Source organism: Mobula hypostoma, chromosome 10, assembly GCF_963921235.1.
Source record: "Mobula hypostoma chromosome 10, sMobHyp1.1, whole genome shotgun sequence".
Classification (NCBI taxonomy): domain Eukaryota; kingdom Metazoa; phylum Chordata; class Chondrichthyes; order Myliobatiformes; family Myliobatidae; genus Mobula; species Mobula hypostoma.
This window is the reverse complement of record NC_086106.1, coordinates 285,053-535,821: the sequence shown is the minus strand read 5'-3', so window position 1 is coordinate 535,821 and position 250,769 is coordinate 285,053. Positions and strand designations below refer to the sequence as shown.

General features: G+C 44.2%; 4 protein-coding genes and 1 long non-coding RNA gene across 13 annotated transcripts; 3 read left to right on the top strand and 2 right to left on the bottom strand.

Annotated features, from left to right (window-relative positions):
- The first annotated feature begins 7,210 nt into the window (after window positions 1-7,210).
- LOC134353211 (uncharacterized) lies at window positions 7,211-12,107 on the top strand. Its single transcript, XR_010019563.1, has 4 exons — window positions 7,211-7,326; window positions 7,973-8,080; window positions 10,493-10,684; window positions 10,841-12,107. It is a non-coding gene; the product is annotated as an uncharacterized LOC134353211 (long non-coding RNA).
- A 40,315-nt stretch (window positions 12,108-52,422) lies between these two features.
- Window positions 52,423-98,588, top strand: LOC134352583 (galectin-4-like). Of its 7 annotated transcripts, none has more exons than XM_063059838.1 (12): window positions 52,423-52,440; window positions 52,935-53,037; window positions 63,286-63,374; window positions 65,577-65,784; window positions 65,931-66,050; window positions 66,863-66,913; window positions 73,357-73,419; window positions 74,067-74,117; window positions 78,846-78,878; window positions 80,602-80,687; window positions 81,993-82,158; window positions 95,112-98,587. In XM_063059838.1, exons 2-12 carry the CDS (start codon window positions 53,008-53,010, stop codon window positions 95,256-95,258), a joined length of 1,044 nt encoding a protein of 347 aa, XP_062915908.1. In that variant the 5' UTR covers window positions 52,423-52,440; window positions 52,935-53,007; the 3' UTR covers window positions 95,259-98,587. The 7 variants fall into 7 exon arrangements, with proteins under 7 accessions (XP_062915908.1, XP_062915903.1, XP_062915907.1 ...); XM_063059834.1 differs by lacking the exon at window positions 52,423-52,440 and adding an exon at window positions 52,768-52,790 and having other exon boundaries at window positions 95,112-98,588; XM_063059833.1 differs by lacking the exons at window positions 52,423-52,440; window positions 52,935-53,037 and adding an exon at window positions 52,656-52,790 and having other exon boundaries at window positions 95,112-98,588.
- On the bottom strand, window positions 66,924-240,646 carry si:ch1073-83n3.2 (uncharacterized). Of its 3 annotated transcripts, none has more exons than XM_063059844.1 (5): window positions 240,492-240,646; window positions 224,782-225,040; window positions 219,495-219,528; window positions 214,172-214,283; window positions 66,924-69,376 (listed from the first exon to the last, which is right to left on the bottom strand). In XM_063059844.1, the coding sequence occupies exons 1-5, from the start codon at window positions 240,532-240,534 to the stop codon at window positions 69,360-69,362; spliced, it is 465 nt and encodes a 154-aa protein (XP_062915914.1). In that variant the 5' UTR covers window positions 240,535-240,646; the 3' UTR covers window positions 66,924-69,359. The 3 variants fall into 3 exon arrangements, with proteins under 3 accessions (XP_062915914.1, XP_062915913.1, XP_062915912.1); XM_063059843.1 differs by lacking the exon at window positions 66,924-69,376 and adding an exon at window positions 69,385-69,746; XM_063059842.1 differs by lacking the exon at window positions 66,924-69,376 and adding an exon at window positions 195,972-205,263.
- nkpd1 (NTPase, KAP family P-loop domain containing 1) lies at window positions 116,108-137,307 on the top strand. Its single transcript, XM_063059832.1, has 3 exons — window positions 116,108-116,368; window positions 126,321-126,449; window positions 131,634-137,307. Exons 1-3 carry the CDS (start codon window positions 116,347-116,349, stop codon window positions 133,292-133,294), a joined length of 1,812 nt encoding a protein of 603 aa, XP_062915902.1. The 5' UTR covers window positions 116,108-116,346; the 3' UTR covers window positions 133,295-137,307.
- bloc1s3 (biogenesis of lysosomal organelles complex-1, subunit 3) lies at window positions 152,122-155,673 on the bottom strand. The gene is made up of 2 exons (XM_063059841.1): window positions 155,441-155,673; window positions 152,122-152,972 (listed from the first exon to the last, which is right to left on the bottom strand). The coding sequence occupies exons 1-2, from the start codon at window positions 155,656-155,658 to the stop codon at window positions 152,384-152,386; spliced, it is 807 nt and encodes a 268-aa protein (XP_062915911.1). The 5' UTR covers window positions 155,659-155,673; the 3' UTR covers window positions 152,122-152,383.
- Window positions 240,647-250,769: the final 10,123 nt, after the last annotated feature.

Genomic DNA, 250,769 nt, shown 5'->3' with positions numbered 1-250,769 from the left:
TGTATATGTCACTATCCTGTGATTCATTTCCTTGCAGGCATTCACAGTAGAACAGAGAAATACAATAGAACCAATGACAAACTACACACAAACATCCAATGTGCAAAGAAAACAAACCGTGCAAATAATAAATAAATAACTAAATAAATGAGTAAATAAATCATACTGAGAATGAATTGCAGAGTACTTGAAAGTGACTGAGACAAGAAGAAAGGCTCAAAGGCTCCTCAAGGGCTGGCTAATGGTACCCACAGTGACATTCCCCCATAGGGCCTCCAGCACGTTGTCTGAAATGCCATCTTAAGTTCATCTGCACAAACTTCTCTGTGAGAGACAGGTGGAATAGCAACACGTGGAATATTGAAATGGCAGTTTGCAGGGCATGTGCATCAAGTATATTCACAATATTCTGTCAAAAGACTTATACACAATAGACAACAGATGCAGGAGTAGGCCATTCAGCCCTTTGAGCCAGCACCACCATTCACTGTGATCATGGCTGATCATCCACAATCAGTATCCACTTCCTGCCTTATCCCCATAACCTTTGATTCCGCTATCTTTAAGCGCTCTATCCATCTCTTTCTTGAAAGCATCCAGAGATTTGGCCTCCACAGCCTTCTGGGGCAGAGCATTCCATATATCCACCACTCTCTGGGTGAAAAAGTTTTTCCTCAACTCCATTCTAAATGGCTTACCCCTTATTCTTAAACTGTGGCCTTTGGTTCTGGACTCACCCATCAGTGGGAACATGCTTCCTGCCTCCAGCATGTCCAATCCCTTAATAATCTTACATGTTTCAATAAGATCCCCTCTCAGCCTTCTAAATTCCAGAGTATACAAGCTCAGTTGCTCCAATCTTTCGACATATGACAGTCCTGCCATCCCGGGAATTAACCTTGTGAACCTACGCTGCACTCCCTCAATAGCAAGAATGTCCTTCCTCAAATTTGGAGACCAAAACTGCACACAGTACTCCAGGTGTGGTCTCACCAGGGCCCTGTACAGCTGCAGAAGGACCTCTTTGCTCTTATACTCAATTCCCCTTGTTATGAAGGCCAGCATGCCATTAGCTTTTTTCACTGCCTGCTGTACTTGCATGCTTGCTTTCAGTGACTGATGTACAAGAAAACCTAGATCTCGTTGTGCTTCCCCTTTTCCTAACTTGACTCCATTTAGATAATAATCTGCCTTCCTGTTCTTACCACCAAAGTGGGTAACCTCACATTTATCCACATTAAACTGCATCTGCCATGCATCTGCCCACTAACCCAGCCTGTCCAAGGCACCCTGCATTCTCATAACATCCTCCTCACATTTCACACTCGACCCAGCTTTGCGTCATCGGCAAATTTGCTAATGTTACTTTTAATTCCCTCATCTAAATCATTAATATATATTGTAAACAGCTGCGGTCCCAGCACTGAACCCTGCGGTACCCCACTGGTCACCGCCTGCCATTCCGAAAGGGACCTGTTAATCGCTACTCTTTGTTTTCTGTCCGCCAGCCAATTTTCAATCCATGTCAGTATTCTGCCCCCAATACCATGTGCCCTAATTTTGCCCACTAATCTCCTATGTGGGACTTTATCAAAGGCTTTCTGAAAGTCCAGGTACACTACATCCACTGGCTCTCCCTTGTCCATTTCCATAGTTACATCCTCAAAAAATTCCAGAAGATTAGTCAAGCACGATTTCCCCTTCATAAATCTATGCTGACTCGGACCAATCCTGTTACTGCTATCCAGATGTGTCGTAATTTCATCTTTTATAATTGACTCCAGCATCTTTCCCACCACCAACGTCAGGCTAACCAGTCTATAATTCCCTGTTTTCTCTCTTCCTCCCTTGAAGAGAGGGACAACATTAGCCACCCTCCAATCCACAGGAGCTGATCCTGAATCTATAGAACATTGGAAAATGATTACCAATGCGTCCACAATTTCTAAAGCCACCTCCTTAAGTACCCTGGGATGCAGACCATCAGGTCCCGGGGACTTATCAGTCTTCAGACCCAACAGCCTATCCAACACCATTTCCTGCCTAATATAAATTTCCTTCAATTCATCCGTTAGCCTAGGTCCTTTGGTCACTATTACATCTGGGAGATTGTTTGTGTCTTCCCTAGTGAAGACAGATCCAAAGTACCTGTTCAACTCGTCTGCCATTTCCTTGTTCCCCATAATAAATTCACCCGCTTCTGTCTTCAAGGGCCCAATCTTGGTCTTAACTACTTTTCTCCTTTTCACATACCTAAAGGAGCTTTTACTATCCGCCTTTATATTCTTGGTTAGTTTACCTTCGTACCTCATTTTTTCTCCGCGTATTGCCTTTTTAGTTACCTTCTGTTGCTCTTTAAAAGTTTCCCAATCCTCCGGCTTCCCACTCGTCTTTGCTACATTATATTTCTTCTCTTTTATTTTTATACTGTCCATTACTTCCCTTGTCAGCCTGATCCTGCACCTTCTGCATTATTCCCAGAAACACTTGCCATTGCTGTTCCACTGTTATCGCTGCTAGGGTATTGTTCCATTGAACTTTGGCCAGCTCCTCCCTCATAGCACCATAGTTCCCTTTGTTCAACTGTAATACTGACACTTCCGAGTTTCCCTTCTCCCTCTCAAATTGTAGATTAAAACTTATCATATTATGGTCACTACCTCCTAATGGCTCCTTTACCTTGAGGTCCCTGATCAAACCTGGTTCATTGCACAACACTAAATCTAGAATTGCGTTCTCTCTGGTAGGCTCCAGTACAAGCTGTTCTAAGAATCCATCTCGGAGGGACTCCACAAACTCCCTTTCTTGGGGTCCAGTACCAACCTGATTCCTCCAGTCTACCTGCATGTTGAAGTCCCCCATAACAACTGTAGCATTACCTTTGCGACATGCCAATTTTAACTCTTGGTTCAACTTACACCCTACATCCAGACTACTGTTTGGGGGCCTGTAGATAACTCCCACTAGGGTCTTTCTACCCTTAGAATTTCTCAGTTCTATCCATATTGACTCTATGACTCCTGATTCTATGTCATCCCTCGCAAGGGACTGAATATCATTCCTCACCAACAGAGCCACCCCACCCCCTCTGCCCATCAGTCTGTCCTTTTGATAGGACGTATACCCTTGAATATTCATTTCCCAAAGTCCAAAAAGAGTCCAAAGATTTGGGACTCTTGGTCCACAAGTCCCAGTTCCATGTTCTGCAAGGAGGCAATCATAATGCCGTCAGGGATCTTTTTGCCGGTGATGTGACAGGTCTAATCTGAGTGAATCATCAGTCCATGACAGATTTAGCTTAAATAGCCACAATAAACAGTGCGATGGGTTGCTAATTTCTACATTACATGGAGACATTGATAAACCATAAGGCCATAAGATATAGGAGCAGAATTAGGCCATTTGGCCCATCAAGCCTGCTCTGTCATTTCATCACAGCTGATCCATTATTCCTCTCAGCCCCGATCTCTTGCCTTCTCCCCATATACTTCATGCCCTGACCAATCAAGAATCTATCAACCTCTGATAGAAATGGATGTGGAGCCGGAGTTACGATGGCGCTAAACAGCGACTCCTCTGTTTGCATCTTTGGCAACAGCTCTATTTCCATCTTCAATATCTTTATTTTTCCCTTTTAGCTTCTTTTGAAGACCCTGACCTGGACACCCCTCTACTCCTCTGGTTTTAGACTGTCCCACCATGGGAAACATCTTCTCTACATCCATTCAATCAAGGCCTTTCACTATTTGATAGGTTTCAATTAGGTCACCCCTCATTCTTCTGAATTCTGGTGAATACAGGCCCAGAGCCATCAAACATTTTTCGTATGACAAGGCATTCAATCCTGGAATCATTTTTGTGAACCTTCTCCAGTCTCAGCACATCCTTTCCAAGATAAGGGGCCCGAAACTGCTCACAATACTCTAAACGACATCTCACCAGTGCTTTATAAAGTCTCAACTTTACATTTTTGTTTTTATATTCTAGTTCTCGAAATGAATGCTAACATTGCATTTGCCTTCCTCACCACAGACTCAATTTGCAAATTAACCTTTTGCATAATCCTGCATAAATACTCCCTACTCCTTTTGTGCTTCAGATTAGTTTTTGCCTTCCTCCCTTCCAATCCTCTGGGACCATGCCAAAATCAAGTGATCCTTGAAAGATCATGACCAATGCATCCGTTATCTCTTCAGCAATCTCTTTTGGGACTCTGGGATGTAATCCATCTGGCCCAAGTGACTTATCTACCTTAAGACCTCTGAGTTTGCCTAGCACTTTTTCCTTTGCATTAGCAATGGCACTCACTCCTGCTCCCTGGCACTCACGGACCTCTGGCACACTGCTCATGTCTTCCACACTGAAGGCAGATGCAAAGTACCCATTAAGTTCATCTGCCATTTCTTTGTCCCTCATTACTACCTCACCAGCATCATTTTCCAGTGGTCCGATATCAATTCACACCTCCCTTTTGCTCTTTATATAACTGAAAAAACTTTTAGTATCCTACTTTATATTATTGGCTAGTTTGCCCTCATATTGCATCTTTTCCCTTTTTGTTGGCTTTTGAAAGCTACAAAATCATCGAACTTCACGCTCACTTTTTCTACCTTATATGCCCTGTCCTTCGCTTTATGCAGTCCTTAACTCTCTTTGTCAGCCACAGTTGCCTACACATGATATTTGAGAACTTCTTCCTCTGTGGGACATATCTATCCTGTGCCTTATGAACTATTCCCAGAAACTTCAACCATCTCTGCTTCATATCACTCCCACCAGTATCCTCCTCCAATCCACCCGGGCAAACGCCTCTCTCATGTTTCTGTAATTCCCTTTATTCCATTGTGATACTGAGACATGTGAGTTATGCTTCTCCCTTCAAATTGCAGTATGAATTCAATCATATTATGATCACTGTCTCCCAAGGGTTCCTGTACATTAAATCCACAATAAGATCTGGGTTATTACACAACACATAATCTAAGATACCCTTTCCCCAAGTAGGCCAGAGCACAAGTTGGTCTAAAAAGCTAACTTGTAGGCGTACAACAAATTCCCTGTCTTATGATCTGACTCCAACCTGATTTTCCCAATCCCGTAGCATATTGACATCGCTCATCATAATTGTGTCTTTACCCTAATTACATGCCTTTTCCAGCTCCCGTTTTTCAATCTGAACCCCGCATCTTGGCTACTATTTGGTGGCATATATATGATTTCCATAATGTTTTTTTACCCATGCAGATTCTTAACTTCACCCAGAAAGATTCAACACTCCCTGACCCTATGTCACCACTTTCTAAAGATGTAATTCCATCTTTTACCAGCAAAGCCTCACCATCGCCTATGCCACTGGGAGATCCTGCTTTTTTGTGGTGGATGGAGCATAGGTTCTCAGGAAAATGGTCTCCCAATCTACGTCAGGTCTCACCGATACACAGGAGGCCACACTGGGAGCACCAGATGGCCCCTAGAGATGCACAGGTGAAGTGTCTCCTCACCTGGAAGGACTGTTTGGGGCCCTGACTGGTAGTGAGGGAGGAGGTGTAGGTGAAGGTGTGGCACTCGTTCAACTTGGAAGAGCAAGTACAAGGAGGGAGTTTAGTGGGGAGGGACGAATGGACAAGGGAATTGCATAGGGAGCAATCCCCGTGGAAAGTGGGGGTTAGTAAAAGATGTGGTTGGTGGTGGGACCCCATTGGAGATTGCAGGGTGAATTCGATCATATTATGATCTCTGACTCCTAATGGTTCCTTTAGCTTAAACTCACTAATCAAATCTGATTCATTTCAAATCCGATCCGAACAAGACAGGAGGAGAAGATGGCGGCGCGACGCAGCGCGCCCAGCTCTCCGGTGAAATGATATCGTATTTGTAAGTAGGATGCCGTGCACAATTCTGATTTGATGGAGACAGACGTGAGAAGCAGAGGAACATCTGGAGAAATTTCTGAAATGCCTGGTTCGCTGTCGCTGCTACTGTGCGATGGAGAATCTCCAGAGGGAAGGCCCCAAAATCCCCGGCTTTGCCTGCTGCTGGCGACTGAGGCTGGGGTCGAAGCGCTTGGCAGAGATGGTGCTCGGTACTCGGTGTCGGAGGGCTGATCAGAGCTCAAAGTTTTCGGATGACTCAGAGCCAGACTGTGGTCGGGCATGGCAGGGAGATTTTTCTTCCTTCTCCCGTCAGCGTGAGATAGATTATAGATTATGAGGACACGCAGTCCTCTTTTATTGTCATTTAGTAACGCATGCATTAAGAAATGATACAATATTTGCTCCAGTGTGATATCACAAAACACAGGACAGATCAAGACTGAAGAAACTAACAAAACCACATAATTATAACATATAGTTACAACAGTGCAACAATACCATAACTTGATGAAGAACAGTCCATGAGCACAGTAAAAAAGTTCAGTCTCTCAAATGTCCCACATCTCACGCAGACGGGAGAAGAAAGAAAAACTCTCCCTGCCATGCCCGACCACAGTCCGACTCTGAGTCGTCCGATCAGCTCTCTGACACCAAGTACCGAACACCGTCTCTATCCGAACGATTCGACCTCAATCTCGGTCGCCAACAGCAGGCAAAGCCGGGGATTTTGAGGCCTTCCCTCCGGAAGATTCTCGATCGTGCAGTAACAACAGCAGCGAACTTGCATTTCAGAAATTTCTCCAGATGTTCCTCTGTGCTTTCACATCTTGTGGGACTTGGGACTTTGTGAGATGTGGAACTTTTGAGAGACTTTGAACTTTTTTACTGTGCCATGGACTGTTCTTCATCAAGTTATGGTATTGGTGCACTGTTGTAACTATATGTTATAATTATGTGGTTTTTGTTAGTTTTTCTGTCTTGGTCTGTCCTGTGTTTCTGTCATATCACACTGGAGGAATATTGTATCATTTTTTAATGCATGCATTACTAAATGACAATAAAAGAGGACTACGCGTCCTCATAATCTAAACTAATAATCTAATTACACAACAGCTACTTCAGAGTACCTGTTAGGCTTAACCACAAACTGCTCTAAAAACCTATCTGTTAGGCATTCTACTAGTTCTCTCTCTTGGGATCCAAAATCAGCATCAACCCAATTTTCCCAATCTACCTGTGTACTGAAATCCCCCATGACTATTGTAACATTGCCCTTTTAACATGCATTTTCTATCTCCCGTTGCAATTTGTGGCCGATATCCTGGTTACTGTTTGGAGATTTGTACCGCCCTGTAGCTTCTGTCTGTCATCTCCTCAGTTTCATGTATGAGCCAAAGGTCGTCGTGCTGCAGCTCCAGTTCCTTAGTGCATTCTCTGAGGTGCTGTAGATATGGTAATCTTTTTTTAACTCTTCCTTTCCCCATAGCTTTGTTCTACAATATTTTAGATACAGTTGTATTTCATCCTCCAACACATAGCTCTTGGGTGATGTGCTTGCAGTGGGATTTTATTCATCTTTATCTGTCATGTTCCCCAAATCCTCGGCTTTGCCTATTGCCTGTTGCCGGGGCCGAGGTTGAATCACTCGGCAGAGATGGTGCTCGGTGCTCGGTGTCAGAGGGCTGGTCGGAGGCTTGAAGTTTTCGGATGGACTCAAGAGTCGGCTGTGGTCGGGTGCTTCCAGGGTGCTGCATCGGCAAGTTTACGGCGCTGGAGGTTCATAGCAGGAAGAGAATTTTTCTTCCTTCTACCGTCTGTGTGAGATGATGGGATTTTCGAGAGACTTTGAGACTTTTTTTTACCGTGCCCATGGTCTGTTCTTTATCAAATTACAGTATTGCTTTGCACTGTTGCAACTATATGTTATAATTATGTGGTTTTTGTCAGTTTTTTTAGTCTTGGTTTGTCTTGTGTTTCTGTGATATCATTCTGGAGGAACATTGTATCATTTCTTAATGCATGCATTACTAAATGACAATAAAGGAGCACTGCGTGTCCTCATAATCTAATCTAATGTTCTTTTATTCTAAATTCTACAGAACAGAGGGTCAGCTCTTCAAACTCCACTGATATGACAGATATGCTGTTGAAGGAACCAGTTTTCACGGCGTTCCCAAGTGTGTCTGCGCATTCCAACGTCAAAAAGTGTGAGCTGAGGAAAAGCTCTAATTCTCACTGGGACTGGAGGAAGGGGTGGAAGTGGGGAGGGAGTGTGGAGCGGCAGGGAATAGGTTGGGCAAGTGGAAGGGGTTTGGGAGGGGCAGGGGTTGTGTTGTGGGTTGTGGATGGATAGCTCTGATGCTCTTCACCAGCAACTATCGACCTGAAACCATGGGGTTCAGGATTAAGTTGCCCCACCTATATTTCAGGGAGTGACTTCCAAAAGACTTACAATTTACTCGCTAACAAGGGCCGCGTCTTCAACGGCCGCTGTGTATCACCGGGCACAGTCATGTGACAATGGCTAAAGCGCCCCCTAGCGGTCTGGACGACTCAAAGCAACGGCACCTTACTTCATCCCACCCCCTAGCGGTTCGGAGGCTGCACCACCCTAAAACTGCACCTCAGTGATCCCTGTCGCTGTTGAGGAGAACAGTGCCCTCTGGCGACCAGAAAGGCAAAACCATAAGATGCCAGTTGAATTTACTCCTCTGGTAATGGTAACAGACATTTGCTGGATTGAATGTTGAAACAGTGTTCTCTATAATGATAGGGAGATCTGGTAGGGTTTATAAGATTAAGCGAGGCATAAATAGGGACAGACAGTATTTTTTTCCCAGAGTTGAAATGTCTAATACTAGAAGGAATGCATTTAAAGTGAGAGGGAGTAATTTCAAAAGAGATACGAGGGGCCAGTGTTTTTACATAGAGAGTGGTGGGTGCCTGGGGTGGGGGTGTGTTTATTAGGTAGCTGCATTTCTATCTGCTAGTGTTTTGTCTGGACCGGGGTGGATAGCACAGTATAACACACAATAACTTAGGCAAGTAGAATACAATCTACAAATTAATTATGCATAAATAAACAAAGTAAAATGAATAAATTAAATATTGTAGGGGACGGTACAAATTAGCTGGTGACACTTTGACCGTGATGTGGCAGGGAGTTCAGAAGCCTGATGTCTTTGAGGACATAATGAGTGCAGCGGATAGGGGGGAGCAGGTGGATGTTGTATACTTGGATTTCCAGAAGGTGTTCGATAAGGTGCCACACAAGAGACTTATAAATAAGATACGGATGCATGAAGTTGTGGGAAGTGTATTGGCATGGATAGTGGATTGATTAACCAATAGAAAGCAGAGAATTGGTACAAATGGGTGTTTCTCCGGTTGGCAGTCAGTGGTGAGTGGGGTGCCGCAGGGGTCGGTGCTGGGCCCGCAGCTGTTTACCATTTACATTGATGATTTGGAAGAGGGGACTGAGTGTAGTGTCACAAAATTTGCTGATGACACGAAACTGAGTGGAAAAGCAAATTGTACAGAGGATGTGGAGAGTCTGCAGAGGGATATAGATAGGTCAAGTGAGTGGGCCAAGGTCTGGCAGATGGAATACAACATTGGTAAATGCAAGATCATCCACTTTGGAAGGAATAATAGAAGAGCAGATTATTATTTAAATGGTGAAAGACTGCAGCATGCTGTTGTGCAGAGGGACTTGGGAGTGCTTGTTCATGAATCGCAAAAAGTTAGCTTACAGGTACAACAGGTTATTAAGAAGGCAATGAAGGAATGTTGGCCTTCATTGCTAGAGGGATTGAATTCAAGAGCAGGGACGGCATGCTCCAATTATACAGGGTACTGGTGAGACCGCACCTGGAGTACTGTGTGCAGTTCTGATCTCCATACTTGAGGAAGGATATACTGGCTTTGGAGATAGTGCAGAGGAGGTTCACCAGGTTGACCTCAGGGAAGAAGGGGTTAACCAATGAGGAGAGACTGAGTTGCCTGGGACTATACTCTCTGGAGTTCAGAAGAATGAGAGGAGAACTTATAGAAACATACAAAATTTTGAAAGGGATAGATAAGATAGTAGGAAAGTTGTTTCCATTAGTAGGTGAGACTAGAACTAGGGAACATTGCCCAGGACGGAGATGAGAAGAAACTGTTTTTCCCAGAGAGTGGTGAATCTGTGGAATTCTCTGCCCAGGGAAGCAGTTGAGATTTCTTCACTAAATATATTTAAGATACTGTTAGATAGGTTTTTACATAGTAGGGGAATTAAGGGTTATGGGAAAAGGCAGGTAGATGGAGCTGAGTTTACGGACAGAGCAGCCATGATCTTATTGAATGTTGGGGCAGGCTCGATGGTCCAGATGGCCTACTCCTGCTCCTATTTCTTATGTTCTTAAGTTCTAATGGCTTGAGAGAAGAAGCTATCCTGACCATTCTTGTGTTTCTGCACCGGAGTTTCTCATACTCTGTGGGGAAAAATGTTGCCCTTTAGGTTCCCTTTAAATCTACACCCAATACTTGTCGACTCTTCTACACTGGGAAAAAGACTGACTATTCACCTTCTCTATGGTCATGATGATTTAACATATCTCTGTAACATCACCCTTCAGCCTTATATGCTCCAGGGAAAAGCTGCCCCAGTCTATCCAGTCAGAACTCAAGCCCTCCAGAACAGGAACTGACACCTAATTAACTGCTCTGGAACTCTGAGGTAGTATGGATATCCAGAGCACAAAGATTGCAGTCTACTCTTTAGGATAAAGGAGACTACTATACAGTAGAGACAGTTCTTGAAACAGCAGGTACGTATATTTTATAGAGAAAACTCAGTACAGTGCATTTTAATGATAACACCTGCCCTGGGGTGTGTTATAGTGAACAATAACTGCGCATATTGTTAAGATTACACAGGATAACAAAGATTTTCCTTCCTGAATACTTTTGGGTATATCTTACAGATCCTGGGCTGCTGACCATGAAGACCACCATGAAATTTCCCTCTGCTTGGTTGGTCCAAGTCAGGTCATTTGCGATATTGATTACAAATGATTTTGAGGATCAGCTGGAAGGACAGACACACTACCACCTGCAGAAGGCCAGCAGAACACATCTCCATCACGCATGCGTGAACATGCCGATTTTTTTTTCCCCACAAATCACTTTTGGCGATTCTGTTCGGGGGGTGGGGGTGTTAATTATGACCGGAATATCGGTGATAAATGGCTAATACTCTCAATTTTGTTTCTAAAAGGGTTTATCTAATGAATTTAATATTAAACACACTGCATATCTTCCTCGCTTGAATATAGTGATAATTCAATTATCAGGGGAGGACAGGGGAGCTTGAAGTAAGTGTTGAACGAACTTCCAGTAGAAGTGGTAGAGGCAGGTTCAATATTACTATTTAAAGAAAAATTGGATAGGTATATGGACAGGAAAGTAATGGAGGGTTGTGGGCTGAGTGCAGGTCGGTGGGACTAGGTGAGAGTAGCGTTCGGCATGGACTAGCAGGGCAGAGATGGCCTGTTTCCGTGCTCTAATTGTTATATGGTTATATAAGTCACTTATAAGTCAATAGCATCATAACATTTTAAGTAACATTTGGATATTAAACGCACAGCACATATTTTCCCCGGATGAACATATAAAATCATTGCAACACACCAATAACGCTGAATCAGTGGGAGCCTGGTGCTTGTTTCCCTGCAATGAAACAGTCCTATCGAGGGGTGATGGGAGACAGCGATACTCGAACGGGGTTCCTTGTGTCCAGTCTATTCCGCAATTTAGTTTTCGTTGCATTCATTGCAGAGATATGTTGGAAATGGAAGCAACATTTTCAGTGCTTTCGTGGCTATGTCAGGATATTTAGCCTTGACTTTGATCCAGAATGCCGGCAGAGATGTTATGTCAAACATACTTTTCAGCCCGTCATCATTTGCAAGCTCGAGGAGTTGATCTCCTTCCCGCGCTGACATGGATGACGTGCGGGTAATGACCTCACGTGCGGTCAAGCTCAACAGTGTGTGACAGGGAATGAGGAAAGGTGCAGCTGACTCATATCGCTAAATCATATTGTTTCCTTGCGGCCCGGTAGCACATGCTTTGCGGCCCGGTGGTTGGGGATTGCTGATCTATGGGGTTTCTTGTTTCGTGGATGACTGTGGAGAGTAAGAATTTCAGGTTGTATACTGTATACATAATCTGATCTTAAATTAAACCATTTGAACGATTCGAGTCCTGATGGCAGCAGTGAGAAGAGAACAATACCTGGGTGGTGGGGACATCTGATGGTGGGTGATGCTTTCCTACGACAGCATTTCATGTAGATGTGCCCAATGGTTGGGAGAGATTTACCCATGATGTACTGGGATAATTTGGGATTAAGTTGAGAATTATTAGTAGCAGAAGAAAGGGAGAAGAGATCCAGGTTTGAGGCCAGAGGTGACAGTTGCTCCTGGAGACTGGGAGGATTGTGGAAAAAAAGTTGCATTGGCATGTATTTCAATAAATTGAGCCCTTTCAAGGTGGATTCCCAGTGCCGTATTCCATGGTCTCGGCCTGCTCCTGAATATTGTTCAGTCATGTGTGCTGGATGAAAATGCTGTTCCTTTCTATGCCATCGCTCACAGTTAACCTATGTGGACCTCTGGCTAACTAATTCATAACACTGAAATAGGGGATCTCCCATAGGCCTTACAATTGATCCTTCTGCTCCCTACTCTGACATGACAGCTTCCCTGTGACAGTTAGCCTCCAGAGTATCTCCAAACTCTCTCATTCTAATTCCCTTTCCTTATCAGTTCAAGTGGTTGTGTTTCGATTTCCTTTTCTCCAGCCTAGCATGTGTTAACTTTCCAAGCTATCCATACACACTGCTGGAGGAACTTGTGTTTGTGTTAACTTTCCACTGGCTCTTCTCCAAGGGAGTATTATTTCATTGCTCTCTCCCAAATAAGGACTGTGACTTGAATTGAATTGACTTTATTTCTTACATCCTTCACATACATGAGGAATAAAAATCTTTACATTACATCTCGGTCTAAAGGTACAATGTGCAATCTTGGAACAGTTAATGTAACATAGAAATACACTCAAATCAAAGTGAATTAATTAGTCTGATGGCCTGGTGGAAGAAGCTGTCCCGGAGCCTGTTGGTCCTGGCCTTTATGCTGTGGCACCATTTCCCGGATGGTAGCAGCTGGAATAGATTGTGGTTGGGGTGACTCAGGTCCCCATAGATCCTTCGGCCCCTTTTTTCACAACTGTCTCTGTAAACGTCCTGAATCATGGGAAGTTTACAACTACAAATGCACTGGGCTGTCTGTACCACTCTCTGCAGAATCCTGTGATTAAGGGAGGTACAGTTCCCATACCAGGCAGTGATGCAGCCAGTCAGATTGCTCTCAATTGTGCCCCTTTAGAAAGTTCTTAGGATTTGGAGGCTCATACCAAACTTTCTCAACTGTCTGAGGTGAAAGAGGTGCTGTTGTGCCCTTTTCACCACAGAGCTGGTGTGTACAGACCACGTGAGGTCCTCAGGGATGTGGACGCCGAGGAACTTAAAGCTGTTTACCCTCTGAACCCCAGATCCATTGATGTCAATAAGGGTTAGCCTGTCTCCATTCCTCCTGTAATCCACAACCAGCTCCTTTGTTAACATAGAAACATAGAAAGCCTACAGCACAATACAGGCCCTTCAGCCCACAATGCTGTGCCAAACATGTCCTCACTTTAGAAATTACCTAGGGTTACCCATAGCCTGCTATTTTTCTAAGCTCCATGTACCTATCCAGGAGTCTCTTAAAAGAGACATTTTGATATTGCGGGAGAGGTTGTTTTTTTGACAACACTGTATCAGAGAGAATGCTTCTTCCCTGTCACCTCGTTATTGTTTGAGATTAGACCAGTCAATGTCGTGTAGTTGGCAAATTTAATTAGCAGATTAGAGCTGTGGGTTGCGATACAGTCATGGGTATGCAGGGAATAAAGGAGGGGGCTTAGGACACAGCCCTGAGGGGCTCCAGTGTTGAGAGTCAGAGGGGTGGAGGTGAGGGAGCCTACTCTTACCACCTGCCAGCGATCTGACAGGAAGTCCAGGATCCAGCTGCACAAGGCAGGGTGAAGGCCGAGGTCTCTGAGCTTCTTGTCGAGCCTGGAGAGAACTATGGTGTTGAATGCTGAACTGTAGTCCAAGAACAGCATTCTCACATAAGCATCCTTCTTCTCCAGATGTATAAGGATGCTATGTAGAGCTGTGGCTATTGCGTCGTCTGTCGATCGGTTGTGTTGGTAGGCGAATTGTAGGGGGTCCAGTCTGGGTAGTAGCATACTGCAGATGTAGTCCATGACTAGCTTCTCAAAGCATTTGCTTATTATTAAGGTGAGTGTGACAGGATGCCAGTCGTTCAGGCATGATACCTTGGTCTTTTATAGTACAGAGACAATGGTGGGTAATTTGAAGCAGGAGGGCACTGTATACTGGAAGAGAGAACGAGATTAAAAATGTCAGTAAACACAGTTGCCAGTTGTGCTGCGCACATCCTGAGTACTCGCCCTGGGATGCCGTCCGGTCCCACAGCCTTGTGACTGTCCACTCGCTGGAAACATCTGCGTACCTCAGCCTCAGAGATGACCAGGTTACAGGTTGTAGCGGTGGCTTTCCTCAGAGGCCTCAGAGTTAGTGACATCAAACCGAGCATAAAGGCGATTGAGCTCATCTGGGAGAGGGGCCACAATGTTGGCAGCACCACAACGTTTGGCTTTAAAGTCTGCGATGGTATGCAGCCCTCACCACAAGTCACGTTGCTATTCGTAGTGAATCTTGACTCAATCTTGTCCCTGTATTGTTGTTTCGCAGCGTTGATAGCTTTGCGCAGATCGTAGCTGCTTTCCTTGAGCTCCTGCTGATTACCGGCAACGTAAGCTTTGTGTCGCGCAGTAAGTGCTGCTCGCACGGAACTATTGATCCAAGGTTTCTGGTTCAGGAAGACCCTGACCGAGTTCTGGGGGACAACATCATCGGTGCACTTCCAGATGAAGCACATCACAAGATTCTGCACATGATGGAAGTCTTGAGCAACACATCTAAAATGCTGGATGCAGCATCTATGGAGAGGAATAAACAGTTAAGTTTCAGGCTGAGACCTTTTATCCTGAGGAAGGTCTCAGCCCAAAATGTTGATGATTTATTTCCTGCCTGACTGACTGAGTTCCTCCAGCATTTTGTGTGTTGTACCTCAGGTTTCCTTTTTTGAAACGGGCCAGTTCAAAGCAGTTCAGCCACGTCAGTCAGCTGCTGGTCTCAATTTACTCTAGTTCAGAGACACTTAACGCTTTTCCATTAATCTGCAGCTCAAACCTTTCACGAAAACCAGATCTCTGCTTTACCAGTTATAATCAGTAGGGATCTCACTGTATCCACTTTCACTTTCAATTCTTAGATCCAACCATACCTGAGCAAGAACCAGTTCATAAGGTGGCAGCCTCTGTTTCTTCCACCACATGGCAACAACAAAGATTTTGGTCTTGCCTACTTCCAATCCTTGGCACGCACCCAGAATGCTGAAGGATCACAGCAAGACAGGCAGCATTAGATTAGATTAGATTAGATTAGATTGGATTATGAGGACACGCAGTCCCCTTTTATTGTCATTTAGTAATGCATGCATTAAGAAATGATACAATTTGTTCCTCCAGAATGATATCACAGAAACACAAGACAAACCAAGACTAAAAAAAACTGAGAAAAACCACATAATTATAACACATAGTTACAACAGTGCAAAGCAATACCGTAATTTGATGAAGAACAGACCATGGGCACGGTAAAAAAAAAGTCTCAAAGTCTCTCGAAAGTCCCATCATCTCACGCAGACGGTAGAAGGGAGAAACTCTCTTCCTGCCATGAGCTTCTAGCGCCGCAAACTTGCTGATGCAGCATCCTGGAAGCACCCGACCACAGTCCGACTCCAAGTCCATCCGAAAACTTCGAGCCTCCGACCAGACCTCTGACACCGAGCACCGAGCACCATCTCTGCCGAGTGATTCGACCCCGGCCCCAGCAACAGGCAATAGGCAAAGCCGAGGATTTGGGGCCTTTCCCTCTGGAGATTCTCGATCGCACAGTAGCAGCAGCAGCGAAGCAGGCATTTCAGAAGTTTCTCCAGATGTTCCTCCGCGCTTCTCCATCAAATCAGGATTGTGCACAGCCCCTATTTAACAAATTCGATATCAATTCAGAGCGGCTGCCATCTTCTCCTCCCATCTATAGTAGGCAGCCGTCGATCCCAGGGGATCATGGGTTTGCGCCTCTGGTGGACTGCGTCGTCTCCAGGATACAAGACTGGGCAGGATATTTGAAGAACCGGCTGTTGCCCATGCAGTAGGTTCCACCTCTCCACGTCACTGATGTATCCAAGGGAAAGGAAAGCACTGATACAGCTTGGCACCAGTGTTGTCGCAGTGGTTGCCTGAGTGAAGCTGTAAACAACATCAAACTGCCTTAGGGACCCCGGCTCCGGATTTCTTCCTCGGGGTTTACTCCCGAGGCCTTTCCCATGGGTGGGTATGGCCGCAAGGCGGCGGAGGTTTAAAATCAGAGTTTTCCGTCTCCTGGGTAGGCTGCCGTCCAAGACTGATGAGCCTCACCTGCCCGAAGCAACTGGTTTGAGGCCCCAGTGGTCTGTCTGCCTTTGCCCCTTCTCCTGTCAGTAGAAACAGTTCCACCGGGCCTAGAAGCTAAGCCACACGTGAAGGCCGAGAGTTGAGCTTGGTTATCGGAGGCTGTTAGAGACGCACGCCATTTGGAGCACTTTATAGGTAGTGGGAGCTTATCCGCACTATCACCCCGGCTATGACAACCTTAGGAACCTATTGGGGTGGGGGGGGGATAAACAGCGATGTTTTGGACCAGGACCTGCCTGATCTGTTGAATTCTGCCAGCATTTTGAGCGGGTTGCACAAAATTTCCAGTATCTGCAGAATCTTTTATGTTTACTCACTTTGCTGCAGTCTTTTTAGGATTGAAGGAATGCACCTTCTGCAATTGTGCTTTCTCCGAGGACCCATATCACTGCAACACACACAAGATGCTGGAGGAACTCAGTGGGTCAGGCAACATCTGTGGAAATGAATAAACAGTTGACATTTCAGGCCAAAACTCCTCATCCGGACTGGAAAGGAAGGTGAAAGATGCCCAAATTATGTTGGGGGAAGGGCAAGGAGTACAATGAAAAGGAGATAGGTGAAGCCAGGTGAGTGGGGATGAAGTAAGAAGCTGGGAGGTGATAGGTGGAAAACGTAAAGGGATGGAGAAGAAGGAATCTGATAGGAGAGGATAGTGGACAGTGGGAGAAAGGGGAGGAGCACCAGGGGATGAGAGAGGCAGGTGAGAAAAGAAGAGGTAAGGAGGAAGGGAAAAGTTACCGGAAAATTGCCATAAGTATGTGAGGAGCAAGAGGATAAGATGTGAAAGAATAGGACCTATCAAGTGTGACAGTGGGAAAGTGTGTATGGAACCAGAGGAAATAGCAGAGGTACTTAATGAATACTTTATATAGAAACATAGAAAACCTACAGCTCAATACAGGCCCTTTGGCCCACAAAGTTGTGCTGAACATGTCCCAACCTTAGAAATTACTAGGCTTACCTATAGCCCTCTATTTTACTAAGCTCCATGTACCTATCTAAAAGTTTCTTAAAAGACCCTATCGTATCCACCTCCACCACCATTGCCGGCAGCCCATTCCACACACTCACCACTCTCTGAGTAAAAAACTTACCCCTGACATCTCCTCTGTACCTACTCCCCAGCACCTTCAACCTGTGTCCTCTTGTGGCAACCATTTCAGCCCTGGGAAAAAGCCTCTGACTATCCACACGATCAATACCTCTCATCATCTTATACACCTCTATCAGGTCACCTCTCATCCTCCGTCGCTCCAAGGAGAAAAGGCCGAGTTCACTCAACCTATTCTCATAAGATATGCTCCCAATCCAGGCAACATCCTTGTAAATCCCCTCTGCACCCTTTCTATGGCTTCCACATCCTTCCTCTAGTGAGGCGACCAGAACTGAGCACAGTACTCCAAATAGGGTCTGACCAGGGTCCTATATAGCTGCAACATTACCACTCGGCTCCTAAATTCAATTCCACGATTGATGAAGGTCAATGCACCGTATGCCTTTTTAACCACAGAGTCAGCCTGCGCAGCTGCTTTGAGCATCCTATTGACTCGGACCCCAAGATCCCTCTGATCCTCCACACTGCCAAGAGTCTTACCATTAATGTTATATTCTGCCATCATATTTGACCTACCAAAATTAACCACTTCACTCTTATCTGGGTTGAACTCCATTTGCCACTTCTCAGCCCAGTTTTGCATCCTATCAATGTCCCACTGTAACCTCTGACAGCCCTCCACACTATCCACAACACCTCCAACCTTTGTGTCATCAGCAACCTTACTAACCCATCCCTCCACTTCCTCATCCAGGTCATCTATAAAAATCACGAAGGGTAAGGGTCCCAGAACAGATCCCTGAGGCACACCATTGGTCACTGACTTCCATGCAGAATATGACCTGTCTACAACCACTCTTTACTTTCTGTGGGCAAGCCAGTTCTGGATCCACAAAGCAATGTTCCCTTGGATCCCATGCCTCCCTACTTTCTGAAGGAGCCTTGCATGGGGTACCTTATCAAATGCCTTGCTGAAATCCATATACACTACATCTACTGCTCTACCTTCATCAATGTGTTTAGTCACATCCTCAAAAAATTCAATCAGGCTCGTAAGGCACGACCTTCCTTTGACAAAGCCATGCTGACTATTCCTATTCATATTATGCCTCTCCAAATATAGTATTAATGGTAAGACTCTTGGCAGTGTGGAGGATCAAAGGGATCCATAGGACGCTCAAAGCAGCTGCGCAGGTTGACTCTGTGGTTAAGAAGGTATATGGTGTATTGGCCTTCAGTAATCATGGAATTGAATTTAGGAGCCAAGAGGTAATGTTGCAGCTATATAGGACCCTGGTCAGACCCCACTTGGAGTACTGTGCTCAGTTCTGGTCACCTCACTATGGGAAGGATGTGGAAACCATAGAAAGGGTGCAGAGGAGATTTACAAGGATGTTGCCTGGATTGGGGAGCATGCCTTATGAAAACAGGTTGTGTGAACTCGGCCTTTTCTCCTAGGAGCGACGGAGGATGAGAGGTGACCTGATAGAGGTGTATAAGATGATGAGAGGCATTGATCGTGTGGATAGTCAGAGGCTTTTTCCCAGGGCTGAAATGGTTGCCACAAGGGGACACAGGTTTAAGGTGCTGGGGAGTAGGTACAGAGGAGATGTCAGGGGTAAGTTTTTTACACAGAGAATGGTGAGTGCGTAGAATGGGCTGCCAGCAACGTTGGTGGAGGTGGCTACGGTAGGGTCTTTTAAGAGACTTTTGGATAGGTACATGGAGCTCAGAAAAATAAAGTGCTATGGGTAAGCCTAGTAATTTCTAAGGTTGGGACATGTTCAGCACAACTTTGTGGTCCGAAGGGTCTGTATTGTGCTGTAGGTTTTCTATGTTTCTGTAAGACCATAAGACAGGAGTAGAATAAGGCCATTTAGCCCATCGAGTCTGCTCCACCATTCAATCATGGCTGATCTTTTTTTTTCTTCTCCACTGCCCAGTCTGCTCCCCATAACCTTTGATGTCATAGCCAATCAAGAACCTATCAATCTCCACCTTAAATACACCCAACGACCTGGCCTCCACAGCTGCCTGTGGTGATACATTCCACATGTTCACCACTCTCTGGTTACAGAAATTTCTTCGCATCTCTGTCAATCCATGGCCTCCTTTACTGCCACAAAGAGGCCACACTTAGGTTGGAGGAACACCACCTTATATTCCATCTGGGGAGCCTTTAACCTGATGGCATGAACATCGATTCCTCTAACTTCCTATAAAGCCCCTCCCCACCCTCCTTCACCATTCCCAATTCCACTTTTGCTCATTATTTAATCTCCTACCTGCCCATCTCTTGTGCGTCTCCTCCCTTTTCTTCTTTCCAGGGCCTTCTGTCCTCCCCTATTAGACTCCCCCTTCTCTAGCCCTGTATCTCTTTCACCAAACAGATTCCCAGCTCCTTATTTCACCACTTCCCCTCCTGGTTTCACCAATCACCTTGTGCCTCTCCTTCCTTGACCCCAATCTATTCATTCTACTCCAGACATCCCACCCTGCAAAAACCCATTTCAGGGAGGTAGCAGCCCCACCCCCTGCAACTCCATATCCCCCCCCCACCCCAGTCCACCTCCAAGGGTGTATGTAATACTTTGTTTAGTGATTTTGTCTAATCAGTAAACCAAGTTGGGTATATGCAGAAAATGTGACATTAAAATATGTACTTATATTATATTATCATGTTTATTCTATTACAATTTTAAGCAAGTCTACAGGGAGTTTGGAGTCATCACGTAGGACATCAATAGAGTAGCTCCTTAGCAGCTGGCCAGCTAGTTTAAATAACGTTAGCTATGCTAATAAACTAATGACACCTGTTAAACTCACCTCAACATGTCTTTTACATTTTAACCCACCATGGGCAATAGAAAAGTCACTGTTGCAAACAGTGCAGCGAGCAACACTGTCATTACTTTTGAGGTTGACTGTAAAGTCCGCCCACAGAGAAAACCGATAGGTCTACTTAGCACGAAGAGATACCGACCCGGATGCTCCCTCTCACTCTCCCTCCCAAAAAAATTGATTTGCGGGATATTGTATATAATTTCTGGGCATCAGGGAGCCACTATCAATATGCGGTAGACTCAGCTCCTGCCATTGGGGAGGAGGTACAGCAGCCTCAGGTCCCTCACCACCAGGTTCAGGAACAGTTATTACCCTACAACCATCAGGCTCCTGAACCGGTGTGGGTAACTTCACCCACCACAACTCTGAACTGATTTCACAAGCTACAGACTCCTGAACCAGTGTGGGTAACTTCACTCACCCCGACTCTGAACTGATTCAACACACCAGGCTCCTGAACCGGTGAGGATAACTTCACTCACCCCAACTCTGAACTGATTCCACAAGCTACAGACTCATGTTCAAGGACCTGACAACTCATGTTCTCGGTATTATTCATTCATTTACAGTTGCACAATTTGTCATCTTGTGCACGTTGGTTGTTTATCAGTCTTTGACTATATATAGTTGTTCATAAATTCTGTTCTATTTCTTTATTTTCCTGTAAATGCCCACAAAAATGCTTCTCATGATCATACAGTATATAATGACATAAATGTACTTTAATAATAAAGTTACTTTGACTTAAATACTGAAATTGAACCCGCATCCACCATTTCTGCCACCAGCTTGTTCCACAGTCTCACCACCCTCTGGGGAAGAAGTTCCACCTCAGGTTCCCCTTAAACATTTCACCTTTCACCCTTAACCTATGAGTTCTAATTCTAGTCTCACCCAACCTCAGTGGAAAAAACCTGCTTGCCTTTACCCTATCTATACCCTTCATGAGTTTGTACAGCTCTATCAAGCCTCCCCTCATTCTCCAACACTCCAGGGAATAAAGTCCGAACCAATTCAACCTTTCCCTGTCACTCGGGTCCTCAAGTGCTGGCAACATCCTTGTAAATTTTCTCTGCACTCTTTTAATCTTATTGATGTCTTTTCTGTAGGTAGGGAAAAATATATTGGCGTTTGGTGCTATTGATTTTTACAGTGTGATCTGCTATTGGTTTATCGTCATGGGTAGCAAGCTACAAATAAACTTTGTTTGCCATCCAGGCAGTTCATGTCATACATAAATACGTGGAGGTTGCAAAGTGAAAGAATTGAATGTAGAATCTGGTGTTGCAGTGACTGAGAAAGGGCAATGCAGGTAGAGAAATGGAGTGGAAGGATAAAGATGAGGTAAGCTGGGAGATCGAGAATTCCTCTTTTGCATAGCTGTCCAAGAGTTTGACTACAGCAGGATTGAAGTTGTCCTTGTATCTATTGATATGTAGTTTCAAAGTTTCTCTATCTTCTGCCTCATGGGAAAGGGGAGGAGTGGGAAAGACCGGGAAGGGAGAAGTCATAGGGTCACCTATGTCAAACAGGTCAAAGGATAGAGAATACACTAAGAGTGGACTGCCGAGCCTCCAGCTTCAGGGGTTCAGCTCAGGGCATTCCCTTGGAAGGTCATCCCCCACGACAGTTTCCAAAGCAGTATACTTATTATTGCAGGGAATGGCCACAGGGGTGCTCTGCGCTAACTGCCTATTCACATTTCCATTTCCCCTGACAGTCACCCGGCTCCTCGCCTTCTGCAACTTTGAGGTGACTACTTTCCTGTAACTCTGATCGATGATCTCCTCACTCTGCTGTACGAGCCAAGGGTAATCCAGCTGCTGCTCCAGGTCTTCAAGGAGCTGTAGCTGATGCACTTCACACAGGTGTAGTTCCCTGGGAGACGCCGGGGCTCTCAGGACTCCAGCATCTGGCATGATGAACACACGGAGCCCATTTACTACACTAGGTACAGAAAGAGAGGGAAAAAAAGGGAACATTAACAAAAGCTTACCCAGACACAATGCCTCTTCCGAGCTGAAGCCTCCTTTGAGCCAAAGCCTGACACTCCTACTCTCACCGCATTCTAATTCCTGACAATGGCCACCCCGCTTGTCCCTTCTGTATGTTTAAACAAGTGTCACCAACCGGCAAGAAACATCATCGCTGTGGTCTGCTCCTGCTGCTGATTGGGCTATTGTCATGAGCATAAATGTCCGTGAAGCTCTCCTTATAGATGTCAAGGAAATGGCGGACAAACTAAATAGGTTCTTTCTTCAGTCTTCACTGTGGAAGACACTAGCAGTATGGCGGAAGTTCCAGGTGTCAAGTGTCCTTACTAGGGAGAAGGTTCTTGGGAAACTGAAAGGTCTGAAGGTGTAGGTGAGTCACCTAGAACAGATGGTGTACATCCCAGGGTTCTGAAAGAGGGGGCTGAAGAGATCGTGGAAGCATTAGTAATGATCTTTCAAGAATCATTAGATTCTGGAATGGTTCTAGATTCTGGAAGATTGGAATATTGAAAATGTCACTCCATTCTTCAAAGAGGGAGAGAGGCAGAAGAAAGAAAATTATAGGCCAGTTAGTCTGAACTCAGTGGCTTGGAAAATGTTGGAGTCCATTGTTAAGGCTGTAGTTTCGGGGTGCTTGGAGGCACAAGATAAAATAGGCCGCAGTCAGCATGGTTTTCACAAGGGAAAACCTTGTCTGACAAATCTGTTGGAATTCTTTAAAGAAATAACAAGCAGGATTGGAAAAGAAGAATTGGTGGATGTGGTATACTTGGATTTTAGGAAGGCCTTTGACAAGTTGTGTCACGGTCTAGTCTGTGAAGTCCATATTCCGGTTCACGGTCCGGTCTGTGGATTCCGTACTCTGGTTTTTCCGTTTTTCCTGTGGTCCGTTGGGTGCCTTAATTAAGGCACCTGGTTCTCATTTGGGCTGACACGTAAATAGCTCCAGAGACCAGGGCTTTGCTGCTGGATCGTCCCCATCAAAACCCCCCTGTCTGAATCCCGTCCATATCCCTGCCTTATGTCTCGCCTGAAGCCTTGCCTGTCACTTCATCAGAATCCCTGTCTTGTTAACCCGCCGGAGTGAGATTGGAACCTTGTCGTGCCAAGATAAGAAACATTCTACTGTTGAGTTTGGAACTGTCTCTTTGTGTCCCCGTGTTTAGTGTCCGTGTTGAAGAAGAGTCCCGGCCCTAGGTCCTGTTCCCAAGGAGGGCTCCTGACTCTGTGTAAAGCCCCGGCCCTAGTCCTGTTCCCAAGGAGTGGTCCCGGCTCTGTGTTCTGTGTTGCAAGATCAAGTTTCAGGCTCCAAGCATCCAGTCCATGTCCTAGGCTCTGAGCGCCCAGTCCACATCCCAGGTTCCGAGCATCCAGTCCATGTCCCAGGCTCCGAGCGTCCAGTCCACATCCCAGGTTCCGAGCATCCAGTCCATGTCCCAGGCTCCGAGCGTCCAGTCCACATCCCAGGTTCCGAGCATCCAGTCCACGTCCCAGGCTCCGAGCGTCCAGTCCACGACCTGCCCTAGCCATGTTCCTTGTTCTCGAGCCCTAGCCTAGACCTGAGTTCCGTTTCCGAGTCAAGATCCAGATTCCAGGTCCTTGTCCAGGCTCAGGTTCTGGGGTTCCCAAGTTCCTAGTCCAGGCTCCTTATTCTTAGTTCCACGTCCCAGTCTCCTCTTCCTTGTCCTGCTCCTAGTACTTCAGTGTCTGTGTCTTGCATTTGGGTCTGCTCCGAACCCCAACCTTGTAACAAGGTGCCCCACATGAAGCTGCTTAACCAGCCACAAGACCATGGTATTACAGGGAAGATTCTAGCACGGATAAAGCAGTGGCTGATTGGCAGGAGGCAAAGAGTGGGAATAAAGAGAGTCTTTTCAGGTTGGCTGCCAGTGACTGGTGGTGTTCAACAGCGGTCTGTGTTGGGGCCGATTCTTTTTACATTATAGGTCGATGATTTGGATGATGGAATTGATGGATTTGTTGCAAATTTTTCAGATGATATGAAGATAGGTGGAGGGGCAGGTAGTTTGTGGAAGTAGAGAGGCTACAGGACTTAGATTAGAAGAATAGGCAAAGAAGTGGCAGATGGAACACAGAGCCAGGAAGTGTATGGTCATGCACTTTGGTAGAAGATATGAAGGGGTTGACTGTTTTCTAAATGGAGAGAAAATACAAAAAAATGAGGGGCAAAGGGACTTGGAGCTTTTGTGCAGGATTCCCTAAAGGTTAATTTGCAGGTTGAGTCTGTGGTGGGGAAGGCAAATGCAATGGTAGCATTCATTTCAAGCGGACTAGAATACAAAGGCAAAGATGTAACGTAGAGGCTTTATAAAGCTCTGGTGAGCCCTTCACCCCAGTGGGGAAGTGGCAAGTGAAGCTACTTGCAGCACCAAAAGATGAGAAACAAAGAGTTTCTGCTCTGCTTCCCCTCGGTTGTGACATTCACGATGACTTGTTCCCTGGTCTTATTCAGAACACAAGTAAAAAGAAGCAGTAGTCAGCCACTTCTGCTCACCAGGCTACTCAGAATGAAAATGACTGAACCTTGCTGATCTGTGTCAGTTTCACCAAGGCCCTCATTTCCTTAATATCTGTCCCCAGATGCCAAAACTCCTCCAGACTGCATCCAGAGAGAAGTGAAAAACTGCTATCCATAAACACAAGCGATTCTGCAGATGCTGAAATCTACAGCAACACACACAAAATGTTGGAAGTCTCAGCAGGTCAGACAGCATCTATGGAATGTCAAGGTTTCATGCTGAGACTCTTCCTTAGGACTGCAACGGAGGGGAGAAAAAACAGAGAAAGAATGGGAGAGAGGGGGGTAGGAAATGAGTACGAGCTGCAGGTGAAAGGTGAGACCAGGTGGGAGGGAAGTCAGGAAGTTGGGGGGGGGATGGGATGAAGTAAGAAACTGAGAGGTGATAGGTGGAAAAGGTAAAGGGCCGAAGAAGGAGGAATCTGAATGGAGGTGAGAGTGGTCCATGGGAGAAAGGGAAGGAGGAGGGGCACCAGAGGGAGGGGAAAGGCAGATGAGAGGAAGACAATGGGTGAGAGTGGAGCTAAAATGGAGAATGGAAAAAGGAGAGAAGGGGTAATGGTTAGAAATGACAAGAAATAAGAGAAATCAATGTTCATCCCATCTGGTTAGAGTTTACCATAAGCCAAGCAACAGAAACCTGATGTGTATTTTTGCACCACTCTTCTAAGTCTCATTTCACAGCCCATGAAGTGGATCTTAGATATAATGGATCAGGGTTTGTGGAAACTCAGTTTCAGTCCTGTCCGATTGTAGGGTGTGGGAAAATTCTGTTTCAGTCCTGTCTGATTGTAGGGGTGTGTGCAAATTCTGTTTAGGTCCTGTCTGATTGTAGGCATGTGTGGAAACAGTTTCAGTCCTGTCCCATTGTAGAGTGTGTGCAAATTCTGTTTCAGTCCTGTCCCATTGCAGGGGTATGTGGAAACTCACTTTCAGGTCTGTCCGGTTGTAGGGATGCATGCAAACTCAATTTCAGTTGTGTCCCATTGTACAGGTATGTGGAAACTCAGTGTCAATCCTGTCCGATCGGAGGGATGTGTCAAAACTCAGTGTCAGTCCTGTCTGATTGTAGGGGTGTGTGCAAACTCAGTTTCAGTCCTGTCCCATTGTACGGGTGTGTGGAAACAGTTTCAGTCCTGTCTGATTGTAGGAATGTGTATAAACTCAGTTTCAGTTGTGTCCCATTGTAGGGGTGTGTGTACACTCAGCTTCAGTCCTGTCTGATTGGAAACTCAGTGTCAGTGCTGTCTGATTGTAAAGGCATGTGGAAACGCATTGTAAGTCCTGTCGGATTGTAGGGGTATGTGGAAACAATTTCAGTACTGTCTGATTGTAGGGATGTGAGGAAACAGTTTCAGTGCTGTCCGATTGTAGGGGGTGTGTGCAAACTCATTTTCAGTCCAGTCTGATTGTAGGGGTATGTGGAAACAGTTTCAGTCCTGTCCCATTGTATGCCTCTGTGCAAACTCGGTTTCAGTCATGTCCCATTGTAGGGGTGTGTGGAAACTCAGTGTCAGTCCTGTCCCATCTCAGGGGTTTGTGGAATCTCAGTGTCAATCCTGTCCCATCTCAGGGGTGCATGGAATCTCAGTGTCAGTCCTGTCCCATCTCAGGGGTGTGTGCAATCTCATTGTCAGTCCTGTTCCATCTCAGGGGTGTGTGGAAACTCAGTGTCAGTCCTGTCCCATCTCAGGGGTGTGTGCAATCTCAGTGTCAATCCTGTCCCATCTCAGGGGTGTGTGCAATCTCATTGTCAATCCTGACCCATCTCAGGGTTGCACGGAATCTCAGTGTCAGTCCTGTCCCATCTCAGGGGTGTGTGGAAACTCAGTGTCAGTCCTGTCCCATCTCAGGGGTGTGTGCAATCTCATTGTCAGTCCTGTCCCATCTCAGGGGTGTGTGCAATCTCAATGTCAATCCTGTCCCATCTCAGGGGTGTGTGCAATCTCATTGTCAATCCTGACCCATCTCAGGGTTGCATGGAATCTCAGTGTCAGTCCTGTCCCATCTCAGGGGTGTGTGGAAACTCAGTGTCAGTCCTGTCCCATCTCAGGGGTGTGTACAATCTCATTGTCAGTCCTGTCCCATCTCAGGGGTGTGTGCAATCTCATTGTCAGTCCTGTCCCATTTCAGGGGTGTTTGCAAAATCACTGTCAGTCCTGTCTGATTGTAGGGGTTTGTGCAAACTCATTGTCAATCCTGTCCCATTGGAGGGGTGTGTGGAAACTCAGTGTCAGTCCTGTCCCATCTCAGGGGTGTGTGGAAACTCAGTGTCAGTCCTGTCCCATCTCAGGGGTGTGTGGAAACTCATTGTCAGTCCAGTCTGATTGTAGGGGTATGTGGAAACAGTTTCAGTCCTGTCCCATTGTATGCCTCTGTGCAAACTCGGTTTCAGTCATGTCCCATTGTAGGGGTGTGTGGAAACTCAGTGTCAGTCCTGTCCCATCTCAGGGGTGTGTGGAATCTCAGTGTCAATCCTGTCCCATCTCAGGGGTGTGTGGAAACTCAATGTCAATCCTGCCCCATCTCAGGGGTGTGTGCAATCTCATTGTCAATCCTGACCCATCTCAGGGGTGCATGGAATCTCAATGTCAGTCCTGTCCCATCTCAGGGGTGTGTGGAATCTCATTGTCAATCCTGACCCATCTCAGGGGTGCATGGAATCTCAGTGTCAGTCCTGTCCCATCTCAGGGATGTGTGCAATCTCATTGTCAGTCCTGTTCCATCTCAGGGGTGTGTGGAAACTCAGTGTCAGTCCTGTCCCATCTCAGGGGTGTGTGCAATCTCAGTGTCAATCCTGTCCCATCTCAGGGGTGTGTGCAATCTCATTGTCAATCCTGACCCATCTCAGGGTTGCATGGAATCTCAGTGTCAGTCCTGTCCCATCTCAGGGGTGTGTGGAAACTCAGTGTCAGTCCTGTCCCATCTCAGGGGTGTGTGCAATCTCATTGTCAGTCCTGTCCCATCTCAGGGGTGTGTGGAAACTCATTGTCAATCCTGTCCCATTGGAGGGGTGTGTGGAAACTCAGTGTCAGTCCTGTCCCATCTCAGGGGTGTGTGGAAACTCATTGTCAGTCCTGTCCCATTGGAGGGGTGTGTGGAAACTCAGTGTCAGTCCTGTCCCATCTCAGGGGTGTGTGGAAACTCATTGTCAGTCCTGTCCCATTGGAGGGGTGTGTGCAAACTCAGTGTCAATCCTGTCCCATTGGAGGGGTGTGTGCAAACTCAGTGTCAGTCCTGTCCCATTGGAGGGGTGTGTGGAAACTCAGTGTCAGTCCTGTCCCATTGGAGGGGTGTGTGCAAACTCAGTGTCAATCCTGTCCCATTGGAGGGGTGTGTGCAAACTCAGTGTCAGTCCTGTCCCATTGGAGGGGTGTGTGGAAACTCAGTGTCAGTCCTGTCCTGTTGCAGCACACTCCCTCACCTCATTTTCCCCTGCCTGTGTTGGTTCTAGAAACATAGAAGACCGGAGAAGGAGTTAAGCATCAGGCATCCTGTTACACTAATCTGACATTAATCACACACACTACATTCAAAAAGACATTAAAACCATAAGACATAGGAGCAGAATTACACCACTTGGCTCCTCAGCTCTTTTCTGCGATTACATCATGACTGATTTATTATCCATAAGACCATAATAGCATCAGATATAGCAGCAGAATTAGGCCATTTGGCCCATCATGTCTTCTCTGTTATTTCATCACAGCTGATCCATTTTCCCCTCCTGCCTTCTCCCTGTGCCACTTCATGCCCTGACCAATCAAGAATCTATCAACCTTTGCCTTAAATATACATAAAGACTTGGCTTCCACAACTGCCTGTGGCAAAGAATTCCTCAAATTCATTACCCTCTGTCTAAAGAATTTCCTCCTTGTCTCCATTCTAAAGGGACACTCCTCTATTCTGAAGCTGATCTCTGGTCCTAAATTCTTTCACCATAGGAAACATCCTCTCCACATCCACTCTAGCAAGCCCTTTCACCATTCAATTGGTTTCAATTAGGTCACCTCTCATTCTTCTGAATTCTAGTGAATACAGGCCCAGAGCCATCAGATCTTCTTCATATGGGAAGCCATTCAATCCTGGAATTATTTTTGTGAACCTCGTTTGAACCATCTCCAGTGTCAGCACATCCTTTTTAAGATGAGGAGTGCAAAAATGGCTCACAATACTCAAAGTGAGGCCTCACCAGTACTTTATAAAGCATCAACATTACATCCTTGCTTTTATATTCTGGTCCTCTTGAAATGAATGTTAACATTACATTTGCCTTCTTCACCACAGACTCAATCTACAAATTAACCTGTAGGAAATCCTGCACAAGGATTCCCAAATATCCTTGCGCCTCAGATTTTTGAGTTTTCTCTCCATTTAGAAAATAGTTTGTCCTTTTATTTCTCCTAGCAAAGTGACCATACACTTCCCAACACGGTTTTCCATCTGCTACTTCTTTGCCCATTCTCCCACTCTGTCTAAGTTATCCTGTAGTCTCTCTTCTTCCTTAGATCTACCTGCCCCTCTACCTATCTTCGTATCATGTGCAAACTTAGCAATAAAGCCATCAGTTCTGTCATCCGAATCATTGACATATAAGGTAAAAGAAGCTGTCCCAACACAGACCCCTGTGGAACACCATTAGCTCGAAGGGCCGAATGGGCTACTCCTGCACCTATTGTCTATTGTCTATAGTCACCAGTAGCCAACTGGAAAAGGCTCCCTTTATTCGTACTCTTTGCCTCCTGCTAATCAGCTACTGCTTTATCCATGATACTATCCTTCCCATAATACCTTGGGCTCTTAACTTATTAAACAGCTTCATGTGTGGCACCTTGTCAAAGGCCTTCTAAAAATCCAAGTACCCAACATCAACTGATATTCCTTCAAAGAATTCCAACAGATTTGTCAGGCAAGATTTTCCCTTGAGGAAGCCATGCTGACTCATCGACAGCCATTGATCCCGGGGGATCATGGGTTTGCGCCTCCGGTGGACTGTGTCCTCTCCAGGGCACAAGCCTGGGTGGGAAGATTTGAAGAACCAGCTGTTGCCCATGCAGCAGGTTCCCCCTCTCCACGTCACTGATGTATCCAAGGGAAGGGCAAGTGCCAATACAGCTCGGCACCAGTGTCGTCGCAGAGGTTGCCAGAGTGAAGTTGTAAACAACATCAACTGCATTAGGGACCCTGGCTCCAGATTTCTTCCTTGGGGTTTACTTTTCCACGGGTGGGTATGGCCGCAAGGCAGTGGAGGTTTAAAATCAGAGTTTTCCGTCTCCTAGGCGGGCTGCCGTCCAAGGCTGATGAGCCCCAGCTGCCCAAAGCAACTGGTTTTGAGGCCCCAGTGGTCTGTCTGCCTTTGCCCCTTCTCCTGTCAGTAAAAAACAGTTCTGCCGGGCCTAGTAGCTAAACCACACGTGAAAGCCGGGAGTCGGACTTGGTTGTCAGAGGCTGTTAGAGACGCACGGCGTTTGGAGCACTTTATAGGTAGTGGGAGCTTATCCCCACTACCACCCCCGGCTATGACAACCTTAGGAACCTAAGGCCTATTTTACCATGTGCCTCCAAGCACCCCAAAACCACATCCTAAATACTCAACTCCAACATCTTCGCAACCACCGAGGTCAGACTAACTAGCCTATCATTTCTTTTCTTCTGCCTCTCTGCTTTCATGAAGAATGAAGTGACATTTGCAATTTTCCAGTCTTTTGGAACCATTCCAGAACCTAGTGATTCTTGAAAGATTATTGCCAATGCCTCCACAATCTCTTCAGTCTCCTCTTTCAGAACCTTGGGTTCTATTATACGCCCTGTCTTTGGTTTTAAGTTGGCTTTAACTTCTGTTCTTAGCCACAGTTGTGTCACCTTGCTTTTAGAATTCTTCTTCCTCTTTGGAATGTAATATATCCTGTGCCTTCCAAATTGCTTCCAGAAATTCCAGCGATTGTTGACCTGCCGTCCTTCCAGCCACTGTTGTTCCCAATCAATTCTGGCCAACTCCTCTCTCATGCCTCTGTAGTTCCCTTTACTCCACTGTAATACTGATACATCACACTTTTAGATTAGATTATGAGGACACGCAGTCCTCTTTTATTGTCATTTAGTAATGCATGCATTAAGAAATGATACAATATTCCCCCAGTGTGATATCACAGAAACACAGGACAGACCAAGACTGAAAAACTAACAAAAACCACATAACTATAACATATAGTTACAACAGTGCAACAATACCATAACTTGATGAAGAACAGGCCATGGCACAGTAAAAAAGTTCAAAGTCTCTCCAAAGTCCCACATCTCACGCAGACGGGAGAAGGAAGAAAACTCTCCCTGCCATGCCCGACCACAGTCCGACTCTGAGTCGTCCGAAAAGTTCGAGCTCTGATCAACCCTCCGACACCGAGTCCCGAGCACCATCTCTGCCGAACGCTTCGACCTCAGCCTCGGTCGCCAGCAGCAGGCAAAGCCGGGGATTTTGGGGCCTTCCCTCTGGAGATTCTCAATTGCACAGTAACAGCGGCAGCGAACCGGGCATTTCAGAAATTTCCAGATGTTCCTCTGCTTCTCACGTCTGTCTCCATCAAATCAGAATTGTGCACGGCATCCTACTTCCAAATACGATATAATTTCACTGGAGAGCTGGGCACGCTGCGTCGCGCTGCCATCTTCTCCTCCCACCCTTCAGATTTCCTTCTCAAATTTCAGGGTGAATTGGATCATATTATGATCACTTTTCCCTAAGGGATCTTTTCTCACTGTTACCATCAGGTAGGTCGGACAGAAGCCTGAAGGGACACACTCAGCGATTCAGAGCAGCTTCTTTCCCTCTGCCATCTGTTTCCTAAATGAACATTGAAACCGTGAAGATCACCTCACTTTTTTAATATACAATTATTTCTGTTTTTTGCATGATTTTAATCTATTCAATATATGTATACTGTAAATTGATTTACTTATTATCATTGTTATTCTATATTATGTATTACATTGAACTGCTGCTGTTAACAAATTTCGTGACACGTGCCCGGTGATAATAAACTGGATTTTGACCTTAAGCTCTCTGATCAATTCTGGTTCATTGCACAACACCCAGTTCAGAATAGCTCACCCTGTAGTGTGCTCAACCAGGAGCTGTTCTAAAAAGAAATTCCTGGTCTTGGGGTCCTGCACCAACCTGATTTTCCCAATCTACCTGCATATTGAAAGCTCTCATGACTATTGCAACATTGCCCTTCTGGCATGTATTTTCGATCTACCTTTGTAATTTGTAGACCACATCTTTACTGCCGTTTGGGAGTCTGTATACAACTCCCATCAGGGCCTTTTTACCCTTGCAGCTCCTCAGCTCTATCCACAATGATTTAACACATTGCCTACCTGCATCCCTGTCAACCCCATTCTCCTGCCTTCTCCCTGTACCTTTGATGCCCTGACTAATCAATAATCATACAAGAATCCATCAACCCCCTCTTTAAATCTAGCAAATGATTTGGCCTCCATCTGTGACAATGAATTCCACAGATTCACTATGCTCTGGCTGAAGAAATCCCCTCCTCATCTTTGTTCTAAAGGGATGTCCCTGTATTCTGAGGTTATGGCCTGTGGTCCTAGACTCCCCCACTATAGGAAACATCCTCTCCTCTTCCAGTCTATCTAGGCCTATCAATATTCAATTGGCTTCAAAGAGACTTTTCCCTTATTCAAATACAAGAAAAGAACCATTAAATGCTCCTCAGACAGTAACCCTTCTATTCCTGAAATCATTGTTGTGAACCTCCTCTGGGCCTCCTCAAATGCCAGCACACCTTTTCTTAGTTACAAATATTCTCAATAGTTCCCCGAAATTAACCAGTCTCCTGAACACTGGAGACAATAAACCTACGAACCCTCACGTCTCTGGGATGTTGCTGTAAGTTGGAAGCACTGAAGGAAGTCCATGTTGGCACCATGGGGCAAATCTGCAAGCTCCACAAAGGCAGCTCCTGAACTCGGGATCGAACCCAGCTCTCTGTTGCTCTGCTCACTGAGCCACTGGCCTGCTGCGTAATCCTGTGTTATATGAATAAACGTTTGGTCTTTCCTTTTCTGAACAACGTGAACTTTTCAGCATCAAATAACAAACAGAGAAACCGAACAGCAGCTGGCAAATCTGAAAAGGCCCTTTTCAGGTGACTGGAAGATTGGGAAGCTTTTAAAAGCCAACAGAAGGCAACTAAAAAAAAATTAAGAAGGTAGAGATGGAATATGAAAGTAAGCTAGCCAATAACATTAAAGAGGATACCAAAAGTTTCTTCAGATACAAAAAGAATTAAAGAGAGGTGAGAGTGGGTATCGGACCACAGGAAAATGATGCTGAAGAGGTAGTAATATAGAAACATAGAAAATAGGTGCAGGAGTAGGCCATTCGGCCCTTCGAGCATGCACCGCCATTTATTATGATCACGGCTGATCATCCAACTCAGAACCCTGAATGGAAGACAAGGAAATGACTGACAACTTCAATAAGTATTTTTCATCACTCTTCACTATGGAAACCACTGGCAGTATGGTGGAATTTATAGGTGTTAGGGGGCATGAAGTGTGTGAAGTTACCATAACTAGAGAGAAGGTTCTTGGGAAACCAGAAGAATTTGCGCACCCTGACTACGAAAAATTAGAGGGAACATTGCTCATCACCTCTTCTATTCATTGCATTAATAATAATGTCCACATTCCCTTACAAATGTAACAAACAAATACTCACTTTTTTGGTGAAGATTAGGCAAAAGTTAGTCAAAAGAGGGAATCAAGAATTTTGCTTTGATATTAATCATGCATGACTTAATAATTAGTTCAGCTCTCTGAGGACATCTTGCATCGTTGATGAATGCATGGGAGAGGCCACACGCTCCAGGGTAAACCAAATTATCTGCCAGATGTCACCAGTCCCACAACATCAATCTGCCCCAAGAAGGTTTCACCTGGAACCAACCAGCCTTCTCCTTCCCACCCTCCCCCGACCTTCTTTATAGGGCCTCTGCCCCCTCTCTCTTCAGTCCTGACGAAGGGTTCCGGCCTGAAACGTTGACTGATCGTTTCCACAAATGTTGCCCGACCTGCTGAGTTCCTCCAGCGTGTTGTGAGTGTTGCTTTGATCCCAGCATCTGCAGAGTATTTTGTGTTTGCCCCAAGAAGAAATCTCTCCTATAAATCCTTTATCAGCTGTAAGCGGACCTGGATGGATGTTGGTGGTGAATGAAATGAAGTATCTGAGGCGAACGTCAAGGAGAAAAAGCCACATTAGAGTTAAAATGATCAGACCAAACCAAGTTTCATCATGAAGAGCTTTGACATTTTGGAGTGCAGTAGTTGGCACATTGTCTCATACCTCCTGAGTTGGATCCTTACCTCTGGTGCTGTCTGTGGAATTTGCTCATTCTCCCTTGACTGTGTGGGTTTCTCTGCGGTGCACTTCTGCAATTCAATGATATGGTAGAAAAGACACTGGAGGACGGTGACCAGTAGTGTTCCACGGGGATCTGCTCTGGGACCCTTCCTCTTTGTGATTTTTATAAATGACCTAGATGAAGAAGTAGAGGGGTGGGTTAGTAAATTTGCTGATGACACAAAAGTTGGAGGCGTTGTGGATAGTCTGGAGGGTTGTCAGAGGTTACAGCACGACACCAATAGGATGCTAGAACTGGGCTGAGAAGTGGCAGATGGAGTTCAACCCAGATCAGTGTGAAGTGGCTCATTTTAGTAGGTCAAATTTAAAGACAGAATATGATATTAATAATAAGATGCTTGGCAGTGTGGAGGATCAGCAAGATCCTGGGGTCCATGACCATAGGACACTCACAGCTACTGTGCAGGTCGACAGTGTTGTTAAGAAGATAAATGGTATGTTGGCCTTCATCAACCATGGGATTGAGTTCAACAACCGTGAGGTAATGTTACAGCTACAGCAGGTGGGACCTGTACAAGAGAGATGGGTTACACTTGAACCACAGGGGGACCAATATCCTTTCAGGGAGGTTTGTTAGTGCTATTGGGGAGGCTTTAAACTAGATTTGCAGGGGGATGGGAACCAGAGTGCCAGAGTTGACAGTGTGGCTGGGGTGAAAATAAATGATACTGAAAGTTTAAGCAAATCCGCTGATAGAAAGGTTGTGAGTGGTGGTAAAAATCTTCTGAGGTGTATATATTTCAATGCTAGGAGTATTGCGGGGAAGGCGGATGAGTTGAGGGCGTAGATTGACACGTGGAATTATGCTGTTGTAGCAATTAATGAAACTTGGCTACAGGAGGGGCAGGACTGGCAGCTTAATATTCCAGGGTTCGGATGTTTCAGATGTGATCGAGGTAGAGGAATGGAAGGTGGGGGAGTAGCATTGCTTGTTAGGGAAAATATTACAGCAGTGCTCAGGCAGGACAGATTATCGGGCTTGTCTACTGAGTCCTTATGGGTGGAGCTGAGAAACAGGAAAGGAATGGCCACATTAGTGGGATTGTATTACAGACCACCCAATAGTCAACGAGACTTGGAAGAGCAAATCTGCAGAGAGATAGCAGGCAACTGCAGGAAACATAAAGTTGTGGTGGTAGGAGATTTTAATTTTCCATACGTTGATTGGGACTCCCATACTGTTAGGGGTCTAGATGGTTTAGAGTTTGTAAAATGTGTTCAGGATTGTTTTCTAAATCAGTATATAGAGGGACCAACTAGAGGGGATACAATATTGGATCTCCTGTTAGGAAACGAATTAGGGCAAGTGACGGAAGTCTGTGTAGGGGAGCACTTTGGTTCCAGTGATCATAACACCATTAGTTTCAATTTGATCATGGACAAGGATAGATCTGGTCGTAGGGTTGAGGTTCTGAACTGGAATAAGGCCAAATTTGACGAAATGAGTAAGGATCTAAAAAGCATGGATTGGGACAGGTTGTTCTCTGGCAAAGATGTGATTGGTAGGTGGGAAGCCTTCAAAGGGGAAATTTTGAGAGTGCAGAGTTTGTATGTTCCTGTCAGGATTAAAGGCAAGGTGAATAGGAATAAGGAACCTTGGTTCTCAAGGGATATTGCAACTCTGATAAAGAAGAAGAGGGAGTTGTATGAAATGTATAGGAAACAGGGGGTAAATCAGGTGCTTGAGGAGTATAAGAAGTGTAAGAAAATACTTAAGAAAGAAATCAGGAGGGCTAAAAGAAGACATGAGGTTGCCTTGGCAGTCAAAGTGAAGGATAATCCAAAGAGCTTTTACAAGTATATTAAGAGTAAAAGGATTGTAAGGGATAAAATTGGTCCTCTTGAAGATCAGAGTGGTCGGCTTTGTGCGGAACCAAAGGAAATGGGGGAGATCTTAAATAGGTTTTTTGCGTCTGTATTTACTAAGGAAGCTGGCATGAAATCTATGGAATTGAGGGAATCAAGTAGTGAGACCATGGAAACTGTACAGATTGAAAAGGAGGAGGTGCTTGCTGTCTTGAGGAAAATTAAAGTGAATAAATCCCCCGGACCTGACAGGGTGTTCCCTCGGACCTTACAGGAGACAAGTGTTGAAATTGCGGGGGCCCTGGCAGAAATATTTAAAATGTCGCTGTCTACGGGTGCAGTGCCGGAGGATTGGAGAGTGGCTCATGTTGTTCCGTTGTTTAAAAAAGGATTGAAAAGTAATCCGGGAAATTATAGGCCGGTGAGTTTAACATCAGTAGTAGGTAAGTTATTGGAGGGAGTACTAAGAGACAGAATCTACAAGCATTTGGATAGACAGGGGCTTATTAGGGAGAGTCAACATGGCTTTGTGCGTGGCAGGTCATGTTTGATCAATCTGTTGGAGTTTTTCGAGGAGGTTACCAGGAAAGTGGATGAAGGGAAGGCAGTGGATATTGTCTACATGGACTTCAGTAAGGCCTTTGACAAGGTCCCACATGGGAGGTTAGTTAGGAAAATTCAGTCGCTAGCTATACATGGAGAGGTGGTACATTGGATTAGACATTGGCTCGATGGAAGAAGCCAGAGAGTGGTGGTAGAGAATTGCTTCTCTGAGTGGAGGCCTGTGACTAGTGGTGTGCCACAGGGATCAGTGCTGGGTCCATTGTTATTTGTCATCTATATCAATGATCTGGATGATAATGTGGTAAATTGGATCAGCAAGTTTGCTGATGATACAAAGATTGGAGCTGTAGTAGACAGTGAGGAAGGTTTTCAGAGCCTGCAGAGGGATTTGGACCAGCTGGAAAAATGGGCTGAAAAATGGCAGATGGAGTTTAATACTGACAAGTGTGAGGTATTGCACGTTGGAAGGACAAACCAACGTAGAACATACAGGGTTAATGGTAAGGCACTGAGGAGTGCAGTGGAACAGAGGGATCTGGGAATACAGATACAAAATTCCCTAAAAGTGTCGTCACAGGTAGATAGGGTCGTAAAGAGAGCTTTTGGTACATTGGCCTTTATTAATCGAAGTATTGAGTATAAGAGCTGGAATGTTATGATGAGGTTGTATAAGGCATTGGTGAGGCCGAATCTGGAGTATTGTGTTCAGTTTTGGTCACCAAATTACAGGAAGGATATAAATAAGGTTGAAAGAGTGCAGAGAAGGTTTACAAGGATGTTGCCGGGACTTGAGAAACTCAGTTACAGAGAAAGGTTGAATAGGTTGGGACTTTATTCCCTGGAGCGTAGAAGAATGAGGGGAGATTTGATAGAGGTATATAAAATTATGATGGGTATAGATAGAGTGAATGCAAGCAGGCTTTTTCCACTGAGGCAAGGGGAGAGAAAAACCAGAGGACATGGGTTAAGGGTGAGGGGGGAAAAGTTCAAAGGGAACATTAGGGGCGGCTTCTTCACACAGAGAGTGGTGGGAGTATGGAATGAGCTGCCAGACGAGGTGGTAAATGCGGGTTCTTTTTTAACATTTAAGAATAAATTGGACAGACACATGGATGGGAGGTGTATGGAGGGATATGGTCCGTGTGCAGGTCAGTGGGACTAGGCAGAAAATGGTTCGGCACAGCCAAGAAGGGCCAAAGGGCCTGTTTCTGTGCTGTAGTTTCTATGGTTCTATGGTTCTATGGTTCTATGGTTCTATGGTTCTACACAAGACCTTAGTCAGACCCCAAATGGAGTACTGTGTTCAGTTCTGGTTACCTGACTACAGGAAGGATGTGGATACTATAGGGAGAATGCAGAGGAGATTTACAAGGATGTTGCCTGGATTGTAGAACATGACCTATGAGATACGTTGAGTGAACTTGGCCTTTTCTCCTTGGAGCACCGGAGGATGAGAGGTGACCTGATAGAGGTGTGTAAGATGATGAGAGGCATTGATCGTCTGGATAGCCAGAGGCTTTTTTCCCAGGGTTGAAATGACTAACATGAGGGCGCATACTTTTAAGGTGCTTGGAAGTAGGTAAAAGGGGGTGCCAGAGGTAAGTTTTTCACACAGCAGCACCAATGCAGTTGTTGATGTAGTGTAGGAAGAATTGGGGAGTGGACCAGTGTGGTGTTGGAATATGGACTGTTCCATGTAGAAGACAAAAGGCTGGCATAGCTGGGACCCATACAAGTGACCTGAAACTTGTTTTGCAGCAGTACAGTGCAAAGACGTAACATTACGATAAATCACAAAAGTATATCAAAAGGAATATTGAGATAACATTCGTGGGTTCATGGACCATTCAGAAATCTTATGGCTGGGGGAAGAAGCTACTTTTGAATAATTGACTGTGGGTCTTTATGCTCCCGTACCTCCTCTCCAGTGCTTCTAATGAGACCAGGGCATGTACTGTATTCTGAGCATCCTTAGTGAGGGATGCCACCTTCCTCAGGTACCTCCGGAAGATCTCCTTGGTGGAGGGTAGGGTTCAAACGGGGGAATTTATAACACTCTGCAGCCTCTTGTGATTCTCTGCACTGAAGTCTCAATGCCAGACAATGATGCAAACAATCAGAATACTAAACATAGTCTATCTGTCAAATTTGCAAGAGCCATTGGCGATGTTCCAAACCTCCTCAAACGCTTAATATAGTAGAGCGGACAGCATGTCTTCTTCATGATTGCATCAACGTGTTGAGCCCAGGAGAGACCTTTGAGATGTTGACTGTGAGGGTAAAAAGACCCTGATATAGTTGTACAGGTTTCCCCTGCCATCCGAAAGTAGAGTGTTCCTATGAAACGGTTTGTAAGCAGGAATGTCGTAAAGTGAAGAAGCAATTACCATTTATTTATATGGGAAAATTTTGTGAGCGTTCGCAGACCCAAAAAATAACCTACCAAATCTTGCCAAATAACACATAAAACCTAAAATAACAATAACATATAGTAAAATCAGGAATGATACGATAAATACACAGCCTACATAAAGTAGAAATTCTTTTCTGCAATCATTGTTGCACTGTCCACCGTACCGAAAATCCCAAGCAAGCGCTCTCGGCAGGAACACTCTCTCCAGTAACCTTTAAGCAATGAAGCTGCCAAATCATACCAAATAACACACAAAAATACACAGCCTATATAAAGTGGAAATAAGGTATGTACAGTGTAGTATCACTTACCGCAATCGGGAAGACAGCAAGCACACTGATGATGGTGTGTTAGGCTGAGTCGTCGGAGGTTGGGGTGGTGGGACACTGGGGTGTCATCTCATCATCGTCTGTTTCCATCAGGGCAGGCAGGTCATCATCTTCTTTGTCTGCCTGCCTCGATGTCGAAGGTCGAGGTTCGTCGTCTGCTGTGGCTGATGTGGAAGGCTTGAAAAACTACAGTATGCTTGACTGCTTAGCCTCGCGCATTTTTCTATCATACAGTTCTTTGTAAGCACTCAAACCATCCTGCAAATATGCCCTAAACCTACGTACCCTTTCAAAATTAAAGTCGTACTTTTCTGCAATCATTATTGTCAATTGCAGCGAAAATCTCATGCAGTTGCTTCACGTTCAGTTCCTGGACGACTTCACTTTCAGTCCATTCGCTACTGCAGTCAGTTTCGATTGTTATCCTTTCCTCTTCCAATTGCATCAGCTCTTCATCTATCAGTTCTTGGTCATGGGATGCCAAAACCTCTTCAACATCATCTTCATCAACTTCCACAAGCCAAACTCACTTTGTCCTTACTTCGCTCACCACGATCGAAACACTTAATGATGTCTTGTTTCACGTTAAGTGTAACACCCTTATGAGCTCTTTTAGGCTTTTCCAATACCTTAGAACTCATCTTGCTAATGGATGCTCAAAATAAATCAAGATAAAGCACGGATACTCAACGGGCACGTGTTTAAGCAATGCCGGCTAGAATGCAGTTCCGGGAGAGGAGCTTGGCTGCCTGGGGCGCGCGCTGCCTTTTCTCACGCGTTTTTTCACACGCTGCCTTTTTTTGTAACAGTGAAACACCTTCTGTTAGCGAAAGCAGTTCACTAATGCAGGTCTTTCGTAACAGTGAGGTTTCGTAAAGCGAACGTTCGAAAAGCGGGAGACACCGGTATCCAGTAGCCAGGATGTGGGGAACAAATTACAACGGGAGATAGAAAATGCATGTGAACAGGGCAATGTTATGATGATGATGGGGATTTCAATATGCAGGTAAATTTAGAATAGAGATTAAGAAGAATTTCTTTAGAAAGAGGATGGTGAATCTGTGGGGTTCTTTGCTACAGATGGCATGAAGGCCAAATCATTAAGTATATTTAAAGTGGCGGTTGATAGGTTCTTGATTAGTCAGGGCATCAAAGCTTACGCGGAGAAGGCAGGAGAAAGGGGTTGAGAGGGAAAGTAAATCAGCTATGATAGGATGGTGGAGCAGACTTGACGGGACAAATGGTCTAATTCTGCTCCTATGTCTTAGACCAGTAGTTGTAGAATACACCTTCTGGTGCTACTTGGACAAGTCTTCAGTGATGAACACGGGGTCATAGGCTGTTTCGGATCTTTAATCATCAGACAACCTCGACCGGGTGACCCAGCCAGGGGTGATCAGTCCTGATGAAGGGTTCCGGCCTGAAACGTTGACTGATCATTTCCACGGATGCTGCCCGACCTGCTGAGTTCCTCCAGCGTGTTGTGAGTTCTGCTCAACCTCCGACTTGCGTCCAAGTGGCGCTCTAATCCATGAATCCCCCCCTCCGGATTCACAGCCACCGTGAGGCCTTTTCAGCAGCCTCCAGAATGTTCTTGGTGGCTCTTCTGTACTGCAGTCCTTCAACTCCAAGGAGTTTTAGAGTCCACTGTAATAAGACCATAAGATATAGGAGTAGAAGTAGGCCATTCAGCCCATCAAGTCTGCTCCGTCATTCAATCATGGGCTGATCCAATTCTTCCAGTCATCCCCACTCCCTTGCTTTCACCACATACCCTTTGATGCACTGGCTAATCAAGAACCTATCTATCTCTGCCTTAAATACACCCAATGACTTGGCCTCCACGGCTGCTTGTGGCAAAAAATCCACAGATTTACCACCCTCTGACTAAAGTAATTTCTCTGCATTTCAGTTGTAAAAGGACATCCTTCAATCCTGAAGTCGTACCCTCTTGAACTATAATCCCCTACCATGGGAAATAACTTTGCCATATCTAATCTGTTTAGATTTTTTAACATTTGGAATGTATCTATGAGATTCCCCCCTCATTCTCCTGAACTCCAGGGAATGCAGCCCAAGAGCTGCCAGACGTTCCTCATACTGTAACCCTTTCATTCCTGGAATCATTCTCGTGAATCTTCTCTGAACCCTCTCCCAGGTCAGTACATCCTTTCTAAAATAAGGAGCCCAAAACTGCACACAATACTCTAAGTGTGGTCTCACGAGTGTCTTATAGAGCCTCAGAGTCTTCTGGTCTTATGGTTTCAAGTTCAGTCTGACCAATGTCCTATAAAGTCTCAACATTACATCCTAGCTTTTATATTCTCGTTCTCTTGGAATGAATGCAAACATTGCATTTGCCTTCCTTGCCAACGACTCAACCTGCAAGTTAATCTTTAGGGAATCCTGCACGAGAGCTCCCAAGTCCCTTTGCACCTCTGATTTCTGAATTTTCTCCCCATTTAGAAAATAGTCTACACTTTAATTCCTTCTGCCAAAGTGCATGACCGTACACTTCTCTACACTATATTCCATTTGCCACTCCTTTGCCGATTCTCCGAATCTGTCTCAGTGCTTCTGCGGTTTCCCTGCTTCCTCAACACTTCCTGGCCCTCCATCTATCTTTGTATCATCTGCATACTTGGCCACAAAGCTGTAAATTCCAAATCATTGGTATAGAATGTGAAAAGAATGTGTCTCAAAACTGACCCCTGTGGAACTCCACTAATTACCAGCAGCCAACCAGAGGAGACCCCCTTTATTCCCACTCTTTGCCTCCTGCCAGTCAGCCAATCTTCTGCCCATACTAATATCTTTCCGGTAATACCATGGGCTCTTATCTTGTTTGGTAGCTCAGTTAAGTGCTGGAATAAAATGAACCATATTTCCAGTGGATGTACAGCATTTAGATTTCTAGAAGTTAATTAATAAAATACTACTTGTAAAGTTACTGCAGAAAATTCTAGATTAGTTTGTAGGAGATAGCAGGAAATGGAAAGTACATTGAACTTGTTATTTCCTGTTTGACAATGTGTCACAGGAACAGGTGCTGGTGCTTTAGATCCTTTATCAGAAAATCCTACAAAAAGTAGTGGATACGCCCAGTGCATCATGGCTAAAACCCGTCCCACCATTGAGCACATCCACCTGGCGTGTTGTTGCAGGAAAGCAGCATCTACCTTCAGAGTCACCCACCACCCAGGACATGCTCTCTTCTCACTGTTGCCATCAGGAAGAAAGTAGAGGAGCCTCAGGACCCACAACATCAGATTCAGGAACAGTTATTATCCCTCAACCATCTAGAATCAAAGGGGATAACTTCACTCAACTTCACTTATCCCATTACTGAACTGTTTCCACAACCTATGGACTCACTTTCAAGGACTCTTCATCTCATGTTCTCGATATTAATTGTATGTTTGCTTGTGTATGTATGTATTTATGTATTTATTTATCAATCTCTTCATTCATCTATCTCCTCCTTTCTTTCTTTTTGCATTTGCACCTTTTGTTGACTTCTGCACCTTCGTTGTCTGCCCTGCTGGTACAGTCTTCACTAATTCTATTATAGTTATTGGATTTATCGAGAATGCATACAAGAGAATTCATCTCAAGGTTGTATAAGACCATAAAATCATAAGATATAGGAGCAGAATTAGGCTATTTGGTCAATCAAGTCTGTTCCACCATTTCCATAGAAACCGTAGAAACTACAGCATAGAAACAGGCCTTTTGGCCCTTCTTGGCTGTGCCGAACCATTTTCTGCCTAGTCCCACTGACCTGCACACGGTCCATATCCCTCCATACACCTCTCATCCATGTATCTGTCCAATTTATTCTTAAATGTTAAAAAAGAACCCACATTTACCAGCTCATCTGGCAGCTCATTCCATACTCCCACCACTCTCTGTGTGAAGAAGCCCCCACAAATGTTCCCTTTAAACTTTTCCCCCCTCACCCTTAACCCGTGTCCTCTGGTTTTTTTCTCCCCTTGCCTCAGTGGAAAAAGCCTGCTTGCATTCACTCTATCTATACCCATCATAATTTTATATACCTCTATCAAATCTCCCCTCATTCTTCTACGCTCCAGGGAATAAAGTCCCAACCTATTCAACCTTTCTCTGTAACTGAGTTTCTCAAGTCCCGGCAACATCCTTGTAAACCTTCTCTGCACTCTTTCAACCTTATTTATATCCTTCCTGTAATTTGGTGACCAAAGCTGAACACAATACTCCAGATTCGGCCTCACGAATGCCTTATACAACCTCATCATAACATTCTAGCTCTTATACTCAATACTTTGATTAATAAAGGCCAATGTACCAAAAGCTCTCTTTATGACCCTATCTACCTGTGACGACACTTTTAGGGAATTTTGTATCTGTGTTCCCAGATCCCTCTGTTCCACTGCACTCCTCAGTGCCTTACCATTAACCCTGTATGTTCTACATTGGTTTGTCCTTCCAACGTGCAATACCTCACACTTGTCAGTATTAAACTCCATCTGCCATTTTTTAGCCCATTTTTCCAGCTGGTCCAAGTCCCTCTGCAGGCTCTGAAAACCTTCCTCACTGTCTACTACACCTCCAATCTTTGTATCATCAGCAAACTTGCTGATCCAATTTACCACATTATCATCCAGATCATTGATATAGATGACAAATAACAATTGACCCAGCACTGATCCCTGTGGCACACCACTAGTCACAGGCCTCCACTCAGAGAAGCAATTCTCTACCACCACTGTCTGGCTTCTTCTCAGGCACCTTATTTACTCCCTGCTTCCTATACACGTCATACAACTCCCTCTTCTTCTTTATCAGAGTTGCAATATCCCTTGAGAACCAAGGTTCCTTATTCCTATTCACCTTGCCTTTAATCCTGACAGGAACATACAAATTCTGCACTCTCAAAATTTCTGCTTTGAAGGCTTCCCACCTACCGATCACGTCCATGCCAGAGAACAACCTGTCCCAATCCACGCTTTTTAGATCCTTTCTCATTTCTTCAAATTTGGCCTTCTTCCAGTTAAGAACCTCAACCCTAGGACCAGATCTATCCTTGTCCATGATCAAGTTGAAACTAATGGTGTTATGATCACTGGAACCAAAGTGCTCCCCTACACAGACTTCCGTCACTTGTCCTAACTCGTTTCCTAACAGGAGATCCAATATTGCATCCCCTCTAGTTGGTCCCTCTATATATTGATTTAGAAAACTTTCCTGAACACATTTTACAAACTCTAAACCATCTAGACCCCTAACAGTATGGGAGACCCAATCAATATATAGAAAATTAAAATCCCCTACCACCACAACTTTATGTTTCCTGCAGTTGCCTGCTATCTCTCTGCAGATTTGCACTTCCAATTCTCTTTGACTATTGTGTGGTCTGTAATACAATCCCACTAATGTGGCCATACCTTTCCTGTTTCTCAGCTCCACCCACAAAGACTCAGTAGACAAGCCCTTTAATCTGTCCTGCCTGAGCACTGCTGTAATATTTTCCTTAACAAACAATGCCACTCCCCCACCTTTCATTCCTCCGCCTCTATCACATCTGAAACTCAGAACCCTGGAATATTAAGCTGCCAGTCCTGCCCCTCCTGTAGCCAAGTTTCACTAATTGCTACAACGTCATAATTCCACGTGTCAATCCATGCCCTCAACTCATCCGCCTTCCCCGCAATACTCCTAGCATTGAAATATATACTCAGAAGATTTTTACCACCACTCACAACCTTTCTATTAGTGGATTTGCTTGAACTTTTAACATCACTTATTTTCACCCCAGCCAGACTGTCAGCTCTGGTACTGTGGTTCCCATCCCCCTGCAAATCTAGTTTAAAGCCTCCCCAACAGCACTAACAAACCTCCCTGAAAGGATATTGGTCCCCCTGTAGTTCAAGTGTAACCCATCTCTCTTGTACAGGTCCCACCTGCCCCAGATGAGGTCCCAACTATCCTGAAATCTGAAACCCTGCCCCCTACACCAGTTCCTCAGCCACTTGTTCATCCTCCAGAGCATCCTGTTCCTACCCTCACTGGCACGTAGCACAGGTAGCAATCCTGAGATTACCACCCTCGAGGTCCTGCTTTTCAAGCTCCCCATACTCACTCTCCAGGACCTCCTCACTCTTCCTTGCTATGTCATTGGTACCGATGTGCACCACGACATCTGGCTGATCACCCTCCCACTTCAGAATGTCATGCAATCGATCGGAGACATCCTTGACCCTGGCACCTGGGAGGCAACAAACCATCGTGGATTCTCTGTCACGATCACAGAACCTCCTATCTGCACCTCTAACTATCGAGTCCCCTATCACTACCGCTCTCCTCTTTTCCCCCTCCCTTCTGCACTGCAGAGCCAGACCCAGCTTTCATCACAGCTGATCCAACTTTCCTCTCTGCATTCTCCCTTATCCCTTCATGCCCTGACCAATCAATAATCTAACAATCTCTGTCTTAAAGGCTTGGCCTCCACAGCTGCTTGTGGCAAAGAATTCCACAGATTCACCATACTCTGGCAAAAGAAATTCCTCCTTATCTCCGTTCTAAAAGGACACTCTTCTACTCTGAGGCTGTGTTCTTTCTGATTTTGTCTTTTACATTGCAACTTATCCTGTTGACTGCAATTTTTCCCTATTATCAGCCTCTCCTTGCTAGGAGTCTCACTACATAAACCAACAACCTCATCCTCAGCTCTATCACTCCAGTTCCTATCCTTCTGCCAAATGAGTTTAAACCTTCCTGAACAAATCTATCCAACCTGCTTGCAAGGATATTGGACCCCCTTGCGTTCAGGTGTAATCCATCCCTTTTGTACAGGTCATACCTTCCCCAGAAGAGATCCCAATGATCCATAAATGTGAGCCACATATCCTCCTACCAAATCATCCTATTCTTACCTTCACTGGTACGTGGTACATGCAACAATCCAGAGATGACTACCCTGGAGGACCTGTTTCTCAGCTTTCCACCTAGCTCCCTAAAATCTCTCTCAGGGGCCTCCTCACCTTGCCTGCCTATGTCTTTGGTGCCAATATGATCCAAGACTTCTGGCTGCCATCTGGTGACATTATGTAGTTTGATAACAAATTTACTTTGAACTTTGATCAACTTATACAAATGACTCAGGGGAAGGTATCGTTGCTAAATTTGCTGATGGTAGGAAAGTTAGTTTAAAAGGCCAAAGGTAGCTCAGAAGCTCACCCATTTAACACTAGCCTAATCACAGGAGAATTTACAACGACCAATTCATCTACTAACCAGTATGTCTGGAGTGTGGAGTGTGAACCAGTATGGAGTGTAGTAGGAAACCAAAGCACCCAGAGAAAACCACACGCTCATAGGAAGAACGTCGAAACTTTCATACAGAGAACGCTGGAAATGAACTCTGAACTCCGACAACACGAGCTGTAATAGTCATACTTTATTGATCCCGGGGGAAATTGGTTTTCTTTACAGTTGCACCATAAATAAGTAGTAATAAAACCATAAACTTGGACAGCATCCTCGTAATAGCGCTGTGCGAACCTCTGTGTGTGTTTAAACTAAGTAGTGGGGGGGAGGGGACGAACTGGAAATATAAGGATGGAGATAAAAGGAAAGTGAGAATAAGAAAAGTTAAGAAAGACAGCAGAATCAACAGAGCAGAAAGCTCAAGAAGGGAGCGTACAGTATGGCCAAGTGAAAGAGGAATTGATATGGGAGGTGAGGTAATGAATTAAAAGTATTGTATATGAATGCACGGAGTATAAGAAATAAAGTGGATGAGCTTGAGGCTCAGTTGGAATTTGGTAAGTATGATGTTGTGGGAATAACAGAGACATGGCTTCAAGTGGACAGGGCCTGGGAAATGAATATTCAAGGGTATACGTCCTATCGAAAGGATAGACTAATGGACAGAGGGGGTGGGGTGGCTCTGTTGGTGAGGAATGACATTCAGTCCCTTGCGAGGGGGGACATAGGATCAGGAGACGTAGAGTCAGTATGGATAGAACTGAGAAATTCTAAGGGTAGAAAGACCCTAATGGGAGTTATCTACAGGCCCCCAAACAGTAGTCTGGATGTAGGGTGTAAGTTGAATCAAGCGTTAAAATTGGCATGTCGCAAAGGTAATGCTACAGTTGTTATGGGGGACTTCAACATGCAGGTAACTGGAGGAATCAGGTTGGTACTGGACCCCAAGAAAGGGAGTTTGTGGAGTCCCTCCGAGATGGATTCTTAGAACAGCTTGTACTGGAGCCTACCAGAGAGAACGCAATTCTAGATTTAGTGTTGTGCAATGAACTGGATTTGATCAGGGACCTCAAGGTAAAGGAGCCATTAGGAAGTAGTGACCACAGTATGATAAGTTTTGATCTACAATTAGAGAGGGAGAAGGGAAACTCGGAAGTGTCAGTATTACAGTTGAACAAAGGGAACTATGGTGCTATGAGGGAGGAGCTGGCCAAAGTTCAATGGAACAATACCCTAGCAGGGATGACAGTGGAACAGCAATGGCAAGTGTTTCTGGGAATAATGTGTGTAGCCCCCCCCCCCCCGCCGGCCACCCTCAGGTTCGCTCGACTCGCTGTCGTCTAGGGAAACAGCCTCGGCCCTGCCAAACTGGATAATTCGTTTGTGTGGATGCTGTGTGATGTACCCCACCCAGCCCAAATAACAGACAATACACCAGATACGATTAAATGATTTACAATTTATAGATATTACTGGAACTATATAATTAAGAGAGAATAAAATGTAAAAGGAAAATAAAAGGCGCCACACTTATCAAAGTTCAATCTCTTCGTGCACAAAACCGTTGGAGCTCAAGGACCTTCTTCTTCACCCTGCGACCCCTCGGACCACCTCGACCGGCCGCCTGGGACCAACAACGGTGGTCAACCAGACACTCCACACGAGTCCGTCTCCGTCTCCTCTCCCCGCCGAACACCCCTCTCGGGGTCTGATCCCGTTAGCGGACATCACAGCACCTGGTCCATCCTCTGTCTCGCTCTCCCGCCTTCTGCCCCAAAACCCCGCGCATACAGTATCTTCAAATACACCAAAAACATAACAACTATCCCAATTGGTTAATAACATTTTTCTTATCATACTCTAAACCAAAACAAGCTGCTAGCGCAAACTTTCTCAGCGTTTAACACAACAAAGCCGCATTCCCCAGATTAACATAACAAAGACGCCATTTTAATTAGCCTCCGCAGTAACATAAAAGTCGAAACCCCCTTACACGTGGAAGGTGCAGGATCAGTTCGTTCCAAAGAGGAAGAAAGGTCCTAAGGGGAGTAAGGGGAGGCCGTGGCTGACAAGGGAAGTAATGGACAGTATAAAAATAAAAGAGAAGTATAACATAGCAAAGACCAGTGGGAAGCCGGAGGATTGGGAAACTTTTAAAGAGCAACAGAAGGTAACTAAAATAGTGTACAAGATAATAAGAGGAATAGATAGAGCAGATAGCCAGCGCCTCTTCCCCAGGGCACCACTGCTCAATACAAGAGGACATGGCTTTAAGGTAAGGGGTGGGAAGTTCAAGGGGGATATTAGAGGAAGGTTTTTTACTCAGAGAGTGATTGGTGCGTGGAATGCACTGCCTGAGTCAGTGGTGGAGACAGATACACTAGCGAAGTTTAAGAGACTACTAGACAGGTATATGGAGGAATTTAAGGTGGGGGCTTATATGGGAGGCAGGGTTTGAGGGTCGGCACAACATTGTGGGCCGAAGGGCCTGTACTGTGCTGTACTATTCTATGTTCTATCTTCTATGTTCTATAAAAAGGCAATATGCAGAGAAAAAATGAGGTACGAAGGTAAACTAGCCAAGAGTATAAAGGAGGATAGTAAAAGCTTCTTTAGGTATGTGAAAAGGAAAAAAATAGTTAAGACCAAAATTGGGCCCTTGAAGACAGAAACTGGTGAATTTACTATGGGGAACAAGGAAATGGCAGACGAGTTGAAGAGGTACTTTGGATCTGTCTTCACTAGGGAAGACACAAACAATCTCCCAGATGTAATAGTGGCCAAAGGACCTAGGGTAATGGATAAACTGAAGGAAATTTATATTAGGCAGGAAATGGTGTTGGATAGACTGTTGGGTCTGAATGCTGATAAGTCCCCGGGACCTGATGATCTGCATCCCAGGGTACTTAAGGAGGTGGCTTTAGAAATCGTGGATGCATTGGTAATCATTTTCCAATGTTCTATAGATTCAGGATCAGTTCCTGTGGATTGGAGGGTGGCTAATAGAGTCATAGAAAATTACAACACAGAAACAGGCCCTTTGGCCCATCTAGTTTGTGCTGAACTATTTAAACATCCTACCATGTTGTCCCTCTCTTCAAGAAGGAAGGAAGAGAGAAAACAGGGAATTATAGACCTTGATGTCGGTGGTGGGAAAGATGCTGGAGTCAATTATAAAAGATGAAATTACGACACATCTGGATAGCAGTAACAGGGTCGGTCCAAGTCAGCATGGATTTACGAAGGGGAAATTGTGCTTGACTAATTTTCTGGAATTTTTTGAGGATGTAACTATGAAAATGGACAAGGGAGAGCCAGTGGATGTAGTGTACCTGGACTTTCAGAAAGCCTTTGATAAAGTCCCACATAGGAGATTAGTGAGCAAAATTTGGGCACATGGTATTGGGGACAGAGTACTGACATGGATTGAAAATTGGCTGGCTGACAGAAAACAAAGAGTAGCGATTAACAGGTCCCTTTCGGAATGGCAGGCAGCGACCGGTGGGGTACCGCAGGGTTCAGTGCTGGGACCACAGCTGTTTACAATATATATTAATGATTTAGATGAGGGAATTAAAAGTAACATTAGCAAATTTGCTGATGACACAAAGCTGGGTGGCAGTGTGAAATGTGAGGAGGATGTTATGAGAATGCAGGGTGACTTAGACAGGCTGGGTGAGTGGGCAGATGCATGGCAGATGCAGTTTAATGTGGATAAATGTGAGGTTATCCACTTTGGTGGTAAGAACAGGAAGGCAGATTATTATCTAAATGGAGTCAAGTTAGGAAAAGGGGAAGTACAATGAGATCTAGGTTTTCTTGTACATCAGTCACTGAAAGCAAGCATGCAAGTACAGCAGGCTGTGAAGAAAGCTAATGGCATGCTGGCCTTCATAACAAGGGGAATTGAGTATAAGAGCAAAGAGGTCCTTCTGCAGCTGTACAGGGCCCTGGTGAGACCACAACTGGAGTACTGTGTGCAGTCTTGGTCTCCAAATTTGAGGAAGGACATTCTTGCTATTGAGGAAGTGCAGCGTAGGTTCACAGGTTTAATTCCGGGGATGGCGAGACTGTCATATGTCGAAAGATTGAAGTGACTGGGCTTGTATACTCTGGAATTTAGAAGGCTGAGAGGGGATCTTATTGAAACATACAAAATTATTAAGGGATTAAGGGACACGCTAGAGGCAGGAAGCATGTTCCTGCTGATGGGTGAGTCCAGAACCAGAGGCCACAGTTTAAGAATAAGGGGTAGGCCATTTAGAACGGAGTTGAGGAAAAACTTTTTCACCCAGAGAGTGGTGAATATATGGAATGCTCTGCCCCAGAAGGCTGTGGAGGCCAAGTCTCTGGATGTTTTCAAGAAAGAGATGGATAGAGCTCTTAAAGATAGCGGAATCAAAGGCTATGGGGATAAGGAGGAACTGGATACTGATTGTGGATGATCAGCCATGATCACAGTGAATGGCGGTGCTGGCTCAAAGGGCCGAATGGCCTACTCCTGCACCTATTGTCTATTGTAGTGCACAGAGGTGAAGAGGGATTTAGGACAGCTTCTACCTCACTGTTATCAGGGACATCTTGTATAATAATCATATATTTTTGTTCTTAGAATCTGCCTGGTCTTTCTCCTTAGATTATTTATTTCCTGGCATAATTTACATATTATTATTTAACTATTTATGGTTTTATTACTATTTAATTATTTATGGTGCAACTGTAACGAAAACCAATTTCCCCCAGGATCAATAAAGTATGACTATGACTATGACCATGACTAGATGTTCACCTGCACTGTTCTCTCTCTATTACTATGTACGAAAAAATAAATTTGATTCCTCCTTGGTATATGCTAAAATGTGTAACACAAAATGGAAGACTCCTTGGGAGTCAGCAGAGATTTGGCATGCCATTGAAAACCTTGGCAAACCTCTATAGATGTGTGGTGGGAAGTGTACTGACTGGCTGCATTGAGAGGAAAATCCCACAAAAGGTAGAGGATTCGGCCCAGTACAACACAAGCAAAGCCCTCCCAACCATCGAGCACATCTACATGAAACACCGCCATAGAAAAGCAGCATCCATCATCAGAGATCCTCACCACCCAGGGCCATGCTCCTTTCTCGTTGTTACCATCAAGTAGAAGGTGCTGGTGTCTCTGGTCTGGCACCACCAAGTTCAAGTACAGTTACTACCCCTCAACCATCAGGCTCATGAACAAAAGGGAATACCCCCACTCATTTATGGATTCCTGTATCTTGTTATTTCATGCTCATTATTTATTGCTATTTATTTATTATCTGCACTTGCACAGTTCGTTTACAGTTTTCAGGTCTTGTTTAGTTATTGTTCTATAGATTTGCTAAGCATGCCTGCAGAAAAAGAATCTCAGAGTTGTATCTGATAATAAACTTTACTTTGAACTTTGAAGTTTGAAAGACAAAATGGTGTTAGTCTGGGATGTAAGAAAGGAGGTACACATTAGTCCACATCAATGTTTTGAGAACTTAGTGCTAGAATAGGTCTACAACCTTGAGAGTAGATAATGGTGGGATTTTAAAAATGCATTTGTCTGGACCAGCACTGGGGTAAATGCTATGATGGATGTGAAAGGATCTTGAAGAATATGAGAAGAGGTAATATCTTTGTGCAAGGTGGGAATCTTCTCAGGCTGGGCTGTGACAAGCGCTAAGAGTTGGAAAAGAGACAAGGAGAGAGTGAGAGTCAGGGAGAGGGAGATGAGGAGAGAACGGGAGTGGGGTGGAGGGGAGAGACGCAAAATCCTGCTTTCCCTTGGGAGTGAGTGTCGAAAACTCGCGGGTTAAGTGGAAATTAACGGGGAACTTAAACACGAGGAATTCTGCAAATGCTGGAAATTCAAGCAACACACATCAAAGTTGCTGGTGAACGCAGCAGGCCAGGCAGCATCTCTAAAGGGGAACTGTCAGACCCGTACTTGAACACGTTCATAACAGAAAATGCAAAGGTGCGATTTTTGTAATGCGGCGGGGTGGGGAGAGATTGGGAACTGACTAGCGAGAGTCAGTTTGAAGAAACGAAACTAACTGGGGTTTCTATTCTGGCTCTGGGCGGAGGTGACTCCCTCATTCTAAGTATTTCCTGTTGTTAGTTGGCGTGTCTTTCGCATCACTCTGTTTCTGTCCCACACTGTCCGGAGCAGAGGCAGTCTGAGAACCAGCGAGATGATGGAACAACAGCCGATCTACAACCCGGTAGGACCCAGAAGACCCGCCCGATTAGACCGGTAGCGGGTCCTCGGCCGCTCGTTCGCTATTTGGTCGTTTTTTCCTGACAGTATCTGCTTGTTTCTTTCAGTATTTCTCTTGTTTTGGGGGTGGGGGACAGGAAGCTTGAGACAATGATGGGGGGAGAGGGGAAGGGGTAAGGGGAAGAGCTTTTGCTGAGAGGTTGCGGATAATGGCGGAGAGTGGAGGACGCGAGGGAGAGAGGCGGGGGGACTGGGAGAATGAGGGGAATGGGCCATCGAGGTGGACTGGAGGGAGGGAGGGAGGGAGGGAGGGGGGAGAGAGAGTAAGACAAACTGCAAGTGAAGGAGAATGAGAGGGACTGGGAGAATAAGAGGGACGATAAAATTGAGGGGAACTGAGAAAGTGAGGGCGAGGGAGACTCGGAGGGAGTGAGATGAGCCATTTGGAGTGACAATGGTGGTGTGAAATGGTGGTGAGTGTGAAAGGAACTCTTAACAGAGGGGTGGCCAGCACGCAAAGGAGTAAACACGAGGAATTCTGCAGATGCTGGACATTCAAGCAACACACATCAAAGTTGCTGGTGAACGCAGCAGGCCAGGCAGCATCTCTAGGAAGAGGTTCAGTCAACGTTTCAGGCCGAGACCCTTCGTCAGGACTAACTGACTGTACCTCTTCGTAGAGATGCTGCCTGGCCTGCTGCGTTCACCAGCAACTTTGATGTGTGTTACCCAAAAGAGTAGCCATTTTGTCTTTGCACACTCTTCATTGCAGACACAGACATCCCACCCTGTAGCACCATCAATTTGAGGGAGACTTCCGGGAGAGGTGGGAAGTCTGCAATAGAGTAGCTCCTTAGCAGCTGGCCAGCTAGTTTAAATAACGTTAGCTATGCTGATGATCGAATGACACCTGTTAAACTCACCTCAACATGTCTTTTACAGTCTTAACCCACCATGGGCAATAGAAAAGTCTCTGTTGCAAACAGTGCAGCGAGCAACACTGTCATTATTTTGACCCCTATTAGGCAGGGGTACACTTTAGTGTAGTCTGGGGTGACATACGTTTTATTTTTTTTTGGAACACTCTGCCATGGCGCGCTCTCTCTCTCTCTCGTGGTCGCTCGCGCGCTCTCTCTTGCTTTTCTCTCGCTCGCTCTCAAAAAAATTGATTTCCGTGATATTGTATATAATTTGCGGGCATCAGGGCGCCACTATTAATATGCGGGAGACTCCAGAACTTCCGGGAGAGGTGGGGTGTCTGCAGACATGGTTGATCTGTCCCTAAACTTCGCCTACTCCTTTCGGCTGCCAAAGAATGCAATTTTGGACCGAGCAACAATGTATTGTTTTCAGATCGGAAATTAGTATTTTTCTCAGTAAATTCTAAAATATCCATTTGTTTTCGAATGGGACCACTTATGATTTTAAACCTGCCTTCTTTTGATCTGGACTTACCAATTGTGAAAAAAGACCTTCTCACTATGTATCCTATTCAACCTTTTAAACAACTCGATCAAATTAACCCGTCATTTCTTTTATTCCTGGGAATGCAAACTTCAAATTCTTATGTCTAATCCTTGGAATCTTGGTGAGACTTTGCTAAATTTGTATGGTTGACATTGTCATTGCCAATATGTTCTTTTGAAAGTGTTCAGAACCCCAGTCTGTTATTTTTTTGGAAAACTTAGTTCGGCACTTTATTACTGAAGTCAAGTTATAGTCCTGAATTAGGCAAGGCTAATTTTGAAGGCATTAAGCAGGAATGGTCAAAGTTGATTGAGAGAGACATTTTCCAAGTGGGAGTCTTATAAAAGTGTGATAGACAGAGTTGCTGTCCGAGTGAAGGGCTAAGCTGGCTTGTAGAGGGAACCCTGGATGACGAGAGATAGTGCGGAAAAGGAAAGAGGGACATGGCAGGAATAAGTAGCAAGGATCAAATGATGAGTACTAAGGGAAATCAGGAGTGAACATGACATTTTTTTGCAGATAAAATTTAGGAGCATCCTAAAAGTTTTCACAAATAAATTAAATGAAGAAAGCTAACCAGGGTGATAATAGATAAGTTAGTTTATTATCTGTTAGTTTATATGTACTGAGTACACTGGAAAGTGCAGTCCATACACATCATTTCATCAGATTAGTGCATTGACTTAGTAGTACCAAGAAAGAGTATTATGTCAGACAATGAGGGGTAAGGGTCTAACAAGGTAGATTGTGATGACAGAAATCCATCATTCAACAGTCATCATTCCAGCAGGGTAGAACCTGTCCTTGCACCCAGTGGTATGTGCTGTCAGGCTTTTGTATCTACTGCCCGATGGAAGGGGGGGGGGGTGGGGGAGAAGGATGAGTTTCCAGGGTACTTGGAGATGAATGATAAAATAAATCAAGGTCAGCATGGTTTCTGTAAAGGGAAATCTCATCTGATGAATCTGTTAGAGTTCTTTGAGGAAGTAACAAACAGAGTGGACAAAGGAGAGGCAGTGGATGACATTTACTTGAATTTTCAGAAGGCACTTGATAAGGTGCCACACATGAGGCTGCTTAACAAGATAAAGTCCTGTGGCATTACAGGAAAAGTGCCGGAATGGATAGTGGAATAGTTGAGGCGATGAGTGGGAATAAGAGGGCCTTTTCTGGTTGGCTGCTGGTGTCTGGTGGGGTTCCTCAGGGGTCAGGACTGGGACCACTACTTTTCACATTGTTTGACAGTGACTTAGTTAATGAAATTGATGGTTTTGTGGCAAAGTTTGCAGATGATATGAAGATAAGTGGAAGGGTAGGTAGTGCTGAGGAAGCAATGCGATTGTAGAAGGACTTAGACAAATTGGAAGAATGGTCAAAAAAGTGGCAGATGGTATATAGTAACAACACACATCAAAGTTGCTGGTGAACGCAGCAGGCCAAGCAGCATCTATAGGAAGAGGCGCAGTCGACGTTTCAGGCCGAGACCCTTCGTCAGGACTAGATGGTATATAGTGTTGGGAAATGTATGAAAATGCATTTTGGTAGAAGGAACAGTAGTGCAGGCTATTATCCAAATGGGGAGAAACTTCAAACATCAGAGGTGCAGAGGGACTTGTGAGCCCTCATGCAAGACTTCCAGAAGGTTAATTTACAAGTTGAATTTGTGGTAAAGAAGGTAAGTGCAATGTTGGCATTTGTTTCAAGGGGAATAGAACATAAAGACAAGGAGATAATGCTAAGTCTTTTATAAGACACCAGTCAGGCGCACTTGGAGTATTGTCCACAGTCCTGGGCTCCATATCTCAGAAAAGATGTGTTGTCATTGGAAAGAGTACAGAAGAGATTTACAAGGATGATTCCAAGAATGCTGGGCTTAACATATGGGGAAAGGTTGGAGCTTTGGCCCTGTACTCACTGGAATTTAGAAAAATGCAGGGGGATCTCATTAAAACCTACTGAATATTGAAAGGACTAGATAAAGTGGTTGTGGAGAGGATGTTTCCTATGGTGAGGGTATCCAGGACTAGAGGGCACAGCCTCAAAATTGAGGGGTGACCTTTCAGAACAGAAGTAAGGAATAATTATTTTAGCCAGAGACTAGTGGATCTGTGGAATGCTCTGCATACAACAAAGGAAAAATTAATGGGAAGATAGAGGATTGGGAAGTTTTTAAAAACCTACAGAGAGCAACTAAAAGAATCATTAGAAGGGAAAAGATGAAAATGAAAGCAAGCTAGCAAATAATATCGAAGTGGATAGTAAAAGCTTTTTCAAATATGTAAAAAGTAAAAGATGTGAGTGGATATAGGATCGCTAGAAAATGAGTCAGGAGAAATAATAACAGGACAAGGAGATGATAGATGAAATAAATGAGTATTTTGCATCAGTCTTCACTGTGGAAGACACCAGCAGTGTGCCAGATGTTATAGTGTGTGAAGGGAGAGAAGTGGGTGCAGTTACTATTACAAGACAGAAGGTGCTCAAAAAGCTGAAAGACCTAAAGGTACATAAACACCCAGACCAGATGAACCCTAGGGAAAGAGTGTTAGAGATTGCAGCTGTATTAGCAATGATCTTTCAAATATCATTGGACTCTGGCATGGTGTCAGGGGACTGGAAAATTGCAAATGTCATTCCACTCTTTACGAAAGGAGGAAGGCAGCAGAAAGGAACTTTTAGACCAGTTAGTGTGACCTCAGTGGCAGTTAGAGTCAGTTGTTAAGGATGAGGTGATGGAGTACTTGGTGACACAGGACAAGATAGGACAAAATCAGCATGGTTTCCTTAAGGGAAAATCCTTCCTGATGAACCTGTTGGAATTCTTTGAGATTACAAGTAGGATAGATAAAAGGATGTAGTGGATGTTGTATATTTAGACTTTCAGAAGGCCTTTGATAAGGTGCCACACATGAGGCTGTTTAACCAGTTAAGTGCCCTTGGTATTACAGGACAATTACTAACATGGTTAGAGCATTGGCTGATTGGAAGGAGGCAGCGAGTGAGAATAAAAGGATCCTTGTCTGGTTGGCTGGCAGTGACTAGGGGTGTTCCGCAGGGGTTGGTGTTAGGACCACTTCTTTTTATGCTGTATATCAATGATTTAGATGATGGAATAGATGGCTTTGTTGCCAGGTCTGCAGATGATACGAAGATTGGTGGAGGGGCAGGTAGAGTTGAGGAAACAGGTAGACTGCAGAAGGACTTAGACAGATTAGGAGAATAGGCAAGAAAGTGGCAAATGAAATACGATGTTGGAAAATGCATAGTCATGCACTTTGGTAGCAGAAATAACTGTGTGGACTATTTTCTAAACAGAGAGAAAATCCAAAAATCTGAGATGTAAAGGGACTTGGGAGTCCTTGTGCAGAACACCCTGAAGGTTAACTTTCAGGTTGAGTCAGTGGTGAGGAAGGCAAATGCAATGTTAGCATTCATTTCAAGAGGTCCAGAATACAAGAGCAGGGATGTGATGCTGAGGCTTTATAAGGTACTGGTGAGGCCTCACCTTGAGTATTGTGAACAGTTTTGGGCTCCTCATCTTAGAAAAGATGTGCTGGCATTGGAGAGGGTCCAGAGGAGGTTCACAAGGATGATTCCAGGAATGAAAGGGTTATCATACGAGGAACGTTTGATGGCTCTGCGTCTGTACTCACTGGAATTTAGAAGGATAAGGGGGGATCTCATTGAAACCTGAGTAGATGTGGAAAGGATGTTTCCCATGGTGGGAGAACTCAGGACAGGAGGGCACACTCTCGGGATTGAGGGGCATCCATTCAAAACAGTGATGCGGAGAAATTTCTTTAGCCGAAGGGTGCTGAAGCTGTGGAACTTGTTGCCATATGTGGCTGTGGAGGGCAGGTCATTGGGTGTATTTAAGGCAGAGATTGATCGGTTCTTGATTGGACATGGCATCAAAGGTTATGGGGAGAAGGCTGAGAAATGGGGTTGAGGAGGAGGAAAAAAAAGGGATCAGCCATGATTGAATGGCGGAGCAGACTCAATGGGCTAGATGGCCTAATTCTGCTCCTATGTCTTATGGTCACTTCAAATGTGATGCGGCAAAGTTAGGCTTAGTGTTAGGCTGTTTCCCATCCTGACCATTCTTGTCTTTATGCGTCGGTCTCCTGTGTGATGGTAGAAAGCAAAGGGGATGCTGGATGGATGGGTGGGATCCTTGATAATACTAAGGTCCCGTGCACACAGCTCTCCAGCTAAATGTCCCCAATTGTTGGTAGTGAGACCCCTCTGATCTTCTCAGCCATTCTCACAGTCCTTTGTAGGGACTTCTGGTCTGATGCTCGACTGCTCCCAGACCAGATCGAGGTGCAGCTTCTCAAGATGCTGTGAATGGTGCTTCTGTAAAATTCACTTAAGATGATTGGGGATGGGGGGAAACCTTGTTTGCCTTAATATCCTCAGGGAGTGGAGCTGCTGTTGTGCCTTCTTGTTCAGGGAGGTGGGGAGGTGATATTGAGGGGCCAGTTAAGATCATCTGTGATGTGAACTCCCAGCAACGTAGTGCACTTAACTCTCTACAGAGGAGCCATGTATTTGTAGAGGGGGATGGTTCATCTGCACCTTCCTATTCACTTTCAGTATAGCAACACTGTGACCACTTCGATCATTTTGTACTCCAGTAGATTATTTTGCTCTAATTCTTGTGAAAGCTCCTGACCTGATTCTGATGTTGCTATTGCAAGTAAGGTATTTATTTTACCTGTGCACATGTGTACTTGTGCTGATAAAACTTTTGCTACACACCAATAGGAGCATAGCTCACACGAATGTGCAGCTAAACAAATGATATAGATGGAGAGGCTTTAGATTTCTGAGTTACTCGGGACATTTCCAGGGAAGGTGAACACGTTGCATGTGAGTTGGAATGGGTCCAACATTCTTGTAGGGAGGTGTGCCAGTGCTGCTAAGGTGGGTTTAAAATTAATCTGGCAGGAGAATGGGATGCAGTAAATATGTATATGGAGGGATGCACCTTCACACAGAGCAAACATGGGAAGATGAGATAAGGCACATGGGAAGATGTGTGATGCTAAATTGCATTTATTTTAGTACAAAGAGTCTGATTTTTCAAGATACGACCTCCATATTATTTATTTACTTTTTAATTTATTATAAGACCATAAGATAAAGGAGCAGAATTAGGCCATTTGGCCCATTGAGTCTGCTCCACCATTTCATCATGGCTGATCCAATTTTCCTCTCAACCCCAAGCTCCTGTCTTCTCCCTGTGTCTCTTCATGCCCTGACCATGAATTACAAAGGAATAAGTCCCCATACCTTTCCCTGTATCTGTTCATGCCCTGACCTTGCTATTACAGAGGAAGAAGTGCTGGGCAAACTGAAAGGTCTTAAGGTAGATAAGTCACCTTGACCAGTTGGATTACATCCTAGAGTCCTGAAAGAGGTGGCTGAAGAGATAAGGAAATGTCATCCACTGCCTCTCCTTTGTCCTTTGATGATGTGAGGATAGGTGGAAGAGTAGATAGTGCTGAGGAAGTAATGCGATTGCAACAGGACTTAGATAAACTTGAACACTGGGCAAAACAGAGGTAGATGGAATACAGTTGGGAAATGTATAATGCATTTTGGTAAAAGGAACGATAGTTCAGGTATTGTCTAAATGGGGAGAAAATTCAAACATCAAAGGTGCGGAGAGACTGAGGAGTCCTTGTGCAAGACACCCAAAAGGTTAATTTACAAGTTGAATCTTCAGTAAAGAAGGCAAATGCAGTGTTTGTATTTATTTCAAGGGAAATAGAATATAAAAACAAGGAGTTAATGCTGAGCCTTTATAAGACTCAAGTCAGGTTGCACTTGGAGTACTGTCAACAGTTTTGGGCCCCATATCTGATAAAGGATATGTTGTTATTGGAGAAAGACCAGAGGATGTTCATGAGAATCATTCTGGGAACGAAGGGGTTAACATCTGTGGAGCATTTGGCGGCTTTGGGCCTGTACTCACTGGAATTTAGAAGAATGCGTGGGGATCTCATTTAAATCTATCAAATATTGAAAGGACTAGATAAGGTGGATGTGGAGAGGATGTTTCCTCTGGTGGGGGTATCTAGAGGGCACAGCCTCAAAATTGACGGGTGACCTTTTAGAACAGAAGTAAGGAGGAATTCTTTTATCCAGAGAGTGGTGAATCTGTGGAATGCTCTGCCACAGACTGTGGTCAAAGCCTAGCTATCGGTATACTTAAAGCAGAAGTTGATAGATTACTCAGACACGAGGAAACCTGTAGATGCTGGAAATTCAAGCAATACACATAAAAATGCTGGTGAACGCAGCAGGCCAGGCAGCATCTATAGGAAGAGGTACAGTCGACGTTTTGGGCCGGGACCTTTCGTCAGGACTAACTGAATGAAGAGATATTAAGAGATTTGAAAGTGGGAGGGGGAGGGAGAGATCCAAAATGATAGGAGAAGACAGGAGGGGAGGGGTGGATCTAAGAGCTGGAGAAGGGAGAGGATCATGGGATGGGAAGCCAGGGGAGAAGGTGGGGAAAGGGAGCCCGGAGGGGGGAGAGCAGGCAAGGAGTTACAGTGAGGGGGACAGAGGGAGAAAAAGAGAGAGGAAAAAAATGGGAAAAAATAAAAAGAATATAAAATAAATAAATAAGGGATGGGGTGTGAAGGGGAGGAGGGGCATTAACAGAACAATATTCATGCTGTCAGATTGGAGGCTACCCAGACGGAATATGAGGTGTTGTCCCTCCAACCTGAGTGTGGCTTCATCTTTACAGTAGAGGAGGCTGTGGATAGACATGTCAGAATGGGAATGGGATGTGGAATTAAAATGTGTGGCCACTGGGAGATCCTGCTTTCTCTGGCGGACAGAGCATAGGTGTTCAGCAAAATGGTCTCCCAGTCTGCGCCGGGTCTTGCTAATATATAGAAGGCCGCACCGGGAACACCGGACGCAGTATATCACCCCAGCCGACTCACAGGTGAAGTGTCGCCTCACCTAGAAGGATTGTCTGGGGCCCCGAATGCAATTCCCTCCCACCCCCCTTCTGCTTTCCGCAGGGATTGCTCCCTAAGCGACTCCCTTGTCCATTCGTCCCCCACAGCCCTTCCCACCGATCTCCCTCCCAGCACTTACCCTTGTAAGCGGAACAAGTGGTGGAGGCGGATACAATCACGTCTAAGAGGCATCTGATGAAACACTTGAATCAACAAGGCAGAGACGCATACGGACCAGGAATTGAATTGAATTGAATTTATTTCTTACATCCTTCACATACATGAGGAGTAAAATTTTTTACTGGTGGATGGGATTACCCATATAGGTATTTGATGGATGGCAAGAAAATGAAGTGCCAAAGCAGATGCTGGTGTAAAACTCCATGGAGCAGCTGACAGAATAATGGAAGGAGATCTTGCGATGGACTTTATTAATGCTCCACCAAGTGCTTCTTGAAGGGGAACTTTGGAATTTCTTGAAAAGCTAGATCTGACGGGTAATGGAGGGGACACAGGTAAAAGTGAGTTCAAGCCCAGGCAAAGTACAATACCAACCGTCAGATTTCCTACATAGATTGTGAAAGCACCCACGACCTGAATTAACAGTAAAAGTCAATGGGAGAATCTTTTATCCACTTTCAGAGGCGGTAGTTAATTGGGAATTTTCATCCATCAATTTCCACCTCACAGACCTGTATGCAAAAGATTATATTTACACAGCAACACATACAAAATGCTGAAGGAACTCAGCAGGCCAGGCAGCATCGATGGGAAGGAATAAAGAGCTGATATGGGATGAGACCCTTCACCATGAGTGAAAAGGAAGGGGGCAGAAGCCAGTTAAGAAGGTGGGGAAGGAGTACAAGCTGGAAGGTGATAGGTGAAGCCAGATGAGGAGGAAGGCAGGTGGATGGGGGTGGGGAAGGATGCAGTGAGGAGCTGGGAGGTGATAGTTGGAAAAGGTAAAGAACTGAAGAAGCAGGAACCTGACAGAGGAGAGTGGGCCATAAGTGAATGGTCACAAAAGGGTGGTGAATCTTTAAATTTCTCTACCTGAGAGGTGACCTAGTATATTCAAGACAGATAGGTAGACATTTAGATATAAGGGAATGAAGAAATCTGGGGTTAGTGCAGGAAAATGACAGTGCGTGTTAGAAATTGAATAGAAAATGATCTGCAGTGATCCTATTGAATAATTGAAGGAATATCAGTGGGTGAATGTCCAAATCTTGCTTCAATTTCTTATCTTCTGTAACATATGAGCAATGCGTCTTGACATAGGAGCAGAATTAGGCCACTTGTCCCATTGAATCTGCTCCACCATTCCATCACGGCTGATTTATTATCGTTCTCAACCCCGTTTTTCTGCTTTCTATCCGTAACCTTTGATGCCATGACTAATTAACAAACTATAAACCTCTGCTTTAAATGTACTCAATGACTTGGCTTCCACAGCCATCTGTGCTAATGAATTCCACAGATTCAACACTTTCTAGCTCAAGAAATTCCCCCTAACTCTCTAATTCTTAAATTGAATGTTTTGTTTATCTACTTGCTCATGGTAATGAGTAACCAAAGTGTTGACATCACAACCAACCTCTTCTCCAATTGTTTATTGATGATGTTTCATTGGCAACGAGATTGCCATCAGTTGGTATGCAAATGTTTTATGGGACAGGAGAGATATATTGAGAGGAACGTTGGAAATGGTAATTTTGAGAAGGAGGATGATGTTCACACGACAATCATGAGGAAATATGGGGGCCTTTAAGTGTTCTAAGCATATTTATTCCTTCTTTCAGATTATCCCCTTCACAGGAAGTATATTTGGTGGACTTCAAGATGGGAAGCTGGTTGTAATTCAAGGACAGGTGCCAGGACATGCAAAGAGGTAAGATAACTAGATCTTTGACAGTCCAGCCTTAAAAGGTTGCAAGATTTTTCACTGCACAAGTTAAGGCCTCCTAATCATTGCCAGCTAGACATAGGAGCAGAATAAGGCCATTCAGCCCATCGAGTCTGATCCACCATTTGAACACATTTTCTCCATCATTTGGTCTTTGTAGGTTAGAATATATTCAATTTCTAACACGCACTGTAGATTGATTTGAAATGAATCAATCCATTTTTGACTGGAACATTAACTCTATTTTCCCTCTCCACAGGTGCTAAATAATCTTGTGTTTCCAGCATTTTGTTTGCTTATGTTTCAGATTTAAGGAATCTGCGGGCTTTGTTTTGCTTTCCTAACGTTTCTCTTCCAACGTCCATTCCAATCCCAATACTTCCTGACCCACTCAGATGTTTGTTATTAAACAGCCTCAAGTGATTTACTGACCTGAGTACTGAGCCAAGATCAAAACACTGCAGATGCTGGAAACCTGAAATAAATATAGAGAATGCTGAAAGCACTCATGAGGTCAGGTAGCATCTGTGGAGAGAGAAACAAAGTTGACGTATCAGGTCAATGACCTTTCTTAGGAGAGCAGACAATTCAGTTTTTAAGTTACAAATATAAGAAAGGCATCTACCTGGACACAAAAGAAATCACTACCTCTTGTAAGATAAGGTGGACTCTTGACCTCACAATCTACCTTGTAATAATCGTGCACTTTATTGTTTACCTGAATTGCACTTTTTCTATGGCTTTTAATACTTCTCAATCAGAATCAGGTTTAAAATCAATGGCCTATGTCATGAAATTTGTTAACTTAGTGGCAACAGTTCAATGCAATAAATGATAATGTAGAGAAAAAATATAAATCAATTACAGTAAGTACATATACAAACGTTTGGATGTATATTAAATAGTTAAATTAAGAGTACTGCAAAATCAGAAATAGTATTAAAAAAAAGAGGTAGCGTTCATGGGTTCAATGTCCATTTAGAAATGGGATGGCAGAAGGGAAGAAGCTGTTCTTGAATCATTGAGTGTGTGTCTTTAGGCTTCTGTACCTCTTCCCGGTGATAACAATGAGAAGAGGGCACACCCTGAGTTGTGGGGGTCCTCAATAATGGACGTCGCTTTTCAGAGGCACTGCTCCTTGAAGATGTCTTGGATACTACGGAGGTTAGTACCCAAGATGGAGCTGACTAATTTTACAACTTCCTGTATCTTCTTTCGGTCCTGTGCAGTAGCCCCCTGCCCCCCCCGCCCAATTTATTGCAATTTAATGCAGAATTTACTCTGCTTCATTATCGTTTTAACTTGTTTGTTCTACCTTAGTGCACTGTGTAATGATCTGATCTGTAGGAACAGTATGCAAGACAAGCTTTTCACTGTCATCTCAGTACATGGGCAGTATATTGACTGGCTACATCACAGCCTGATAGGAAAACACCAATACCCTTAAATGAAAAATCCTACAAAAAGTAGTAGATATGGCCCAGTCTATCCCGGATAAAGCTCTCTCCACTATTGAGCACATCTATACGGAGCATTATCACAGGGACCCCCACTACCCAGGTCATGCTCTTTTCTCACTGCTGTCATTAGGAAGAAGGTACAGGACAGGAGCCTCAGGACCCACACTGCCAGGTTCAGGAATAGTTATTACCCTTTAATCATCAGAACCAAAGGGGATAACCTCACTCAAATTCACTTACTCCATCATTGAAATGTTCCCATAACCTAAGGGCTCACTTTCAAGAACTCTTCAGCTCATGTTCTAGATATTTATTACTTAGATATTTATTAATATCTTTGCGTGTTTGCACATTATCTTGTCTTTTGCACACTGGTTAAACACCCAGCTGGTGCAGTCTTTCATTGATTTTTTTATAGTAATTCTATTTAGGATTTTTTGAGTTTACCTGCAAAGAAGTGAATCTCAGGCTTATATCTGGTGACATATATCTACTTTGATAATAAATTTACTTAGAATTTTGAACTTTGAACAAGTGACAATAATAAGCCAATACCAGTAGTGCACATCAACTTTTTTAAGTCCACAGATATTCCTTTCAAACTTTCACAACAGCTTTCAGTTAAGACCATGTTTCCGTCATGACTGGTTCACTGGCTACTCTGGTGACACAGACTGTTGGAGGTCTACAGACAAAGGAGGCTCACTGTCTGAACTTTGTTCTGCAGGTTTGCTGTGGATTTCATGTGTGGCTCCTGCGAGAAGCCGAGATCTGACGTTGCCTTTCACTTCAACATTCGCTACGATGAATCTGCTGTGGTCTGCAATACGCTGGAGTGTGAACGCTGGGGATCCGAAGAGAGGAAACAGCAGATTCCCATCAATGCTGGGACATACTTTGAGCTGATCTTTAAAACACAGTACTATGGTTTCCAGGTATGAGCAATGGCCTCAGTTCCAACTGCAGCATAACCAGTATTAATGGTCAGCAAGGGCTCAATGGGCCAAAGGGCCTGTTTTGTTTCCATGCTGTTCAGCTCTATGACTTGAGGTGTTGTAAATAACCTTCCTATCTTCCACAGGTTTCTGTGAATGGGCAACACTTCCTGCAATACAACCACAGGCTGCCCCTGACCAGAGTGGACACTCTGAAGATTTCGGGAGATGTTCATGTGAACACCATCACTTTTATGAACCCAAATGTAGGTAGCACACAGCTGCTTGTCAAGCCCAAACCAAGTGTGGAATGCAGAGACCGAGGCAGCTGGGACTACCACTGCTCTTCGGAGCTCTCTCTGCCAATGATGTTCTGCTGTTCAATAATCAATCTAATCTTTCCATTTGACACAGCCAATAACCCTGCATTTGTTTTTTAATCTATGTACCTGTCTAAGAGTTTCTTAAATGTTTGTATTGTATCGGCCTCAAGCACCGACTTTGCAGCGTGTTCCATACACCCACCACTCTCTGTGTAGGAAAAATACTGTTGTTACTTGAATCCTGAGGTCTGTGCAAAATATCCTCAATGCAAAACCCACAACAATGGCTGTGGAAGTTAATTTGAGTTGACTGTATTATGTAGGTTTAGAACAACGTCCTGTTACCAATAGTTCCCATGAAACTGGTGTCTGGTAAACCAGATTTTTATCACAATATCCTTCAGGGAAAAGGTTCTGAAGGAGACTGCAATATCTTTAGGGGCGGGAATGAACATTTTTTCCTAGCAATCCTTACTCCTGTAAATTAATTTGAAACACCTTGCCCTTCTCCATCCCAATCTTCATCAAACCCTCTGAGATTTCTGCTCTCCTTGTGTGGATGTCTCCAGCCAAACCCCACCAGCTCTTGCTCCTTTCTTTAAAAAGCTGAGATCTTTGACTGGCCCCAACATGCCCCTCATTGTTGATAATTGCTTGTGTGATGGACACCATGTAAAAGCAAGCAGGGCTTGCTGTAGCGATGGTTTTTGCTCCTGGTTGCCATCAGTCTGTCACTGACTCTCTTTCTGTTTTAGGTCACTCCAGCGTATCCTCCTCCTGCTTATACCCCATGTCAGTCTTTTACCGTAAGTTGCATTGTTTTACCTTGTTCTGCAAAATACCTTCTGCCAAGTGTTAGCTGCATGCTTCTTGGTTGTTGACAATAGGTTAGCTCATTTTCCCTGGTGAGATATCTGTTTCTCTTGATGTCCTATCATTATTACTATTCATTGAAATGATGTGGCATCACAGCTCAGTGTTGTAGTGATAACGGAAGAGCCTGGCCAAGGGCACTCCAGCTTTCTGAGCATCAGCATTAAATATCATTGCCAGAAACACAAGAGATTCTGCAGATGCTGGGAATCCAGAGTAACACACACAGAATGTTAGGGGAAGCTCAGCAGGTCAGGCAGTATCTATGGAGAGGAATAACAGTCGACAGTTTGGGCTGAGATGTAGTGGAGAAGGAAAAACCGAGTAAAGAAAATGACAAATGACAGGGTGGGAAGATACCTTTGAGAGTCAGTAGACATGTGTGTTAATATTACCAGATGTTGTCAGGGACCAGAGACTTATTTGGACCCCTTGCCTGAATTTAGTGAAGACTTGACAATCCTGAATTGGGATGTGGATTTTGAAACATTGTTATAAGCCTGACCTTACTCCTATGCTGTGGGGCTCTGCTTCCCTCCTTTTTATCTCACCACCTACCTGGGCTCCCACTCAGCCTCTCCCAGTTCTTATCCTCTGCCTTCCCCAGCCCACCTTGCCCAAGGGTGACCTGCAGGCTAGCAGAGGGAAGGAACACCTTAGACCTCCTTTGGTAGAGACATACCTCCACCCAGTCACCCAGGGCTCCCGCTCAGCCTCTCCCATTTACTTTGCCTGCCCCAGCCCACCTGTTTGTGTAGGGGGATTCTGTAGAGTTTTATTTAGAGTCGTAGAACACAGAAACAGGCCCTTTGGCCCATTTAATTACATAGACCTGCACCTGGACCATAGCTCTCTATCCATGTACCTATCCAAATTTCTATTAAACATTGACATTAAATCCACATCCACCAATTCCACTGACAGCTCATTCTAAGCTCTCACCATCTTCTGAGTGAAGAAGCTCCTTGTCAAGTTTCCCTTGTCACTATTTGACACATGCACATCAAAGCAGCGTGAAATGTGTCGTTTGTGTCAATGACCAACACAGTACAAGGATGTGTTGGAGGGCAGATCGTAGATGTTGCCACACTTTACGATTAAGAACCTCTCCGGGACTGAATGTACTGATTGTCAGTCAAAAATCACCCAATCAATAAAAGTCAAAGCACACTATTTCTAAGACATTTAAGAATAGGATGATTTGCAGATGAATGTGTGGCTGAGGAACTGGTGCCGGGGGCAGGACTTCAGCATTCTGGATCATTCCTCTTCTGGGGAAGGTATGGGTTACACCTGAACCTTTGGGGAGGGTTTAAGCTAATTTGGTAGATGGTTAGGAGCCAAAGTAAGGGATAAGGGTGGGGCAGTTGGCATACAACCAGATACAGTGTGCAGTGAGACTGTCAGGAAGGACAGGCAGTAGAATTTCAGTCAGTTGGACGAGTTGAAGTGTAATATGGGGGCAACATCAAAATGGGTGAAGAATACAGAACTGAAGGTGTTATATTTGAATGCACACAGTGTACGAAATAAGGTAGATGATATTATAGTGCAGTTAGAGATGGCAGGCAGTATATTGTGGGTATTGCTGAGTTTCTGAAAGAAGGTCATAGTTGGGAGATTAACATCCAAGTATACATATTGTAATGAAAGGACAGGCAGGCTGCCAGAGGAGGCGAGGAGGCTCTGTAGGTAAAAAAAATCAAATCATTCAAAAGAGTTGACATAGGATCGGAAGATGCAGAATCATTGTGGGTAGAGTTAAGAAACTGCAAGGTAAAAAGACCCTGATGGGAGTTATATACAGACCTCTGAACGGTAGCCGGGATATCAGCTACGAATTACAACTGGAGACAGAGAAGGCATGTCAAAATGGTAATGTTATAATAATCATGGGTTCAATATACAGATAGGTATGGAAAATCAGGTTGGCATTGGATCCCAATAGAGAGAATTTGTAGAATGCTAAGATGACATTTTGGAGCAGCTTGTAGTTGAGCACACCACGGGAAAGGTTATTCTGGATTGGGTGGTGTGTAATGAACTGGATTTGATTAGAGAGATTAAGGTAAAGGAACCCTTATGATTGTAGTGATTATAATATGATAGACTTCACGTTACAATTTGAGAGGGAGAAGCTAAAGTCAGATATATCAGTATTAAAGGGGAGAAAGGGGAATTAGAGATGCATGAGAGAGGAGCTGGCCAAAGTTTATTAGAAGGGGACGCCAGTAGGAATGATGGCAAAACAGCAATGGTTGGAGGAGAAATTTGGAAGGCACGGGATAGATACACCCCTGAGAAGAATAAGTCAGTATCAGAATCAGGTTTATTATCACCAGCATGTGATGTGAAATTTGTTAACTTAGCAGCAGCAGTTCAATGCAATTTGTAATCTAGAAGAGAAAAAATAAAAATAATATATAAACAAGTGAATCAATTAAAGTATACATATATTGAATTGATTTTTTTAACTGCAAAAAACAGAAATACTGTACATTGACAAAAGTGAGTTATTGTCCAAGTTTTCAATGTCCATTCAGAAATCGGACGGCTGTTCCTGAATCGCTGAGTGTGTGGCTTCAGGCTTCTGTACCTCCTACCTGATGGTAACAGTGAGAAAAGGGCATGGGGGTCCTTAATAATGGATGCTGCCTTTCTGCTAATTGAAGATGTCCTGGGTACTTTGTAGGCTAGTACCCGAGATGGAGCTGACTAGATTTACAATCCTCAGCAGCTTCTAAAAGCAGGATGACACATCCGTAGCTGGCAAGAGAAATAAAAAACAACATAAAAGCAAAAGAGAAGGAATATAATAGAGCAAAATTAGTGGGAAGTTAAAGGGTGGGAAGCTTTTAAAAACCAACAGAAGGCATCTAAAAAAGCCATAAGGAGGGAAATGTTTAAATATGAAGACAAGCTAGCCAATAATATAAAAGAAAATACCTAAATGAGGAGGAGCTATATTTGTCTTGCTACGCGTCTTTCTTCTTTAATAAACGGAGTCTTTGTTCTTTAATTTCCAAAGCACATCACATCAGACTGCACGACCTTTCTCTCAAAGGGTGCCCCAACGGGTCAACCGGTTGTCTAGACCAGAGGTCCCCAACCTTTTTTGCACCGCGGACCAGTTTATTATTGACAATACTCTTGCGGACCGGTCAACCCGGCGGTGGGGGGGAGGGTAGGGTTGCCAACGGACAAGAGTAGCAGTCAAATACGTTGTGTTTACCCCGAGAAAGACTGCAATGACCATGAAGCCTTGCGCGGGCACCAGTGTGCATGCGTGTGCGTGCCGATATTTTCTACAAATCGTTTTTGGCAGTTCTGTTCGGGGGGGAGGATGTTAATCACAACTGGAATATAGGTGATAAATGATACACTCAATTTTGTTTCTAAAAGGGTTTATCTAACAAATTTAATATTAATCACACAGCGCATATTTTCCTCGCATGAATGTAGTGATAAATCAATTATCAGGGAAGGACAGGGGAGCTTGAAGTAAGTGTTGAACGAACTTCCAGTAGAAGTGGTAGAGGCAGGTTCGATATTATAATTTAAAGAAAAATTGGATAGGTATATGGACAGGAAAGGAATGGAGGGTTGTGGGCTGAGTGCAGGTCGGTGGGACTAGGTGAGAGTAGCGTTCAGCACAGACTAGAAGGGCAGAGATGACCTGTTTCCATGCTTTAATTGTTATATGGCTATATAAGTCACTTATAAGTCAATAGCATCATAACATTTTAAGTAACGTTTGGATATTAAACACACAGCACATATTTTCCTCGTAAGAATATATAAAATCATTGCAACACACCAATATTGCTGAATCAGTGGGAGCCCTGGGCTTGTTACCCTGCAACAAGATGTTCCCATCGAGAGGTGATGAGAGACAGCGGTACTTGAAGGGGGTTCCTTATGTCCAGTATATTCCACAATTTAGTTTTCGTTGCAGTCATTGTAGAGATATGTTGGAAATGGAAGCAACATTTTCAGTGCTTTCATGGCTATCTCAGGATATTTAGCCTTGACTTTGATCCAGAATGCCAGCAGAGATGTTATGTCAAACATACTTTTCAGCCTGCCGTCATTTGCAAGCTCGGGGAGTTGATCTCCTTCCTGCGCTGACATGGATGACGCGCGGGTAATGACCTCACGTGTGTTCAAGCTCAACAGTGTGTGACAGGGAATGAGGAAAGGTGCAGCTGACTCATATCGTCAAATCATATCGTTTCCTCACGGCCTGGTAGCACATGCTTTGCGGCCCAGTACCGGTCCACGGCCCAGTGGTTGGGGACCGCTGGTCTAGTAAAGGGTAAAAGAGAGGTGAGACTAGAGATCAGACTGATGGCAAGTAATGCTGAAGAGGTAGTAATGGGGGATAAGGAAATGGTGGATGAACTGAATAAGTATTTTTCATCAAGTCTTCACTGTGGAAGACACTAGCAGTATACTGGAAGTTTGAAGTGCCATTCAGATGAGAAGCTGCTTTGGAAACTGAAAGGTCTGAAAGTAGATAAGTCACCTGGACTAGATGAACTGCAGTCCAGGGTTCTGAAAGAGGTAACTGAAGAGATTGTGGAGGCATTAATGATCTTTCAATTATTACTAGATCCTGGTATGTTTCTGGATGATTGGAACATTGCAAATGTCGCTCCACTCTTTAAGAAGGGAGGGAGGCAGAAGAAAGGAAATGATAGGGTAGTTAGTCTGACTTAAGTGGTTGGGAAAATGTTGAAGATGAGGTCTCGGGGTACTTGGAAGCAAATGATAAAATAGGCCAAAGTCAGCATGGTTTCCTTAAGGGAGAATCTTGCCTGATAGCTCTGTTGGAATTCTGAGGAAATTTCAAGCAGAATAGATGAAGGAGAATCAGTGGATGTGTGCTTGGAATTTCAGAAGGCCTTTGACAAGGTACCACACATGAGGCTGCTTAACAAGATAAGAGTCCATGGTATTACAGGAAATATACTAGACCATTGGCTGATTGGCAGGAGGAATAGAGTGGGAATAAAGGGAGCCTTTTCTTTTTGGCTGCCAGTGACTAGTGGTATTCCATAGGGGTCAGTGTTCGGACTGCTTTTTACATTATATGTCAATAATTTTGATGATTAAATTGATGGAGTGACAGTGAGTATAGTAGTAGAATGAGGTGGAGGGTAAATGCGTGGCTGGGGGATTGGAGCAGGGGGCAGGGATTCAGATTTCTGGATCATTGGGACCTCTTTTGGGGCAGGTGTGACCTGTACAAAAAGGACGGGTTGCACTTGAATCCCAGGGGGTCCAATATCCTGGTGGGGAGGTTTGCTAAGGCTGTTGGGAAGAGTTTAAACTAGAATTGCTTGGGGGTGGGAACTGATCTGAAGAGATGAAGGAAAGGGAGGTTGGCTCACAAATAGAGAAAGCTTGGAGACAGTGCGAAAGGGAGGATAGGCAGATGATAGAGAAGGGACGTGCTCAGACTGATGGTTTGAGACTCAGGGACCTGTTCTGGGACCCTTACTCTTCGTGATTTTTATAAATAACCTGGATGAGGAAGTGGAGGAATGGGTTAGTAAATCTGCTGATGACACAAAGGTTGGAGGTGTTGTGGATAGTGTGGAGGGCTGTCAGAGGTTATAGCAGGACGTTGATAGAATGTAAAACTGGGCTGAGAAGTGGCAGATAGAATTCAATCCTGGTAAGTGTGAGGTGGTTTGCTTTGGTAGGTCAAATATGATGGCAGAATATAGCACTAATGGTGCAAAGAGACTTGCAAGCCCTTATGCTGGATCCCCTAAAAGTAAACTTGCAGGTTGAGTCGGTGGTGTGGAGGGCAAACTGAATGTTAGCATTGTTTTTGAGAGGACTAGAATGTAAAAGCAGGGATGTAATGCTGAGGTTTTATAAGGCACTGATAAAGCCTACAGTTTGTGCCTGTTATCTAAGAAAGGATGTGATGACATTGGAGAGGATTCAGAGATTCATGATAATGATTCCGGGAATATGAATTTAAAAGAATGAGTGACCAGCTGCTCCACTGTAGGGCAACAGAAGAGGCTGAGGAGAGAGTTAATGATTGACTTGTGTGGCTTACTGTTAAGTAAATAATTCCACTCAGTGAGCACTTTATCAGGTACACCTGTTTGCTAATGCAGATTATCAGCCAGTCCCGTGGCAGCAACTCAATGCAGACGTGGTCAAGGTATTAAGTTGTTGTTCAGACCAAACATCAGAAATATGATCTAAGTGATATTGACTGTGGAATGAATGAAGGCAAAAAGCCAACAGAAGCTGACTCTAAATTTATTTTTCAGATCTGTATTTGCTGTGTACACATGGCATTTCTCAGAAGTTTGCTTTGTTTTAAACTCCACTACATTACATTTTCTTTTAGGTCCAATCTCCAGTCTGTGCCAGTCCTGCCTTCACTGTCCCTGGCCTATATGGCAAAAATCCTGTAAGTACCAACATTTTTAACTTGTTGTTTTCGGAAAATGCCTCAGTCTCTGGAGTAAGTTGTACAAAGGCAGGCTTGTGGCCAACATTGAGGGAATCACTCTAATGTGTTGAGGGAGAGGTGAGCACTGGGAGTAACCTCTTGGATGTGAAACATGTAAAAAGGAAGATTGAAGTACCCAAGAGCATGGAAATTAGAGCAGGCCATCAGTCCATGAATGAACCATGCACTGTCAATGTTCAGACCGTGCCACACAGGGACTTGTGGTCATATCATTTTGTAGTGACCTTGTGCTCTGTTGTAAATGTATGTGCTGTGTGTGTATGTACTGTGTTTTTCACCTTGGTCTCAGTGGAACACTGTTTTATTTAGCTGTATAAATGTGTATGTTTGAATGACAATAAAACTTGAACTTTACAAGTTTGGGAGGTTGCAAACAGTTCTAGGATTCAGTCTTCACCACCATGATAGAACTGAAAACTGCTGACGAAAATGGAAGCTATGGGCTGAATCTGGAGCTTTTTAAACATCCAGCCACTGGAAGCCTTGCTTGAGTGTAATTGAGTCTGACTCAGAGCTGCTTCTGGGCTGCACTTCTGGATGGGAAATGTTATAATTATATCAACTTTTCTCCCTCCTCACCACAGGCCTTCAATGTAGTGCCTAAAAAAAGAAATAAGAACAAGCAATTTCACTTGGTGAGTTGGTTGGTGGCTAGAGGGATGGCTTGGCACCCACAAGCTTCACTAATTACAAAGTTTAGGATGTCTCAAATCACCTCACAACCAATGAAGTATCTTTGAAGTATGGTCACGTTTGCAGTATTGGGGATGTGGCAGCTAAAGAACAGCCATTTTAAATACATTTCACAATATTGTCTTCACTTGAACCTCTTTTCAATGGATCTTTTGCGTTCAGCGTGGTTCAGTCTGAAAGTTCAAAGTAAATTTATTATTAAAGTACATATATGTTATCATGTACAACCCTGAGATTTGTTTCCTTGCGGACATACTCAGTAAGTCCAAGAAACGTAATAGAATCAATGAAAGATTGTACCCAACAGGAACAGACAGGTGCAATAGACAACAAACGGTCAAGTTACACAGATGTTTCTCTCAGACAAGGCAGCACTCACTCAGCAATGAATGGGAGTGTCAGCCCCCATTACTACGCTCAGAACCCCAAGGCTGTAATTGAGCCTAGAGCATCTGGTTTACACTAGACCTGCACACCTTTGGGGTGTGGGAGAAAACAGAAGCACCCACGGGAAACCTGTGCAGTTATAGGAAGAACACGCAAACTCCACGCAGACAGCTGCTGAGGTCAGAATCGAATCCAGATGACTGGAGATCTGAGGCAGTGGCTCTACGAGAGTGCACCGGCCACTTTTTTTTTGTGGTAGTTTACTTAAATTAAAAGCTGAGATCATTAAACGGCTATCTATTGGATGAAATGTTAAACGTGCTTTCTGTCTCAGATGGGTATAAAAGATCCTCTGATTTTCATCAGTCCTAATGAAGAGTCTCTGCCCAAAATGAGAGTGTTTATTTCCCTCCATAAATGACCTGCAGATTTCCTGCGGTACTTTTTGTGTGTGTGGCCAACGTTTAGTAGTGAGCAACTCTAAAGCCATTTAATCGGATATCATCACACAGCCTGGCAGAAACACTGCTGCATTTTCTACTTTAATTGAATGCACCTTGTCTTTAAAAGTATTCCATTGACTGTAGGTTACTTTCAGACTTCCTGAAGCTAGCATAGATGTAAAAATGCAAATCTTTCCCTTGATAATTCTGATCTGCATGCAGGTATTCTCATAAACTGATTGCTGGGGAAATCACTTCCTTGAAATGAAATATTTTATGCTTGGGAGGGGTTAACTGCAGCTTCACACCGGTAAAATTGAATGAATGGCCAATGAGGAAGGAAAGGAGAGAGGCCTACTCGTCAGGCCTACAATCAGAATCAGGTTTATTATCACAGCAGAGGAGAGGGTTGTAAAGCAAAGGATGTGATGCTGAGGCTTTATAAGGCATTGGTCAGACTGTGCTTAGAGTATTGTAAGCAGTTTTGGGCCTTTTATCTAAGAAAACTTGCGCTGGCATTGGAGAGGGTCCAGAGGAGGTTCACGTGAATGATCCCAAGAATGAAAAGGTTAACTAATGAGGAGCGTTTGATGGCTTTGGGTCTCTACTCAGAATAGTTTAGAAGAATTGAGGGTGGGATCTTATTGAAAGCTATCGAATATTGAAAGGCCTAGATAGAGTGGACATGGAGAGGATGTTTCCCGTAGTGGGGGAGTCTAGGACTAGAGGGGACAGCCTCAGAATAAAGAATATCCACTTAGAACAGAGATGAGGAATTTCTTTAGCCAGAGGGTAGTGAATCCGTGGAATTCATTGCCACAATGGAGCCCAGGTCATTGGGCATATTCAAAGTGGAGGTTGATAGGTTCTTGATTGGTCAGGGTGTCAAAGGTTACAGGGAGAAGGCAGGAGAATGGGGTTGAGAGGGATAATAAGTCACAGACATTTGAATTGAAATTTGAGACACCAGAGATTCAGCAGATGCTAGAAATCTTGAGCACATGAAATGCTGGAGGGACTCAGCGAGTCCGATGTCACTAAACAGTTCATTTCAGGCTGAGACCTTTCATCATTCCTGACGAAGGCCTCAGCACAAATCACCAGGAGTTTCTTGCATCCATGACTGATGCCTGACCTGCTGAATTCCTCCAGCATTTCAATTGAAATTTGTTGTTTTATGACAGCAGTACAATGCAAAGGCACAAAAATTACTAAAAAATGACAAAAAAAGTGCAAACAAAAGTTATTAAAATGTTTTTTAAAAAAAACAAGATAGTGTTCATGTGCAATTCAGAAACCTGAGGGCAAAGGCTGGGGTGATTAATTTAATTTTCAGTTAATAGCTGTGTGTTTATTAAATAAACATCACCTTGGCAGTGGCAGAGCCTCCTTCAACTTGTTATTGGCTTGTTGAGGGGAAGGTGCATCAGAACAAAGCCTCAATCCTATTGCTGGTATTCCTGAATGCAAAGCTGCTTGTTGCATGGATGTAATTGCATCTGAATCAAGGCAAAATGAAATATCTCCATCAAGCAGAAACCTGAAGTATCAAATCAAATTGTTTTGTTCCAGTTCTAGTAATACCACCATCATTTGCTTCTCCTCATTGTTAATATTTCTGGGAACGGTCACATTCTCAGTATCAAACATCACCTTTATTGTCTACAGATTCACTGCCTCCTTGACCCTTCATAGAGGCACACAAAAAAGGAAACAGGATCCATCAGCCTATCAGAGTCCAAAGTAAATTTATTATCAAACTTTGTTAATGTCACTATGTGCTACTCTTGGGATTCACATTCTTGCAGGTATTCATGGTAGAAGGAAGAAATACAATAGTATCAATGAAAACCTACACAAAGAATAGAAACAACCAGTGTGCAAAAGTAGGGAAACTGTGTAAATACACAAAAACAAATAATATTAAGTAAATAAATAATAAAGAGAACATGAGTTGTACAATCTTTCAAAGTGTGTCCATGGGTCATGATTATCATCAACCCATGACCTAGCCTTAAAGTCTAATTCCTTTTCCTCATATTCTTCTCACATTGCCATCAAATTCTCATTCATTCCCATCAAATCCTCCTCAGGTTCTGCCACTCACCTAGACACTGGTGCCAATGCACCCACTGATCCACATGTATTTGGGATGTGAGATGAAACGAGCATGGATAATCTCATGGTCACAGGAAGAATGTGCGAACTGCTGTCTCTCTCATTGCCTCTGAATATTCTATCGATACCAACACAGGCAGCTGATCTATGTGAAAAGTTTGACTTTGGTGTTGAAAAAGCAAGAGAAATGGGAATATTTCCTTGATGTCAAGGCGAGGACAGAGGCATTTTATCAAGATGGATAGAGATGAAAAAGAGAGACTAATTGAGCCTAAGGTGCAGCGAGATTATAAAATAACTTTTTATACATCAGTTAGAACATAAAATATATTTTTGTTTGATTGAAAACGTATGACAGTATTCAAAGTCTACAAGTATCAAAGTAAATTGGTTAGAATGAGAATACTTCAGGCTCCCGAACTGATGAGGAAAATTTCACTCACCGAAACACTGAACTAATCCCACAACCTTCAGACATATAAAACTGTACATCAGTAAAGCCTAACAACAACCAATATGCAAAAGAAGATTAAAATGCAAATAAAAGAAAAAATAATAATTTGGATAATTTGTCTTCTTTTGCACATTGGTTGTTTGTTAGGCTTTATTTATGTATAGCTTTTCACAATTTCTATTGTGTGTTTATTTTCCTGTAAGTGGCCACAAGGAAATGAACTTCAGGGTAATATGTGTTGACATATATGTCCTTTCATTATATTTATTTTGAACTTTGGCTTACTGTAAAAATGAACGCTCAACTGCTAGCATGGACTTGATGGAATGGAAGGCCTGTTTCCATACTGTACAAACTCTAAGAAATGGAATAACGGGAAGAAAAACTAGGAATAAATAATGAATGAGCCCTCCCCCTCTTTGTTGTTCTTGGCCAAGGTTGGGTTTATGGATTAGCATGGTCACTAACTCCTCTGCTAAGGAGTGCTGGGGAGAAATGATTGTCCAATCACTCCTGTGCGGATATAGATATCACAGAGTGAAACAGCATTGAAACTGGCCCTTTGGCCAATCAAGTTCATGTTGACTATCAATTACCCAGTAACACTAATTGTACACTAGTCCGATTTTAGTCTCTGCACAGTTTCATCTATTTTTCCTGATTCTGCCACTCACCAGCTGACTCAAAACAACGTACAGGAAAGCCACTAACCATTAACCTGCCAGCCCACAAGTTTTTGTGATGTGGACAGAACTGGAGCATCCAGGGCAAGCGGATGCGGTCACAGGGAGACTCTGCAAACTCCATGCTGGTAGCGGCTGAGGTCGGGATTGAACTTGGGTCTGTGTAGCTGCAGTGACTCGAGCTGTTGCTCAACTCAGTGCGAACACTTCCTGTCCAGGATGTAAGGCAGGATCTGTGATTCTGGTCAGCACCAACCCTCACCTTGTTAGAAAGGTTGGGGAGATGGTCAGGGTCTAGGGTGTGGAGCCCAGTCTGTGAAGCTTGGGCTGTCACAAGAGCTGGCTGTAGGGGGCGTTAGCTGCAGTGGTTCTCATGAACTTTACGGTCTTACTGTGGTTTTCGGTGTCTTGGTTTGGCAAGTGTTCTAAATATTATCTTGGGTGATTTCTCATGGAAATTCCAATCTCTTGTTGCTTCCCTCTACTTCCTGGTGATGGTATCTGGATATTGTGGGTTTGCTGGAGTGGTGTGCCAAGTATAATCTAGGAAGGAAGTGCTAACATTTTTCAAAAATTGTTTTACAGGGCAAATCTCCCCCAGTGACTGTGTCTAATCCGGTTAGTGTTCGTTTTGATTTTTGCAAAAGTACCTTTTGTTCTCTTCTATTATCTAATATTATCTCTTCATAATTAGTGTTGTTTCTTTGTTTCCTCTTGGCCTGACCCCTCTCGCCGTCCCTCCCCGTCCCCTCTTGCTGCACCTCTCCACCTTCTCATCCATCTCCTTCCTCCCATCCATCTGTATATAGATCATACATCCCGTCAACGAGACAGCCCCTGCCAATCACACCCTGCACCTTGTACGTACTCATCCAGGAACAGAGTGAACCATTGGGACACATTTTCCATTGAGTCAGACGCTCACAGCCTGTGGCCTTCTGCTTGGAATATTCAGACAAGCTGCCTGTCCAGTGGCACCGGGCTAAGACAGGCTTTATCTAGAAGGGATATCTGCTGTACTTTGGGAATCTGTACAGCTCACCACCTCCAGAGTCAGGCTTAGAGCCTTTCTCTCAGTGACGCCTTGAACATGCGCGGAGGTTGAAACACATGAAATGGCCTCGGGAAACACGCACAGGGGTTCAACTTTCACCCATAGTCACACAGTACAGAGACAGGCCCTTGTGCTCACCAAATTCATACTGACCACCCAGCTGTACTGACCCTACGTTCTATCAACTCCCACCCTCCCTCCCCAGATTGTACCTATGTACTGGGGGAAAATTAGTGACCAATCTTTGGATGTGGGAGTAAATCAGAGCACCCACGGAAAACCCACACATCACAAGGAGAAGGTATAAAATCCACAGAGACATTCAGACCGAGCAGACGTCGCGACTGAACCCAGGTCTCTGATACAGGGAGTTGCAGTGCTATTGTCCCGCTGTATTCTATTTGAATGGGCACCAAGGTGACCTCTTACTGTAGGGAAACAGTGCGCATTGTTTCAGTGTGTGGCTGAAAGGTGAAATGTGGGGGAACAGATGGGAAAGTGGGGAGAATCAAATAGGTTTAGTGTAAAATGGGTGGTTGATCATCAGTGCAGACTCATTGGGCTGAAAGGCCTATTTCCGTGATGTTTGACTCTAACACAGGAGCTTGTGGACAACCCTACCCCCGTGCATGTTGCTCAATGCTCCCTGCACCAAAACCAGTGGAAGGAAGGGATCACCAAGCCAGATTGTGGAGGTGTGATGAGCTGGTGGTCTGTTAGCCTCTGATGAAGGTAGTGGGTTGGGTCGGTGGTCTCTCATATCCACATTACTGAGCAGTGACAGTGCTGAGTGTAGGTTGACATCTCACTCAGGTATCCATTGGCCAACCTTAGCCTTCAACCATAAGTCTTGTGCCTGCATTTGATTTTTAACTTTCCCCATGATCCCATTTCTCCGTATTGTTGTAATCCCCTCCTGCCCTACAAACCTCAGCCATCTAGAATTACACTGGTGAGTCTAGAACTAGAGGTCATGGGTTAAGGCTGACAGGTGAAATGTTTAGGGGAACATGAGGGGATCTTCTTCGCTCAGAGGGTGGTGAGGGTCGAGCTGTCAACGCAAGTGGTGAAGGTGGGTTTGGTTTTGACATTTTGGATTTTGGATAAGTACGTAGACGGGAGGGGTGTGGGAAGCTTTGGCCCAGGTACAGGTTGATGGATCGTGGCAGAATAATAATTTGGCATAGAATAGATGAGCTGAAGGGCCTTTTTCTGTGCTGTATGCTGATTGGCTCCATCTATACCTTTCAGCTGTCATTGACAACGACACCTCATTTCATTCCTCAGGTCGTTCCGTACCAGGCCTACATCGGAAGCATCCGGCCTCATCAACTGATAAAGGTTATTGGGACTGTGAAGGTGAACTCTCACAGGTAGGCACTGATGAAGGGTCTGCAGCCTGAGACATTAACCCTATCTCCCTCTCCAGAGCTGCACCTGAGTGGATCCAGTGTCTTCTGTGTTTAGCTCAGATTTTTATTTTTTTACTCACAGGTAATTGTACGTTGGTGAGGTACTGGATCCTAAAGCAAGTTTTATGGTCATTAAAACTGGTCCTTTAGAAGGTAGAAGATGATTAGTTTGATTTGTCACGTGTTCATTGAAACATACAGTGAAATGCCTTTTTTCCGTCAATAACCAACACAGTCTGGGGACGGTGCCGGGAGCAGCCCACAAGTGTTGCCAGGCCTCTGGTATCACCATAGCTTTCTCACAACTTACCAGCCTAACCTGTATGTCTTTGGAATGAGGGAGGAAACCGGGGCAGCCAGGGGAAACCCCCGCATTTATGTGGAAAATGTACAACTTCCTAGCGACAGCGGTGGGAATTGAACCCTGATCAGTGAAGATGGTATGGTAAAGAGTTTCGTGAACTGCTATGTACCACGCCACCCTGAGCTTGGCATACAACTTTGTTTATCTACACTAATCTGTTTGTCCATATGTAAGACTGTCTGTTTCTATGCTTTGCCTATTTAAATGTCTCCCAATTTTATCAGATGTCTTCGGTAAGACTTTCTACATAACATCCTCTCTCTGTGTAAAGAAACTAACTCCATAAGATCTCCTTTAAAATTTAATTCCCTCACAAACCGATATCTCTTGTCTTTGAAGGAGAGTATAAGAGTTCATTGTATTGTGTGTTTCTTAATCTCATAAACCTCGGTAGGGCCATATCTCAGCCTCCTTCACTCCAGGGAAAACAGGCCCAGCCTCTCCGATCTCTCCCTGTAACTAGAATCTTCCAGTCCAGGCAACTTCCTGAAGAATCTCCTCTGCGCCCTCTCCAATGCAGTCATTCTGTTCCTACATCTTATGGTCGTATGGTCTTTTTGTGGCCCATGTGGGGGCTCAACGTGGGGGATTGAGACCCTTGATCACACCAGGATACTGAACTTAACCTGGGTAATCTGTGAAGTGGGAGTCCCTTCAGAGCAATGCTTAGAACCGTTGCCCACAGTGGCAGTGACCCTGATGTTGGCTGTTATCTGTGTGGAGTTTGCATGCTCCTCCTGGTGCACCGGTGTTCTCTCACATCCCAAAGGAGTGCAGGTCGGTAGGTGAATCAGCCACTGCAGATTGGCCCTGGTTTGTGAGTGAGGGGTTGAACGTGGGATAGGTAGTGACTGAGAAAATAAAACTGAAACCGTGACCCACATGGATTGTCTTTGTTTCAGGTTTACTGTGAATCTGATAGCGAGTTATTCCAACAACATTGCCCTCCACATCAACCAACGATTTGATGAGAACGCGGTAGTGCGAAACACCAGGACCAACATGAACTGGGGAGTTGAGGAGAGAGGCGTACCGTTCCTCCCCTTTGTACCTGGCCAGACATTTGAGGTAAGCCATCACACCTGGGTGCAGAATGAAGTGGGCAGAGTCTGGCAGCTCGCATTTGCTGCAGATTAGCTGTGGGTGCCAGGGTAGAGTAGTGGGTAGCGTGTTGCTACGACGGCTCGGGGCGTTGAATTTCAGAGTTCAGTTCCTACGTCTTCCGTAAGGAGTTTGTATGTTCCATCCCGCAAACAATGGGTTTCTTCGCACAGTCCAAAGAGATTACATAGTCATAGTCATTGTCATACTTTATTGATCCCGGGGGAAATTGGTTTTTGTTACAGTTGCACCATAAATAATAAATAGTAATAGAAATAGTAATAGTAATATTACTATTAGTAAATAGTAATAGTAATATTACTATTAGTAAATAGTAATAGTCATGGAAATAATAAATAGTAATAGAATAGTAATAGAAAAATAGTAATAAATAGTTAAATAGTAATATGTAAATTATGAAATAAATCCAGGACCAGCCTATTGGCTCAGGGTGTCTGACCCTCCAAGAGAGGAGTTGTAAAGTTTGATGGCCACAGGCAGGAATGACTTCCTATGACGCTCTGTGCTGCATCTCGGAGGAATGAGTCTCTGGCTGAATGTACTCCTGTGCCCACCCAGTACATTATGTAGTGGATGGGAGACATTGTCCAAGAAGGCATGCAACTTAGACAGCATCCTCTTTTCAGACACCAGCGTGAGAGAGTCCAGTTCCATCCCCACAACATCATTGGCCTTACGAATGAGTTTGTTGATTCTGTTGTTGTCTGCTACCCTCAGCCTGCTGCCCCAGCACACAACAGCAAACATGATAGCACTGGCCACCACAGACTCGTAGAACATCCTCAGCATCATCCGGCTGATGTTAAAGGACCTCAGTCTCCTCTGGAAATAGAGATGGCTCTGACTCTTCTTGTAGACAGCATCAGTGTTCTTAGACCAGTCCAGTTTATTGTCAATTCGTATCCCCAGGTATTTGTAATCCTCCACCATGTCCACACTGATCCCCTAGATGGAAACAGGGGTCACCGGTACCTTAGCTCTCCTCAGGTCTACCACCAGCTCCTTAGTCTTTTTCACATTAAGCTGCAGATAATTCTGCTCACACCATGTGACAAAGTTTCCTACCGTAGCCCTGTACTCAGCCTCGTCTCCCTTGCTGATGCATCCAACTATGGCAGAGTCATCCGAAAACTTCCGAAGATGACAAGACTCTGTGCAGTAGTTGAAGTCCAAGGTGTAAATGGTGAAGAGAAAGGAACAGTCCGATTAATTGATCGATGTAAATTGTCCAGTGATTGGGCTAAACAGGTGGGTTGCTGGACAGTGTGGTTCATTGGGCCGGAGGGCCTGTTCTGCACTGTATTTGTAAATAAATAAATAATTCAGGTGACTGCCCTTGATGTAGCTCTTGTTACCCTGATAATGCTACTGTCAACTCATGCTAACCACTTTGCCTGCACTTGGCCACCATCTCTTCCCTATTCAAGTATCTGCCCGAATGCATTTTAAATGTCATAACGGTACCCAGCTCTACAACTTCCTCTGGCAGCTCATTCCCAAATCGAGTTGTTCTTGAACCTGGAGGTGTGGAACTTCAGGCTTCTGTACCTCCTCCTTGATGGTAGCTCCACCCTTCCCTGCCTTGTCTGCATGTTGTAATATATTTTATCTCTGTTTTTCCACTATCTTCCATTCCCTCTGGCAACAAATCCAACAGTATTTTCCTCTGTATGAGTAAGTTGCCCCACAAGTCCTTTGCTGCATCTTTCCCTTCTTGCTTTAAACCTGTGCCCTCTAGTTTTGGACTTCATTACCCCGAGGAAAAGACTTTGGTTATTCACCCTATCTACATTCTCCCCACCCACCCTCTGCCCCACGATTTTATAAATCTCCAAAGGCCTCCAATGCTCCAGGAAATAAAAGTCCCAAGCTATCTCGTCTCTCATATCCGAAGCCCTCCTGTCCCAATAACATCCTCACCAGTCTTTTCTCCCTCTCCAGATTTATGGCTTCCTTCCTGTAGCAGGGTGACCGGAATTGAACTGCACGAAGTACTCCAAATGTGGACTTAGCAGCTGTACACATGACACCTCAACTCCTATACTCAATATTCTGAGCAATGAAGACAAGTGCTCCAAATGCACTACGAAGCTTCACAAACAACTTGCTGGAGGAACTCAGCAGGCCAGGCAGCGTCGATGGGAAAAAGTACAGTCGATGTTTTGAGCCAAGACCCTTCGGCAGGACTGGAGAAAAAACGATGAGGGTGGATTTAAAAAGTGGGTTTGGGGAGAGAAACACAAGGTGACAGGTGAAACTGGGAGGGAGAGGCATTAAGTAAAGAGCTAGGAGGTTAATTGGTGAAAGAGGTACAGGCGGGAGAAGGGGGAGTCCGTTAGGAGAGAACAGAAGGCCATGGAAGAAAGAAAAAGTGGGGAGGGCCAACAGGGGGAGGGGATGGACTGGCAAGGAGATAAGGTGAGAGAGGGAAAAGGGGATGGGGAACGGTGAAGGAGAGTTGGGGGGCATAACCAGATGTTAGAGAAATCAATGTTCATGCCATCAGGCTACCCAGACGGAATATAAGGTGTTCCAACAACCTCGGACATGTGCAAAGAGCCGATTGCACAACCTCCCACTCTGTCTCCGACCTCAACCTCCAGGCCGGGTCTTCAAGTGCTGCGGCTGAAAACCCTGGTCTCCCCTTCCCCAATCACCACTCCGCAATCCCATCTCTCTCAGGTCCCACCGCACCTCCTCCCATCTTCAACCCTCCTCCTCTTCCTGGACACCCTGGCCTGGTCCTCTGCCTGCTCTGGACCTTTTCTTTGCCAACTGCCGACGGGACATCAACCATCTCAACTTCAACACTCCTCTCTCCATTTTCAACATTGCTCCTTCTGAATGCACTGCTCTCCTCTCTCTCCACACTGATTCTAACCTTGCCATCAAACACGCAGATAAGGGAGGTGCTGTCGTAGTCTGGCGAACTGACCTCGACCTTGCTGAGGCCCAGTGACAACTCTGACACCTCCTCTTTCTTACCCCTCGAACATGATCCCACTAAGGACCACCAGGCCAGTGTCTCCTACATCACCACTGATCTTGTTAGCTCTGGGGATCTGCCTGCCAGTTATCAGCTACGTGGAACAGTCTGTTGGGAGATAGTGAGCTTGACATAGATTGGGAGACTATTTCACCGAACACTACGCTCCATCCACTAGAAGAAGTGGGAGCTCCCAGTGGTCACCCATTTTAATTCCAATTCCTATTCTCATTCCTAAATGTCAATCTATGGCCTCTCTACTGTCGTGATGAGGCCACAATCGGGTGTATTCCACCTAGGTAGCCTCCAACCTGATGGTATGAACATCGATTTCATGAACTTCTGGTAATGACCCCCTCCCCTCTCCTTCACCGTTCCCCATTCTTTTTTCCTCCTTTCACCTTACCCACTGCCTGCCTGGTAATGACCCCCCTCCCCTCTCCTTCCCTTTTCCCCCTCTCACCTTACCCACTGCCTGCCCAAGGTCTCACAAGGTCTCACTCTGGTGCTCCTCCTCGCCCCTTTTATTTTATTTTTGGGTACAAAATGAGGCACTGTGTAGGGTGAGTCTGCAAGCAAGGAGAGGCTGATGGTGGAGCAAAATTGCAGACAGCAGGATGAGTTGCAATGTAAAAAACAGACAAAACTGAAAAGGGTGAATGCAGGACTGAAGGTGATACATTTGAATGAACACAGTATACAGAATAAGGTAGATTAACTTGTAACAGAGTTACAGATTGACATGTACGATGTCGTGGCATCACGGAATCGTACCTGAAAGAAGATTATAGTTAGGAGATTAACGTCCAAGGATACATATTGTATACAAAGGACAGGCATGTAGGCAGAGTATGTATGGTTCTGTTGGTAAAAAATGAAATCAAATCATTAGAAAGAAGTGACATAGGATCAGATGGTGTGAATCATTGTGGTTGGAGCTAAGGAAATACAAAGGTTAAAAGACCCTGATGGGTGTTTTATACGGACCTCCAAACAATAGTAAAGATGTAGTCTACAAATTACAACAAGAGATAGAAAATGCATGCCTAAAGGGCAATGTTAAGTAGTCATGGGGGGATTTCAGTATGCAGGTAAGTTGTGAAAATTAAATTGTAGCTGAATCCCAAGAGGCAAATTTCCAGAATGCCTACGAGATGGCTTTTTAGAGCAGCTTGTGGTTCAGCCCACTAGGCAATAAGCTGTTCTAGATTGGCTGTTGTGCAATGAACTGGAATTGATTATAGAGCGTAAGGTAAAGGAACCTTTAGGGGTACAGTGATCATAATCTGATAGAATTCACCCTGCAATTTGAGAAGGAAAACGTAAAGTCAGATGTGTCAGTATTACAGTGTGGTAAAGGGAATTTCAGAAACACGAGAGAGGTGTTGGACAAAATTAACTGGAAAAGAACACTGGCAGGTATGATGGCAGAGCAGCAATGGCTGAAATTTCTGGAAGCAATTCAGAAGGTGCAGGATATATACATTCCAAAGAGTAAGTAGCATTCTAAAGGGAAAATGACACAACGGCGGCTAACAGGAAAAGTAAAAGTCAACATGGAAAGCCAAAGAGAGGGTACATAATAGAGCAAAAAAATAGTGGGCAGTTAGAGGATTGGAAAGCTTTTAAAAACCACAGAAGGCTACTATAAAGTCATTAAGAAGTTAAAAAGAAATACAAAAGTAAGCTAGCTAACAATATTAAAGGGGATACCAAAAGATTCTTCAGACACATAAAGCTTAAAGGAGAGGCGAGAGTGGATATTGGACCCCTAAAAAAAGATGCTGGAGAGGTGGTAGATGGAATAAGGAAATGGCAGATGAACTGAATGAGTATTTTCATCAGTCTTCACTGTGGAAGACACTAACAGTATGGTGGAAGTTCCAGGTGTCAGGGGCCATGAAATGTGTGAAGTTATCATTGCTAAGGAGAACATTCTTGGGAAACTGAAAGGTCTGAAGGTGTAGGTAAGTCATCTGGACCAGATGGCGTACACTCCAGAGTTCTGAAAGCAGTGACTGAAGAGATTGTGGAGGCATTAGTGATGATCTTTCAAGAATCACTGGGTTGTGGAATGGTTCCGGAAGACTGGAAAATTGCAAATGTCACTGCACTCTTCAAGAAGGGAGAGAGGCAGAATAAAGGAAATTATAGGCCAGTTAGTCTGACCTCAGTGGTTGAAAGGTGTTGGAGTTGATTGTTAAGGATGTGGCTTTGGGGTGTTTGGAGGCAAATGATAAAATAGGACAACGTCAGCATGGTTTTCTCAAGGGAAAATCTTCCCTGACAAATCTGTTGGAATTCTTTGAAGAAACAACAAGCTGGAGAGACAAAGGAGAATTGGTGGATGTGGGGCACTTGGATTTTCAGAAGGCTTTTGAAAAGGTGCCACACATGAGCCCATAGTATTTCAGGAAAGATTCTAACATGGATAAATCAGTAGTGATTGGCAGTAGGCAAAGAGTGAAATTAAAGAGAGTCTTTTCTGGTTGGCTGCTGATGACCAGTGTTGTTCCACAGAGATCTGTTTTGAGACCTCTTTACATTCTATGTTAATGACCTGGATGACAGATGTTACGTACCCCGTAGCTGGGTTGCCAAACCAGCAGAAATGGATCACTCAGTTGGAGTCTGGAGTACTAGAACTAAGAAAGTTTTATTAAAGAAACAAGCAACACAGTAATCGAAAGGATAATAAATGCAACAGTTCAGCGATGATAAACACACATGTGCACAGAATTAAGATAACAGCATCAATCAAGCTCTATCGTTGTCTAGGGGTAAATGACCAAATTCCAAAGTGATTCAAAGTTCAGTTCGCAGTAATCGTTGCCATGGCGATGGACAAGGTGGGGGAAGAGAGAGATAGAACAGGAACAACTGATCATTCAGAACGGCTTCCACTCACTCACAGACCGGCGATATTGCTCACAAGCAACTTTTGGGCGGGTCCTTGGTGATGTCACCTGAGGTCACCGACTGTGACCCCTCCTCCAGATGCGGTCGATCCTCTGCAGTGAACCCGGCACCCAGGCAAGGGCGGACACACACCGGGTTCCCGCTGATCGTACCTTTCCACCCTGGTCGTTGTCTGATACTTCTCACCCACTCGTGAGAGGCGCACCGCTTCCAGGGTCTCGTTACCTCGGGTGGCGTGTGTCCTGCCTTAGCGAACTGGTCCCTTTTTATCCCCCTGCTGGGGTATCGCCTGTCCATCACTTCAAACAGTTCAGGGTTCAAAGGGGGAGCCGCTCCAGACAGCTCTCTCTCTCCCACGTCCCTTCATTACACATCTCCAGACGCTGCTCCATTGTTCCTTATCTCTCCTGCCCCTGAGGGCAGGTGGCAGACCAACTGCTGATGCCACTGATGCTAGCCCAGGCCAGCAAACATCTTAATTTTATGTGTATTCTCGTCACACTTCCCCCCTTTAAGGATTTTTACCGGGAGGTAAAAATTACAAACATGACTACATTATTTGATACATACACAAATATACATCTTTATCAGCTATTTGGCTAACACAGCGAGTTTGAAGCTGTCAACACCTTGACAGACAGTCATCACATTTTCTGTTCCTTTTACACATGTTATTAATAATCACTTAGACCAGGCTCCAACTCAGCAAACTTCATAATGGCCAAAAACACTGATGAATTGCAACCAATGTAACCTCTCATTTGGTTTTGTCCCGGACCACAATAACAAGGGTCGTCCCATTCCGACTCAGTTTTCTCTCGCAAGGGCTTAGTAGGAGGGGGACGGGTATTGACCGCAGAGTTATTGCAAAACTTCCTGCAGTACCCCACCATCTCCAAGAGCCTTCTGAGGGCCCTCTTGTCTGTCGGGGTTGGGAGGTCAGCGATAGCCTGCACTGTAGCTTGCATCGCTGCCAGCTGCCCCTGTGTCACCACAATTCCCAGGTAAGTGACCCTCGTGTGGCCGAATTCATTTTTTTCAAGGTTCACTATCAAACTGGCTTCAGACAGCCGTATTAAATTGCCAATACACACCTCTGTGTTCATCAGCCCTTTAGTCACTGAATTACTCAAAAAATATGGGTGTTGTTTACTAGGCCGCCCTATTGTAACCACAATCACCCAACGTCCCAGTTCTTTGCATTTCCTCGGGACAATCAAACACATGGGTGCGAGTCGTTTAATTACTCCTTCTAAAGATTCGCTTTGTTCGGGGATTAAGGGAGAGACCTTATCAGTAGACCTGGCCAAAACAATAGCCTTCTCCCATCTGATCGATCCCATACTAATCTTTTCAAAATGTTTTTTTTCTCTTATCACGGGGCCCCTAGCTTCATTGATTTCCACGCTAACACCGACTAGGTTTGTTAGCATATCAAAAGCCGGTGACCGTCTCAGTTCGCGTCGGTCATGATCAATAACATTTCTCCCCCTGGGCAGCCGGTAAATCTCTTTCATGATTCCACCAACTGTTTCCTCCAGCACCGCAAAATGTCCACCGGGGGGTACCTCGTGGGCCATGTTAAAAACCTCATCCCCATAACTCTTTTGCATCACCCCCCACTCCTCATCTGCGGATACTGTACTTGATTTCCCTTTCTTCCTTAGCACTTCCTCCTCCGCACAATAGCTTGTCAAGGCTGTGTCAGAGAGAGCGGTCTCTGCCAAAACCATCAGCCCCTCGTCTCGCTCCTGCGTCTGCACAAATTCTTTCCTGGCTACTGCTACGTCTGTCCTAGCTCCCTTACTACCTCTTATCTCACTACACCCTGTCTCATACAAGGTTGGCAGAAATGTTTCAGCCAAATTCACCATCGCGGGCCCGCGATGAACCCGCGAGTCCATGGGCGGGGCCTTAATGCTGGCAGGCTGACCCGTCAATCTCACGACTGGGAACACGATTCCTCCGGCGATGTCATTACCGAGCAAGACTTCCACGTCTTTCATCGGTAATTCGGACCTCACCCCGATCGTGACTAGTCCAGAGACCAGGTTGCTCTGTAAGTGTATCTGGTGCAAAGGGACTGACTCTGTCCCTTCCCCAACACCTTTGACCTCTACCTCCCCAGTCTGGGTCTCTGAGCTAAACTCTAATACACTCTTCAGTATTAGTGACTGACACGCTCCCGTGTCTCTCCAGATCCGCACTGGAACTGGTTTTAACCCCTCCTTCACTGACACCAATCCGGCCGAGATAAACCTCTCGCGCCCTTCCTGGACTTTTTCAGACCTGTCCTTCCCTAGCGGTTCGCTTAACAGCTCGATACAGCCATTCCAAATTTCCACTTTTCCTTTCCCCGTCTCCTTCCTTGGGGCAAAGCACCTGGACGCAAAGTGTCCGGCTTTCCCACAATTATAACAGACGACCCCAGGAGACTTCCTACCAGACTGCTCCCGGTCTACCTTATCCTTTTCACTAGTCCCCGGCTTACTTTCTGACTTTTCCAGCGGACTCTCCCCGACGTCCTGACTACCCTTCTGGTAGCCTTTACTCGGGGCAAACTTCATTTTATGCGTCAACGCATACTCATCCGCTAACTTAGCAGTTGCGGCTAACGTGGCTGCCTCTTTCTCATCGAGGTAGGGTCTCATACCCTCAGGGACACAACCTTTAAACTGCTCAATCAGAATCAGCTGCAGCAGTCTGTCATAATCCCCCTCTACCCCCTTCGAGGCGCACCAACGCTCACAATATGTTTGCATCTCACGGGCAAACTCCAAATACATGCGGTCCCACTGCTTCCTCGCATTCCGGAACCTCTGCCGGTATGCCTCCGGGACCAACTCATAAATCCTGAGGATGGCCTCTATCACCACCTCATACCTCTGGGCATCTTCCGCGGACAAAGCTGAGTAAGCTTGTTGGGCCTTCCCTTTCAGTACACTCTGAAGTAAAACAACCCACTTATCCCTCGGCCAGTCCTGACTTATAGCCACTTTTTCGAAGTGGAGAAAGTACCGATCCACGTCGGTATCGTCAAAAGGGGGAACCAGCCTAACCTCCTGGGTCGCCCGGAACCCTCCACCTTGGTTCGGCACGAGCCCCTGCTCTGCCCTTATCTTTAACTTCTCCAGCTCAAATTCCCTTTCTCTCTGTTTCTCCTCTCTCTCCATCTGTCTGTCCCTCTCTCTCTCTTCGTGTTCTAACTGCCGTACCCGGAACTCGTGCTCGAGTCTCAGTTTTTCAAGCTGTACCTGTACCGCGTCTCCAGCAGGTTTTTCAATAGACACCACCCCCAGCTCACCTTGGGGAAACACACCTTTAGATACATAGTGCTCTACAATAGCTCTGTGTATCTCCTCTCTCCTCATTGTCGACTTCACCTTAGCAAGATTCAACCGTTTTGCCACAGCTATCAATTCCGATTTCCTGGCATCCTCTAATGCCTCCAAGGTCGGCGCCTTTATAAATTCCTCAACCTCCATTTCTGCTGTTTGTCTTTTCTTTCTTTCGGGAATTTTAACCCAATCAATTTACTCCGTCCCAAATTTAGCGTTCAAAATCTCGGACGAGCCCCCACTTATGTTACGTACCCCGTAACTGGGTTGCCAAACCAGCAGAAATGGATCACTCAGTTGGAGTCTGGAGTACTAGAACTAAGAAAGTTTTATTAAAGAAACAAGCAACACAGTAATCGAAAGGATAATAAATGCAACAGTTCAGCGATGATAAACACACATGTGCACAGAATTAAGATAACAGCATCAATCAAGCTCTATCGTTGTCTAGGGGTAAATGACCAAATTCCAAAGTGATTCAAAGTTCAGTTCGCAGTAATCGTTGCCATGGCGATGGACAAGGTGGGGGAAGAGAGAGATAGAACAGGAACAACTGATCATTCAGAACGGCTTCCACTCACTCACAGACCGGCGATATTGCTCACAAGCAACTTTTGGGCGGGTCCTTGGTGATGTCACCTGAGGTCACCGACTGTGACCCCTCCTCCAGATGCGGTCGATCCTCTGCAGTGAACCCGGCACCCAGGCAAGGGCGGACACACACCGGGTTCCCGCTGATCGTACCTTTCCACCCTGGTCGTTGTCTGGTACTTCTCACCCACTCGTGAGAGGCGCACCGCTTCCAGGGTCTCGTTACCTCGGGTGGCGTGTGTCCTGCCTTAGCGAACTGGTCCCTTTTTATCCCCCTGCTGGGGTATCGCCTGTCCATCACTTCAAACAGTTCAGGGTTCAAAGGGGGAGCCGCTCCAGACAGCTCTCTCTCTCCCACGTCCCTTCATTACACATCTCCAGACGCTGCTCCATTGTTCCTTATCTCTCCTGCCCCTGAGGGCAGGTGGCAGACCAACTGCTGATGCCACTGATGCTAGCCCAGGCCAGCAAACATCTTAATTTTATGTGTATTCTCGTCACACAGAATTGATGACATTGTGGCAAAATTTGTGGACGATACAAAGATTGGTAGAGGGATAGGTAGTTTTGAGGGGGTATAGAGACTACAGAAGTACTTAGAGATTAGGAAAATGGGCAGAGAAGTGGCAGATGGAGTACAGTGTTGGGAAGTGATGTAATGTTAAAATTGTGCAAGGCATTGGTAAGGTCAAATTTGGAGTATTGTGTACAGTTCTGATCACCGAATTATAGGAAAGATGTCAACAAAATAGAGTACAGAGAAGATTTACTAGAATGTTACCTGGATTTCAGCACCTAAATTACAGAGAAAGGTTGAATAAGTTAGGTCTTTATTCTTTGGAGTGTAGAAGGTTGACGGGGGTCTTAATAGAGGTATTTAAAATTATGAGGGGAATAGATAGAGTTGACATGGATAGGCTTTTTCCATTGAGAGTAGAGGAGATTAAACAAGAGGACATGAGTTGAAAGTTAAGGAGCAGAAGTTTGGGGGTAACATGAGGGAGAACTTCTTTACTCAGAGGGTGGTAGCTGTGTGGAACGAGCTTCCAGCAGAAGTGGTAGAGGCAGGTTCGATATTATCATTTAAAATAAAATTGAGTAGGTATATGGACAGGAAAGGAATGGAGGGTTATGGGCTGAGTGCACGTGGGTGGGACTAGGTGAGAGTAAGCTTTCGGCACGGACTAGAAGGGCTGAGATGGCCTGTTTCCGTGCTGTAATTGTTATATGGTTATAAGTGTATGGTCATGAACTTTGGTAGAAGTAAAAGCAAAGACTATTTTCTAAATGGAGAGAAAATTCAAAACTCTGTGGTGCAAAGGAACCTGGATTCCCTAAATTCCCATAATTTTCATCTTGACAGTAGTGAGGAAGGCAAATGCAATGTTAGCATTCATTTCAAGAAGTCTGGGGTACAAAGCTAGGATGCAATGTTGAGAGTTTATAATGCGCTGGTGAGGCCTCACTTGGAGGATTGTGAACAGTTTTGTGCCCCTTATCTAAGAAAGGATGTGCTGACACTGGTGAGGGTCAAAGGAGGTTCATGGAAATGATTCTGGGATTGAATGGCTTATCATATGAAGAGCGTTTGATGGCTTTGGGCCTATACTCACTGGAATTCAGAAGAATCGGGGGTCACCTCATTGAAATCTATTGAATGTTGAAAAGCCTTGATAGAGTTGATGTGCAGAGGGTTTTTCCTTTGGCGAAGAAGTTTGAGCAGAGGGCACAGCCTCAGAATAGAGGGATGTCCTTTTAGAACGGAGATGAGGAATTTCTTTAGCCAGAGAGTGGTGAATATGTGGAATTCTTTGTCTGAGGCAGCTGTGGAGGCCACTCATTGGGTATATTTCAAGTAGAGGTTCATAGATTTTTAATTAGTTGGAGCATGAAGAGATAAGGGAAGAAGGCAGGAGATTAGGACTGAGAGGAAAATGGACCAGTCATGCTGAAATAGCAGGGCAGATGCAATGCGCTAAATACCCTAATTCTGCTCCTATATCTTATGGTCTTATAACACCCTCACCTTCTCAAGGACAAGTAGCATTGGGTATTGAATAACTAAAATTAAAGGTTTATTTGTCACGTGTACAATCAAAACATACAGGGAAATGCATCATTTGCATCAAATCCCAGCAAGGATTTTGTTGGGAAACCCACAATGTTGCCACACTTCTGGCACCAACTGAATCTAGTTCGTACATCTGTGGAATATGGGAAGGAAACTGGATTACCGAAAGAAAGCCCACACAGTCATGGGGAGAATCCAATGGCAGCTGTGAGAAGACAGCATGGTCTTGAGGGTGGGGATTTTTGGTGATGGTTATTGTCTTCTTGAGGCCAAGCCTCTTTACAGACAGCAGCTGGAATTGAATCCTGATCTTACAAACAGCGCTGTAAAGCGTTCCGTAGACTGTGATGTCAGGTGGTCATACTTATCTTCTGTGATGTCCATCCAAGGGTCTGATAATAGTGGAAGGCTGGTTTCAGTGATGGACTGGGTGACTGGTTAATTGATTTGATATTCAAGATAAATCATTTGTGAATATCCCTTGTGTCTGATTAGGTTAAAAAGTTTCCTGATATGTTGGGTGAAGGGCTTTTGTGATTATTTATGTTCACATCCTTGTCTTATCTGGTGTTTACAATGTACTAGTATAGTTCTGTATTAGTAAATGGTGCTGGCAATACAGGACATCGTTTTGCTGACAACTGACAAAAATCTCTAGATGTGCTCTTTATGTAGTATCATCGCTGCAATCTGCAGCCTCTAATTTCCCTTTAAGCACAATTTGTTGCCTTTTGCACGTTGGTTGTTTGTCCATTTTTGTGTGTGGATTTTTGTTGATTCTGCTGTGTTTCTTTGTATTCACAGTGAATGCCCACAAGAAAATGAATCTCATTTGGTGATATATATATACACATTTTGATAATGAATTTATTTTGAAGTTTGAATTAGAATGAAACCAGCTAAACATTATTCTGAGATAATGCAGTATAAAGTATGTTGCTCTGGATTTCCAGCATCTTGTGTTTATCGTTTATCTGCATTTCTGTCTTGCCAGCTTCAGATCCACGTTGAACCAACCAGCTACAAAGTCCTGGTGAATGGAAGGCACCTGTTTAACTACAACCACAGGTTACAGCCCCTGAACCAGATCAATACACTGGAAGTCTCCGGTGATGTCACCCTTTCTCTTGTACAGTACTAATGCATTGAAGCAACTAATATGCTTTATCTCGAAAACAATCAGAGCAGCAGAGTGTTCCCACATTTAGACCATTAGATACAGGATCAGAACTAGGCCACTCGGCCTATACATCTGCTTCACTATTCCAGCATGGCTGATTTATTATTCCTGCCTTCTCCCTGTAACCTTTGATGCCCTTACTAATCAAGAACTTATCAGACTCCACTTCAAATGTACCCAAAGACTTGGTCCATTGGGACCAAAAGGGAAACATGCCTGTATTGGGAAGGAATGAAATATGAAAATCTGGGACCTGTGCCTTGAAATAATGACTAGTTAAGCAGCTGAAGAACCACAGACAGTTTTGGTCACCTTACAGGAAATACATGAATTCAAGCATGACATGGCCTCCGCAGCTGTCTGTGGCAATGAAGTTTTTACTCCCTACTTCTCTTAGCATACACCCTATGCACGGTCATCTATTACACAAAAGGAGGCCATCTTATTAAGTACAGTGAAGGTCAATCTCTCATTTACATGAATCCATCAACTAATGACATTGATCCCCATTACCATGGTTTTGGCTGGTGTTTACAGTGTACTAGTGTAGTTTGGTAGGTAGGGAAATAGGATGAAACTACCCACACATAAATCCTGTGATAAGACAAAGATTTGATACCCATTTTGACGTGTGTCCCTTAGGGGTGGCCATTCTGAATTTCCCTCATTCCTTGATTACTGGTATGAAGGGACACTTGCTGTAAAGTTGGACCACTTTGGCCAACCTGCCAGATTTGAGGAAAACAACATTTAAAGGTGCCAGCCATCCATTCTATAGTACAAACTACATTAATGTTTTCTGAATGCAAATTTAGTGAAGATGATATTTGACAGATTATTCTCATCTAGGAAAAGAGATGACTCATGATCTTCCATCTAAGGATTATCCAACCCAAAGTATTTTGGAGAAAAGAGAAGGCCATGAATTTTCTCATTCTAACCCAGTGACGATAAATAGTAGATTAACGTAACAAAGATGGTGCTCCTGATCCCCGGGTTTTGTCTGGTTCTTGGGACAAGTTAGTCAAATAGTTTTAGCCCTTTCTGCCTTCTCTATCTCCCCAAGACACATTCCACCAACTTTTTACTCCATTTCATGGGAGCAAGGACTTTTATGGGAAGACCAAACTTGCAGTTTGCACTCCTTCCAAGGTCCAATCATGACAAACACACTTAAGGGTGACTGTTCGTAACCAGATACACAAATGCAAATCCACGTTCCCTTCCCCTCACTTCTTTGTAGTTAGCTCTATCCCCTTTAGTCTTTCACCCCAGATGAAGGGTCTTCACATGGACATTTCCCTCCATCGATGTTGCCTGACCTGCTGTCTAATACACTATATTTCATTGAGATTGCTATGTGGTCAATGTAGTTTGCTTATTGTTGCATTGTTCTTGTTAGCCGTTCTGAGGGCCCTTGCCGCACTCACAGCCCTCGCCGTCACTCCCCTGTGGACTCTTCTGGCAGCAGTTCCACTGGCCACTCCTTTCCACCTCCCTGATGCAGAATCTTAGGGACTGTAGGTGTATCTGGAACTAGTACTGTACAATAGCACGGCTACAATCCTCAGTGTTAAGACAGCACAAGGCCTACACCTACCAGTGTAGTGCCTATTTTACAGTGACAGGACTAGAACAGGGTCCTGAGCTGGATATGGACCTGAATTCAGTCTCAAAAGGTCAGGAATCTCTGGTATTTGGAACTCATGGTCCTGAGGTCAATCAGGTTCCTCTTCCAGCTCCTGGTAGAGAATGGGAAGGATTCCATTCCTGATTCACAGCCCCTGAAGTTTTCATAGAAACATAGAAAATAGGTGCAGGAGTAGGCCATTCGGCCCTTCGAGCCTGCACCGCCATTTATTATGATCATGGCTGATCATCCAACTCAAAACCCCGCCCCAGCCTTCCCTCCATACCCCCTGACCCCCGTAGCCACAAGGGCCATATCTAACTCCCTCTTAAATATAGCTAATGAACTGGCCTCAACTGTTTCCTGTGGCAGAGAATTCCACAGATTCACCACTCTCTGTGTGAAGAAGTTTTTCCTAATCTCGGTCCTAAAAGGCTTCCCCTCTATCCTCAAACTGTGGCCCCTCGTTCTGGACTTCCCCAACATCGGGAACAACTTTCCTGCATCTAGCCTGTCCAATCCCTTTAGGATCTTTTACGTTTCAATCAGATCCCCCCTCAATCTTCTAAATTCCAACGAGTACAAGCCCAGTTCATCCAGTCTTTCTTCATATGAAAGTCCTGCCATCCCAGGAATCAATCTGGTGAACCTTCTTTGTACTCCCTCTATGGCAAGGATGTCTTTTCCTCAGATTAGGGGACCAAAACTGCACACAATACTCCAGGTGTGGTCTCACCAAGGCTTTGTACAACTGCAGTAGTACCTCCCTGCTCCTGTACTCGAATCCTCTCGCTATAAATGCCAGCATACCATTCGCCTTTTTCACCGCCTGCTGTACCTGCATGCCCACTTTCAATGACTGGTGTATAATGACACCCAGGTCTCGTTGCACCTCCCCTTTTCCTAATCGGCCACCATTCAGATAATAATCTGTTTTCCTATTTTTGCCACCAAAGTGGATAACTTCACATTTATCCACATTAAATTGCATCTGCCATTAATTTCCTCTTCATCCTTCAGGTGTCTCCTCATGATCAGGTTCAAGTTCATTCAACAGTACACATGTATGCAAATAAATGAAACAGCATTCCTCTGGGCCCAAGGTGCAATCACAGTACATACAGTCCAGTCACACACAGCACATAGAGTTTCTCTCTAGCACATACAGTCACAATAATAATACTGACACAGGTCCCCAATTGGCATGGCCTGAAGATTGATGGTGCATGGGATGTAGTCCTGTTGAAATGTCTCTGCAGGTTGTGACTTGCTCCTTTTGCGATAGAGGCCATGAGTCTTTAGAACGCCTTCCTGTAGGGCAAGCCACTCCTGATGCACGGTTGATAATTTCCTTGCAGCTAATAGCTGGCCTGCGCCACATTGGGGTTATGACTTGTCTTTACAGCTGGTCCCCTCGTGCCCTCTAGTGGGGCTGAGCAGAGCTCCAGTTACTTGCTGGGACGGAGGAGGTATTCTGCCAGAGGCTGAGAACATGGATTCAACCTTTCAGTTGATGTTTGTGCTGCCAAGCTAAATCAGAGCAATGAATTTGTCCATAACGTTTCAATGTGAAGAGATTACTAAGAAATTTCTGAATGATAGAATGTTTTATATCTTTATTGCTGAATGGCTTCTAAATAATTGTTTGCATTTTAAATAAATAAATGATTCTTTAAAAAAACCCCTGCTGTGTTTTTTTTGTTTTTGTTTGCTGAGTGAATGAAGTCGGCTGGTCAGTCAAGAGCAACAGAGCGTGTTGGAAATCTGTGCTTAGGGTGCTGGCCACATAAGTCTGTTGGTGTTCACAGGAGATTGGGAGATTGCAGAGTGGCATGTTACCATATCTTACAGTGACAACAGTCACCTGCTCTGGTGATTTCTGGTTCCTGAGGTTGTCATAGCCAGGGGTGGTAGTGGGGATAAGCTCCCACTACCTATAAAGTGCTCCAAATGGCGTGCGTCTCTAACAGCCTCTGACAACCAAGTCCGACTCCCAGCCTTCACGTGTGGCTTAGTTTCTAGGCCCGGAGGAACTGTTTCTACTGACGAGAAGGGGCAAAGGCAGACAGACCACTGGGGCCTTAAAACAAGTTACTTCGGGCAGATGGGGCACGGCAGCCCGCCTAAGAGAAGGAAAACTCTGATTTTAAACCTCCACTGCCTTGCGGCCATACCCAACCATGGGAAAGACTTCCCAAGGAACAAATCCGGAGCCAGGGTCCATAAGGCAGTCTGATGTTGTTTACAACTTCACTCTGACAGTCTCTGTGATAACCCTGATGCCAAGCTGTATCAGCCCCTGCCCTTCCCTTGGATTACATCAGTGACGTGGAGAGGGGGAACCTGCTGCATAGGCCACAGCTAATTCTTCAAATCTTCCTGCCCGGGCTTGCACCCTGGAGAGGACACAGTCCACCAGAGGCACAAACTCGTGATCCCCAAGGATCAATGGCTGCCTATGACTGGGGAAGGTACTGTCCCATTACAAAGCTGAGCTCTCTACAATAAGAAGAAATGCCATTCACATCCAACTGAAGATTTCAAAGTTCAAAGTAAATTTTTTATCTATGTATATGTCACCATCCTGTATTTCATTTCCTTGCAGGCATTCACAGTAGAACAGAGAAATACAATAGAACCAATGACAAACTACACACAAACATCCAATGTGCAAAGAAGACAAACTGTGCAAATAATAAATAAATAAGTAAATAAATGAGTAAATAAATCATACTGAGAATGAATTGTAGAGTCCTTGGAAGTGACTGAGACAAGAAAAAAGAAAACCTCAAAGGCTCAAAGGCTCCTCAAGGGCTGGCTAATAGTACCCACAGTGACATTCCCCCATAGGTCCTCCAGCACGTTGTGTGAAATGCCGCTTAAGTTGATCATCTGCACAAACTTCTCCGTGAGAGACAGGTGGAATAACAACACATGGATAAGACTGTAAGATGTAGGAGCAGAATTAGGCCACTTCATCATGGCTGATCCAATTTTCCTCTCGGCCCCAAGCTCCTGTCTTCTCCCTGTATCACTTCACGCCCTGACAGATTAAGAACCTATCAACCTCTGCCTTCAATATACCCAAAGACTTGGCCTCCACCGCTGCCTGTGGTAAAAAAATTCCACAGATTCACCACCCTTTGGCTAAAGAAATTCTGGCTCATCTCCATTCTAAAAGGAACCCTACCCCGCCTTTTGAGGCTGTGTCAAATGTTCAAATGGTAGATTGCAGGGCATGCGCACCAAGAATATTCTGTAAAAGAATTTGTCCAAAGATGTGGGACTCTTGTTTCAAGAGATGCAATTCCTTGTTCTGCGAGAAGGCAATCATATTGCTACGTTGCACAACATTGTCAGGAATTTTTCTGTTGGCACTGGGACAGGTCTAATCATAGCCCACAACAGATTGAACTAAAATGGCCACAATAAACAGTGAGATGTGTTGTTGATTTCTACATTATAGGGAGACATTGATGGGATTACTATATATTTGATGGGCTCAACAGCCTCCTTCAATGTCAAGAGTGTGGTGTGGGAGGGCATGAGTTCAGCCCACATGAATATCTTTAATAGGGAAACAATGGAGAAGGAAGATTCTTTCTTGAACTACAGAGAGTTTGTGCTTTGATGTGAGATCTTCTTAGGTAAACAAATATTTGCTAAGTTATTTCAGATTTCCCCAACTGAACCAGGTCTGCGATATTTCCAATAAGGAAACAAAAGATGCTTTTGTAGTCTTGAAGCTTATATATTATTGTAATTTTCTTCAATATTCTTCCTCTTTTTAAATTGCCCTAGGATTCTCTCAATCAAGTCTAGGACACAATGAAGTGCCTGAGTGTGTTGTCTCTGATGGAGATAGAGACAGAGATCATAGATACAAACCATCAGCATATGGTGTCCATGCACCAATCAACACTCATCTTTACTAACACTGGGTCTGAATCCTCCTATCGGGTGTTTGTCTCAATAGTAATCTTCTTAACTAACATTAGGTCTATGTTGTCAGGTGCTTGTCTCAATAGTAATCTTCTTAATTTACACTAGGTCTGTGTTGTCATGTACTTGCCTCGATACTAACCTTTACTCACACTAGGTCTGAATCCTCTTGTCAGGTGCTTTTCTCGTTACTAATCTTTACTAACACTAGGTCAGTATTCTCCATGTCCAAGACATCCCTGACCCTGGCACCTGGTAGGCAACGTACCATCCAGGTGTCTCTTATCACGTTCATGAGATTTTGTGTCTACTCCTCTAACTACGGCATCACCTATCACTACTGCATTCCTCTTCTCCCCCCTTCTCTTATTTGGTCTCCAAATTTGAGGAAGGACATTCCAGCTATTGAGGGAGTGCAGCGCAGGTTCACAAGGTTAATTCCCGGGATGGTGGGACTGTTATATGTTGAAAGATTGGAGCGACTGGGCTTGTATACACTGGAATTTAGAAGGATGGGAGGGGATCTGATTGAAACATATAAGATTATTAAGGGATTGGACACGCTAGAGGCAGGAAACATGTTCCCGATGTTGGGGGAGTCCAGAACCAGAGGCCACAGTTTAAGAATAAAGGGAAGACAATTTAGAGCGAAGTTGAGGAAAAACTTTTCCACACAGAGGGTTGTGGTTCTGTGGAATGCTCTGCCTCAGAAGGCAGTGGAGGCCAATTCTCTGGATTCTTTCAAAAAAGAGTTAGATAGAGCTCTCAAAGATAGCGGAGTGAAGGGATATGGGGAGAAGGCAGGAAAAGGGTACTGATTGTGGATGATCAGCCATGATCACAGCGAATGGTGGTGCTGGCTCGAAGAGCTGAATGGCCTACTCCTGCACCTATTGTCTATTGTCTGTTGAGCCACAGGGACAGTCTCAATGCCAGAGATCTGGTTGCTGCAGCTTCTCCTGATAGTTTGCCCCCCCCAACAGTATCCAAAACGGTATACGTTTTATTGAGGGTGTGACTACCTCCCTGTAGCTCCTATCTATCACCTCCTCAGTTTCTGGTATAAGCCGAAGATCAGCTCCAGTTCCTTAACACGTTCTCTGAGGAGCTGAAGCTTGATGCACCTGATACAGTTGTGGTTATCTGGGAGACTGGAGGTCTCCCAGAATTGCCACACTGCACACTCTGTCTGGGCTTGTACTTGCTGAAGTTTAGAAGCTAAAGAGATGCAACTTGATGCAGAATCAACTATCCTTTTCTTTAACTCTTCTTTTCCCCATGCCTCTGTCCTCCAATATTTTAGATACTTTTGTTTCTGATCCTCCAACCGTTACTATCGTGTTCGGAAGGGTGGTCTCACAACTGCTATGATTGAACAGCAGCTCACAGCTCCTGGGTGATGTGCTTACAGCCAGATTTGAATCAAGATTCACCTTTATTTGTCACATAGAAATGTGCAGTAAAATGTGTCGTTTGTTTTTATGACCAACACACCCTAAAGTGTGCTGAGGCAGCCCATAAGTTTCACCTTCCACACTTTCTTGCACCAGCATGGCACGTCCACAATACGTGGCAGACAGGACAACCCAGTTCTTCCGGGCAGAAGTAAGCTTCACCAGTAACTGATAATATTTTATTTTGATTCTGTGGTGAAAGGGTCAAGACAAAATAACCAACCTGCTCTCAGAGGTCACTTTATCTCCTCTACCTAATAGAGAGGCCACTGACTGTAAGCTAGTGGTCTTCTGCTGCTGCAGCCCATCCAACTCAAGGTTCAATGTGTTGTGCATTCAGAGATGCTCTTCTGCACACCACTGTTGTAACACATGGCTATTTGAGTTACTGTCGCCTCATGTCAGCTTGAAGCAGTCTGGCCATTCTCCTCTGACCTTTCTCTTTAACAAGGTATTTTCATCCACAGAATTGCCACTCTCTTGATTTTTTTTGTTGTTTTTCACACCATTCCCTGTAACCTCTAGAGACCATTGTGTGTGAAAATCCCAGGAGATCAACAGTTTCTGAGATACACAAACCACCCTTTCTGGCACCAACAATCATTCCATGGTCAAAGCCATTAGATCGTATTTCTTCCCCATTCTGATGTTTGGTTTGAACAACAACTGAACCTCTTGACCATGTCTGCATGCTTCTATGCATTGAGTTGCTGCACATGATTGGCTGATGAGATATTTGTATCAGTGAGCAGGTGTATTAATAATGGGTGTAGATCCCTCAGTTTTCTGGTTTTCATGTGCCTGTCCAAATGTCTGTTAATGTTGCCGTTGCAAACAGTTTTATCCTCACTGAACCATAAAAATCCTTTGCCTGTGACTCCTTAAAGTGGTGAAGGAGCATCTGCGAAGGTCTTGAGTGTCTACGAAAGGAAGACGGGAAGGGCATCTGTATACAGCGAAAGGAGAGCCGACATCACAAGCATCCCATCCACCCACGAACCATCACATGCGCCATGGGTATCATCCTCATCAAAGGATCCCCAGTGCCAAGAGACTGTGTGAAAAACAGCCACGTAGTGTTCGCAATCTGTCCTACTTGTCAGTATTGCTTACTTTCTATCTTCCATCACAGTAACTGGTAGAACAAGTTCTTTCACAAATGTAAAGGCAGCATAACAAGAATAGTATGTAACAAAGAACACTACTGTGGGAAATGCTACCGGTAAGAATTCCATTCAAATTATATGCTGGCAACACCTTAAAGCTGCAAGTTCATACAAAGTCTTGACCCAGCATTAACTATTTCATTAATAAAAGAATGCGGTTAATCATGACTTGTAACAGCCTTGGGATAGAATTCGTTATCACAGAGACTTACTGCATACCCTTCCACTTTATAGACAAATACATCTGCTTCTATCAAAATCACCAGACACCCACTTAGAAAGCTTGTTTAAGAAAAGGCCTTCATCAGGTAAAGGAGTTTATTGTGTTGGAACTGCACATCACACTTGGCCTACTATATATGTTACTAAATTAAACGAATCCCATCTGCCTGCCCATGGTCTTGTCTGCAGGCTCAAGGACGGCTTCTACCCCGCTGTAATACGACGACGATATGTTGGGCTCTTGGCCTCGCAATCCACTCCATCATGCTATTGCGCTTACCGTTAACCTGTACAGCACTTTTCTCCATACTTTGTATTATTTTATCTTGCCTGGCTCAAGGCACCATGTAATGATCAGATCTCTATGAACAGTACACAAGACAAGCTTTTCACTGCATCTTAGCACATGTGACAATAATAAACCAATTCCAAAATTTGACCCCACCATTCATCTTCAGGACCCCACCACCCAGGCCGTGCTGTCTCCTCACTGCTGCTGTCAGGAGGAAGGTACAGGAGCCTCAGAACTCACACCATCAAGTTCAGGAACAGTTATTACCCTTCAGTCATCAGGCTCTTGAACCAAAGGAGATAACTTCACTCAACTTCACTTGCCCCATCTTTGAAATGTTCCCACAATCTATGGACTCATTTTCAAGGACTCATCATTTCATGTTTTTGATATCTATTGCTCATTTATTTCATTCTTTTCGTATTTGCACAATTTGTCTCTTTTACAGTCTAGTTGAACACCCAGTTGGTGTGGCCTTTCATTGATTATGACATTTATTATTGTGGTTATGGTTATCATTCTATTTTGAGTTTATTGAGTAAGCCCACTCAAAATCAATCTCAGGGTTCATATATGATGACATATGTGTATTTACTTTGAACTGTGAACTTTAATTGTCTAATCCTTGCTTATTCATGTGTCTGTCTGAATGCCTGTTAAATATTACCATCATATTTTCTGCCAGCACTTCCCCTGGCCGTGTGTTCGAGCACCTTCCACTTCCTTGCATAACTTTCATAAACTTTCCTCCATTCACATTAAACCTATGCACTTTACAGTTTGGCATTTCCATCAATCTGATCAGTGCCTCTCATCATTCTATATCATTCTATATCTCCATTTTTCTTACTTACCATTTTTTAATTTTCTATTTATGATTTATAATTTAAATTTTTAATATTTACTATTGACTTGTAATCCAGGGAGCGGGAAGCACAGAATCAAATATTGCTGTGATGATTGTATATTCTAGTATCAATTGTTTGGCAACAATAAAGTAGAAAGTATACCTCCCAGCCTTCAACACTCCAGGCAAAAACAAATATCCAACTACTTTCATGGCCAATATACTCAATCCAGTACAGTGAACCTCATCTGTAGCCTCTCCAAAGCCTCCACATCATCTCTGTAAGTGTGGCATAAACTGGATAAAGCCCTCCCCACCACTGAACACATCTACAACATCCCAGTATATTCTCCCTGAAGTAGGTTTAATATGTAGGAATTCATTATCTGTTCAGAAATTAATGGCGGAGCGGGAAGGAAGAAGATGAGTGTGTGCTTTTAGGCTCCTATACCTCCTCCATGCTGGGAACAATGGGAAGAGGGCATGTGCTGGGTGATGGGGGTCCTTAATAATGAATGCCACACTTTTGAGGCATTGCCTTTTGAAGTTGCCCTGGATGCTGGGGAGGCTAGTGCCCATGACGGAGCTGGCTGAGTTTACAACTTTCTGCAGTTTTTACCAATCCTGTGTAGTGACTCCTCTATACCAGATGATAATGAAACCAGTTAGAATGCTCTCCATGGTACATATGTAGAAATCTGATAGTCTTTGGTAACATACCAATTATCCTCAAATGAAATATAGCTGCTGGCATGCCTTCTTTGTAATTGGATCAATATATTGGATCCAAGATAGATCTTCAGAGATCTTGAGACCCAGGAGCTTGAAGCTGTTCACTGTTTCCACCTCTAATCCCTCGATGAGAACAGATGCGTGTTCCTTTGTCAGCCCTTCTTGAAATGCACAATCAATTCCTTGGTCTTATTGATGTTGAGTGCAAGGTGGTTGCTGAAACACCACTCAGCTGCACAGGTCCAGCCACGATGGTCCAGTCACGATGGTCCAGCCACGATGGTCCAGTCACGATGGTCCAGCCACGATCTCGAGTGCTGTCTGTGCGGAATTTGCACGTTCTCCCTATGACTGTGTGGGTTTCCCCCCCCCCCCCCCGGGTACACAGATTTCCTCCCTTATTGAAAATGAATGCGGCTGGTAGGCTAATTGCCACTTTAACTTTCCCTTGATGTGTAGGGCAGAGTTATTGACAATAAACTGGACTGGTCAAAGAACACTGAGGCTGTCTACAAGCAGGGTCAGAGCCGTCTCTATTTCCTGAGGAGACTGAGATCCTTTAACATCTGCCGGACGATGTTGAGGATGTTCTACGAGTCTGTGGTGGCCAGTGTTTGCTGTTGTGTGCTGGGGCAGCAGGCTGAGGGTAGCAGACACCAACAGAATCAACAAACTCATTAGTAAGGCCAGTGATGTTGTGGGGATGGAACTGGACTCTCTGACGGTGGTGTCTGAAAAGAGGATGCTGTCTAAGTTGCATGCCATCTTGGTCAATGTCTCCCATCCACTACATAATGTACTGGGTGGGCACAGGAGTACATTCAGCCAGAGACTCATTCCTCCGAGATGCAACACAGAGCATCATAGGAAGACATTCCTGCCTGTGGCCATCAAACTTTACAACTCCTCCCTTTGAGGGTCAGACACCCTGAGCCAATAGGCTGGTCCTGGACTTACTTCCTGGCATAATTTACATATTACTATTTAACTATTTATGGTTTTATTACTATTTAATTATTTATGGTGCAACTGTAACGAAAACCAATTTCCCCCGGGATCAATAAAGTATGACAATGACTATGACTATGACTATTTAGGGGAGAATGTTTGGAATGTGAGGAGGATACAAATATGTTGGTGTAAGAATGGTGTAACTGGGTACTTATTTGTTTGCATGGATTTAGGAGCCAAAAACACCTGTTTCCATGATGTAGGGCTCTTATCATTAACACAGGAATGCCTCCTTCCTCATTCTTCCCCCATCAGCACATCACACCTGACATAAAGCCTAGAATGTTGAGTTGTCAGTCCAGATCTCTTATCACCTTATCTCCATAACAGCAACCATGCTGTGTTAAACTTGTGAGTCAAATTTCTTGCATTAAAATGTCTATAGTCTAACTTGCATTCCTCCCTTGTGCTCCTCCAAATGTACAAATGTACTCTATGCTCTGGCTAATAGACTTACCCTTATATATATGCCTTTCCTCTCCCCTTTTGTCATCCAACCTGTGTCGATTTTGTGCTGAAATTTGTTTAAGCATTCCCCAGCAACAGTAGCAAACACACACTAGCCCATTCTGTCAATGATGTTGACCAGTTCAGATGCAACCCCTCCTGTACTACATTGTTGTTGGTTATAGACTCCAGGAGCTGATGAAGTAATGGCAGGCACTCTATTCTCAACGATACTGAGCCATTGGCACTGTACTTTCCCCCAGCTGGTTCTGGCACCAGCTTAAAAGCCACTTCCACTTCAAGAGAAAGGAAGGTGCCGGAGAGTGCCATTGCCAGGTAGTGGAAGAATGCATGGAATCTGTGAGTCATAGATATGAAACTGTGATACAATATATGTTATTTGATGAGTAAAGGGAGAGATTCTGCTCTAACTCCATCCACAGGTTTGTAAATGACACTACTGTGGTGGGCTGCATCTCAAATCGTGATGTTAGAGTACAGGAAGGACATAGAGAGCTTAGTGACATGGTGTCATGGCAATAACCTTTTCATCAATGTCATCAAAACAAAAGAGCTGGTCACTTACATCCAAAGGGGATGAGGTGTGATGCACACGTTCCTGACTACATCAAGAGTGCTGAGGTTGAGTGGATTGGTAGCTTTAATTTCCTACATATGAACACGACCAATAGTCTGGCCTGGTCCAACCACGTTGATGTCAGGTCCATGAAAATTCACCGACACGTCTGCTTCCTCAGGAGGCTCAGGAAATTTGGTACATCCCTGACAACTCTTACCAAGTTTTACTGACGCACCATACACAACATTCTCCCTGATTACATTACGGCTTGGTATGGCAACTTGGTACGTGACCACAAAAAACTACCGAGAGTTGTGGATTCAGCTCAGCACATCACAGGAACCAGCCACCCCTCTATGATCTCCATCCACAATTCTCGCTGCCTCAGTAAAGTGGCCAGCATAATCAAAGACCCACTTGCTCTGGATATTTCCTCCTCTCCCCCTCGCACCGGGCAGAAGATACAAAAGCCTGGAAGCGTGTAAGACCTGGCTCAACATCAGGTTCTATCCCACCGTTGCCGGGATCTTCAACAGCCCACTTGTATGATAAAATGAACTCTAAATTTCACAATCTCAAATCCACCTTGTTATGACCTTACACATGATCATATACCTGCACGACAATTTTTAGGTAGCTTTTATACTTATTCCGCATTTATTCCATATTCTAGCTCAGTGCACTGTGTAATAATTTGTTCTTTATAAACTGCAGAAAGACAAGTTTTTCACTGTATCTTTGTATATGTGACAATGATAAGCCAGTATCAATATTACTAGCAGCAGTTTTTTGAGCCTAGTTGCACAGTGATTAGTAAATGGGATTTGATGATATCTGTACTGACCTTGACTATAACCTTCCTTGTCTCTGAGCCTGGAAAAAGACACTTCCCTAGTAAATAGAGTTCCTCCTTCATCTCTCCCAATGTTTCCGGACCAATGGAAAATAAACAAGACCTTGCATTCTTCTATTACTTAGAACGTCTTTCCAAAACCTAACCTACATCAAATTGAGCCACATGCTATTGCTGCCTTTTTCTGAGATTTTGATGTATTTTCAATCAGCTGGTTCATCTGGTGCCACATAATTTGTGAACTGTGCATTTAGGCTGAGTGAGGAAATGATGAGTTTCACCGACTCAACTTGTCAAGATGGAGAGAGATGACATTATAAATTTCTGTATGCAGCCAGCAGGGGTATAATTCCAATTGCTGGGCAACAAACACAAAACATGCAATCAGGACTGAAGGATCTTGGCCCAAAACGTTGACTCCTCTACATTACTGAGACCTGACGTACATTGTGGGACAGCTAATTTGAGCACCTCTATTCCATCTACCAAAAGCAAAATTTCCTGGTTCCAACCTTTTTAATTCCTATCCCCATTCCTGTTCCAACATCTCAGTCCATGGCCTCCTCCTCAGTCACAATGAGACCACTTTCAAGTTTAAGTGGGAAAGAAAGCGGTTCTGCAATGCTTCGTGGACTGCGAGGGGCATGGCCAGGCACAGAAAAGACATGGCCATACATTGCAACTAAGGAAGATACCAGGTGTGATAACTGCTTGTACCACCGGACCCAGACTTCCGAGGTCAAGGGAGTGGAACTGCCCCAGTGCAACGGTTGGATCATTTGGTTTTTCACCTTCTCTTCGATAACCTGCTCATTGATTTCTCCCAGTTTGGGCTGAACCCGAAGCACTCAGGGTCAGACCTATTTGAGCTTTGGCCCAGAAGTGGATCAAAGCTCTGAATGCTACAGGTGGGAGAGAGTGACTGTCCATTGATGAAAAGACTGCATCCAACTAAGTGTGGCAAGATGGAGCCCTGGTAAAACTGACATTAAAGAGCATAGGCAGCATGATAGCATAGGGGTTAGCACAATGCTGTGTTACGCCAGCAATCACTGATCCAGGCACAATTCCAGCCACCGTCTGTATGACGTTTGAACAATCTCCCATGGCAGGAGGCAAGGAGTGGGAATAAAGGGAACTTTTTCTGGTTGGCTGCCGGTGACAAGTGGTGTTCTGCATGAGTCTGTGTTGGAACTGCTTCTTTCTACATTATAAGACCATAAGGTATAGGAGCAGAATTAGGCCATTTGGCACATTGTGTCTGCTCCGCATTTCATCATGGCTGATCTATTTTTCCTCAGCCAAAATCTTCTGCCTTTCCCCTAAATCCCTTCATGCCCTGTTCAATCAAGAATCTGTCAAGCTCTGCCTTAAATATGCATAAAGACTTGGCCTCCACAGCTGCCTGTGGCAATGAATTCCACAGATTCACCACGCTCTGGCCTAACAAATTCCTCCTGATCTCTGTTCTAAAGGATGCCCGTCCATTCTGAGACTGTGTCCTCTCTTAGACTCCCCCACCATAGGAAACATCCTCTCCACATCCACTCGATCAAGGCCTTTCACTATTCTATAGGTTTCAGTGAAGTCACCCCTCATTCTTCTAAATTCCAGTGAATACAAACCTAGCGCTATCAAACGTTCTTCATATGATAAACTGCTCAATCCTGGAATTATTTTTGTGAACCGTCTTTGAATCCTAACAACACACACAAAAAATGCTGGTGAACGCAGCAGGCCAGGCAGCATCTATAGGAAGAGGTACAGTCGACATTTTGGGCCGAGACCCTCCATCAGGACTAACTGAAAGAAGAGATAGTAAGAGATTTGAAAGTGGGAGGGGGAGATGCGAAATGATAGGAGAAGACAGGAGGGGGTCGGATGGAGCTAAGAGCTGGAAAGTTGATTGGCAAAAGGGATACGATGCTGGAGAAGGGAGAGGGTCATGGGACAGGAGGCCTAGGGAGAAAGAAAGGGGGAGGAGAGCCTAGAGGATGGGCAAGGAGTTATAGTGAGAGGGACAGAGGGAGAAAAAAGAGAGAGAGAGAAAAAAAGGGGGGGTGAGAGAGAGAGAGAGAGAGAGAGAGAGAGAGAGAGAGAGAGAGAATAATAAATAAATAAATAACGGATGGGGTACGAGGGGGAGGTGGGGCATTAGCGGAAGTTTGAGAAGTCAATGTTCATGCCATCAGGTTGGAGGCTACCCAGACGGAATATAAGGTGTTGTTCCTCCAACCTGAGTGTGGCTTCATCTTTACAGTAGAGGAGGCCATGGATAGACATGTCAGAATGGGAATGAGATGTGGAATTAAAATGTGTGGCCACTGGGAGATCCTGCTTTCTCCGGCAGACAGAGTGTAGGTGTTCAGCAAAATGATCTCCCAGTTTGCGTCGGGTCTCGCCAATATATAGAAGGCTGCACCTGGAGCACCGGACGCAGTATATAACCCCAGTCGACTTGCAGGAGAAGTGTCGCCTCACCTGGGAGGACTGTCTGGGGCCCTGAATGGTGGTAAGGGAGGAAGTGTAAGGGCATGTGTAGCACTTGTTTCTCTTACAAGGATAAGTGCCGGGAGGGAGATTGGTGGGGAGGGATGGGGGGGATGAATGGACAAGGGATTCGTGTAGGGAGCGATCCCTGCGGAAAGCGGGGGGGGGGGAAGGAAAGATGTGCATAGTGGTGGGATCCCGTTGGAGGTGGCGGAAGTTACGGAGAATTATATGTTGGACCTGGAGGCTAGTGGGGTGGTAGGTGAGGACAAGAGGAACCCTATTCCTAGTGGGGTGGCGGGAGGATGGAGTGAGAGCAGATGTGCGTGAAATAGGAGAGATGCGTTTGAGAGCAGAGTTGACGTGGAGAAAGGGAAGCCCCTTTCTTTAAAAAGGTGGACATCTCCTTCGTCCTGGAATGAAAAGCCTCATCCTGAGAGCAGATGCGGCAGAGACTAATAAATAGTAATAGAACCATAAATAGTTAAATAGTAATATGTAAATTATGCCAGTAAATTATGAAATAAATCCAGGACTAGCATATTGGCTCAGGATGCCAACAGAATCAACAAACTCATTCGTAAGGCCAGTGATGTTGTGGGGATGGAACTGGACTCTCTGACGGTGGTGTCTGAAAAGAGGATGCTGTCTAAGTTGCATGCCATCTTGGTCAATGTCTCCCATCCACTACATAATGTACTGGGTGGACACAGGAGTACATTCAGCCAGAGACTTATTCCACCGAGATGCAGCACTGAGCATCATAGGAAGTCATTCCTGCCTGCGGCCATCAAACTTACAACTCCTCCCTTGGAGGGTCAGACACCCTGAGCTACACCTGAATGAGTCCCAGCTATGCCTGCCTTTTTGTTGGCTATGTGGAACAATCCATGTTCCAAGCCTATTCTGGTTTCTGTCCCCCACTTCTCCTTCGCTACATAAATGACTGCATTGGCGCTGCTTCCTGCACGCATGCTGAGCTCGTTGACTTCATTAACTTTGCCTCCAACTTTCACCCTGCCCTCAAGTTTACCTGGTCCATTTCCGTCACCTCCCTCCCCTTTCTTCATCTTTCTGACCTCCATGCAGAATATGACCTGTCTACAACCACTCTTTTCCTTCTGTAGGCAAACCAATTCTAGATCCACAAAGCAATGTCCCCTTGGATCCCATGCCTCCTTACTTTCTCAATAGGCCTTGCATGGGGTACCTTATCAAATGCTTTGCTGAAATCCATATACATTTCATCAATGTGTTTAGTCACATCCTCAAAAAACTCAATCAGGCTCGTAAGGCACGACCTTCCTTTGACAAAGCCATGCTGACTGTTCCTACAACACACATCAAAGTTGCTGGTGAACACAGCAGGCCAGGCAGCATCTCTAGGAAGAGGTACAGTTGACGTTTCAGGCCGAGACCCTTCGTCAGGACTATCCAATCATTCCTAATTATAGACTACCTGACTATTCCTAATCATATTTTGCCTCTCCAAATGTTCATAAATCTTGGGATTAGTACTAATAAGGTGTCTGCTTAAATAATACAAGTAACACGGAAACCCCAAGACCATCATAATAAACATAACGAGTTTAAACAGAAAGCACCAGGAGACCGTATTACATAGAGCGAGTCACTCAAGGAAACCACAAGGAAATCTAAATGATTAACAACTCTCGATAAATAAACAGTTAGCTAATTCAGGTACTCTAAAAACCTTGGAACCCAACGCCCTCCAGCTCCTTGCACAGGCTTGAAGAACTCATTACAGTATTCTCTCCCACCTCCCGCACCACCTCCCTATGACCAGCACCTGAAGACCCACGAAGATCTGGGGAACGCAAGAGGATCTCGGAAAATCTCAAGACAGGAAGAACATTGAAATAACCTTGGAAACCTTGAAGAAACTTCAGAAACCTGGAGGGCCATGGGAAACCTTGATGACTTTTAGAAACCGAAAAGCCTTGAATGTAGACCAAAGAAGCTCAGAATGTGGACTTGAAAAACTCAGAACATAGACTCAAAATGTCGACTCGAGACTAGATGACATTCTCACCCAAAGCTGACTGATGTTCAACCTCCGCTGGGTCCATTACTTGCAGGGTCCTTCTGTCACATTGTGCACTAGCAATGTAGTAACCCAAGTACAGAGAAAAGACAAACTCCGATGCAGAAATGGTGATCAAAGTTTATTCATAAGAATTCCAGCAGAAAATGGAGAATTAACACAAGTAAAGGAAAAGATTTGGGAAAGGGATAAAAATTGATAAAATTAAGTAAATAAGTACATAGATTGGATAATTATGCTTGGGGGTAGGAGCAAAATGAACAAGTTAGGATATAATCACCTACAATGGTAGTTACATAGGCCTACATTCAATATTTTGGACCTGAAAGAAATGGTTCAGAAGAGATATATGGAAATTATTATTAATCCACTATTATTACTATTTTTCTTAACAACTAATATCATTACTTAGCCTAATAGAGTAGAATTTCAACTGCACATAATTATCTATTTAAGTGTCTAATTTCTTTTTATAATCATCTTAATGTGTACTTAGGAATGTATAAATAATTATACATTTATACATATATAAAAAAATGGAAAAGGTTATACATGTGAAAAAAGTTCATGATACTTGTGAATTCCTTATCCAAATAAAAATAAAAAATTTAAAAAGAAGAAAAAAAAGAATTCCAGCAGGACATCAGCGGCTTGGCAGAGTGACACAGTGAGACGTAACATTCTCAGAATTAGGACCCTGTGATTAGTGTTAATTAAGTCCACTTAAATTTTACACGTAAAAGGGAATCCCCTAGCCTATCAAAATAAACTTAATAAATTCACGCAGAAAGCACCAGGAAACTGCATTACAATGAGTGAGTTGCTCGAGAAAAACACAAGGAAGTATAAATGATTAACGGCTTTCATTAACCAATTCAGGTGCTCTAAAACCTTGGGGCCCAATGTTTTCTGGCTCCTCGCTTAAACCCGAAAAGTTCATTACAAAAATCAGTGGCAGAATAAAAATCCTAGATTGAGTAAGAAATATCTACAGAAATCAAAAATGGATGGTGGATTAGCATTGCCGAATTTTAGATTTTATTATTGGGCAATTAATATCCGATATTTAATGTTTTGGATGGAAGATCGGGTTGAAACTCATTGTCCACGATGGGTGAACCTGGAGGGTGAGTCTGTGCAGGGGTTCTCATTAGCTTCTATTTTAGGAGTTTCGCTCCCCTTTGCATTAACCAAACTGAACAAACAAACAATTAATCCAATAATTAAATACACAATACCAATATGGTTTCAATTTCGCAGATTTTTTGTATTGAACGAATTTATTTTATCTAGTCCTATTATATCTAATTTTACCTTTCAACCTTCTAGAATTGATCAAGCTTTTTCGTTATGGAAAACGAGGGGAATAGCATGCTTTTGTGATTTATCCATGGATAATTGTTTCATGTTGTTTGAACAATTATCTAATAAATATAAGTTGCCTAGTTCACATTTTTTCAGATATCTGCAGATTAGAAGTTTTTTGAATGTTATTTTACCAAATTTTCCAATATTTCATCCAACTAATATTACAGAAAAAATTTTAGGTTTAAATCCCTATCAGAAGTGCTTAATAGAAGTTTTGTATGATTTAATTACGAAAATACATCTAGGTACATCTAATAAAATAAAAAAAATGAATGGGAAAGAGAACTTCAGATATCTTTACCTATAGAGAAATGGGAGAAAATTCTTCAACTAGTTAATACTTCCTGAATGTGTGCCAGACATACACTGATACAATTTAAAATGGTCCATAGGGCTCATATGTCTAAGGATAAATTAGCTCGTTTTTACTGACACACAAATCCTGTCTGTGACAGATGTAACTCTGAGGTGGCCTCTCTGACACATATGTTTTGGTCTTGCCCTCTTTTAGATAAATATTGGAAAGATATTTTGATATTATTTTAAGTTTTGTGTATTAATTTAAAACCTCTCCCTATTACTGCAGTTTTTGGATTACCAGTGACAGACGTTGGTCATTTACCCTTCTCAGCTTGCCGTCTGATTGCATTTGTTACACTAATAGCGAAGAGATCCATCTTACTTAAATGGAAAGATCCTGATCCTCCTACTACTTTTCAATGGTTTTCTCAAACTATATTGTGTTTAAACCTGGAAAAAATTAGGAGTGGTATGGTTGATTCTTCAGTTAAATTTGAAGAAACCTGGAGACCATTTATTCAACATTTTCATATGATGTAAGCTGTCCATTTCAGAACCCTTTCGTTAATAATCTTTTGTTTATCTATAGAGGAGCGGAGTTAATGACAAATAATGTTCTTATCCGAGGGAATAGATCATCCCAGTCTTTGTTTTGTTTTGTTTTAGTTTAGGGGGCTCTTTATAAAACTCTTTTTCATGTTCAATTACTCAGAGATTGGGAGGCTTGAATTATATATTTTACTTGAATTATGTTTGTATACATTAACCATTATCAATGTTATACCAATCTCTTTGTATCATTAGTATTGTTATCTTTATTAATCTGAAATTTAATTTAAAAAATTGAAAAAGAAAAATCAGTCCATATCTGAATGTATAAATTTCCAGATAATGTTTAGATTTGGACTGATAAGCAAATGACAGACTAGACTTCACCTGGAGTATAGTGTTCTTCTGCAGGGTTCGTCACCTTGTAGTGATGGAGAAAATTGTGAGATTCTGAGATGCTAACAGTTGTTTAGCTATCTGGCGCTTAGCTCCTGGTAAGGTCACCCTGACAATGGGGAGTATTCTGGGCAAAGAGCGATCCAACCAGGAGGAGGAGCTGGCAGAAGATGACACATCACAACGGCAGTGAAGACGGAGGAAGGCTGCAGCAGTGAAGAGTCCCAAGTGGTCTTGCATTCTGCGCCACTGGACGCTGACCCAGGTCTGTCAAGAAACATGTGGTGGCTGCCCATGCATCAGCCTCCCTGTATTAAACAAAGCCATATACAGGCACAGGCATTCTCCATTAAGGGAATCCACATGCACTATATATGTGGATCCTACATCGGCCTCTTCAGCCTCCTGAGAATTTACCAATAAAAAACCCCTCAGGATAACATCATACTAACTCGAGTGATTGCACCACAACTAGTACTATAACTACAATTATCCCATTACCCTACCACAACAAAGATATAAAGAGAGCTATAAGCTGAGGAAGTAGCCACACCTCTTCTGAGTGTTTGTGACAGGTAAAACCACTTACTTCCACAGCACCAGAGCTTGCGCTGGTTAATCACAAACCGAAGCTTGAGATTGCCAATTTATAGAAGTTGTTGTCAACATCTTTGTTCATCTCAGCTGGAGGCAGAACAAGACAGGATGCCGAAAGATGAAATAGGTGGTAAGAAAATACTTCCAATCAGCTGGGGGATTTTGTCATTGAGCTGTATGGTCTGAGCCGTTAGCCAGTTTACTGTGCTTAACACTTAATATCTGCATGCCCTTATATTTTAGTTTCTAATGTCTCTAAACTGTTAACTGTTAATTTGGGTAGTTATATTATTCATACCGACCATAAATGATGAATAAAATTTAAGTTGCAGCAAGTACAAACGTTTGTAATATGGGGAGTTTCAATGCCTCAAAGATGGGCGTAATGATCACCTTCAAATGAAATTGTGGTTTAGCAATGTGTAAAAAAGCTGGAAACACTCAGCACATCAGGTGGGTCAGTGGGTCAGACAGTCAGTGGGTCAGGTACTCGGCGGGTCAGACACTCAGCGGGTCAGGTTCTCAGCGGGTCGGACACTCGGTGGGTCAGGTACTCGGTGGGTCAGACAGTCGGCGGGTCGGACACTCGGCGAGTCAGGTTGTCAGCGAGTCGGACACTCGGTGGGTCAGATAGTCAGCGGGTCAGACAGTCGGCGGGTCAGGTACTCGGCGGGTCAGGTTCTCAGCGGGTCGGACAGTCGGCGGGTCGGACAGTCGTGGGTCAGACACTCAGCGGGTCAGGTTGTCAGCGGGTCTGACACTCGGTGGGTCAGGTACTCGGTGGGTCAGACAGTCAGCGGGTCGGGTACTCGGCGGGTCAGACACCCGGTGGGTCGGGTACCCAGCGGGTCGGGTACTGAGTGGGTCAGACACTCAGCGGGTCAGACACTCGGTGGGTCAGACACTCAGCACATCAGGTGGGTCAGGCAGCATTTCTGGAGGGAAATAGACAGTGAACATTTCAGGTTGAGACTTTATTATCCATTTCCCTCTGCACATGTTGCCTGAACTGGGCTCCTCTACCTTTGTGTTGTCCCAGATTTCCAAATCTACAGTCTCTTGTGAATCACAACATTAAGCAGTTTAAATTTGTCTGTTTAAACTGTGTTACAGCGTGTAATTGTAACCAGTTCCTTTTGTGGTGATGGGAAGAGCGTTACAGGTCTGGTTGGCACAGTATCGGAAGGATACAATTACGCTGGAGAGGGTAGTTGTGACTTATCAAGACTTTATCTGGGTTGCAGCATTCAGTAGTGAGGAGAAACTGGATTGGGTTCGCTTTCCTGGGACAAAACCGTATCTTTGGAATAGTCCAAGTCAATTTCTAGCTTGAAAAGTAGACATTATTCCTACTAAGGCTTGAACTGCTCTGCTTAAGTGATACTTCTTTACTTCTATTTGCCAGTACACCATTTGCCTTCCTGATTGTTTGCTTTGTCTGCATGCTTACTTTTTCTAGATCAGGGGTTCCCAGCCTTTTTTATGATAGATAGATAGGTAGATAGGTAGATATACTTTATTAATCCTGAGGGAGATTTGGTTTCGTTACAGCCGCACCAACCAAGAATAGAGCGTAAATATAGCAATACAAAAACCACAAACAATCAAACACCAAAATGCAAACTATGCCAGATGGAAAATAAGTCCAGGACCAGTCTATTGGCTCAGGGTGTCTGACCCTCCACGGGAGGAGCTGCACGTTCGATGGCCACAGGCAGGAACGACCTCCCGTGCTGCAAAGTGTTGTATCACGGTGGAATGTGGCCGAAGTCCAAAAGTAAAAAGTTCAATATCCAGTCTGCAAACACATTCTTCGATCGTAGTACACCCCGGATTGCACCATCCGTTGTTAGCCAGATCAATAAGCACCCAACTCCTTCACGCTTACCGCTCACAGTGCACTTCCGGTCAGCCGGAACGGTATTACCCACTGAACTCCTCTTCTCCATAAGTCTCTGTTGTTTCGACCCGGTCCTCTTTCCTCGGCTTTGTGATCCCCCTCTGTGTGTTTTCCTCCAGATTTCAGCAGGGGTGTGAACCGCTCTGTTCGTTAAGCCGGCCGGTCTTTGTTGGTCCGTGGAATACACAATGCAACCTTGCTTCTGTCCTGCGTGTCGGGATGTAACCATTTCCAGCGCTAAACAAAACCCAAATAAAACTCTCTCTACCAGCATGTTAGAGAGGGTGCAGCTTCGACGTGTTACCGCGAGGAAAAAATACAAAAAAATAACGTAAATTAAAAAGTAACAAGAAGAAAGCAAAAGAATAGATCGGAACGGCTGTACCAGGCTGCATGCACGACTGGCGCATGCGCATGCCATGGACTCCTATGATTAACCAAGGGGTCCATAGACCCCAGGTTAGGAACCCCTGCACATATCAAGGAGGTTACAATCAATTTTAAAAATCTGCTTTTCACCAAAATGAATAAACTTAAAACTCCCTATATCCATTATCATCCTGTCTACTTATTCAACCTGCAAATATTCTTAGAGAAAATATTTGGAAAATCCTCACATCCAGCTTTCTCTCCTATCTTTGTATTAGCAATGAATTTGGATAGTTTGCTCACTGCCTTTACATCTACTATTAATGTAAAGTGTGAATTACTGAGGATCTGTTTGACTTTGAAATGAACTGAACTGCCCACAGAATGGTCAAGATATAAACTTCCCCTTCCGCTCATTTGCCTCTAGAAGCTCCAGCAGTTCTCTCCCAGCTCCCAGCTTCACAGGAACCAGGCCGGTATGCCTGTAGACTTCCCAGTTGTTCCTGATCTGTCCTAAGTCACAGCTCTGGTCACCATATTACAGGAGGGAAGTGTGCGGAAGAGATTCAGCAGGATGCTGGCTGAGAGGAGGACTGTAGTTATAAGTAGAAATTGGATAGGCTGAGCTTCTTCTCTGGAACGTGAGAGGATGAGGGGTGAACATGCAAAAGTTTATAAAATTATAAGGGGCATAGATATAATAGATAGTCAGTCCTTTCCTAAGAGAGGGGAGTCTAGAACTCAAAGGCACAGGTTTCTTTCAATTCTGTCTCAGTTCATACAGTATCCACGTCCCCAACTCCCTGTTGTCTTATTTCCAGGGATGATATGGTACTTTGTCTAATGCCATCTGAAATTTCAAATATATCACATCTGCTGGTTCCCCCTTATCACCCTCCTAGTTGTATCCTCAAAAAAAAACCTCTCACTTTTGTCAAACACAGGTTTCTTTTTAGTAAAATGTGTTGGTTGTCAGTTGTTTCTGATGTTTGTATGTGCAGCTCAGCAATTGTGCGTTCTGAGGTGGCTCCGCAGTCCAATTCTAGAAAGGCATGAGCGTTGATAGTGAGGCCAGGTAAACTGTCTGGCCGCTATTGGAGCAAATGATGTGGCCATTTATCTCCTCTCTCGAGCAGCGACCAGATCTGCACAGTGACTATTCTCGAAGTTGTTGGAGGCTCGTCTTACCAGGGCACACCAGTCTGATCCTGAGCACTCCACTCCAGCTGCTTAGGTGCAATATCAAGGTTGACTCTGACAGTCCTTCAAACTCTTACAAAGTCACAACCTGTCTTTTCTTCCTTGCGATAGTTCTCTGTTTAGCAAAATGCAAAACGCTGAGAGGAACTCAATGGGGCAAGCAGCATCTATGGAGGGAAATATTTCAGGTTGAGACATCATCTGGGCTTTTTCCTTTTATATTGACTGACCGCAACAATCTACTACCCAGTATCATATCTTTTGTAATGGATTCCAGCATGTTGCAGACCAAAGATGTTACAGCAAGATCAAGCAGCTTTTATAGTTCAGCTTGCTTTGTCCCAGATGGTGTGAAGCACTTTGATAGATGTTGGAATGGCTCACATCCAAACAGGTAATGAGAATGCTTCGGACTTGTGCATTATAGATGGGGAAAGACTTTGGTGAGCCAGAGGTAGTGTTGTATACGAAGGCCCAGAAGCACTGTTGAGGATGTCTACCACCTATCCCACAATCTCTTTGACCCACTACCATCAGGTAGGAGATACAGGAACATCAGGACTTAGACTGCCAGACTGGGTAACAGCTTCTTCCCTTGGGCGGTAAGACTAATGAATACCCTGCTACACTGAGGTCTCATCACCAGGACAGTGAGCTGTTTACTGTTTATCTGTGCTGTGCACTACACACATTTTGAATTATATTTTATTAACTTATTTGTGGTAACATTTTGTTTTACATATGTGCTATGTATATGACTTGTGGGTGCACCAAGGTCTGGAGGAATGTTGTTTCATTTGGTTATATATGTGTACAGTCAGATGACAATAAACTTGAATTTGTTGAATCATTTCCCATCGATTATTCAACTTTCTTCTGTAACTTCAATAATTCTGTGGTTCCAGAGGTATCTGGTTGAAAGGAACTCCTCCCACTATCCCAGAATATTTATAGTAAGGCATTTGGTAATGGTAATACTACTGAATGTCAAACAGAAGTAACTGTGATCTTTTTTTGAAGATCGTCATTGCCTTGTACACTTGTAGCACAAACAATACTTACCCCATCTTCCTGCCAACTTAACAATGATAGAGTTCCTCTTGCCCTCACCTACTATTCCAAGAGACTCCACATCCAGCATATCATTCTCTACAACTTCCGCCATCTTCAATGGGATCCTACCACCAAACACATCTTTAACTCCCCCCACCCTTCCCCAACACTCTGCTTCCTGCCATGATTTCCTTGTCCATATGTCCCTCCCTACTAATCACCCTCATGGCACAAAACCTTGCAATCAGAAGTTCAAAGGTTCATTTTACTGTCAAAGTATGATTAGGAAAAGGGGAGGTGCAACGAGACCTGGGTGTCATTATACACCAGTCATTGAAAGTGGGCATGCAGGTACAGCAGGCGGTGAAAAAGGCGAATGGTATGCTGGCATTTATAGCGAGAGGATTCGAGTACAGGAGCAGGGAGGTACTACTGCAGTTGTACAAGGCCTTGGTGAGACCACACCTGGAGTATTGTGTGCAGTTTTGGTCCCCTAATCTGAGGAAAGATATCCTTCCATAGAGGGAGTACAAAGAAGGTTCACCAGATTGATTCCTGGGATGGCAGGACTTTCATATGAAGAAAGACTGGATGAACTGGGCTTGTACTCATTGGAATTTAGAAGATTGAGGGGGGATCTGATTGAAACATATAAAATCCTAAAGGGATTGGACAGGCTAGATGCAGGAAGATTGTTCCCAATGTTGGGGAAGTCCAGAACAAGGGGCCACAGTTTGAGGATAGAGGGGAAGCCTTTTAGGACCGAGATTAGGAAAAACTTCTTCACACAGAGAGTGGTGAATCTGTGGAATTCTCTGCCACAGGAAACAGTTGAGGCCAGTTCATTGGCTATATTTAAGAGGGAGTTAGATATGGCCCTTGTGGCTACGGGGGTCAGGGGGTATGGAGGGAAGGCTGGGGTGGGGTTCTGAGTTGGATGATCAGCCATGATCATAATAAATGGCGGTGCAGGCTCGAAGGGCCGAATGGCCTACTCCTGCACCTATTTTCCATGTTTCTATGTTTCTATAATATAACTCTGATATCCGTCTTCTCCAAATAGCTATGAAATACAGAAAAACCAAGCCATAAAATACAGAAAAACCATGGAGATTGTTGAAAGAAAAGACATCCACTCCCCCTCCCCAGCACAAAAAAGAAAAAGAACTAAAACATGCAAACCCCAACCCCCCCACCCCCTCCCTAATTAACAAATTGCCCACATAGAAAATGGCAGCTGGAACATCAAACCCCCAACCCCTTCCCTTGCAGAAAAGAGCAGTGAGAATAACATCAAACCTCCACCCTCTTTCTTACACACAAAAAACTAACAGATCTTCAATACTGAAGAAAAAACAAGAACATCATGCCCCAAATCTCCAACCCCTCCCTCCCACAAGAAGTAACATCTCGTCTGCCCGCCAATTGGCAACAAGAAAGAAAACACAGAAAACAGAAGGAGACCAGCATAAACTACTGTCCAATAATAAATCTCAGAATTTCAAAAACATCCTCCCATCAGCATCAAAAGGAACAGTTGCACAAATTCAGTCATCCCATAAAGAGCAACCGCCACACTAGGTCCAAATGTCACCGACCCAGCTACCGACTGCCATCAACCCCATGGCCTCCATCGAGAGTGTCCTCTTCTGCATTCACCTCAATACTTCAAGCTTATCTCGACGCTTCAAAATGGAGTTGTTCATGACACCACGTTCCATCTCTGGTCTTCTTCATGAGGTCGCTTGTGCTCGGTCCTCTCCAGGAACTGCAGAGTGTTAGATCATTTGATCGAATTCTAAACTGCATGTCACAGACTCCAACAGTTTTTAACACAGTCAAGGCAAAAAGAACAAGCAGAAAATGTAGAGAAAATGAAATAATTGAAGAGATTGGATATCTGGAAGATGTCGCACAAGGAACCATGGTGACTGGAAAAACCGACAGAAATGCTACACTTGCTTATTTGCCTCCTCCCTTATGCACATTCAAGGCCCCAAACAGTCCCTCTACATGAGGCAACACTTCGCCTGTGAATCTGTTTGGGTAGTCTTTTGTATCTGTTGCTTCCGATGTGGTCTCCTCTACACTGGTGAGACCTGATGTGATTCGGGACTCTGCCCTGTCAAGTATCTCACTCCATCTGCTAAAGGCAGAATATCCTGGTGGTTAGCCGTTTTAATTCCTAACGCATTCCTGTTCCAACATGTCAGTCAATGGCCTCTTCTTTTTCCATGATGAGACCACTTTCACAGTGGAGGAGCAACATCTCGTATTCTGCCTAAGTAGCCCCCAACCTGATAGCATGAACATTGATTTCCTCTTCCTTCTTCTATTCCCCACTCTGGCCTCTTACCTCCTCTCATCTGCATATCACCTCACCCCAGTGCTCCTCATTCTTCCCTTTCTCCCATGGTCCACTCTCCTCTCCTATCAGATTGCTTCCTCTCCAGCCCTTTACCTTTCCCATTCATCTGGCTTCACCTATCATCTTCTAGCTAATCTCCCTCCTGTCCCCCACCTCTTTATTCTTCCCCGTTCCTTTCCAATCCTGATGAAGGGACTCAGTCTGAAATATTAATGGTTTATTCACTTCCCTAGATGCTGCCTGACCTGCTGAGTTCTTCCAAAATTGTGTGTGTTGCTTTCAATTTCTAGCATCTGCAGAATCTTTTGTTTTTAATATATACCACTTATATTTGACCTAGTCTTCTGTAAAAATATATTGATTATTTCATTCTCCAAGTAATAACAATTCTTTTCAAGCTTATCCTCAGGGGAAGGATACAACCTGTTAGGATTTGGAGCCGGGATGTTATGTTGAAGTTGTATAATCCTAACTCTAATTTGTAGTATTGTGTGCAGTTCTACTCACCTACCTACAAGACAAATATCAATAAGAATGAAAAGAGTGCAGTGAAAATATACAAGGATGGTGCTAGCACTTGAGGACTATATTGTTTGTTCGTCCATCATCGTTGTCAATGAAGACCTTGACACCATTGATGGTGTTGAGACTAGCGCATGATTTGGATTTAAGTGAGGGAGAGTTGCGCAGCATCAGCCTCACTCTCGCTTCCCAATTCCCATTTGGATCCAGTGGCAAGACAGAGTCTAGACAGCTGGAGATGGGACTAGGCACAGTGGATGACCGGGATGTCTTCTGTGTCTTGCTGTACTCTACATGTTCCACGACGCTTGCAGAGACCGCCTTCTTGTCCGTTGGACCTTCCATTGGTCACGTCCGCTCAATCCGCCAGAGTCAGTCTTCACATGCTGGGGTAGACAACTCCCTATCTCACTGAGGATTTGAGACCCAACGGCTATCCTCACCTGGTTTAGCCGGCTTGTCGAAGCCATTGCCCAGGGTGTGGCTGCTGTCGCATGCAAACAGCTACAGGGAGCCACAGGTGAGAGCTGAGTGCCAGGTGGGGACAAAAGGTGGACTAACTGCCTTGAAAAGGACGCAACATGTTCCCCCACCAGAGGTGCTACCCCTCCCTGACACCCCGTACACCTTGAGGACCTATAGGAAAAGGTTGAATTGGTTAGGACTTTATTCTCTGCAGCATAAGAGCATGAGGGGAGATTTGATTGAGGTATATAAAACTATGAAAGGTAAAGATAGGGTAAATGCAAGCAGGCTTTTTCCACTGAGCTTAGTGAAACCAAAACTAGAGGTCATAGGTTATGGATGAAAGGCAAAATATTTAAGAGGAACATGAGGGGGAACTTCTTCAATCAGAGGGGGGTGAGAGTGTGGAACAAGCTGCCAGTGGAAGCGGTGGATACAGGTTCGATTTCAACAATTAAGGAAGGTTTGATTAAGTATATGGAGGGGATGGGTACGGAGGGCTTTGGTCCAGTTGCGGGTTGATGGGACTAAACAGAATGGTTCAGCATAAACTAGATGGGCCAAAGGGCCTGTTGCTGTGTTGTAGTGCTCAATGACTCTGAAATTATGTCTACTGCAGATCTGTGCCCAGAACAGGGAACTCAGTGTTACCTCTTCCTCTTCTGCTGCCCCAAAAGGTCCTGCTCCTCACGTCACCTGTATAATTCTCCGACTGCAGAGGGCACTAGTCAAACTGAGACTCCACCTCTGTGGTGAAATGCGAGGTACCCTTTAGATGGCCTAACAGCAAAAATGTCAGTTAATACCTTGAATCAGTAAGGGTGCCAATATATCCACATTTCCTTCTTATGCACCATTTTCAGATAGGAATGAGGAGTCCTAGGTGAAATTCCCAACTTTAAGTATCTGCACTTTGATCTTTGATAATGGCTAAAGGAATCAAGGCTGCTCGGAACCAATATTGTCTCTCTCTTCTGTAGCAGACAAGCTGGCTGCCTAGGGACATATCCTTGATACTTGATTAACGCTCATTATACATATTATTACACAAATGCATCAAATGCAGTCCCAGGAGATTGATTCGAAATGTATCTCTATAATGGACACATCAGCATAGCTGAATTGCTCGGGAACAATCGTTACCCTTCAACCATTCTGAACCAGTACGGACTACTTCACTCACCTCAACTCTGAACTAATTCCACAACCTACGGACTCACTTTAAGAACTCAGCAATTCTTAGAATTATTTGTTTACTTTTTAATTTACACAGTTTGTCTTCTTTTGCTCATTGGTTGTTTGTCAGTCTTTGTGTGTAGTTTTTTCATTGATTTGTTCTACTCTGAATGCCAGCAAGAAAATGAAACTCAAGGTTGTATATGGTGACATAAACATACTTTGAAAATAAATTTACCTTGAACTTTGAATTGAACAATTGGCAGATCTGCTATAATGATAAATTCCACTAAGATTCAGCCTTTGTGGTTTTAAATAAATTATTATAGTGATTTGACAGAAATTATTCACATTAGTGGCAAGCAATTAATACAATTAGGTGGTCAGGTGGACATCTCCTTTCAAGGGGTTTCTGGTACTCAACCCTCAATGTGAAGTGGATGTTCCCAATGGCTCCTTCACTCACTGGGAAACAGTTAGTCTGTAAAATCTTCTCTTCCATTGTTCACTTCCCTAGGAGAAGATGTGGGTTGTGGCAGGTCTCTGCGAAGTCCCTTTAGGTGAATGCTCCTCTTTTGTTAATGTGTACCCCAAACCTAGAATGATACAGGCTGCGATTTCTCTCTCTGCTATCTTCTGATCTGTTGTTTACTCTGTGAGTCCTCCCATGCTCCTGTTCTTAATGCTGAAGATTTACAGGGATGGCACCAAAGCTCTTCGGTAGGGGTAAAAATTATGCAGGATCAAGAAAGACTGTACATCACCACCTTTGAACTGTATACAAAAATGGAACTCCAATAAATGGACATATCCAAGTTTGAATCCCCACCACCCCATTCAGTCTTCACCGACCCGAAATAAGAATCTCTTTAAATAGTTATGGCAGGGTAATGGAAGTGGGAAGAAATGGACTTAAGACGGGGAAGGTGTTGTTCTAATACAGTCAAATTCTAGATTCCTATTGGATAATCAACTGCCATCATTGCATTACCCATTAATGACTCTTTTTATTGGATTAATTTTTTTTAGGTCAAACTCTGTACGATAGTTATGCAACTTGCCTTGCTAGAACTCTGTGCTATGTCTCCACACCGATGACGGTTGGGTTATATGCACCATGGGGATCAGGAATAAATTGTCTTCTGCAAAACGTAGAAAGTAAGTTTACTCTGTTTCAAGTAACTATTTCATCTCCCAAGTTTTAATCAGAAAACTGTGTTTGTTTCCATGGTACAGTATTTGTTCTTACCCTAGTACAAGTTCAAGAATTAGCGGATGCTACGATGTCTGATCAATATTCATATTATTGGCACAAAGGATCAAATGCAAACCCAACAATGGGCACATCAAAGTATCTAATCTCCCATGGTTAAATTTGAGAATTAGAATACGGTTTAATATCACTGACACATTTTGTGAAATTTGCTGTTTTGCAGTAGCACAGTGAAATACGTAATTACAAATTAAATTAAGTAGTGCAAAGACAGCAAACAAAAAGTAGTGGGGTAGTATTGTCCATTCAGAAATCTGCTGACAGAGGGGAAAAAGCTGTTACTAAGACATTGAGTGTGCGCCTTTAGGCTCCTTTACCTCGATCTCGATGGTAGCAATGAAAAGGGAGCATATCTTGGATGATGGGGTCCTGAATGATAGATGCTGCCTTATTGAGGCATCACCTTTCGATGGTGTCTTCGAGGGCGGGGAGGCTAGTGCCCACGATGGATATGGCTGAGGTTACAACTTTCTGCAGTCTTTCCTGATCCTGTGCGGTGGCCCCTCTACACCATATCTCCTCAAACTCTTAATGAAATATAGCTGTTGTAATGCCTTCTTTATAATCACATCAGAATGTTGGGCCCAGGATAGATCTTCAGAAATGTTGGCACCCAGGAACTTGAAACTGCTCACCCTTTCCACTGACGATCCCTCAATGAGGACTGCTGTGTGTCCCCTGAACTTTCCCTTCTCTACAATGAGAGTGTCAGGATATTTGAATTCCCACAGTTAAAATCTGCTATAATAATAATTCATTTTCTGTGATTTTAAATCAGTTTTAATGGATATTGATTTGATAGATATGATTTACAGTAAAGGGCATACAGTTAGTACATTTAGGAGTTCAAGCTGATCAGAATGGATATGAATAGGTTTTTGAATCTCCTAAGTGTTCTGAACACAATTTTGAAATATTCAGCCATCAACCCTTTTGTGGTAATTATGCAACCTACCTTGCTCTCAAAAGCTTTTACTTTAGTTCCACTAGCTTTATTTTCTGACGGAGTAACCTGGATAAATGCATGGATCAAGTTAACTTGCAGCCTTTATCGGAGATGGTCTCTGTCTACTGTTGTAGATGGGCTTTACTTTTGTTCATTCATTTTCGGGATCAGGGCTTGGTTGGAAAATAGATGTAAGAGGAGCATTTAATGACTGTGGATCTTGCTAAAGCTTAGAGGAGGATCTTATTGAAACCTATTGAATATTGAAAGACACAAACATGAGCAATTCTGCAGATGCTAGAAATTCAAGCAACACACATCAAAGTTGCTGGTGAACGCAGCAGGCCAGGCAGCATCTCTAGGAAGAGGTACAGTCGACGTTTCAGGACGAGACCCTTCGTCAAAGACCTAGATAGAGTGGACATGGAAAGGATGTTTCAATAGTGGGAGAGCCTAAATCCAGAGGGCACATCCTCAGAATAGAAAGAAATCCCTTTAGATCAAAGGAGGAATTTATTTAGCTGGAGGGAACTGAAACTGTGGAATTCATTGCCACAGACAGCTGCGAAGGCCAAGTCATTGGGTATATTTAAAGTGGAGGTTCATAGTAAGGAAGTCAAAGATTATGGGAAAAGGGAAGCAGAATGAGGTTGAGAGGGATAATAATTCAGCCATGAAGAAATGGTAGAGCAGAATTGATGGGCTGAATGGCTTATTTCTGTTCCTATGTCTTATAATTTTATGGAAACGTCTCTTGCATTTTTGTACACCCCAGTTGTACCCTCTGTTCCAATCTTGCTTCAATGCTATTACTTTGCTATCCTGGAAACATCCTTAGAAATCTCATCTGCACTCTCTTCAGGACACACATCAAAGCTGCTGGTGAATGCAGCAGGCCAGGCAGCATCTCTAGGAAGAGGTACAGTCGACATTTCAGGCCGAGACCCTTCGTCAGGACTAACTGAAGGAAGAGCTAGTAATATTTTTATTTTTATACACATTCTTTCTCTCACTCTCCTTTTTCTCCCTCTGTCCCTCTGACTATACCCCTTGCCCATCCTCTGGGTTTCCCCGCCCTTGTCTTTCTCCCTGGGCCTCCTGTCCCATGATCCTCTCATATCCCCTTTGCCAATCACCTGTCCAGCTCTTGGCTCCATCCCTCCCCCTCCTGTCTTCTCCTATCATTTTGGCTCTCCCCCTTCCCCTACCACTTTCAAATCTCTTACTAACTCTTCCTTCAGTTAGTCCTGACGAAGGGTTTCAGCCTGAAACATCGACTGTACCTCTTCCTAGAGATGCTGCCTGGCCTGCTGCGTTCACCAGCAACTTTGATGTGTGTTGCTTGAATTTCCAGCATCTGCAGAATTCCTGTTGTTTGAAGAGCTAGTAAGAGGGTTTTGCTCCTGATGAAGGGTCATGGCCCGAAACATCAACTGTACCTCTTCCTAGAGATACTGCCTGGCCTGCTGCGTTCACCAGCAACTTTGCTGTGTGTTGCTTGAATTTCCAGCATCTGCAGAATTCTTCGTGTTTACATCTCTTCAGGACCATCACTTTTCCTGTATTGCGGTGAAAAGAAATGCAGATAAAATTCCATGTGGCATTCTACTGAAGCTGCTGTTAGTCTAGACAGAACACAACACCAGGTCTTCAACAATGAAGCCATGAGTTACATAGAGAAGTATAGCACAGGACCAGGCCTTGTAGCCCACAATGTTTATGCTGAACACAATGCCAAATTAATCTGAATCGCTTCTACTTGATTGAGATCCATTTCCTGCATATTTAAGTGCCCATCTATCAGTCTCTTAAATGCCACTATTGTCTCTGCTTGACCAGTACCCCCCAGCCCCCAGCAGCCTGCTCTAGGTACCTACCATCTCTCTGCAATAAACTGGCCCCACACATCTCCTTGAAACTTTCCCACTTGCCTTAAATGCATATCTTCTAATATTTGACACTTTTACCCTGGGGGAAGGATTCTGACTCTCTACCCCATCAGTGTTCTCTCATAATTCTATAAACCTACCAGGAAATTTATAAAAACTTGATTATGATTGATTTCCTCAGTCATTTGACTGGGGACAGGGAAATAAGAGTTTATCAGAAAATGGTCCTATGATAGATCATTAAGTGTCATCTTCTAATGGTATACTGGATATGATTAGCCCCTTAGCTGAATAATGTAGGTTTTTTTTTGTACAATTTGAACACTGGATGCTAGGCTTGAAGATGTGCATGCCATACTTTCTAATTTCTAATATGGCAATTCAACTCTCATCCATAGATCAGATTTTTGAGATACATTATGAATAAATTACCCTTGACTTGATTGTGGACTTCAGAAAGGGTAAGATGAGAGAACACACACAAGTCCTCATACAGGGATCAGAAGTGGAAAGAGTGAGCAATTTTAAGTTCCTGGGGGTGGGGGGGGGGGTCATTATCTCTGAGGACCTAACCTGGACCCAGCATATTGATAAGGCTATAAAGAAGGCTATACCCTTTAGGAGTTTGAGGAGGTTCGTTATGTCACCAAGAACACTCACACATTTTTATAGATGTACAACAGAGTGCATTCTAACTGGCTGCATCAGTATCTGGAATGGGGTGGGGGGGGGGGGGAGCTATTGCACAGGACTGAAGTAAGCAGCAGGAAGTTGTAAACTTAGTCAGCTCCATCAAGGCATCCAGGACATCTTTGAGGAGCAGTGCCCCAAAAGGGTGGCATCTATCATTAAGGATCCCCACCACCCAGGGCATGCCTTCTTATCACTACCACTGTCAGGAAGGAAGTATCAAAGCCTGAAGGTACATGATTCAGGAACAGCTTCTCCCCTTTGCCATCCAATTTCTGAATGGACATTGAGCCCATGAAAACTACCTCCCTACTTTTTTATTTTCTTTTGTACTTTCTGTATTTAATTTAACCATTTAATATATATATATTCATACTGCAATTCACTGTTTTTCCTCTATTATTATGTATTCCATTGTACGGCTGCCACAGAGTCCTGACGAAGGGTCTCGGCCTGAAACGTCGACTGCACCTCTTCCTAGAGATGCTGCCTGGCCTGCTGTGTTCACCAGCAACTTTGATGTGTGTTGCCACAAAGTTAACAGATTTCATGACATATGCCAGTGATAGTAAACCTGATTCTGATTCGGAGAATAGAATAGAAACTTATTGTCATTGCTCAAGACAACGAGATTGCACTGCACTCCATGCAAAACATATATTTACAATGCATGTGGTACAATTTAATTTTAAAAATAATCCTCAAATTTACATGCAACAAGGAAAGGTTTTCAACACGGCTGCAGTAACTGCAGATTGCTGTCTATCAGATCTATCAAAGTTCAAAGCAAACTTACTATCAAAGTAAGTATATGTCACCATATACTACCATAAGATTCATTTGCTTGTGGGCACTTGCAATAGAAGAAAGGACTAAGTGAAGAGCCCACAAAATGGCAACTGTTGTTGACCTGTTGTGATGGCAGGCAAATTGGAGCATATCCAAGTCACTCCTCAGGCAGGTTTCATGACCAGACTTTCAAAGCACTTCATCAGAGATAATGTAACTGAATCCTAGCAATTGAGACAGGTTACAACCTTCTCCCTGGGCACCAGTCTGATCGAAGCCTGCTTGAGACAGGTGCATGCCCCCTCTGACCATTGTCATTGACAAATGAGCTGAAGTAGCTTGCGTCTCAGGCTATGCCCTGGGGAACTCCTACAGTAATGTCCCAGTGTTGTGCTATCAGACTTTCAATAACCATAGCCATCTTCCTTTGAGAGAGGTGTAAATCCAACCGTTGCAGCTCCTGCTCTTTGACTGCCATTGACTTTGGCTTTTCAAAACACCCTGATCCCAAAAACAGTTAAAACCTACCTTAGCCTCAAAGGCAGTCAGTGTCTTCATGTCTGGAGCTGGACTATGATGGGGTTTAGAATGGAGATCTGGGCGTTAGAGAGCATCTGGATATTGGTATCTCTCAGTGTTCTTTACAACAGTATTTCTTAGAGAAGGCTGAGAAGCTTCACCTGAAATGTAAAGTGCTGAATGTATATATGGAAACTAAACATCTGTTTGTCAATAATGTCATCCTCTCTTTATAGAAGAAATAAAAATAGAAGCACTCAGCAGAGAGAAGAAGGAATCACAGAAATCCCAGGAGACGCCTCGGGCACCTACTGGTTTTGGATTTATTTCACTTTTATGGCATTTGATTTTCCTCAAGCCGCAAATAACAGCGCAACATGAAAAGAGGAAAAATGTTCGGTTCATATTCGTTCAGTTCAGTGCATGGCAATTTGCAGGAAATGAAAAGCTGTGGGCTGGGCTCATTACCACACTCTGTGACGACATTAAGAACCAGTTTGGATTCATCCCAACTAGCATCGTCAGGGCTCTTGGTCACCAAGATACTATTCTAAGAACAAATTCCAATTGTGAATGGGTGTCCAAAAAGGCACTAGGAATTCCACTATGGCTTATTTTCTTTTTACTCCTTTTGGTAGCCTCTCTACTGGCATTCTTCATCTTAGTTCCTGGCTTCACCTTCAGCCAGATGGGAAATAATTATGTTGGAGCAGTCAAAGGCATTAGTTTTGGCTTAATCGGAATGTCTGTACTCATGCCAATGAAAAACACAATCATGGTAAGCAGGAATATGATTGTCAGTCAGAAGGAAAAAATGAAGACCCTAATGAATAAATCGGATTTTAGTAGTCAGCTAGGCTTCATGAATGAAGTGAAGCAAGAAGTCATAGTCCTTACAAACTTCATCCACTACATGGAAGTTTTTGAACGAAGAAAGATTCGAATAGTACTGAAAATCGTCAGCCTTGACAGGTGCACTCCAGATAAAATTGTTGGTGTTCTGGATGCTATGAACATCCTTCTTTCTGATCCAGATGCCCCTTTTATTTCAATACTTGCTGTTGACCCCAGCATTATTGCATCCTGTGTTGAGAAATCTAATAGTCTGAAAGGCATTGCAGAAAATGGCTATAATTTCCTCAACAGGATTGTGTCACTACCGTTTTCTGTCCCCAAAATGGACACTCAGACCAAGCTCAAATATCTTCAGTGCATAGTGGATGGGAAGAATGCCCTCCTGGAAGAAAGTCTGTCACCTAAACAAGTCATTAGACAAGTAAGCAGATTCAGGAAACACTCTGATGAAAGTAACCCATTGATTACTGTTTCTTGTGAAAACAACCAATCTTTCAAACAAAGAAATGATCAAATGAAACCAGGTTATTATATTCAACAGGCTTATCAGTGTTTAACAGACATGGATGGTGATCTCCATGAATACATTGAGGAGAACTTTCTGCAAATAAGGAGAATAGTAAACATAATCTCAGTTATGATTGGACTAATGATAGAAAGGAATGCCCCGATGAGTTCTTTTCCGGTTCAGAAAATTGTTGCATGGGTCATTTTGGCAAGTAACTGGCCGTGCCGTCTCAGTTGGATCTGGCAATGTTGGGAAGATGCTGAGCAAAGGAGAGAGTTACATGAAGAAAAAGAGATTGATGATGAAATGCTTCTGTGGACCATTTATGAAAACTCTTCAGAGAAGTTTAACACTATAAGATCCAGTATTGAAAAATTGTTGGAACTGGATGGAGATCCTGAAATCTTTCAGAAGCTTCTGTTAATCAGTTACAAATTCACCATGAAAGAGGGAAAATTCATGATTCCATTTACAATCAATCTAGATCGATCTTTAAAAAGAAAGATGGAAGTTATTCTTGCAAGAAATTTGTGAACAGAGGGCGAATTGTAGTACCCATCTCCTGCCAATGAGAGTCCATATATTGAGAGAGACATGACAGAAAATAGTTAATTTCTCTACCGAGAACAAGACAGTACATCCCCTGACTCTTGAGTTATACAGACATGAATATACAATAGCAAAGATGAGTATCAGAGACCAGCAAGAATAGACAGATTTTTCCAATGAACTGATCATTCCTTGTGGGAAAACTTGAATCACAGCACCATCAACATGAACATGTACAGGGCTGCCCCAGAGCTCGACTCTCCTTCTAAGTCAGTTCTCCCTCCCCCTTTCAATCTTACAATCTTTTTAAAAAATCTACTTTCTCTTTAAGTACCTCCCCACCAACCAATTTAATCTTCACAATCAAGTGACATAGAGTTCCAGAGTTCCACCAACCAATGTGGGAGGCAGTTCTTATGCACCCCAGTTTTTAAATAACTTTGTAACCATGTTACAAAGACAGAGGGGTGAGGTGGCTCTGTTGGTAAAAAAAAATGAAATGAAATCCTTAGAAAGAGGCAACATAGGATTGGGTAAAAGGGAAGGGAAATTGCAAGGGTAAAAAGACCCTGTATTGACTCCTGTACCAGTGTGAGGGATATAAATTTCAATGGGAAATAGAAAAGGCAATGTTACAAGAGACATGGAGGATTTCAATATGCAGATAGATTGGGAAAACCAGGTTGGTGCTGGATCCCAAGAGACGGGATTTGTAGGATGCCTATGGGATGGTTTTTTAGAGCAGCTTGTGGTTGAGCTCACTAGGGGGAAACCAATTCTGGACTGGGTGTTGTGTAATGAACCAGATTTGATTAGGGAGTTTAAGGTAAAGGAACCCAGTGATCATAATATAATTGAATTTGCCCTGCAGTTTGGGAGGGTTTAGATAAAGTCAGATGCATCAGTATTACAGTGGAGTGAAAGGAATTACAGAGGCATGAGAGAGGAGCTCACCAAAGTTGATTGGAAGGAGACACTAGCAAGGATGACTGCAGAACAGCACTGGCTAGTATTTCTGGGGGCAATTTGGGAGGCGCAGGATACATACATCTTAAAGACGAAGAAGTATTCTGAAGAGAGGATGAGGCAACCATGAGTGACAAGGGAAGTTAAAGACAGCATAAAAGCAAAAGAAGCGGCATATAATATAACAAAAAATAGTGGGACGTTAGAGTATTTGGAAGCTTTTAAAAACTAAAGAAGGCAACTAGAAAAGGCATAAGGAGAGAAAGATGAAATATAAAGGTTAGCTAGCCATAAAATTAGAGGATACCAAAAGTTTTTTTCAGATATCTATAAGGGGAAGGGGGAGGGGGAGAGGGACGAAGATAGAGAAAGAAAGAAAGAAAAGTAAATATTGGACCACTCATAAAAAGATTCTGGTAGTAGTAGGGGACAAAGAAATGGCAAATGTACTGAGTAAGTATTTTGCATCAGTCTTCACGGTGTAAGACCACAAGCAGTAATGCCAGAAATTTGAGAGTATCAGGGGGCAGAAGTAGGTGTAGTTGCTACTACTAAGGAGAAGGTGCTTGGGAAGCTGAAATATCTGATGGTTGAGAAGTCACCTGGACCAGATTGACTACATCCTTGGGTTCTGAAAGGGAAAGCTTAAGAGATTTTGTAGGCGTTATTAATGATTTTCAATAATCACTAGATTATGGAATGGTTCCAGAGGACTGGAAATTTACAAATGTTACTCCAGTCTACAAGAAGGGAGGGAAGCAGAAGAAAGAAAATAATAGACCAGCTAGCCTGACTTCAGTGGTTGGGAAGATGTTGGAGTTCATTACTAAGGATGAGGTTTTGGGGTACTTGGAGGCAAAGAATAAAGTAGGCCAAAGTCAGCATGGTTTCCTTAAGGGAAAATTTTGCCTGACAAATCTGTTGACTTTCTTTGAGGCTATAACAGACAAGATAGACAAAGGAGAATTAGTGGGTGTTGTTTACTTAGATTTTGGTGCTGTACATGAGGCTGCTTAACAAGATAAGGGCCCATGGTATTACAGGAAAGATAATGACATGTATTGAAGACTAGCTGATTAGCAGGAGGCAAAGAGTCAGAATAAAGGGGGCCTATTCTGGTTGGCTGCTGATGATGGGGGGGGGGCAGTATTGGAATCGCCTCTGTTCATGTTATATGTCAACGATTTGGTTGACGGAATTGATGGCTTTGTGGCCAAATTTGCAGATGATACAAAGATAGGTGGAGGGGCAGGTGGTGTTGAGGAAGCAGGGTGTCTGCAGAAGGTCTTGCACAGATTCGGGGAAAATGGGCAAAGAAGTGGCAGATGGAATGTAGTGTAGGGAAGCGCAAGGACATGCATGTTAGTAGAAGTGGATGTTTCCTATTGTAGATGAGCCTAGGACTGGAGGGCACAGCCTCAGAATGGAGGGACATCCATTTAGAATAGAGGTGAGAAAGAATTTCTTTAGCAAGAGTATGGCAAGTCTGCAGAATTCATTGCCATGGATGGCAGCGGAAGTCATCACTGAGTATACTTACAGCAGAGATGGATAGGTTCTTGGTTAGTCAGGGCATCAAAGGTTATGGGGAGAATGAGAGGGATAATAAATCAGCCATGATAGAATGGTGGAACAGACTTGGGCCGAGTGCCTAATTCTGCTCCTGTGTCTTATAACTTAAAAACATACATCATGAAACTCAAACAACAGGAATTCTGCAGATGCTGGAAATTCAAGCAACACACATCATGAAACTCATTGGTTTTGTTGCAGCAGTACAATGCATATCTTAAAAATTACTGCATATCAAAGTAAGTAGTGCAAAAAAAGAGCACAATAATGAGGTGCTGTTCACGGGTCCATGGACCAATCAGCAAGCTGACGGTGAAAGGGAAGACGCTATTTCTAGAAATGTTGAGTGAATGTCTTCAAGCTCCTGTACATCCTCCTTAGTTGTAGTAATTAGGAGAGGGCATGTCTTGGGTTGTGAGGGTGCTTAATGATGGACGCCGCCTTACTGAGGCATCGCCTTTTGAAGACGTCCTCGATGGGAAGGGGGCTAGTGCCCATGATGGAGCTAGCTTTACAACCCTCTGCAGAATGCATTAGCACCTCCATACCGGACAGTGATGCAACCAGTCAGAATGCTCTCCAAGGTACTGTACGTCTGTAGAAATTTGTTAGTCTTCAGTGCTGTACCAAATCTCTTCAAACTCCTAATAAAATATAACCACTGGTGTCCCTTCTTCATAATTGCATCAATATTTTGGGCCCAGAATAGATAGAAACATATAAAACCTACAGCACAATATAGGCCCTTCGGTCCATAATGCTGTGCTGAACATGTACTTACTTCAGAAATTACCTAGGGTTACCCATAGCCTTCTATTTTCCGAAGCTCCATGTACCTATCCAAGAGTCTCTTAAAAGACCCTATTGTATCCACCTCCACCACTGTTGCTGGCAGCCCATTCCATGCACTCACCACTTTGTGTAAAAAAACTTACCCCCGACATCTCCTCTGTACCTGCTTTCAAGCACCTTAAAACTGTGCCTTCTCGTGTTAGCCATCTTCACAGAACTTCTAAATAGCAACCAGCATTCATCCACAATGATTAGCAAATGACCTAATGGAACTGATGTATAAAGTACCACTTAGTGGTATATGGTGGGAACTTAGCGAATCTCATTGCTGGGCTGGTGCAAACTGAGCACAAGATATGAGCGGCATTGCTGGCCTCTAAGTCAACAGTGCTAATATCAAACTAATTTTGTATAGTGACTGATGTTGCAATTTAGCTTTTTGGCATCCTCTGGTAAGTAGGTTCATTACACTTTCTATGATTGTATGCAAGATGAATGTAAGGCTGGTACTAATATGTATGTACACATTACATACCCTCTGGGCAGACAGGGCTTGTCAGCTGTGGTAGGCAGCTCATCTACAAGAAAACCTCTGATCTCAAAGCTCAGCTACCTTGTGGTTATACCCACTCCTGGGGTGAGTTTCAGGAGTAGAATCTAAGGAAGAATCTGGAGAAATCCCTAAGACAGACCTACGTTGAGCTCAATGCTGACTGGCAACTCCCCTGCGATGCCGCTGATGCCAAACTGTACCAGTTTCTGCTGTTCTTTTGGATTCATCAAAGGGGGAGCCTGCTACATGGTTGCTCTCCACATCACACTGCCCTGACACTGAACGTAAACAGCTCTAAGATGCAACATGCATGGTTGACCCTGACCAACTAAGGGCCTTTATTTCATGCTAAATTTCAATCAAATCAGCACCCACAGCCCCAAAATGATGGACTTCAGGCTGCTGAATTTCACCATTTCCATACTTTTATACAAATTTCATCTAAGAAATGGATTTTAAATCCCACTCTCATTACTTTCCATCACAATATGAGGAAGTTGTAAATATAAACAAAAGCCAGAATGAGAATACTGTAAGGGGCTGGTTTAAATGTGATACGTGATTATGTGCTAGAAAGAGTATTTAAGGACAGGCTTAGTAAATGGCTGGAGGGTGGAAGAGAAAGACATAAAGATGTATTATAGGGTTGGGTAAAGTATGGAGCATGAACACTAGCATTAGGAACTTTGGATAACAATAGGTTTACAATTGATCATTACTAAGATGAACACCTATCTGATGCTGCATTAGTACAAACCAAATGCTTGTGGTCATGATGACAACTTTATAACACTTTTAAGCAAGAGAGAAATAAAAAGTATATCCTACATTCATTTGGTGCCTTTCATGCTACATAGAAAATACAACATAGAAATCTACAGCGCACTATGTCGTGCCGACCATGTAACCTACTCCAGAAACTGCCTGGATTTTACCTACTGCATAGCCTCCCTCCCTGCCCGTTTTGAAACATCTAAAGCCCAGCACACTCAGCAGCCATTCCTGCCCGAGACATCCAAGCCTCTGTAATGGCCACAACATCATAGTTCCACGTATTGATCCACGTTAAGTTCATCTGCCTTGTTTATGATACTCCTTGCATTAAAATAGACATATCTTAAACCAGCTGGCTGGGTGAATCTTTGCTCCATCATCTGCCTAACCTTCCTCACAAACTCCCTACATTCTAAAGTACTTTACAACTAACAAAATAACACTGAAATGCAGTCACTGTTATAACATAAATGCAGAAACCAATTTATTGCAGCTTGCTCCCTCACAATGTGGGATACTAATAATCATATAATTTCATTTTTGTTTCAAATGTTAGTTGATTTTGAAACTGAATGAAGTGGGTTCTATGCTGCAATCTTATGTAACTCTTGCTTCGGCTAGTGGCTTAATATAGGGGGTGATACCTCTGGCCCAGCCAAACTTACAGAATCTCGTTTGGGTGGATGCTGCGCGATGTGTCCCCTGTTACAAATCCGTACCCCGAAATAATAAATAGTACACAATATGCGATTAAACAATTGAGCTTTATAATTCTTACTTTGACTATATGGTTAGTTAAGAAAACAAAAAAAGGAAAAAAGGCCCATTCTCATGAAACAGTCTATTGCGCAATGTTGGAGGTCACTGATAAGCCAGTCGTCCACTGTCGACCTCCTCCGGTCGTCGCTGAGCTTCAGATTCTCACTCCAAGACCATTCCATCCGGCAGTCAACCAACTCTCTCCATTCACGTCTTCTCTCATCTCTCCCTGGCAAAAGACCGCAGAAATCTCTCTTCCAGACTCACAAGAAAGAACATTTCTCTCATTGGACAGCCCCAGCATTCCAAACCTCGTTATCTCTGGTCATAACCCAAACATTGCTGCTACAAAGAAACCATTACATTATCAGTGAAACCTTACAGCACATTACTCTCTCCCCTTACCAAATTTAGTCATGTCCTCATGACATTGAGATAATTTGCCAACCCTTCCTGCAAAACACAAAGCCCAATCCAGGTGTAAAAGGCAGTGACATAGCTCCCCAACACAGTAGGGATCACACTCTGTTCCCCTGTTGCTACATAGGCCAGCCTATCCAGTGGTCTCCTAATTCTCTGAGACCTCCACACCCCCTCATTTAATTGTTCAGGTTCCAACATTACTGGGGATACTTCTGGTCTACCTGGTGAGGCCTCCCCCAATCTATCACTCGTGCCCACCTGCAACTTGGAGCCCTCTGTCCTGTGGCCGACCCCTGCTTCCTCCCCTGCAGAGTCTCATTGCAACCCAGGCTGCCCACAGATAGATCCTCCCCACCCCCCCCCCACTTCACCTGTCTCAATGGGAGAAGGGTCGGGAGTCTCTTCCTCAATCACCGGGGAGCTAGTGAAAAGCAGCATTTACCACACATCCAGGTTCTCATCCTCTGAATCAGTATCCCCCTCAGGTGCGGGGCCCAGCCTAACCTCGCATGTTGGGGGCCCGGTAGCCGCCCCATGTTTCCGCAGAGTCCTCTTACTAGGTGTAGGCTCCAAGTCGGGCTCTGGGTCTACCTGCACCTCTTGACCCAGGGGCAACAGATGGTTCCAATGGAGAAGCTTGACAGGCCCATTCCCATCCTCTGGTTTCACCCGGAAAACTGGCAGGTTTGGCATCTGACTCTCCACCACATAGGGCATAGCTGCCCAGTGGTCAGCCAACTTATGCTTTCCCAGTAGCCCCAAATTCCTTATGAGAATTCTGTCTCCCAGCGGCAGGAGTTGGGAGAACCTCACCTTTTGATCATACCTCCTCTTATTTCTCTGATTCTGCTTGGCAGCCACGACCCCAGTTAATTCATAAGCCCTTTTCCACTCTCTTCTCATGTCAGACACATAGTTCAGATAAGTCTTCCGTGGTAAGTCACCCTCGTCAGTCCCAAAATAAAGGTCAATGGGCGACCTTGCCTTGTGCCCAAACATCAGATAATATGGCGAGTACCCAGTAGCTTCATTTCGTGTACAGTGAACTGTGAACCCGATGCACAATATGTTGACTCCACCTGCTCTTCTTGCTGATCTCCAGGGTCCCGAGCATGTCTAGCAGGGTCCGATTAGACCTCTCTGGCTGGGGATCACCCTGCGGGTTTTAGGGCGCGGTCCTCGACTTCTCAACTCCAAGCATACCCAGTAACTCATGGATGAGTCTGCTCTTAAAATCATGTCCCTGATCAGTATGTATTCGCCTGGGAAGACCATAATAAATGAAATACTTCTCCCATAACACTTTTGCCACCATAGATGCCCTCAGGTCCTTGGTAGGAAAAGCCTGAGCGTATCTGGTGTAGTGTTCTGTGATGACTAAGACATTCGCCGTGTTGCTGGCATCTGATTCTATTGACAGGAAATCCCCGGGGCAGGAACGCTCTCCCACTCCTTGTCCCTGACTAGTCCCTCATGCGCTTGTCGGGACAAAGCATCAGCATCAACATTCCTGCTTCCGGGCTGGTACTTCAGGCTGAAATCATAGGCAGACAACGCCACCAACCACCGATGGCCTGTGGCATCCAGTGTCACCGAGGTCAAGATATAAGTTAGGGGGTTGTTGTCCGTCCTCACCTCAAACTTGGTCCCGTGGAGGTAGTCACTGGGCTTATCCACCACCGCCCATTTCAACGCCAGAAATTCCAACTTGGGCATGGGATAGTTTTTCTCGGAGGGCGACAGACTCTGGCTGACAAACGCAACGGGCCTCAACCGGAGCCCTGATCCTGATGCAGGACGCCCCCTAAACTCTCCCTGCTGACATCCGTATGCAGTACATAAGGCAATCAGGGGTCTGCAAAAGCCAGAACCAGCACCTGAGTCAGCAGCTCCTTCAGCGACTGAAAGGCCTCCTCACATTTTGCATCCCACCTCGGTCCAAAGGACTCCGATGGGTTAAGATACTCTCCACCTTCCAGTCCTTTTTTCCCCCTCCCTTTCTTCCCCAAGGGAGGGTAACCAGACAGAAGCTGATTCAAAGGGTGACTCACTTTCGCGTAGCCTTTCACAAACCTCCAATAGTAACCACAGAACCTGAGGCTGTGTAACATGATGTAAGGTTTCACTGTTAATGTAATGGTTTCTCTGTAGCTGCAATGTTTGGGTTATTGACTAGAGATAACGGGGTTTGGAATGCTGGGGCTATCCAATGAGAGAAATGTTCTTTCTTGTGAGTCTAGAAGAGAGATTTTCGCAGTCTTTTTCCAGGGAGAGATGAGGAGAGAAGACGCGAATGGAGACAGTTGGTAGACACCGGACGGAGTGGACTTGGAGCGAGGTCCCATTCTCATGAAACAGTCTATTGCGCAATGTTGGAGCTCACTGATAAGCTGGTCGTCCACCATCGACCTCCTCCGATCGTTGCTGACCTTCAGACCCTCACTCCAAGTCCACTCCGTCTGGCTATCTACCAACTCTCTCCATTCGCGTCTTCTCTCCTCATCTCTCCCCAGCAAAAGAACGCAAAAATCTCTCTTTCAGACTCACAAGAAAGAACAACATTTCTCTCACTGGATAGCGCCAGCATTCCAAACCCCGTTATCTCTAGTCATAACTCAAACATTGCTGCTACAGAGAAACCATTACATTAGCAGTGAAACCTTACAGCATGTAACACTTATGAGATGTGTTATATGTAAAATGAAAATCTAGTGTAAGAAGTTGGCATGATTCTAGGCAGGTTATATCACATATAATGCAAAACCTTGTAGATTTAACCATTTTATTTTCACGTTTTTAACCTTTTGTACTGTACTGCTTTTATAACTATAATAAAGCATTTGCTTTGTGTCAAGATTCCCCCTCAACTTTCAGCACCAAAAGAGTATGAATCTTCCAGCATCTGCTGATTTCCTCGTGTTTACAATTTCTGTCTGCTGTGATGATATAAAAACAAAGAACATTTCACAGAAACAGCAACAGAACCTGGAGTGAATATACTGTAAACTAATTCTTGAATTGAAAGTTGATGGCTGCATAATGTTACTACAAAATATAAGTACAGTAATTAAAATATCCTCATTCTAACACCATACAACTAAATGCATAAATTCAAACCTGTCAGAATGCCGGCAGGTGGTAAGAGTGGGCTCCCTCACATCCACTCCTCTGACCATCAACACAGGAGCCCCTTAGGGCTGTGTCCTAAGTCCCCTCCTTTATTCACTGCATACTCTTGACTGTGTCTCCACCCACATCTCCAATCTGCTAATTAAATTTGCTGATGATACTACATTAATTGGCCTTATCTCAAATAATAACGAGGCAGCCTACAGAGAGGAAGTCATCACCCTGCTGCAATGGTGTCAAGGGAACAACCTCTCCTTCTATGTTGCAAAAACAAAGGAGATGGTTGTGGACTACAGAAGGAATGGAGACAGGCTAACCCCTATTGACATCAATAGATCTGGGGTTGAGAGGGTGAACAGCTTTAAGTTCCTCAGCATACACATCACCGAGGATCTCAAGCGGTCTCTACATACTGGCTGTGTGGTGGAAAAAGCACAACAGCACCTCTTTCATCTCAGATGGTTGAAGAAATTTGGTATGAGTCCCCAAATCCTAAGGACATTCTACAGGGGCACAATTAAGAGTATCCTGACTGGCTGCCTCACTGCCTGGTATGGGAACTGTAATTCCCTCAATCACAGGTCTCTGCAGAGAGTGGTGTGGACAGCCATGCACATCTATAGATGTAAACTTCCCACTATTCAGGACATTTACAAAGACAGGTGTGTAAAAAGGGCCCAAAGGATCATTGGGGACCCAAGTTACCCCAAAAACACACTGATCCAGCTGCTTCCATCTGGGAAATGGTACTACAGCATTAAAGCCAGGACCAACAGGCTCCAGGGCAGCTTCTTCCACCAGGCCATCAGACCGACTAATTTACACTGATACAATTGTATTTCTATGCTATATTGGTTGTCCTGTTGTACATACTGTTTATTACAAATTACTATAAATTGCATATTGCACATTTAGATGGAGACGTAACTTAAAGATTTTTACTCCTCATGTATGTGAAGGATGTAAGAAATAAAGGCAATTTAATTTAATTCAAATACATCTCAAAACAACCATGTAATGATGCAGACTTTAACATAATGTAGTTAATAAAAATTGTTAAAGTTGAAATATTAACCTTTCGCCTACCGAATATTGAAAGGCTTATATAGAGTGGATGTCGGGAAGGTGCTTTGGAAGGGGAAAAGTCTGAAGGTAGATGAGTCACCTAAACTAGATGGACTGCACCCCAGGGTTCTGAAAGAGTAGCAGAAGAGATTGTGGTGGCATAATTAATGATCTTTCAAGAATCATTAGATTCTGGCATAAAACCAAAAGAGTTGGCATATGATAGAATAAACATTAGTAGTAAGTTAGAGGACTGGGAAGTTTTAAAAAATGATCAGAAAGCAATTAGATAAGCTATAAGGAGTGACAAGTTGAAATATGAAGGTAAGCAAGCTAATAATAACAAAGGGGATACAAAATATCCCTTTTGCCAATCAACTGTCCAGCTCTTGGCTCCATCCCTCCCCCTCCCGTCTTCTCCTATCATTTCGGATCTCCCCCTCCCCCTCCCATCTTCAAATCTCTTACTAGCTCTTCAGTTAGTCCTGACGAAGGGTCTCGGCCCGAAACGTCGACTGTACCTCTTCCTAGAGATGCTGCCTGGCCTGCTGCATTCACTAGCAACTTTGATGTGTGTTGTATGTTACATTAAGTTAGTTTTTTCTCCCTATTATTGTGTGTTATACTGTACTCTGCTGCAAAGTCAACAAGTTTCATGGCAAATGCTGGTGATTCTGATTCCCCACTGTTCTTCTAAATTCCAGTGAATAGAGGCCCAGGGCCATCAAAGCCTCCTCTTATGATCAGCCTTTCCATCTTGGAATCATTTTCGTGAACCTCCTTTGAATTCTCTCCAATGTCAACACATTCTTTCCTAGATAAGGGGCCCAAAACCACTCACAATACTCCATGAGGCCTCAGCAGTGCCTTGTAAGTCTCAGTATTACAGCCTTGCTTTCATATTCGAGTCCTCTTGAAATGAATGCTAACATTGCATTTGCCTTCCTCACCATCAATTCACCTGCAAATTTAACTTCAGGGAATCCTGCACGAGGACTCCCAAGTCCCTTTGCACCTCAGCATTTTGAATTATATCTCCATTAGAAAACAGTCTACACTTTTATACCTTCTACTAAAGCACATGGCCATATACTTCCCGACACTGTATTTAAGTCCTTCTGTGGCCTTTCTGCTTCCTCAAACCTACCTGATCCTTCACCTACCTTTTGTATCATCAGCAAACTTGACCACAAAGCCATCAATTCTGTCATCCAAGTCATTGACATATAACGTAAAAAGAATCAGTCCCGATACAGACCCCTGTAGAACACCACTAGTTGTTGGCAGCCAACCAGAAAGTGCTTCCTTTATTCCCACTCTTTACCTCTTGCCAGTCAGCTGCTGCTTTATCCATGCTAGTGTCTTTCCTGTAATACCATAGGCTCTTAACTTGTTAAGCAGCCTCATGGGTCTCACCTTGTCAAAGGACTTCTCAAAATCCAAGTACCCAACATCAACTGATTCTCCTTTGTCTATCTTGCTTGTTATTTCTTCAAAGAATTCTAACAGATTTGTCAGGTAAGATTCTCTCTTGAGGAACCATTATCATAGGAACTATGGCCTACATTATCATGTGCCTCCAAGTACGCCAGAACCACTTACTTAACAATTGACTCCAACTTCATCCCAGCCACTGAGGTCAGACTAACTGGCCTATAATTTCCTCTCTTCTGCCTCTGTCCCTTCTTGAAGAGTGACGTGAAATTTTCCAGTCCTCCGAAACCATGCCAGAATCCATTGATTTTTGAAAGATCATTAATAATGCCTCCAAAATCTCTTCACCCACATCTTTCAGATCCCTGGGGTGTAGTCCATCTGGTCTAGGTGACTTATCTTCCTTCAGACCTTTCACCTTCCCAAGCACCCTCTCCCTAGTAATGGCAACTTCATACACTTCTGTCCCTGACACTCACGAACTTCCTGCATACTCTAGTGTCTTCCACAGTAAAGACAGATTCAAAATGCTTATTCAATTCGTCTGTCATTTCCTTGTCCCCCATTACTACTTTTCCAGCATCATTTTCCAGCTCTATGGTACCTAGTCTCACTTCTCTTTTGCACTTTATATATCTAATGAAACTTTTTGTATCTTACTCTTGTCAACCATGGTTGCATCACCCTGCCTTTAGAATATTTCTTCTTTGGGAAGTATCTATCCTTGCACCTTCTGAAGTGCTCCCAGAAATTCCAGTCATTGCTGCTCTGCCATCATCTCTGCTAGTGATCCCTTCAAATCAATTTTGGCCAGCTCCTCTCATGCCCCTACAACTCCCTTTACTCTACTGTAATACTGATACATCTGACTTTACCTTCTTCTCAAATTGTGTGGTGAATTCTAAACACAAAACAATCTGCAGATGCTGGGGTCTGCCGCCATCTGTTACCGCAGGGATTCCAGCTCCGGTTCCAGGCCTCCCAGTTCAGACCCGACGTGGATCCCAGGTACCTTCGTTTCATTGACCGCTGCTTGCTCCGCTGCTCCCGCAGGATTCTCCGCGCCACGCTCGCTGCCATGCGGAGATACCTACGGGCCCTGTCCCTCTCTCTGCCACCACTCCGAGCCTCACCCTCCACCGTCTGCCATGGTCCTGTCCTACACTTCATTCTCCGCCGGATTATCCATTGTGTTTTCCCCTATTCTTTCTTCACCTTTCCTGCCTATCACCTCCCTGCCTCCCTTCCCCCACCCTTTATCTTTCCCCTTACTGGTTCTTCACCTGGAACCTACCAGCCTTCTCCTTCCCACCCTCCCCCCCACCTTCTTTACAGGGCCTCTGCCCCCTCCCTCTACAGTCCTGACGAAGGGTTCCCACCCGAAACGTCGACTGATCGTTTCCACGGATGCTGCCCGACCTGCTGAGTTCCTCCAGCGTGTTGTGAGTGTGGTGAATTCTATCAGGTTATGATCGCTGGCCCCTAAGGATATCTTTATCTTAAGGTCCCTAATCAATTACAGTTCATTGCACAACACCCAATCCCGAATAGCTGATCCCCTAGTGGGCTCAACCACAAGCTGCTTTAAAAAGCCATTTCATAGGCATTCTCCAAATTCTGCTCTTGGGATCCAGCTCCAATCAGACTTTCCCAATCTAACTGCATATTGAAATCCCCTGACTATTGCAACATTGCCCTTTTGGCAGGCAATTCTATGTCCCGTTGCAATTTATAGACCACATCTTTACTACTGTTTGGAGGTCTGTATATAACTCCCATCATGTTGTTTTTATCCTTGCAGTTTCTTAGCTCTACACACAACAGTTGTACACAGTCCTATATCACGTCTTTCCAGTGATTTGATTTCATTTTTTTTCACCAACAGAGCCACCCACCCCACTGGCCTGCCTGCTTGTTATTTTGATACAATGTGCATCCTTGGACATTAGGCTCCCAGCTAATCTTTCAGTCATGATTCAGTGATGCCCACAATTTCATACATGTCAATTTGTATACTGTGTGCATTTGATCAAAACACCTTCAGTCCTGTATTCATCACCCTTTTTGTGTTCCCTTTTCACATTGCAACTCATCTCATTCAGTGCAATTTTTCCCTATCATCAGCCTTCCTTGTTTGTAGTCTCACTACATACAACCTCAATTTGTCAACCAACTACCCCAACCTCAGCCCTAACACTCCAGTTCCCACCCTCCTGCCAAATTAGTTTACACCCTCACTAATAGCTCTAGCAAACCTGCCTGCAAGGATACTGGTCCCTCTCAGACAGCATTCCATTGTGCTGGAAAGCCTTTGTCGACTTGCAACAATACAGACTTCCGTAAGCTAAAATGTATGACTCATTCAGCACTTCTGACTGAAAATAAGGCCATTAGATAACGAAGCAGATTTAGGCCGTTTGTGTCCTCTGGTTCTAGACCACCACCCCCCCCCACCCTAGGAAACATTCTCTCAACATCCACTCTATTAAGGCCTTTCAACATTTGTTTGGTTTGAGATCCCCCTCATTCTTCTGAAATTCAATGAGTACAGGCCGAGAGCTCCTCCTATATGTTAGAGAGGGAATGCCAGTCTGAAGGCTGGACCTGTGGGGAGCGGAACAGCGGGGTAAGGCAGTGCCAGTCCAAGGGCTAAGGCCGTGGGTGATTGGCACTGCTGAGAAAGGGAGTGCCAGTCCGAGGGCTGGGCCTGTTGGGGGGCAGCACTGTGGTAAGAATTGGCTACTGTTCGGTCCCATTGGCTGCACTATGGTTTTTCTGAGGTGCTTTCTGCCCCCGACTACTAGGGGTGTGTAGCTGAAGCAGCCCAAGATCACGGTGGTACTGAATGGCAAGCATCTGGGCACTGGCACCTTGTACAGTGGTGAGCGCCAGCTATCTAGGTTTGAGAGATTTGGAACAAGAGAAAATCTGCAGGTGCTGGAAATCCAAGCATCACACACAAAATGCTGAAGGAACTCAGCAGGCCAGGCAGCATCTGTGGAAGAGAGCAAACTGTCATCGTTTTGGACCCAGACCCTTCATCAGAACTGGAGAAAAAAGATGAGAGGTCAAAGTAAGACGGTAGTGGGAGGGGTGGAAGAAGTATAAGTTAGCAGGTGATAGGTGAAACCAGGAAGCGGGGGAGGGGTGAAGTAAAGAGCTGGGATGTCCCTTGGTGAAAGATAAAGGGCTAGAGAAGGGGAATCTGAGAGGAGAGGACAGAAGGCTGTGGAAGAAAGTGAAGGAGGAGCAGCATCACAGGGAGGTGATGGGCAGCTAAGGAGATAAGGTGAGAGAGGAAAATGGAAATGGGGAGTGGTGAAGTGGGGGGGGCAATTACCAAAAGTTCGAGAAATCAATGTTCATGCCATCAGACGAAATATAAGGTGTTACCCCTCCAACATGAGTGTGGCCTCATTGCGGCAGTAGAGGAGGCCATGGACTGACATGTTGGAATGGGAATGGGAAGTGGGATTAAAATGGGTGACCACTGGGAGATCCTGCTTTTTCTAGCAGATGGAACATAGGTGCTCAGTGGTCTCCCAATCTATATTGGGTCTCATTGATATACAGGAGGCCACACTGCCAGCACTGGATATTGTGGATGACCCCAACAGCCTCACAGGTGAAGTGTCGCCTCACCTGGAAGAACCGTTGGGGGCCCTGGATGGTATTGAGGGAGGAGGTGTGGGGCAGGTATAGCACTTGTTCTGCTTGCAAGGATAAGTGTCAGGAGGGAGAGCAGTGAGGAGGGATGAATGGACAAGGGAGTTTAGTAGGGAGCGAATCCTGTGGAAAACAGAAAGTGGGGGGAAGGGAAAGATGTGCTTGCTGGTGGAATCCCATTGGAGATGACGGAAGTTATGGAGAATTATGTGCTGGATGCGGAGGCTGATGGGGTAGTAGGTGAGGACAAGAGGAACCCTATCTCTGGCGGGGGGTGGGAGAATGGGGTGAGGGCAAACTGTGTAAAATAGAAGAGGTGTAGTTGAGGACAGCATTGATGGTGGAGGAAGGAAAGCCCCTTTCTTTGAAGAAGGAGGAGATCTCTTTAGTTTTGGAGTGAAAATCCTCATCCTGAGAGCATATGTGGTGGAGACAGAGGATTTGAGAGAATGGGATGGCATTTTTACAAAGTAACAGGGTGGGAAGAGGTATAGTCCAGGTAGCTGTGAGAGTCAGTGGGTTTATAAAATACATCAGTAGATAAACAGTCTCCAGAGATACAGGCAGAGAGATCAAGAAAGGGTGGGAGGTGTCAAAAATGGAGCAGGTAAATTACAGGGCAAGGTAGAGGTTGGAGGCAAAGTTGTTGAAGTTGATGAGCTCTGCATGGGTGCAGGAAGCAGCACAAATGCAGTTGTCGATGTAGCATAGAAAAAGTGGGAGACAGACACCAGTGTAGGCTTGGAACATAGACTGTCCAATGTAGCCGACAAAAAGGCAGGCATAGCTGGGACCTATGTCAGTGCCCATGGCTACACCTTTAGTTTGAAGTGGGAAGAGATGAAGGAGAAATTTTTGAGTGAAGCCTAGTTCCATCAGACCGAGGAGAATGGCGGTGGAGAACTGGTTGGGACTGGTGACCAAGAAACAGAGAGCTTTGAGGCCGTCCTGGTGGGGGATAGAAGTGTATAGACAAGGGAGATGAGGTTGAGTACAGGGCTACGGTAGGAAACTTTGTCACATGGTGTGAGCAGAATTATCTGCAGCTTAATGTGAAAAAGACTAAGGAGCTGGTGGTAGACCTGAGGAGAGCTAAGGTACCGGTGACCCCTGTTTCCATCCATGGGGTCAGTGTGGACATGGTGGAGGATTACAAATATCTGGGGATACGAATTGACAATAAACTGGACTGGTCTAAGAACACTGAGGCTGTCTACAAGAAGGGTCAGAGCCATCTCTGTTTCCTGAGGAGACTGAGGTCCTCTAACATCTGCCGGACGATGCTGAGGATGTTCTACGAGTCTGTGGTGACCAGTGCTATCATGCTTGCTGTTGTGTGCTGGGGCAGCAGGCTGAGGGTAGCAGACACCAACAGAATCAACAAACTCATTCGTAAGGCCAGTGATGTTGTGGGGATGGAACTGGACTCTCTGACGGTGGTGTCTGAAAAGAGGATGCTGTCTAAGTTGCATGCCATCTTGGTCAATGTGTCCCATCCACTACATAATGTACTGGTTGGGCACAGGAGTACATTCAGCCAGAGACTCATTCCTCCGAGATGCAGCACAGAGCGTCATAGGAAGTCATTCCTGCCTGTGGCCATCAAACTTTACAACTCCTCCCTTGGAGGGTCAGACACCCTGAGCCGATAGGCTGGTCCTGGATTTATTTCATAATTTACTGGCATAATTTACATATTACTATTTAACTATTTATTACTATTTTTCTATTATTATTCTATTACTATTTATTATTTCCATGACTATTACTATTTACTTATAGTAGTATTACTGTTACTATTTATTATTTATGGTGCAACTGTGACGAAAACCAATTTCCCCCAGGATCAATAAAGTATGATTATGACTATGAATAGACAGGATATCCATAGTGAAAATAAGATGATCGGGGCCAGGGAACTTGAAATCATTGAAAAGATCAAGAGCACGTGAAGTGACACGGATGTATGTATACACCCTTACTGAGCATAGAATGTTCACCTCAGAGAAGGGAATGTCAGACACGTTAAAACAGATGCTCCTCACTCTTCAATAGTTTCTTCTTCAGCTCCTCCCACTGTAGCCATGGGCACTGGGATGGGTCCCAGCTATGCCTGCCTTTTTGTCGGCTATGTTCCAAGCCTACACCAGTACCATTTCCCAACTTTTCATACTCTACATCAACAACTACACTGCAGCTGCTTCCTGCACCCCTGCAGAGCTCATCAACTTTGCCTCCAACTTCCGTCCTGCCCTCAAATTTACCTAGTCCATTCCCATAAGACCATAAAACCATAAGACATAGGAGCAGAATTAGCCATTTGGTCCATTGAGTCTGCTCCGCCATTCAATCTTGTTTTCCCCTCCTCAGCCCCTCTCCCCATAACCTTTGATTCTGTCTCCATCAAGAACCTATCCAGCTCTATTTTGCAACAAGTTTTCTGATTCATGTACCTGATGACCAATATTTTGTTCAGAAATATTTTAAAGCTGAAATATTTTTCACTTTAAATTCCTCGGTGTCTCCTGGCCCTGGCACTTAAGTGCCATTACAGAGAAAACATGGTAATGCCTCTACTTCCATAGAAGTTTGCGAAGATTCATTATTTCACTTAAAACTTTGAAAACTTCTAATGATCCTTGGGGTGGAGATAATCCTGACTGATTGCATCATGGCCTGGTATGGAAACACGAATACCCATTAATGAAAAAGTCTACAAAAGGTAAAGGATACAGCCTAGTCCATCACAGAAAACACCACCCCAGCATTGAGCACATTTACAAGTACTGTCGCAGGAAAGCAGTATCCACTACAAGGATTCTCACCGTCCAGACCACACTCTCTTCTTGCTGCTGCCATCATTGAAGGAGGTATAGGAGCCTCAAGTCCCACATCACCGGATTCAGGAACAGCTACTAACCCTCAATCATCAGGCTCTTGAACCAGTATGAATAACTTCACTCACCCCAACACTGAACTGATTCCACAACCTATGAACTTACTTTTAAAGACTACATCTTATGTTCTCGATATTCATTGCTTATTTGTTATTATTATTTCCTTTCTATATTTGCATATAGTTGTCTTATGCACATTGTTTGTTTGATGTGTGGTTTTTCATTGATTCTATTGTGTATCTTTGTATTTACTGTGAATGCCTGAAAGAAACTGAATTTCACAGTCGTACATGGTGACATATTTGTACTTTGATAATAAATTTACTTTGAACTTTAAACCTGACAATTCAACTAATTGGTTCACAATTATCTGACACGCATTCAAACTTCAGTTTTCAGAAAAATTGTACTTCCACAGAGTTAAGGCAAATTAGTCTTGAATTTTTGGTTATTGCTATTTTAAACTTGCAGGTAGTCTCGTGTCATTCACTAAGGTTCAATTGTTGGTTGTGCAGACATGGGGCAGTGTGGTAATGTAGCAGTTAGCTAGCGAAATGCTTTACAGCGTCAGCAACCGGGATTCAATTCTTGCTTTCGGGAGCTTGCATTCTCCCCATAGCAATGTGGGTTTCCTCCCACATCCCAAATACCTACAGGTTAGGGTTAGTAAATTGTGGCATGTGGCAATATTTGTGGGCTGTCCCCAGCTCATTCTTGGACTGGGTTGGTCATTGATACCAATGACCTATTTCACAAAATGACACACTTTTCGATGCACACAATACAAATAAAGCTAATCTTTATCTACTTACATTGACAGATAGAAAGCCACAAGATTATGCAATCAGAATTCCTGAGCTTAGTTTCTAAATCTGCCCCAAGTGCCTGCTTCACTGGGGCAAATTACCTCTGCAATTTGCTGACATGCACTAATTCAAGCTGTCAGAGCTTGTAATTTGCCTGAAGCATTCCATTACGGAGATAGCCTAGAGCCTTAAGACTGCAACAAAACTTTATCCATCTGTAAATTTGGTCAGTCCAGCACTAGACTTGCTGACGAGGTGGAATCTGAATGTCAGGGAGTAAGTTGCAGCTTGTGATTATGTCCATCTTTTCTGTCACTGCTTTCAAGTCATCCAGGATTAACCGGATACTGTGAGATGCATTAATAATCCCGTTCTGGGAATTGCTGAGGTGACTGGTAGCGGTGCGGATCTCCTTGGTGGCATTCTCGTACATCTGCTTGACTGCGTGCTCCACGTTGTGGTTAAGGCGCACATTACTCTCCCTCAGCTTCTGCTGCAGAAGACTACTGTACCGCCCCTGGTGGCGAATCTTCACAGTCGGCTTCTCTTCCACCCCGGTCAAGACTTCCGGCTCTTTGTCACGGATCACGACCAGAGGCGGGAGGTTGTGCTGAATGGCTTGCTGGATGTCTTGCGTTGCTGCTTCCAGCTCGCAGCCTGCATCCTCCTCGTCGGTTTCCGATGCTTCACCAGGCACTTTTGCTCCTGCCTGCAGGATGCACGCTGGAGATGTGGACGTGAGGTAGAGTTCTTCCTCAGAGTCTGTTTCCGAGGCTTCCCCCTGAACAATGGTTAGGAACTGCACGGTGGTCATGTTGCATGTGCTCCTAAACAACAGAACACAAACTGTAATTCCATAAGGCCATAAGACATAGGAGCAGAATTAGGCCATTTGGTCCATCGAGTCTGCTCCGCCATCCAATCACAGCTATTCCTTTATTTTCTCCTCCTCAGTTCCACTCCCTGACCTTCACCCAGTAACCTTTGATGCCATGGCCAATCAAGAACCTATCAATTTCCATTTTAAATACACCCAATGACCCGGCCACCACAACAGCCTGTGGTAACAAGTTCCATAAGTTCGCCACCCTCTGACTAAACAGATTTCTCTGCATCTCTGTTTTAAATGGACGCCCCTCTATCCTGAGGCTGTGCCCTTTTGTTCTAGACACCCCACCATTGGAAAAATCACTCTCCAGGCCTTTCAACATTCAAAAAGGCTTCAATGAGATCACCTCTCGTCTTTCTAAATTCCAGCGAGTACAGGCCTAGAGCCATCAAACATTCCTCATTTGATTACGCTTTCATTCCCAGAATCATCCTTGTGAACTACTTTCACCACCATCAGATTTCAAGTTGAACTCAATCATATTGTGTTCACTGTCTCCTAAGGCTCCTTTATCTGAAGCTCCCTTATTGCCTCCAGTTCATTACATAACACCCGATCCAGTACAGCTAATCTCCTAGCAGGTTCAACAACAAACTGCTCTAAAAAGCTATCTCATAGGCATTCAACAAATTCACTCCCTTGAGTTCCATTACCAACCTGATTTTCCCCAATCTACCTGCATGTTAAAATCTCCCATGACTATCACAAGGTTGCCCTTTTGACACACCTTTTCTATTTCTTGTTGTAATCTGTAGTCCACATCCCAACTACTGTTTGGAGGCCTGTTTATAACTGCCATCAGGGTCCTTTTACCCTTGCAGTGTCGGAAAGCATTCTTTGGCAACTTGCTAAACTGGCCCTTCAGCAAATGGTGAAAAGAACAAATTCAGGAGAAAAGCCTATTTGACTGTGTCCCTACTAATTCACCTGTTGTTGAGGCATGACAAAATTAGATCTGATTCCAACAGGGGGCTGGAGACATAACATAGAACAGAACAGCACAGAACAGGCCCCTTGGCCCACAGTGGCTATACTGACAGGAATGACAAGGACAGATTTATCTCCTTACCTGTCCTAACTCACAATGGCACATAGGTCCGAAGAGGAGCCTGGGTTTAAAAAGCTTTACTGTCCTTCCCAGAATATCACATGGAGGAAGGAGGGAACTTACGATGATACACAAGATAGTACAAAATGTGAGAAATGTCGATTGCGTCGTCTCGGATCTGGGCCAACATTTGTGCCGAGCAGCACCTAATCAATTAGCTTGTTTTTTTCAGCTTTTTTCTTAAAGATGTGCCGGGTGCGTTCCAGCCACCGCTGTACCGCTGCATTCTTCACGGCCCGGAGGTTTGGGACCACTGTTATAATTGACTTGTTACTACATTCATGCAAGGAAAATATGTGCTGTATGTTTAATATTAAATTCATTTGATAAACCCCTTTAGAAACGAAACTGAGTGTATTAGCCACTTACAAGTGACTTATAGTTGACTTATCACCTATATGGGGTTGCAGGGGGTGGGGGTGCTACCTCCCTGAAATGAATTTTTGCAGGGTGGGATGTCTGAAACTTGCTCCTTGTGTCCAGTCAGTTCTTCTTCTTGGCTCCCAGACCCAACAGCAGTCTAGCTTCCTGTTAATGCTCAAATGAATGCAAAAATGTTAAATTGGTTGATAAAGCTTATATTGGGCCAGGGACTGTAGATTGGAGGTCTGGAGATGGCTTGTCCAGGGGTTGGAGGTCTATTTGTGTGTGAGTGCATGGTGGGTGAAAGGAAAAGGACTTGTTTTACTGTTGTTACCTGTGTTGTTCTACTGAACATCGTGGGTATGCTATGATGGTGCTGGCATGTGTGGAGATACTTCTTGACTGCCCCCAGGGCATCCTTGGGTTATGTTGATTGTTGGCACAGAGGATGTTTCAATGTACATGACAGATAACTGAATCTTAATTGTTCAACGTACACACACACAAGTTCCGACTTCTGACAGTGGGAAAATGGAACTAACTTGGGTAGGCATCTTGGTTGGCAAGGGCCAGCAGGCTTGTTTTCATGGTGGATGACTCTCTGATCCTGCAGGGCTCTCTAATAATTCTGCACTTTTCTCTGAGGGATCTCTTATTCATCTACATCCGACAGAACAGGTCCCGATACTGTTGAAGGAAGCGTTCCTATTGGTCCGCGGGACAGCAAATCACAGCGCAGCGTCCCTACGTCAACCAGCGCGAGCCGGGGAGAAGCGTCAATCGTTACCGGGACTGGGGGGAGGGGTGTGTTGTGGACGGAGAATTGCGACTGCTTTTCGCCATCGACCTGAAACCACTGGGTTCAGGATTAACGTGCGCTCACAGCTAGTGATCGCCCCACCGCTGCTCCCAGCACGGACTCCCGAAAGACTTACAATTTACCCGCTGTCGAAGGCCGCGTCTCCAACGGCCGCCGCGCGTCACCGGTTACGGTCACGTGATGGTAGCTAACGTGCCCCCTAGCGGTTCGGAGGCTGAACCGTCGCAAAACGGCCCCAGCGATTCCTGTCGCTGTTGAGGACAACAGCGTCCTCTGGCGACCAGACCGTGAGATGCCGGTTGAATTTACTCCTCTGGTAATGGTAACACACATTTGCTGGATTGAATGTTGAAACAGTGTTTTCTATAGCCATGATACACTATTATAGGGAGATCTGATAGGGTTTATAAGATTATGAGAAGCATAGAGACAGACAGCATCTTTTTCCCAAGGTTGAAATGTCTAATACAGGAGGGCATGCATTTAAAGTGAGAGGGGAGTAAATTTCGAGAGATGAGAGGGGCAGGTTTTTACATAGAGAGTGGTGGTGTCTGGAATGCACTGCCTGGGGTGTTGGTCTTGTTCCGATGCTGTTCTTTTCTGTGAATGAGGTGGTCAGGGATTGTTATTGCTGCAATTTTTTTGCTGTGAGGGTGGGGGAATTTTGGGGTCTGCAAGTTTTGTTTCTTTTCTTTTCGTGCCGGCCAGGGTATAGTTGATGTATTTTCTTTCATCAGCACTGATGGATTTCTGTATTCATGGCTATCTGGAGAAGACAAATATCAGAGTTGTAGTGTACATGCATACTGTTGTGATCGTTTGGTCCATAATGATGGATGAAGAAACTCGTTAAACTCTACAACAGTTTTATTGTGATAAACACCAAAACAGACCGGGCACCATAACCTGGAGAGGGAACCCAACCAGTCTCATGCACACAGAGGAGGCGACCATCACACATCCTGGTTATGGTTAGGGTGACTCACAAATACACAAGCGGATAACTGTATAATCCAAACTAAAATATAACAATAAGTGAACTGGAACTTCCCAGCATAATCCCACCAAAGCATTTTAACACAATAACAATAAACAGTACTGGTCATTAGAAATGCAGAATGCAGGGGCGGATTGTAGACCCCCCCCCCCGAAGCGTCACACTGCCCCCACTCGAGGAGCCAGCCATCCTTGGCAACCCCAGAGTCCAATACTCCCAGTGGGGGTTGACAGTGCTGACTGGGGTGCTGGGAGGGTTCCGGAGACCCCTCCCTGTTTGTGTGAGGCAAGAGGCAGGGCACACAGAGCGTCACATCCTTTGGCCTTGCTGGGTTAGTGGTGGCCAAGGGCTGACACGGTACCAGCTGGTCCTGGTGCAGCATGCCTGCCTGCTGCTGCTCAGGCAATTGCACCCGTTACACCACACTGGAGATGTAGCTGAGCACCTCTCCCGGCCCCTTCCAGTGGCTTCCCAGCCTGGGAGACAGTCCCTTCTTTTAGGAGGGGCAGTAGACCCCTACTGGGCCCCCACCATGTATTGTTGTGTTGGCACCCTAGACTGGCGGCCCGGCCCTTCTGGGACGTGCAAGCGTCGCAGCAGTGCATGAACAGCTCCACATCCTGCCTTTACCCAGGCAGTAGAAGTTTTCGCACAGCATGCCCAACATCTTTGCAACTCCAAAATGGCCGGCCCCCACCAGCCCCGTGCACCAACTGCAGCACCATGGCACGGAGCCCCCAGGGGATCTTCAGCTGCAAGTGATGTCTTCCACCGTGGGCCAACTGCCACAGTCAGAACAGCAACCCGTTGTGCACTTCCAGTGTTCCCCACTGTGAGTACAGGGCTTTGGTCTCTGGATCTAGGGCGGAGACCTTAGCCCCCTCTGGCTGTCGTCCCACTCAGCCATCCCCTTACCGGGCCAGCACAGGATCGCTTGCCCGTGGTTCAGCTGCTCTGCCGCTGGCCATTGTGAGAGTGGTGGTGGGAGCTGCTGCCTGAGCTGCCCTGCTGGAGAAACAGAGCCTCAGCACCGAGGTAGAGTGTTGCCCCTGACACATCCACACGGGACAGCAGGCCCGGGCCAATGATGCAGGACTCTCAGATGTCGGTGAGCCACACCTCATGCTCTGCTGTGTTTTTCCCCAGTGTGATGTGCAGCATCCTCTTCCTTCTCATTGCTGCATAGTCAACAGTGACTGGAGCCAGCTGGATTGCTGTTGTTGTCTACCCAGGATGGACGTTAGTGATGGTTAACCCCATGTCCACCAACGCACGGCAACTGATGCTCTCCACCGTGCAGTTCATGTATAAGCCTTGTTCTTCACCCAAATGGCCCACCCGGAGGGGCAACAATGGAGGGATTCTGCTGGAAGACTCGGGCGGTGCTGCCCACTCGCTGTTACCTGCTGGCTGTGTTGGGCTGTGGTGTGGTGTGGTGCTGGTTCAAGATAGTCCCAGGCCAAGTGGCCTGCATCGGTAGCAGAGATCGTTCTGCGTCCCACAGTGGGGACATTGTGGCACAGGTCGGCCTGTCTCACTGGCTCCTCCTCTGCCTTGGTGACACAGGCCCATGTTCGCTGCCTGTGGGGCCAAGATTGCTTCTGCACTCTCTTTGCCTCAGCCAGCGCTGATGGTGATGTTAGGCGAACATGCTGCCAAAGGCACTCTGGCATTGGCACCTTTACAAAAGTGTGGAGGGCAAACTCTTCCTGGGCCATGGGAGGGAACTGAGGGTAGCCATCCCGAGCACAGTGTTGGAGATCTGCTGCATTGCCCCCGAGCTTTCTCCCATACGGCGCCATCTGCTGCATAGTTCTTCCCTCATTGCTTCTGCCAACGGCCTCTGCTCGAAACGCCGCTCCAGCATCACCATGAAGGCCCTGTAGTCATGCTGGCGTTAGGTCAAGGAGGGCCCACAGGACATCTACCTCCAGTGCATGGGCAAGGTGCACTGCCATCTTAGTTGTACCATGCAGCAAGTTTGACTTGCGCCAGGTAAGTCTCCAGGCGGCTTCTACCATTGCATCTGGGGAGCTTCAGGGTGGACCGTGAGGCACTAATCACTGTGGCCCTTTTGTCTTCCTCTTGCTCTGGTGGCATCTGCCATGATGCCCATCCTCCCATGGCCATGGCGTCCTGAGTTCCCGGTGTGGGTCATGACGGAGGTGGGTGAAGTGCACCGCTCTGTTCCCCGGGTTGGAGAGCCTGGGTAAGCTTGCTCTGTCAAGGCTTCCTGGAAAGGCATGATGCTCCGTTCCCAGGTCCTCCCCCTGGCTCTCGTCTTTATGAACCCAGACTGCTTGCCCTCATCTTAATCCCTGGTTTTAAGGCACTCTATCTGAAGTCATAGCTCTTCAAACTTGTTGTCAATTTCACGTCCTGCTCCTTACACCAAAGTGGTGAACATTTGGCAAATAATGACAGACGAGGAAGCTCGTTAAACTTAACAACAGTTTTATTGTGATAAACACCAAAACAGACCAGGTGCCGCGGCCCGGAGAGAGAACCCAACTAAACTCATGAAGACAGAGGAGGTGACCATCACACATCCTGGTTACGGTTAGGGTAAGGCAAAAATACAGAAGCGAATTTCTGTATAACCCAAGCAAAAACGTAACAATAACTGATTTGGAACTTCTCAGCATAATCCCACAAAAGCATTTTAACACAAGGACAATAAACCGGGATGGGCTGTCGACCACGCACCCCCTGGAGCATCACAATACTTTGACAATAAGATGAATCCTTGAACCTTTTGCCCTTTTTGGTGGAGGCAGATACAATAGGGACTTTTAGGAGACATTTAGATAGGCACATGAATGTGAAGAAAATGGAAGGATATGGACATTGTGTAGGAAGAATAGATTAGTTAGCCATTTGATTACTAACTTAATTGGTTCAGCACAACATTGTGGGGCAAAGGGCCTGTTTCCGTGCTATACTGTTCTATATTCTATATGTACTGGAGTTCAACAGGTATGGCTTATTGGCCTTAGAGAAGCTCCAAAGGAAGTTCACAAGAATGATGATACAAGATAGGGTGCAGGTTCTGGAAATCTGGATCAACAGCCACACACAATACTGGAGAAACCCAGTGGATCTGGCAGTATCGATGGAGGAAAATTAACAGTTGACAATTTGGTCTGAGACTCTCCATCAATAGACAATAGGTGCAGGAGTAGGCCATTCGGCCCTTCGAGCCAGCACCACCATTCACTGTGATCATGGCTGATCATCCACAATCAGTACCCTTTTCCTGTCTTCTCCCCATATCCCTTGACTCCATTATCATTAAGAGCTCTATCTAACTCTTTTTTGAAAGAATCCAGAGAATTGGCCTCCACTGCCTTCTGAGGCAGAGCATTCCACAGAACCACAATCCTCTGTGTGAAAAATTTTTTCCTTAACTCCGTTCTAAATTGTCTACCCCTTATTCTTAAACTGTGGCCTCTGGTTCTGGACTCCCCCAACATTGGGAACGTGTTTCCTGCCTCTAGCGTGTCCAATCTCTTAATAATCTTATATGTTTCAATCAGATCCCCTCTCATCCTTCTAACTTCCAGTGTATACAACCCCCAGTCGCTCCAATCTTTCAACATATGACAGTCCCGCCATCCCGGGAATTAACCTCGTGAACCTACGCTGCACTCCCTCCATAGCAAGAATGTCCTCCCTCAAATTTGGAGACCAAAACTGTACACAATATTTCAGGTGTGGTCTCACCAGGGCTCTGTACAACTGCAGAAGGACCTCTTTGCTCCTATACTCAATTCCCCTTGTTATGAAGGCCAGCATGCCATTAGCTTTCTTCACTGCCTGCTGTACCTGCATGCTTACTTTCAGTGACTGATGAACAAGGACACCTAGATCTCGTTGTACTTCCCCTTTTCCTAACTTGACACCATTCAGATAGTAATCTGCCTTCCTGTTCTTGCCACCAAAGTGGATAATCTCACATTTATCCACATTAAACTGCATCTGCCATGCATCTGCCCACTCACTCGGCCTGCTCAAGTCACCCTGCATTCTCATAACATCCTCCTCACATTTCACACTGCCACCCAGCTTTGTGTCATCTGCAAATTTGCTAATGTTACTTTTAATCCCTTCATCTGAATCATTAATGTATATTGTAAATAGCTGCGGTCCCAGCACCAACCCTTGTGGTACCCCACTAGTCACTGCCTGCCATTCTGAAAAGGATCCATTAATCCCTACTCTTTGTTTCCTGTCTGCCAACCAATTTTCTATCCATGTCAGTACCCTACCCCCAATACCATTTGCTTTAATTTTGCACACTAACCTCCTATGTGGGACCTTATCAAAGGCCTTCTGCAAGTCCAGGTACACTACACCCACTGGCTTTCCCATGTCCATTTTCATAGTTACATCCTCAAAAAATTCCAGAAGATTAGTCAAGCATGATTTCCCCTTCGTAAATCCATGCTGACTCGGACATATTCTGCCACTGCTATCCAAATATGCTGCTATTACGTCTTTTATAATTGATTCCAGCATCTTCCCCAGCACTGATGTCAGACTAACTGGTCTATAATTGCCTGTTTTCTCTCTCCCTCCTTTCTTAAAAAGTGGAATAACATTAGCCACCCTCCAGTCCTCAGGAACTGATCCTGAATCTATAGGACATTGGAAAATGATTACCAATGCGTCCACAATTTCTATTATCAACACAGACAAAATGCTGGAGGAACTCAGTGGGTCAGGCAATACAACCAAAATGTGATGAAGTGATTTAGCAGAGAACGTGAACTGTTCATTATCTTCCATAGATTCTGCCTAATCTGCTGAGTTCCTCCAGCATTTTGTATGTGTTGCTTCTCAAGAATGATCCCAGGAATGAAAGTTTTAACCTATGAGTAGTGTTTGATGTTCCTGAAGGCCTGAATAGAATGGATGTGTATCTGTAGCTGAGATGAGAAATTTCTTCAGTCACAGGGTGGTGAATTTGTAGGATTTGTTGCCACAGAGGTCTGTTCAAAGTTCAAAATAAATTTATTATCTAAGTATCTAAATATATTTGTGTCGCTATACAGTACGTATACTACCCTGACATTCATTTTCTCCTCAGCATTCCCAATAGGACAAAGAAATACAATAGAATCAATGAAAGACAATACACAAAGTCTAACAAACAGCCAATGTGCAAATACTATAATGATGATAATATTAATAATAATAATAGCGCATAGGTTGTGGAATCAGTTCAGTGTTGAAATGAGTGAGGTTATCCACGCTGGTTCAGGAGTCTGATAGTTGATGGTTATTAACTGTTCCTGAAGCTGGTGGTGTGGGACCCAAGGTTACTATACCTCCTTCCCAAAGGCAGTAACAAAAAGAGAGCATGACCTGAATGGGGGCTGGGGTCCTTGATGCTGGTTTATTGTGGAGGATAAGTCATTGACTTAGATTGAGTTGGGTTGAGTGTTTAAGGATTATGGAAAGAAGGCAGGAAAATATGATTTAAAACAAAATCAGCTATGACTGAGGGGACAAATGACCTAATTCTGGTCCTGTATCTAATGGTCTTAGAGGTGATACTACTTTTGCTTAAAGTCTCAGTTGGTTATGAGTACAGACTGAAGAAGTTCAAAGCTTTGTTGTTTGGAAATGTCTCCAGAACTGAGAGCACATATCTGGGAATTTTTCTTCACAGTAAATTCGACTGAGGAAGGCAAGCGAATGTATCTTCAGATCAAAGTTTAAAGTTCAAAGTACAAATTAAAATTTATTATCAGATGAAATATATGTCACCAATACAACCCTGAGATTCTTTTTCCTGCGGGCATACTCAGCAAATCTACAGAACAGTAACTGCAAACAGGATCAATGAGCAACAAGCTATGCAAATGCAAAATGTAAATAAATAGCAATAAATAATGAGTGTGAAATAACAAGATAAAGTTTCCTTAAAGCGAGACCATCAGTTGTGGGAACACCAGAAATAGAGTGAGTGTAGTTATCCCCTTTTGTTCAAGACCCTGATGGCTGGGAGGTAGTAACTGTTCTTGAACCTGGTGGTGGGAGTCCTGAGGCTCTTATACCCTTCTTCCTGATAGCAGCAGCGAGGAAAGAGCATGGCCTGGGTGGCGAGGATCTTTGATGGTGGATGCTGCTTTTCGATGGCAACCATTCATGTACTCAATGATGTGCTCAATGGTTGGGAAGGATTTGCCCGTGATGTACTGGGCTGAATCCACTACTTTTTGTATGATTTTCCACTCAAAGGCATTGATGTTCCCATACCAGCCCATGATGCAGCCAGTCAACACATTTTCTACCATATATCCATAGAAGTTTACCAAGGTTTTTGATGACATGCCAAATCTCGGCAGATTCCTGAGGAAGTAGAGGCGCTGTTGTGCTTTCTTTATATGATGGGACCAGGACAGGTTCTCAGAGATAGTGACACCCAGGAATTTAAAGTTACTTGCCCTCTCCACTTCTGATACTCTGGTGAGTACTGGCTCATGAACCTCTGGTTTCCCTCTCCTGAAGTCTACAATCAATTCCTTGGTCTTGCTGACCTTGATTGAGAGGTTGTTGTTATTACACCACTCAGTCAAATTTTCATTCTCCCTCCTGAATGCTGATTCATCACGATGTTTGATATGGCCCTCAATAGTGGTGTCATCAGCAAATTTGTATATGGTTTCGGAGATGTACTTAGCCACACAATCATAGATGCCTTCGATGGCAAAATTCAGGAATTGTTTCCGGAATTTTTTCACAGAAAAAAAGTGAATACCCTGAAATTATCTAGTAAGGAATTGAATGCAAGAATGATTGAACCTTTCTAAATAGATTAAAGTGGTTTAAATTATTTTCTTCATCATTAACAATCAGAATCAACTTTATTGTCATAGACATAAGGCATGAAATCTGTTGTTTTGTAGCAGCAGTACAGTGCAGGCATGACACATTACTGTAAGTTACATTGAAAAATAAAAAGTAGTGTAAGAGAGGAATAGTGAGGTAGTGTTCACGAGTTCATTTTCCTTATAGAAATCTGTTGGCAGAGGGGAAGAAGTTGTCCATTAAATGTTCAGCGTGGGTCTTCAGGCTCCAGTAACTCCGCCCTTAAGTATCTCCTGTACCTAATATAGTGACCACTGAGTGCATGTTGTGAATTTCTGCTGCTGCAGCCCATCCACTTCAAGGTACAAAGTGTTGTGCCACGGGGTTCTGAGTTCAATTCCGGCATCTTCTGTAAGAAGTGAGTACTGTATATCCTCCCCGTGAATGTGTGGATTTCAACTGGGTGCCCCGGTTTTCTCCCACAGCCCAAAGACCTATGGTTAGTAGGTTAATTGTTCATTGCAAATTGTCCTCTGATTCGGCTAGTATTAAATATGTGAGATGCTGGGTGGCATGGCTTGTTGGGCCGGAAGGGCCTGTTCCACGTTGTATTTCTAACTAACTAACTAACTAAATCAATCAATCAGTCTAGAAAAAAAATAGGAGGAAAAATGGTTGATTTTGATCTTGGCACTCCCCAGCTGTTTGTAAGTCACAACGGCTGTGATGAGAGAACGAGCAGGCACAGGAAGAACATTCGGCTTCAGTGACTCCGCTCTGCTTGGCTTGACCCAGTCCCTGATTATTGCAGCTATTGGGGGTGTGTTGGGGGGGTGGTGGTGGTGAAACAAGAGAAAACATGAAGAAATGTCCGGTTGCACCAGCCAGAAGATGCCTGCAGCCCTGTAGAAGCTGATCATCCATCCCCAGGCGTCGTCTGAACACCCGTCCACGCGTATTTATTTATTGAGAGATACAGTGTGATAACAGGCTCTTCCTGCCCAACCAGCCCACACCACCCAATTATATCCATGTAGACAATGAACCTACTAACACGTGTTTTTGGACTGTGATAACTCATTTCTCATACTCTGTGGGGAAAAACGTTGCTCTTCAACTTCCCTTTAAATCTACGCCCAATACTTGTCGACTCTTCTACCTTGCGGAAAAGACTTACTATTCACTTTCTCTATGGTCGTGATGATTTAACATACCTCTGTAACGTCACCCTTCAGCCTTATACGCTCCAGGGAAAAGCTGCCCCAGTCTATCCAGTCAGAACTCAAGCCCTCCAGAACAAGACCTGACACCTTATTAACTGCTCTGGAACTCTGAGGTAGTATGGATATCCAGAGCACAAAGATTGCAGCCTACTCCTTAGGATATAGCAGTGTACAATAAATAGAGAATATTCTTGAAACAGCAGGTACTTATATTTTACAGAGAAAACACAGTACAGTGCATGTTAATGATATTACCTGCCCTTGGGGGTGTTGTAGTGAACAGTAACAATGTGTATTCCAGGATTGAATGGCTTGTCATCTGAAGAGTGTCTGATGGTTGTAGGCCTGTATTGACTAGAATTCAGAGAAATGAGGAGTGACCTTATTGAAACCTATTGAATGTGAAAGGCCTTGATAGAGTGGATGTGGAGAGGATGGTTCCTGTGGTGGGAGAGTCCAAGACCAGAGGACACAGCCTCAGAGTCGAGGGCTATCCTTTTAGAATGAAGATGAGGAGGAATTTCTTTAGCCTGTGAATGGTGAATCTGTGGAATTCTTTGCCACAGGCAGCTGTGGAGTCCAAGTCTTTATGTATATTTAAGGCAGAGGTTGATAGATTGTTGATTGGTCAGGGCATGAAGGGATATGTGGAGAAGGCAGGAGATTGGGGCTGAGAGGAAAATTAGATCAGCCTTGATGAAATGGTGGAGCAGAATGGGCTAATTGGGCCAAGTGGCCTAATTCTGCTCCTATATCTTATGGTCTTATATTGTAAAGATTAGCAGCCACAGTGTACAATAAAAAGCAACAAGAGACAGTTTGGTTGAAAATTGCATAATTGGAGGATAGAAATGGAGCAGAAAGAGAGAGTTGGATTGTTTGACCTTGAATCTGAAGCACAATACTGGAGGAAACTATGTTGTGATCTCGGAGACCCCTAATGCAGGAGTGACCAATGTGGAGACTGCAAAGAGGATGAGGACTTGTCATTCATCAGCTTAATGCAATGGCGGACCTGTTGTTGGCAGATTCGATGGAAAAGATATGAAGTTACTGCCGTGAAAGTGCAATGTTACATTGCTGCTGTATTTTCTATACCTTGCCCTGTGAAAGTCAGTTTACATTCATTTTAGAAAACGCTTAACATCAACATGCAATCACTGTCCAATTGTGAAGAGCTGCTGCACACCATGTTCTTGAAACTGTTAGCAATAGCAATTTTGTACAGATCAGAGAACAAAGGACATCAGCATCCTGATTAAATGCCATAAAATTGCCTGCCCCTTGAAAACCCCATTTCTATGGCTGTTATAATCAAAAGATTATCTTACATTAATGCATTTTGCTATGTGTGATAATGCCTCCAAGGTTTGATGTAGCAACCCACAGTGAGAAGAGGGGTTCTTTTATATACAGTTGACATGTTATCTATCATCAGTCAGTAGTAGGGATCCAGCTGTAGACACGTCATGTATCACACTGGTGACCAATTGATTGGCACTTATGGGGGTTCATTGTTTATCGAGGGTGTGCACACATTTACACTGCGGCTACTGGAATCCATACATCAAAACCAGCAGATTGTAAGAGGCGATTAAATTCCTTAAAGTGATGCTAGCAGAAACAGAACTGTGAACCTGTTCTGTCACAGTTTTGTCTGTAGTGAGCAGAGAAAATTCTTACACAAGTTGCTTCTACTCCAATTATATAGGTTCTGAGATGGCAGAAGAATGTTGTATACGAGAAGCTTTAGGGCAGCTGGTGGGGTTGCTTGGCATGTTGTGATGGGACTCCATCCACATGCTGCCACTCAAAATGCTTGGTACCTTTCTAGATGCTCTTTCTTCAATCTGATCGGTCATGGACAGAGAGTGAAACAACATGGAAACAGGATTCTCACCCTGACTTGCTCCTGGCCACTAAGTTGCCTGTAGTAATCTTATGTATTGCAATGTACTGCTGTGACAAAATAAACAAATTTCATGACATATGTGAGTGATGATAAACCTGATTCTGATATGGATTTCTATTGTGGACTGAGAGTGGGAAAGAGGCAGGGAGAGGGGAATCATGGTCGGAAAAAGAGGAATGGAGAGGGGAGGGAGTGGGAAGCACCAGAGAGATATTCAGTAATGATCAATAAGCCAGTTGTTTGGAATCATATGACCTTGCTTAGTGTCTCAGGACTGGGTGTGCCTGCACCCCCACCCCAATCAGTCAATCCAGTCTCTCCTGATAGTGAGAACAAACCATCCCAGACAACATCCTGGTGAATCTCCTCTCTATTCTCTTCTGTCATGTTCCTCTTTCACTGTGGTGCCCAGAACTGCATACTGGTCCAATTTGTGTGTTGTACAGTTATGCCATAATCTCCATGCTCTATCTGATGCATTGGAAGATCTATTGACATAAATTCCAGGGTCCCTCTGTTCCTCAGAGCTTCCTCGGATCCGTGTTATGTATATCCTCATTTTATTTGTTCTCCAAAAATTCAACACTTCACATTTTAAAATTCCATTTGCTGATTCTCTGCTCCCTAACTACTCATTAATGTCATACTGTAGCCAAAGTCCGCCTCCTCGTTATCAAAAACAGCACCAATTTTCATGACGTGTGTAAGCTTCGTAATAATAGCTCATACATTCATTCTCAGCTTCTTCATGTATATAATTTAGCTTTCATTGATTTTATAAGTTGTTTTGTAATAAGTTGCCTGTACAAACAACCAGCATAGAATATTAGTGATTTGCACCATCTTCCATGTATGAAACAGTACAAATATCTTGCAGCAGCAGGAAATGTAAAAATTGGAGATGATCTTGTTTAAAGTTGATGAATGATGCTGGAGAAACTGCGGTGCCAGGTTTCTACATGTGCTGCATCTGTTGGCTTTGTTGCAATGGTGGTTGATATGCCATGTTCTGTTTTCCTCCTCAGCAACTTGTCACTCCCTAATTATTCAGGAACAAGAACCCTGTCTTGTTTTTTTCTTTATCCTTCATTCCTCACTAAAGTTTTCCATGGGTGTTCATCATACCCTCGGCATTTGTACAGGTTATTTAATTCAACGCACATAGTGGTTTGTCTCAGGATGACAAGGTAACTGATTCCAGGAAGTGAATCTGAACCCCGACTTTAGTTTTCCATGGGTGTTCATAGTACTCTCGGCCAGTGGTATAGGCTATTTAATTCAACACACATAGTGATTTGTCCCAAGATCACAAGGTAACTGATGCCAGGAAATGAATCTTATGACTGATGTGAAATTACCTAGAAATCATTGTTGTGGTGTTTGATTCCGAAGACATAAATACATGTTATATTTTAGATAAATCTTCACAGAAAGCAGCAGTGTAACTAAAATTTTCAGTAGAAATATACATTCAGTGGCTATATTATCAGGTACACCTGTACACCGACTCGTTGATGCAGGTATCTAATCAGCCAATCATGTGGCAGCAACTCAACACATAAAAGGATGTAGACATGGTCAAGAGGTTCAGTTGATGTTCCAACCAAACATCAGACTGGGAAGGAATGTGATTTAGGTGATTTTGATCATTGAATGATTGTTAGTGACAGAGGGGGTGTTTTGAGTATCTCAGAAACTACTGATTTCCTAGGATTTTAACACACAACAGTCTCTAGAATTTATAGAGAATGGTGTGAGAAACAAAAATAATCCAGTGACTGAATGAGAGAGGCCAGAGGAGAATGGCCAGACTGATTCCTGCTGATAGGAAGGTTACAGTAACTCAAACGCCATGCATTACAACAGTGGTGTGCAGAAGATCATCTCTGAAAGGACTACATGTCAAACCTTGAAGTAGATGGGCTGCAACAGCAGACGTCCACACCAGATTCTATTCCTGTACCTAATAAAAGTGGCATTTGACTATATAGACAAGCTTTGTTCAGGAAATAACAAATAAATAAATATGCTCATGTAAATAATAAATGTTATGTTTGTTAATTTCCTGCTGTACTCAAATTGTACTTGAGCACAAACAATCGACACACAGAGCCTTGAGCACAAGGGGTCCTTCCTGGCACCTCGGGGTATAATTGAACCTGAGCACTAACAATCAATCCAGGCAATATCTTGGGCATAAGGGGTCCTTCCTGGCACCTTGAGGTCTATGCAAAGACTGCACAGAAGGTCTTGTATTGAAGAGAGTCTGGGACCAGAGAGCACAACCTCAGAATAGTAGGATGTCCCTCTAGAACAGATGAGGAGGATTTTCTTGAGCCAGAGAATGGTGAATCTTTGAATTCATTGCTACAGACAGTTTGTCATTGACTATGTTTAAAGTGGAGTTTGATAGGTTCTTGATTAGTAAGGGTGTCAAAGGTTACAGGGAGAAGGCAGGTGAATAGATAGAGAAGGAAAACAAATCAGCCATGATTGAGTGGTGGAACAGACTCAACGGGTCAAATAAGGTGATAAAATATAGAAGCAGAATTAGGACACTTGTCTGTCAAATATTCTCAAACTCAGGGGTTCCCAACCTGTTAATGGTAGGAGTCCATGGCATAGAAAAAAGGTTGGAAACATCTGTTAACTCTAATAACACATCTCAAAGTTGCTGGTGAATGCAGCAGGCCAGGCAGCATCTCTAGGAAGAGGCACAGTCGATGTTTTGGGCCGAGACCCTTCATCAGGACTAACTGAAGGAAGAGCTAGTAAGAGATTTGAAAGTGGGAGGGGGAGGGGAAGATCCAAAATGATAGGAGAAAACAGGAGGGGGAGGGATGGAGCCAAGAGCTGGACAGGTGATTACTTTACCTTTTCCTAGAGATGCTGCCTGGCCTGCTGTGTTCACCAGCAACTTTGATTGTGTTGCTTGAATTTCCAGCATCTGCAGAATTCCTGTTGTTTGCTATAACTCGAATCTCTGGTTATCCACTCAATCTATGCATTTTACCCTCCAGATGTAGGGCTTGGAATCCTTTAGCAAATAATATGATTTGATGGTGGGAATGTTGTTGTCTTTTTTTTTGAATGGATGAAAAGACTCAAGTTTGTTCTGATTTTTGTCTGTGCTGTGGTCTAGTAAGGATGGGGAATTGTCTCAGCTCTTTCCCTGTGCATATTCTCATCCCTGCCATCTCACTATTGGCTCTCCACTGAGCCCATTAATGGCTGTACTCTGAGATTCCCCAAGAAATTTCATCTCCTCTCACCGGAGGGGAATGGAAATAGCAAATCCCCACATGAGGGGTTAATGTCAATGAGCCTAGTGCGGATTCCGAGAAAATAATTCCCTGAGACTGATGGCATCATGGATTATGAGACAAAGAAATGAAATCACTTTCCATTTAAACAGGCAGAATTTTGGACAGATGTTTAAGACTTTTGGAATTAATGTTGAATTACTGGATCAGATCAGTTTAATGTAATGTATTCTGGACGGTTAGTGGGAAAGCTTTTGGCACATTGGTCTTCATAAATCAATGTATTGAGTACAGGAGTTGGGATGTTATATTGAAATTCTGTAAGATGTTGCTAAGGCCTAATTTGGAGTATAGTGTGAAGTTTTTGTCAATGGCCCACAGGAAAGATATAAACTAGATTGAAAGAATACACAGAAAATTTATAAGATATTGCCAGATCTGGAGGACCTGAGTTGTAAGAAAAGATTGAATAGGCTAGGACTGTATTCCGTCGCATAGAAGATTGAGAGAAGATTTGATAGAGGTACACAAAATTATGAGAGCTATAGATAGGGTAAATGCAAGGAGGCTTTTTTCACTGAGGTTGGGAGGGACTACAACCAGAGGTCATGGGTTAAGGGTGAAAGGTGAGAAATTTAAGGCAAACATGAGGGGCAACTACTTCACTCAGAGGTTGTGAGTGTGGAACCAGCTGCCAGCCCAATTGGTCCATGCAAGCTTGATTTCAAAATTTAAGAGCCATTGAGATAGGTACATGGATGGTAGGAGTACACAGGGTTATGGTCCTGGTGCAGGTCAATGGGAGTAGGCACTTTAAATGGTTCAGCATGGACTAGAAGGGCCTGTTTCTGCACTGTACTTTTCTATGACCCTTTGACTCTAATTGTAATAGAACATATGATTTACTCTTAGACCTGAGCATAATAATTTTATTCTGTAATCAAGACCTAGTCTGCTACCTAAGTCTTCCTGTCACCACCAATGTGTTATCAAAGTGTAGTTTTACTGGTAATCTCGTAAACTAAGAATGTAAAAGCTGTACCAAATTCATGTCCAAGTAGATCTGCTTTGACGGGTCTTCTGGTGTGCTGTGCACCAGTTATTAAATAAATTGCCCATTATTTCAAATGCCAACTCTGTGTGATCTTCAGTTAGTTCCTACAATTGTAAATAGAATGTTGTAGTGAGAGTAGAGAGCTATGAATGGGGTGAATTATATATGTGCAAATTTTATAAATATGTTATTACTTTTGAAATAACAAAAATTGATCTCCTTCTTCTTACCTCTGCCCTTTACTCTATTTGTGAAAGATTCCAATTAATCCATTGCATTGCCCCATCAGTCAACTAAACTTTAATATTCACACAAATCACTCCTGACTTTTTCAAAAGTCATCGTTTGTCTCTTCAAGGCTAGAGCTAATAATAAACAAATTGTTACCTAGGCTGTATCTGTTATTGGTACTGACATTTGCTAATTGTTCTTCTGTCTATTTTGTGTTTTATCAGCTGAAGCTGCTCAACAGGAATGTAGTTTAACTTGTCCTTCAACAGAACTGACTCAACTGCCTAAAGTCCAAAGTTAACTCTTTCCTAACAGGAAATCTCACTGCAACACACACAAAATGCTGGAGGGACTCAGCAGGCCAGGCAACAATTAGGAAAAGAGTACGGTTAACGTTTCTGGCCGGAATGTTGATCGTAGAGTCCTGCTGAAGGGTTTCGGCCTGAAAGGTCGGCTGTACTCTTTTCCGTAGATGCTGCCTGGCCTGCTGAGTTCCTCTAGCATTCTGAGTGTGTTGCTTGGACTTCCAGCATCTGCAGATTTTCTCTTGTTTGGAAATCTCACTGCAGTGGCTACTGAGCCAGCAACTTACTTAAAGGAAAATGAAAAGACATTTGTAAAGGAAAAAAAAACTTGAAAACCATTAAGAGATAAGGCAGGGATATGAGATTAAAGGGATTGGTAATTGTTGTGTATTCTTCGGGTATTAATAAAAACAGTCATCTTTTGCATGTGGGGATTTTAGCATCTGACTCACATTTGTGCAAACACTGGCATGACATCCCCTAATTCATTCTGCATTGTAATATACAAAGTACAATCATAGCAACAACTTTATTGTAGGATTAGATGGGCTGAATGGCCTCAGTCTGTACTATAAAGATGGAGATGAGCTGCGATGTCCATCAATGCTGTGGCTCTGACTTTATTTTTAGGTTGGCAGGGATGGTTTTGGGGACAGATTAAAGCTCAGGGATAGGGATGAGGCAGGAGCCAATGTTCAGAGCTCAGGCCAGAGCTTAAAGGTCAGTGATACTGGAGATTGGGTTAAGAGGAACTGAGGAGACCAGCAATCCCTAGGTTGGCGAATCCTGAGTCAGAAATCCGTAAGTGTGGGAGTTGTGAAGGCTGGTAATCCTCCAGGGCTCCTGAATATCAGAGGTTCACAATAGTCTGTAGTTTGAGGCCTGAAACACTCCACAGTCGAAGGACAGTGATCCTGGAGGTTAGGTTGGCAGGTGCTGAGGAGACCCGTGACTCCCAGCTCGGTGAGTCCTCAATTTGAAATCTGTACAGTGGTAGTTACGAGGGCCTGTGATTCCCCAGCTCACTGGAGGTCCATGCAAGTCCAGAAGTATAGTCTCAAAGGTCAAATCCATGATTGGTGAGTCCTGGGGTCAATACCCAGGGGGCCAATGAGATCTGGAGAGCAAAGCCAAAGGCTGAAAGTCTAGAGCTCAGCAAGTCTGGCGGTAGAGGCCTGAAGGTCGAATCTGCGAGTCTGGGTCTAAGGACTGGAGTCCTGGTCTGTGTGTGTGAGTGGGTGGGAAAAGGGCTTGTTTTGCTGTTTTGTTCTGTTGTTGCTATTTGTGTTGCTCTGTTGAGCTTTGTAGGCATGCAGTGTTTGTGCCGGAATGTGTGGTGTCACTTACAGGCAGCCTCTCCCCCCAACTCATCCTTGGGTGTATTGGTTGTTAACACAAACAATGCATTTCACTACAGTGTTATGTTTCAATGTATGTAGCTAAACAAATTTGAATCTGAGAAAGTGAGAAGTATATACAGAGTCCATAGAACAGAGCAGGCCCATAGCGACGAGGTTTCTCAAAGCTCAGCAACACTTGTTTAAAAGGAGACCATTGCGGGCATTCGGGCTCATTCCAACGCCCAGTCAGCAGTGGGAGCGGGCCACCACGACAAGGTTTCTCACAGGTCGGCGATGCTGATTTAAAAGTACAGAAGGGACAAACGGGGTGGCCATTGTCAGGAATAGGTGAGTGGTGAGAGTAGGTTCTTGATTGGACATGACATCAAAGGATACGGGGAGAAGGCCGGGAACTGGGATTGAGGAGGAGAAGGAAAAAAGGATCAGCCATGATTGAATGGCGGAGTAGACTCGATGGGCCAGATGGCCTAATTCTGCTCCAGTGTCTTATGGTCTTATGACGTGTCAGGCTTTGGCTGAAAGGAGGCTTTGGCTCGAAAGAGGCATTAGCTCTGGGTAAGTTTCTGTTAAAGGTTCCCCTTTTTCCCTCTCTTATCATATCTAGTGTAGTAAATGGCTGTTGTGTGTTCTTCATGCCAGATGTTGGAGTCCTGGGAGACCGGGTCTCGGCCCAAAACATCGACTGTACTTCTTCCTATAGATGCTGCCTGGCCTGCTGTGTTCCACCAGCATTTTGTGTGTGTTGCTTGAATTTCCAGCATCTGCAGATTTTCACGTGTTTGCGTCTCCCAGGGAACTACATCTGGGTGAAGTGGATCCAGCTGCAGCTCCTTGAAGACTGTTTTAGGGATCTGGAGCAGCAGCTGGATGACCTTTGACTTGTACGGGAGAGTGAGGAGATAACAGAGCAGAGTTACAGGGAAGTAGTCATCCTGAAGTTGCAAAAGGCGAGTAGCTGGGCGACTGTCAGGGGAAATAGAAATGTGAATAGGAATTTAGCACAGAGCACTCCTGTGGTCAGTCCCCTCAATAATAAGTATACTGTTTTGGATATTGTTGTGGGGGATGATCTTCCAGAAGAATGACACTGCGACCAGGTTACTGGCACTGAGCATAGGTTAGTGGTGCAGAAGGGAAAGAAGGAGAAGAGGGAAGCAGTAGTGATAGAGGACACAACAGTCAGGGGAACAGAAAGGAGATTTTGTGGACGTGAATGGGACGTCCGACTGGTATGTTGCCTCCCTGGTGCCAGGATCAGGGATGTCTTGGATCACATCCACAGCATTTTGGAGAGGAACTGAGCAGCCAGATATCTTGGTGCATATTGGTACCAATGACATGGGAAGTATTTTCAATGAGGTCCTGAAAAGAGAATTTAGAGAGTTAGGTAGAAAGCTGAGAAGCAGGACATCCAGGATAGTAATTTCTGGATTGCTGCCTGTGCTGTGCACAGTGAGGGTAACAACAGGATGATTTGGCATATTAATGCATGGCTAGAAGCTGGTGCAGGGGGCAGGGGTTCAGATTCTCGGATCATTGGGATCTCTTCGAGGGAAGGTATGACCTGTACAAAAGTGAAGGGTTGTATCTGAACCTGAGAGGAAACCAATATTCTCATGGGTAGGTTTGTTAGAGCTGTTAGGGAGGGTTTAAACTAATTTGGCGCCGGGGGGGGGGGAGAACTGGAGTGAAGGGACTCAGGATAGGACGGATGGTGAAAAAGCAAAGATAGACTGTCAGGAAGGGCAGGCAGATGATAGGACAAAATTGCTGCTAGCTGGGTGAGTATCAGTGCATTACGGATGCAGAATCAAAAAGGGTAGTAAACTCAGCACTCAAAGTGTGACATCTGAATGCACAGATTATGAGAAATAAGGTGGATGATCTTGTTGGACTATTACAGATTGTCAGGCATGATGTTGTGGCCATCACTGAATTGTGGGTGAAGGATGGTTGTGGTTGAGAGCTGAATGTCCAAGGTTACACAATGTATCAGAGAGATAGGAAGATAGGCAAAGGGGTGGCATGGCTCTACTGGTAAAGAATAGCATCAAATCAGTAGAAAGATGTGACATAGGATCGATAGATGTTGAATACTTGTGGATTGAGTTAAGAAACTGCAAGGGTAAAAAGACCCTGATGGCAGTTATATACAGGCCTCACAACAGTAACTGGAATGTGGACTACAGATTACAATGGGAAATAGAAAAAGTGTGTCTAAAGGGCAATCTTATGATAACCATGGGAGATTTTAACATGCAGGTAGATTGGGAAAATCAGGTTGGTAATGGATCTCAAAAGAATGAATCTGTTGAATGCCTATGAGGTGGCTTTTTAGAGGAGTTTGTTGTTGAATCTACTAAGGGATCAGCTATACTAGATTGGATGTTACGTAATGAGCCAGAGGCTATTAGGGAGCTTAAGGGTAAAGGAACCCTTAAGAGGAAGTGATCACAATATGATTGAGTTCAACTTGAAATTTGATAGGGAGAAGGTAAAGTCTAACATAGCAGTATTTCAGTGGAGTAAAGGAAATTACAGAGGTATGAGAGAGGAGTTGGCCAAAGTAAATTGGAAAAAGATGCTGGCAGGGAAGACAGCAGAGCAGCAATGGCGTGAGTTTCTGGGGGAGAACGTGGAAGTTGCAGATTAGATGTATTCTAAAAACAAAGAAATAGTTCAACCGTGGTTGACAGGGGAAGTCAAAGCTAATATAAAAGCAAAGGAGAGGACATACAACAACGCAAACATTAATGGTAAGGCAGAGGATTGGGAAGCTTTCAAAGACCTACAGAAAGCAACTAAAAGAAGCTTTAGGAAGGAAAAGATGAAATATGAAAGCAAGCTAGCAAACAATATCAAAGTGGATAGTAAAAGCTTTATCAAGAATATTAAAAAAAGAGAGATGAGAGTGAAAATGAGGCTGGAGAAATAATATCAGGGGACAAGGAAATGGCAGATGAACCAAATTAGTATTTTGCATCAGCCTTCACTGTGGAAGATACTAGTAGTGTGCCAGTGTCACAACCGCGGATTCAGCAGCGCAGCAGATATGGCGCTTGTGAATATGCACATGTCAGCTAATTATTATTTCATTGTGATAGCATTTAACTCCATTTATTCTGTTGTAGTATTTGTTGAGACTTGAATACAGCAACACTTTGCTGTCTGCTTGCATTCCGCCTTGCCTGAGAAATTGGACTATCAAGTCAGCTGACTCTGAAGACTTGTAGTATTAGTTTTACTCTTAGTTGTTCTTTTCAGCTGCAGTGTAGGCTTCATTTTCCATTTGAGAGTTTTAGTTAACAGCCCTGTTTGGCCTAGCATTTATTGTTTTCTTTTCCCTTTAACACGGTTTGCATTAAAATCTGTGAGCTATCAACCTGCTTCAGTGTCTCTCACTCCGTACTTGGGCTATATCCGAACCTGGGGACAGCCAAATGTTGAAGGGTGCAAGGGAGAAGTGAGTGCAGTTACTATTACAAAGGAGAAGGTGCTCAAGAAGCTGAAAGACCTGAAGGTTCATAAGTTATCCAGACCAAATGAACTGCACCCTAGGGTTCTGAAAGAAATAGTGGTCGAGATTGTAGTGGCATTAGTAATGATCTTTCAAAAATCATTGGACTCTGGTGTGGTGCCAGAGGATTGGAAAATTGCAAATGTCTCAACACTCTTTAAGAAAGGAGGAAGCCAGCAGAAAGGAAACTATAGACCAGTTAGCCTGACCTAAGTGCTTGAGAATATGTTGGAGTCGATATTTAAGGATGAGGTTATGGAGACACAGGGCAAGATAAGACAAAGTCAGCATGGTTTCCTTAACAGAAAATTTTGCCTGAGGAACCTGTTGGAATTCTTTGAAGAGATATACATGGGATAGATAAAGGGGATGCAGTGGATGTTGTATAAGGCTTCAAATGTGCAGACTATTTTCTAAATGGAGAGAAAAACCAAAAATCTGAGATGCATGGGGACTTGAGACACCCTAATGGTTAACTTGTAGGTTGAGTCAGTGGTGAGGAAGGCAAATGCAATGTTAGCATTCATTTCAAGAGGTCTGGAATATAAAAGCTGGGATGTGATGCTGAGGCTTTATAAGGCACTGGCGAGACCTCACTTTTGTGTATTGTAAACAGTCGGGGTTCCTCGTACAAGAAAATATGTACTGGCATTGGAGAGGGTTCAGAGAAGGTTCACAAGGATGATCCGGGAATGAGAGTTATCGTACAAGGAAGGTTTGATAGCTCTGGGTCTGTATTTGCTGGAATTTAGAAGGATGAACTGGGATCTCATTGAAACCTTTCAAATGTTGAAAGGCCTAGACAGAGTAGATGTGGAAAGGTTGCTTACCATGGTGGGGTAGCCTAGAATAAGAGGCACACCCTCAGGATAGAGGGGCGTCCACTTAAAATAGAGATGCGGAGAAACTTCAAACAAGAGAAAATCTGCAGATGCTGGCAATCCGAGCAACACACTCAAAATGCTGGAGGAATTCAGCAGGCTAGATAGCATCTATGAAAAAGAGTACAGTTGACATTTCTGTCCGAGACCCTTCAGTGGAGAAATTTCTTTAGCCAGAGGGTGGTGAATTTGTGGAATTTATTACCACAGGCAGCTGTGGAGGCCCGGTTGTTGGGTGTATTCAAGGCAGAGCTTGATATGTTCTTGATTAGACATGGTGTCAAAGGTTATGGAAAGGCCAGGATTGGGGTTGAGGAGGGATAAAAAGGATCAGCCATTATTGAATGACAGAGCAGACTCGATGAACCAAATGGCCTAATTTTACTGCTATGTCTTATGGTCATTTTCTTGCGATCACGTACAGAGCAGGTGTGACACCAAGCCATTCTGCATCCAGGCAGAATGCTTTCTGTGGTGCATCAATAAAAAATGGTGAGAGTCTACGGGGATGTGCCGTATTTCTTTAGCCTCCTGAGGAAGTAGAGACGTTGTCATTCTCCCATGGATGTGCAGCCAAGTTATTGAAGTTTTGTAACTGAGAAAAGACCATTTAGCCCGACAGATCTGTGTCGGGTTTTAAGCTTCATTCTTTCAGGTTGCAGACTTGCTTCCAATGGAGTTCTCGAAACCAGTGAAACCTGTGTGCAGGTCACACAGAAGCACAAAGAGATATGAATACCGGGAATCATTCATAAGTGAGTTGAGCCACTTCTCTTAACCAAAGGAATTAAGCTGAGGCCCTCCTATAGCTGAGATCCATTGATATGTTTGTGAGTCCCCAAGTTCAGATGGAAGTAATTTTTTTGAAGAATCTTCTGGCCACTTTGAGTTTTTCATGCACATTTTTTTTAGTTGTGGAATCCACTTAATGTTGAGCCAGAGTAAAGTTGACTATTTTTGGACTCTTTTGACACTTGTGGAACCCACAGCTCTGGTCTGACTAACTTTGCCTGAAGCTGCGCTATTGTGAAAAAAGCTTGGATGCATTTTCAACAAATGCAAAATCTCATGAAAAGGTGCCTTTTCCACACACAGCCCTCTTATGTGCTGCCAATTCTTCATTTCCCTTTTGGGGTGGATAGAGTCAGAGATCCACGCCATAATCAGGCACGTTTTTCCACTGTGTTGATGCTGACCATCACGCTTACCTACATTAAATCCACTTGTCTACATTAATTCCATGTTCCCTCTATGCCCTGCTCAGTCAAATACTTATCAAATCAAGTTGTAGTTTAATTAATGTTCATAAATCCTGCCTCTCAGGATCTTTTCCATCAATTTACCAACCACTGAAGTAAGACTCACTGGTCTATAATTTCCTGCGCTATTTCTACTCCCTTTCTTGAATAAGGGAACAACATCTGCAACCCACCAATCCTCTGGAACCTCTCCCATCCCATTGATGATGCAAAGATCATCGCCAGAGGCTCGGCAATCTCCTCCCTCGCCTCCCACAGTAGCCTGGGGTACATCTCATCTGGTCCCGGTGACTTATCCAACTTGATGCTTTCCAAAAGGTCCAGCACATCCTTTTTCTTAGCTTTTCAGTCCACTGTAAGTCATCCCTACAATCGCCAAGGTCCTTTTCCGTAGTGAATACTGAAGCAAAGTATTCATTAAGTACCTCTGCTATCTCGTCCAGTTCCATACACACTTTTCCACTGTCACACTTGATTGGTCCTATTCTCTCACGTCTTATCCTCTTGCTCTTCACATACTGTAGAATGCCTTGGAGTTTTCCTTAATCCTGTCCACCAACGCCATCTCATGGCCCCTACTGGCTCTCCTAATTTCATTCTTAAGCTCCTTCCTGCTAGTCTTATAATCTTCTTGATCTCTATCGTTACCTAGTTTTTTGAGCCTTTCGTAAGCTTTTCTTTTCTTCTTGACTAGATTTACAACAACCTTTGTACACCACGGTTCCTGTACCCTGCCATCCTTTCAACGTACCTGTGCAGAACTCCATGCAAATATACCCTGAACATTTGCCACATTTCTGCTGTATATTTCCTTGAGAACATCTGTTCCCAATTTATGCTTCCAAGTTCCTGCCTGATAGCCTCATATTTCCCCTTACTCAAATTAAACGCTTTCCTAACTTGTCTGTTCCTATCTCTCTCCAATGCTATGGTAAAGGAGATAGAATTGTGATCACTATCTCCAAAATGCTCTTTCACTGAGAGATCTGACACTTGACCAGGTTCATTTCCCAATACCAGATCAAGTACAGCCTCTCCTCTTGTAGGCTCTACATATTGTGTCAAGAAACCTTCCTGAACACACCTAACAGACTTCACCCCATCTAAACCCATTGCTCTATGGAGATGCCAATCAATATTTGGGAAATTAAAATCTCCCACCACAACAGCCCTGTTATTATTACACCTTTCCATAATCTGCCTCCCTATCTGCTCCTCGATGTCCCTGTTACTATTGGGTGGTCTATAACAAACACCCAGTAGAGTTATTGACCCCTTCCTGTTCCTAACTTCTAACCACAGAGACACAGTAGACAATCCCTCCATGACTTCCTCCTTTTCTACAGCCATGACACTATCTCTGATCAGTAGTGCCACGCCCCCACCTCCCTGTCCTTTCCGAAACATCTAAAGCATGGCACTCAAAGTAACCATTCCTGCCCCTGAACCATCCAAGTCTCTGTAATGGCCACAACATCACAGCTCCAAGTTCTAATCCATGCAGTAAGCTCCTCCACTTTGTTCATAATACTCCTTGCATTAATATAGACACATCTCAAACCATCGGTCTGAGTGCATCCCTTCCCTATCACCTGCCTATCCTCCCTCTCGCACTTCTCTATTTGTGAGCCAATCACCCCTTCCTCTGTCTCTTCAGTTTGGTTCCCACCCCCCAGCAATTCTAGTTTAAACTCTCCCCAATAGCCTTAGCAAACCTCCCTGCCAGGATATTGGTCCCCCTCAGATTCAAGTACAACCCATCCTTTTTGTATGGGTCATGCCTGCCCTAAAAGAGGTCCCAATGATCTAGAAATCTGAATCCCTGCCTCCTGCTCCAATCCCTCAGCCACGCATTTATCCTCCACCTCATTCTGTTCCTGTACTCACTGTCACGTGGCACAGGCAGTAATCCCGAGTTTACTACCTTTGAGGTCCTGCTTCTCAACTTCCTTTCTAACTCACTGCAACCTGTTTTCAGGACCTCCTCCCTTTTCATACCTATGTTGATGTTACCAATCTGTACCACAACCTCTGACTGTTCTCCTTCCCACTTCAGGATATTGTGGACGCGGTCAGAAACATTCCGGACCTGAAGCACAGCCTGACATCAGCTCTGAGACAGAGATTATGGGGTGACCAGGTGGTGCAGGGATCCTCACAGCTGTAGTTTTATTCTCCCTTTCAAAACGAGCATGAAAGGTGTTGAGCTCATCTGGTCGTTAAGCATTGCTGCCATACATACTATTTGGTTTCGCTTTACAGGAAGTAATAGTCTGCAAACCCTGCCAGAGTTGGAGTGCATCCGATGTTGCCTCCAAACTCATTTGGAGTTGTTTCTTAGCTCTTGAAATAGCCCTCCGGAAGTCATACCTGGTTTTCTTGTACAGACCTTGTTGGCCAGGCTTATATGTCACAGATCTAGCCCCCAGCAGACGCCGAACCCCCTGGTTCAACCAAGGCATTTGATTTGGATATGTATAGCAAGTTTTCGTAGGCACTCACTCAACCAAACAGGTTTTAATGATTTCAGTGACAGCTACAACATACTCATCCAGGCTTGAAGATGACTCCCTGAATACAGTCCACCAGTTCAAAGCAGTCCTGTAAATGCTCCTGTGCCTCCCTGGTCCATGCCTTCTTGGTCCTCACTACTGGTGCTATAGTCTTCAATCTCTGCCTATACTCAGGTAGTAGAAGTACAGCCAGGTGATCAGAGTTTCTATAGAAGGGTGTTGAATAGCAGGGTAAGCACTCTTGATGGTGGTATGACAGTGGTTCAGTGTGTTGGTTCCTCTGATACTACAAGTGATTTGTTAGTAATAATTATTTAGAGACTTTTTCAAGCTGGCCTGGTTAAAATCCCCTAGAATAATGGAGAAGGCATCAGGATGTGCTGTTTCATGCCTGTTGATCACATCACTGAGATCATCTAGAGCCTGAGGTAGAATGTACATTCTACCAAAAAGATCGCTGAGATCTACATTGGCAGGTAAAATGGATGGCACTTTACCACGATGTGTGCCAGGTCTGATGAGCAGGACTGGGACAGCACCACCATGTTTGTACACCATGAGGGATTGATCATGAAGCAAACCACACCACCTCCTCCCCTGGTCCTACCTTTAAAAGACTCAGCAATCTTATATTGACGGTGTAATGTGAACCCGTCTATCTGAATTGCTTCATCTGGAATGGAAGGGGTTAATCAAGATCACATGAAACAAAAGATGCAAGTGGTCCTAATGTCTCTCTGTACAGCACCCGAACTCTGAGATCTTCAATTTTATTTACCAGAGACTCTATGTCTGCCTGCAAGATAGTCGGTATCGGGAGTTGAAAACCTTGTATTTGATGGTTTTGATGTTTTCCATCAGAACTGCCACATGAGTCGTCTTTATCTATGGCCCCCTTGAAGTCAAAGATCAATAAATAGTGCAAAGCAGAGCAGTGAGGTAGTGCTCATGGATTCATGCTCCACTCGGAAATCTGATGGCAGAGTCCTCTAATCCTCTTATAATTCATAATTTTATATTCCACTGTCATATCACCTCTCATTCCAGTGAAAGCAGACCCGGCCTGTCCACTCTCTCCTAATATCTCAAGCCCTTCATTGTCCAGAGACAGGGGCCTCTAACTGTATTCTGAACCCTGGCATAGTTTTGACCAATTTCTGCATCCTTCCAACTCAGTAACAGCCTTTCATATCCACAATCAAAAATGGAATTAGTATCAGATTTTGTGGGTTTTTTTGGCACTCCTTCAGCCCCTGACTCCACAAGATGTTCCAAAGTCATATAACAACACAGAGACCATTTGGCCCCTTAGATCCATGCTGGCTGTCATTGATCCTAATCCCTCTCCTAGTTCCCTGCAACTTAATCTTTCCTGCACTTACTGATCGATTCCTTTCTGATTCTCCTGGCTGTTAACCTATGTTCTAGGGTAATTTACAGTGCACAATGAACCTTTCAGCAAGTCTTTGGGACATAGTTGGAATATAGTAGTTCTAACAGCCCTAACATAGAAACCATAGAAAACTACAGCACAGAAACAGGCCTTTTGGCCCTTCTTGGCTGTGCCGAACCATTTTCTGCCTAGTCCCACTGACCTGCACACAGACCATATCCCTCCATACACCTCCCATCCATGTATCTGTCCAATTTATTCTTAAATGTTAAAAAAGAACCTGCATTTACCACCTCCTCTGGGAGCTCATTCCATACTCCCACCACTCTCTGTGTGAAGAAGCCCCCCCCCAATGTTCCCTTTAAACTTTTCCCCCTTCACCCTTAACCCATGTTCTCTGGTTTTTTTCTCCCCTTGCCTCAGTGGAAAAAGCCTGCTTGCATTCACTCTATCTATACCCATCATAATTTTATATACCTCTATCAAATCTCCCCTCATTCTTCTACGCTCCAGGGAATAAAGTCCTAACCTATTCAACCTTTCTCTGTAACTGAGTTTCTCAAGTCCCAGCAACATCCTTGTAAACCTTCTCTGCACTCTTTCAACCTTATTAATATCCTTCCTGTAATTTGGTGACCAAAACTGAACACAATACTCCAGATTCGGCCTCACCAATGCCTTATACAACCTCATCATAACATTCCAGCTCTTATACTCAATACTCTGATTAATAAAGGCCAATGTACCAAAAACTCTCCTTATGACCCTACCTACCTACCTGTGACACCACTTTTAGGGAATTTTGTATCTGTATTCCCAGATCTCTCTGTTCTACTGCACTCAGTGCCTTACCATTTACCCTGTATGTTCTATCTTGGTTTGTCCTTCCAAAGTGCAATACCTCACACTTGTCTGTATTAAACTCCATCTGCCATTTTTCAGCCCATTTTTCCAGCTGGTCTAAATCCCTCTGCAAGCTTTGAAAACCTTCCTCACTGTCCACTACACCTCCAGTCTTTGTATCATCAGCAAATTTGCTGATCCAGTTTACCACATTATCATCCAGATCATTGATATAGATGACAAATAACAATGGACCCAGCATTGATCCCTATGGCACACTACTAGTCACAGGCCTCCACTCTGAGAAGCAAACCTCTACTACCACTCTTTGGCTTCTTCCATTGAGCCAATGTCTAATCCAATTTACCACCGCTCCATGTATACCTAGCGACTGAATTTTCCTAACTAATCTCCCATGCGGGACCTTGTCAAAGGCCTTACTGAAGTCCATGTAGACAACAGCCACTGCCTTCCCTTCATCCACTATTCTGGTAACCTCCTCGAAAAACTCCAATAGATTGGTCAAACATGACCTACCACGCGCAAAGCCATGTTGACTCTCCCTAATAAGTCCTTGTCTATCCAAATGCTTGTAGATTCTGTCTCTTAGTACTCCCTCCAATAACTTACCCACTACCGACGTCCTGACGAAGGGTCTCTGCCTGAAACGTCGACTGGCACCTCTTCCTATAGATGCTGCTTGGCCTGCTGCGTTCACCAGCAACTTTGATGTATGTTGGTCAAACTTACCGGCCTATAATTTCCCGGATTACTTTTCGATCCTTTTTTAAACAATGGAACAACATGAGCCATTCTCCAATTCTCTGGCACCTCACCCGTAGACACTGACATTTTAAATATATCTGCAGATGAATATAAATCCACATAGGAATGTGGGGAGCCTGTCACCAGCCATTCTACTTTTGACCACCTTCCCCTTAAGACATCCTTCTGCAGCTGCACGGGTGCATGTGAGCAGCTCTTCTGTGATGGAAGAGTTCATAGCATGCAATACAACATTAACCATTCTTAATGCATTTCTTCACAGTTTCCTTCACTCTCATCTGGTAGATAAATTATTTAATATTTCTTATGATAATTAATAAAATTAACAGAATTTTATCATCTGGTCATTCCTATGTCATTCTATCAGATGGGAAAGAGGAATGTTGGCAGCTCAGCTGCTGTAACAGTGCGGAGATGATTTGTAATGTTTTTTTTAAAGATATTTTTAGCTACCCTGTTTTTAACTTCATGCCTTTAAAAGTTTTTAGGTGCTTTCAGAGTCATGGAGAGATACTGCACAGAAACAGGCCCTTCAGCCATTGAATCCACAGCAACCATTACCCACCCATTTACATTAATCCTACACCATTCCCGTGTTATTCTTCCCACATTCCCATCAACTGCCCCCAGATTCTGCCACACACCTACACCCCAGGGACAAGTTACACTGGCCAATTAACTCATCAACCCACACATCATTGGGATGTGGGAGGAAACCAGAGATCCTGGGGGAAACCACATGGTCAGTGGAAGAATGTATAAACTCCAGCTAGACAGCATCTGAGATCAGCATCAGAACATCACTCTGTAGCCATGACATTGAATGTCAGCGTGCCATTGTAGCATAGCAGATAACACAGCGCTATTACAGCTCAGAGCGTTCTGGAGTTCAGAGTTCAAGTCTGATGCCTTCAATTCCACTCAGCCCTCATTGCTGGGGGAGAAGCTCCATTCAATGCAGGTTGGCACTTCCATTGTATCCTGGATAAGGTACTACTTGAGTGGCAGACCACAGTTTGTGCAGTTTCAGAGTGGTGTGTCAGACATGGTTATAAGTAGCACTGGGGGCCCACAGGGGTCTGTGTTGGCTCCCTTCCTGCTTACCCTGTATACCTCAGACTTTAGATACAACACTGAATCGTCTCATCTGCAGAAATTCTTTGACAACTCAGCAATAGTTGGGTGTATAAAGGAAGGACGGGAGGAGAAATACAGGGCCCTGGTGGAGGACTTTGTCAAATAATGCAAGCTGCATCATCTGCAGTTCATCATCAATAAAAGAAAAGAGATGGTGATGGACTCTAGGGAGACTAACCTGCACTGCTCTCTGTAACTATTGATGGTGAGGGTGTGGATGTGGTGAGGACCTACAGGTACCTGGGGGTGCACCTGGATGACAGACTTGAGTGGAGCACCAACACAGAGGCTGAGTACAAGAAAGGCCAGAGTCGTCTTTACTTCTGGAGGAGACTGAGGTCCTTCGGAGTATGCAGGCCTCTCCTTCACATGTTCTACCAGTCTGTTGTTGCCAGTACAATTTTCTATGTGCTGGTGTGCTGGGGCAATGGGATCAACATGGGTGATACCAACAGGCTCAATAAACTGATTAGAAAGGCTAGCTCTATTATAGGAGACAAACTGGACACACTGGAGGCTGTAATAGAACAAAAGACCTTGGCTATTCTCACCCTGTTTATGCCACCTTGGCTGAATAGAGGAACACTTTTAGTAATAGACTAAGACAACTGTGCTGCTACAAAGAGTGCTATATGAAGTCTATATAAAATATCTAATTATCTATCTGTCTATCTAGGAGTGTAATGTTACTTGGAGGTTGCTAGATCTTTGGAATTTTCTAACTGAGATCAATATATTTCTGGAAATTATAGAATACCCTCAAAAACATCCCTGTGTAAAAGTCCAGAAAATGTCAGGATTGGTTTTATGATAATTACATGGAGATAGAACAACTTATCTCCAAAACAAGAAAATGACTTCAGCAGCAAAGTCAAAAGAGAAACTTACTCCAGAGCCAAGGCAAATGTCCAGAGCAGGGTGAGAGAGCTAAGAAGTTCTTGGTGGACCTTGTAAATCCAGAGACAGACAGACTCTGGTAGCACGAGAGGCTTCTTCAGTGCTACCAAAGCAGTCTATCATCCAAGTGACACACATAAAAGTTGCTGGTGAACGCAGCAGGCCAGGCAGCATCTCTAGGAAGAGGTACCTAGAAGAGATCCCTCCCCCTCCCACTTTCAAATCTCTTATTAGCTCTTCTTTCAGTTAGTTCTGACGAAGGGTCTCGGCCCGAAACGTCGACTGTACCTCTTCCTAGAGATGCTGCCTGGCCTGCTGCGTTCACCAGCAACTTTTATGTGTGTTGCTTGAATTTCCAGCATCTGCAGATTTCCTTGTGTTTGAGTCTATGGATTCAAAGACTCCATAGTTTGGATTCAAAGAATGGGAAGAACTTGCTAAAGGAGTGAAATCATATGCATGATCGATGGAGAGAGCACTTTCAAGAACTTCTTAATTGTGACAGTGCTGCTGAACCAAAGGAAACTAACCAAATCCTCCAGATAGACCTGTGAGAGAAGACATGGGGGAACCTCCCAATATGAAGGAGGTTCATATGCCATCAAGAGACTGAAAAGCCACAAAGTCACTGGTCCTGATGAGATCTCAGCAGAAATTCTCAGTGAAAGTGGACCAGTGCTCCTGAACTGCATTGATGCCTTGCTCTTGAAAGTCTGGGAAAAAGAACAACTGCCCTCAGAGATCAGGGATGCTCTAATAGTGATCATATTCAAGAAGGCAGACGAGACAGATTGTGGCAATTACAGTGGCATCTTCTTCCTGTTAACAGGCAAAGTGCTTGCACATGTCCTTGTCTACCGAATCTTTCCGCTCTTTGAAGAAGCGCTCCCTGAAACACAGTGTGGTTTCAGCCCATTTAAAGATACCACAGAGATGAACTTCACAGTAAGCCAATTACAGGAAAAATGCCGAAAGCCAAGGCAGCCCATGTACTTGGCTTTCATAGATTTCACAAACACATTTGATACAGTAGGCTGCCAAGCTCTCTGGTGCATATTATCAAGACCTGGCTGTCCTGACAAGTACTTGCGAATACTGTGGCTACTGTATGATGGCATGTCAGCCACGGTACTCAGCAAGAGTGGTGCTGGATCAGAACCTTCACTGTCAAGTCAGGAGTCAAACAGGGCTGCAACATTGCACCCACCGTATTTGCCATCTTTATGGTGTCAAAGCAGCTGGTTGAATGGGAAAGGAGCCCGTTGGGATATCAGGGGAGCTGGTTTGGGTACAGAGGAGATGACCTGGCTGCAGACTGTGTTGCTGCCTACTACTCAGAAGCATCGAGGTAGGTGCAGTGTAACTGTGGGAGATTGTCTCGGACATTTCACATGCGATCGCAAGACTCTGTTGGACAGTGATAATGTAAGTTGCTGCAGGCCTGGTACCCTTGTCTGGTGGAGGGACAGATGACATGGGAGCTGTGTACCCTCAGTTGAAGCGAGAAACGGGCCTCAAGCCTCAGGCTTGCCTGCTGTTGCAGACCAGGTAAGAAGATGCGGAAGTGTTACAGCGTGGCGTCCGCGCTCAGCTGTAGCCTGGCCTTTCCCGTCGGTGCTCTGCCCCTGTGTTCAGCAGTGGAATGACAAGCTGGATTGCGTGCATTTGCGCACTGTTGAGAGACTGTTTCTTCGATTGCCAGACATCATTGCTCAGGTCTTGGACTATATATACAGTATGCTTCTCCGAGTGAATATGCTTCTTTGGCTATTTTGAACGTTTTACACTGTGGCCCCAGAGGAATGCTGTCTCATTCAGCTGAATCTATGTATGGTTGAACGATAATTAAATCTGATTTGATTTTGATTTATTGCTGCAATCCTTCACTTCCTTGGCCAAGGCCTGCCACAGGGAATCCTATCTAGAGAATGGACAACAGGCTTTTTGAACCTCAACTGGTTCAAAACCTGCCACAGGGAATCTCAGTTGTGTATAGAATAAGACCATTCTTCAGCGGAATAAGACCACTGTACATGGCCTATCAGCAGCATCAATAGAGCTTTACCAAGAGGGATTTCTCACAGGTCAGTGGCAGTTATTTAAAAAGGGAGCTTCGAGAGCATTTGTCCATAGTACGTGGCCTATCAGCGACTATAACTGGAGCACCAGTCGTGAGTTGGATAGCAGGGAAGGTTCAGGCATAAAAGGGAGACACTGCCTAGTGGAGTGGTCATCAAAGGAGCGGTCGTCGATGGAGTGATCTGAGGCAGAGGGGTAGGGCTTTCGCTCATTCAGGTTTCGACGAGTTGAGTGGACTTCGTTTTTTTTCTTTCCATTTTTTTTTAGAGGAATGGCTGTAGGATTAATACTTTGCTCTGGGTGTCAGATGTGGGAATCCTGGGAATCTTCCGGTCTCCCAGATGGCCACATCTGTGCCAGGTGCACCGAGATGCAGCTCCTGAGAGACCGTGTTAGGGATCGGGAGCTGCGGCTTAATGACCTACAGCTTATTAGAGAAAGTGAGCAGGACATAGAGAGGAGCTACAGGGAGTTAGTCACCCCGAGGCTGCAGGAATTAGATAAGTGGGTGACTGTCAGGGAAGGGATGGGAAGAACTCAGATAGTAGAGAGCACCCCTGTGGCCATCCCCCTCAGTAATCGTTATCTCATTTTGGATGCTGTTGAGGGTGAAGACCTGACAGAGGACAACCATGGCGATCGGGTCTCTGGCATTGCACCTGGTTCCATGGTGTAGAAGGGAGAGAAGAAGATGAGGAATGCGGAAGTCATAGGGGATTCCATAGTGAGGGGAACAGACAGGAGGTTCTGTCAGCTTGATAGAGATACCCACATGGTGTGTTGCCTCCCAGGTGCCAGGGTATGGGATGTCTCAGATTGGGTGCAGAGTATTCTGAAGGGAGAGGGTGAAGAAGCATAAGTTTTGGTACACGTTGGTACCAATGGCATAGGTAGAGAAAAGGAGGAGGTCCAGAAGAGAGAATTCGGGGAGTTGGGTAGGAAGCTGAAAAGCAGGACCTCCAGGGTAGTAATCTCGGGATTGCTGCCTGTGCCACATGCTAACGAGCGCAAGAATAGCATAATCAGGCATATTAATGCGTCGCCTAGAGACTGGTGTAGGGGGCACGGCTTCGGGTTCCTGGATCATTGGGACATCTTCTGGGGGAGGTACGACCTGTACAAAAAGATCAGTTTACACCTGAACCCAAAGGGGTCCAATATCCTAGCAGGCAGGTTTAGTACAGCTGTTGGGGGGGGGGGCGTCTAAACTAATTTAGCAGGGGGGATAGGAACCAGAGTGATCGGGCTGAGGAAGGGGAAAACAGAAATAAATCAAAGATACTATGCAACAGAGATGATAGAAAGGACAGGCAGGAGATGAGGCATAACACAGCCAGTGAGATGAGTTACAGGGCAATAGAGGTGTGGTGCAGTTAAGACAGAAAGCAACAAATACTGGACTGAAAGTGTTGTATTTGAATGCACACAGCATAAGAAATAAAATGGACGATCTTGAAATTCAGCTACAGATTGTCAAGTATGATGTGGCCATCTCTGAAACTTGACTAAAAGATGGCTGCCATTGGGAGCTGAATGTCCAAGGATATACGGTGTCTCAGAGAGATAGGTTAGTAGGTAGCGGGGGTGGTGTGGCCCTGTGTATAGAAATAATATTAAATCATTAGAAAGGGATGACATAGGATCGGAAGGTGTAGAGTGTCTATGAGTTGAGTTAAGAAATGGCAAGGGTAAAAGGACCCTAATGGTAGTTGTATACAGGCAGCTGGGATGTGGATTACAAGTTACAGCAGGAGATCCATGCAGGAAGGGTGACTATGGAGCGGAATCATGGACTGAAAGTCCTGGAACAATAACACCAACTGTACTTATTCGGTTTTTGATATCTACTCCATCCTTGAGAAGGAGGTGGTGAGCCATCAAAAACAACTAAATCTGCGCTGTGACCTACTTGATATCAAAGGTGTCAAGTGATGCTCTTGAACATCTTGGGAAGTTTTACTCTGTTAAAGCTGCTGTAAAAATGGAAGGCATGAACATTGATTTCTCTAACTTCCATTAACACCCCTCCTCCCCTTCTTACCCCATCCCTAATTTATTATTTATTATTATTTTTTCTCTCTCTTTCACTCTCACAATAACTCCTTGCTTGTTCTCCATCTTCCTCTGGTGCTCCCCTCCCACTTTTTTTCTTCCAAGGGCTTCTGTCCCATGATCCTCCCCCTTCTCCAGCCTTGTATCCCTTTTGCCAATCAACTTCCCAGCTCTTGGTTTCATCCCTCCCCCTCCAGTCTTCTCCTATCATTTCGGGTCTCCCCCTCCCCCTCCCACTTTCAAATCTCTTACTATCTGTTTTTTCCTGTTAGTCCTGATGAAGGGTCTCGACCCGAAACGTTGACTGTACTTCTTCCTATAGATGCTGCCTGGCCTGCTGCGTTCCGCCAGCAGGTAGTGTGCGTTGCGTAAAAATGCAAGTGCCTTTTTAGGCTTTTCGCCAGATCCTTTGAAGGGTGAAAGAAGTTATTCCTTCTCAGCCATCACGAGACAATGGGAAACTCTTTCAGACTGTGCTATGAGAAGTTGCTCACATATGGTTCCTTCGATGAATGATCACCAATACATAACAGACATATCCCATGTCACCACAAACTGAAATTGAAGTCCCAAAGGATAATCCTGCAGTCAACAGACATTACTTGGCAGGCACTAATACACAATGAAATTAGTGCCCTGTAAGTGGTTGGAATCAATTAAAATTCAATATTACTGGAGAAATTGGACATCATAGGACAATATCAGTGAAAGGTCATAAATACTTCAGAATATAAGACCATAAGACATAGGACCAGAATTAGGCCATCTGGCCCATCGAGTCTGCTCTGCTATTCAATCATGGCTGATCCTTTTTTCTATCTCCTCCTCAACCCCAGTTCCCGGCCCTCTCCCCCTAATCTTTGATGCCATGTCGAATTAAGAACCTATCAATCTCTCCCTTAAATATAACCTGGTCTCCACGGATGCATGTGGCAACAAATTCCACAAATTCACCACCTTTTGGCTGAAGAAATTTCTCTGCATCTCTGTTTTGAAAGGGTGTCCTTCTATCCTGAGGCTGTGCCCTCTTGTCCCACCATGGGAAACATCCTTTCAATATTTGAAAAGTTTCAATGAGATCCCACCTCTTCCTTCTGAATTCCACTGAGTACAGACCCAGAGCCATCAAATGTTCTTTGTACGATAACCCTTTCGTTCCTGGAATCATCCTTGTTCCTCCTCTGGACCCTCTCCAATGCCAGCACATCTTTTCCAAGATGAGGGGCCCAAAATTGTTGACATTACTCAAGGTGAGGCCTCACCAGTGCCTTATAAAGCCTCAGCATCACATCCCTGCTCTTGTATTCTAGACCTCTTGAAATGAATGCTAAGATGGCATTTGCCTTTCTCACCACTGACTCAACCTGCAAGTTAACCTTCAGGGTGTTCTGCACAAGGACTCCCAAGTCCCTCTGCATCTCATATTCCTAGATTTTCTCCCCGTTTAGAAAATAGTCTGCACATTTATTTCTAATGAACCAAGGAATGCTCTAGGATGAACCAGTGGATGTGGTATATTTGGATTTTCAAAAGGCTTTTGACAAGGTCCCACACAGGAGATTAGTGTGCAAACTTAAAGCACACGGTATTGGGGGTAAGGTATTGGTGTGGGTGGAGAATTGGTTAGCAGACAGGAAGCAAAGAGTGGGAATAAACGGGACCTTTTCAGAATGGCAGGTGGTGACTAGTGGGGTACCGCAAGGCTCAGTGTTGGGACCCCAGTTGTTTACAATATATATTAATGACTTGGATGAGGGAATTAAATGCAGCATCTCCAAGTTTGCGGATGACACAAAGCTGGGTGGCAGTGTTAGCAGTGAGGAGGATGCTAAGAGGATGCAGGGTGACTTGGGTAGGTTGGGTGAGTGGGCAAACTCATGGCAGATGCAATTTAATGTGGATAAATGTGAAGTTATCCACTTTGGTGGCAAAAATAGGAAAACAGATTATTATCTGAATGGTGGCCGATTAGGAAAAGGGGAGGTGCAACGAGACCTGGGTGTCATTATACACCAGTCATTGAAAGTGGGCATGCAGGTACAGCAGGCGGTGAAGAAGGCGAACGGTATGCTGGCATTTATAGCGAGAGGATTCGAGTACAGGAGCAGGGAGGTACTACTGCAGTTGTACAAGGCCTTGGTGAGACCACACCTGGAGTATTGTGTGCAGTTTTGGTCCCCTAATCTGAGGAAAGACATCTTTGCCATAGAGGGAGTACAAAGAAGGTTCACCAGATTGATTCCTGGGATGGCAGGTCTTTCATATGAAGAAAGACTGGATGAACTGGGCTTGTACTCGTTGGAATTTAGAAGATTGAGGGGGGATCTGATTGAAACGTATAAGATCCTAAAGAGATTGGACAGGCTAGATGCAGGAAGATTGTTCCCGATGTTGGGGAAGTCCAGAATGAGGGGTCACAGTTTGAGGATAGAGGGGAAGCCTTTTAGGACCAAGATTAGGAAAAACTTCTTCACACAGAGAGTGGTGAATCTGTGGAATTCTCTGCCACAGCAAACTGTTGAGGCCAGTTCATTGGCTATGTTTAAGAGGGAGTTAGATGTGGCCCTTGTGGCTACAGGGGTCAGGGGGTATGGAGGGAAGGCTGGGGCGGGGTTCTGAGTTGGATGATCAGCCATGATCATAATAAATGGCGGTGCAGGCTCGAAGGGCCGAATGGCCTACTCCTGCACCTATTTTCTATGTTTCTATGTTTCTATTATGAACCAATGTGATCTTCGGGTGTGTGTCAGAATTGTCTGCTTGAAGTGAGTCAGTATTTACAGTGGGGTCTGCAGGTTGTGTCTCAGTCCCCAGAATATGTGTCAGCCTTTGAAAAGGGTGTCCCCTGGCTGTGAGTTAAACTTCACAGGAGGGTCCTGGGATGTGTGTCATTGTTTACAAGGAGATACCTGGGATGTGTGTCAAGTATTTATAGGTGGTTCTTGGGATGTGTTTTGGTGTTTACGGAGGGGTGGGGAGGGGAGGTTTCCCTGAGTGAGAGTCAGTTGTCCCCGGGATGAGTGTCGTCTTTACAGGAGTGTGGATGCTGCGCAGTTCAGTATCTCCATCTCTGTCAGATCATATAACCATATAACCATTACAGCACAGAAACAGGCCATCTCGGCCCTTCTAGTCCATGCCGAACGCTTACTCTCACCTAGTCCCACCGACCTGCACTCAGCCCATAACCTTCCATTCCTTTCCTGTCCATATACCTATCCAATTTTACTTTAAATGACAATATCAAACCTGCCTCTACCACTTCTGCTGGAAGCTCGTTCCAAACAGCTACCACTCTCTGAGTAAAGAAGTTCCCCCTCATGTTACCGCTAAACTTTTGCCCTTTAACTCTAACCTCATGTCCTCTTGGTTGAATCTCCCCCACTCTCAATGGAAAAAGCCTATCCACGTCAACTCTATCTATTCCCCTCATAATTTTAAATACCTCTATCAAGTCCCCCCTCAACCTTCTACACTCCAAAGAATAAAGACCCAACTTGTTCAACCTTTCTTTGTAACTTAGGTGCTGAAATCCAGGTAACATTCTGGTAAATCTTCTCTGTACTCTCTATTTTGTTGACATCTTTCCTATAGTTCAATGACCAGAACTGTACACAATACTCCAAATTTGGTCTTACCAATGCCTTGTACAATTTTAACATTACATCCCAACTCCTATGCTCAATGCTCTGATTTATAAAGGCCAGCATACCAAAAGCTTTCTTCACCACCCTATCCACATGAGATTCCACCTTCAGGGAACTATGCACCATTATTCCTAGATCCCTCTGTTCTACTGCATTCTTCAATGCCCTACCATTTACCATGTATGTCCTATTTTGATTAGTCCTACCAAAATGTAGCACCTCACATTTATCAGCATTAAACTCCATCTGCCATTTTTCAGCCCACTCTTCTAACTGGCCTAAATCTCTCTGTAAGCTTCGAAAACCTACTTCATTATCCACAACGCCACCTATCTTAGTATCATCTCCATATTTACTAATCCAATTTACCACCTCATCATCCAGATCATTAATGTACATGACAAACAACATTGGACCCAGTACAGATCCCTGAGGCACACCACTAGTCACCGGCCTCCAATCTGACACACAGTTATCCACCACTACTCTCTGGCGTCTCCCATCTAGCCACTGCTGAATCCATTTTACTACTACAATATTAATACCTAACGATTGAACCTTCCTAACTAACCTTCCATGTGGAACCTTGTCAAAGGCCTTACTGAAGTCCATATAGACATCATCCACCGATTTACCCTCGTCAACTTTCCTAGTAACCTCTTCAAAAAATTCAATAAGATTTGTCAAACATGACCTTCCACGCACAAATCCATGTTGACTGTTCCTAATCAGGCTCTGTCTATCCAGATAATTATATATACCATCTCTAAGAATACTTTCCATCAATTTACCCACCACTGACGTCAAACTCACAGGCTGATAATTGCTAGGTTTACTCTTAGAACCCTTTTTAAATCAGTTGGATACAAGCACTTAACAACCTTTATGGCCACTATTTACTAGATTTCAACTATCCTTGTGATGTTAAAAGATCTTCCTCGTACCCCTTTTTAATGGTGAGGTGGGACAGTTGGTGTCAGGCAGTGTGGTCACCACTGGGTCTGTTACCACAGAACTATGTTCAATTTGAGAATGTGCCTTGCCTGTTCTTCTGCATCTTCACCCAAGCCACAACTTCCAAATCGAAACCCTTTACCAAATTACAAAGGACATTTGAGGTTGGATGGGATGCTGGCTGGTGCTGGATCAGTGGGTCTCTGTGTAAAGAAGGAGTTGCGTTTGTATGATGCCTGTTAGATCAGCTAATGAAGTGTGTGAACATACCCGCTCTCAGATTCACACACCCCATTTCAGAGTAGGCTTGGAATCAGAGTCTGGTTTATTATCACTGACATAGGTCGTGAAATTTGTTGCTTTGTGGCAGCAGTTCAGTGCTGCCACAAAGTAATAATAATCACACTAAAGATTCCAATAAATATAAAATAAATAATTGGTGCAAAAGTGGAATAGTGAGGTAGTGGTTCATGGACAGTTCAGAAATCGGATGGCGGACGGGACGAAGCTGTTCCTAAAGCACTGAGTTTAGGTCTTCAGGCTCTTGTACCTCCTCCCTGATGGCAGCAATGGAAGAGGGCCTGTCGCAGATGGGGAGGATCCTTACTGATGACGCTGCCTTTTTTAAGATGTTCTCAATGGAGGGATAGGCTTGTGCCCATGACGGAGTTGGCTGCAGCCTCTTTCAATTCTGTGTGTCGGATCCTCCACACCAAGCGGAGATGCAACCAGTCAGAATACTGTCCATCATACACATGTAGAAATTTGCTAGATAACACAGGAATGGGCTTTTCAACCCATCACATTAAAGCTGACTATCAAGCATCTGTCTTTACAAATCCGATTTACCAACTCCTGAGGTGTAGCATTGGAAATGTAGATGCTTGTTAAGACACTTGGGGGTCTCTGCTCTGACTACCGTCCCGCCCCTCTGGCCAGTGCATTCCAGATTCCAAACTTCCTTTGGCTGAAACAAAAATTTCCTCAGATCAGCACAACAGAATGCTGGAGTAACCCTGCGGGTCTATGGAGAGAAATAGATTGGATGTCTCTTATTCCCTGGAACCACCTTCTAGTCATGCTGGGCCATCAGACTCCGGTAATGTGGTCATCACTTGGTCTGTTTGCATATGCTCGATACCCCACAAGCGTCTAATAATCACCAGGGAATGTACATTGTTGACCGGCGTGTATGAGTTTCCACCTGGCCTGCATGAGAGGATATTTGTTCTCTGGGATTCTCCACACCATCTCTTTTTTCCTGGAATTCTATAAGACTGGGATGTGTGATGGTGTCAGGGAGGGTTTGGTCCCTCAACACTGCGCTGCCACAATCTATGTGTCTTGTTGCTCTGCCAGTGCTGTATGAAACCCAGCTGCTCAGTTGTATTCAAGTCCTACAAAACAGTTGTATTCAAGACCTACAAAACAGGCAGCTTGTCCAGGCAAGCTCAGATCGTTTGTACATTAACCAGACTGATTTTCAATTCAAAGCTGGCAGTACTTATTTAAGTTGTTATGTGCAATGTAATTAGGAATGAAAAATCCAAATAAATAACTTCTATGAACATACACTCAGAGGCCACTTCATTTGGCACCGCCTGTACCAATAAAGTTGCCACTGAGTGTGTGTTCACAGCTGCTCTTCTGCACACCACGATTGTAATGCGTGGTTATTTGAATGATTAATGCCTTCCTATCAGCTTGAACCAGTCTGGCCATGCTGCTCCGACTTCTCCCATTAACAAAGCATTTTAATCCACAGAACTACTGCTCACTGGATGTTTTGTTTTTCACGCCATTCTCTAAACCGTTGTGTGTGAAAATCCAAGGAGATCAGCAGCTTCTGAGATACTCAAACTGCCCCATCTGGCACCAACAATCATTCCACTGTCAAGTCACTTAGATCACATTTCTTCCCCATTGGTCTGAACAACAACTGAACCTTTTGATCATATCTGCAAGTTTTTACGCATTGAGTTGCTGCCACGTGATTGGCCAATAAGATATTTGTATTAATGAGCAAGGGTACAGATGTACCTAATGAAGTGTATATGCTTTATTATGATGTACAGTATCTGTTTCAATTCAAACCCTGTATAACCCCTGACAAAGTGGAGACTCAGGATTGTCACCCCCGACTCTCTGCAGTAGAATTCACTTTGATTTTTAAGGGTGCGTGATATTCAGAACCCTTAAACATTACAGACACTCACAACTACACTCAATGCAGTCAGAGTTTATTGGCTATTACCAGGCATTATAAGCTAGACACTTAAATTAACTCTATTCCAACAAAATCACCACCATCTGTAGTTAATCGCTTCAGAGCTACAGGGAATAAAGTTTGACGCAAAAGTGTGAATTATTCACCAGAGTTTTCATGGAGCAACTTTATTGGTCACTCTAAGATCAAGTAAAAATAGAAACAGAACATAAACACGAGATTCTGCGGATGATGGAAATTCAGAGCGTCAGACACAAAATGCTGGAGGAACTCTATTCCCCATTCTGGCCTCTTACATCTTCTCACCTGCTTATCACCTCCCCCTAGGTCCCCTCTTCTTACCTTTCTCCTATCGTCCACTATCCTCTCCTATCAGATTCCTTCCTCTCCAGCCCTTTACCTTACCCATCCATCTGGTTTTGCCTCGTCTCTTTCCCCTCTCCCTCATACTTTTTTATTCAGGTGTCTTCCCCCTTCCTTTCCAGTCCTGAACAAACGCCTTAGCCCAGAATATTGACTGTTAATTCATTTCTGTAGATGCTGCCTGACCTGCTGAGTGCCTCCAGTGTTTTGTGTGTGTTGCTTTGGAACTCAGCAAGCCAGGCAGCATCTATGGAGGGAAATAAACTGTCAACATTTAGGCCTGGACCCTTCATCAGGACTGGAAAGGATGGGAGAGGAAGCCATAATAAGCTGGATGGAGGAGAAGGAATACAAGCCGGCAGGTGCTAGGTGAAACCAGTTGGGGAAGGTTTGGATGGAGAAAGAAGATGGGAGGTGACAGGTAGAAGAGGTAAAGGGCTGAAGAAAGAAACAGAGTGGACCATGGAAAAAAGGGAAGGAGGGAGGAGATGGGCAGGTGAGAAAGTATGAGATGGTAATCAGAATGAGACAGGAGGAGGAAAGTGGGGAAGATTATCAGAAGTTTGAGAAATCAATATTCATGCCACCAGATTGGAAGCTACTCAGACAAAACAAGGTGTTTCTCCTCCAATCTGAGTTTGGCCTCATTATGGTAGCAGAGAAGACCATGGGCAGACCTGTTGGAATGAGAATGGGAAGCTGAACTGAGTAGCCACCAGAAAATCTTGTCTTTTGTGGTGGACAGATTGAAGGTGCTTGACAAAGCGGTCCCCCAATTTATAACGGGTCCTTCTTGCTCCAGGTCTGGTCTGCTCTACATCTACATAACCCTTTCCCCTATTTTATTACCCTCCGTAGAAGTGCCTAACTTACTGAGTTCCTCCAGCATTTTGTACATACTGCCCAAAATAAAAACAGGATATTATATATATATATATATATATATAAAAATAAAGATGTCTTTCAAAACTATGTCTTCTGCTGTAGTTGAATTTGTCTGGATAGTTGACAGGTATAGAACTTAGATCACAATCTCAATAAGTCACATGAAAAAAAAACAAACTGTTCCCTGTATTCTAGCATCAATACATTGCTTCCATCAATATATCATTCTTTCTTCAAAGAAAATAATTATCAAATCAGCCCATGGATCTCCCAGCAACAAAACTATGCCAAATATCCCTAATCAGCCTCCACCTTTCCAATTGTAGATGAATTCCGCGCCCCCCCCCCCCATCCCTGGAATATTTTCCAGAGCTTCCCTCAGCCTGACATTAACCTCACAGGCCTGTAATTAACTGGATTACACCTGCTACCCTTCCTGAATTAATGTACCACATTTACTATTTTCCAGGCACCTGTTGTCACCCTAACGCGGTAGTTAGCATGATGCTTTACAGCACTAGTGATTGGCAGATCGGGGTTCAATCCCGGCTACTAACTGGAAGGAGTTTGCCCATTCTCCCTGTGACTTGTGGGTTTCCTCTGGGTGCTCCAATTTCCTCCCACATTCCAAAAATGTACAAGTTAGGATTAGTTAATTGTGGACATGCTATGTTGGAGGTAGAAGCTTGACAACACTTGTAGTCTGCTCTCCGCACATACTCGGTCTGTGTAGTTTGTTGACGAAAGTGAGATTTCGCTGTAAGTTTTAATGTACATGTGACAAGTTAAGCTAATCTTATCAAAAGTTTAACTCCCCCCCCCCAGAAACGGCTTACAATGAAATCCTCTGTCAGTACACATCTGTTGTTTTTGCTACTTCCTGTCACCAGAGACTTCTGTGAAACCACAAATTCATTTTTTGCTGCTTCCTTCATAGCCACACCTCAAGCAGTACATCTGTCCCAGAGGTGATATCCACTGCAAACTCTTCTTTTTGAGCACTACAGCACAGAAGTAGGACTTTCAGCCTGTCTAGTTTGTACCAAATCATTATTCTACCCAGTCCCATCAACCTGCAAGTGGACCATAGCCCTCCACGTACCTATCTAAATTTCTGTTACCTCCGCATCCATTACCTCCACCGGCAGCTTATTCCACACTCTCACACCACCCTCCGAGTGAAGAAGTTCCCCTGCAGGTTCCCTCAAACATTTCACCATTCACCCTTAACCTACAACCTCTAGTTCTAGTCTCACCGAACTTCGGTAGATAAATAAACACAAAATGCTGGAGGAACACAGCAGGTCAGACACCATCTATAGAAAGGAACAGTCAACACTTCAGGCCTTTTTGAAGCACTACGGCACAGAAACAGTCTGTTTGCATTTACCCTTTCTATACCCTCATAATTTTGTATACTTCTATCAAATCTCTCCTCATTCTCCTAAGCTCCAGTGAATAAAGTCCTAACCTCTTCAACCTTTTCCTATAACTTAAGTCCTCAAGTCCCAGCAACATCCTCGACAATTTTCTCGGTACTCTTTCAGTCATTTTTCCTGTAGGTAGGTAACCAGAACTGCACTCAGTACCCCAAATTAGACCTCACCAATGCCTTGTACAACTTCAACACTTGTGCAACTTTGACTGCTGCACTCCAAGCTTGTATACACTACTCCACCTGCTAGATGGCCATCACTCTTCTTTGCAGACAATAATTTTGGAGTGACCAGCTCACTCAATGTGCCCTTAAAATCACAAATGCTCCATGGAAAATTCATCCTCAACTCTGGCTACATGATGAAGTCAGTCAGAAGCTGCAGCTGGACACACCTCTGGCACACATGGAGGTGTCCACAGTTCATCTTCAACTCCAGCTGCACGGTGCAGTCAGTCAGGAGCTGCAGCTGGACACACCTCTGGCACACATGGAGGTGTCCACACTTCCCTCACATCATGCCAGAGGAGCATTCCACAGAGGTGAGTTCTCCTGGCATCAATGACCTTGGCATCCTCTGTTAGTAACTAATTACACTGGGGGCTTGATCCCACTTGAAGCACAGCATATTGCAGTCTGAAGTCACAAAAAAAGCAGTTGTAAAGAAAGTTTAAAATTCCAATCTGTTGCTCCTCGACGAAGCCCACCTCCTCCGAGACAAGTGCATTCCAGGATTATCTGTGCAAAGCACTCTCATGGCTTCTCAGCTCTCCGCTCATTCATTCAAACGTATCTAATCCAGACAGGCACACTTAATCGTTTGGAGAGCGTCATAGAATCAAATAGCTTGGAAACATCCCTTCAGCCCAGGATGCACATCCAAGCTAGACCCATTTGACCCACAAGGTTCTATGCTTTGTTATTGTGCTTACCTCAACCATTTCCTCTTGCAGCTTATTGCACATTCATACCACCCTTTTTACCTGTTAAACTCCTACTACATTTTTCCTCTCGTCTTAAATCTATGCCCTCTTGTTCCTGATTCCCCAATTGAAGAGGTCACAATTACAATTACCTGCTCACTTCAAAATACACTTCAGCTAAAAAAAATGCTTCAATTACAATTTTGACTATTAAGGTGGGGTAAACAGTAAAATAGTGAATACTCATAAACACAAGAAATTGGAAGCTCTTCTGGGAAACGGACAAAGGGCTGTTTACACCTAAACCCAGTGGGGAACCCATATCTTTGCGGGCAGGTTTGATAGATTTGTTGGAGAAGGTTTAAATTAATTTGGCAGGGGGATGGGAACCAGAGTGATAGAGCAGAGAACGGGGCATTTGGTATACAACTAGAGCCAGTACGCAGTGAGGGTGTATGGCAAAATTGCAGATGGTTAGATAAATTCAAGTGCAACATTGGGGAAAATCTTAAAGGGTGATGAATACGGTGTTATCTTTGAATGCATGCAGTATATGGAATAAGACAGATGATCTGGTAGCGCGGTTAGAGATTTGTAAGTATGATGTTGTAGGCAGCACCAAGTTGTGGCTGAAAGAAGATCATAGTTGGGAGCTTAACATCCAAGGATACACATTGTATTGAAAGGACAAGCAGATAGGCAGAGTCAATGGGGTGACTCTGTTGATAAAAAAATGAAATCAAATCCTTAGAAAGAAGTGACGTAGGATCAGAAGATGTAGAATTATTGTAGGTAGAGTTAAGAAACTGCAAGGGTAAAAAGACCCTGGCAGGAGTTGTTATACAGGCCTCTGAACAGTAGCCAGGATGTGGGCTACAAATTACAATGGAAGATAGAAAACACATGTCAAAAGGGCAACGTTACAACAGTTATGTGAGATTCCAATATGCAGGTAGATTGGGAAAATCAGGTTAGTGCTAGATCCCAAGAGAGATCATTTGTAGAATACTTACAAGATGGCTTTTTAGAGCAGCTTGTGGTTGAAACCACTGTGGGAAAGTCTGTTTTGGATGGGGTATTGGGCAATGAAATGGATTTGATTAGGGAGCTTACGATAAATGAATCTTTAGGAGGCAGTGATCATAATATGCAATTTACTCTGCAATTTAATAGGGAGAAGCTAAAGTGAGATGTAGCAGTATTACATTGGAGTAAATGGAATTATGAAGGCATAAGAGAGGAGCTGGCTAAAGTTGATTGGAAGTGGACGCAACCAGGGATGATGGCAGAAGAGAAATGGCTGCAGTTTCTGAGAGAAATTTGGAAGGTGCAGGATAGATACATCTCAAAGAAGAAGTATTCTAAAGGCAGGATGATGCAACCATGGCTGACAATAGAAGTCAAAAACAACATAAAAGGAAAAGAGAGATCATATAATAGAGGGAAAATAGTGAGAAGCTAGAGGATTGAGAAAGCCATAAGGAGGGAAAAGATGAAATACGAAGGTAAGCTAGCCAATAATAATGAAGGGGATACCAAAAGCTTTTTCAGATATATAAAGTGTAAGAGAGGTGACAGCAGATATCAGACCACTGGAAAATGATGCTTGAGAGATAGAAATGGGGGACAAGGAAATAATGGACTAACTGAATAAGTATTTTGTATCTGCCTTCACTGTGGAAGATACTAGCAGGATGATGATAGCTTGAGAGTGTCACGGACAAAAGTGAATGTGATTGCAATTGGGAGGAAGTGCTTGGGAGGCTGAAATGTTTGAAGGTAGATAAGTCACCTGGACCAGATGGTATACACCCCAGGGTTCTGAAAGAAGTGGCTGGGGAGATTGTGGAGGCATTGGTAATAATCTTTCAAAAATCACTAGTTCTGGCATGGTTCCAGAAGACTGGAAAATTGCAAATGTCACTCCACTCTTCAGGAAGGAAGAGAGGCAAAGGAAATGATAGGCCAGTTAGTCTGACCTCAGTGGTTAGGAAGACATTAGAGTCGATTCTTAAGGAGGAGGTCTCAGAAGATCTGGAGACACATGATAAAATAGGCCAAAGTCAGCATGGTTTCCTTAAGGGAAAAACATATCTGACAAATCTGTTGGAATTCTTTGAGGAAATAATAAGCAGGATAGAAAAAGAAGAATTGGTGGATGTTGGGTACTTGGTTTTTCAGAAGGCCTTTGACAAGGTGCTGCATATCCGGCTGCTTAACAGGATAAGAGTCCTTGGTATCACGGCAAGGATACCAACATGTACTTTTTTATTTCTGTTTTTGTTTTTGCACTACTTATTTTAACTTAGCTATTTAATAGACATATATGTGTATACTTAATGTAAGTCCTTTTCTCTCTATTTATTTGTCATATATTTCATTGTACTGCTGCCATAAAGTTAACAAATTTCATGATTCTGATTCTGATGTATTGAAGATTGGCTGATTGGCAGGAGACAACATGTGGGAATAAAGGGAGCCTTTTCTGTTGAGTACTGGTGACTAGTGGTTTTCCACAGGGATCTCTGTTAGAACTGCTTCTTTTTACGTTACATATCAGTGATTTTGATGACAAAATTGATGGCTTTGTGGCCAAGTCTGAGGATGACACTAAGACAGATGGAGGTGCAGGTAGTTTTCAGGAAGTAGAGAGGCTGCAGAAGGACATAGACAGATTAGGAGAATGGGCAAAGTGGCAGATGGAATACAGTGTCGGGATGTCTGTGGTCATACACTTCGGTAGAAGAAATAAAAGGGTAGACAATTTTTTAAATGGGCAGAAAATTAAAAAATCTGAAGTGCAAAGAGACTTGGGAGTTCTCATGCAGGATTCCCTAAAGGTGAATTTGTAGGTTGAGTCAGTGGCGAGGAAGGCAAATCCAATGGTAGCATTCATATTAATGTTTGTTTTATTGACTATTAAAAATATACAATTCTGTTGAGCCAGAATAAGCTCAGTTCAGCCTTGTTACTTCCTAAATGAATATTTTCTATTCATTAGAAGATTATGGAACAATAAATGAAAAGCAAAAAACCCTGCAGATGCTGAAGAGCACCACAGTGGTTAGCGTGACACTATTACATCAGGGTTCAATTCCAGGGTCCTCTGTAAGGAGTATGTACATGCGTGCTAACCATGACTGTGTGGGCTTCTTCCAGGTGCTCTGGTTTCCTCCCACAGTCCATAGACATACCAGTTAGCTGGTTGTAATTAAGGTAGTGTTAAATAGGTGGCTGGCTGAACTGTGCAGCTTGAAGGGCTGGAAGGGTCTGTTCTGCACTGTATCACTAAATCAATCAATCAATCAATCTAAGCTAAAAACAGAAGATGCAGAAAGTACCCAACAGTTTAGTTAGCATCTGGGGAGAGAGAAAAGCAGATAATATTTCAGAGCCATGAAACTGACCAATTTCTCACTCTCTTCCCCACCTTCATTGTTTCTGGTCAAGATATGAAACAAAGAGCATCAGTGCAGATTTTAAACAAAAAACCTGTGAGGTTAATGTGCATTTACTTTGTGGGTTAGACATCCTTTAAGAAGTTTGTCCCTCTTTAGGCTACAGAGCGATGCCGTACCACAATGAAACTTTGATAGTCTAGTACCCTTGCCAGGGTTTAGATGTTACTCCTATCCATTCCCAAAACACTTCTCATTCGTATTTTTAAAACAATTTTTACCACAGCATGGTAGCATAGTGGTTAGTTTAATGATATTAATCTGACGCTGACTGTAGGGAGTTTGTACTTCCTTGTGATTGCATGGGTTTTTTTCCCACATTCCAAAGACGTATTTGACCAAATGGGTGCAACTGGGTGGCACGGACTGGAAGAGTCAGTTACTGTGCTGTATCTCCAAATAAAAGAAAATATCACCCAATAGCAAAATAAAACTTCCAGTGAACTTGGTGGATTTAAAGGGAGTGGGAAATGGGGCCACAGTGAGTTTGAAAAGAGTGTGGGAAAGAAGACCTGGTTGAGTTTACTTGGAGCGGGGGAACAGGCCTCTGTGGGTTTAAAGAGAGCATGGGAAACAGAATGCAGTGAACCAGAGCCTGAACTATCAGGATTTCTGAACAAATTATACTGGATTCTTGAAATGTTACTGCAACTCTCCTGTTTGTATAATATTCTAATATTTTATGAATATAACAATTGACCCAACTGAAAGTAATAAAGGACGTCTGCTGTGTGGTTACCAGCTTTGATAGGAAATATCCCTGGAGATTCCATCATACATCTCTCCAAATATCCTTTCTCATCTAGTCTACTGGACCATTAATAAAAGCATTCAAAGACAATGATGTCATCCTACTGGGGTTGCCCAGGCAGGTGGGGGGATGAGGTGGGAATGATCTGGAAGTCTTGGGCTAAATGGGTTCCAAATTGTAAGAAAGATATAAGCATGAAAAAATGAGACTTCAGGAGATTACTTGCTAACTCCTGGAGACTCTGTCAATATCATGGAGGGAGTGCCAAGCCTCGTTGAGAGCTAGCATGATTATTAATGCCCTTTCCTTGTTGGGAACAAGAGGGATAGTAGCGTATTGCTATAACAGCACCGGTGATCCAGGTCAAACTCAATCCCAGTTCACGTTCAAAGCTAGCATGATTATCCATCCTGTGGGGAACTAGAGGGAAGACACAGAGAACAAAATAAGGTTGCCGTGGCTACCAATCATCTAGAACGCAAACCCCCCAAAGTCAAAAGTGTCGAAGTCCTGGTCCATAGCTTCACATTCAAAAGTGTTGTAGCTTCCACAGTCGGCCTCTTGGCAGCCATCGGACGAGTGGATACCGAGGTCCTTGAAATCTGGTGAGGCAGTGGCGGAAGGTTGAGCGGCTGATGAGGTCACCGAGTAACCGAGGGTGGGGCCGACTGCCGCCCCACCCACCAGAAGGCAGGCGGCCCCAACCACCTTGTGGGACTGGGCGCCGTGGCGGAGGCAGTCTGCTGACCGACGGACTTTGGACCTGTTTGGTTTGCCTGTAAGTGGAAATGGAGCAAGATGTCACCCCGATGGGAAACGGGAATCAGCCTCTAATAATTACATCAGCTCAGTACATCTGGGAGATTGCATTAGGCTTAGGGATTAGGTTCGTAAGTAAGGGGTTAGTGTAGGAATACAGATTGGGGTTAGTGTTATGGGTGCATATTATAGTTAAAGATATGTGTTTGTGTTAGGGAAGTGCATTAGGGACATGTGTTGGGTTAGTGTTAGGGACACACATTAGTGTTAAGACCAAAAGATATAGGAAGCAGAATTAGGTCATTTTGTCCATCGGGTCTGCTCTGCCATTTCATCATGGCTGATCCAGTTTTTCTCTCAGCCCCAATCTCCTGCTTTCTCCCCATAGTCCTTCATGCCCTGACCAATCAAGAATCTATCAACCTCTGCCTTAAGTACACCTAAAGACTTGGTCTCCACACCTGCCTATGGCAAAGAATTCCACAGATTCACCAGTCTCTGGCTATAGAAATTTCTCCTGATCTCCATTCTAAAAGGATGCCCCTCTGTTCTGAGGCTGTGTCCTCTGGTCTTAGACTCTCCCACCATAGGAAACATCCTTTCCACATCCACTCAATCAAGGCCGTTCACCTTTCAATAATTTTCAATAAGGCCAGCCCTCATTCTTCTGAATTCCAGTGAATACATCAAATGCTCTTCATATGACAAGCCTTTCAATCCTAGCATCATTTTGTGAAACACCTCCTTTGAATCCTGTCCAGTTTCAGCACATCCTTTCTAAGGCAGGGGCCCAAAACTGTTCACATTACTCCAAGTGAGACCTCACCAGTGCTTTATAAAGTTTCAACATTGCACCCTTGCTTTTATGTTCTAGTCCTCTTGAAATGAATTCTAACATTGTATTTGCCACAGACTCAACCTGCAAATTAACCTTTTGGGACTCCTGCACAAGGACTCCCAAGTCCCCTTGCACCTCAATTTTTTTTGTATTTTCTCCATTTAGAAAATAATCAACTCTTTCATTTCTTCTACCAAAGTGCATGACCATACACTTTCTGACAATCTATTCAATCTGCCATTTCTTTGCCCATCTTCTAAGCTAAGTTCTTCTGTAGTCTCTCTACTTCCTCAAAACAACCTGCACCTCTACCTGATATCGTATTGTCTGCAAACTTTGCAACAAAGCCATCAATTTCATCATCCAAATCACTGACATATAATGGAAAAAGAATCAGACCCATCACAAGACCCCTGTGAAACACCACTAGTCACTGACAGCCAACCAGAAAAGGCTCCCTTTATTCCCACTCTTTCCTGCCAATCAGTCACTGCTTTATCCACGCTAGAATCTTTCCTGTAATACCAAGGGCTCTTATCCTGTTAAGCAGCTTCATATGTGGCACCTTGCAAAGGTCTTCTGAAAATCCAAGTACACAACATCAACCAATTGTCCTTTGTCTATCAATCTTGGTATTTCTTCAAAGAATTCCAACAGATTTGATAGGCAAGATTTTCCCTCAAGGAAACCATATTGATTACGGTTAAAGGAGCATGTTTGTGTTAGGCTGGGCATGTGCATTAGCATTAGCATTAGGGACATGTGTTAGGATTAGTGTGAGGGATGCACATTATGGTTAAAGACTCCCGTTTGTGTTGGATAATGGATTAGAATTAGCACTCTGTGTTACATTTGTGCCCAGATATCCTTGCAGAGGGAGCAGATAGTCACTGTGGGTGCAGGATATCCAAGAATGGTGGGCTCCCAGGGAAATGAGTGCTTTGTAGATGATAATAACGATAGTTTAATTTGTAATTATTAATGTTTTGTAAGCCCCTGACCTTTGTTTGTATTTTGTGATTGAATAAAGCTTTGTATGTTTGTAAAAAAAAGGATTACTATTAGAGAGGCACATTCACTTTAGGATTAGGGGTAGGGATGTACGTTGGGGTTCGATTTATAGTCTCCCATTATGGTTTGGACCACAAGCCTGAGATTGGGGTCAGGGCCAGATCTTAATTTCAGTGCCTGTGCCCATTGCTCACATCAACTGGGACTATCTGAGAGGCATTGATTGTGTGGATAGTCAGAGGCTTTTTCCCAGGGCTGAAATGGCTAACATGAGAGGGCAGTTGTAAGGTGCTTGGAAGTAGGTACAGAGAAGATGTCAGGGCTAAGTTTTTTTACACAGAGAGTGGTGAGTGTGCGGAATGGGCCGCCGGCGATGCTGGTGGAGTAGGATACAATAGGGTCTTTTAAGAGGCTCTTGGGATAGGTGCATGGACCTTAGAAAAACAGAGGGCTATGGGTAACCCTAGGTAATTTCTAAAGTAGGTACATGTTTGGCACAGCATTGTGGGCTGAAGGGCCTGTATTGTGCTGTAGGTTTTCTATGTTTCTATGTGTGTCACTGCCGAATGCCACTTTGATCTGGCCCAGGTTTCTATTCACTAATCCAATTCTATTTACTTTTTTTAACACTAGACTAGGGTCATTGATTGATAGTTCCCAGTAAGTATCAGTTTGTATGAGAAGAAGGAGCAGTCTAACATTGTAATTAGATGTGTAATTTGTCTGAATCCTGTCTGGTGTTGGGGAGATGGTGGCTGTGTAGGAGATTTGGAGCTTAAGATGAGGGCAAATATATAAATTGGCTCATTCGAGGTAACAGGGGCCTTGGCTGGGGACTCCTAAGGGGATTAGGTATTTAGGTCTAGCACTGAGGCCATTAGATTCCTTGTCCTAATGTTAGGTTTAGGAACAATATATTGTTTCTGATGAAGAGAGATCTTTCTGCATTTATGCAGGGTGAGTCAAATCACTGAAGTCTTTTGAAGACATTGCCATTTATTTGGGTACAGCAAGATCCCACAGACAGGCAATGCTACTATGGGTGAGAGACAGAGGCTATGTCCACACTACGCCGGATAATTTTGAAAACGCCGGTTTCGAGTAAAAACGGCAGGTGTACACACTAAGCGTTTTTCAAACTATCTCTGTCCACACTAACACGGATATTTGGGCGAATCTCCTCTACTGGGCACGCGCAGGACACACAGAAAACAAGCGAAGAGGAAACAGTATACTTAGTGTGCGTTTGTCCAGTTACAGAATAGAAAAACTTAAAAGGAATTGCTTTTGGCTGTCGCGCAGGAGGCCTTAAAACTGAAAAAAACAAATACTTGAGCATTTGGAGGCAACCGACAGGGAGTTCACGGACAGTATGACCCGGCTGACGATGAACATTGAAAAACTGACCAACTCTGTTGCATTAATAAAGCACCTTGTTAAATGTATAAAACATGTCTGCATCAGTGTTATCTTGTATTTCCATACAATGTTACATTAGGCTGTTACACATCTATTGTCAGAGAAGTACTTGCATAAATAGGTAAACCACCTTCATACAAGCAAGGACAGAAAACAGGGCAAAGTGACTGTACTTATTTATTCAGTAAGCTATGGGTCAAAGTATTTGGTGAGTACATTTCTAACTCTTCTGGCTTCAGTCTCGTTGTCGTCTGTTCTGAAATTGTTAGGTTAGAAGTGTAGAATCAAATATCGCTGTGATGATTGTATGGTCTAGTATCAATTGTTTGGCGACAATAAAGTAGTAATAATAATAATAACAAGAAGAAGAAAACAATGAAATGCCGGGCTGCTGCCATCTGTTCCGGCACGTCATGACAACGGTTTTAAAAAGCTCCGATTACCCCATACACACTGCAACGGATATTAGGCGTTTTCAGATTTATTCCCTCTGGAGACCGTTTCTGAAAATCTCCGTTTTGGGGGGATGAAAACGCCGTTTTAGTGTGGACAGAGAGTGAAAACGAAGAGAAAAAGATTCATTTTCAAAATTATCTGTCGTAGTGTAGACATAGCCAAAGATTGGCCAGATTACTGGGAAGACTTGCCCTGATGTACTTTAAATGGCTCTGTGAGATCTTCCACATCCACCCAGAAGGGCAGGTGGAGCCTCCGTTCAATAAACTTCTGAATGGTGATGCAGTAATCCTACAGGACAGTCTTAGATTATTCCTGAGAAAGGGGCTTCAACAATAGTTTTCTGATTTACAGCTCAGCCAAACACACAGGAACTGAGTTACTTGATCTGGGTTACTGAATCAGTGATACAAGGTTGACAAGCTGAGTGATTTAAATTTGACAATTAGCTGTGAACGTGCAAATGCCATCACTATTAGTTCTGATCATGAAACTACTGACATGTTGTAAAATTTCATCTGGTCCACCAATATTCAAAGGAAATCGACCATCCTTGAATGAAAATTGACAACCTGCAGATGCTGGAAATCTGAAATAAAAATGGAAGGGGCTGAACTTAGCTGGTCAGGCAACATCTGTGGAGGGAGGGACAGGGTAAATGTTTAGGACAGGGGTTTCCAACCAGGGTCCATGGACCCCTCAGTTAATGGTAGGGGTGCATGGCATAAAAAGGGTTAGGAATCCTGGTTTAGAGTCCCTTTGATGGATCCTTCCCAAGATTTGATAAATGCATTGCAGCATTTTCTATTTTTCCTTGCGTGGTATAGGGTCTGGACCAGAAATGTTGGCTTTTTTTTTGTCTCCTCAGACGCTGCCTGACCCACTGAGTCCCTCCAGGTGATTGTTTGTTGCTCCAGATTCTAACCTGCAGTCTCTGTGTCTCCATCCTCAACACTTCAAATCCATTCGTTTGGTCAACAGAATCACCCATGGAAAACTATTGTGTCTTGGAGGTGTTGAATTAGGGTGCAGAATTGTTATTTTACTAGCATTTTCCTGGTAGTTAAAGTTTCTATGCTTGCTTATATTTTTTATATAACCACTTATATAAATGCCATTGTTCAGTAAATTCTCCAGTAATCGTAGTGTAGCTGAATGTGTATTTTTCTAGAAGCTTCTCAAGTTTTCAGCAGCAGATGTCACGCCATATCTGACATTTTATAGGTTAATTGTTATCAATGGAATGTGCTGATATCTGTAGTCTGAGTACAAGATAACCAAGACTTCTTTTGTCTTTACTATTTTCATTTTTATTCTTCTAAATAAAGCATAACCACTAAGTTTTATGCCTCATTCTGGATGTTACCATAGAAAACCATAGAAACTACAGCACAGAAACAGGCCCTTTGGCCCTTCTTGCCTGTGCCGAACCATTTTCTGCCTAGTCCCACTGACCTGCACACGGATCATATCCCTCCATGCACCTCCCATCCATGTATCTGTCCAATTTATTCTTAAATGTTAAAAAAGAACCCGCATTTACCACCTCGTCTGGCAGCTCATTCCATACTCCCACCACTCTCTGTGTGAAGAAGCCCCCACTAATGTTCCCTTTAAACTTTTCCCCCCTCACCCTTAACCCATGTCCTCTGGTTTTTTTCTCCCCTTGCCTCAGTGGAAAAAGCCTGCTTGCATTCACTCTATCTATACCCATCATAATTTTATATACCTCTATCAAATCTCCCCTCATTCTTCTACGCTCCAGGGAATAAAGTCCTAATCTATTCAACCTTTCTCTGTAACTGAGTTTCTCAAGTCCCGGCAACATCCTTATAAACCTTCTCTGCACTCTTTCAACCTTATTTATATCCTTCCTGTAACTTGGTGACCAAAACTGAACACAATACTCCAGATTCGGCCTCACCAATGCCTTACACAACCTCATCATAACATTCCAGCTCTTATACTCAATACTTTGATTAATAAAGGTCAAAATACCAAAAGCTCTCTTTACGACCTTACCTACCTGTGACGATACTTGTAGGGAATTTTGTATCTGTATTCCCAGATCCCTCTGTTCCACTGCACTCTTCAGTGCCTTACCATTAACCCTGTATGTTCTACGTTGGTTTGTCCTTCCAACATGCAATACTTCACACTTGTCAGTATTAAACTCCATCTGCCATTTTTCAGCCCATTTTTCCAGCTGGTCCAAGTCCCTCTGCAGGCTCTGAAAACCTTCCTCACTGTCTACTACACCTCCAATCTTTGTATCATCAGCAAACTTGCTGATCCAATTTACCACATTATCATCCAGATCATTGATATAGATGACAAATAACAATGGACCCAGTACTGATCCCTGTGGCACACCACTAGTCACAGGCCTCCACTCAGAGAAGCAATTCTCTACCACCACTCTCTGGCTTCTTCCATCGAGCCAATGTTCATAGAACCTGAGGATCAATATCACCAGATTCATCAGAGTTAATTAAGGCTCCACAATAAATGCTGGCCCCGTTAGCTACTTTTCACATATTATAAATTAATAAATATGGAACCAAGAACCTAAAGGCTTCTGAAAAATGGCCAGAACCATTTAACTGTGTGACTTCCTTGGTGGACCTCACTGAGACATCATTATATCATTGGCAGACCCACTTCTGAGATGAACTCCCAAAGTTCGGTTTCATTGGAGCTCATATAAGTCATTAAAACAAGCACAATTCAGTTAATGTGAATAACAAGGTTTTAGATACTGTAAATTTACAACTAAAAATGAAATTCAGAAAATACTCATCAGGTTAGACAGTATCTGTGGATCGAGAAACAGAAAATACTCATTGGGTTAGACAGCATCTGCGGAGAGAGGAAGAGAGAATACTCATCAGGTCAGATAGTATCTGCAGAGAGAAGAACAGAGAATACTCATTAGGTTAGACAGCATCTGTGAAGAGAGAAAGAGTTAACATTTCAGAATGTTCCATGTTAAAACTGAAATGTTAACTGTTTGTATTTCCATAGATACTGCCTGACCTGCTGAATCATGGAGTTATGGTGATGGAAAGATAGTACAATGGGCCCTTCAGCCCATTGAGTCCACACCAACCACCCGCTTAAACCATTTCCACTTCCTGACATAAGTTGGGAAGTCATGCTGCAATTGCAGACATCCCACCTCTCCTGGAAGTTCCGGGAGTCTCCCGCATCTCAGTAGTGGCTCCCTGACTCCCGGAAATTATATACAATATCCCGGAAATAGATTTTTTTGAGAGAGCGAGCATCCTGATTGGTCTCTCTTCATGCTAAGAGTGGTCCCCAACCACCGAGCTGCAAGGAAACAATGTGATTTGGCGATATGAAATGATATGAGTCAGCTGCACCTTTCCTCATTCCCTGTCACGCACTGTTGAATTTTAACGCACGCGAGATCATCAGTGACCCGAGACGACGAGCAAAGAGTAAATGTCTCCGGTGAATCATCCAGTCAGTGCGGGAAAAAGATCAACTCCTCGAGCTTGCAAATGACGGCGGGCTGAAAAGTATGTTTGACATAACATCTCTGTCGGCATTCTGGATCAAAGACAAGGCTGAATATCCTGAGATAGCCACGGAAGCACTGAAAACGTTGCTTCCATTTCCAATATATCTCTGTGAAGTGAGGTTTTCTGCAATGAATGCAACGAAAACTAAACTGCGGAATAGACTGGACATAAGGAACCCCCTTCGAGTATCGCTGTCTCCCATCACCCCTCGATAGGATCGTCTTGTTGCAGGAAAACAAGCCCAGGGCTCCCACTGATTCAGCGATATTGGTGTGTTGCAATGATTTTATATGTTCATATGGGGAAAATATGTGCTGTGTGTTTAATATCCAAACATTACTTAAAATGTTATGATGCGATTGACTTATCACCTATATTCCGGTTGTGATTAACACCCCCGCCCCCCCGTCGGCCAGTCCGCAATATTGTTTAATATTGTCAATATTAAACTGGTCTGCGGTGCAAAAACGATTGCGGACCCCTGCTAAGTAGACCTATCAGTTTTCTCTGTGGGCGGGCTTTACAGTTGACCTCAAAAATAATGACAGTGTTGCTCGCTGCACTATTTGCAACAGAGACTTTTCTATTGCCCATGGTGGGTTAAAATGTAAAAGACATGTTGAGGTGAGTTTAACAGGTGTCATTCGTTCATTAGCATAGCTAACGTTATTTAAACTAGCTGGCTAGCTGCTAAGGAGCTACTCTATTGATGTCCTACGTGATGACTTCAAACTCCCTGTAGACTTGCTTAAAATTGTAATAGAATAAACATGATAATATAATATAAGTACATATTTTAATGTCACATTTTCTGCATATACCCAACTTGGTTTACTGATTAGACAAAATCACTAAACAAAGTATTACATACACCCTTGGAGGTCGACTGTGGCGGCGGGGGGGGGAGATATGGGGTTGCAGGGGGTGGGGATGCTACCTCCCTGAAATGGTGGTGATACCTCCCTGAAATGAGTTTTTGCAGGGTGGGATGTCTGCAATTGTATAAATCTTTTGTTAGACCACATTTGGAATACTGTGTGCAGATTTGGTTTCCGTATTATAGGAAGGTTATGGAGCCTTGGAACAGGGTGCAGGAGAGGATGTTGCCTGGATTAGACTGTATTAATTATAAGGAGAAACTGGACAACCTTGGATTGTTCTCTCTGACTCATCAGAGACTGAAAGGTGACTTGACAGAACTTTATAAATTTATGAGAGGCATAAATAGATAGGAGGAGATGGCATAACTTTAAGGTGAGAGGTGAAATGCTTAAAGGTGATTTATGTGGCAAGTTTCTTTAGATACTGATTGGTAGGAGTATGGAACAAGTGGCAGGGGAAGTGGTGGCATTGACAGCTGTTAGGTAGACAGGTCAGGAAAGGAGGCTGTGTACAGGCAGATGTGCAGTTTCAACTGGCATCATAGTTAGGACAGACATTGTGAGCCGAAAGGCCCTTCCCTTTGCAGTACCGTATCTTTTCTCTGTACATGAGTGTTTGCAACATTTCATGAATATGGGCACATTAGAGATACCAGTATTGAAATGGCATCCACATCCTCAGAATGCATCTGAGGTGTGGTTTGAGCCTAGGAGACTGGAACACTCAACGACCATTCACCTGAGAGGAGAGAGAGGGAACGAACACAAGCTCTACCTTCATGGTGCTGGCATGTCTTTTCTCCTGCCATGTGCTCCTTCTCTCTGAAGGACATCCTGCGCTGTTTATCAACATGGATCATACATTTGGGCACGCTGGGTGAAAAGCACTAGAAAGCAAAGAAAGAGAAAACAAGTCAGCTGCTGCTTCATAGTATGGCAAAGAAACAGCCCTGGGGAAGACAGCATTACATTGAAGGATGGAGATATAAAAACTGATCTGGGATATTTATAATTCTATAGTCCTATATCCAAGAAGCCTGTGGCCAATTCCTCTCCAATTCACATCTCTACTTGCATCTCATCCATATAAGACTTGTCTGAAATAAAAGCAGAAAATGTTGGAAACACTTGGCAGGTCAGGCAGCATCCATAAAGAGAAAAAAACAGAGTTAACATTTCAGTTTCCAGGTCAATGAAGGTTTCAGACATGTTTCTCTCTGCAGATGCTGCCTGATCTGCTGATTGCTTGAAAAAGGGCAGTGCTGAGGTATATTTCCCCTGTCTGGTGGCATAGGCGAGTGCCACAGTATACACTATCATTAGCTCACCTGTGTCTACTAAATTCATCCTTCTCAAGTCAATAGAATGAATCAAATACAGTGCTGTGAAGTTTTGAGACAAAGTGCAACATACCAATGGATTTGAAACATTAGTTGTCCTCAGAAAAAAAGTTGTCATAAATGAAAGTCGAAAAATCTACAGAAACAGAAATTACTGGAAATACTCAGCGGGTTAAGCAGCATCTGTGGACAGAGAACCCAAGTTAATATACAAGATCTAATACCTTTGTAAGGAATTGATGGCATTGTGCCCAGGTCGGCAGATGATACGAAGATAGGTAGAGGGGCAGATAATGTTAAGAAAACAGGAAATCTGCCGAAGGACTTGGACGGATTAGGAGAATAGACAAAGAACTAGCAGATGAACTATAGTTAAGGGAAGTGTATGGTCATACAATTTGCTAGACTATTTTCTAAATTGGGAAAAAAATCAGATATCTGAGGTGCAATGGGACTTGAGAGTCCTCATGCAAGATTCCCTAGAAGTTACATTGCAGGTTGAGTCACGATGTTAGCATTCATTTCAAGAGGATGAGAATATAGAAGCAAGGATGTAACATTGAAACTTTATAAAGCACTGGTGAGGTCTCACTTGGAGTATTGTGAGCAGTTTTGGGCCCCTTAGAAAGGATGTGCTGAAACTGGAGAGGGCTCAAAGACGGTTCACAAAAATGATTCCAGGATTGAACAGCTTGTCATATGAAGAGTGTTTGATGGCTCAGGGCCTGTATTCACTAGAATTCAGAAGAATGAGGGGTGACCTCATTGAAACCTATCAAATGGTGAAAGGCCTTGATAGAGTGGATATGGAGAGGATGTTTCCTATGGCGGGGGAGTCTAAGACCAGAGGACACAGACTCAGAATAGAGGGGTGTCCTTTTAGAACAGAATGAGGAGGAATTTCTCTACCCAGAGTGTGGTGAATCTGTGGAATTCTTTACCACAGGCAGGTGCCGAGGCCAAGTCTTTATGTATGTTTAATGCAGAGGTTCATAGATTCTTGATTGATCGGGGCATGAAGGGATACGGGGCGTGGGGGGGGTGGGAGGCAGGAGTTTGGGGATAAGAGGAAAATTGAATCAGCCATGAAGTAGCAGAGCAGACTTGATGGGCCAAATGGCCTAATTCTGCTCCCATATCTTATAGTTTTATGGTCTATGAGGAGGACTTTCTTTAGCCAGAGGGTGGTGAATCTGTGGAATTCATGCTACAGAGAGCCATGGAACCTAAGTCAATGGGTATAACTAACCCAATGTAAGGTAAGTACATTGTTGTATGGTTGTATGTTCTTGATTAGTCAGGGCATCAAAGGTTATGGGAAGAAGGCAAAAGATTGAGTTGAGAGGGATAATAAATCAGCCATGATGGAATAGTGGGTCAGATTTGATGAGCCAAAAGATCTAATTCTGCTCCTACGTCTTATGGTCTTATAGCCTTAACTGGGAACTAATGAAGGGTATCTTATCTGAAATGTTAACTCAGTTTCTTCTTCCACAAAAAGCATTTCCAGCATTTCCTATTTTTATTTCAGACTATTCATGTCTCCTAGGCAGGATGCATCCTGGATCACTAGGAGTTGAAAAGTGGACAATCCTCTTTTAAGTTTTTAATGTTACAAAACTTTTATTTTTAAAAAGGAATATCAATCTGACAACTGGAGGCAGTCAGTTAATTGAGGACTATCAAACAGAGAAAGCTGTAGCTGTTATGTTAGTGGCATAATGTTAAAGGCATACAATTTTTGGCTCCCCTAGTCATATTCTTTGACTGCTTTGATTCCTCCCACATTTCCCTTCCTTGTTACTTGTACATTGCAATGGAGCCGCAACATAAAGGTATTTACTCCCTTATGTTGTGAGTAATATATTGCAAGAAATAAAATAAATTCTAATACTAATTCCCATACTGATTGATATACTTATGGACTTTTAGAAGGCTTTGGACAAAATTTTGCAGAACAGATGTATACAAATTTAGAAGGCAGTAGGGCTGGAGGCACATCTGCAGCAGGATGGATAATGGGCGACTGGTTATCTTTTGAGCCATAAATGAATGGCAGAACAGAACAGACTTGATGGGCCAAACAGCCTAATTCTGTTTCTATGACTTATTGACTTATTGTTCTTCAACTTTAGATCAAATCCTACAATGTAATGTCTAAAAGCTTTGGCACTCAGTCTCTTGCACGTCCAGCCATAGAATGATCACATTGTGGGAGGAAACTGGAGCATGTTTACAGGGAGAATGTGTAAACTCCACGAGACAGCACTGGGAGTCAGGACTAAACCTGGGTCTTCAAGATAAGGTTCCTCAGTGTGAAGAGCAAAGCAAAACTTCAACCACTTGCAGTCATAATATTTAGCACGGTAGGTTAATCAAACAACTGTTAACCATGAGTCACTCACTGATGCTTGTTTGGTGAACTGTTTGAGGGCCACACAAAGCAAACAGGAGCTTCAGATTTAATGTGCTACTTGTGCGCAATGAGTCACAAGTCTTGACCCCAAACTTGGTTTTGGGTTTTATCCAACTTCTGATGAAGTCCAAAAAGCTATGAAACGTCATTAAGTCTTTAGAAAGCAGTGACGAGGACAACCTTCTGAGTTATAGAAGCATATGTGAGTCCTTCTGAGTAGATGTGGAGGAGATGAACCGGAATGGGACATAGGGACAAGAGAAGATAAGGAATCAGAGTTGGAGACCATTCAACCCTTTGAATTTACTCTGCCATTTGTTAAGTTCATGGGTAATCTTCCACCCCAGCACTAACTCCTCACTCCTTGATTCCTTAACATCCACAAATCTACTAAGCGCTGTATTGAATTAACTGTGGGGCACAGAGTTTCAAAGTTCCTGCATGTTCTGTATGTATAAATTTCTCCTCATCTCAGTGCTAAACAGCCTATCCATTATTCTCAATCTGTGCCCACTGGCCTTAGACTCCTCAGCTGGGAGAAACATCTCTCCTGCATTTAGCCTGAGAAGCCTTTGTGTGTTCTGATAAAATCCTCTTTCATTTTTCTTTTGAGGAGAAGATGGAGACGCGACACAGCTTGCGCGGACACTCCGGTGAATGATATCTGTAATCTGTCAAGTAGGGTGCCGTGCACAATCCTGATTTGATGCAGACAGATGTGACAGAACGGAGGAACATCTGGAGAAACTTCTGAAGTGCCCTTTTCGCTGCCGCTGTTACTGTGTGATGCAGAATCTTCGGAGGAGAAGGCCCCGAATCCTCAGCTTTGCTTGTTCCTTGGTGGCTGGGACAGGGTTGAAGCGCTCGGCAGAGATGGTGCTCGGTGCTTGGTGTCAAAGGGCTGGTCGGAGGCTCGAAGTTTTCGGACGGACTCAGAGTCGGCTGTGGTCGGGTGCTTCCAATGCATCGACAGTTGTTGGTGCCTGGTGGTTTATGGCAGAGAGAGTTTCTTCCTTCTGCTGCCTGCTATCAGGGACTGTCGGGAGTCGATTGGAACTTTGAGACTTTTTTTTACCATTCCCATGGTCTACTCTTTATCAAATTATGGTATTGCTTTGCTCTGCTGCAACTATATGTTATAATTATGTGGTCTTGTCAGTGTTAGTCATTGGTATGTCTTGTTTTTTTTGTGATATCACTCTGGAGAACATTGTATCATTTCTTAATGCATGCATGCATTTCTAAATGACAATAAACAAGGACTGAGTTCCTCATAATCTAAATCTCTAAGGAATACAGTTCCAGTTCATTCAATCTCTCCTTCAATAGCAACCACCGCCCCCCCCCCCCCATCCCTGGAATCAGTCTGGAGAACATGTACTGCACTCCCTCAAAGGTATATACTGTACCAAATACTTAAGGTATGGTCTCACAAAGCAATTGCAATAAAACTACCTTACTCCTGTGAAGGATTTTGTTAGATAAACCTGAACTATGGAATCTGAACTATAACTACTACCCCAATAAACCTTACCCAGTGTCACTTTATATCCATAACATTCATTCTAAGCTAATCTCAACAGTTATTTGTACATTGTGTTTTATACACTTAGTATATATTTATTATGTTTTTATGTTTATTGAGTTTTGTATATACTGCATCGGATCCAGAGTAACAATCATTTTGTTTTCCTTTACACTCATATACTGAGGAATAACCTAAAGCAGTCTTGAATCTTGAATTTCAAAAGAGGCATAAATAATGGAGACATTTATGCTAATAAAACAATTGTCCAGGAAGTCAAATTGCCTTATCCCTTAGAGATTCTTTGGATTTCCTGCAGATGACTCCAACTATCCTGTGGGTGCCAACTCTAGCGCAAGAAAATGAACTATATATCCTGAAAGCTAGGGCTTTACTGTTTGGAGAGGAGGAGGATGAGAGGAGACATGATAGAGGTGTACAAGGTAATAAGAGGAATAGATAGAGTGGATAGCCAGCACCTCTTCTCCAGGGCACCACTGCTCAATACAGGAGGACATGGCTTTAAGGTAAGGGGTGGGAAGTTCAAGGGGGATATTGAAGAAGGTTTTTTTTACTCAGAGAGTGGTTGGTGCGTGGAATGCACTGCCCGAGTCAGTGGTGGAGGCAGATACACTAATGAAGTTTAAGAGACTACTAGACAGGTATATGGAGGAATTTAAGGTGGGGGCTTATATGGGAGGCAGGGTTTGAGGGTCGGCACAACATTGTGGGCTGAAGGGCCTGTACTGTGCTGTACTATTCTATGTTCTATGTTTAAAGCGGGATTGAGAGTGAATGAATAAGTGAAAGTTCTTACCTCTTTCACCTTGTTAAGCATTTTCAGCCATCGACTGTGTTGAAAGAAGAGATAAAAGAGAGAGTTAATCCTAGGGCCCTGGAGCAGGCAAGATTATAATTAGGCAAAAGGCTAATGGGGTTAGTCAGAAACGCTATCAGAATTAGGCTAAATATGTTGTTTTGTGGCAGCAGTACAGTGTACACATACAAAATAGTATAAATTACAAAAACAATTTTTTATATATAATTAAATGAGCAGCACAAAAAGAAAGCAAAAATAGTGAGGTGCTGTTCGTGGAAGTTGTTCCTTAAACATTGACTGTGTGTCTTCAGGCTCTTGCATCTCCTCTCTGATGGGAGAAATATGAAGAGAGCATGTGCTGGGTGATATGTGCCCTTAATGATGGTTCTCACCTTCTTGAGGCATTGCCTTATAAAGATGTACTCAATGGAGGGGGTGCTCATGCCCATGATGGCTGGCTGAGACTGCAACACTCTGAAGCTTTTTCTGATCCTGTGTAGTGGCCCATCATATCAGAGTGGCAACCAGTTAGTATGCTCCCTATGGTACATCAGCAATCAGTGGTGGTCAGGGATAGTATTCCTGGAAACAACAGATCTTTCTCTTTACCAACAGGCAGTCCACTGAAAGGTTAGCAAGTATTTTATATTAAATTCCACATCTTCAGATTGAATTCCACATCTGCATCAGTTGTCCAAGCCATACTGACGGAGTTGATTTTTATCCCCTCTCTCTGGAAGCGAAAAGCAGCCCAGCCTGACCTGCCGGTCACACATTCCTACTCTGCACTTTGCAATTCCTACTTTTTTTGTCTACTTTCTCAATAATCTGCTCCCATTCATTCATTGACCAGATAACAGCTTTGTCTCAGTTGATGTTTCAGGTCGAGGAGGGAACTGGATCGGGGGATGCTCTACATGGAGACAGTTTGGACTCGAATAGACTGAACGGTTTGCTGCTGTACAGTAATTCCATGAATAGCAGATATTGACCGTAGAGGTTACAGATTCAGCCTCAGGCCGTGATGAACTTAGTCAGATTACACAAAAAAATGGTACGTCAGAATCAGAATCAGAATCAGGTTTATTATCACCGGCACTTGACGTGAACTTTGATAACTTAGCAAGTTCAATGCAATACATAATCTAGCAGAAAAAAAGTAATAAATAAAAGTAATAATAATAAACAAGTAAATCAATTACAGTATACATATATTGAATAGATAAAAAAATTCTCGGCTTTGCCTATCGCCTGTTGCCAGGGCCAGGGTCGAAGCGCTCGGCAGAGATGGTGCTCGGTGTCGAATAGCTGGTCCGAGGCTCGGAGTTTTTTGGACGGACTCAGAGTTGGACTGTGGTTGGATGCTTCCGGGATACTGCACCGGCAAGTTGGCGGCGCTGGAGGTTTACCGTCTGCGTGAAATGATGGGACTTTCGAGAGACTTTGAGATTTTTACTGTGCCATGGTCTGTTCTTATCAAATTACGGTATTGCTTTGCACTGTTGTAACTATATGTTATAATTATGTGGTTTTTGTTAGTTTTTAAGTCAGTTTGTCATGTGTTTTTCATGATATCATTCTGGAAAAACATTTTATCATTTCATAATGTATGCATTACTAAATGACAATATAAGGGGACTGCGTGTCCTCATAATCATAATCATCATAAGTTGTGCAAAAATAGAAATACTGTATATTTAAAAAAGTGAGGTAGTGTCCAAAGATTCAATGTCCATTTAGGAATTGGATGGCAGAGGGGAAGAAGCTGTTCCTGAGTCACTGAGTGTGTGCCTTCAGGCTCCTGTACCTCCTACCTGATGGTAACAGTGAGAAAAGGGCATGCCCTGGGTGATGGGAGTCCTTAATAATGAACGTTACCTTTCTGAGACACCGCTCCCTGAAGATGTCCTGGGTACTTTGTAGGCTAGTGCCCAAGATGGAGCTGGCTAGATTTACAACCTTCTGCAGCTTCTTTCGATCCTGTGCAGTAGCCCCTCCGTACCAGACAGTGATGCAGCCTGTCAGAATGCTCTCCACAGTACAACTATAGAAGTTTTTGAGTGTATTTGTTGACATGCCAAATTTCTTCAAACTCGTAATGAAGTATAGCCACTGTCTTGCCTTCTTTATAACTACATCAATATGTTGGGACCAGATTAGATCCTCAGAGATCTTGACACCCAGGAACTTGAAACTGCTCACTCTCTCCACTTCTGATCCCTCTATGGGGATTGGTACGAGTTCCTTCATCTTACCCTTCCTGAAGCCCACAGTCAGCTCTTTCGTCTTACTGACGTTGGGTGCCAGGTTGTTGCTGAGGCACCATTCCACTCCTGTATGGTCTCTCGTCACCACCCGAGATTCTACCAAAAATGGTTGTATCGTCAGCAACTTTATTGATGGTATTTGAGCAATGCCTAGCCAGATAGTCATGGGTATAGAGAGAGCAGAGCAGTGGGCTAAGCACACAGCCCTGAGTTCCGCCAGTGTTAATCGTCAGTGAGGAGGATATGTTATCACCAATCCGCACAGATTGTAATCTTCTGGTTAGGAAGTCAAGGATCTAATTGCAGAGGGAGATACAGAGGTCTAGGTCAGGTTCTGCAATAAAATGGTTATTTAATGTTGAGATGCTATACTGGAGGGGCCTGCAGAAATTGCAGCAATTGCCCCAGATGTTCACAATCCATATCAATAAAGGGATCAGGTAGTATACATCCAAGATTGCTCTCAGAGTGTTGCAGAAGCACTTCGGGGGTTAGAGAAAGGCTAAGTGAATGGGGAGGACATGACTGGTGGAATATAATGTGGAGAAAATGAGAGATTATCTGCTCTAGTGGGGAAAAAAGACAGAGAACATGTCTGCTGTACTATGAAGGACCTCGGCACGAAATGTCGACTGTACTCTTTTCCATAGATGCTGCCTGGCCTGTTGAGCTCCTCCAGCATTTTGTGTGTGTTACTTGGATTTCCAGCACCTGCTGATTTTCTCTTGCTCATGATTAGAGCACACACTTTCCTCATGAAAGCTAAAAAGGGTAAAACAATAACAACACAAAATAAAGTGTAAAAGCTTCCAAAAAAAGTGCATTGCAGGTAAAAGATAAATTGCAAGATCATAATGAGGTAACTTGTGAGGCCAAGAACCCATCCTATTGCACAAGAGGTGCATTCGATATGTCTGTATGAAGACATATCTGGGATCCATATCTGAGGAAGTATAACATTTCATTGTAGGTTCACTGGACCAATTTCTGGGAAGGCAAATGTGTTGTATGAGGAAAGATTAGGCAGACTGCATTAGTTAAAAAAATGAGAAGCAATCTCATTGAAGTCAATAAAATTCTTAGAGGTCTTAACAGGGTGGATACTGAGTTGTTCTTGAAACAAGGTGCTGGCCATTCAGGGCAGAGGTGATGAGGGAATAGAAGGATGAACTTGAGTTATTGCAGGAAAGTAGCGCTGAAGTAAAGGTCACCCATCACCTTTTGGAACATTGTGTGTAGGACAGCAGTGTGGGTAATAAAGCTGCCTCAGTTGCAGAGACCCAGGTTCCATCCTTATTCAGGGAGCTTGTACAGTCGACGTTTCAGGCCGAGACCCTTTGTCAGGACTAACTGAAGGAAGAGTTAGTAAGAGATCTGAAAGTGGCTGGGGGGAGATCCAAAATGATAGGAGAAGACAGGAGGGGGAGGGATGGAGCCGAGAGCTGGACAGGTGATAGGCAAAAGGGGATACGAGAGGATCATGGGACAGGAGGCCCAGGGAGAAGGAAAAGAGGGAGGGGGGGAAAAACCCAGAGGATGGGCAAGGGGTATAGTCAGAGGGACAGAGGGAGAGAAAGGAAAGAGAGAGAAAGGAAAGAGAGAGAAAGAATGTGTGTATATAAATAAATAACGGATGGGGTACGAGGGGGAGGTGGGGCATTAGCGGAAGTTAGAGAAGTCAATGTTCATGCCATCAGGTTGGAGGCTACCCAGACAGAATATAAGGTGTTATTCTTCCAACCTGAGTGTGGCTTCATCTTTACAGTAGGGGAGGCTGTGGATAGACATATCAGAATGGGAATGGGATGTGGAATTAAAATGTGTAGCCACTGGGAGATCCTGCAGAGAGTGGCCACACATTTTAATTCCACGTCCCATTCCCATTCTGAATTGTCTATCCATGGCCTCCTCTACTGTGAAGATGAAGCCATACTCAGGTTGGAGGAACAACACCTTATATTCCGTCTGGGTAGCCTCCAACCTGATGGCATGAACATTGACTTCTCAAACTTCCGCTAATGCCCCACCTCCCCCTCGTACCCCATCCGTTATTTATTTATTTACATGCATTCTTTCTCTCACTCTCCTTTTTCTCCCTCTGTCCCTCTGACTATACTCCTGGCCCATCCTCTGGGCTTCACCCCCCCGCCTTTCTCCCTAGGCCTCCCATCCTATGATCCTCTCATATCCCTTTTGCCAAACAACTGTCCAGGTCTTGGCTCCATCCCTCCCCCTCTTGTCTTCTCCTATCATTTCGGATCTCCCCCTCCCGCTCCCACTTTCAAATTTATTACTAGCTCTTCCTTCAGTTAGTCCTGATGAAGGGTCTCGGCCCGAAACATCGATGGTACCTCTTCCTAGAGATGTTGCCTGGCCTGCTGCGTTCTTCAGCAACTTTGATGTGTGTTGCTTGAATTTCCAGCATCTGCAGAATTCCTCGTGTCAGGGAGCTTGTCAATGTGGAGTTTGCACATTCTTCCATTCACCACGTGGGTTTCCTCTCACATCCTGGAAGATTAATTGGGCACTGTAAATCACCTCTCTTGTGTGGGTTTTTCCATGTGTTAGGGTTAGGGCTGGCACATCAGTCCCATTCCATCTCCTCCTTACTTCTTCATGGCACTAAAACTAATTCTCCCTTACACATGCCCATCTTTTCATTCGTTTTGTCATTAGCCTTTACTAGGGACAGTTTACAGCAACTAATAAACCCAGAAGTGCATCTTTAGGATGTGGGATGAAACTGAAGCACCCAAGGAAACCCACGCAGTCGCAAGGAGAACATGCAAACTCCACACAGACAGTGCCGAGGATCTGGATTGACCCTGAATTCCTGAGGTTGTAGGCAGGGCACTAACTGTTGTGTGCCACTATGACACCCAGTTACACTAAACACGGCTATGAATTTACCTTCCTTAAAGGAACCTGAATGTGTGGTGTGAAGCTGAATGCCAAAGTTCAGGGATCACACCAAGCCCCAATGAGATCAGATTAGGTGGCTCCCATAGCGAACTTACCTGGAGTCTTCACTATCCGCTGCTAGTAAGAGGAGTAGTTTGCCTTCAGAGAGGACCAGAGCCAAGCAGCAGTCCCTCTCTGCGCCCATCGGGAGCCGGGGCAAGTCACTGATCTGGCTGCCCTTTAGGATGGCATGGCAGCTGGTAGCCAGCGGCACCTCCATCTCAGGCAGCGAGTCATGATCACGGCAGATGACCAATGATCCCCCCAGTGACAGAAAGAAGAATTTCTCCTTCCATTGCTTGAAGACAAAGCCACCTGGAAGTAAAAGACAAAAGAGTAACGTGAACGGAGACCCATCCACCACTTACTGCAGCATAGTCAGAGTAACACAATCTGGAAATGAGCCCTTCAGCCTCACTCGTCCATGCTAGCTGATGTGCCCATCATAGCCAGGGCTACTTGCCTGCCCTTGGTGCACATCTATCTAAAACTTCCCTATCCATGTACCTGTTTAATTATCTTTTCTATGTTGCTCTTGTCCTAGCAAAATCCAGACCCAGTTTAGTCCTGAACTTAAATAAAAACTTTTGTAGTGTTTCTTATCATCAGAATTTAAATCACTCAGGAGAATGAGGGGTGGCGTATAAAGTTATGAGGGGCATAGATAGGATGAGCGAACAGTCTTTTCCCCCCATGGTTGGAGAACCAAGATCTTGAGGGATAGGTTTAAGGTGAGAAGGGAAAGATTTAATGGGAATTCTGCAGGCATTTTTTTCCACCCAGAGAGTTGTCCGTATTTGGAATGAGCTGACAGAGGAAGTGGTAAAGATAGGAGCATTAACAACATTTAGAAAGTATTTGGACCAGCAGATTCTAAGTGAGCTGTGTTTTCTCATTTACAGATGTAGCATTGTCATTCAACCACCTCATTTTAGTTCTAAAAAAGAACTTGGATACTGCCCTCTCCCGCACTGTGTAAAAAGGGGACCATAAGACATAAGACATAGAAGCAGAGTTAGGCCATTTGGCCCATCGAGTCTGCTATGCTATTCCATCATGGCAGATTTCTTATTCCTCATAACCCTTGATGCCCTAACTAATCAAGAGCCTATCAACCTCCACTGTAAATACAGTAGATTCCGGTTAATTGGGACACATCAAGACCAGTACATTTTGGCCCAATTAAATGACTGCCCCAACTAGCTGAAGTTTCATGGAAAGAGTTAAAAAGGTATAAAAAAGACAAATTACCATTTAACTAAGTAACAAATTGTGCATTTAAATGAAATACAGAATAAATTAGAACACTACCAAATACTACTCCAGTACTATAAGACTGTGTATTAGTTCCTAACAGTTATCGACAAGAAGAATTCATAATGCTGCCGTGTTCTTTTGATTGACTGTAAATGAACAATATCAGCACAGATACCGAAGTGCAGATAATGCTTTTGATAATTTCCTCCTCCAAATCTTCATGTTAATTGTAACATTCATGATGATTGTCAATACCTTCAAGTTCTTCAAAGTTCCTAACTTGTTGAAATAGTGAAATCATTTCATTTTCACTCTCGGCCATTTCTGACATCTCCAAGCCTGAATGCTTGAAACCACAGTGAACAAAATGGTTCTGAATTATCTTATTGCCTATTTCTCAACATCAGTGACAAAAATTATTGCTTTTTGAACACAAACACACGCAAGTGATGCTATTTAAAAACTGTTCTCCCTCAGTGTGGTGTAATGTCTAATAGCCACACAATGTGCCTGTGACTGATGCTAGATAGAAACTGTTCAGCAAGTCTTCTGTCCCAATTAAGTGCCATAATGTCCTAAGTAAACAAAGGGGATCCTGCCAATTTTCTCAATTCGTTTTTTGTTATTTAAGAGTTGTCCTAAATAAACAACTGTCCCAGTAAACTGATGGCCCAATTAACTAGAGTCCACTGCATACCCAATGACTTGGCCTCCATAGCCGTCCATGGCAATGAATTCCACAGATTTACCACACTCTGACTAAAGAAATTTCCCTTCATCTCTGTTCTAAAGGAACAAACTTGTATTCTGAAGCTGTGCCCTGTGGCTCTAGACTACCCCACTATGCCCCATCCTCACAACATCCACTCTACCTAAGCCTTTCAGCATTCAGTGAGTGTCAATGAGACCCCCTCATTCTTCTAAACTCCAGCGAGTACAGGCTCAGAGCCATCAAAAGCACCTTATATGTTAACCCTTTCATTCTTGGGTATTATTCTCATGAGCCTCCTCTGGATCCTCTCAAATGCCAACACATTGTTTTTTTAGATAAGGGGCCAAAAACTGCACACAATACTCTGACCAATGCCTTATAAAGCCTCAACATTACATCCTTGCTTTTATATTGTAGCCCTATTGTAATGAATGCTGACATTGTTTTTGCCTTCCTTAACAAGGAGGTCAGCTGGGAAGGCTTTCCATGGAGCCTGATGCTGATGGGTGGTTTGCTTGTGTGGCTGAAGGACATTATCTCCCAGTTGATGGACTTCCAGCAGGCAGATGCCCTTTGTGTAATGTGGGCAGTAGAACATAGTCTTCCCTCTGCTTTTCCTCAAAGGCTGCTGCAGGAAGCAATTGCTCATGCTTTTTCCCACTGGTCCAAACAGCCAGACAGACTTTGTCCTACATCAGTCTGAGAATCCAGCTATTGAGGACGCAGTGACTCTTGGAGTCCTCCATCATCAGCTGGAATGTATCCTGGGTGTGGAGGGGAACATCTGGAAAATGACAGGGATGAGGGAAAAGTTGGATACCAAATAAGGTTCAGATGGACAGCCAAAGGTTTAGTCAATGAAAATCATAGCCGGGGGTGGAAGGGTGGGGAGGGCTGAAACAGAGTACAAGTGCACAGCTCACTGAAAGAAAATCGCAATCAGAGTCGGGTTGACTATCACTGTTGAAATGTGTTGCTTTGCAGCAGCAGTACAGTACAACATATAAAATCTATTACGTTACTAAAATAAAAATAATGAGATAGAGTTCAAGAACCATTCAGAAATCTGATGGCGGAGGGGATGTTGAGGGTGGGTCTTCAGGCTCCTGTATCTCCTCCCTGAACAAAGCAATGCAAAGAAACTGTCTCTTGGATGGGACTTTAATGATGGATGCCACCTTCCTGAGGCACCCTGGAGTGTACTCAGTGGCAGGGAGGGTTGTGCCGGTGATGGAACTGGAACCTGGTGCTTGTGATCCTGCATATCGGAGCCTCCACACAAGGTTGTGATGCAGCCAGTCAGTTTGCTCTCCACTGCACATCTGGAGAAATTTGCAAGAGTCTTTGATGACATACCAAATCTCCTCAAACTCCTAATGAAGCTGGTATACCTTTGTGACTGTATCATTATGTTGGGCCCGGGATTGATCCTCTGAGATGCTGATGCCCAGGAACTTGAAGAAGCTTCTTTCTGCTGCTGACCCCTGAATGGAGACTGGAGTGTGTTCTCCCAACTACAAACAAGAGAAAATCTGCAGGTGCTGGAAATCCAAGCATCTGCTCTCAGGATGAGGCTTTTCATTCCAGTACAAAACAGATGTCCTACTTCCCTTCCTCCAGCATCAATGCTACCCTCAACTGCATCTCTTCAATTTCACACATGTCTGCTCTCACCTGTCTTCCCGCCACCCTACCAGGGACAGGGTTCCTCTTGTCCTCACCTACCACCTCACCAGCCTCTGCATCCAGTACATAATTCTCCGGAACTTCTGCCATCTCCAACAGGAACCCACCACCAAGCACATCTTTCCCTCCCCACCCCCACACTTTCTGCTTTCCACAGGGATCACTCCAAACGCGACGCCTTTATGCATTCATCCTTCCCCACTGATCTCTCACCTGGCACTTATCCTTGCAAGTGGACCAAGTGCTACACCTGCCCCTATATCTCCTACTTCACTACCATTCAGGGCCCCAAACAGTCTTTCCAGGTGAGGCGACACTCCACCTGTGAGTCTCTTGGGGTCATATATCCCCGTGTGGCCTCCTGTATGTCTGTGAGACCCGACATAGATTGGAAGACCGCTTTGCCGAGCACCTACGCCCAGTCTGCCAGAAAAAAGGGACAGCCCAGTGGCCACCCATTTTAATTCCACTTCTCATTCCCATTCTGATATGTCAATCCATGGCCTCCTCTACCGTTGTGATGAGGTCACACTCAGGTTGGAGGAACTGTGCCTTCTAATCCACCTGGGTAGCCTCTAACTAGAGTTAGAGCTTCCAACTAGTGTGTAGAGAGTAGAACTGAGGGCTAAGCATGGATCCCTGAGGTGCACCTATGTTATTGCAAGAGAAGAGAAGAGAAGACGTTATTCACATTTGCACTGACTATGGTCTCCCAATAAGGAAGTCAAGGATACGGTTGCAGAGAGAGATACAGAGGCCCAGGTTTTGAAACTTGTACTGAATGGATGATGGTGTTATAATCAACAAACAACAGCCTGACTGACGACATAGGTATTATGTTGCCTAGGTACTCTAAAGCCGAGTAGAGAGCCAGTAAGATCACGTCCACTGCAGACCTATGGAGATGGAAGGCAAATTGTAGCAGATCCAGATCCTTGCTCAGGCAGGAGTTAATTGTAACCACGAACGCCTACTGTTGTTATTTCTGCTGGTTCTACTTCTGTGTTGTGGCCTCATTCTTGGAGATCTGGCTACTAAATTAACATTTAAAGGCAACAGAATTCCTTTGCTGCCATTCACTTTGTATTTCTCATCACCTGATCGCGTCTTTAAGCTGCTCTGCCTCTGTGTCACTGGAAGAGCAGACAAGGAGGACTAGAAGTCTCCCGGATCTCTATTTCATCAGCAGCTGGACCATATCCTGGAGGAATAACATCTGGATAGTGACAGGGATACAGGGGAAAGCCAAGAAGCAAGGCAAGGAAGGGAAACCTCATTTTAATTGTGAAAGCTCAGCTTCTTCTCCCACGCTGTGTGCAGAGACTAATGAGACAGTTTTCTATGGTAGCCATGTAAACATCGGTAAACAGCTTTAACAACATGAATATTTCCACATCTATTTTCCCTACACAACCCTGCCACTTATGTTCAATAACACAAGGGAATTAATTTAACTTTTTACTACATAGTGCGGTACAGTAGCGCAGTGGTTAGTCAGCTGTAAGCCAATGCTAGTTGGGCTCGATTCCCACTGCTGGCTGTAAGGAATTTGTATGTTCTCCCTTGTGACCGTGTGGGTTTCCTCCGAGTGCTCCAGTTTCCTCCCACATTCAAAAGTAGTACTGTTAAGGTGAGTGAGTTGGGGGCCTGCTGTGCAGACACCTGAAGTGGGGTGACACTTGCAGGCTGCCCCCAGCCCAATTCTATTCGATTTGATTTGATCCAAATGATGCATTTCATTGTATATGTCAATATACACGCGACAAATAAAGCTACCTTCCTTTCTTTCTTTCTTCTTTTTAGCAACTCCGCTGAAGAGGATTTGGATCCACTCCTCAGCTACCCTCCATTGCTATCCAGTGGAATTCTTTCCCCACACTCACCTCTCCCCAGACTGATGACTTGCTCTAACTCCCTTGTATCCCTTCTATAAATTCTCCCTCTAGCAGGGAAACATTATAGACTGACAACAGCTGAAAAAAGGGTTACCTCCACAAGTCATCAGGCTGATCGGTGCCTCCGTCTATTAACACACCCCACACCTGCACTGACACATTCCTCTCCACAGTCCCTCACCAACCCCTTCACCCCCATTCACTGTCACTTTACACTGACACTCCACACCTCATACCCACACTGACACACTCCTCTCCACAGTCCCTCACCACCCCCTTCATCCCCCATTCACTGTCACTGTACACTGACCCTCCACACCTCATACCCACACTGACACACTCCTCTCCACAGTCCCTCACCACCCCCTTCACCCCCATTCACTGTCACTTCACACTGACACTCCACACCTCATATCCACACTGACACACTCCTCTCCACAGTCCCTCACCACCCCCTTCATCCCCCATTCACTGTCACTGTACACTGACACTCCACACCTCATACCCACACTGACACACTCCTCTCCACAGTCCCTCACCAACCCCTTCACCCCCATTCACTGTCACTTTACACTGACACTCCACACCTCATACCCACACTGACACACTCCTCTCCACAGTCCCTCACCACCCCCTTCACCCCCATTCACTGTCACTTCACACTGACACTCCACACCTCATACCCACACTGACACACTCCTCTCCACAGTCCCTCACCACCCCCTTCATCCCCCCCATTCACTGTCACTGTACACTGACCCTCCACACCTCATACCCACACTGACACACTCTTCTCCACAGTCCCTCACCACCCCCTTCATCCCCCCATTCATTGTCACTGTACACTGACCCTCCACACCTCATACCCACACTGACACACTCTTCTCCACAGTCCCTCACCACCCCCTTCATCCCCCCATTCACTGTCACTGTACACTGACACTCCACACCTCATACCCACACTGACACACTCCTCTCCACAGTCCCTCACCACCCCCTTCATCCCCCCCATTCAATGTCACTTCACACTGACACTCCACACCTCATACCCACACTGACACACTCCTCTCCACAGTCCTTCACCACCCCCTTCATCCCCCCCATTCACTGTCACTGTACACTGACACTCCACACCTCATACCCACACTGACACACTCCTCTCCACAGTCCCTCACCACCCCCTTCATCCCCCCATTCACTGTCACTGTACACTGACCCTCCACACCTCATACCCACACTGACACACTCCTCTCCACAGTCCCTCACCACACCCTTCATCCCCCCATTCACTGTCACTGTACACTGACACTCCACACCTCCTACCCACACTGACACACTCCTCTCCACAGTCCCTCACCACCCCCTTCGTCCCACCATTCACTGTTACTTTACACTGACACTCCACAGCTCATACCCACACTGACACACTCCTCTCCACAGTCCCTCACCACCCCCTTCACCCCCATTCACTGTCACTTCACACTGACACTCCACACCTCATATCCACACTGACACACTCCTCTCCACAGTCCCTCACCACCCACTTCATCCCCCCATTCACTGTCACTGTACACTGACACTCCACACCTCATACCCACACTGACACACTCCTCTCCACAGTCCCTCACCACCCCCTTCATCCCCCCATTCACTGTCACTGTACACTGACACTCCACACCTCATACCCACACTGACACACTCCTCTCCACAGTCCCTCACCACCCCCTTCATCCCCCCATTCACTGTCACTGTACATTGACACTCCACACCTCATACCCACACTGACACACTCCTCTCCACAGTCCCTCACCACCCCCTTCATCCCCCCATTCACTGTCACTGTACACTGACACTCCACACCTCATACCCACACTGACACACTCCTCTCCACAGTCCCTCACCACCCCCTTCATCCCCCCATTCACTGTCACTTTACACTGACACTCCACACCTCATACCCACACTGACACACTCCTCTCCACAGTCCCTCACCACCCACTTCATCCCCCCATTCACTGTCACTGTACACTGACACTCCACACCTCCTACCCACACTGACACACTCCTCTCCACAGTCCCTCACCACCCCCTTCATCCCACCATTCACTGTTACTTTACACTGACACTCCACAGCTCATACCCACACTGACACACTCCTCTCCACAGTTCCTCACCACCCCCTTCACCCCCATTTACTGTCACTTCACACTGACACTCCACACCTCATACCCACACTGACACACTCCTCTCCACAGTCCCTCACCACCCACTTCATCCCCTATTCACTGTCACTGTACACTGACCCTCCACACCTCATACCCACACTGACACACTCCTCTCCACAGTCCCTTACCACCCCCTTCGTCCCACCATTCACTGTCACTGTACACTGACACTCCACACCTCATACCCACACTGACACACTCCTCTCCACAGTCCCTCACCACCCCCTTCATCCCCATTCACTGTCACTTCACACTGACACTCCACACCTCATACCCACACTGACACACTCCTCTCCACAGTCCCTCACCACCCCCTTCATCCCCCCCATTCACTGTCACTTTACACTGACATTCCACACCTTATACCCACACTGACACACTCCTCTCCACAGTCCCTCACCACCCACTTCATCCCCCCCCATTCAATGTCACTTCACACTGACACTCCACACCTCATACCTACACTGACACACTCCTCTCCACAGTCCCTCACCACCCCCTTCACCCCCCATTCACTGTCACTGTACACTGACACTCCACACCTCATACCCACACTGACACACTCCTCTCCACAGTCCCTCACCACCCCCTTCATCCCCCATTCACTGTCACTGTACACTGACACTCCACACCTCATACCCACACTGACACACTCCTCTCCACAGTCCCTCACCACCCACTTCATCCCCCATTCACTGTCACTGTACACTGACACTCCACACCTCATACCTGCACTGACAGTCACTGACCTATTCTGTTTTCATCTGTCCTGCAGCTACCTAGCAGAGTTCCTCTTGCCAAGAGTCACTTTATCATTTCTTGTCAGTCACCTTATGTTCCGATACTCTGGTACCTGGTGTCACTGTATGTGTATACAATCAGTCTTTGTATACATGCTAGTCTTAGGTACATATGGTCAAACTCAGTTATTTATACACTGTGTTTAATAAGATTGTTATATTTGTATTTATTTGTATTCTTTATGCTTGATGTATTTTTTATGCTGTATCACATCTGGAGTAACAATCATTTTACACTCATGTACTGAAGAATAACAATAAACAATCTTGAATCTTGAATTACGAGATTCATTCATTCAGACAGAACAGAACAACTCTTGAGTTTGGAACTGATTTCAGTGCGATATGTTTGTGAGCAGCCCGGGTCCCAGCTGATCAGCGCATGCAGTCTCGTGTCTAACTTGGCTTGCAAAAGTGCAACCTCGGTGGTACAACTCGCCCAGACATTCCATCCATCAGACATGATGACTTGCCTGTAAACAGAAGGCAACGGTGAAAACACCACCAAACATGACGAAGTGTGGGCACAGCTGGTCCATGTCCTTGCTCCAGCTGGCAGCTGGTGTTCTCTGGAGGTCTGCACACTGAAGGCAGAGTGTGTGTGTGGTGACTGTATGCAGATGCAGACCCATCATCCAGAGCAGCACCTTACCCGAGAAAACATTTCTCCAATACAGAGTAACATTACACCCATACAGGAGCCATGTCCCCAGTGGAAATGATAGGAATTAGCAAGATAACATTACAACTGATAAACACAGGGGATTCTGCAGATACTGGAAATCTTGAGCAACAGATACAAAATGCTGGAGGAACTTAGAAGGTCAGGCAGTATCTGTGGAGAGGGTTTTGGGCCAAGTCCCTTCATCAGGACTGGAAAGGAAGGGGACTTTCCTGCTTCTCTCCTCTTCCTTTGAGTCCTGATACGAAATATGATTAGTGCCTACTTCTACCTAATGATCACAGTAGGAGATGCCAAAACACGTTGGGAAAACAATGTAAACATGAGGAAATCTGCAGAGGCTGGAATTTCAAGCAACACCCATCAAAGTTGCTGGTGAACGCAGCAGGCCAGGCAGCATCTCTAGGAAGAGGTACAGTCGTCGTTTCGGGAAAACAATGTAATTGGTTTATTTTCATCACGTGTACGAGATAAATGAAATACTTTGTTTTGCATGGTATCCATTCATTGAGGCAGTACAAGGGACAGAACAGTAACTAACTGCAGAATATGGCAGAGAAAGTGCAGTGCAGCTAGGCAAAAATGTGCAAGGGCAATTTCAAATTAGTTTGAGAAGTCAAAAGTTGATTTGTATTGTACAATAGGTCTGTTCAAGAATTTTCTAACAGTTGGATGGAAACTGTCGTTGAATCTGGTGGTAAGCACATCCAAGCTTTTGTATCTCCTGCCTGATGGCAGAGAGGAGAAGAGAGAATGACCAGGATGACTGGGGTCTTTGTTTACGTTGGTTTTCTAAAGTGTGTTGATAAAAATAGTTGTCTCAAAGGGGACATGCCAAATTTCTTTCACCTCCTGAGGAAGTAGAGGCCTTGCTGAGCTTTCTTGTCCATGGTGTCTATGTGGTTGGACCAGGACAGGCCACTTGTACGTCAGTCACTGAAAGCAAGCATGCAAGTACAGCAGGCAGTGAAGAAAGCTAATGGCATGCTGGCCTTCATAACAAGGGGAATTGAGTATAAGAGCAAAGAGGTCCTTCTGCAGCTGTACAGGGCCCTGGTGAGACCACACCTGGAGTATTGTGTGCAGTTTTGGTCTCCATATTTGAGGAAGGACATTCTTGCTATTGAGGGAGTGCAGTGTAGGTTCACAAGGTTAACTCCCGGGGTGGCGGGACTGTCATATGTCGAAAGATTGGAGCGACTGGGCTTGTATTCTCTGGAATTTAGAAGGCTGAGAGGGGATCTTATTGAAACATATAAGATTATTAAGGGATTGGACACGCTGGAGGCAGGAAGCATGAAGCATGTTCCCGCTGATGGGTGAGTCCAGAACCAGAGGCCACAGTTTAAGAATAAGGGGTAGGCCATTTAGGACGGAGTTGAGGAAAAACTTTTTCACCCGGAGAGTGGTGGATATATGGAATGCTCTGCCCCAGAAGGCTGTGGAGGCCAAGTCTCTGGATGCTTTCAAGAAAGAGATGGATAGAGCTCTTAAAAATAGTGGAATCAAAGGTTATGGGGATGGCAGGAACTGGATACTGATTGTGGATGATCAGCCATGATCACAGTGAATGGCGGTGCTGACTCGAAGAGCCGAATGGCCTACTCCTGCACCTATTGTCTATTGTCTAGTGATGTTCAAGCCTAGATACTTGAGACTCTCAACCCTCTTGACCTCAGCACCAATGATGTAGACAGAAGCATGTATACCGGTCCCCTTCCCTAAGCCAGCTCTTCCTGTTTTAATGACATCGAGTGTTGTTTCTAAGCTCTCATCTCCTCCTGTACACAGACTCATTGCCATTTGAGATACAGCACTACAGCACACTACAATGGTGTCAACTGTGAATCTGTAGATGGAGCTAAAGCAGAAAATGGCCACACAGTCATGAGATTACTGGGAGTGTTCATTCAGGTTTATCAGGTAACTCCTGTATCTAATAGAAGGGCCACAGAGAGTACAAATGTGGCATTCTGTTGCTGTGACCCATCCTCTTCCATGTCTGATGTTCAGAGATGCTCTTCTACATACCATTGTTGTAGCTCATGGTTATCAGAGTTACTGTCACCTTCTTATCAGCTTGAACCAGTTTGGCCATTCTCGTCTGACCTCTCTCATTAACAAGGCATTTTTGCACACAGAACTGCCACTCACTGGATATCTTTTTTGTTTTTCGCACCATTCTCTGTAAACTCCATAGATTGTTGTGTGTGAAAATCCCAAGAGATCAGCAGTTTCTGAGATACTCAAACCACCCCATTTGGCATCAACAATCTTTCTACGATCAAATTCACTTAGATCACATTTATTCCCCATTCTGAACAACAACTGGACCTCTCGACCATGTTGGCATGTTTTTATGCACTGAGTTGCTGCCACATGGCTGGCTGATTAAATATTTGCATTAACAGGCAGGCGTATCTAATAAAGTGGCCACTGGGTGTACAGTGTACATTGCAGAGGGCTGAGGACACAACCTTGTGGAGCACCAGTGTTGAGAATAATCATGATATTGAGGAGGGTATGTATTGACAAGGAGGTTGAGACATTGGGCATTCTGCAGACTAAGAAGTAATTTCAATGCCACAGAGAACCAATGTCCAAGAAAACCATTTCCCCGCTGAAGCTGTAATTGCTGAGAAACACTTGTCTCAGCGAGGCAACCAGTGTGCAGTAAAGTGGATTCTGGTTAATCAGGGCAGATGCTTATTTGGGACAACTCTTAAAGAACAAAATCTAACTGAGAAAATACTTGGGATTCCCTGTGTTTACCTGGGACCCCATGCCCTCAGTTGGGACAGGAGACTGTTGACAAACAGTTTCCAACTAGCGTCAGACACATGCACATTATGTGGCCGTTATGTGACACTGCAAAGTACTTAGAGCGAACAGTTTTTAAAATAGCACCACTTGCATGTATCAGATTGATTGTGAGAAGGTGGCAGGTACTCCTGTGGCCATTTGATCTCGCAGTGAATTATTGTGCCATACATGGAGCGTTCTCTCCCTTTTGGCGTGGCTTTGGAGTGGGTGTGGTGCAGTCTTGCTGGACTATGTTTGTAGCTCCCACACTGCTAGTTACCCAGTGTGTACCGTTGATAACATGACCCAGTAAAAACATTAAAATCATACTACTCCGCTTTCGTTCTTGATCCACGTATACATAAAATTTGGTGCTGACTCAAGCAAAGAATGGCCACTTCACTCCAAGCACCCAATCCATTCTCACAATCAATCTGATATGGTACAGAGGAAGTACATGCCATCAGGAATTATCATACTTGTGATGGCATAGAAGACCATTCAGTCTGTAAGATCAATATTGACTTCCGGGGAGAAATCCCATTCCCCCTCTTTATTCCCTGCAGCCTCGCAACTTAATCTCTCTCACATGCTCATCAATGCCCCATTGAATCTATTTATCAGGGGTTATTCATAATACCAATTAACCTATCTGCATATCATTGGGGAGCGAGAGGAAATGATGGAATATTTCTGCTCTTCTCCATCTTTCCTACACCTCTCCCCTACCAGTTCCCATCAACACCTTCTATCCTCTTGAATGGACCTCTTGTATGTTAGAGGATGAACTCCTGATCTCCCATATCATGGCCCTCGCACTGTGTTTGTCTAATTACACCACACTTTCTCTGTAATATTCTCCATTCCTGTTTCCCTTTTCTACTACCTCAATGTACTTACGTATGGTATGAATTGTCTGTGTGGAATTCAAGCAAAAGTTTTTCATGGTATCTCAGTACATTCAAGTTCAAGTTTAATTGTCATTCAACCATACATGACTTCAGCCAAATGAAACAGTCTTCCTCTAGAAATAATTGCATCAACGGTCATACACAGCACAAGGTACATATAGCATGTATAACATAAGCAGTAAACATACAGTCACACAAAAAAAATATAATTTAGTCCAAGTCCCTAAATCCATGAATATTAACAGCATCAGTAAGCCCATAGCAGTCTGCAGACAAATGCACAGAGTAAACACTGGAGGGGTTCCAGTTGCAGAAGGAGGTACAGAGGTCCAGGTGTTGAAGCTTGTTGATTCATACTGTGGGGATGAAGGTGTTGAACGTTGAGTTGTATTCAGTAAACAGCCACCTGACTTAGGTATTGCTGTTGACCAGGTGGTCCGAGGATCTACACAATCCCATATTTATAATTATTATAACTTAATAATTTAGGATTTAAACTAATCCCATCTTTTCAGTCTCCACATATTCTTTTTGGTGCCCAGATCCCATTATCCACCTCCATACTAGGGGCAATTTACAGTGGCCAATTAACCTACTAATGCAGATGTCGTTGGGCTGTGGAGGAAATGAGAGAACCCTGACGGTCACAGGGAGAACTTGGAAATTTCACCCACGGCTGGGATTGAATCTGGGTCTCTGATGCCGTGAGGCTGTGACTCTACCAGCTGCACTGCTGTGCCACTTGAACCAACGAGACCTTTGGGCTCAGAATCCCATTCTTGTTATTTATCCATTATCCTAATTGAATGACATCTCTGTGGTGCCCAATCCCTGCACACAATAATCCCCCACCCCTTGCAATGAAATCTGCCCTCCCTGTCCCATTATCAGTATTCAAACTAATAACATTGTATGCCCAGAGAGAGCCAAGGCCGATTAGAAAGCGATTAAATTATGTATTATGGGGCATCAATTCTTGTGTGGATTAAGAAGCAATCAGCTTTTTGTGGTGTTAATCCTTAAAATGCTGAAAGGCTCATGCAAGCTGCAACTTGTCGGGGAGACAAATGGTGCAACTCTTGATTGGAGCTGTTTAATCTGAAATAGAATTCAACCCCGGCCCTGTTACTACTATTCCTTCTCTCTGGTAGTTCTCCATACTTGATCTAGAGCTACAGCTCTACACAGGGTAGGCTTTCCAATAACCAGTAGGTATTACAATGCCTGTGTACAGACCCAGATGTGTATAACATGCCCCTGGAATAGCAATGAGGTTGCCCAGGTCTCTGCAAGGAATAGTAACATACAACCAATCATATGCCCCACACCTTGCAAAGTAACAATTCTCCTATCATCTCAGCCTTAAAGACAGAGATGTACTAATTAGAGAAATAAAGTCTATCTAATTGCAAACGCAAGAGATTCAGCTGATGTTGGAATCTTCAGCAACAGACACAAAATGCTGGAGGAACTCAGCAAGGGAGGCAGCATAAATACTCGATACTGCAAGCTAAGGCCCTTCATCAGAACTGAAAGGAAGGGTGCAGGCACCAGAAAGGGAATCACAATGGGTGCTGGTGCCAGTCATGGTTACAAGACCAGTTTGCAATTAAATGGATTAGTTTATAATGCAAATGATAACTAGTTCAGCACATTGCAGGCCAAACAGCCTGTTCCTCTGCTGAACTGCTCTATGACAGAACACTCCTTCCCAGGATGTAAATGAGAAATTAAAATTACAATTAAAAATCTCTATTGATCTGATCTCTTAAACACAGAAACAGATTGGGAAATTTCCCCAAAAGAAGTTCAACCTCAAGTTTATTGTCATTCAACCTTACAAGTATACAGCTAAATGAAAGAATGTTCCTCTCGGGCCAAGGCGCAAAACACTGTTCATCTATCACATGCAGTGCATAACATAATATTAACACAATAATATTTACAGATAAAATATATTCTGTAGATGTACAGGGTGACATAAAGTGCATATTCAACATATAGGGTTTATAAGAATGGAGTGATTGAACAAGAGTTTCCAGGAGGGACCAGACATGTCTCCTTAAATACAATCACAAACAAGAGAAAATCTGCAGATGCTGGAAACCCGAGCAAAACACACAAAATGCTGAAGGACCCAGCAGACCAGACCTAATGTCTGAAACGTCGACTGTTCTCTTTCCCATAGATGCTGCCTGGCCTGCTGAGTTCCTCCAGCATTTTGTGTGTGTTGCTCCTTAAATACAAATTCAGTACGGAGAAGATATAAAGAGGTCAGGGTGAGATTAGGGCTGGAAACTATAGTTACACAGTGACATCTCCAGTCGTTACATCTACGCCCTTTTATACTTAGTCATCTTTACTGAGCCTATAAACCACATCTGAAATGTTACTTCAAACAGGAATTGCTGGAAACACTCAGCAGTCAGGCAGCATCTACGGAAGGGGAAACGGTTTAAGATTCCAGGTCTGAGACCCTCGTTCGTTACACAAGGAAGAAATCTCGTCGGAGAATTTAAAACGAAGTCAAGGGAGAGGGTCCTGACTAACAAAAGAAAATCTGCAGATGCTGGAAATCCGAGCAACACACACAAAATGCTGGAGGAACTCAGCAAATCTAATTGACTGTTTAATTCACTGACATTTCGCTCGCAGAAATGCCGGATTTTAGCATCTTAAGCCTTTTGATTTTGATGTAACTGTAATTACGACTTGCCTCGCTACCTGGACTAGTTGCAACCTGCCGCTCTCTCTCTCTGCCATTCCGCCAGCAGTGACAAATCATCGCTGCCTTACCGTATTTCTTGAGGTATCCCTGGTGAATCCCACGGGCGCTCATCCCAAAACATCACCCGGAGCAGCGCTGTGAGCGCGCAGCCAGTCTGTCGGACCAGGACCAGGCAGGCGAGTCCGGCGCCGGCGGTTCAGCAGACTAGGGGAGCTCACGGCGCTGACCCTCGCAAGGAGAGCGGAGTCCGCCCTGCCCCGTCGTGATTGGGAGAGGGCTTGAGCGGTGGGTTCTGGTTGGTTCGCAGTCTCCCTCAGCAGATGAACACCTCTGCATTTTCAAACTAATATTGATGGCGAGATGTTTCCAGAGCTGTACTAAGAGATTTCTTATTGATTATGTTTAGGAGGAAGGGACTCTGTAAAACAGTCAGCATAATCAAAGACCCCACCACCCCTGATATCTACCACTCTCCCCTCTCCCATCGGGCAGAAGATACAAAACGTTCCACCTGTGGTGGTACTGGGTTTGCCAACCGTGAAGTTCCAAACTGAAAGAGCGACCTTCTTTGGCCTTTGTCAGTTCGTTGTGTGCCGTGTCGTACGATGTCGGTGATCGTGGTCAGACGATCATGGGTTCATGATTTTCTGCAATTCTGATCTGCCATTGCTTTCTTCTGGACAGTGTCTCTCCAAGACAGGTGACCCCAGCCATTATCAGTGTGCTTCAGAGATTGTCCGCTTGGCGTCAGTGGTCGCACGACCAGGACTTGAGATACGCACCAGCTGCTCATACGGCCATCCACTGTCTGCTCCCGTGGTTTCATGTGACCCTGATGGGGGGGGGGGGTTGGTGGGGAGACCAAGCAGGGGCTACACATTGCCCAAGGGTGATCAAACAGGCTAGTAGAGGAAAGGAGGCTTATCTCCACCCCACCATCGGGGTTATCAGATATAAAAAGCCACAAGTACTCTCACTAAACGGAGATCATACTCTAACTACCCAATCTTCATAGACTAGTTCACTTCCCTGTTTATCCTCCACGGTGAGTTTATTATTCGAGCGTGTCCCTTCTCCCTGCCAAAAAGAAGATACCGTTGACTAGCAAAGTAGTTTAACCACAGCCCATTTACTTTCAGTGATACATGTTTAAGTAAAAAAGCACTATTAAGACACATTTAAAAGTCACAGAGGATTTCTGTTTTAAACGTTTCCAAATTACAAACCTTTTATAAAACACAAATCATTTCCAAAGCACAAAGCAAAAGGAATGAAGGAATTCCAAAACACAGGAACAATTCCTATGAACTAAAAAAGATATAGCAACAAGTTGCAAATGAATGAATTGTCCATGAAGGGAGAGGAATGGATTCTTCTAGTTCGCCCATGTTTCATTCACCTTTCTTGATGTTCGTTATTCCATTCAAAGCTTTACTGTTATAGCTCTACAGAGCATGAAAAAAGACCCTTCACCCACCATTAACTTCTTCTCTGATGGGAGTGTGACATAAGCAGGGTGGGTGGGATTCATTGTGACATCTTTAACATCTGACTGGTGATTTCCAAAAGTCTTGGCCTTTCCACACCTTCCTCTCTCCTCTCTCTCTCTTTCTTTCACACACACACTCTCTCTCTCTCTCAACCACAACCTGTCCCAGCTCCTACCATGAGAGGTGGTACCGCAGCATGAAAGCCGAGACCAACAGGTACCAGGACAGCTTCTTCCACCAGGCCATCAGACTGATCAACTCACACTGAACTGAGTGTATTTCTATGTTACAATGTCTGTTCTATTTATTATAAATTACTATGATTGCAGATTTAGATGGAGACGTAACATAAAGATTCTTACTCCTCATGTATGTGAAGGATGTAAGAAATAAAATCAATTCAAATTCAAACCCCTTAAGGAAAATGGAATTAAAGAACTCAGTGACATAACAGGAAGCATTGTTACACGTGAACTAGATGGGCTGAAGCTCCTGTTTCTGTGTTCTTGGAATCCCAAGAACCCGTTTACATCCATCCTACCCCAATCCATTTCAGTCCCTCCACATTTCCATCAACTCTCCCCTCACCCCAGATTCTACCCCTCAACTACACACTAGGGGTTATTAACAAAGTCAGAAACCCAACAGCTCACACATGTTTGGGAGCTGGGAGGACACTGGGACATCCAAGGTGATACCCACAGGGAGAACCTGTAAACTCCACAAAGACAGCAGCAAAGTCAGAATTGAACCATCTGACTGGAGTTGTGAGGCATCACTGCATTAGATCTGTCACAATGCCAACCTTATAGGATGTGGCAGGTTTTGTTTATAACTTCTGGGTATCAATGAGGAGGACAATGTTTTTTTTAACCCATCCATGATTGACCTTGAACTGAGGGCTTTGCTGGGTGCTTTAGGGGGCTTGGTGTAGGCCTGGAGTCACATATGCTCAATGGCCTGTCCTGCTGCTGTAGCCCATCCACTTCAAGGCTCAACATGGGCTGCGTTCAGAGATGCTCTTCTGCACACACTGTTGTAGCACATGGTTATTTTAGTTACTGTCACCTTCCTGACAACGTGAACAATCTGGCTTTCTCCCCTGACCTCTCTCATTAACAAGCCATCTTCACCCTCAGAAATGGATGTTTTCTTTTGTTTTACGTACCATTCTCTGTAAACTCTAGAGAGTGTTGTGCATGAAAATCCCAAGAGATGAGCAGTTTCTGAGATACTCAAACCACCCCATTTGGCACCAGTGATCATTCTATGGTCAAAGTCACTTAGATGTCATTTTTTTTCTCAATTTTGATGTTTGGTCTGAACAACATCTGAATCTCTTGACCATGTCGGCACATTTTTATGCATTGAGTTGCTGCCATATGATCGCTGATTAGATATTAGCATTAACAAGCAGGTGTACCTAATAATGTGGCCACAGAGTATATAAAGCGGGTGGGGTAAGGCCGGCAGACTTGATTCCCTAAAGGATGTTCGTGAACCAGATGAACCACAATCCAGTACCTGTCTCATCGGATGGTGGAGAAGTGAGGGGGAGGAATTGATGGGGGCTAGGAGTGATCTTAGTCTCTACCCTTGTATAATAGTGCATTATGATATTGCAAACATTTGAATAAACACTTGTATATCTAAAGGTTCGTCCATCGTCATCGATGAAGACCTCGACACCATTAGTACTTTTTATGAGGTCGAGCTGCTAGCTCGACACTCAACCTGGCACGGATGGAAAATGTGCCTGGGAGCAGCTCGACTAGATTCGAACTCGGGAACCTTCGCTCCCGGAGTCCGGCGCTGATGTCACTGCGCCACCAGCCAGCTCTTTATGATGAGGTCGAGACTAGTGCTTGATTTGGATTTAAGTGAGGGAGAGTTGTGCAGCATCAGCCTCACTGTCTCTACCCAATTCCCATCTGGATCCAGTGGCAAGACAGAGTCTAGACGGCTGGAGATGGGACTAGGCGCAGTGGATGACCAGGACGTCTTCTGTGTCTTGTCCTGCTCTATATGTTCCACGACGCTTGCAGAGACCGCCTTCTTGACCGTTGGACCTTCCATTGGTCTCGTGCGCTCAATCCGCCGGAGTCTGTCTTCACATGCTGGGATAGGCAATTCCCTATCTCACCGAGGGTTTGAGACCCGTCAGCTACCCTCACCTGGTTTAGCCGGCTTGTCGAAGCCGTTGCCCGGGGTGTGGCCGCTGTCGCATACAAACAGCTACGGGGAGCCACAGGTGAGAGCTGAGTGCCAGGTGGGGACCAAAGGTGGACTAACCGCCCTGAAAAGGACGCGGCATGTTCCCCACTAGAGGTGCTACCCCTCCCTGACACCCCATATAGCCCAACTTGTGTATCTAAAATAATAAGGGAGGGTTTGTTGGACAACTAAGATGGTTATAAGGTGCTTTGAAACAATTTCAGGTGAGGTCCTGGTTCTTGGGAAAACATTTAATTGGGGTAGGGGAAAATATGATGCTATTAGGCAGGAACTTGGGTACATAAATTGGGAGCAGATATTCTCAGGGAAATACATGGCAGAAATATAGCAAGTGTTCAGGGAACATTTGCATGGTGTTCTGTGTAGGTATGTTCCATTGAGGCAGGGAAAGGATGGTAGGGTAAAAGAACCATGGTGTACAAAGGACGTAGAAAATCCAGTTAGGAAGAAAAGAAAAGTTTATGAAAGGTTCAAGAAACTAGGTATTGTTAGAGCTCTAGAAAATTACAAGGGTGACAGGAAGGAACTTAAGAATGAAATTAGGAGAACTAGAAGGGACCATGAAAAGGCCTTGGTGAGCAGGATTAAGGAAAACCCCAAGGCATCTGCAAGCATGTGAAGTGCAAGGGGATGAGCCGTGAGAGTATTCACCAGGAAAAAGGACCTTGGCAATTGTGGGGATGACTTACAGCGGACTGAATCACTTGGGAGTATAGACATTAAGAAAGTGGATGTGCTGGAGCTTCTGAAAGGTATTAAGTTACGTAAGTCACCAGAACAGGACAAAATAAATCCCAGGCTACTGTGGGAAGCGAGAGAAGAGACTACTGAGCCTCTGGCGATGATCTTTGCATCATCAATAGGGATAGAAGTACCAAGAGGATTGGAAGGTTTCAAATGTTGTTCCCTTCTTCAAGAAAGTGAGTAGAGATAACCCAGGAAATTATAGACCAGTGAGTCTTACTTCAGTGGTGGGAAAGCTGTTGGAGAAGATCCTGAGAGGCAGGATTTATGAGCATTTGGAGAGACTTAATCTGATTAGGGATAGTCAGAATGGCTTTGTCTAGGGCAGGTCATGCCTTACAAACCTGACTGAATTCTTTGAGGATGTAACAGAACACATCGATAAAGGTAGAGCAATGGATGTAGTATATATAGATTTCAGTAAGGCATTTGACAAGGATCCCCATGTGAGGCTCATTCAGAAAGTAATGAGGCATGGGATCCAAGGAGACCTTGCTTTGTGGATCCAGAATTGGCTTGCCCACAGAAGGCAAAGTGCAGTTGTGGATGGTTATTCTGCATGGAGGATGGTGACTAATGGTGTCCCACAGCGATCTGTTCTGGGACCCCTCCTCTTTGTGATTTTGTATAAATGACCTGGATGAGGAACTGGAAGGGTGGGTTAGTAAGTTTGCTGATGACATAAACGTTGGGGGTGTGGGAGTGTTGTGGATAGTCTGGAAGGTTGTCAGAGGTTACAGTGGGACATCAATGCGACGCAGAACTGGGCTGAGAAGTGGCAGATGGAGTTCAACCCAGATAAGTGTGAAGTGGTTCATTTTGGTAGGTCTAATTTGAAAGCAGAATATGATATTAATGGTAAGACACTTGCCAGTGTGGAGGATCAGCAAGATCTTGGGGTCCGTGTCCATAGGACACTCAAAGCTGCTGCACAGGTTGACAGTGTTGTTAAGAAGGGATAAGATGTGTTGGCCTTCATCAACTTTGGGATTGAGTTCAAGAGCCATGAGGTAATGTTACAGCTATATAAGACCTTAGTTAGACCCCACTTGGAGTACTGTAGGGAAATTCTAGGCAGTTTCTACAGTAGGTTACATGGTCAGCACAACATTTTGGGCTGAAGAGGCTGTAATGTGCTGTAGCTTTCTATGTTTCTTTGAAATACCTGAGGAACACTTTGCCAGTGGTGATGTGGACAAAGAACATGGGACACTACAGCATAGTAAAGGCCCTTTGACTCATGGTGTTTTGCCAACCTTTTATCCTAGTCTAAGATCAATCTAACCCTTCCCTCCTACATAGCCCTCCATTTTTCCTTCACCTATGTGTCTATCTGAGTGCTTCTTACATGTCCTTTATGTATCTCCCTCCAACACAACCACTAGTGGTGCATGCACCACTTTCTGTGCAACAAAATTACCTCCAACTTCCTCCTACGCTTTCCTCCAATCACCTTAAAATTATGTCTCCTGGTATGCTATTTCTGTCCTAAGAAAAAGTCTCTGGCTGTCCACTCTATCTATGCCTCTTCTCATCTTCTACACCTCTATCAAGTCACCTCTCATCTTCATTCTCCAAAGAGAAAAGTCCTAGCTCGTCCAATGTATCCTCATAAAAGATAAAATATTGGTTGTGATTCATGATGACAAGACAATGTCTCACATCACTTACAGCACTAAATGGCATATTTCTCTTGTCTATTCTGTGGGAAGGGTGTGATTGGTATGAAGGTCAGAACAGTTCTGAACTTTTAAAGTGAAATCGAGTTTATTGTTGTTTTCGTAAGTACACTGAGGTACAGGTACAACAAAGAACTTATTGCAGTGGCACCACAAGATATTGGTTCAGACATCTCAGAACATAAATTGTTTGACAGTGAGAGAGATGGAAGAAAGACTGTGCAAACAGGACACCAGTGTAGGAAAAGCCAACAGAAACATGTCCATAGTAGTTCACATTATTCTGAAGGTGCGTAAGAACCTGATAGTTGTAGAAAATTACCTGTGGTGTGGGACGTCACCTACCTAATGGCAACAATGAAAAGAGAACCTGACTTAGATGGTGGGGGTCAATAACCTGGCACACTAACACCTTATCCTGCACACACCAAGCCCATGCTGTTGACATTTGGGGCAGCACAGCACTGTAGCAGTTAGCATAACGCTATGATTCAATTATGCCACTGTCGGCAAGGAATTTGTACATTCTCCTGAACTACTAGTTTGTTCTAGTGATTATAATAGTCATAGTAATCATAGTCATACTTTATTGATCCCGGGGGAAATTGGTTTTCGTTACAGTTGCACCATAAATAATTAAATAGTAGTAAAACCATAAATAATTAAATAGTAATATGTAAGTTATGCCAGGAAATAAGTCCAGGACCAGCCTATTGGCTCAGGGTGTCTGACCCTCCAAGGGGGGAGTTGTAAAGTTTGATAGCCACAGGCAGGAATGACTTCCTATGACGCTCTGTGTTGCATCTCGGTGGACTGTAGTTTCAAAGTAATTGTGGAGAAGTATAGGTCTGGTCCTTGGGTTGAGATGGGAGAAAGGCTAATTTTAATGGTATCAGAATGAATCTGACAAGTGTGGATTGGGACAAGGTGTTTTCTGGCAAAGGTGTACTTGGTAAGTGGGAGGCCTTCAAGACTGAAATTTTAGGAGTATAGAGTTTGTATGTTCCTGTCAGAATAAAAAGCAAGGATAACAGTTTTAAGGAACATAAACACAAGGAATTCTGCAGATGCTGAAAATTCAAGCAATACACATCAAAGTTGCTGGTGAACACAGGAGGCCAGGCAGCATCTCTAGGAAGAGGTACAGTCGACGGTTCGGGCCGAGACCCTTCATCCTGACGAAGGGTCTCGGCCCGAAACATCGACTGTACCTCCTCCTAGAGTTTTAAGGAACGTTGTTTTTTGAGAGAAATTGTGTTAAGAAAAAGGTGCATAGCAGGTATAGGCAGATAGTAATGAGGTGCCTGAGGAATACAAGAAATGCAAGAAAACACTTAAGAAGGAAATCAGATGGGCGAAAAAAAGACATGAGGTTGCTCTTACAGACAAGGTGAAGGAGAATCCCAAGAGCTTCTACAGATATTTTAAGAGCAAAACGATAACAAGGGACAAAATTGGTTCTCCAGAAGGTCAGAATGATAATCCATGTGAGGAGCCAAAACAGATGGGGGAGGTCTTATATGTATTTCTTTTGCATCTGTGTTTACTCAGGAGACAGACACAAAGTCAAGAGAAGTGAGCCAAAGTGGCAACAACTTCATGGACCCTGTATAGATTACAGAAGAGCGGGTGTTTTCTGTCTTGAGGCAAATTCGGATGGATAAATCCCTAGGGCCTGACAGTGTGTTCCCTTGGACCCTGTGGGGGGCTAGTGCAGAAATTACGAGGGCCGTAGAAGAGGTATTTAAATATCCTTAGCCATAAGTGATGTGCTGGAGGATTGGAGAGTAACTACTGTTGTTCCATTGTTTAAGAAAGGCTCTAAGAATATGCCAGGAGATTATAGGCTGCTTAATGAAAGGTATTCTAAGGAACCGGATATACAAGTATTTGGATAGATAGGGACTGATTCGGGATAGTCAACATGACTTTGTGCATAGTAAGTCATGTCTGACCAATCCTGTGGAGTCTTTTGAGGATGTTACCAGGAAAGCTGATGAAGGCAAGGTGGTGGATGTTGTCTACATGGACCTTTACAAGGCCTTTGACAAGGTCCCACATCGGAGGTTATTCAAGAAGGTTCAGTTACTTGGCATTCAAAATGAGTTAGTAAAGTGGATTAGACATGGGAGAATCAGAGTGTGGTAGTAGATAGTTGTCTCTCTGACTGGAGGCCTGTGACTAGTGGTGTGCCCCAGGGGTCAGTGCTGGGTCCTTTGTTGTTTGTCACTTACATCAATGATCTGGATAATAATGTTGTAAACTGGATCAGCAAATTTGCAGAGGACACCAAGATTAGGGGTGTAGTGGAAAGTGAGGAAGACTATCAGCTTGCAGTGAGATCTGGACCAGCTGGAAAAAAGGACTGAAAAATGGCAGATGGAATTTAATGCAGACAAGTATGAGGTGTTGCACTTTGGGAGGACCAACCAGAGTAGGTCTTACACGGTGAGTGTTGGGGCACTGAGGAGTGCAGTAGAACAGAGTGATCTGGGAATACAGGTCCATAATTAATTGAAAGTGGCATCACAGGTAGACAGGGTCATAAAGAAAGCTTTTGGCACACTGACATTCATAAATCAATGTATTGAGTACAGCAGTTGGAATGTTATGTTGAAATTGTATGAGATGATGTGGAGGCCTAATTTGGAGTATAGTGTGAAGTTTTGGTCAACTACCTACAGGAAAGATATAAACAAGATTGAAAGAGTACACAGAAAATTTACAAGGAGGTTCCTGGGTCTGGAGGACCTGAGTTATAAGGAAAGATTGAATAGGTTAGGACTGTATTCCTTAGAAAATAAAAGATTGAGATGAGATTTGATAGAGGTATAGATAGGGTAAATGCAGGCCAGGCTTTTTCCTGAGGTTAGGTGAGATTACAACTAGAAGTCACAGGTTAAGAGTGAAAAAATGTTGAAGGGGAAAATGAGGAGGAATTTCTTCACTCAGAGAGGGGTGAGAGTGTGGAATGAGCTGCCGGCAGAAGTGATGGACGCGGGTTAAATTTCAACATTTAAGAGGATTTTGGATAGGTACATGGATGAGAGTGGTATGGAGGGCTATGGTCCAATGCAAGTTGATGGAACTAGACAGATTAATGGTTCAGCATGGGCTAGATGGGCCAAAGGGCCTATTTCTGTTCTATAGCTCTATAACTCCCCATGACTGCATTGGTTTCCTCTGGGTGCTCAGTTTCCTCCCACATTCCAACGATGTATAGGTTAATCGGTCACATGGGAGTTATTTGGCATTGTGGGCTTTTTAGGCTAGAAGAGACTGGTACAGTGCTGTATCTCTAAATTCAAAAATTTTGCACTACTTGCCAGAACAAGACTTCACATGCAATCCTGCTCATGGCCTATAGGGGTCACTGAACTCCACAGGAGAAGGCTTAGGGTGAGGGTGCTGTACTGTATGTACCAGCCATCTCAGACATATATGGCTAACCTCATATCTAGAAATACCGAGGAGTAACGTAGTGCCAGTAACAATTAGCCCCATTGAGTTACTTGGGCAATGAAAGGGGCTGGGCTGGAGGTTATTCTGGAGTGGACAGGACTTCAGCTGTCTGATCTCACAAGTTCTGGGTTGAACTTATATGGGGGGGGAATGGACAAACACGTTTTGCCCCCTGCCTTCCCCACTCAGTCCTCTGGGAAACAGATCACTGATCGGTGCTTCTTCTGTCGAAACCAGGAATTTAAGACCATTGTCACTTCCATCCTGCTCTACTGCTGTATGTGACCATAAATACATTCTTTCTGAAGATGCTTTCATGGGAACAGCTCGAACTTTGAGGAGAGGTTGAGTGAAGAGTTGGCTGGAACTTGGTATTCAGCCTCTCTGCTCTGGTCTCAGGAATGTGTCTGTCTCCTGATCATTTTGCTTGCATTCCACAACACAGCTGAGGGTGACAGGGAGAAGGAACTCTTTGCCCCATGTTGGGAACAAGAAAATAGCTTAGATTTCCTAACACTGGGACTGTTTCTCCTCAAGGCCATGAAGATCAGGTTGACTACCCATCAGTTGATGGCTCAGATCAAATTTCCTTGGGACTTTTATGGACATAAACCAGGCTATCACATAAACCAACCTCCTCTCCATGGATACCATCTAAACTTCCTACTGCCTCAAAAAAGCAGCCAACTTAATCAAGGACCCCTCCCATCTTGATCATTCTCTCTTCTCCCCCCTC

What these genes read in the sequence shown, in the direction of transcription:
- LOC134352583 (XM_063059833.1), top strand. Translation starts at nt 52,671, where the DNA reads ATGCTGGAAATTCAAGCAACACACATCAAAGTTGCTGGTGAACGCAGC. An exon ending in TCATAACAGAAAATGCAAAG is followed by an intron (nt 52,791 to 63,285) that starts GTGCGATTTTTG and finishes TCCTTCTTTCAG; the next exon opens with ATTATCCCCTTCACAGGAAG. An exon ending in GTGAAGGTGAACTCTCACAG is followed by an intron (nt 80,688 to 81,992) that starts GTAGGCACTGAT and finishes TCTTTGTTTCAG; the next exon opens with GTTTACTGTGAATCTGATAG.
- bloc1s3 (XM_063059841.1), bottom strand. Translation starts at nt 155,658, where the DNA reads ATGTGTGTTACCATTACCAGAGGAGTAAATTCAACCGGCATCTCACGG. An exon ending in CCTTCGACAGCGGGTAAATT is followed by an intron (nt 152,973 to 155,440) that starts GTAAGTCTTTCG and finishes TCTGTTGTTTAG; the next exon opens with GAGCACATGCAACATGACCA.
- si:ch1073-83n3.2 (XM_063059842.1), bottom strand. Translation starts at nt 240,534, where the DNA reads ATGAGCGCCCGTGGGATTCACCAGGGATACCTCAAGAAATACG. An exon ending in TGCTTAACAAGGTGAAAGAG is followed by an intron (nt 214,284 to 219,494) that starts GTAAGAACTTTC and finishes TTTGCTTTCTAG; the next exon opens with TGCTTTTCACCCAGCGTGCC. An exon ending in GACATGCCAGCACCATGAAG is followed by an intron (nt 205,264 to 214,171) that starts GTAGAGCTTGTG and finishes TTCCACTTACAG; the next exon opens with GCAAACCAAACAGGTCCAAA.
- nkpd1 (XM_063059832.1), top strand. Translation starts at nt 116,347, where the DNA reads ATGCCGAAAGATGAAATAGGTG. An exon ending in GCCGAAAGATGAAATAGGTG is followed by an intron (nt 116,369 to 126,320) that starts GTAAGAAAATAC and finishes AATTTTTTTTAG; the next exon opens with GTCAAACTCTGTACGATAGT. An exon ending in TCTTCTGCAAAACGTAGAAA is followed by an intron (nt 126,450 to 131,633) that starts GTAAGTTTACTC and finishes CTCTCTTTATAG; the next exon opens with AAGAAATAAAAATAGAAGCA.